Source organism: Erinaceus europaeus, chromosome 14 (genome assembly GCF_950295315.1).
Source record: "Erinaceus europaeus chromosome 14, mEriEur2.1, whole genome shotgun sequence".
Taxonomy (NCBI): domain Eukaryota; kingdom Metazoa; phylum Chordata; class Mammalia; order Eulipotyphla; family Erinaceidae; genus Erinaceus; species Erinaceus europaeus.
Window position 1 is genome coordinate 48437242 of NC_080175.1, and position 288358 is coordinate 48725599.

Sequence of the window (288358 nt, forward strand, 5' to 3'; positions counted from 1 at the left end):
AACCAACATTTAGCTTCATTGATCTTCTGTATATTTCTCTTATTTTTGATGTTGTTTATTTCTGCTCTAATTTTAGTGATTTCTGTCCTTTTAGTTTTTTTAGGGTTCCTTTGTTCCTCTTCCTCTAAGTCCTTAAGGTGTGCAGTAAGGTTGTTTATTTGGGTTTTTTTCTTGCAGTTTAATATGTAATTGTATGGCTATGAGTTTCCCTCTCAGTACTGCTTTAACTGTGTCCCAAATGTATTGATGTGTTGTGTCTTCATTTTCATTTGTTTCCAGGAACATTTAAATTTCCTGCTTGAATGTCTCTCTAATTTAGTGGTTCTTAAGAAGTATGTTGTTTAGTTTCCAGATTCTATGACTTTTAATAATTTTCTGTTTGTTGTTAATGGTCTGAGAAGATACTTGGGATGATTTCAATGCTCTTGAATTTATTGATGCTGTCTTTGTGGCCTAACATGTGGTCTATCCTTGAGTATGTGTTATGTGGATTTGAAAAGAAGGTGTAATCCAATTTTGGGGGGTGAAGGACTCTGAACATGTCCAAGAGGTCTAGTCTGTCCAACTCTTCATTTAATTCTCTTGTTTCTTTGTTGATTCTGTGTTTTGTTGATCTGTCTAAGTGTGAGAGTGGGGTGTTAAAGTCTCCCACTATTATTGTATTACTATTGATGTATTTTTGAAGTTCTTTGAGAAGTTGTTTGATGTATTTAGATGGTCCCTCATTGTGTGCATAGATGTTAATAATTGTTATATCTTCTTGGCTGATTGATCCTTTAATCATTATGTAATGACCTTGCCTATCTTTTTCTACTTTATTTAATCTAAAATCTATTTTGTCTGAGATGAGAATGGATGTTCCTGTCTTTTTTTGTGGTCCATTAGCCTGCAGAATAGTTTTCTGTCCTTTCACTTTAAGACTGTGTTTATCTAGTTGGGTCAATTGGGATTTTTCAAGCAGCATATGGTTGGGTTATGTTTTCTGATCCATCCTCCCACTCTGCCTTTTGCTGGGTGAGTTTAAGCCATTGACATTTACTGATATTATGGATTTAATGTGTTGTAATGCCATTGTTCAACAAGTTTTTATTTGATATGTTGCAAGTATTATAGTGATGTTCTTGTTTATAAGAGGTCTTTTAGAACCTCTTTCAGGGCTGGTTTGGTGATGGTTGCTTCCTTTAACTGTTGTTTGTCTGAGAAGGTTTTGAGGACTGCATCTAGTTTGAATGAAAGTCTAACAGGATATATTATCCTTGGTTGAAACCCTTTTTTATTCAGGACTCAATAGATATTTTGCCATTCTCTTCTGGCCTTTAGAGTTTGGGTAGAAAAGTCTGCTGATAGTCTTATAGGTTTTCCCCTCTATGTGATTTTTTTTGTTTTTCTCTTGCAGCATTTAAGATCCTTTCTTTATCCTTCTTTTCATTGTGACTACGATGTGTCTTGGTGTCTTCTGGTCTGGGTTGATTCTGTTTGGGATTCTCTGAGCCTCTTGGATATTAATGTCCTTTCTGTTGTTCAGGTCTGAGAAGTTTTCTTCTATAATTTCCTCTAGAATTCTTGCTTCCCCTTCCTCTCTTTCTTCCTCTGGCAGGCCAATTATATGAATGTTACTTCTTTTGAGATCATCCCATATGTCTCTGTTGTTGTTTTCAGTGTCTCTCAATCTCTTTTTGACCTCTTTCACCTCTTTCTTAGTTTTCTCTAGCTCATCCTCTGTCTGACTAATTCTGTTTTCTGCTTCTGCTAGTCTGCTTTACCTTCCCTAGGCTGCTTTCTTCATTACAGCCATTTCAGCTTTCAGTTCTCTAATTGCCTCAAGGCAGTTAGTATTTTCCTTGAGGGTCTCATCTGTTGTTTCCCTAATAATGCTATTCCTTTCCTCCAAAGTTGTTTTCATTTCTGTGATTAATAAATTTATTATTTCTTGCATGCTTTTCTTATCTATGGTTACTTCTGGATGACTTGTAGTTTTTTCTAGGCTCTTATTTTCATTCATTGTATTAGCAGATTTATTTGCTCTTGGTCTACCTAATTTTAATTGGTCTAATTTTAATGTGTTTTTTTATTTTTATGTTCTGTTCCTCAGTTGCTTTGTTTTATGTACAAGCCACATTATACTAAATACCTTTATGACAAATGCAATCACCACCCTCGGAAATTACAATAGTAACTTAAGCAATGACTGAAGCAGTTTAACCAATACCAGTTAGTCCCACCATGTCTTCAGTTCAAGAAAAGATAGCAACCAAATCTAAATGAAAAAGAAAGAGAAAGGAAAAAAGGGATACCAGGAATAGATAATTATGAAAATCTACTGTCCACTGTATATTTTTGGGTTATCAAAAGGGGAAGGGGAAGTAGAGCAGAGACACACACAAAAAGAGTCCGCTCTGCATCAGATTTCTTCCCTGAAATAATTTACAAATAAGTGTCAGTGAATTCAGAACACAGAGGAAGGAGGAAGGGAGAAAGGAAGACAGGGAAAAATATAGAAAAGAAAAAATAAGGAAACAGAAAAAAAAGTAGTGAAAGGAGTGTTGTATATATATGTATATATATATATATATATATATATATATATATATATATATATATATTTAATTGGCTTGGAGGTGGGAGAATGGCAATAGTGTATAGAGGAGGAATGAAAAGTGAGACAAGTTTCTCTCACAGTGGGTGATAATTCTTGTCATCTAGCAATGGAAACCATATTAAGAGTTAATTTTGGTCACCTGGTAGGGGGAAGGGATATGCGTGTATATATAATAGTATTTGTAAAATAGAACAGAGTAAAAAGCCCAAGCAGTGGGTCTACAGGTTGCACAGATTCCTGTTAGCCTATGTACATTTAGTCTAGACAACTGATTGAGAAAGAAAACACAATACAAAACAAATGTGAAAAAAAAAAAAAAAAAAACTTTCAAGCAGTATTTCCTAGGCTGGGTGAGGCTTGCTTGATTAGCTAATTGTTACTTGAATGTGTCTAAGTCCCTTACTCAGAGGAACAACATAAATATCCTAGAAATTTGGAAGCAGGGTTTAATGGCACCCCTGTGGGCCAGGAATCTTGGTAAAGAAAGGAGCTCCATGGGGAGCCTGCTAGAAGCAGCTCCCTACCCCTGGGGTCTGGTTATGGGGAGAGGGGGGCTGAGAGAAATAATCAAGAAATTTCCTTTCTTTTTGCTCTAATTTTTAACCCAAATTGAATTATAATCGCCTCTCTGGTCTACCTTTAGGATGCCTCCTTGCTTGTCTCGCTGAAGGCCAGGATTTCAAGGCTTTCTAGCAGTTGAAGTCAGAGCCCATGGGTGTTGCTACATTCCAGTCACCATCTTATCTCTGCCTCCCCCAAATATCCTCTTAAGTACTGAGTATTACATATTGTCAACTGTGAAATATATATATATGTATATATATATATATATATGTATATATATATATATATATCAGTATACAACATCTAACTTAATTTTCTTCATTATTTTCTTTTCTTTCTTTTTTTATTTAAGAAAGCATTAATTAACAAAACCATAGGGTAGGAGGGGTACAATTCCACACAATTCCCATCACCCAATCTCCATATCTCACCTCTCCCCTGATAGCTTTCCCATTCTCTATCCCTCTGAGAGCATGGACCCAGGGTCATTGTGGGTTGCAGAAGGTAGAAGGTCTGGCTTCTGTAATTGCTTCCACGCTGAACATGGGCATTGACTGGTCAGTCCATACTCCCAGTCTGCCTCTCTCTTTCCCTAGTAGGGTGGGTCTCTGGGGAAGCGGAGCTCCAGGACACATTGGTGGGATCTTCAGTCCAGGGAAGCCTGGCCGGCATCCTGATGACATCTGGAACCTGGTGACTGAAAAGAGCGTTAACATACAAAGCCAAAGAAATTGTTGAGCAATCATGGACCCAGAGCTTGGAATAGTGGAGAGGAAGTGTTAGGGGGGTATTCACTGCAAACTCTAGTGTACATCTGCTTTCAGGTATATATTTTGTAGTAGTTTACGGATACGTGTGAACATATGCTCTCTCTCACAGAAACTGGTGTATATCTAGCTTTTGGGACTTTTTAAAAAAGTGAACCACCTGAGATGGAATTAGAGTATACTATGAAAGGAAAGGTCTCACCCGAGTAATGAAGCTGAAGGGTTGTCATTCCACACGTAAATTCTCTGGACACAGTCTGAAGTGAAGCATGTTGAGGTGGCTATCATTGTGTTGCTTAGGTTGTGATCGGCAGATGTAACATTATTTGATATGGATTGGGAGAGGCATATGGGAAAGTGGGCCCTATACAATGGTTCCAGGACTGGGGGAAGTAGAGGCTCTATAGTGGAGATGTGAGATTCCTGCTGTCTTAGGGTTCAAAAAGACAAGCGATAGTTAATGTTATTATCACATTATTTGGTAATTGGGTTAACTTTGAAAGGCCCTTTTGTTAGGGTTTGCTGTACAGTACCCAGTATCTTGTATATAGCTGTGCTATTGTTTGCTTCTGATCTACTTGGTCTAGGCTTTTGAGAGTGTCTGCATATCAATTACACTGCATATATTGAGAAAAGATTATTTTATTTTCATATGTAGCTTCTATGTTTTAAAAATCTATTACTATTTTTTGTGGGTTGTATTGTTCTTCTGACATCAATTTTTCTAAAAGTAAATATATCCAACATTTGTGATTTGGAAGAATAAATATTTTCAAAATTGTCATTTGACATGAAACGCTATATGGATTAAATGAAATCCCTGTAATATCAGTGATATAAGACATAACAAATTGTTCAATAATCAAGAACCTAAAGGTAAGAATATATCAGATGAGATGTGGGTTCTCTATTCTGGAAAAAGCTAGTAGGTCTATTTTAGGTATATTCCAAGGGTCTATGGAATTCCTAATTTTTGCCTTAGCCTGGCAACTAACATTCTGGTGGGCTAAATATATCTGGTGATATAGTGTCAGCATTGTAACTAGGAAAAGATGGCTGTATGAGGGAAGAGAATAACTCCAGAATATTGAAAAATTATATAATTATCATTAACTGAAAAACCCATAAAGCTGATCTGGGGCCCATATTCTGCACAGGAGCCTGTGTAACTTCTGTGTTCTTGTATGTCTGAGCTCAGAGTCTATGGTCATATCTAGGAACATTATAGGCTGTACTCATTTCAGAATTGATATTTCTTGAATGCTAGAGGGGTTCAGCAAAAGGGGGACATGGGGGGGTTCCCAGAAGATGGCAGACAGAGAAGTTGCTAGTTGTTTGAGCTCTGACCACATCTTCTGGAAACAGTAGGATTTTCTGCCTTTAGTAGGCCAGTCAATAAGGGGTCCTGGCGGTAACACCAAGGAGGCGACTATAACTTAATTTGGGTTAAAAAAGAGTAGAAATAAAGGGGAATTTTTTTTCTTTCTTTTAAATTATTAAGCACACCTTCTCTCCCTCCCCCCATAACCAGTCCCTGGGGACCATCTCCTAGAAGGCTCCCCTGCTGAGCCTCTTTCTTTACCAAGATTCCTGTCCCATCAGGGAGTATCATTCATTCTAAGTCTATACCATTCTGAAACCTCTGGCATTTTTTCTTTCTAAGTAGCCAAACCCCCCACCTAACCCAACATAGCTAATTAAATAAATAAAAATAAATAAATTAAAAACTCTTTCCTTTCACTGCACTTTTATGTCTATTCTTTTTCTTATCCTTTTTTCTCTCTCTTTCTTTTTTTTTCTTTTTATCATTCTTGTAATCCTTTCTTCCTTAATCCTACAGCTTCCAAAGCCACATGCCCCATCCCCCCACACCACCAAACAGTGTGCTTTTTTGAATTCACTGATACACATTTGGGAATTATTTTGTGGAATAATTCTGACTCAGAGTTGGACTTTCACTGTGAGTATCTCTGATCAACTTCCCTTCCTCCTTTAGCTACCCCTAGAATATACAGTGGATAGTAGATTTGCTTAACTGTCTATTTCAGCTATCCTTGTCTAGTGCTGAGGATTTTTTTTCTCTTTCTTAACAATCAGCTGTCTCTGATCACGAGTTTTGAGGTAATCTGGGACAGGGATTTTTTTTTACCCTGCTCTATTTTATTATTAATATTATATAAAGGCATGTATCCCCCCCTTTAGGATGATCATAATTAACTCTTAGGGTATCTTTCATTGCTAGGGTAGTGGGCATCTTATCTATTGTGGGAGTAACTTGTCTTGTTACTCCTACCTCCTCCTACAGACTCTCCCCTCCCTCCTCCACCTAGATAATTAAAAAATTAAATTAAATTAAATTAAAAATAAAGTAATCAAAAAAACTTTCCTTTCACAGCTCTTTAATTACAGCTCTTTTTCTTATCTTTTCTCTTTTCTCTCTCTTGTCTCTTTTTTCATTTTTTTTTATCTTGTCATACACTTCTTCCTTCTTCTTAGCCTTTCTGAATTTGTGAATTATTTTGGGGAAGAAATCTGACACAGAGTGGACTCTCTATGTGTGTATCTCTGCTCTACTTCCCTTTCCAATCTTGTTACCCCTAGAATATACAGTGGATAGTAGATTCACATAACTATCTATTCTTGCTATCCCTTCTTTCTTTTCTCTTTCTTCTTTACTGGGATTTGGTTACTAGTCTATCACAGACTGGAGAAACTGTTTGGATAACTGGTAGTGATTAAACTGCTTCAATACTTGCTTCAGTTGCTGCTGTAATTCCAGACATTGGTGAGTGCAATTGTCATAAAGGTATTTAGTACAGTGTTGCTTGTGCTCAAGACACAACAACTGAGGAACATCAGAGCATAAAAAAAGAAACACATAAATCAAAAAAAATGAGTAGATCAAAAACAAATAAAACTGCCACTCCAATGAATGAAGACAAGAGCCCAGAAGAAACTACAAATCAGCCAGAAGTAACCATAAGATTATCTGCATATTTCTCCACTCAAACTCTAAAAGCCAGAAGAGAATGGCAATATAACAGAGCAAACAAAATTTTTTTTTGAACAAAGGCACTACAATACATTAAATACATAATATCAATAAACATTAATGGCTTAAACTCACCCATCAAAAGGCACAGAGTTGGGGGATGGATCAGAAAACATAATACAACCATATGCTGCTTGCAAGAATCCCATCTGTCACAACAAGATAAACACAGACTTAAAGTGAAAGGATGGAAAACTATCATACAGGCTAACGGACCACAAAACAGGGCAGGAACAGCCATTCTCATCTCAGACACGATAGATTTTAAATTAAATAAAGTAATAAAAGATAGGCAATGACATTATATAAATATTAGAGGATCAATCAGTCAAGAAAACTTAACAGTTATTAACATCTATGCACCCAATGAGGGACCATCTAAATATGTCAAGCACGTACTGAAAGAATTTCAAAAATACATCAATAGTAATACAATAATAGTGGGACTTCAATACACCATTCTCACACTTAGATCAACTAAGCAGAGAACCAATAAAGATACAAGAGAATTGAATGAAGAGATTGACAGACTAGGCCTCTTGGACATTTTCAGAGTCCTTCACCCCAAAAAACTGGAATACACCTTCTTTTCAAATCCACATAACACATACTCAAGGATAGACCACATGTAAGGCCATAAAGACAGCATCAATAAATTCAAGAACATTGAAATAATCCCAAGTATCTTCTCAGACCACAGTGGAGTAAAACTAACATTTAACAACAAACAGAAAATTATTATTAGTCACAGAATTTGGAAACTAAACCATATACTCCTTAAGAACCACTGGGTCAGAGCCTCACTCAAGCAGGAAATTCAAATGTTCCTGGAAACAAATGAAAATGAAGACACAACATATCAATAAATTTGGGACAGAGCTAAAGCAGTACTGAGAGGGAAACTTATAGCCATACAAGCACATATTAAACACCAAGAAAAAGCTCAAATGAACGACCTTACTGCACACCTCAAGGACTTAGAGGAAGAGGAACAAAAGAACCCTAAAGCAACCAGAAGGACAGAAATCACTAAAGTTAGAGCAGAAATAAACAACATCAAAAATAAAAGAACCATACAAAAGATAAATGAAGCCAAATGTTGGTTCTTTGAAAGATTAAACAAAATTGACAAACCTCTAGCCAGACTCACCAAACAAAAAAGAGAGAAGACTCAAATTAATAGAATTGTCAACGATGGAGGAGATATCACAACTGATACCACAGAAATCCAGATAATCCTGCGAAACTTCTATAATGAACTATACGCCACCAAGCTAGAGAATCTGGAAGAAATGGAACAATTCCTAGAAGCATATGCCCTTCCAAAACTGAACCAAGAAAAACTACAAAACCTAAATGCACCAATCACAGACAAAGAAATTGAAACCTTTATTAAGAACCTCCTCAACAACAAAAGTCCTGGACCACTGGCTTCACAAATGAATTCTACAAAACTTTCAGGAAACAGTTAGTACCCATACTTCTTAAGCTTTTCCATAAGACTGAAGAAACAGGAATACTCCCTTCCACCTTCTATAAAGCCAACATCACCCTGATACCAAAAGCTGATAGGGACAGAACAAAAAAGGAAAACTACAGGCCAATATCTCTGATGAACATAGATGCCAAAATATTAAACAAGATCTTGGCCAACCGGATACAGCAACATATCAAAAAGATTGTTCATCACGACCAAGTGGGATTCATCCCAGGAATGCAAAGCTGGTTCAACATCCATAAGTTCTACTTCTAGTGTTTGCCCTTCTTCCGTAGCCAGTCAACAGAGTCAGGTTGAAAGCTGTCAGGAGCTGCTTGTTGCTGGCTTTGAAAGTGACTGGGATCCATGTGGATTCAGTCAGCTAGGAAGAATCGTCAGTTTCCCCAATGAATCCGTACTCATGGGATGCACCACGAGAAGGTCGATCCAGTGCATCCATAAGTTAATCAATGTCATTCACCACATCAATAAAAGCAAAGCCAAAAACCACATGATTATCTCACTAGATGCAGAGAAAACCTTTGACAAAATCCAACACCCTTTCATGCTCAAAACTCTACAAAAAATGGGAATAGATAGTAAATTCCTCAAGATAGTGGAGTCTATATATAGCACACCTACAGCCAACATCATATTCAATGGACTGAAGCTGAAATCATTCCTCCTCAGATCGGGAACTAGACAGGGCTGTCCACTGTCACAATTACTCTTCAACATAGTATTGGAAGTTCTTGCCATAGCAATCAGGCAAGAGAAAGGAATCAAAGGAATACAGATTGGAAGGGAAGAAGTCAAGCTCTCACTATTTGCAGATGATATGATAGTATACATAGAAAAACCTAAAGAATCCAGCAGAAAACTACTGGAAGTTATTAGGCAATATAGCAAGGTATCAGGCTACAAAATCAATGTACAAAAATCAGTGGCATTTCTTTATGCAAACACTAAATCTGAAGAAGAAGAATACATCCAGAAATCACTCCCATTTACTGTTTCAACAAAATCAATCAAATACCTAGGAATAAAGTTGACCAAAGAAGTCAAAGACTTATATACTGAAAACTATGAGTCACTCTTCAAGGAAATAGAAACTGATACCAAGAAATGGAAAGATATCCCATGCTCATTGATTGGAAGAATAAATATCATCAAAATGAATATTCTCCCCAGAGCCATATACAAATTTAATGCAATACCTACCAAAGATCCATCAAGCTTCTTTAAAAGAATAGAACAAACACTACAATCATTTATCTGAAACATGAAAACACCTAGAATTGCCAAAACCATCTTAAGAAAAAGGAACAGAAATGGAGGCATCACACTCCTAGCCCTTAAACTATATTACAAAGCCATCATCATCAGAACACCATGGTACTGGAACAAAAATAGGCACACAGACCAGTGGAACAGAATTAAAAGCCCAGAAATAAATCCCCACACCTATAGACATATAATCTTTGATAAGGGGGCCCAAAGGATTAAATGGAAAAAGGAGGCTCTCTTCCATAAATGGTGCTGATCAAACTGGGTTGTAATATGCAGAAGAATGAAATTGAACCACTTTATCTCACCAGAAACAAAAATCAACTCCAAATGGATCAAAGACCTAGATGTCAGACCAGAAACAATCAAATACTTAGAGGAAAACATTGGTAAAACACTTTCCCACCTACACCTCAAGGACATCTTTGATGAATCAAACCCAATTGCAAGGAAGACTAAATCAGAAACAAACCAACGGGACTACATCAAATTGAAAGCTTCTGCACATCCATAGAAACTATTAAACAAACAAAGAGACCCCTCACAGAATGGGAGAAAATCTTCACATGCTATACATCAGACAAGAAACTAATCAACAAAATATATAAAGAGCTCAGCAAACTTAGCTCCAAAAAAGCAAATGACCCCATCCGAAATTGGGCAGAGGATATGAACAAAACATTCACTACATAGGAGATCCAAAAGGCTAAAAAACTTATGAAAAACTGCTCTAGGTCTCTGATTATCAGAGAAATGCAAATTAAGACAACACTAATATACCACCACACTCCTGTAAGAATGGCATACATGAAAAAGGACAGCAGCAACAAATGCTGAAGAGGTTGTGGGGACAGAGGAACGATTTTTCATTGCTGGTGGGAATATAAATTGGTCCAGCCTCTGTGGAGAGCAGTCTGGAAAATCTCAGAAGGCTAGCCATGGACCTTCCATATGATCCAGTAATTTCCCTCCTGGGCTTATACCCCAAGAACTCCATAACACCCAACCAAAAAGAGGTGTTTACTCCTATGTTCATAGCAGCACAATTCATAATAGCTAAAACCTGGAAGCAACCCAGGTGCCCAACACCAGATGAGTGGCTGAGAAAGCTGTGGTATATATACACAATGGAATACTACGCAGCTATCAAGAACAATGAACCCACCTTCTCTGACCCATCTTGGACAGAGCTAGAAGGAATTATGTTAAGTGAGCTAAGTCAGAAAGATAAGATGAGTATGGGATGATGCCACTCATCAACAGAAGTTGAGGAACGAGATCTGAAACGGAAACTAAAAGCAGGACCTGACCAAATTGTAAGTAGTAAAAACCCTGTGTTGAGGGGTAGACATGCAGCTTCCTGGGCCAGTGGGGGGTTGGAGTGGGTGGGAGGGATGGCTCACAGTCTTTTGGTGGTGGGAATGGTGTTTGTGTACACTCCTAGTAAAATGTAGTCATATAAATCACTAGTTAATTAATACAAGAGGGGGAAAATTAATTGTATGTCTCAAAGTTTTTCAAAACACAAACTGAATGTTTTCAATATGTAGGCTGTGTAATTGGTATGCAGACTCTCTCAAAAGCCTAGACCAAGTAGATCAGAAGCAAACAATAGCACAGCTATATACAAGATACTGGGTACTGTACAGCAAACCCTAACAAAAGGACTTTTCAAAGTTAACCCAATTACCAAATAATTTTATGATAACATTAACTATCGATTGTCTTTTCGAACCCTAAGATGGCAGGAACCTCACATCTCCACTATAGAGCCTCTACTTCCCCCAGTCCTGGAACCATTGTACCCACTTTCCCGTATGCCTCTCCCAATCCATGTAAAATAATATTGCATCTGCCAATCACAACCTAACCAACACAATGATAGCCACCTCAACATGCTTCACTTCAGACTGTGTCCAGAGAATTTACATGTGGAATGACAACCCTTCAGCTTCATTACTCGGGTGAGACCTTTCCTTTCATAGTATACTCTAATTCCATCTCAGGTGGTTCACTTTCTAACAAAGTCTGAAAACCTAGATATACACCAGTTTCTGTGAGAGAGAGCATATGTTCACACATATCCATAAAGTACTGCAGAATATATACCTGAAAGCAGATGTACACTAGAGTTTGCAGTGAATACCCCCCTAACACTTCCTCTCCACTATTCCAAGTTTTGGGTCCATGATTGCTCAACAATTTGTTTGGCTTTGTATGTTAACTCTCTTTTCAATCACCAGGTTCCAGATGTCATCAAGATGCCTGCCAGGCTTCCCTAGACTGAAGACCTCACCAATGAAGACCCCACCACTTACCCAGAGACCCACCCTACTAGGGAAAGAGAGAGGCAGACTGGGAGTATGGACTGACCAGTCAACGCCCATGTTCAGCGGGGAAGCAATTACAGAAGCCAGACCTTCTACCTTCTGCAACCCACAATGACCCTGGGTCCATGCTCCCAGAGGGATAGAGAATGGGAAAGATATCACGGGAGGGGGTTGAAAATGGAGATTGGGTGGTGGGAATTGTGTGGAATTGTACCCCTCCTACCCTATGGTTTTGTTAATTAATACTTTCTTAAATAAAAAATTAAATAAATAAAAAATAAATAAAAAATGGGGACATAGGAACCTCAAAAGGTTACCTGCCATATAAGACTTCTCTGCCTCATAAAACATCCTGCATTTTCCCACATCCAGGAGCCAGAATTCTTTATTACATTAATCCTGCTCCATCCTGCATTCCCTGATACTATGTCCTGTTCATTTATTATCTGTATATCAATGTTCTGCTTTGTCTAACAAATGACTTAAAGCCTCCACCCTATTCCCCCAACTTTTCTCCTCATTTGACATATTTATTTTCTACCCTCAAGACCACAGAGTATTATTAATTCTACCAGGTAACCCCCTAGCAACAGTTGCTAAGGAAGCTCCTACCATTTCCACTTTTCTTCGCCCCTTTATTGACCATGTTTGGTATTGTCAAGCCACTTCTGTTTCTGTCTTGTCTCTTCAGTGTCCTGACATGGAGGAGGGTGACCATGCAGACCTGGAGGCTGATACTGGCCATTATGGTTTGTGACACATTGCTTAACCAGGTGGGCTACCACCTGACTCTGGGGTGTTCAGATGAATAAATATTTAAATTGTCTTGCTGCCACAAGCTTAGTTTCTGGGTCACCTCTCTCTTGCATGATGCTCGCCCAACATCTGGTGTCCAGTGTGGGGTGACCCCCTCTTGGCTACACACAAGTGGCAGACTTACAAAGGTGTCCTGCCCCCAGGTAAGTATACGGCTGCTTGGCTCTCTGCAGCCTTGTGTTTATGAAGGCACTGTGGTTCTTTTTCTTCTTTTTATTTTCCTGAGACCCCGCTGTCATGGGCAACCTTCTTTCTTATCAGGAGGATCCCCAAATTGTCTACTCCTTTTTTGCCAGACAGGCTCTCTGTCTCTGGGACATTTTGCTCTGGGCCACACCTTGGTTCCTCTTGACTGTGATTGCAGCTCTCAGGAGATACACAGGACCCCCTCACAAAAATACTGAGGAAGTTTCCCCTAAGGCCTCCCTGGCTCCTCCTCTCATGTCTTCCATGGAGAATTGTGACTTTAACTTGGGAATAATTCTTCAAGAGGTGCATGGGTAGATAGCATAGTGATTATGCAAAAAGAGAGAATCTCAGGCTTGAGATTCCAAAGTCCCAAGTTCAATCCCCTGCACCATCATAAACCAGAGCTGAGCAGTGGTCTGGAAAAAAAATCTCCAAGATTAATGACACCAAATCACATATTCAGGTTCTAAAAAAAAAAAAAAAACTATCAGGGTATATATCAAGACATGTAGGCATCTAATATCTAGTCTACTGGGGAAAATAAAGAGATAATTAAAAGCATTTTTCAAATAAATTAAAGATGGGATTCCTATAGAATAGGGATTGGGTCAGCAAAATAAGTCAGCTGGTTGGATAGTTCACTGCTTTGCCATGTGCTTGACCTAGTTCCAGTCTCAGCCCCAAGCACACTAAAGGAAGTGTTAGTGTTGTGGTATATATATGTCCAGCAATCAACAATAAGGTCTATGTCCTGTATCTGACTTTTTGGCAACTATTTATTATGGCTTTTAGTTCAGTAAAGAAAGAAAAAAAACATGTAAATTTGAGATGTTCTAGCAGAATCCTTATGAATGAGAGGAATTTCTATGCAAACAGGTATATATAGCCAATATTTGACACATCCCAGAGTGGCCAGTATGTTAGTAAATTCATAAATAATTTAGAGTAACGTAATCACAGTAAGTCACTGGCTTTTATTGAATTTTCCATTGAACAGTTACATGTAAACTGCCTAGTCTGTCTATTCTTGCTCCTGACATCATTCTATCTGTCATTCTACAGAAATGTTTTAAACCATCAAACACCTCTTATTCACCTAAATACCTTCAGTAGCTTTCAGTTCTCTTTTCAACAGTACACAAGTACCTACATGACTCACAAAGTCACAGAAGTTTGGCCCTGGTTCAGTCTCAGGTCTGACTTCCTATGTATTGGACTCTGGCTAATTTTATTCCAACTACACTTACTTTATTGCCTACAGCCTTGTTGACTCTGATCTTACTACTTCTTCTTCCAGGAAAGAATTCTTTGAATGTCTGTATGACTGCCATATCCACCTAACTGAGGCTCCTGAAAAAAGTTATCACCAGTATTAACTTCTATTCCTAAATATTTTTTGGGCAAAGTGACTGTTCACATGAAAGCATGCACATTATCATTTTCAAAAACACAAGTTTGAGCCCATGGCACAATATATAAGAATACCCTGCAAAAAGAAAGCATCATATATAATGTTGTATAGCTGTAGTGTTTCACCCCCCTCTCTCATTTTTTTCACATTTCACTCTTTACTTGGAAACATAAAAACAAGTCAAATAATAATAATAATAATGAAATAAAGAGTCTGTCAGAAAAGGTGGAATCATGTCAACATGAAAACATGGAGGGAAATAAATGAAAGAAAATTACAAGATCTGAACCAGGAAGGCAGAGGAGGGCCTAGTTGGGGTTTTACTGTTAACATGGAAAACTGGTAAATGTTATGCATGTACAAACTATTGTATTTTACTGTTGACTATAAACCATTCATCTCCCAATAGTGGAATTAAAAAAGACAATTATAGTGTCATCACATTATTATATTACACACTAATTTCATTGTCTCTTTAGATTAAGAGGATAGTGTGTGTGTGTGTGTGTGTGTGTGTGTGTGTGTGTGTGTAGGCGCACACACACACGCACATGCTCTCATGCATGTGTAGTGAGTTTCAACATTTTTTGGTCACTTTTTCAGAAAGAGGGAGAAGGATTCATGGAGGAGAGAGAGAGAGAGAGGGAAAGAGAGAGAGAGAGGCTATACCACAGCACCGGAGTTTTCTTCAGTGTCATAGCACCTCTCACATGAGGCCAGGGTTTGGACCTAGGCCATGCAAATCACAAGGAAAAATCCCTACTCAAGTCAGGCATTTTCTTGACACATCTGATTTCTTGATTTCTGACTGATGTATTTTCAGTATTTTAAACAGTGTTATGAAGTCAATTCAAAACTATAAGATGGGAACAAGATGAGTATACATTGAACCTGGACCCATAAAGAAATCTGCCACTTAAAAAAATATTTATAAAAAGAAAACTGAAAAAAAAAACATATAATAAAGAGTACAACTCCACACAATTCCCACCACCAGAACTCCATATCCCATTCACTCCCCTGATAGCTTTCATATTCTTTATTCCTCTGGGAGTATGGACCCAGGGTCATTATGGGGGGAAGAAGGTGGATGATCTGGCATCTGTAATTGCTTCACTGCTGAACATGGGCATTGACAGTTTGATCCATACTCCCAGCCTGTCTCTTCCCTAGTGGGCAGGGATCTGGGGAAACAGGGATCCAGGACACACTGGTGGGGTTGTCTGTCCAAGGAAGTCTGTTTGGCATCATGTTAGCATCTGGAACCTGGTGGCTGAAAAAAGGAGTTATACAGAGCCAAAAAAGTGTTGATTAATCATAAACCTAAAGGCTGGAAAAGTTCATATGAAGAGTTGTGGGGTGTCTATATTTTTTTTCTTAATTTTTTTATTTATTTAAAAAAGGAGACATTAACAAAACCATAGGATAAGAGAGGTACAACTCCACACAGTTTCTACCACCAGAACTCCATATCCCATCCCCTCCCCTGATAGCTTTCCTATTATTTACCCCTCTGGAAGTATGGATCCAAGGTCATTGTGGGATGCAGAAGGTAGCAGGTCTGGCTTCTATAATTGCTTCCCTGCTGAACATGGGCATTGACTGGTCCATCCATACTCCCAGCCTGCCTCTCTCTTTCCCTAGTAGAGTGGGGCTCTGGGGAAGCAGAGCTCCAGGACACATTGGTAGGGTTGTCAGTCCAGGGAAGTCTGGTTGGCATCCTTCTAGCATCTGGAACCTGGTGGCTGAAAAGAGAGTTAACATACAGAGCCAAACAAATTGTTGAACAATCATGGACCTAAAGGCTGGAATAGTGAAGATGAAAAGTTGGGGGGTCCTGCATTTTGTAGATAGCTAGTAGGCATATTTTAGTCATATTTCAAAGGGCCTGTAGCTATACTAGTGTTTTTTCTCTGAGTCTGAAATATGATATACAGGTGGATCCTAGTTATTGTCTGGGGAGGCAATGTCATGACTGGAAAAGGACCAGAAAGCTGGATAAGGGAAGAGAGTAGCTCCCTAATGTGGGGAAGGGGTATAAATATTGTTGACTGTAAATCCCATGGATTTGATTTGGTCTTGGGCCTGTATTCAGCTTAGGAGCCTATGTGACTTCGGAGGACATAACATTCTCTACTATTATTGATCCAAGTTGAGGGCAATGTCCTATGGGGGGCCCACAAAGGAGTCTTTTTTTGTTGTTCCTGATAGAGATGACTTTTAACAATGAAGAGAGGGATTTATTTATTTATTAATTCATGTCTGATTGGAAATCTCAAGACTTCCCGAATAGGGCCCCAGCTGATGGGGTGGCCTGATAGTGACTAAATAGTCATCATTAAAGCATGCCAGTCTCTTGCCCTTAGTGAGATTTTGCAGTCCTTACTTTGATAAGGTTAACTTTGGAGTGAGTGAGAGAATTATAATAGGAAGTAGGTGAGGAGGGTATCTAAGTCTAATTAGATACTATTTCTTTTTTTATTATTTTTATTTTATTTAAGAAAGGATTAATTAACAAAACCATAGGGTAAGAGGGGTACAACTCCACACAATTCCCACCGCCCAATCTCCATATCCCACCCCCTCCCCTGATAGCTTTCCCATTCTCTATCCCTCTGGGAGCATGGACCCAGGGTCATTGTGGGTTGCAGAAGGTAGAAGGTCTGGCTTCTGTAATTGCTTCCCCGCTGAACATGGGTGTTGACTGGTCGGTCCATACTCCCAGTCTGCCTCTCTCTTTCCCTAGTAGGGTGTGTCTCTGGGGAAGCTGAGCTCCAGGACATATTGGTGGGGTCTTCAATCCAGGGAAGTCTGGCCAGGAACTTTATACTAACTCACTGCAGACTATTGTGTACTTTTGCTTTCAGGTATATATTTTGCCCTAGTTTATGGATACATGTGAACATATGCTCTATCTCATGGGACCTGGTCTATATCTAGGTTTTGGGACTTTGTTAGGAAGTGAACCTCCTGGAATGGAATTAGAGAATACCATGAAAGGAAAGGTCTCACCTTAGTAATGAGGGTGAAGTGTTGGCATTACATGCCTTACGTCACTGGACACAGTCTGAAGTGAAGCATGCTAACGTGGTACTTGTTGCATTGATTAGGTTGGGATTGGTGGATTCAATATTATTGGGTATGAATTGAGAGAAGCATGCAGGAAAGTGCTCCCCACCCTAAGGTTTCAAGACTGGAGGAATTATAGGCTCTATAGTAGAAACGTGAGGTTCCTGCTGTCTTAGGGTTCAAGAAGACAATAGATAGGTATTATTATAACCACGTTTAATCACATTATTTGGTAATTGGGTTAACTTTGAAAAATTCCTTTGTTAGGATTTGCTGTATAATACCTAATATCACCATAATTTATGTCCTTTGACATTCTTTGTATATAGCTGTGCCATAGGTTGCTTCTGTTCTACCTGGTCTAGGCTTTTTTTTTTTTAATTTTTCTTTAAGAAAGGATTAATGAACAAAAACATAAGGTAGGAGAGGTACAACTCCACACAATTCCCACCACCCAATCTCCATAACCCACCCCCTCCCATGATAGCTTTCCCATTCTCTAGCCCTCTGGGAGCATGGACCCAGGGTCATTGAGGGTTGCAGAAGGTAGAAGGTCTGGCTTCTGTAATTGCTTCCCCGCTGAACATGGGTGGAAATCTAGGGCAAACATAGGAAGGAAAATCAATAACTAAAATTGTATGTCTTTACTTTTAAATATAAATATTACTGCATCAAACAATTTGCAAGTTGCAGTGTATGTAAGCACAGAATTTACCCAGTGACAACAAAGTCCCAATAAATCTAAAAGGTTTTGCCTTGTTTAGTTTTCTAAAATAAGTCCTAATTGTATTGAAAGTATCATTGCATTAGTCTGTATCAAACATATGTAGGGGCTGGGTGGCAGCACACCTGGTTGACTGCACATATTACAGTGCAGATGGATGCAGGTTTGAGCCCCTGGACCCACCAGCAGGGGGAAAAGTTTGTGAGTGATAAAGAAGAGCTTCCGGTTTCTCTGTCTCCCTCTTTCTCTACCTTCCTCCCTCTCAATTTCTGACTTCTTTTTTTAATATTTATTTTATTTATTCCCTTTTGGTGCCCTTGTATTTTATTGTTGTAGTTATTATTGTTGTCATCATTGTTGGATAAGACAGAGAGAAATGGAGAGAGGAGGGGGAAGACAGAGGGGGAGAGAAAGAGGGACAACTGCAGACCTGCTTCACCACCTGTGAAGCAACTCCCCTGCAGGTGAGGAGCTGAGGGCTCAAACCAGGATCCTTAAGCTGGTTCTTGTGCTTTCACGCCACCATGTGCATAATAATACAGTTCTGTAAGAAAATGCCCCCTGTGGTCAGAAAATAAGTGCAGTGCATAAGGCATTGAACTTCAAGCATGAGGTCTCGAGTTCAATTTCTGGCAGTACATGTACCAGAGTGATATCTGGTTCTTTTTTTCTCACCACCTATCTCCTTCTTGAATATATAAAATTTTAAAAGAAAATAAAATTCTCCCAGAGTTACAAATTTTAGGGGAAGATGACCAGAGGCCTCTGAATGCCAATTCCATTAGAACCTGGAAAAAGAAGAGGGGAACAAATAAAAGAAGGATGCTCAGAAGTCATATATGTGACTTAGAAAGGAAAAGAATGCACAACAATAAAAAACCATGGGCAAATAGATCTAAATATAGATAGTTTTAGAAATAATAGTCAACCCAAATCTGTGATCTTGGGAGAACTAATGCAGTTTACAATGGAGGGAATGTGGACACACTCTGGTGGTTGGAAAAGTGTGGAATTATACCCCAATTATCTCAGAATTTTATAATCAATAGTAAATCACAAATAATTTTTTTAAAAAAGAAGGGTATAAAAGTTTATCTCTCATTTCACTTCCCAACTGGTTCTCCTGTGTGTTATTTTGATACTCGAGAGGGGGTGAAGACATGGTACAAGATGGAAAATCATAGGGAGTCGGGTGATATGCAGTGGGTTAAGCACATGCAGCACAAAACGAACGACCAGCTTAAGGATCCCAGTTCAAGTCCCTGGCTTCTCACCTGCAGGGGAGTCACTTCACAAAAGGTGAAGCAGGTCTGCAGGTGTCTATCTTTCTCTCCTCCTCTCTGCTGTCTTCCCCTCCTCTCTCCATTTCTCTATGTCCTATCCAACAATGATGGCATCAATAACAACAAAAATAATAATGGCAACAATAAAACAAGCATACCAAAAGAAAATAAATAAATAATAATAAAAAACAAGACAGCAAAATGTACAAAAGTAACATATATATATATATATATATATATATATATATATATATGCATGTTCTTGACAGTTTCCATTGCATTATTTTAAAGTTGTGTTTAATGACAGTAGTAATTTACACAGTTATAAGTTTTCTGGTATGTAATTTTCTATTATCACATGCATATAAATCATTGCACACAATTATTAAAGTATGTAGTGATCACTTTCTTTGACCTCATGAAACTAGTTTGGATGATCTCATTGCTTAAAATATGTTAGAAACAAGTACAACAAATACATGTTCAAGGTGATTTTAGAAGAGACAAAATTATAGGAAAATGCATCTAATTCAATGTTCAGATGGTTTCCATGAGAAAATTATGTTAAAACTGAATTGAGTATAGTTGAGTGGTAAGAGGAGAAAAACTGAAAAATTCTAGTGAAGGGAAAGGAAAATATAAGAAAACAGCAAAGTTGGGTGACTATAGAAAGAAACAAGATAGTGACAGCAGAAACTGTAAACCTTTGAAAATGCCAGTTGGAACCAGATCATGGCAATGTAAATATGTGATTAATTTTTTTTCTCTAATTTTAGAACATTACACAGATGTTGATTGCAAATGTCATCTATCTTTACAGTGAAGTAGGAACTAGACCCTACTCTTAGGGTATAATATGGAAGTTGGTTGGGATATGAAAAGTGGAGATTCTTTTGAACAGCTACTTAGAGAAGAGTGTTGATGAGCCATTGGCTCTCAAAAGCATTGCCAAATGTCTCTAAAATTCAGGCCAAAGTTGCATAGCATGAAATCATAATGGAACAGTGATCACAGATTTGCTAATGTTAGCCTGGGATGAGTAGCAAAAAAAGTTAGTTCTGGAATTTCATGGGTGACAAGTGTCTGGTTCACTAAGAAGACATAGGACAACCACAAATATTAGTTTGGGACATAGTTGCTGAACATTGTAATAGATTATGATGGTGAGCAGATTATGGCAGTGCTCTGGCAAGATTAATTAATTAATTAATTAAGAATTGTTTTAGTAACACATTGTAAGATAAAAGATCTTTATAAATTCTGTTAATGAATAATTTCCCACGGTGCAGTAATGGATATACCTTCAATGATTCTTTTGTAGCTACAAAGTAAATTAGAAAATATCTTAAAAGTGATGACAATGAAGTTAGTTATGATAACTTAAAAATTGAGACTCCCACTAAGTAATGATAACAGGGCATGCATAGCTTTCAATGAACCTATATCTAAAGTCTAAAAGGCAATACTGGGCAGGGGAAGTAGCATAATGTACAGATTCCCATGCTTGCAATTTTGAAGTCCCAAGTTCAATTCCCCATAAACCGGAGCTAAACAGTGCTTTTATAAAAATAAATAAATAAATAAATAAATAAATAAATAAATAAAATTAAAAGACATAGAGAGAGAGGTGGGGGTCTCATGGTGGCATACAGGTCAAGTGCATATATCTGAAGTTCAACGACCAGAGTTTCAGCATCCACTCCCTACATACAGGGGGTCCAATTTACAAGTGGTAAAACAGGTCAGCAGATGTCTGTCTTTATTTTTTTTCTCCCTCTTTATCTTAGAAATTAAAAAAATAATATATGGTAAAAATGGCTCCTGGGAGCAGTGAATTCATAGTGCAGGCACCAAGCCCAAGCAATAAACCCAGTGGCAAAATAAAATGCAATGTATACCTACCTCAAAAGAAAAACATAACAAATTCAACAATACTTAAAGAGAAAGCATATTAAACAAGGTCACCAAATAAAACACAATGCATTCAGAACTATTTGAATTTCATATAAACAAAATTATTGAATATATATATATATATATATATATATATATATATATATATATATATATATCTTGCTACTAGCATTATATCCCATGCCTGCAAAACTCTACTGCCGGTCGAAGCCATTATTTTTTGTTTTTGTTTTGACAGTAAGAAATGAGAGAGAGAGAGAGAGAGAGAGAGAACAGAGGTGCCTGCAGCAATTGTCTACTACCTATGAAGCACCTTATTGCCCCAAAGGTGGGTAACAGGAGTTTGAACCTGGGTCCTTGAGCATGGTAACATGTGCCTTTTACTGGCCATTGCTCAGCCCCTGATTTAAATATTTCTAGCTAGTCTATCCTAATTATTTGAATATAGATAGTTTATCTGAATTCAAAATTAATTCTGTGGGGTCAGGTGGTGGAGCACTTGGTTGAGCATATGCATTACCTTGAGCAAGGACCAGTGATCTCAGTTCCTGCAGGGGGAGGCTTCTCAGGCAGTGAAGCATTGCTGTAGGTCTCTCTTTCTCACTCTCTTATCTTCCCGCCACTTCTCAGTTTCTCTCTTTCCTATCAAACAAAAATATAAATTAGAGAGAAAAGAAAAAAATCTCCAGGAGCAGTGGATTCTCAGTGCCAGCAGCAAACCACAGTGATAACTCTAGTAGCAAAAAAAAAAAAAAAAAATCAATCCCAGAAAAACTTCTATGGATGTCGCCTTGGCTGGGTATTAAGCACTTTCTTTCTTTCTTTCTTTCTTTCTTTCTTTCTTTCTTTCTTTCTTTCTTTCTTTCTTTCTTTCTTTCTGTTTTGTTATCCTTTTTGACTTAATGTACTACCTACCTTTACAGTTTGACTAATTGTATATTTGACTAATTGTATATTTTGACTAATTGTATATTTGACTAATTGTATATTTGACTAATTGTGTATTTGTATAATTGTATAGTTTGACTAATTGTATATTGTAGTTTGACTAATTGTATATTTACAGTTTGACTAATTGTATATTGCATGGCTCTATGCATCTTTGATTCTTAAATTTATTTATTGATTTATGATTTTTTCAGAATTTCATTAATCTGTTGTTGATTATATGCTATGGTTTATTAATGAAAATGTTAAATAAGGCCTGGATGAGCAGCATTCCTGTCAACAGCTCTGCAAACAGAAAGGCATGATTATTTGGTAACAGCATTTAAATTTTTGCCCTTATTAGAGTATATATCTAAATCAATTTAAATTAATGTCATAATATTAATATTTCATGAAATAATGTATTAAACTGTGTACACAGTACCTAAATAGTACATCTACTGCTATTTAATTATGCATTCATTTGAGTAATCCTACTTTCAAATATAAATTTGAGAATTACCTTGTGAATGTTTAATTAATATTATGGAGAAATTATTCTTCCTTCTTTGTTCTTCTTGGTTAGAAATATAATGAATGTTGTATGGTACCCCAACTAGTAGATAGGCTTTTGTTGAAGGTTTAACAAGCAAATCTCAAATCCAATACCCTTTACACAGGTTTTTATATATGCATGTAGAGATCTGCTTTGAGGAATTTTCTCAAATAATTATGGAAGATGGAAAGTCTACAATCTTAAAAGTGGCTTGGTGGGCTATGAAAGTCAGTTCTGCAGGTCAAGTTTGAAAGTTGTTTGCTGGTAGAATTTTCTCTGAGTTAAGGGAGTTTTCTATGTTGCTCTATCCAACTCTGCAACTGATTAAATTAAGACCATTCACATTAGGCAGGGCATTCTGGTTGACTCTAAGCCTGTGATTTAAATGTTAATGTCATCCAGAAATAACCTTAGAAAAACATTCAGAACAAAGTTTGACAAAGCATTGGGACATCACAAACCTGCCACAATGACACATAAAATTAACTATCACATTAATTACACTTTCTTTGAAAATGGCCAGATTTTTCTGGTAATTTCTGTAGCTCTACTGCCTTCTATAGTTCATTAGTGACACTGTATCCACAGTATTTCTTTTTAAAATGTGCATTCATTAAGGTCATAGTACCTTTTTTATTTTTATTACCTTTTTTCAATTTATTGGATAGAGACATCCATATATCGAGAGGAAGGGGGAAGTAGAGAAGGAATGAAACAGAGGGACACCAGCACCACTGTTTCACCACTCACAAAGTTTGCCCCCTGCAGGTGGGACCAGGGGCTACAATGCAGGTCCTTGTATATTATAACATGTGCACTCAACGAGGTACACCGCCACTCAGCCTCTAAGGTCATGTCCTTTTTGAAAATAGCAGTCAAATAATCAATATTTCAGGCATATAATTTCACTTACTCAATATGTACCATTAAATAATTCCATTAATTTTTTATTCCTGATATTAACACCTCACTCTATCTGAATATTCATCCCTCTTAATATTCATGCATTTTAATACATTTTAAATGGATTTACTTATTTATGAAAGAGAGTACCAAAATATCAATTACTCTGGCATATACAATGTCAGGAACAGAATTCTGAATCTCAAGCACTGCATTCCACTAGTAAGTCACCCCGATGATGAAATATAAATACATTTTAATGGCATTTCAACAACTTAGATATAGTTTCCTTCAGAAATTATCTATACTTCAGTGAGAAAATTCCAGTAATATGGCAAATGAGTAAAGACCCAATTCCCTTCCTCTGCATTAACAGTGAAGTGAGATAAAAACTTTGAAATAGTACCAGAAGACTAGAACAGTGACTTACCAGAGAGAAGCAGGAGGTATCTGGCAGTGTTCAAATAGTTACATGAGTTCACCTGATACACCCCTGGAAATGACTTGCAACAGTAAGAGAGGCTGAAATTGGAGGATGACTGAACTATCACAGGGAGAACACAGCATTAGGGATCAATGACTGAGTGCCAAGATAGAAGTCAGCAATGGCAAATATCAGACAACAGGCACACATTTACATGTCCAGAGAAAAGGATCTTTTCTTCCTTCTATTCACCGGAGAAGTGTTCAACTCTGGTTTATGGTGATGTCTGGGATTGGACAAAGGTTTTAGGCCTGATAGTCTATTTACATTACCACTATGCTATGTCCAAGGTTCAAATTGAAAGGTTGATAAGGATTCCTTAGGCCTTCTAGTGGTTACTGTGATTACCACCTGTGACACACAATTGGAGTTTGAACCTAGGAGTTGGTCCAAGTGAGGAGTTTGTAGGGAACTGAATGAATTTCACCAGTAATACTTTCCCCCTCCCCCTTCAGTCAAAAGATTTGCTTCTCTTCAATTGGCCTTGTGTTATGCAGAGCACCTGTGTCTGGAGCCATCATTTGAATTGCATTTACCTGTGGTGCTTCCTTACTTTTGTTAGTATTTAGAACGCACACTTTAAAAGAAACCTACTGAAGAAGCAAACTTTTATAATGGCAACTAAAGACTTTGATGAATGAATATCTTCACCATATCTGCATGACCACTTTCCAAAACTTCATCTCCTAGATCTCTCTCATCCTGTTTGCATTCCTGTGACAGGTTTGGACAGCTGAAATGACAGATTAAAACAGGACCACAGCATGCGGACAGTTGATAGTATAAAGCAATAGGGACAGCATGAACGGTGGAATCTGTGGAGAGGAGAGGGAGGATGCAGATCTCAACTTCCCTGTACAAACACTAACAACCCCTGGGATTCTTGATTTATACATAGTGCCCTCCAAAAGTAATTTCTCCATTCTGCTTCCTCAGCTTCTACCCTTAGTCAGTACTAGGCTTCTAGTTACCTAAACAGGCAGGATAGAAGTGTTGTAAAAAGCAACAGATGCCATAGTGTTCTGTTTAATATCACAGAATTAGGGGGTGGGCTGTGGTGCATCAGGTTAAGTGTACATAGTACAAATCTCAAGGACTTGCTCAAGGATCCAAGTTTGAGCCCCTACCCCCTTCCCAACCCGTGAAGAGGGGTTGCTTCATAAGCAGTGAAGTAGTTCTGCAGGTGTCTTTCTTTCCCTATCACCCCCACCCCTCTAAATTTCTCTCTGTCCTATCCAATAAAGATGGGAAAAAATGGTCACCAGAACCAGAGGATTCTTAGTGCAGGCACCAAGCCCAGAAATAACCCTGGAGGCAAAAATAAATAAATAAATAAATAAACTGATGTAATGAGAGATAGAGTGCTAATATCTATGCCATCAGAGTCCCAAGAAACAAGTCTGAGAAAGGAATTTTTTAATATCAGCAAATTTCCCAGTTGGGAAAAATATATATAGATTAAATAAACTAAATCCTGCTAAATCTCAAGAAATCTATGATCAGGTTTATCATGAAATAACACCTGACAACCAAGAAAGAATTCTTACATTTTTTAAAAAGTCGTGACTCTCTCTCTCTCTCTCTCTCTCTCTCTCTCTCTCTCTATATATATATATATATATATATATATATATATACATATGTCATATATGTTTATTATATATGTGTTATAAAACTATGTTTTTGATGCACAGTATTATATACCAGTGTCTATAAGACTACTTAATCTTTTGAGGGCCTCTCTAGAACATTTCCCTCACTATAAAGTAACAATGCTAGGGACTGCCCCACTCTCCTAGGGGAGCATTGGTCAGCATACTCTGCCACTCTAGGAAGACAGGTCTTGAAATGAGTGTAGCCTAGAATGTTCCTAGCTTTGATCATGGACTGTCAACTCATACTGATAGGGACCGGGAATTTACATAGGTTCCTGTGCTAAATATGAATATATATATATATATATATATATATATATATATATATATATATGCCCTGGATCAGATCATAGGGATAAACAGTTAATTGTATTTATATTATTTTCCATTTGGGGACTACTCTCTATCATGATCCATCTCTTTAGCCCTATTCTCATCTGTGGCACTATCTTCCCAAACAATATTCTTAGTCCACCTCCATGTTAGCCATAAAGCTCAAACAAAAATTATTAAAGTTATGGACCCCTAGGAACATACATAAAATAGACTTCCTAGCTCCCTGCCACCCTAAAATCCCTATTTTCACCTGCTCTATTCCTATTTTTCTGGTTCGCATTTATAAAAAAAAAAAGTTCTGCTTCATATCTTAAATTCCTGTCAGTCAACAAGCTGCAGATGCTACTGTGATTCCATCCTAACTTTCATGGTCAGATGACCTCAACAGTTAGTCCAAAAAATGCCAGAAGGTATAAAAGCAGAGTTTAAGTAAAATGAACAGAAACATGTAAAATAAAAGCTATTTATCAAAGGAACAAATTAGGGGGCCTGGAAGTGGTACACTCAGTTAAATGCATGTAGTTCTAAGCTCAAGGATACAGAAAGATCTGGGTTTGAGTCCCTGCTTCTCAGCTGCATGGGGAAGCTTTAGGAGAGGTGAAGCAGATTTGTAGATTTCATTATCTGTCTGTTTCCCTCTCCTCTCTCAATTTATTTTTTAATTTTGTTTAATTTAATTATTAATTTTGTATTTATTTATTTATACCAGAGTACTGATCAGCTGACACTTATGGTAGTGTGGGAATTGAACCTGAGACCTCTTTATTGATTTTCTGTCTGGGTGATCTGTCAAGTGGAGAGAGTGGGGTGTTGAAGTCCCATACTATGACTGCATTGCTGTTAATATATTGCTGTAGCTCTTTCAATAGACATTTGATGTATTTAGATGGCTTCTCATTGGGTGCAGAGATGTTAATAATTGTTAAGTCCTCTTGATTGACAGATCCACTGAGAATTAAGTAGTGTCCATCCCTATCTTTTAAAATTTTATTTATTTTAAAGTCTATCATTTCAGATACGAGAATAGCTATTCTTGCCCTTTTTTGTGGGCCATTGGCTTATATGATAATTTTACATCCTTTCACTTTGTGTCTGTGTTTGTCTTGTTGAGTTAGGTGGCTTTCCTGTAGACAGCAGATTATTTAGTGGTCTTTTCTGATCCATCTTCCTATAGTCCATTGACATTTATTGATATAGAAGACTGAAGATATGTTAATGCCATTTTTGTAGATATTTAGAGTGTTCTGATGTATGGCATATTCATGGTGGTCTGACTATAGGAGACCTTTCAGAATTTCTTTAAGGGAAGGCTTGGTGATAGCTGATTCTTTCAACTCTTGCTTGTCTGAGACGTTTTTATGCCTCCGTCTAGTCTGAATGACAGTCTAGCAGGATACAGTAGTCTTGGTTGAAAGCATTTCTCATTGAGTTCTTGATAGATATCTTGCCATTCTCTTCTGGTCTGTAGTGTTTGTGTGGAGATGTCTGGTGCTAATCTTATAGGTTTCCCTCTGTAGGTGACTATTTGTTTTTCTTTTGCAGCCTTAAGGATACTTTCTTTATCTTTATTCCTTTCCATTATAAATATGATGTTACTTGGTGTCTTTAAGTCTGGGTTAATTCTGTTTGGGACCCTCTGGGATTCTTGAATTTTTATGTCTTTGATGTTGTATAGAGTAGAGACGTTCTCAGCTCTTATGTCCTGAAGAATGTTTTCTTCCCCTCTCTCTTTCTTCCACTGGTAAGCCAATAATGTGTATCTTATTTCTTTTAAAGTCATCCCATAGGTCTCTGTTGCTTTTTTTCGGTAACTCTTAATCTTTTTGAGATATCTTCCTTCTTTTTTAGTTGTCTATAATTTGTCCTCAATCTTGCTAATTCTGTCTTCAGCCTCATTGATTCTATTCTCTCTCCCCTCTACTGTTTTCTGAAGTTCAGCTATTTTGTTACCCTGTTCTGATAATTTTAGCTTGTTCAGCTAGTTGTGTTCTTATCTCAGCTATTTCAGCCATCAGCTCTCTAATAACCTTGAGATAATTAGTGTTTACTTCCAGAGTCTGATTTATTGTTTCTGCATTTCTGATGACAATTCTTTCAAACTCTTTACTCCTGTGATTATTTTCTTAACTAGTGTTTGGATGTTTGTCAGGCAGCCCTCCTCCTCCATCCTCCATTGCTGACACTATGGCCTATTTACACAGTCATTGTTTTGCCTGAATGATCCCCACCTTTGGTCTATCTTATTTCTACCTGGAGTCCCACCCTGCCAGCACGGTATTAATTAATCACGCCAGTTAAAACCCTAGTAACCTTTACTATAGATGTTTTCTACCTTCCCGCTCTTTCCTTTTCACTGCCCCCTTTCCTAGCCATTTCCTTTTCTGATTTTCCACTTCCAGTTCTAAATATATAAAACTGTTGTCTCTGAAGACACATTGCGTTCCCGCTCCTCCACCAGTTCCTGGTCTCTCTCCCCCGGTGCTGTATAAGCAGCAGCCCAGGTTGGCTCTGGTCGAGTTCTCACCAACCCAGAGAGCACGTTCCCAGGAAGAAACACCCTCACACTAGCCCAGCATCTTGCACCTGAACAGGGACCTATCCCCCTTAGCTTCAAACACAAGCGGCAGATGTATCAAGGCGCCCAAGATAAGTATACGTCCTTGGCTCTCTGCAGCCTCATGTTTTATGAAGGCACTGTGATTGCTTTTTTCCCCTTTACTTATTTTCCTGAGACCCTTCTGTCATGGGCAACCTTCTTCCTTATCAAGATGAATCCCAAATTCTCTGCTCTTTTTTTGCTAAACAGGTTTTCTATCTCTGGGACATTTTACTCTGGGTCACACCTTGGTTCCTCTTGACCATGGTTGCAGCTTTTAGGAGATATACAGGGAACACTCCAAAAAGAACTGAGGGCAACTGTAATTGGGGAAACATCCCTGTCAAAGGGACCTTGAGGCTGCTATCCAAGAATTAAAGGAGATGGTCATTCTATGTTGTTTTAGACGGGATATGTTGTTTTCGCCGGGCTGGCTTCACGGGCAGGTAACAGACGACAAGGGACTGATGGTTGAGCTGTAGGCAGTATCTCTTTATTCATGCAGGACGCAGCACAATCTAAGACGAGCTAAGCTAAACTCAAGGTACTCCAAAACTCACAATGCTGTCTTTATATATACTTGCCAAGTAGGGTGGAAACAGGATGTGACATAGAGAGGGTGGAGAGAAAAGTGACTGGTGACAATCAGAGTGTGACAAGGAGGGGGCAGAGCAGGTGAGAATCCTATCACTGAACCACCAATGCCCTGGAGGGAAGGTGGTACTTGTTAACAGTGGTTATGTAAATAGAATGAAGTGGTTATGTAAATAGAATAGTGTTAAGCAGGGGGGATTTAAACCAAATGAAACAGAAGGGGTCTCATGCATACCAACAATTCCCCCTTTCTTTTTAACTAATGGCCATTGTGGGGTGAACAGAAACCTATATCGTACAGGCGTTTTCAAAAGAACTGGCATATGACATGGAAAACAAAATAGGCGAGCAGCAATAACCAGTGTGATGCCAAGGGAAACGTTTCTTGCCTCAAAGGGCAAGGCCTAGGAGGCGAAAGGGAATTTTTTGCCTCTGGGAAAGCTTCATGCCTCTGGGGGCATCTCTTGCCTCAAAGGGCGTTTCCTGCCTCTGTGGGCATCTCTTGCCTCTTGGGGCGCTTCATGCCTCTGTGGACATAACCTAATAAGGAGGGGGAGTTTACTGACTCTGGGGCAGAGCCTGCAGGCAAGGGGACATGGTCTATAAAGTCTCAAGGCAATTGGCTGAAGTTAGTCTTTGAGAAACACAGCAGCGTGTACCAGTAAGTCCGATAGAGGTGTCAGTCCAAAGTAGCTGACCACAGAAGAAAATGCCAGAGGATGAAACGCTGCACATCTGTCTCAATAGGGAATGTCGGCCACCAGAATTCTGCTTTTCTGTAGAGAGTGATCTTTTGAATCTGTGAATCTGTTTCTTCAGGTCATGCCAGGTCACATCATTGGTTTCCGGGGGCGATGTCAGAGAACAGGGGTCCAAATGGATTTCCTGGAATTTTCATTTGAATAGATAGTTTTTCATGTGAAGACTTGACAGCTGAAATTCACTTACTTGTCAAGCAAAACTTGTAGCTGATTAGAAGTTTACTATAATTGATAACTCCATTATAATTGGAAGTCCTTTCTAGTATGATTTTAAGGTTGTTTAAACAGTTTGAACTCAATAAAATGTGGAAAGATAAACAGAAGAACCACGGTTAAAATCCTCAGGCATGAGAATAATTAACATAATCATTGCACTATCTGCCCCACCCATAACTCATACAGTTTTCAGGATTAAATGTTTCAGATTCATGTCAAGACGTAAAAGAGAAATCAAAGGAGGGAAAAAACAATTTTTTGCATTGTTTATGGATGTCTCTAGAAATCATGGCTGCGTCCAGAATTTTTTTTAAGTCAATGTGAAACAAAAATTTAGTCATTCAAATCATTTTATTATGAAATGCAACTTGAACCAGATTATCAAGATCTCACCATGTAGGATTAAGAGTCCCTGGAGGGCGTCCTAGTCCAAAAAGCTCCTCGAAATTCCACTTAGGGTGCTTCTGACTGTTCCTGCTGGATTGCTTCAGGCACCCCTTTTTAAAAGTGTCTTCCCATCGAAGAAAGAATCCAATCAGGAGAATAGAACTAACCACGTGTCTCCATACTTGGGAACTGCCAGGGTACTCGAGAATGTTCTTCAAATTAGAGTAGTCCTTCTCCATGGGAAACATGTGAGAAGAAGTCCAGAAAGTCCCAGGGGAAATCCCCATGCATATCCCAAAGTCTACGATCATGGTCATAAAGAACCAAACTGTGTCCTGGAGCAAAATGTAGTCCTTTTCCTCAGGAAACATGTGAGAGGGAATCCAGAAAGTCCAAGGAGAAATCTCTGTGCATCTCCCAAGCTCTATGATCCCAGTCATAAGAAACCAAAGTTCCCGGTCAGGGAACCGAAGTGTGGCCCAGAGTAAAATGTTCCAGAGACAGAGAAACTGTCTCATAATGAAACAGTAGAGGCTTTGGCAAACCTCTTCATAAGTAGAAGAGAAGACCATAGTGCATAGGTAGGCAAAGTGTTCACTTATCTGGGAGTTGCGTAGGTCTAGCCCCATGTTGGGCGCCATATGTTGTTTTCAATGGGTTATGTTGTTTTCACCGGGCTGGCTTCACAGGCGGGTAACAGACGACCAGGGACTCATGGTTGAGCTGTAGGCAGTATCTCTTTATTCATTCAGGACGCAGCACAATCTAAGAGGAGCTAAGCTAAACTCAAGGTACTCTAAAACTCACAATGCTGTCTTTATATATACTTGCCAAGTAGGGTGGAAACAGGATGTGACATAGAGAGGGTGGAGAGAAAAATGACTGGCGAAAATCAAAGTGTGACAAGGAGGGGGTGGAGCAGGCGAGAATCCTATCACTGAACCACCAATGCCCTGGAGAGAGTGCTTTATGTAAATGTAAAAGTGATTTATGTAAATAGACCAAAGCTTTGAATGGGATTAAATCTATCCCTATATAGGCATATGGTTAAGCAGAAGCCAGGGGGAGCTGGCATACTATCCAACAATTCTATTTACCCAGCACCATACATGCTTTTTAGAGAAAGCAAAGCCTGCCACAAACCTGACCCACAGTAAGCCCTCTGCATGTCGCCCAGAGGCTCCCATTTTGGCAGACATGTCTCTAGCTGCCACAGCCACTTCTGTGGCTCCACCTCCCCATCGCTACACTGCTGTCAGACACAGAATATCTTTGCTGGCTTCGTGATGGAGCTTTTCCTCCATCACATGTCCACACATTCCTGAAAAACATTACCCCCAATAGAGAGAGATCTCAGACGTGGTACCCATATTCCTCCACATATCTCAAAGGTTTTTGCCAGACAATTAAGGAAGATGGAGTTCATGCTCCATGGATGAGATCCATTTTACAAGGCCTTCTTCATAACCTTAATACCCCCCAAGACTGGAGGGATGTAGCTCCTGCTACACTCCCAGGTCCACTCTTCCTTCAATGGGAAGCATTTTTCAGAGCAGATAACTGCAGCAATTGGCAGGAATAATCAGAACCAGCCTAACTGGGATTTTGAGGCCCTTTTTTGGGGTGGAACATTGGTAGACAGGCCTTCATCATGCCGATGGGAGGTACCCCCAGCTATTTTTATCAGGTATGTCTCTGTGCATTACAAGTGTGGGAGCAGCTAACACCACCAATGGGAGCAACCTCAGCCTCCATTTTCTCCCTTCACCCAGAACCTGATGAATCCCTTGTAAAATTCATTATCAGGGTCCAATCAGATTTGGAGAGAAAGATTTCTGATCCTGACTCCTGTTTCCTTCTCTTATGCTCTATAGTATGGGATGGGATGCCTCCTGATTTCTGTCAGGCATGCCTCAGTCTTAAAGATGAGCACCCTGAGAGGTGGATTGTGGCAACTCAAGAGATATCATCTAAAACCCACCAAGCTTTAGCCATGATGCAAACCTTTGCCACTTCTCTATAGAAGAAAAAGGGGACTGCTTTAGGTGCAGCAGTTCTGGCAATTGGCAGAGTGAGTGTCTCAATCCTAGGCATGACTTCCACTCTAGACAGAATCCCGGAATCCCTGAATGCCTTGTCCTAGATGCCAGATATGTTTTCATCGGAGAAGAGATTTTTGGGCTACTTTTCATAAAAACAGTACACACCAGCTGCTTTTACCAGAAGCAGAACAGCCATCAGCCCCATGCCTAAAAGGAATCACAGATAGAGTGCTTAGTTGTTGGTATGCTTCCAATTCTGCTTCTAAAAACCCCTTCTGTTTCATTTGGTTTAATCCCCCCTGCTTAACACTGTATTCTATTTACATAACCATTGTTAACTAAGCACCTGCATGCCTGCATGGCATTGGTTTGATACCACTTAAAGCTGCGGTCTATTTACATAAACCACTATTAACTAAGCACCACCCTCCCTCCAGGGCATTGGTGGTTCAGTGGTAGAATTCTCGCATGCTCCGCCCCCTCTCCTTGTCACACCCTGATTTTCACCAATCTCTTTTTACTCCACCCTCTCTATGTCACATCCTGTTTACACCCTACTTGGCAAGTATATATAAGTACAGGATTGTGAGTTTTAGTTTATTTTTTAGTTTAGTTTAGGTTGGCTTAGATTGTGCTGTGTTCCACATAAATAGATACTGCGTACAGCTCAGACATGAGTCCCTGGTCATCTGTCTCCCATCAGTGAAGCTCATCCCAACATAATGGCACCTGAAACAGGGACCAGCACCATCATAGGACCTAACCCGCCCATCCCCCAGATCAGTAAACTTGGCTACCCATCCGCCATGGGTTGCCTCTCTACTTATGAAGAGGTTTGCCAAAGCCTCTACTGTTTTGTCATGAGACAGTGTTTCTGTCTCTGGAACATTTTGCTCTGGGCCACAGTTTGGTTCCCTGACTGGGAACTTTGGTTCCTCATGACTGTAATCGTAGAGATTGGAAGATGCATGGATATTTCTCCTTGGACTTTCTGGATTCCCTCTCCCATGTTTCCTGAGGAGAAGGACTACATTTTGCTCTGGGCCACAATGTGGTTCTTTATGACCTTGATTGTAGAGCTTGGAATATGCACAGAGATTTCCCCTGGGACTTTCTGTACTTCTTCTCACATGTTTCCCGCTGAGAAGGACTACTCTAATTTGAGGAACATTCTTCAGTGCCCTGGCAGTCCCCAAGAATGGAGACACGTGGTTAGTTCTACTCTCCTGATTGGATTATTTCTTCTATGGGAAGACACTTTTAAAAATGGGTGCCTGCAATCCTGCAGGAACAGTCAGAAGCACCATAAATGGAATTTCGAGGAGCTTTTTGGTCTAGGATGCCCTCCGGGGACTTATGATGATACATGGTGAGATCTGGATAATCTGGTTCAAGTTGTATTTCGTAAGAGTTATTTGAGTGACTGAATTTTTGTATGACATTGACTTAAAAAAAATGCTGGATGCAGCCATGATTTCTAGAGACATCCAGAAACAATCCAAAAAAATTTTTTTCCTCATTTGATTTTTTTTTACATCTTGGCATAAATCTGAAATGTTTAATCCTGAAAACGGTATGAGATATGGGTGGGGCAGATATTGCAATGATTATGTTAGTGATTCTCAAGCCTGAGGCTTCTCACTGTGGTTCTTCTATTTACCTTTTCACATTTTATTGAGTTTAAACTGTTTAAACAACCTTGAAATCATACTAGAAAGGACTTCCAATTATAATGGAGTTATCAATTATAGTAAACTTCTAATCAGCTACAAGTTTTGTTTGACAGGTAAGTGAATTTCAGCTGTCAAGTCTTCACATGAAAAAGCATCTGCTCAAATGAAATCCCTGAAAATCCATTTGGACCCCTGTTCTCTGACATACCACAAGATGGCATGACAACAACGCACCCCCTGGAAACCAATGATGTGACCTGGCATTGATTCTTCATTAAATCTGAAGAAACAGATTCACAGACTCCAAAGCTCACTCTCTACAGAAAAGAGGAATTCCAGTGGATGACCTTCCCTATCGAGACAGACGTGCAGCATTTCATCCCCTGGCATTTCTTCCATGGTCATCTGCTTTGGACTGACAATTCTACGGGACTTACTGGTACACCTCTTGGACACTTTATACAACTTTACAGCAGCTTCCCTTTACCCTGCTGGGTTTCTCAAAGATTGACAGTAGCAGTCCATCGAATTTGCAACCAGCAGCCTTGGGGACTACATAGGCCACACCCCCTCACCTGCAGACCCTGCCCCCAGAGGCAGAAAAATCCCCCTCCTTACTAGGTCATGCCTACAGAGGCAGGACATGCCCTTTGAGGCAAGAGATGCCCACAGAGGCATAAAGCGCCCACAGAGGCAATAGATGCCCCCAGAGGCAAGAAATGCCCTTTTGCCTGCTAGGCCTTGCCCTTTGAGTCAGGAAACGCCCCCCTCAGGCCTCCCCTTGGCATCACACTGGTTCTTGCTGCTATCCTATTTTGTTCCTCCATGTCTTATGCCAGTTCTTTTGAAAATGCCTATATGATGTAGGTTTCTATTCACCCCACACTCCTGATACTATGGCCATTAGTTAAAAAGAAAGGGAGAAATGTTGGTATGCTTCTAATTCTGCTTCTAAAAGCCCCTTCTGTTTCATTTGGTTTAAACCCCCTGATTAACACTGTATTCTATTTACATAAACACTGTTAACTAAGCACCTGCATGCCTGCATGGCATTGGTTTGATACCACTTAAAGCTGCAGTCTATTTATGTAAACCACTGTTAACTAAGTACCACCCTCCCTCCAAGGCATTGGTGATTCAGTGGTAGAATTCTCACCTGCTCCGCCCCCTCTCCTTGTCACACCCTGATTTTCACCAATCTCTTTTTTCTCCACCCTCTCTACATCACATCCTGTTTACACCCTACTTGGCAAGTATATATAAGGACATGATTGTGAGTTTTAGTTTACTTTTTAGTTTAGTTTAGGTTGGCTTAGTTTGTGCTTTGCTCCACACGAATAAAGAGATACTGTGTACAGCTGAGCCATGAGTCCCTGGTCATCTGTCTACACTTGTGAAGCTAGTCTGGAACTTACTACTTTATGGGCTACTTCTGTCTTGAAAAAGAGCCCCAAAACAAAACCTCCCTACCACTTCTATCTCCCCCCTTGTTCTCTCTGAATATCTTAAGCCTGCTGTCTGCCTCCTCTGCTTCACCCATCACCTTTTGAAACTATCAGGATAGGCAAACAGTCTGTTGTCACTATTCCAGTAAAAATGTTATAGCTGTAAACCCCTACTCCATGCTATGATTCACCAGTTGTGTTTTGTTAAGTCAGTGATTTAAATGATTGAATTTTTTGTATGACCCATTTTGTTCAGGGTACTCTGAAACTTCACTGAGCTTATATGAAAATGCCAAACTCGGCCATGGTTTCTGGAGACATACAGAAACGGTACTAATAAATGTGCTTTTTTTCCTCCTTTGATTTTTTTTTTTTAGTCATGGTGTAAATGTGAAATGTTTGGTCTTGAAACTGTGAGTAAAATGTGTGAGTAAAAATGGTTCAACTAAGATAGTACAGATCTAAATTTGTGTTTGACATGATATGTCTTAGTAAAAAATTTTTTTCTCTTATGTGTTATAGACTACATGCTTATATGTGTGTTTGAAATTTGATAAACATTAAGTTTAAGGTTAAAAGCATAACTATGAAGCTACAGTCTTACCAGGCAAAGTTAAATGAAAGAGTTTTCAACATGATTTTTATAAAGGTAAAATTAATTTGCTAAATTAACTTACTCAGTAAAAGTCTAAATATTTAAGGTAAAAGTCTAAATATTTAATGTGACAATTCATCACCTCCAAAATTAAAATACAGATTCTCTATACAGGACATTTTTGGAGGCCCCCCAAAAATGCCCTGTGAACTAATCTTGTAGAAATTAATCTAAAACAAATCTGGCATCAATCTGGCATTGTAAATGTTATTAGAAACATTGTCACTAACATGTGTTAACTCTCTAAGTAACCTGAGTTTGTTTAAAGTCTAAGGTAAAAATTAGTTAAAAATCAATATATTTTAACTAAATTTGGTCTGAATACCCTGCTGAACAGAGAGTGCTACATGAGGTTAAATAGGTTAACCTTTACATTTATTTTCTTTAAAATTCAGAGTCTTTCAAAATAGGTATCACACACTTAGTGTGTGTCCCCATCTTAGCTGGGTGTGACAAAAGGTAGAAAAGATGTTATTGATATGTAAAGCTCTCAAATACCTTCTCAATTAAAGAGGTAGAACCAGCCTAGGTAAATGATAGATCACTCAATGGTTATGCTAATGATTCTCATGCCTGAGGCTTCTAACCATGCATTTTTTCTCTTTACCTTTCCACATTTTATTGTGCTTAAATTGTTTAAACAGCCTTAAAATCATACTAAGAAGTCCTTCCAAAATTATAAAGATATCTAAACCAATTCTAATCATCGAGTTATCAATTATAGGAAACTGCTAACTTGTTACAAGTTTTTTATTCACAAGTAAATGATTACAGCTATGTCAAGCCTTCTCATGAAGAAGCATCTGCTCATATGGTAAGATACTAAACTATATAAGAAATCCTGCCATACACAACTTATACAAATTAACAACAACATTCACATATTTTTCTATACTTAACTGGTGTATCTCATTTTGCCACTATAGACCTGCCTTTGTCACCCAACAATTTAAAGACTTGTTCCATTTGAATATCACCCATACCAAAGACATCCCTTACAACCCCCAAGGGTGAACTGTTGTTGAGAAGGCCCACCAAACACCTAAGGCCCAATTAAATAAAGAAAAAAAGGGATACATCCCCCAATATTCAGTTGGCTAAGGCACTAACTACATTAAAACTCTTTTAATATAAAAATTCAAACCATCCCCCAGTCATTCTCTATTGGCAGACATTGCCCTCCCTTCCAGCCCTCAAGGTTAGATAGAAGGACCCCCTCCATGGATTTTGGAAAAGAACCAGATGCTCTGCTAATGATGGGAAGCAGATTTGTATGTGTTCCTTTCACAGGAATCCCCAGAAACCTAGTTGGACCCCTGCCCTCTGATGTTGCCCACAAGATGGTATGACTACAACACTCCCCAAAAACCCATGATGTGGCCTGGCATGATCTTATAAACCTGATTCCCAGAGTCAAAACACAAAAACTTTCTCACCAACCTAGTTCCCAAAAACTTTCCTACTGCCCTTCTCTCACAAATTGCCATGTGCCCTTCATGCTTCTGCTTCACCTGTCAACTTTTGGCGATTTCAGCTCACTCTACTCTGTGACTGTAGCTTCATGAAAATGCAAGGGAAGGGTCAATGAACTTATATTTTTGTTTTTAATTTTATTAGTGATTTAATAATGATTAACAAGGTGACAAAGAAACAGAGATACAATTATACTCAGGTACAGCCACCATAGTTTTGTGTCTCTACTGGAAATTTCCTTACTCATTGTCCCTCTAGAAGTATAAACAAACTATATATATATATGTTTCAAAAAGTATAAGGTATGTCTACTGTAATTTTGTAATTTGTCAAAAATGTTGGTAAGTTAATCCGTACACTCAACCTGTTTCTAGCTTTACCTCATTGGCTAGAGATATTCAGAGGTGAGAATTTTGGACACATTGATTATATTGCCTGCCCAGGGAATGCAAGATAGAATCACAGTAACAATTGCAACAGGCTGGTTGAAAGGTAGTAAGATATAAATCAAGGCAAAATGTTTAATAACAAGAATAAAATGTTTAATAAAAAGAAATAGAGTAGATGTAATTAGGGGTTGTAGTGTTTGAAAAATCTAGGAATTCTATTTTGGTATATTCCAAAGAGCCCATGTCTTCAATAATTTTTGTCTGAGCTTGAAAGATAACATGCAAAGAGACTAAAAACTTGTTTGAGAATTATGCTAGAAAAGTGGGTTAGAGCAGAGAGTAGCTCCCAAAATATGAAGTATATAAATTCCATTAAATATTTTATATTTATGTAATTTTATATTTATATAGTTTAATGCCAGTCCCCTAGTCTCTGGCCTATATCAAGGGCTTGTAACTTTGTTGAGGCACATTTTAAAATGCAACTATTTACTCCCATGCATTAGGGAAGGTCTCAGCAGATTATTGGAGTTGGTAGGTTGAGACCTTTGGTTTATTGACTCAGGTTACAGTCTGAAATGAAATATGGTATATTTGTCATTTCAAATAGTTAATATTGAGGTCAAGGTCCTATGGGGGCCCACAAAGGGTGTTATTGTGTTGTTTCTGATATAAATGAAGGTAAAATGGAAAGAGGGATTTATTTGAGGTCTAGGCACATCATGTTTGTTTGGGAATCACAGGACTTGCTGAATAGGGCCCCAATTGATGGGGTGGCCTGATAATGACTAAAAAGTCATCACTAAAGCATACCAGTCTCTTGCCCTTATTCAGCTTTTGAAGTCCTTTCTTTGATAAGGTTAACTTTGGAGTGAGTGAAGAAAGTGTAATAGGAAGTAGTTGAGGAGGGTATCTAAGTCTAAGTAGACATTATTTCATTATGAACTTTATACTGACTCACTGCAGACTATTGTGTACTTTTGCTTTTAGGCATATATTTTGCCATAATTTATGGGTACATGTGAACATATGCACTATCTCATGAGACCTGGAGATAAATCTCTAGGAGATAAATTGAGAGAGGAGGGGAGACAGAGAGAAGGAGAGAAAGAGAGATACCTGCAGACCTGCTTCACCCCTGCAGGTGGGGAGCTGGGGGTTTGAACCAGGATACTGCACCAGTCCTTGAGTGTAGGGTTAACTGTGAAAGCATGGTAGAGCTTAGAGGAACTCTCCCATCCTTGAGATGGAAGGTCTGGAAAGACACCTCACTTGTCTGTCTCTCCCTCTCAGGGATAGAGCCAGGAGGGAAACAATTTCCTGACTCAGTTTCCTCTTGTTGGTCTCCCAAGCTTCACAAAGACCTGAAACCTCTCATGGTTGGTCCCCTGCTGCAGAACAAATGGCTACCTGCTTGAAAGTTCACTATAGTTCACCTGCTTTTGATCACACATACTCCATTCTGCCTTGACTAAAAAAGGCCTTTCTTTTTATTCCCTTCACCTCTTCCACTTTGGTCTAACTCCTCTATCTTATCTCTCTGCCTTCAAGGTTCTTTTCTGTCTGCTTCTGTCTTTCCACTAAACACTCCAGAACTCCCTTTTACCACTGTCAATTCTCATAATTCCTTTAGAACTTTTGCCATGAAGGTTCTGACCTTCAAAGCCCTCCACTATTGCCTCATGTAAAGTGTCCTTTGTTCCCTTCTGCTACTTAAACCCTACCTTCTGTACAATAAAGTAGATAATTTGTGATTCACATGGTCTCCTGGTCCTTTTCTGCTGTTAGCCACTAGAGTTAACATGAGGGGCCAGTAACAAGGCTTACCTCTGCTGCGAGGCCCTCTACGCGAGTACCAGCACTTGAACTTTGTGTCATGTGCACTTAACCCACTGTTCTACCACTCAGCCCAGGACCATGGTCTTGAACTGCATCATTGTGCACTACAGGATGTGTACTTAATCAGGTGTGCCAACACTTGGACCCCACATGATCAGCTTTCTTTATGTTATTTTTAATTTTTATTGATTTAATAATGATCAAAAGAACTATAGAAAAAGAGGAGTTCAATACCACACAATTCCTGCCACCAGACTTGCCTATCTCATCCACTACATTGGAAGCTTTCCTTTTTTTATCCCTCTGGAAGCATGGACCCAGGGTCATTTTGGGTCCAGAAGTTGGAAAGTCTGGCTTCTGTAATTGCTTCTCTGTTGGACATGGGCATTGACAAGTCAATCCATACTCACAGCCTATCGCTCTCTTTCCCTAGTGGGGCAGGGGTGGATGGGGGGGGATGCTCCAAGACACATGGTGTGTTGTCTGCTGGGAAGTTAGTTTGGCATTATGGTAGGATCTGGAACCTGGTGGCTAAAAAAAATAATTAACATATAAAGCAGTATTTTCACACAACTTAAGAGTGTCAAGACCAGACAAAAATCAAGGGCAGAAACAATGTCAGAACACAGAAAATCCAGTTGCTGTCTCCATTTATTGTCTAAGTTTTCTTTTCCTGTAACAAACACGTCCATGTTGAAAAAAAAAAAAACATGTTTCAGATTTGTTGCTACATGAAATTTGTTGCTACATGGTCTCTATAGAAACTTGGAGTTTCTCTGTAAAAACACCTACACTTTGATGTCATGTTTTCATCACATAGCTGATTTTCACAGAGGGAACCACAAAAAGGTTGGATTCTGAGTTGCTTTGGTCTGAATAGAGAAACAACGTCTATGATTTTGACATACATGGTTAAAAATTAAGTGCACATGGCAAGGACTGGCACAAGGACCCTGGCCTCTGGCTCCCTACCTGCAGAGGGTCACTTCAAAAGCATGGACACAGGTATATAGGTGTCTGACTTTCTCTACTCCCTCTCTGTCTTCCTCTCCTCTATCAATTTCTCTCTGTCATATTCAACAACAACAGCAATGACAAAAAACAATAATAACAACAATGGGAACACAATGAGAAAAATGGACTCTAGGAGCAGTGGATTGTAGTGAAGGCACTGAGTCCCGCAGTAACCCTGGATGCAAATTTTAAAAATTAAAAAAAAGAAACATCCAGTCTTTCTTTTCTTATATTAAAGATGAGACAGGGAGTCAGGCTGTAGTGCAGCAGGTTAAGTACATGTGGTGCAAAGCACAAAGACCAGTGTAAGGATCCCAATTCAAGCCGTGGCTCCTCACATGCAGGGGATTCACTTCACAAGTGGTGAAGCAGGTCTGCAGGTGTCTGCTTGAGATCACTAAAAAGAGGAAATAAGTCACAGGAGCAGGTGCAAGTTGATGATTTGGTGTTGATTTCCTGTCACTAAATATATATATATGAGAGAATGATTTGGGGGTAGATAGCATGAATATGTAAACAGACTCTTAACCCTGAGGCTTAAAAATTCCTAGTCCAGGGAATTTGGGGTAACACAACGGGTTAAACACAAGGACCAGAATGAGGATCCCAGTTCAAGGCTCTGGCTCCCCACTTGCAAGGGAGTCACTTCACAAGTGGTGAAGCAGGTCTGCAGGTGTCTATCTTTCTCTCCCCCTCTATCTTCCCCTCTTCTCTCCATTTCTCTCTGTCCTATCCAAAACAACATCAATAACTACAATAATTAAACAACAAGGACAACAAAAGAAAATAAATAAATTAATAAATGTTAAAAAAAAGAAGTGCTGTGAGAAAGATAAAGAAAATTCAGATGCAATCCTCCATGACAATATAAACCAGAGCTGATGAGTGCTCTGGTAAAATAATAATAATAATAATAATAATAATAATAATAATAATAATAATAAATAAATCACATACAAAGAAATTGAAACTGTTATTAAGAATCTTCCCAACAACAAAAGTCCAGGAGCAGAAGGCTTTACAAATTAATTCTATGAAATCTTCAGGAAAGAGTTAATACCATTAAATAAATAAAATAAAGACAACATTGAGATACCATCTCACCCCTGTGAGAATGTCATCCATCAAATAACAGCATGAACAAATGCTGGAGAAGTTGGGGGGTGATGAACACTCCTACACTTCTCTTGGGAACATAAATTGGTTCAACCTCTGTTGAGAGTATTCTAGAGAACTCTCAAAAGGCTATAAATAGACCTCCCATATGACCAAGTAATTTCTCTCCTAGGGATATACCCTAAGGACTGCAGAACACCTTCCCGAAAGATATGTGTACACCTAGGTTAATAGCTGCACAATTCATAATAGCTAAAACCTGGAAGCAAACAAGGTGCCCACAAATAGATGAATGACTGAGAAAGTTGTAGTATATTTACACAATGGGATATTATGCAGCTATTAAGAACACTGATCCCACCTTCTCTGACCCATCTTGGATGGAGCTAAAAAAATTTATATGAGGTGAGCTATGTCAGAAAGACAAAGATGAGTATGGGATGATCCCACTAATAAACAGAAGTTGAGAAAGAACAGAAATTGAAACTCAAAGCAGAATATGAGTTTGGAGTATGGCACCAAAGTAAAGTTCTGTGGGTGGAGGGTGACTGGGGGATTTGTAAGGGGGAGAAACATAGACCTTTGGTGGTGCGAATGGTGTTAATATACCTCCTCTTAATTTGTAATCTCACAAATAACTGTTTAATTAATATGAGAGAGAAAAATGGATAGAATATCTTAAACTTCTTGATGCAGATACCATAGGCTGAGTATATTGTTCCTTCAATCTAAGAACTGAGACTTCAAATTGGTATTCACAATTTTCACAGTGGGATCAAATTGTTAATACATTTATTTTTAAAATTAATTAAATTAATTTCCCTTTTGTTGCCCTTGTTGTTTTTTATTGTTGTTGTAGTTATTGTTGTTATTGATGACATCTTTGTTAGATAGGACAGAGAAATGGAGAGAGGAGGGGAAGACAGAAAAGGGGGGGGGAGAAGAACACCTGAGAACCTGCTTCACTGCCTCTGAAGTGACTCCCCTGCAGGTGGGGAGTCTGGGGCTCAAACCAGGATCCTTAAGCTGGTCCTTGTACTTTGTGCCACATGCACTTAACCCACTGTGCTACTGCCTGACTGCCTGTTAATAGATTTCTAATAATGACTTGTTCTTTGAAATATTAAATCTCCTAAAATCTTAGACCACAGAGAACAGAAGCAACTGGTGGTGTTACTTTATAAGATACAGCTATATATAAATACCATAAAAGGATATAAATTATGGTGAGGTCTTGTATGCTACAGCAAATCCTAACAATGTGATTTTCACAGTTAATCCAATTGTCAAATTATCTGGTTATAGCAATATCTGTCTGTTGTTTTCTTAAACCCCAAGACAACAGGAACCTCCCACTTCCTCTATAAAGCCCATGCATCTTCCAGTCCTGGAACCTCTTAGGTGGGGCTCACTTTCCTGCATGCTTCTATCAAGTCATACCAATTGATAATGCATCTGCTGATCCCAACCTAGTCAATGCAAACAGTACCATCTTGGCACGCTACATTTCAGACTGTCTCCAGTGACTTCAGACATGAAATGTCAACTCTTCAGCTCCACTAATCTGGTGAGAAAAGTCACAGAATTTTCAAACTCAACAACATGTTGTGTAATAACAACTTGGTCAAAGAAGGCATTCAAGCAAGAAATTCAAATTTTCCTAAACACAAAATAAAATGAAGATACAAGATATCAAGATATTTGAGACACATCTAAAGAAGTACTTAGAAACTCACAGCCCTATAGGCACATTTTTAGAGAACAATAAAAAGTTCAAATACACGACCTTACTGCATGCATTAAAAACTTAGAGGAGAGGAACAAAGGAACCCTAAAGCAACCAGATGGATGGAAATCATTAAAATTAGAGAAGAAATAAACAATATTGAAAACAAGAGAACCATACCAAAGATCAATTAAGCCAAATGCTTGTTCTTTGAAAAATTTAAAAAAGGCAAACCCCTACCCAGACTCACACACACACAAAAATAAATAAACAAATAAAAAAGGGAGAAGACTCAAATAAATAGAATTGTAAATGATAGAGGAGCTATCACAACATGGCACCACAGAAATCCAAAAAATTTATGTGAAACTTTTATGAAAAACTATACACCAGCAAACTGGAAAATCTGAAAGAAATGGAAGAATTCCTATAAACATACACTCTTCCAAAAACTGAACCAAGAAAAACAAACTAGATGCATCAATCACAGACAAAGAAATTGAAAAAAATAATTAAGAATTTTCCCAAACAAAATAGTCCTAGACCAGATTGTTTACAAATGAATATTACAAAAAACTTTAGGATACAGTTAATACCTATATTTCTAAAGCTCTTCCAAAAGATTGAAGAAACAGGAACACTATTTTGCACTTATGATGCTATAACACTAACATCACCCTGATATCAAAAGCAGGTAGGGACACAGCACCAAAAGGAAAATGACAGAACAATATGTCTGATGAACACAGACACTAAAATATTGGACAAGATCCTAGCAAACCAAATACAGAAGTATATCAGAAAGATTGTTCACAATTACCAAGTAGGATTTATTCCAGGAATGCAAGGCTGGTTCAATATATTTAAGTCTCTCAACGTCATTCACATTGACCACATCAATAAAAGAAAACCCAAAAATCACATGATAATCTCAATAGATTCAGAGAAAGTGTTTGACAAAATCCAACACCCATTCATGCTCAAAATACTACAAAACTGGGAATAGATGGGAAATTCCTCAAGATAGTGGAGACCATACACAGCAAACCGACAGCTGACATTTTACTCAATGGAAAGAAGCTGAAAGCATTCCCCCTCAGATCAGGGACTAGACACAGCTATGCATTATCAATATTAATATTCAACATTTTATAGAAAGTTATTGCCATAACAATCAGACAAGAGAAAGGAATCAAAGGAATACAAGTTGGAAAGGAAGAAGTTAAGTTCTCCCTATTTGCAGATGATTATATATATATATATATATATATATATATATATATATATATATATATATATATATATACCTAAAGAATACAGAATAAAGCTCCTGGAAGATATTAGGCAATATAGAAATGTGTCACATTACACAATCAATGGCATTTCTTTATGAAAACACTAAAACTGAAGAAGAGGATATTCAAAATTAACTCCCAGTTACTGTTGCAGCAAAATCAACAAAGTACCTAGAGATAAAGCTTTCCAAAGAAGTGAAAGACTTGTGTACTGAAAACTATGAGTCACTATTCAAGGAAATAGAAAATAATACCAAGAAATGGAAAGACATCTCATGCTCATGGATTGGAAGAACTAATATCATCATAATGGATATTCTCCCCAGAGTCATATACAAATTATATTTGATACCCATCAAAGTTTCACAAAGCTTCATTAATAAAATAGAACAAAATTACAATCTTCTGGAACCAGTAAACACATAGAAGAAAAAAAAAAAAACTTGAGGAACAGAAACTGAAACAAAACATCACACTCTCAGATCTCAAACTAATTATTATAAGGCCATCATCACCAAAGCAGTCTGGTACTGGAACTGTGGAGATTAGAATGTGGAGATTAGAAATGGTTAGAGACTGTTACACTGAAACCAACTGTTACTTGTTAGAGACTTTTACATTCAAACCAACAGTTCCTTGTTACAGCCATTACAGCCGTTAAACTGAAACCAACCACTCTTGTTCTGTGTACTATACAAAGCCAAGAGCAACAATATTGTGGGGTCACCAGCACAGACTATCCCTCTGTGTGGAAGGGTGTCAGGGGCTCAAGCTTAAGCTTGCTAATAAAGGCTCTTGCTATTATATGTGATGCTGGTCTTCCTTGTGTGAGATGAGGACTCGAACTTCTGGGCACAACAGAACAACAATAGGCACACAGAGCAGTGGAACTGAATTGGATGCCCAGAACTAAACCCCCAAACCTATGGACATCTAATCTTTGATAAGGGGGTCCAAAGTATTAAATTGAGAAAAAAAAAAAAAAAAAGCTTTCTTCAATAAATGGTTCTGGGAAAACTTGGTCAAAACATGCAGAAGAATGAAACTGAACCACTTTATCTCACCAGAAACAAAAGTCAACTCCAAATGGATCAAGGACCTGGATGTTAGATCAGAAAATATCAAATACTTAGAGTAAAACATTGGTGGAACACTTTCCGACCTTTTAAACCTCAAGTACATCTTTGATTATTCAAGCCAGTTGTAAGGAAGACAAAACAAAAACAAGTCAATGGGACTACATTAAATTGAAAAGCTTTTGCACAGCCAAAAAAACCATGACACAAAGAGACCCCTCACAGAATAAGAGAAGAACTCCACATAATATACATCAGACAAGAGACTAATAATCAAAATATACAAAGAGCTCAGCAAAATTAGCAAGGAAAAAGCAAATGACCCCATTCAAAAATGGGCAGAGGAGAAAAACAGAACATTCACTACAGAAGAGAACCATATGGATAACAATCACATGAAAAACTGTGCTAGGTCACTGACTGTCAGAGAAATTCAGATAAAGCCTACATTGAGATACCACCTCACCCCTGTGAGAATAGCATACCTCAAAAAGGACAGTAGCAACAAATTCTGGAGAGGCTGTGGAGGCAAAGGAACCCTTCTGGACTGCTGGTGGTAATATAAATTGATCCAACCTCTGTAGAGAGCAGTCTGGAGAACTCTCACAAGGCTAGACATGGACCTTCCATATGACTCAGTAATTTCTCTTCTAGGGATATAGCCCAAGGCTCAATAATAACCAACCAAAAAGATATGAGTACAATTGTGTTCGTAGCAGCACAATTCCTAATAGATAAAACCTGAAAGGAACCCAGGTCCCCAACAAAAGATGAGTGGCTGAGAAATCTGTGGTATATACACAGAATGGAATACTAGGAATACTTCATTAAGAACAATGAACCCACCTACTCTGACCCATCTTGGATGGAGCTAGAAGGAGTTATGTTATGTGAGATAAGTCAGAAAGATGAAGATGAGTATGGGATGACCCCACTCATCAACAGAAGCTGAGAAAGAATAACAGAAAGGGAAACTCAAAGCAGGATCTGACTGAGTTTGAAGTAGGGTGCCAAAGTAAAAATCTCTGGGTTGAGGGTGAGGGTTGATGTTTGGCTTCACTGAGGGATGGGGGGGTGTAGGATGTGACACAGTATTTTGTTGGTGGAAATAGTGCTTATGTACATGCCTATTACCTTATAATCATATAAATCACTATTTAATTAATATGAGAGGGGAAATTGATTGAATGTCTCAAACCGTTTAATTTACAGACCGTAGGCTGAGTCTTTGAAATGTTGACTCTCTTAAAAGCTTAGACTAGGATGAACAGAAGCAACCAGTGACATTATAAGACACAACTATGGACAAATAATGTCAAAACACATAAATTATGGTGATGTTGTGTATGATACAGCATATCCTAACAAAGATATTTTCAAAGTTAACCCAATTTCCAAATAATTTGACTACAGCAATCACTATCTGTTGCCTTCTTAAACCCTAAGTCAGCAGAAACCTCCTGCTTCTTCTATAGAGCCTATATTCCTCCCAGTCCTGGAACCTCTAGAGTTGAGTTCACTTTGTTGTATGCTTCTCTCAATTCATACAAAATTATCCCAGCCTAATCAATATGATGAGAACCACCTCAGCATGCTTCACGTCAGATTGTGTCCAGAGACATCAAGCATTTAATGTGAACCCTTCAGTCTCATGTCTTGGGTGACTCCATTCCTGCCTCAGAGGATTCTCTAATTCCATTTCAGGTGTTCACTTCCTAACAAAGTCCCAACACCTAAATATATACCAGGTCCCACTAGATAGGAATCTGTGAACATGTATCCACAGATTAGGGGAAAATATATACCTGAAAGCAAAAATGCACATTAGTCTGCAGTGAGTCAGTATATTTATTGAGCATGTAGAAAGAACTTAAAAGACACCATAAATCTCCTAATGAAATAGTGTCTACTTAGACTTAGATACTCTCCTCAACTATTTCCTATTGGACTTACCTCTGTCCCTCCAAAGCTAACCTTATCAAAGTATGGACTACAAAAGCTGAATAAGTGAATGAGACTGACATACTTTAATTATGACTCTTTAGTCACTATCAGGCCACCCCATCAGCTGGGGCCCTAGTCAGGGGAGTTCTGAGATTCTCAAACTGTCATGATGGGCCTAGACTTCTAATAAATCACTCTCTCCATTGTTTCACATTATCTCTATCAGGACAACACAATAGATCCCTTTGTGGGCCTCCATAGTACCTTGCCCTCAACATAAATCAACAATGGTAGATAATGTTCCATCCTCTGAAGGGAGGCTGAACTACATAATACTCTATGTTCCACCTGAGGGAGATGGGTCCTGAAATTGATGCAACTTGGAACATTTCTACTCATGACTATAGAATGTAAGCTCAGATCTACAGGGTGCAGAGGTCACATAGGCTTCTAAGCTGAATATGGGCCCCAGATCATATCAAACCTATGGGGTTTACAGTAAACAACATTTATACACTTTTCCCATATTTGTGAGGTACTCTCTTCCATGATCCATCTTTCCCATCCTTTTTCCAGCCATGACATCATCTCCTCAGACAATAACTTGGATCCAACTGCATATCAGATGTCAGGCTCAGGAAAACAAACAAACAAAAAACTAGTATATTCATGGCCTTTTTGGAATATAACAAAATAAGCCTGCTACCTACAAAACCGAGGACCCCCCCCCAACTCTTCATCTTAACTTTTCTATCCTTTAAGTTCATGATTAGTCAACAATTTATTTGCTTTTATATGTTAGCTCTTTTTTCAGCTACCAGTTATCATACATCCCTGGACAGATCACCCCACCAATGTGTCCTGGAGCCCTGCTTCCCCAGAGCCCTGCCCTACTAGGGAAAGAGAGAGACAGGCTAGGAATATGGATAGACTTCTCAACAAAACTGACAGGGGAAGCACCTACAGAAGCCAGGCCTTACACCTTCTGCACCCCATAATGACACTTAGTCAATGCTCCCAGAGGGATAAAGAGTAGGAAAACTAATCAGGGAGGGGATGGGATACAGAGTTCTCGTGGTCAAAATTATTTAGAGTTGTACCCTCTTATCCTATGGGTTTTGTCAGTTTTTCCTTTTGATAAGTAAAAATTAAAAAAAAGACTTGTATACTTAAAATATTGTGATCTACTGAATGAAATATTTTTTAAAAATACAAATAAGTTGAAACATAGTTCATGTTAATGGCTTGAAATAATTTACAAAATCAAAGTGAATATTCTATCCAGAGTCATATACAAATTTAATGCAATACCCATCAAGATCCAATCAATTTTTAGAGAATAGAACAAAAGCTCCCTGATCTTAAACTGTATTATACAATAATTATAATCAAAATTTCCTGGTACTAGCACAAAAACAGACACACTGACAAGTAGAATATAACTGAGATAACAAAAATGAAACCACAAACCTCTTTACATCTATTTCTTGATGGGGGTGTGAAATTATGCGAAAGCGTGGTAGATCTTAGAGGACCTCTCCCATCCTTGAGATGGAGGTCTGGAAAGACACCCCACTTGTCAGTCTCTCCCTTTCAGGGATAGAGAGAAGAGGGAAACACGTTTATGACTCAGTTTCCTCTTGTTGGTCTCCCAAGATTTCACAGAGGCCTGCAAATTCTAACACTTAACTCATTCCTCTGCTTCAAACCAAATGGTTGTCTGCTTAAATACTCCCCACACTGCCTTGCCAGTAACATAACAATAAGACTTCCATACCCCAATTCATGGTTATTTGTTTGTCATGGCTTACATCAATATTTTGCCATTCTCTGCTTTATCTCACTCTGCTGGTTTAACAGCCATGTCTTTCTTAACACCTTTAGATAATTAACATTTCTTGCCTCATGGCTTTGACCTCTTTGTATATGATCAATTTTGGTCATTCCTTAGCTCTCCCCACCATAAGGGCACTGGCTTATTGAAACCCTGTGATTAATGACATATGTGAAAAATGTCCTTTGTTTTACTTGCTATATAAGATTGTCCTTCTCAGAATAAAGATGGAAGTTCATACCTGAGTTTCTCCTTGCATTTCTTTCTGTATCATGTGGTCAGTAGAACCAGTTACGGGAAGGCCAGTGGCTTACCTCTGTTGTGAGGCCACCCATGTTAGCACCAGCAGGGTGAAAATTAAATGAGAAAGGGACTATATTCAATATGTGGTCCTGGGAAACATGGCTCAAACTGTGCAAAAAAAAATGAGACTTTACCACTACACTTCACCTTAAAAAGAGAAATTCCCAATTGGATCAAGAACTTGGGTGTTAGATCAGAACGTATCAAATACATAGAGGAATATTTGGTGAAAGTCTTTTCCATCTACATTTCATAGTTATCTTCAATAATACAAATCCAATTTCAAGGAGGACAAAATTTAAAATAATCTAATGGGTCTACATCAAATTGAAATGCATATGCACAACAAAAGATACCAGCATCTAAACAAAGTGACTCCTTGCTAAATGGGAGAAGATAGTTACATGCCTCTAATCAGGCATAACACTCATGAAAATCTATATAAATAACTAACTCAGCAGCAAATAAAAAATCCCAGTCGTATATGGAGATTATATGAACATAAGTTTAACCATAGAAATGATACAAATTGTCAACAGACATATGAAACAAACCCTCCAAGACACTGATTGTCAGGCATATGCAAACAAATACAACTATGAGATATCACTTTAGTCTTGTGAGAATGGCATGCATCAGAAATGATGCCAACAACAGAAGCTGAAATTAGTATGCAGCCAAAGTAACATTTCTGCTCTGCTCATAGGAATGTAAGTTGGTCCAAGCTCTGTGAAGAGCAATCTGGAGAACCATAAGCAGTCTAGAAGTGCATCCAGCTCATAAGCAATTTCCCTGCTGGGCACATATCCTAAGGAGTCAAACACACCCATTCAAAAATTTATGTTCATATCTAATTCACAGAAGCACAATTTGTAATAGCCAACATCTGGAATAATCCCAGGTGTACAGAAACAGATGAGTGGATGATAAAATTATATATATATGCATGCAATGGAACACTACTCAGCAACTAAAAATGGTTAATTAAACTTCACCCTATCTTGACGGAACTTGAAAAAATATTAAGTGCAAACCTTAAGGACTTAATTAAACTACTTTATAATCTAAATATTTTATAATATTGTAAGGACAGGATTAAATCCTGGTCAAAGTCCAGGTTTAGCTTTGGCTCAAAGCCCACATTCAGCATAGTGAATATTCTTCATTTTATGTAAATGGTGAAATACAACTGATGTAAATGATTTAATTACCATATGTCAGCTATCAGTGAGAAGGTTTTTTGGTTACAGTGCACAAGGACCCAGGTTCAAGTCCCCAGTTCCCACTTACAGGGGTTAAGCTTCATGAGTGGCAAAGCAGGACTGCAGTTGTCTCTCTATCACCCTTCCCTCTAGAATTCTGGCTGTCTCTAAGGAATAAATAAAGTTATTTTTAAAGAAAGTTGTCTGGGAAAAAAAAAAAACAGTTCAAATTAGTAAGTGAGATCTTGCTGGCAATCCCATGACTGCTCTGTTTGTCTGGCTTCTAACTGCCCCATCACTAGCATTTTCACTTATTAAGAACCTTACTCCTCCAGAACTATGTCCCTTCAGCTATCTGACCCTGTTCCTTATCCTGACAAATATAAATACAGTACACAGAGTGTAATAATCCATAGGTGATGACTTCAGTTTCTAGGATGTACTAAAATATCACTCAGAAACCAGGGTTTGTTTTAATTAAAGAAATTTGAAGTGCTGGGTGGTGGCACACCTGGTTGAGAGCACATGTTGCAATGCTCAAGAACCCGGGTTCAAGCCCCTGGTCCCCATCTGCAAGGGGAAAGCTTTACAAGTGGTGAAGCAGTATTGCAGGTGTCTCTCTGTCTCTTTCCCTCTTTGTCTCCCCCTTCCTCTCCACTTCTGGCTATCTCTATCCAATAAATAAATAAATAAATAAATAAATAAATAAAATAATAAATTTGAAAATAAAATTAACTAAAGAATTAAAATAATAATAAACTGGTAGGCCAGGTTTTGAAAATTGATGGCAGTGTGAGGTGGCAATGCCTAAATCATAGACATCTGTTGTATATTTCATGTAATAGAGCCATATTATAACTAGGTTCACAGCTTTGTGATGGTGAGATGATCTTTAATAATGGTCATCACAAACCTGCAAGTGGCTTCACATATTTGTTGATAGTGACATAATACCAGCCTCAGGTATAAACTGATTAGAATCAACTAAACCAAGGACTTGAGTGGTATGGTAGACTTGAAATTTATCTAGTCTTATGATGGTATTTGTTAACCCACCTTTGAAGTGTGGGTCACCTCTGAAGTGTGTTTCACCTTTGAGCATGATATTTTCACTATAAAATTGGACTAGAATAAGATGGGAAACTCAGCTTCTGAAGATGTGGTCATGGAGTAACAGCTAATGAAAATCACATTTAGAAGCTGGTATTCAGAAAGTGGAGAAGACTGATGCTCTTTTTTAACCATTTCTCTTATTTATTTATTTATTTATTTATTTATTGTTACCAGAGCAGTGGTCAGCTCTGGTTTATGGTGGTGTGGGAGAGTGAACATGAGACATGGGATCCTCAGGCTTTAGAGTCAGTTTGTATATCCATTATGCTATTTTTCCCATACTTTTTCCTTTCTTTATTTTTTAAAATTTTATTTGAATTATCTTTATTTACTTACTGGACAGAGATAGTCATAAATCAAGAAATAAGGGGGTGACATATTGGGAGAGAGATATAGGGACACCTGGAGAACTGTTTCACCACAAATTTTTCCCCCTGCAGATGGGGACATGGGGCTTGAACTTGGGCTCTTGAGCACTTTAACATATGCACTCAACTAGGTGCACCACAACAAAACTCCTCCCCTTTTAAAATATTAGACAGTCTTCTCAATAAAAATCTGTGTTCCTTGATCAAAGGTGGAAGTAAGGTATCAGAATTCAGAATAAAATCTGAAACAAGGCAATAAAATTCTACACAAGTGAAGCCAGAGTTAGTGTACCTTCCTCTAGTATCTCCACCATAAGGACAAAAGCAAAAAGAATGAAAGTGGGGAAGAGAAAAAAAAATGAAAATATAAGAAAGAAAGAAAAAAAACTGAACTCAGAATCACTGCTGGCTGAACATCAGATATCACATTAGGGAAGTATAGCAAGATGTGGCCATACTGTCAGAAAGTGATTTTAGAAATCTTTTTGTGGAAGAGGGTAGAACACTAGGTCAAGCACAACTGTTACAATGCACAAGAACCTGGGTTCAAACCCCCTGTCCCCAGCTTCACAAGTGTTAAAGCAGGACTGCAGGTGTCTCTATGTCTGTCTGTCTGTCTATCTATCTATCTATCTACCATGCCCCTCATCCTCTCAATTACTAGTTGCCTCTATTCAATAAATAAAGATAATAAGAAATTAAAATGAATAATATATATATATATATATATAATTTATAAAAAGGAATCACTGACAAAAATCATAGGGCCTAAGAGGGATACAACTCCACACAATTCCAGCCACTAGAACTCCATATCCCATCCCCCTCCCTGATAACTTTCTATGTTTTGTCCCTCTGGGAGCATGGACCAAGGGACTTTATAGGGTGTAGAAAGTGGAAGGTTTGGCTTCTGTAATTGTTTCCCCACTGAACATGGGCATTAACAGGTAGATCTATACTCCCAGCCTGTCTTTCCCTTTCGCTGTTGGGTCAGGACTTTAGGAAAGTGGGGTTCCAGGACACATTGGTGGGGTCATCTGCCCAGGGAATTCTGGTTGGCATCATGATAGCATCTGTAACCTAGTGGCTGAAAGAAGAACTAATATATAAAGCAAAACAAATTGTTGACTAATGATGAACACAATGGCTGGAATAGTGCAGATGAAGAATTGGGAGTTTCCATTTTGTAGATAGTAGGCCTACTTTAGTTATATTCCAAAAAGCCCATGAATATATTAGTGATATTTTTTCTTTCTGTCTTTTTCTTTATTGTAAGCCTGACACCCAATATGCAGGTGGATCAGCTATTGTCTGGGGAGATCATATCATGGCTGGAAAAAGGACCAGAAACCTGGATCAGGGAAGAGAGTAGCTCCCAAATATGGAAAAAGGTGTACATATATTGTTGACTGTAAATTCCATTGATTTGATCTGATCTGAGACCTTCCTATAAAGTCAATTCAAGAATCCAACCACAACATACTAAATCAAATTCACGACCTAAAGAACTATTTTTTAAAAATCACAAAGAATATGTGCATGAAAATGCATGAGCTTTAGGATAATTTTTTTGTCAAATGTTAAAGTTCTTGTAAATAGAATAAATCTATTAGAGGGCACAATAGCAGGAAAAAAAGCTGAGGCACCACACTTTCTGAGTGCAAAGCTGCTGGAGAAGAAAGAATCAGGACAACTGAAGCAAATCTGGATGAACTAGAAGAATATCAAAGAAACATGGCATACAGGTTGTTGAAGTACATATAGATAAACATAAAGAAAAATAATTTGAGATTATATTCAGGGTAGTCATATAGAATAACTTTCTATATCTGGAAAATTGTAAAAAAATATATTTAGGAGGCAACCATCACCAAGCCAGCCCTGAAAGAGGTTCTGAAAGACCTCTTATAAACAAGAACATCACTATAATGATTACAATATATCAGAGCCAACAAAAATTTTTTTGAACAATGGCACTACAATACATTAAATCCATAATATTAATAAATGTCAATGGCTTAAACTCACCCATCAAAAGGCACAGAGTGGGGGGATGGATCAGAAAACATAACCCAACCATATGCTGCTTGCAAGAATCCCATCTGTCACAACAAGATAAACACAGACTTAAAGTGAAAGGATGGAAAACTATCATAAAGGCTAACAGACCACAAAAAAGGGCAGGAACAGCCATTATCATCTCAGACACGATAGATTTTTAAATTAAATAAAGTAATAAAAGATAGGCAAGGGCATTACATAATGATTAGAGGATCAGTCAGCCAAGAAGACTTACCAATTATTAACATCTATGCACCCAATGAGGGACCATCCAAATACGTCAAGCACCTACTGAAAGAATTTCAAAAATACATCAATAGTAATACAATAATAGTGGGAGACTTCAATACCATACTCTCACACTTAGACAGATCAATAAAGCAGAGAACCAATAAAGATACAAGAGAATTGAATGACGAGATCGACAGACTAGACCTCTTGGAAATTTTCAGACTCCTCCACCCCCAAAAATTGGAATACACCTTCTTTTCAAATCCACACAACACATACTCAAGGAAAGACCACATGTTAGGCCACAAAGACAGCATCAATAAATTCAAGAGCGTTGAAATCATCCCAAGTATCTTCTCAGACCATAGTGAAGTAAAACTAACATTTAACAAGAAACAGAAAAGTATTAAAAGACACAGAATTTGGAAACTAAACAATATGCTCCTTAAGAACCACTGGGTCAGAGACTCACTCAAGCAGGAAATTCAAATGTTCCTGGAAACTAATGAAAATGAAGACACAACCTATCAAAATATTTGGGACACAGCTAAAGCAGTACTGAGAGGGAAACTCATAGCCATACAATCACATATTAAACACCAAGAAGAAGCTCAAATGAACGACCTCAAGGACTCAAGTAATGCACACATTACCTCAAGTAATGCACACCTCAAGGACTTAGAGGAAGAGGAACAAAGGAACCCTAAAGCATCCAGAAGGACAGAAATCACTAAAGTTAGAGCAGAAATAAACAACATCGAAAATAAAAAAAACATACAAAAGATCAATGAAGCCAAATATTGGTTTATGAAATATTAAACAAAATTGACAAACCCCTAGCCAGACTCACCAAACAAAAAAGAGAGAAGACTCAAATTAATAGAATTGTCAATGATGGAGGAGATATCACAACTAACACCACAGAAATCCAGAGAATCCTGCGAAACTTATATAAAGAACTATACGCCACCAAGCTAGAGAATCTGGAAGAAATGGAACAATTCCTAGAAACATATGCCCTTCCAAAACTGAACCAAGAAGAACTACAAAATCTAAATGACCAATCACAGACAAAGAAATTTAAACCGTTATTAAGAATCTTCCCAACAACAAAAATCCTGGACAAGATGGCTTCACAAACGAATTCTACAAAACTTTCAGGAAACAGTTAATACCCATACTTCGCAAGCTTTTCCATAAGATTGAAGAAACAGGAATGCTCCCTTCCACCTTCTATGAAGCCAACATCACCCTGATAGCAAAAGCTGATAGGGACAGAACAAAAAAGGAAAACTACAGACCGATATCTCTGATGAACATAGATGCCAAAATATTAAAGAAGATCTTGGCCAACGGGATACAACAATATATCAAAAAGATTGTTCATCACGACCAAGTGGAATTCATCCCAGGAATGCAAGGCTGGTTCAAAATCCATAAGTCAATCAATGTCATTCACCACATCAATAAAAGCAAAGCCAAAAACCACATGATTATCTCAATAGATACAGACAAAGCCTTTGACAAAATCCAACACCCATTCATGCACAAAACTCTACAAAAAATGTGAATAGAAGGGAAATTCCTCAAGATAGTGGAGTCTATATATAGCAAACCTACAGCCAACATTATATGGACAGAAGTTGAAAGCATTCCCCCTCAGAACGGGAACTAGACAGGGCTGTCCACTGTCACCGTTACTTTTCAACATAGTATTGGAAGTTCTTGTCATAGCAATCAGGCAATAGAAAGGAATAAAATGAATACAAATTGGAAGGGAAGAAGTCAAGCTCTCACTATTTGCAGATGATATGATAGCATACATAGAAAGACCTAAAGAATACAGTAGAAAATTATTGAAAGTTATTAGGCAATATAGCAAGGTATCAGGCTACAAATTCAATGTACAAAAATCAGTGGCATTTCTTTATGCAAACACGAACTCTGAAGACGAAGACATCCAGAAATCACTCCCATTTACTGTTTCAGCAAAATCAATCAAATACCTAGGAATAAAGTTGACCAAAGAAGTGAAAGACTTACATGCTGAAAACTATGAGTCGATACTCAAGGAAATAGAAACTGATACCAAGAAATGGAAAGATATCCCATGCTCATGGATTGGAAGAATAAATATCATCAAAATGAATATTCTCCCCAGAGCCATATACAAATTTAATGCAATACCCATCAAAGTTCCACCAAGCTTCTTTAAGAGAATAGAACAAACAGTACAATCAGTTATCTGGAACCTGAAAACACCTAGAATTGCCAAAACCATCTTGAGGAAAAGGAACAGAAATGGAGGCATCACACTCCCAGATCTCAAACTATATTATAATGCCATCATCATCAAAACAGCATGGTACTGGAACAAAAATAGGCACACAGACCAGTGGAACAGAATTGAAAGCCCAGAAATAAATCCCAACACCTATGGGCATCTAATCTTTGATAATGGGGACCAAAGTATTAAATGGAAAAAGGAGGCTCTCTTCAATAAATGGTTCTGGGAAAACTGGGTTGTAACATGCAGAAGAATGAAATTGAACCACTTTATCTCACCAGAAACAAAAATCAACTCCAAATGGATCAAAGACCTAGATGTCAGACCAGAAACAATCAAATACTTAAGGAAAACATTGGTAAAACACTTTCCCACCTACACCTCAAGGACATCTTTGATGAATCAAACCCAATTGCAAGGAAGACTAAATCAGAAACAAACCAATGGGACTACATCAAATTGAAAAGCTTCTGCACATCCAAAGAAACTATTAAATAAACAGAGAGACCCCTCACAGAATGGGAGAAGATCTTCACATGCCATACATCAGACAAGAAACTAATCACCAAAATATATAAAGAGCTCAGCAAACTTAGCACCAAAAAAGCAAATGACCCCATCCAAAAATGGGAAGAGGATATGAACAAAACATTCACTACAAAGGAGATCCAAAAGGCTAACAAACATATGAAAAACTGCTCTAGGTCACTGATTGTCAGAGAAATGCAAATTAAGACAACACTAAGATACCACCTCACTCCTGTAAGAATGGCATACAACAAATTCTGGAGAGGACGTGGGGACAGAGGAACCCTTTTACATTGCTGTTGGGAATGTAAATTGGTCCAGCCTCTGTGGAGAGCAGTCTGGAAAACTCTCAGAAGACTAGCCATGGACCTTCCATATGATCCAGTAATTCCCCTCCTGGGCTTATACCCTAAGAACTCCATAACACCCAACCAAAAAGAGGTATGTACTCCTATGTTCATAGCAGCACAATTCATAATAGCTAAAACCTGGAAGCAACCCAGGTGCCCAACACCAGATGAGTGGCTGAGAAAGCTGTGGTATATATACACAATGGAATACTATGCAGCTATCAAGAACAATGAACCCACCTTCTCTGACCCATCTTGGACAGAGCTAGAAGGAATTATGTTAAGTGAACTAAGTCAGAAAGATAAAGATGAGTATGGGATGATCCCACTCATCAACAGAAGTTGAGGAAGAAGATCTGAAAGGGAAACTAAAAGCAGGAGCTGATCAAATTATAAGTAGGGCACCAAAGTAAAAGCCCTGTGGTGAGGGGTAGACATGCAGCTTCCTGGGACAGTGGGAGGTGGGAGTGGGTGGGTGGCATGGGTCACAGTCTTTTGGTGGTGGGAATGGTGTTTATGTACACTACTAGCAAAATGTAGACATATAAATCAGAAGTTGATTAATATGAGAGGGGGAAAATCAATTGTATGTCTCAAAGTTTTTCAAAACACAAACTGAATCTTTTTAATATATAGGCTGTGTATTTGATAGGCGGGCTCTCTCAAAAGCCTAGACTAAGTAGATTAGAGGCATCCAATAGCACAGCTATATACAAGATATTGGATACTGTACAGCAAACCATAACAAAAGGACTTTTCAAAGTTAACCCAATTAACAAATAATGTGATGATAATATTAACTATCGATTGTCTTTTTAAACCCTAAGACAGCAGGAAGCTTACATCTCCACTATAGAGCCCCTACTTCCCCCAGTCCTGGAACCCTTGGATAGGGCCCACTTTCCCGTATGCCTCTCTCAATCCATACCAAATAATATTGCATCCTCCGATAACAACCTAACTATCGCAACGATTGCCACCTCAACATGCTTCTTCACCTCAGACTGTGTCCAGAGACTTCATGAGTGGAATGACAACCCTTCAGCTTCATTACTCGGGTGAGACCTTTCCTTTTATAGTATACTCTAACTTCATCTCAGGTGGTTCACTTTCTAACAAAGTCCCATAACCTAGATATATACCAGTTTCTGTGAGAGAGAGCTTATGTTCACACTTATCCATAAACTACTGCAAAATATATACCTGAAAGCAGAAGTACACTAGAGTTTGCAGTGAGTACCCCCCAACACTTCCTCTCCACTATTCCAAGCTTTGGGCCCATGATTGTTCAACAATTTGTTTGGCTTCATATATTAAGTCTCTTTTCAATCATCATGTTCCAGATGCCACCAGGATGCTGGCCAGGCTTCCCTGGATTGAAGACCCACCAATGTGTCCTGGAGCTCAGCTTCCCTAGAGACACACCCTACTAGGGAAAGAGAGAGGCAGACTGGGAGTATGGACCGACCAGTCAACGCCCATGTTCAGCGGAGAAGCAATTACAGAAGCCAGACCTTCTACCTTCTGCCACCCTCAATGACCCTGGGTCCATGCTCCCAGAGGGATAGAGAATGGGAAAGCTATCAGGGGAGGGGGTGGGTTATGGATATTGGGTGGTGGTAATTGTGTGGAGTTGTACCCCTCCTACCTTATGGTTTTGTAAATTAATCCTTTCTTAAATAAAAAAAGAAAAGAAAGACATGAAAATGCTAATATATATATATATATATATATATATATATATATATTTAACCATAGAGCAAGGCAAAAGAACAACACCCGTAGTTTATAATTCAGAACGACCCAACACATATTATTGTAAAACATGTCAAAATGGGGTGTAATGCAGGACACTAGGTAAAATAATCTGATATATAAAGAAAACTAACAGACTATCTTGAAACATCTCAGGACAATCTCTAGAATCAGGAAGAGAATGCACTGCAGTAATCACTTCACTAAAGTGCAAATATATCCATTCATATATTCTCTATCTGGTCAAAAAACCTTCTTCTATGAAGGATAAATTAAAACCTTATAAAAACGAGAAGACTTAAAGGCATGATGATGGACTATTAGCAGCTGTGTTTTTCTCTCCCAGATCAACCAGGAATAACAACAAAATCACCTTAGAATAAAACAAGATATGAACAAGAGCCCTTCAAAAACACCCAAACCCACAGGTGAGTGAAAACTGGCATGACTCATTGGCAGAGAGTAGCTGAGGGTGAGATTCCTAGGGCTAAAAGGCCATACAACAGAGGAGGTAGAACCAGTCTGTGAGTTTGCCAATTTATGCATCACTTCCATTCTGAGATTTACCAACAAGAAAGCTGTTGAAAAGAGGAGAAAATTACCTAAAGCTCACCAATTTAAAACTGTGGGTCTTCATTGCTATCACTTATTGAAGGATGGAACAGTAGTAGGGAAACACTATACTGACATCAGGGGAGCACAGAACTGGCCAGGTGAGTTAGGATACAGTCTACCTTCCCAGTGGTCTGGAGGTGTGTCTGTATAGTAGGAGTCGTTTCACAAAGATATCCTCATAAACTGGGAAAAGTGCTGAATTATTGCCACAAAACTTACCAAATACAGCCAGGATTTGTTTAGAAACTCTTAGGGCACAGTTTGCTGCTTAGCTCTACCTGGTAGTGGAGTGGGTGTCTGACCCAGGAATTTGAACCCTTGGGCATGGGAATCTGTCTGTATAACCATTGTGCTATCTATCCTTCAATATGTTTTATCTTTTGGTGATGAGTGAGTGATTAAGCTACAAAATATTGTTCTTAGAAAGCTCCCAAGCTCCCATAGTCTGCAGGAAAGATAAATAACATATAATTCCCCAACAACATAACAAGGGTTTAACAGCCACTGTAATTCATCTCAGGGAGTAAGGTAAAACAAAGATAACTGGTTAATATTTGCAACCCTGAACACTTAAGAACCTTAATTACAAACAAGTCAATCTAGACAAGTGTGATCAGTCAATTGGATAGTAGTGAGGTAGCAAGCTTTCAAGACTGTAGAAGCTGTCCTCACATAAGAAGGTATCATCTAGCTATAGCAGTCATCCATTTATCCCTTAATTCTGAACAGAAAAGATCCTACAAAAAGCAGCTGTCTCTATATTAGGCTAACAGCTCAACCCATTCCAGAAACACATTACCAAAAGAAAGCCAGCCACAGAGATCCAGGAATCATCTGACCAGAAAGCACCTCACACCATATATAAAAATCAACAGCAAGGTTATTTGTGTAAATTTCATAACATATCAAATATAATAATCAAACTAAAAAATAATCATTAGGTAAATGAACCAGGGAAAAATCCAAGAAAAATTCCCAAAAGGTAGAAGCAAAAAGGAAAGAGGACAACATTCAAACACTAATTGAAGCAGTAAAAACAGGAGTGAGGAAAACTTTTGAAGTTAATATCATCAGAAATGTAGAACCAAGGATGATAGTAGCATGATGGATCTACAGAAATGGATAATTAATAAGTGAGAATCTTAAGTAAAACACTTATTATCCTGAGAGCTAAAAAAACTGAAATAGCTGAGTTAATAGCAGAATTAGTTTAACAAACTAATACAGTATCTGAACAGGGAAACAAAATACTTCAGCTACAGAAAACAGCTGAGGAGAACATAATAACTGAGGCAGAAAACAGAGTTAACAAAATCAAGGAAGAATGAGAGAGAACTAATAAAGAAGAAAGAGAGCTAAAAAAGAGATTAAGAGACACCAAAAATAAGAAAGAGACATGTGAGATGACTTTAAAATAAGTATTATATGTCTTATTGGCTTACAAGATGACAAAGAAAGGAAGGTGAAGAAAAAAAATTATAGGGTGTGGGCTGCAGCACAGTGGGTTAAATGTGGCATAGGTGCAAGGACAGGCATAATGCTCCCAGTTCGAGACCCCAGCTCCCCTCCTGCAGGGGCCTTACTTCACAGGCAGTGAAGCAGGTCTGCAGGTGTATATCTTTCTCTCCCCTCTCTGTCTCACCTCCTCTCTCCATTTATCTCTGTCCTATCCAACAACAACTACAACAAGGGCAACAAAAGGGAATAAATAAATATAAAAAATGAAAAAAATAGAATATAATAAATGAGAACTTCCCTACTCTAAACAACATAAATGACATAAAGTTTCTAGAATTCCAGATGGTCTCAAATAGAATTAAACCAAATTTAAAGGCAAGACACATCATATTTAGAATGAAAGGGAATAAGAATAAAGAAAGGATCCTGGAGGCTGGAAGAGGTAAAAAATGATTTACAGAAGAAAATACATAGGATTAGCAGTAGATAATCTACACAAACTCTAAAGGTCAGAGAAGAATGACAATATATATATATTGAACACCCAATAAAAAGGGCTTTTGGGAGTCGGGCTGTAGTGCAGCGGGTTAAGCGCAGGTGGTGCAAAGCACAAGGACCGGCATAAGGATCCCGGTTCGAACCCCGGCTCCCGACCTGCAGGGGAGTCGCTTCACAGACGGTGAAGCAGGTCTGCAGGTGTCTGTCTTTCTCTCCTCCTCTCTGTTTTCCCCTCCTCTCTCCATTTCTCTCTGTCCTATCCAACAATGACAACAACAATAATAACTACAACAATAAAACAACAAGTGTAACAAAAGGGAATAAATAAATAAAATAAATATTTTTAAAAAGGGCTTTCAATCTAGACTTTTGTATCTTGCTAGCCTGTCATTCATACTAGATGGAGGCATAAAAAAAAAACTTTTCACACAAGCAACAGTTGAAGTAGTCAACCATAACCAAGCTTTTTTGGCAAGACATTCTAAAAATATTTCTGATAAATAATGATAGCATCACCAAAAAACATGCTATAAATCAAAACACTCTAAAAGTTTAGAAAAATGGTATTACTATATCTAAAATCTATAATATAAATGTCAATGGTGTGAATTCATATATTAAGAGGCACTGAGTAGGGCAGAAAGCACAGTCCAACCATATGGTGTAAGCAAGAATTACACCTAAATAAAAAATACAAACACAGACACATAGTGAAAGAATGGAAAATTATTATACAATCAAATAGAACACAACAAAGGTAGGGGCAATTATTCTCATATCTCACACAATATGCATTAAAATTAATATAATTACAAAGTTATGGATGGGCATTACTTAATGCTCACAGGATCAGTCAGTCAAGAGGATTTACACATTATTAACATCTATGCACCCAATGAGAGGCAACCTACTTACATTAAACATAAGCTAAAAGAGCTACATATATATTAAAAGCAACACAATAATAGTAGAAGACTTCAACATCACACTATCAACTTGACATATAATCTAGGCAAAGAATTAACAAAGAAATAAGGGGATTAAATGATGAGTTAGATAAACTGTAAGTATTGGACATTTTCATGGACATTCACCACAATAAAGTGGAAAACACATTCGGTTTAAGTCCAAATGGATTATTCTCAAGGAATGACCATATGTTAAGCCACCATGACAATGCCAACAAATTTAATATTGAAATTATCGCAAGCATTTCTCAGACCACATTGGATTCAAATTATCACTGAACAACAGCAAAGAAAAATGTTAAAAGTCCCAAAATAGGGAAACTTATCTTTCACTACTAAACTTACACTACTAAACAACTATAGAGTAAAAAAGGAAACTAGGGAAGAAATCAAAATATTTCAAATACCCAATAAAATATCAGTAAACAAGCTATTAAAATATTTGAGAATAATCTAAGGCAAAAGTTGTTGGGGCTCATGTGAGTTGGTTCCAGCCAGGAGGCAAGTCACCAATTCTCCCTTGCTAGCTCAAGGACTCAGCAATACAGAAAGGAGACACTGGGAAGTATTCTGGTACAAATACTACTTTTATTTGAGTTTGGGCTTGGGTTTATATAGAAAGTTAAACAGAGAACATTTTTCAAATACGTCTGAAATTACAGGTTCCTTAAATGTCAGCTTGTCCCTATGGTAGGGGGCTGGTATGACAAGAATTGATGCCATACATAAAGGTGAAGACAATTATTCTCCATGATGCAGGCAGGTTAATTATCCAAAGGCATTTGAGAGAATATGGGTTAAACCAGCAAGGTGAGATAGAAGATAAAGAAGGTTTGATGTAAATCATAGATATCAAAAAACATAAGGAAATATAAATTTTAGGGTTTTCTCTGGTGTTTGAGGTTTATGACAGAGTGTGTTCTCCTTTGTGATCAAAAGGTGAAGTGGGTGCATGAATTTTGAGTGACTGTATGAACTTAGAGTGAACCTTAAAACAGACAACCATGTGGCCTGCCAGCAGGGAGAAACAAAATGTGAGAGCCTGTAGGTTTTCTGTGATCTTGGGATTCTAACAAGGAGAAACAGTCTGGGAGACTTTTCCCTCTTGGTTCATCTCTATAAGGAGAGAGGCTAACAAGTGTGGTGTACAGACCTCCATCCGAGGATAGGAGAGCTTCCCTAAGCTCTACCAAGCTTTCACATAGTCCTACATTTCCTTTTCTTTTCTTTTTTAATGAACAGTGTCTATGGACCTATATCAGCAAAAGCAGTCACATCTTCCATAGGAATAGGAGTGTAAGGATGAACAGAAACCCTTTGAACTGTAACATTGATAATGTCATGTATGCACTTTTTGAGGAATTGAATGAGGCAAGGAGCAATCGGTAGTAGAACTACAATAGCCAGCAAAGTGCCTGGAAGTGGTAGAAGCCAAGAAGTCAAAGGGGAAGAGAACCAAGAGTTAGTACCAAAAGGGGAAAAGGAATTCTTAATATCACAGCTGAGTTTGTGCAAGGTACCAACATTTTGTTCTACAAATCCAGTTCCATTTATGAAAAAAAAACAACATTATTCTTGCAGTGCTAAACAAAGGTCACATTGTTCAGCATAAATAAAATCCAAAAAAATAAAATAAAATAAATCAAATCCAAACCATGGTGGTTTCTGGAGTACCACCTTAGTAAGGGAATTTATCTGTCTCTGGAGAGACTCCAAGCTGTCAGTGGTAAAGTCAATGGACTGTTGGAGTTGATTCTCGATGAGTCCAGAAGTATAGAGAGATTGTGCCAAGGCACCACCATCAAGTCCAAGGGAAGCAGTCAATCCGGTGTGATGACCAGGGGGAGAAAAACAGCTTGCCTGGTCCTCTGGTGGGATGTGAGCACCAGCTGATGAAATTCTTCTTCTTCATAGAGGGTTAGCTGTGAATCAAGGGAAACTAAGAGGCAAGGACCAGGTAGATAATAATTGACACTAAAATAAAGGGTTGTGTTGCACCAAAACACAAACAGAGGAGGTACATACACATTCAAAGTCAAGGTGAGGTTCCTTGAACATTGAGGAACATTGTGAGAAAAGGAAGAGGTCAACAAACATGTAAGAATGAAGTCAGAGCCAATGGCTTCTGCGTAGAGAGGAACTGAAGTCAGTGGTGGTAGGTCAGTAGAGAGAGAAGACTATGGTAGGCTGGTGAGATTGGCTGGAGTATATAATGGCATGGTGTCCTTTCTGGTAAGGACTTCACCAACAGGGACTCTGTGGATTTTGCAAGACCAATAAGGCATCCACCATAATAATCAACATCTGTGAGACAACTGCCTGAATTATCAAAAGGAAAACAAACATATGGACATCCAGTGTTGAAAAAAATGTTGCTATGACTGGGTGGCTTTGCCAGTGAGATACAATATATGGACAATTTGAATTTTGTAAATATTAAGAAGGCTTTAGTGTAGTTGCTGCATTAACACTTTAGCCAACTGAATAGTGGGGGTGCATTCCCTTTTTTATTTAATTAAGCTTAAAGGATATTGTATAAAGGATATTGTACAGAGAATACTGTAATGAGAGTAATGTTCTAAAAGGAACAAAAATCTTTAAATTGTTGACAAAAGTAGTATCATTGTCTAAGTCAAATGGGTATGTCCACTGAAACAAAACAGGAGAGCATGTGGCTCATAGGCCTTTTTGAACTTTTTTTCAGTTTGAGTTGTAGTCTACATGAATTTAGAAAAAGTTATCAATTGAGACAAAAATATTTTTGTTTACCAAACATGGGCAGGTGAGTCACATCAACCTGGCAGAGAGCATTGGCTTTTAAGCCATGGGGGTAAACCCTAAGAATCTGAGTAGTAAACATCTTAATTAAATCAGCAAAGGAAGAGTCAGTAAAGTGTTCTTACTATGGCAGGGCAAGAGTTAAAAATTAAGAGGCTTATGGATTGACCAGTCAATGCCCGTGTTCAGTGGGGAAGCAATTACAGAAGCCAGACCTTCCACCCTCTGCAACCCACAACGACCCTGGATCCATATTCCCAGAGAGATAGAGAATGGGAAGGCTATCAGGGGAGGGGATGGGATATGGAGATCGTGTTATGGGAATTGTGCAGAACTGTACCCCTCTTATTCTATGGTTTTGTTAATGTCTCCTTTCTTAAATAAAAAACAACAACAAAAAAAGATATAAACTTTTGTCTTAAGACAGAAACTTTAATTTAGACATAGCTGGGTAGAGAAAATAACTCTAGTTTAAATAACTTTAGTAAAGAGAAAGGAATTCAAGGCCACACAGATTGTAGTGTGCAATGACTGGTGTTCAAGCCCCTGGTTCTCACCTGCAGGGGAAAATGTTGACAATGGTGAGGCAGAGCGTCAGGTGTTCCTCTGTCTCTTTCTCTCTCTATTTCCCTCTCCCCTATCAATTTCTCTCTGTCTCTATCCAATAAAAATTTTTAAAAAATAGAAAGGAATTCTAGTTTACTGTAGAGAAAAGAACTTTAGTTAAATAACATTAGTGGTGAGAAAGCAGTTAATAGAACTGTACTTTGAATATCTGTTGGTACCAGGAAGAGAACTATAGTTAGCCGTTAAAACACCTGGTTTCAGTTTTTTTTTTTTTGCATATGAAAATCTAAATTCCCATATAAGACATAGAAGAGAAACTATATAATTGGGGGAGACAAGAAGAAGGGTAGGGGGAAAAATATTTGAGAAGTGTATCTCCTATTGTCCCACAGGCCAGTGATGTTCTCTTTTTCTTTTTAATAAAGTTTTACTTTTTGCATTCCTTGTAAAAAAATTAAGAGGCTTGTAAAAGAGGAGAGAAGTATATAAACATTTAAGTATATGAGTGACTTTAAGAGTCAGCACATACTCATGAATAAAATATATGAAATGCAAACTTTTTAGTTTAAAATCTTACCATATGTGCAGCTGTTTCTTCATGAGAAGAGTATACCTATAATAATTTACTTATGAGGAAGAGAACTTGTACCAAGTTAGAAGTTCACTAGAAATTATAACTTAATGATTAGAATTGGCTTACGTACTTCATATGATTTTAGAAGCCTCTTTGTTTACCAGTATATTATAGAAAGTCAATACTTGAGGGAGAGGAAGATGGCGGCCTGAGAAGTTGCTGACAGTGAGCGCTCTGACCGCATCGTCGGCAACGGTAGGATTTTCTGCCTTTAGCAGGCCAGTTAATAAAGGGTGACACCAAAAAGTGAGTACAGTTTAATTTGGGTTAAGAATTAGAGTAAAGGTGACACGGACTAGCAGGGCTCCAGAATTCCCAGGGCGCCGGGCAAAGAGAGTGCGCCGGGCATTGTCCTCCGCCCGCCCAGGAAGGCGGCTCCTCCGCCGGTTGCAGAGCCCGGCGGGCAGAGGACCCGGAGTGAGCACTTTAGCTCGGGGGCTTCCTCTTGGGAGAATCCAGGGTCCACCGTGACCCTGAGAGCAGATCCAAAGACTTCTTGAGTATAGCTCTCATTGGATCAAAGGATTTGGAGCTAGTTTTCATTTTTGAGAAATCATTTAAAAAACTCTGGAGGGGGGGGTTTCCCGGAAGATGGCGCACGGAGAAGCTGCTAGCCTTTGAGCTCCGGACACATCTCCTGTAAACAATAGGATTTTCTGCCTTTAACAGGCCAGCCAATAAGGGGCCATAGCGATCATACCAAGGAGGTGTCTATAACTTAATTTGGGTTAAAAATTAGAATAGGGGAAAAAAATTCTTTTTTCTTCCTTTTAATTTTCAAGCATACATCCTTCCCGCCGCCCCTCCCCCCCCCATAAGCAGTGCCTGGGACCAGCTACTAGCAGGATACCCCATACCACCAAACAGGTTTTTTTTTTTTTAAACTCACTGATACACATTTGGGAAGTTCCTCGCACTGCTCTTTAATTACAACCCTTCTTCTTATCTTCTCCCTTTTCTCTCTCTTATCTCTCTCTATCTCTTTTTTTTATTTTTTATTATTTTTTTTATCTTGTCATACACTTCTTTCTTCTTTGCCTTTCTGAATTTGTGAATTACTTTGGGGAAGAAATCTGACCCAGAGTGGACTCTCTATGTGTGTATCTCTGCTCTAGTTCCCTTTACACTCTTGTTACCCCTAGAATATACACTGGATAGTAGATTTGCATAACTATATATTCTTGCTATCCTCTCTTTCTTTTCTCTTTCTTCACTGGGATTTGGTTACTATTTTTTCACGGATTGGAGAAATTGTTTGGCTAACTGGTAATGATTAAACTCCTTCAATACTTACTTCAGTTGCTACTGTAATTCCGGAGGTTGGTGAGTGCAATTGTCATAAAGGTATTTAGTACAGTGTTACTTGTGCTCAAAACACAACAACTGAGGAACAACAGAGCATTAAAAAAAAAAAGAGAGAGAGAAACACATAAATAAAAAAAAATGGGTAGATTAAAAACAAATAAAACTGCTACCCCAATGAATGAAGACAAGAGCCCAGAAGAAACCACAAATCAGTCAGAAGTAACCATAGATAAGAAAAGTATGCAAGCAATAATAAACTTATTAATCACAGAAATGAAAACAACATTGGAAGAAAGGAATGGCAGTATTAGGGAAACAATAGTTGAGACCCCCAAGGAAAATACTCATTATCTTGAGACAATTAGAGAACTGAAAGCTGAAATAGCTGTAATGAAGAAAGAAGCTGAGGCAAGGGAAAGCAGACTAACAGAAGCAGAAAACAGAATTAGTCAGACAGAGGATGAGTTAGAGAAAACTAAGAAAGAGGTGAAAGAGCTTAAAAAGAGATTGAGAGACACTGAAAACAACAACAGAGACATATGGGATGATCTCAAAAGAAGTAACATTCATATAATTGGCCTGCCAGAGGAAGAAAGAGAGGAAGGGGAAGCAAACATTCTAGAGGAAATAATACAAGAAAATTTCCCAGACCTGAATAACAGAAAGGATATCAAGGTGCAAGAGGCCCAGAGAGTACCAAACAGAATCAACCCAGACCTGAAGACACCAAGACACATCATAGTCACAATGAGAAGAAGTAAGGATAAAGAAAGGATCCTAAAGGCTGCAAGAGAGAAACAAAAAGTCACATACAGGGGAAAACCCATAAGACTTTCTGCAGATTTCTCAACTCAAACTCTAAAAGCCAGAAGGGAGTGGCAAGATATCTATCGAGCCCTGAATGAAAAAGGGTTTCAACCAAGGATAATATATCCTGCTAGACTTTCATTCAAGTTAGATGGAGGGATCAAAACCTTCTTAGACAAACAACAGTTAAAGGAGGCAACTATCACCAAGCCGGCCCTGAAAGAGGTACTAAAAGACCTCTTATAAACAAGAACATCACTATAATACTTGTAATATATCAGAGTAAACAAATCGTTTTTTAGAACAATGGCACTACAATACATTAAATCCATAATATCAATAAATGTCAATGGTTTAAACTCACCCATCAAAAGGCACAGGGTGGGGGGATGGATCAGAAAACATAACCCAACCATATGCTGCTTGCAAGAATCCCATCTGTCACAACAAGATAAACACAGACTTAAAGTGATAGGATGGAAAACTATCATACAGGCTAACGGTCCACAAAAAAGGGCAGGAACAGCCATTCTCATCTCAGACACAATAGATTTTAAATTAAATAAAGTAATAAAAGATAGGCAAGGACATTACATAATGATTAGAGGATCAATCAGCCAAGAAGACTTAACAATTATTAACATCTATGCACCCAACGAGGGACCATCTAAATACATTAAACACCTACTGAAAGAATTTCAAAAATACATCAATAGTAATACAATAATAGTGGGAGACTTCAATACCCCACTCTCACACTTAGACAGATCAACAAAGCAGAGAACCAATAAAGATACAAGAGAATTAAATGAAGAGATTGACAGACTAGACCTCTTGGACATTTTCAGACTCCTCCACCCCAAAAAACTGGAATACACCTTCTTTTCAAATCCACACAACACATACTCAAGGATAGACCACATGTTAGGCCACAAAGACAGCATCAATAAATTCAAGAGCATTGAAATCATCCCAAGTATCTTCTCAGACCACAGTGGAGTAAAACTAACTTTTAACAACAAACGGAAAATTATTAAAAGACATAGAATTTGGAAACTAAACAACATGCTCCTTAAGAACCACTGGGTCAGAGACTCACTCAAACAGGAAATTCAAATGTTCCTGGAAACTAATGAAAATGAAGACACAACCTATCAAAATATTTGGGACACAGCAAAAGCAGTACTGAGAGGGAAACTTATAGCCATACAATAACATATTAAACACCAAGAAGAAGCCCAAATGAATGACCTTACTACACACCTCAAGGACTTAGAGGAAGAGGAACAAAGGAACCCTAAAGCAACCAGAAGGACAGAAATCACTAAAGTTAGAGCAGAAATAAACAACATCGAAAATAAAAGAACCATACAAAAGATCAATGAAGCCAAATGTTGGTTCTTTGAAAGATTAAACAAAATTGACAAACCCCTAGCCAGACTCACCAAACAAAAAAGAGAGAAGACTCAAATTAATAGAATTGTAAATGATGCAGGAGATATCACATCTGACACCACAGAAATCCAGAGAATTCTGCGAAACTTCTATAAAGAACTATATGCCACCAAGCTAGAGAATCTGGAAGAAATGGAACAATTCCTAGAAACCTATGCACTTCCAAAACTGAACCAAGAAGAACTACAAAATCTAAATGCACCAATCACAGACAAAGAAATTGAAACCGTTATTAAGAATCTCCCCAACAACAAAAGTCCTGGACCAGATGGCTTCACAAATGAATTCTACAAAACTTTCAGGAAACAGTTAATACCCATACTTCTTAAGCTATTCCATAAGATTGAAGAAACAGGAATACTCCCTTCCACCTTTTATGAAGCCAACATCACCCTGATACCAAAAGCCGATAGGGACAGAACAAAAAAGGAAAACTACAGACCAATATCTCTGATGAACATAGATGCCAAAATATTAAACAAGATCTTGGCCAACCGGATACAGCAACACATCAAAAAGATTGTTCATCATGACCAAGTGGGATTCATCCCAGGAATGCAAGGCTGGTTCAACATCTGTAAATCAATCAATGTCATTCATCACATCAATAAAAGCAAAGCCAAAAACCACATGATTATCTCAATAGATGCAGAGAAGCCTTTGACAAAATCCAACACCCATTCATGCTCAAAACTGTACAGAAAATGGGAATAGATGGGAAATTCCTCAAGATAGTGGAGTCTATATATAGCAAACCTACAGCCAACATCATACTCAATGGAGAGAAGCTGAAAGCATTCCCCCTCAGATCGGGGACTAGACAGGGCTGTCCACTGTCACCATTACTCTTCAACATAGTATTGGAAGTTCTTGCCATAGCAATCAGGCAAGAGAAAGAAATCAAAGGGATACAGATTGGAAGGGAAGAAGTCAAGCTCTCACTATTTGCAGATGATATGATAGTATACATAGAAAGACCTAAAGAATCCAGTAGAAAATTACTGGAAGTTGTTAGGCAATATAGCAAGGTATCAGGCTACAAAATCAATGTACAAAAATCAGTGGCATTTCTTTATGCAAACACTAAATTTGAAGAAGAAGACATCCAGAAATCACTCCCATTTACTGTTTCAGCAAAATCAATCAAATACCTAGGAATAAAGTTGACCAAAGAAGTGAAAGACTTGTATACTGAAAACTATGAGTCGCTACTCAAGGAGATAGAAACTGATACCAAGAAATGGAAAGATATCCCATGCTCATGGATTGGAAGAATAAATATCATCAAAATGAATATTCTCCCCAGAGCCATATACAAATTTAATGCAATACCCATCAAAGTTCCACCAGGCTTCTTTAAGAGAATAGAACAAACACTACAATCATTTATCTGGAACCTGAAAACACCTAGAATTGCCAAAACCATCTTGAGGAAAAGGAACAGAAATGGAGGCATCACACTCCCAGACCTTAAACTATATTATAAAGCCATCATCATCAAAACAGCATGGTACTGGAACAAAAATAGGCATACAGACCAGTGGAACAGAATTGAAAGCCCAGAAGTAAATCCCAACACCTATGGGCATCTAATCTTTGAAAAGGGGTCCCAAAGGATTAAATGGAAAAAGGAGGCTCTCTTCAATAAATGGTGCTGGGAAAACTGGGTTGAAACATGCAGAAGAATGAAATTGAACCACTTTATCTCACCAGAAACAAAAATCAACTCCAAATGGATCAAAGACCTAGATGTCAGACCAGAAACAATCAAATACTTAGAGGAAAACATTGGTAAAACACTTTCCCACCTACACCTCAAGGACATCTTTGATGAATCAAACCCAATTGCAAGGAAAACCAAAGCAGAAACAAACCAATGGGACTACATCAAATTGAAAAGCTTCTGCACATCCAAAGAAACTATTAAACAAACAGAGAGACCCCTCACAGAATGGGAGAAGATCTTCACATGCCAAACATCAGACAAGAATCTAATCACCAAAATATATAAAGAGCTCAGCAAACTTAGCTGCAAAAAAGCAAATGACCCCATCCAAAAATGGGCAGAGGAAATGAACAAAACATTCACCACAGAGGAGATGCAAAAGGCTAACAAACATATGAAAAACTGCTCTAGGTCACTGATTATCAGAGAAATGCAAATCAAGACAACACTAAGATACCACCTCACACCTGTAAGAATGGCATACATCAAAAAGGACAGCAGCAACAAATTCTGGAGAGGATGTGGGGACAGAGGAACCCTTTTACATTGCTGGTGGGAATGTAAATTGGTACAGCCTCTGTGGAGAGAAGTCTGGAAAACTCTCAGAAGGCTAGACATGGACCTTCCATATGACCCAATAATTCCTCTCCTGGGGTTATACCCCAAGGACTCCATAACACCCAATCAAAAAGAGGTGTGTACTCCTATGTTCATAGAAGCACAATTCATAATAGCTAAAACCTGGAAGCAACCCAGGTGCCCAACACCAGATGAGTGGCTGAGAAAGCTGTGGTATATATACACAATGGAATACTATGCAGCTATCAAGAACAATGAACCCACCTTCTCTGACCCATCTTGGACAGAGCTAGAAGGAATTATGTTAAGTGAACTAAGTCAGAAAGATAAAGATGAGTATGGGATGATCCCACTCATCAACAGAAGCTGACTAAGAAGATCTGAAAGGGAAACTAAAAGCAGGACCTGATCAAATTGTAAGTAGGGCACCAAAGTAAAAACCCAGTGGTGAGGGGTAGGCATGTAGCTTCCTGGGCCAGTGGGGGGTGGGAGTGGGCGGGAGGGATGGGTCACAGTCCTTTGGTGGTGGGAATGGTGTTTATGTACACTCCTAGCAAAATGTAGACATATAAATCAGGAGCTAATTAATATGAGAGGGGGAAATCAATTGTATGTCTCAAAGTTTCTCAAAAGACAAACTGAATCTTTTTAATATATAGGCTATGTATTTGATATGCGGACTCTCTCAAAAGCCTAGACCAAGTAGATTAGAAGCATCCAATAGCACAGCTATATACAAGATACTGGGTACTGTCCAGCAAACCATAACAAAGGGACTTTTCAAAGTTAAACCAATTAACAAATAATGTGATGATAACATTAACTATTGATTGTCTTTTTGAACCCTAAGACAGCAGGAACCTCACATCTTCACTATAGAGCCCCTACTTCCCCCAGTCCTGGAACCCTTGGATAGGGCCCACTTTCCCGTATGCATCTCCCAATCCAAACCAAATAACATTGCATCTGCCGATTACAACCTAACCAAAGCAACGATTGCTACCTCAACATGCTTTACCTCAGAATGTATCCAGATACTTCACGTGTGGAATGACAACCCTTCAGCTTCATTACTCGGGTGAGACCTTTCCTTTAATAGTACACTCTAATTTCATCTCAGGTAGTTCACTTTCTAACAAAGTCCCATAACCTAGATATACACCAGTTTCTGTGAGAGAGAGCTTATGTGCACACGTATCCATAAACTATAAAATATATACCTGAAAGCAGGACTACACTAGAGTTTGCAGTGAGTACCTCCCTAACACTTCCTCTCCACTATTCCAAGCTTGGGATCCATGATTGCTCAACAAATTGTTTGGCTTCATATGTTAACTCTCTTTTCAATCACCAGGTTCCAGATGCCACCAGGATGCTGGCTAGGCTTCCCTGGATTGAAGACCCCACCAATGTGTCCTGGAGCTCAGCTTCCCCAGAGTCACACCCTACTAGGGAAAGAGAGAGGCAGACTGGGGGTATGGACCGACCAGTCAACGCCCTTGTTCAGCGGGGAAGCAATTACAGAAGCCAGACCTTCTACCTTCTGCAACCCTCAACGACCCTGGGTCCATGCTCCCAGAGGGATAGAGAATGGGAAAGCTACCATGGGAGGAGGTGGGTTATGGGGATTGGGTGTTTGGAATTGTGTGGAGTTGTACCCCTCCTACCTTATGCTTTTGTTCACTAATCCTTTCTTAAATAAAAAATTTAAAAAAAAAAAAAGAAAGTCAATACTTAATATGTTGACATGATAAAATGATTACTATTTCTTTAGCATGATTATAAAATCACTTAAAAAATTTTAAGTAAATATTAAAACTTTGTTGTTAGGATCTTTACTTATCACAAAGATATCACACCCTTGGAGTAGCTATGAGCAAGGTTGGGTACAAAACTTTATTAATAGATTTTACACTTTGATTTTGATATGTAATTTAAAAAGTTAAGATAAACCTCATTGCTGAAATGTTCAAAATATTTTTTTAAATTTTTACATCACTTTAGAATAACAATTTTAGACTAAATAATTTTGCTAAATCAAATTTGCCAAACATTAAATCTTTTATCAGGCCAGGAATACCATATTTAACTTTTCTCCTGGCAAGGCCACTGCTCCATCCAGACTGGGTCATTAGAAAGCCAGTCCACGTGGTTATTTTTCTTACACTAACAGTGGTAGCTGGTATTGGGGTGCTGGTAAGATTTAGAATTCTCACATCTCTGAGAGCGAGCCTTGCAGAGGTTTCTCAACATATTGCCATATCTAGAGATTCTAGAAAATTTCTACTTAATAATTGGTGATGATATCAGCTATCAAAGGATCAATGTGTCCAATAGTCCAGTCTGTGTCTTCACACACACAGGAATTTCACGTTTGGAAATTCTGGATAAGGCCCCCAATTCCATGAAGTCTGGCTCTTGGAAGACATTTCTAACACTGAGAGACTTCTGTTTGTCTCAATATTGTCCTGTCAGCTCCAGTATCAATAAGACATTAAAAAAGTATTTGGTCAATCAACAGTGTTATAACTGGGTGCCCTCTTTCTATAATGGGGGTGGTCTATAATATTTAAGGCTCTGAATCTGCACCTTCTACGTGTCCCAGCCAGCTGCTTTTACCCTGGGAGTCCCCATACACTGAGCTGCTCCTCTCTAGAGGAGAGGCTAGCAAATAGGGCCTCTGGCTGGGCTTTGGATTAATTAGTGGAGGTACAATATCAACAGAGCATTTTCACTTGTACCCTCTTTCTGGAGGGGCTGAGGGTTGTCCCATGTCTACTTTAAATCTTTGTAAAGGTCCAGTAAGAGTGTGCCATCTTTGTAAGTCTTAGAATGTCAACCTTTTTTTAAATGATAGCCCATTTGGACCTGGGCACAAAGCATCATATTCCTCTGGTTGCCAGACTGAGTGCAGGGCTGATACTTGTTCTTAAAACACTGGTTATGCCGTGCGCTTCCAGACCACATTACAAGCAAGCTCCCTTTTGTTTATCTAGGTAGGCTGCAAAATCTTGTGCCAGGGTAGTAGCCTGGTGAGTGCTATATCCTATCTCCAAAACAGAGACCCCAAATCTTCATCTGCAATATACCAGCCTTTAGGTTTACGATTAATGAACAATTTTTTTGTCTTTATATATTAACTCTTTTTTCAGCCACCAGGTTCCAGATGATTCCATGATGCCAACTGGACTTCCCTGGGCAGATGACCCCACCAATTTGTCTTAGAGCGCTTATTCCCCAGAACACCACCCCATTAGGCAAAGAAAGAGACAGGCTGGGACTACGGATTGAACATTCAACACCCACATTCAGTGGGGAAGCAATTACAGAAGCTAGACCTTCTACCTTCTGCACCCCACAATGACTCTGGGTCCATACTGCTAGAGGGATAAAGAATAGGAAAGCTTTCAGGGAAGGAGATGGAATATGGAGTTCTGGTGGTGGGAATTATGTTGAGTTGTACCCTTCTTATCCTATGGTTTTTTCCAGTGTTTCCTTTTTATAAATAAACACTTAAAAAGAAAGAAAGAAAAGAGAGAGAGAGATGAAAATAACAAAGGAAAAGAAAACCGTAAGGCTTTCGCCCCCCACACACTCATCCATCCTCCAGGATAGAAGTGCCTTGTTTATGGAAATAGGGCAGGGACAAATATGCACACCTGTGGATTTACACTCATCAAACAAGATTTCAATGCTGAAAGTTTTGTCAGAACTCAGTGGGCAGTCATCTAAAATCACCTCACTAGATTTCAGATACAGACAGTAGTAAGTCACGGTGTGGGTTGGCTGGAGTCTTGGTCTCCATAGTTTGTCTTGACTTACAGGCTGTCTGTAACTTTGTTGTTAAGTTTGATGTGGGATGAAATGTCTTTCTGATTTTGCCTGTGGCAGAAGTTTGTGTTGCTGAGGTTTTACCTTTCTCTTTCTTCCTTCCTTCTCTATGGTTTGATCAATGTATCATTTTGTTGTGGTTGTTGGATGGTGGTTAATTTGGCTCTCTATTGTGGGAGTTATTTGGTGTAGATTTGTTGGTTTCTTTTTCTTTTTCTTTTTTTGTAATTTTGTTGTTATATTTGGTGAGAATTGTTTGTGATCCCATATATGAGAGTGTTCTGTGGCTCTGTATAATTCTTATTATTTTCTTTTGTTCTCACTAATTTCACCAAACTTTTGTTCTTTATTTTGATTTTGTTGTAACTTGGTGTTGTACTATGTTCTCTTATGTACCATCGATTTGGTTTGAATTTTATACTACTTTTTTGTTTGTTTCCTTTTAATTTTTATTTATAAAATGTAAATATTGAAAGAAAATAGGGCAAGAGTGGTACAATTCCACACAATTCCCACTTTCTTCTTTTCTTCCTTTTAATTTTTTTATTTATAAAAAAGGAAACATTGACAAAATCATAGGATAAGAGGCATACAACTTTGCACAATTCCCACAATCAGACCTCAATATCCCATCCTATCCCCTGATATCTTTCCTATTCCCTAACCTTCTGGGAGTATGTACCCATCATCATTGTAGGATACAGAAGGTGGAAGGTCTGGCTTCTGTAATCGCTTTTTTACCATCTCCCTGGTTAGATTAATCTTCACTCTTATTGCTGTGTTCACTGAGGTTTGTGATTTCATTTGTGAGAAGAGTTTATTTTGAGCTGGATTTTCCTCTTTTTAAAAAACCAAAGGGGGGGGGGTCAGTCATATATTCCTCACTACGACATGAACAAAAAAAGACTCCATCCATCTACACTTCCAAAAGTAGTAGCAATGGTATACATTAGAACAGCATCCCAAGCAACTCCTGAATGAGCCCACAAGATGACTCACTTCAACTGTCTGGAAACCAACAGATGAGAGTACATACCACAAAATAACTAACCAATAATATCCAGGGCATAACTACAAAACTTATAAAAAATATTTAAATAAAAAATAAATCCATTACAACAATAGAAGACCAGAATATATATATATATACAAGACAGAGTGGCTGAAAATGAGTAAAGTATCCAAACTTTAATTGATGCATTAATCACAGGAGTGAGGAAAGCTTTTGATGACAATATTATCATAAATAGGAATTAACAAATGTGACCCTGAAAGAAAATATAAGCTATCTTGATGTAATTAGAGAACTGAACACAGAAGTAGTTCAGGTAATAGGAAAGCTAGAATATAAAACTAATACTGAACAAGGAAAATTAAAAAGATGAACTGAAAAAAGAAATTAAGGAAAGGGAGAACAGATTAACAGAAGTAGAAAACATAATTATCCAGACTGAGAATTAATTAGAGAAAAACTAAGAAAGGAGCAAAAAAACTAAATATATATTGAGAGACACAGAAAAAAACAGAGACATATAGCTGGACCACAAAAGAAATAACATACACATTATTGGACTACCAATAATTAAAGGAAAGGGAAAAATCACCCTGGAGGAAATAATAGAAGAAAACCTGTCCACCATAACTACAGAAAAGCATTAAGATTCAAGAATTCTAGAGAGTTCCAAACAGAAACAACCCAGACATAAAGAAACCAAGACACTACATAGTTACAATGAAAAGAAGTAAAGATAAAGAAAGGATCCTGAAGATGGTGACTTGATATATCATCCTGCTATTTCTTTTAATTTTTATTTATAAAACTGAAATATTGACAAACCACATCATAAGAGGAGTACAGTTCTACATAATTTCCACCAACAAAAATCCGTATTCCATCCATTATCTCCATAGCTTTCCTATTCTTTATCTTTCAGGGAGTATGGACTCAGGATCATTATCGGATGCTGAAGGTGGAAGGTCTGGCTTCTGTAATTGGTTCCCCACTGAACATGAACATTGGCAGGTCGATCCATACTCCTGGCCTGTATCTCTCTTCCCCTAGTGAGACAGGGTTCTAAGTAGGCAGGGCTCTAAGACACACTGGTAGGGTAAACAACCCAGGGAAGTCAGTTTGGCATCAATCATGGTAGCATCAAGAACCTGGTGGCTAGAAAAAGAGTTAAGGTATAAAGAGAACAAAGTGTTGACTAATCATGAAACTAAAGGCAAGAATATTGCAGATGAATATTTGAGGGTGTGTCCATTTTGGAAAAAAGCTAATAGATCTATTCTAGGTATATTCCAAGGAGCCTATGATTTTACTATATTTTGCCTAAGCCTGACATCTAATATGCAGGTGGATTCAAGTTATTGTATGGGAAGATGGTGTCATGGTTGGAAAAAGAACAAGAAAGCTGCATCAGGGTATATAGTAGCTCCAAAACATGGGAAAATTATATAAATATTATAAAGTATAAGCCCCATCATTTGATCCATGTTCCATATTCAGAACAGGAGCCTATGTGGGTTCTGCATCCCTGTAGATCTGAGTTCACATTCTGGTTTTTGTTTTGTTTTCTTTGTTTTGCTTTCTCTCTGGTTTGACTAAAACTATCTGTTGTTGTTTTTCCATTCATTGTTGATTAGTTGTGTTGTCTATTGTGGGAAGATATTTCTTTTATTTCTCTCTTTTCTCCTTTATTCATCTACATTTCTTGTAATGGCTGGTTCATTGAAATATTAAATCTCCTAAAAGCTTAGACAAAGAGAACAGAAGCAACTGGTCATGTTCCATTATAAAATACAGGAAAAGTAAATTGCATAAAAGGACATGAATTATGGTGAGGTCTTGTATGATACAGAAAATACTAACAATTGAGTTTTCAAAGTTAACCCAATTGCCAAATGATTTGGTTATAGTTATATCTATTGCTTTCTTAAACCCTAAGACAGCAGAAGCCTTCCCCTTTCTCTATAAATCCCATATTTCTCCCAGTCCTGAAACCTTTAGGATGAGGGTCACTTTCCTGCATGCTTCTCCCAGTTCATACCAAGTGATACAGCATCTGCTGATCCCAACCTAACCAGTACCAACTTGATATGTTTCACTTGGGAGTGCATCTATAAATGTTAGGTGTGGAATGTCAACCCACCAGCTTTATTAGTCTGGTGAGACCTTTCCTATTTTATATGACTCATTAATTCCATTTCAGGCAGTACTTATCTTAAAAAACCTCAAAATCTAGTTATAGACCAGGGTCCATGAGATAGGGCCTATGCATATGTATCCAGAAGTTGGGAATAAAATATACTTTAAAGGAAAAGTACACAGTAGTTTGCAGTGAATCAATAAATGTAGCATGCAAGAAGAAAGACCTAAAAAGACACCATAAAGTATCTAATCAAATAGTTTCTATTTAGACCTAGATATTCACCTCACCTACCGCTATTGCATGTCCCTCAATCACTCCAATGCTAACCTTGTGAGACAAAGTAAGGACTACAAAAGCTGAATAAGTGCAAAAGACTGGCATATTTTAATGATGACTCTTTCATCACTACCAGGCCACCCCATCACCTGGGACCCTAGTCAGTGAGTCATGGGATTCCCAGAAGACATGATGGGCCTAGGCCTCCCTTTCACCACTGTCACTGGTCATCTCCATCAATAAAAACATAATGGACACCTCTGTGTGTCCCTATAGGACCTGGCCCTCAATGTGGATTAACATGGGTGCGGACTGTTTTATTCTCCCAAGGGAGGTTGGACAACATACTCGATCTATCACCCAGTATAATGGGTCTTGAAATTAGTGCAGGCTGGAATGTTCCTTGCTGTGACCACAGAATGTGAGCTCAGACCTACAGGGATGCAGAGGTTACATAGGCTCCTGTGCTGAATATGTGCCACAGATCAAATCAGTGGTGCCTATAGTAACTACATCTATACATCTTTCCCATATTTGGGAGCTACTCTCTTTCCATCTTTCTGGTCCTTTTTCCAACTATGGTACCACCACCCCCAAAAATAAGTTAGGCCACCTGCATATTAGTTGTCAGGCACAGGCAAAAACTAGTAGGGTTTTTTTTTTAGTAGTATGGGCCCCTTGGAATATACCTAAAATAGTCCTATCTTTTTTCCAAAATGAAGACCACAAATCTGTATCGGCAATATTCTAGCCTTTAGGTTCATGAGTAGTTAACAATTTATTCTACTTTATATATTTTTGGGCCACCAAGTTTCAGATGCTACTATGATGCCAACTGAACTTCCCAGGGCAGACAGCATCACTGGTTGGACCCCCACTTCTCCAGAGCTTTTCATTAATAGGGAAAGAGAAAGACATCCTGGGAGTATGAATTGAATTTTCAACACATATTCATCAGGAAAGCAATTACAGCAGTCAGGCCTTCCACCATCTGCACCCCGTAGTGACCCTGGGTCAATGCTTCTAGAAGGTTAAAGAAATGGAAAGCTACCAGGGGAGGAAATGGGGTACAAAATTCTGTTGGTGGGAATTGTGTGGACTTGTACCATTTTAGCCTATGGTCTTGTCAGTGTTTCCATTTTATAAATAAAAAAATAAAAATAAGGAAAGCAAAAGGATAAATATGGTGTGGTATGTCTTATAAATAGTAGTTGAAAAACAAAATCAGAAGGGAAAGCACTAAGCAGAATTTGAACTGGAGTTGGTGTATTGCACCAAATTAAAAGTCTCTGAGGTGGGGGGGTGGTTCAGGTCTTGGAACATTATGGAAGAGGAGGTCTTAGTGGGGGTTGAATTGTTATGTGGAAGAATGGAAAATGTTACACATATACAAATGCTGCATTTTACTGTGGACTGTAAAACATTACTTTCCCAATAAGGAAAACATTTTTAAAGAATGAAACTATCTAGAAAATTATATTTTGTAATGGTATTTTTGAATTTTTAAAATGATATTATCTTTAAATAAACATTTTAAAGATAATAATTTGCAACAAACTCATATTTATTTCCAAATTTTGTGGCTGCTTGACATCAGTATTGACAGACCTCTCAATTTCTATCTGCATGTAAATATCTACATGTAGATATTTGTTTGTGTGTGTGTATAAATAAGCAGTCTAGGATTTAGATAGTCACATAGATATGACCAAAAAAGTTTCCTGTTACATATAATATTCTATTTTTTTATGAAGAATAGAAATATATGAACATGAAGGTGGTATATCTTCTGCACTCCACAGGACATTCTTCCCAGTGTCTATCCTTGTCATGTGGTCTGCTTTCTGGGTGGATAGGGATTATTTCAGTAAAGATGAAGTGATGCAGCGAACAAAAAACAGCTTTGCAGATCTAACAGCACTGCTCCACTCAGGTGCCCTCAGACTGTAAAAATCAGACTTATTTGCTTGTACATTACCCTGGAGGATGATATGGAGATCTGGCCATATTTTCAAATATTTAATTACTTATAGTCTTATATGTGGGGGATCAGAAGCAACTAGTCATGTCAGTATATAAGATATAGTTATTTATAAATAGTATTAAATGACATAAATCATGGTAAGACTTTATGGTACAAAAAATCCTATCCATGAAACTTTCAAAGCCAGACTTCCCTGGACAGATGAACCCACCAATGAGTATTGAAGCTCCACTTCCCCAGAGCCCTTCCCCACTAGGGAAAAAGAGAGAAAAGCTGGGAGGATGTTCAGCAGAGAAGCAATTATAGGACACAGATCTTCCACCTTCTGCACCCCACAATGATTCTGGGTCCATACTCTCAGAAGGTTAAAGAATAAGAAAGCTATCAGGGGAGGGGGTGGTATACAGAATTCTGTGTGGAATTTTACCTCTCTTATCCTATAGTCTTGTCAGAGTTTCCATTTTATAAATAAAATATATATATTCCAAAATAGCTTGGTTATAATAATAATTATTTATTGTTTTCTTAAACACTAAGGCAGCAAGGACATTTTCTCATTATCTATAAAACCCATATTCCTCCCAATATTTGAACCTCTGGAGCTTTGATTGTTTCCCTTCATGTTTTTATTGATACATACCATTTGATATTTCATCTGCTAATCTCAAACAAACCAATGCAACCAATGCTACCAAGACATGTTTCACTTTGTACTATATCCAGAGATATCAGTCCTGGGATGTCAAGCCTCCAGCTTCAATACTCTACCACCAGGTTGTAGATGCTACCATGACAATATTCTGACTTCCCTGGGAAGTTATCCTCTCCATTGTTATCCTACAATGGAGAGGATAGGACAAAGAGGAATCGACAAAGAAGGGGGAGATATAGAGAGAAAATGAGGCCCATTTTCAGACCTACTTCACCACTGATTAAGCTTCTCCACTGTAGATGGGAATCAGGAGTTCAAATACAGCTCCCTGTGTACTGTAATGTCTGCATTCTACTACAGGTGCCACTGCCATGTCCCAGCATCAGCCTCTTTTATGTGCTCATGGATGTAACTGTGTTGAAGAATGTTCCCCACAAAGTGAGAGCAGAGTCTGTCGCATAACTACACACACTGTACACACTCCTTCCCCAAAGTACTACCTGTTTCTGAATCTGGCAACTCCCCATTCAGGATCCTGAAGGATCTTCCCTTTGGGACTTTTTCAGTGAGTTCTCCGAATAGAAGTGATTAGAGGTACCTGTTCCTCCATTATTCAGTGTTGGTTGCATGGACTATATTGTTAACTATATTAATAGAATTAGCCTGGACACCCTGGAATGATATGAAAAATAATTTTGTTTAATCTGCAGAATGCACAGGCATGAGATGAACGTTTCCACTTTCTAGTGATGATGTCTATAGCATGTGATGTCATGAGACACAATGGTGTCATATGGCCAATTTATAGACATTGATTTGTGAACTATAGAGACTGGGATATCAATTCCCACGATCCTTTCTTTGTCCTTACTTCTTTTCATTGTAACTATGATGTGTCTTGGTGTCTTAAGGTCTGGGCCCATTATATTTTGGACTCTCTGGGACTTTTGAATTTTAATGTCTTTTCTGTCACTAAAGGTTGGGAAGTTTTGTTCTGTTATTTCCCTTAAGATGTTCTCTTCATCTTCATTTTCTTCCTCTGGTAAGCCAATTATGAAAATGTTACTTTGACTGAGATCACATAGGTCTCTGTGTTTTCTATCTCTTTTTTAGCTCTTTCACCTCATTCTTAGTTATCTCTAGCTCATCCTCTGTCTGGCTGATACTGTTTTCCACTTCTGTTAATCTGCTTTTCATTCCCTGAACTTTTTATTCAGTTCAGCTTTCTTTTCTTTCTTTTTTTAAATATATTTCTCAGTTACAGTATTAGCTTGTTCTGCTAGCTGGCCTCTTAGCTCAGCTATTTCAGCTTTCATTTCTCTAATTACCTCAAAATAGCTAGCATTTTATCATTGAGGTTTCATGTTTTATTTCCCTATTTCTGATACCATTCCTCAAATGCTTTACTCACTCCTGTGATTAATGCATCAATTAATGTTTGGATATTTTCCTCATTTTCATTTGCTTCTAGATACTTGGAGTTTCTTCTGGGGTTCTGTCCCTGATTGATTGTGGTATCTGCTTTAATTTCTTTTAATTTCACCATTTTTATTGGTGTGGTTTGTATTTTTCTTCTCTGTTGCCCTTCAGCTGTTGTGCTGTGTGAGTGAGTAAAAGCCTCACTACACCAAAGTCTTTTCATAAATGAAATCACAACCTAAGAATGTACAAAATAGCAACAGAAGCAAAGATTAATGCAATTAAGCCAGAACTAGTTATCCAAACAATACCTCCAGTCTAAAACCAAAAACAAACACAAATTAAAAAAAAGAAAAAAGTCAAAGCCAGAATAGACAATTACAAAATTCAGTGACAATTATAAATTATAAAGATAATGGGAAGAGAAAGGAAAAGAGAGAGAGAGAGAGAGAGAAAATCAACTTTAAGTCAGACTTCTATCACATGCTAATTCACAAACAAGTGCCCATGAATACAGAAAAAAGCAGCAAAAGGAAAAAGATTCATTTCAAACCATCTAGAACAAAGAAAATAAAAGTGGAGAGAAGAGAGAAAAGCGAATATCTTTCACACTGCAGGACACATCCAATCACCAATCAATGGAAAAACAACAGCTGCTAATTCTAGTCTACATGGAGAAGAGAGAAAACAGACAAAAGCTCAGCATAATAAAATAAAATAATAACCCTAACAGTCAGTCTTCAGATTAAAGTTTTCCAGATTGCCTGCATACAGCCTCACCCTCTTCCTAAACAAAGCAGAAACAAACAATTAGAAGAGGCAACTATCAAACAAACTCAAGAGATAGAGGGAAGAAAGACAATTCATCTAACCCAAGTGAAATCAGAGGAGGCTATTCTCACTGCCCCAGCAGAGGTGCAAATTGATCAGGTATTCTGTCACTCAGAGCTCCAGTTCCCTTCAAGAAAAACCTTTTGCTTGGGAAGATGGCGGAATGAGAAGCTGTTAGTGGCTTGAGCTCTGACCACATCTACTGGAAACGGTAGGATTTTTTGCCTTTACTAGGCCAGTCAATAAGGGGTCCTAGTGGTACCACCAAGGAGGTGACTATAACTCAATTTGGGTTAGAAAATAGAGTAAAAAGATAGGGAAAAAATTTTCTTTTAAATTATTATTCCTGAAGTGCACCTCCCCCCATAACAAGTCCCTGGGGACCAGAGATCTGCTCCTAGAAGTCTCCCCTGCTGAGCTTCTTTCTTTACCAAGAATCCTGTCCCACCAAGGGGTGTCATTCATTCTAATTCCATTCCCTTCTGAAACATTTGGCCTTTTTTCTTTCTAAGTAGCCAATCAGCTGCCTCTGTTCAGGGGGCCTGAGGCAATCTGGAGCCATCCAAGCTGAATACAGGACAGATTTTTTACTCTGTTTTATTTTATCATCAATACACGATAAACATGTACCCCTTTTTTATTACATGCATAACATTGCCAAGATTCCCATTTAACAATACAACCCCCACTATTTCATTCATCATTTTTCATGGACCTGTATTCTCCTCACCCACCTACCCACATAAATTTTAAAGACATTTTCAATGAAACGAATCCAATTACAAAGAAGACTAAGGCAAGTATAAACCTATGGGACTACATCAAATTAAAAAGCTTCTTCACAGCAAAAGAAACCACTACCCAAATCAAGAGACCCCTCACAGAATGGGAGAAGATCTTTACATGCCATACATCAGATAAGAGTTTAATAACCAACATACATAAACAGCTTGCCAGACTCAACAACAAGACAACAAATAACCCCATCCAAAAATGGGGGAGGACTTGGACAGAATATTCACCACAGAAGAGATCCAAAAGGCCGAGAAACACATGAAAAAAATGCTCCAAGTCTCTGATTGTCAGAGAAATGCAAATCAAGACAACAATGAGATATCACTTTACTCCTGTGAGAATGTCACACATAAGAAAAGGTAACAGCAGCAAATGCTGGAGAGGGTGTGGGGTCAAAGGAACCCTCCTGCACTGCTGGTGGGAATGTCAATTGGTCCAACCTCTGTGGAGAACCTTCTCCCTCCTATCTAATTAAAAAAATAAAATAAAATAAAAAATAAATTAATCAATTAAAAACATTCCTTTCTTCCTAACAGAAGAAAACTTCCCAGACCTGAATAACACAAAGGACATCAAGATTCAAGAAGCCAAGAGATTTCCAAACAGAATCAGCCCAGAACTGAAGACAACAAGACACATCATAGTCACAATGAGAAAAAGTAAGGATAAAGAAAGGATCCTAAAGGCTTCAAGATAAAAACAAAAAGTCACATACAGGGGAAAATCCCATAAGACTATCAGCAGACTTCTCCACTCAACTCTAAAAGCCAGAAGAGAATGGCAAGGTATCTATCAAGCCCTGAATGAAAAAGGGTTTCAACCAAGGATAATATATCCTGCTAGACTGCCATTCAAACTAGATGGAGGGATCAAAACCTTCTTAGAAAAACAACAGTTAAAGGAGGCAACCATCAACAACCTGCCCTGAAAGAGTTTCTAAAATACCTCTTATAAACAAGAACATCACTATAATACTGGCAATATGTCAGAGCAAACAAAAATTTGTTGAACAATGGCACTACAATACATTAAATCTATAATATCAATAAACTTCAGTGGCTCAAACTCACCCATCAAAAGGCACAGGGTGGGGGGATAAATCAGAAAACATAACACAAACAGATGCTGCTTGCAAGAATCCCATCTGTCACAACAAGATAAACACAAACTTAAAGTGAAAAGATGGAAAACTATCATACAGGCTAACAGACCACAAAAAAGGCAGGAACATCCATTCTCACCTCAGACACACAATGGATTTTAAATTAAATAAAGTAATAAAATATAGGTAAGGACATTACATAATAATTAGAGTATCCATCAGCCAAGAAGACTTAACAATTATTAACATCTATGCACCCAACGAGGGACCATCTAAATACATCAAGCGCCTACTGAAAGAATTTTAAAAATACATCAATAGTAATACAATAACAGTGGGCGACTTTAATACCCCATTCTCACACTTAGATCAACAAAGCAGAGAATCAACAAAGATACAAGGGAGTTAAATGAAGATATTGACAGACTAGACCTCTTGGACATTTTTGGGGGTGAAGACCCCAAAAAACTGGAATACAACTTATTTTCAAAACCAGATAACACATACTCAAGGATAGACCACATGTTAGGCCACAAAGACAGCATCAGTAAATTCAAGGACATTGAAATAACCCCAAGTATCTTCTCAGACCACAGTGGAGTAAAACTAACATTTAACAAAAAACAGAAAATTATTAAAAGTCACAGAATTTGGAAACTAAATAACACACTCCTTAAGAACTACTGGGTCAGAGAGTAACTCAAGCAGGAAATTCAAATGTTCCTGGAAACAAATGAAAATGAAGACACAATCTATGAAAATATTTGGGACACAGCTAAAGCAGTATTGAGAGGGAAACTTATAGCCATACAATCACATATTAAACAACAATGAAAAGCTCAAATGAATGACCTTACTGCACACCTCAAGGACTTAGAGGAAGAGGAACAAAGGAGCCCTAAAGCAACCAGAAGAACAGAAATCACTAAACTTAGAGCAGGAATAAACAACATAGTAAATAAGAGAACCATACAAAAGACAAATGAAACCAAATGTTGGTTCTTTGAAAGATTAAACAAAACTGACAAACCCCTAGCCATACTCACCAAACAAAAAAGAGAGAAGGCTCAAATTAATAGAATTGTAAAATGATGGAGGAGATATCACAACTAACACCACAGAAATCCAGAGAACCATGCGAAATTTCTATGAAGAACTATACACCAACAAGCAAGAGAGTCTGGAAGAAATGGAAGGATTCCTAGAAGCATATGCCCTTCCAAAACCTAAATGCACCAATCACGGACAAATGAATTGAAACAGTTAATAAGAATCGCACCAACAACAAAAGTTCTGGACCAGATGGCTTCACAAACGAATTCTACAAGACATTCAGGAAACAGTTAGTACCCATACTTCTTAAGCTATTCCATAAGATTGAAGAAACATGAATACACCCTTCCACCTTCTATGAATCCAACATCACCCTGATACCAAAAGCTGACAGGGACACAACAAAAAAGGAAAAATAAAGACCAATAACTCTGATGAACATAGATGCCAAAATATTAAGATCTTGGCCAACAAGATACAACAGCACATCAAAAAGATTGTTCATCATGACCAAGTGGGATTCATCCCAGGAATGCAAGGCTGGTTCAACATCCGTAAGTCAATCAATGTCATTCACCACATCAATAAAAGCAAAGCCAAAAACCACAGGATTATCTCAATAGATGCAGAGAAAGTCTTTGACAAACTCCAACACCCATTCACGCTCAAAACTCTACAAAAAATGGAAATAGATAGGAAATTCATCAAAATAGTGGAATCTATATATAACAAACCTACAGCCAACAACATACTCAATGAACAGAAGCTGAAAGCATTACCCCTCAGATCAGGGACTATCAGGGCTGTCCACTATCACCATTACTCTTCAACATAGTATTGGAAATTCTCACCATAGCAATCAGGCAAGTGAAAGAAATCAAAGGAATACAGACAGGAAGGGAAGAAGTCAAGCTCTCACTATTTGCAGATGACATGATAGTATACAAAGAAAAACCTAAAAAATCAAGCAGTAAGCTACTGGAAGTTACTAGGCAATATAGCAAGGTGTCAGGCTAAAAAATCAATGTGCAAAAATCAATGGCATTTTTTTATGTAAACACTAAGTCTGAATAAGACATCCAGAAATAACTCCCATTTACTGTTTCAGCAAAATCAATCAAATACCTAGGAACAATGTTGACTAAAAAAGTGGAAGACTTGTATACTGAAAACTATGAGTCGCTACTCAAGAAAATAGAAACTGATACCAAGAAATGGAAAGATATTCCATGCTCATGGATTGGAAGAATAAACATCATCAAAATGAATATTCTCCCCAGAGCCACATACAAATTTAATGCAATACCCATCAAAGTTCCACCAAGCTTCTTTAAGAGAATAGAATAAACAATACAATCATTTATCTGGAACCTGAAAACACGTAGAATTGCCAAAACCATCTTGAGGAAAAGAAACAGAAATGGAGGCATCACACTCCCAGATATCAAACTATATTATAAAGCCATCATCATCAAAACAGCATGGTACTGGAACAAAAATAGGCACACAGACCAGTGGAACAGAATTGAAAGCTTAGAAATAAATCCCCACACCTATGTACATCTAATCTTTGATAAGGTGGCCCAAAGCATTAAATGGAAGAAGGAGGCTCTCTTCAATAAATGGTGCTGTGAAAACTGGGCTGTAACATGCAGAAGAATGAAATTGAACCACTTTATCTCACCAGAAACAAAAATCAATTCCAAAGGAATCAAAGACCTGGATGTTAGACCATAAAGAATCAAATACTTAGAGGAAATCATTGGTAAAAAACACTTTTCCACCTACACCTCAAGGACATCTTTGATTAAATAAGTCCAATTGCAAGAAAGACTAAAGCAGAAACAAACCAACTGGACTAAATCAAACTGAAAAGCTTCTGCACATCCAAAGAAACTGGTAAAGTAACAAAGAGACTCCCCACAGAATGGTAGAAGATCTTCACATGCCAGACATCAGACAAGAGACTAATCACCAAAATATATAAAGAGCTCAGCAAATTTAGCAACAAAAAAGTGAATTACCCCATCCAAAAATGGGCAGAGGATATGAACAAAGCATTCACCTCAGAGGAGATCCAAAAGGCTAACAAACATATGAAAAACTGCTCTGTCACTGATTGTCAGAGAAATTCAAATTAAGACAACATTGAGGTACCACCTCACTCCTGTGAGAATGGCATACATCAAAAAGGACAGCAGCAACAAATGCTGGAGAGGATGTGGGGACAGAGGAACCTTTTTGCATTGCTGGTGGGAGTGTAAATTGGTCCAGCCTCTGTGGAGAGCAGTCTGGAGAACTCTCACAAGGCTAGACATGGACATTCCATATGACCCAGTAATTCCTCTCCTGGGGTTATACCCCAAGGACTCCATAACACCCATCCAAAAAGAGGTGTCTACTCCCATGTTCATAGCAGCACTATTCATAATAGCTAAAAGCTGGAATCAACCCATGTGCCCTAAAATAAAGGAATGGCTGAGAAAGCTGTGGTATATATACACAATGGAATACTATACAGCTATCAAGAACAATGAACCCACCTTCTGTGACCCATCAAGGATAGAGCTAGAAGGAATTATGTTAAGTGAGCTAAGTCAGAAAGATAAAGATGAGTATGCGATGATCCTACTCATCAACAGAAGTTGAGAAAGGTATCTGAAAGGGAAACTAAAAGCAGGATCTGAGGTGCAGGGGAATGGAGAAAAAGCAATCTTGAATATCAATTGCCATAATTGGGATTCCTGTAGGAATTGCAGAAGCAAGAGGCAAGCCTCTCTGGGGGGATCCTCAGACCTGCATTGTTTTGTTAATTGTGTGGAGGTCTTGGAGGAGGTGCCACTTTCCTGAACATTTTTTAATTACAAAAATGGGGGAGTTCCATGGGCTTCTGGAATGGCGAATATGTCCTAAAGACAGTTGTTCCTGAACAAGTTATTTTAAGATTTTTAGTTTTTCCCCTGGCAAAGGCCACTGCTCCACCCAGATGGGATCATCAGAAAGCCAGTCTAGGCAGGAGGTTTTGTGATGAACAGTGGCATTTAGAATTGGGGGTGCTGGTAAGATTTAGAATTTTCACCCTTGTGAGAGAGACACCCTGTAGAGGGGACAGAACAGATAATCACATTTAAAGATTCTAATAAATTTCTGCCCAATAGGTTAGTGCTGATGTCAAAGGGCAGAAAAGTCCGGTAGTCCCATCAGGGTCTTCCCAAACAAGTGGGTCTTGGGTCTGAAAGTCCTGTGTAAGGCCTCCCACCCCATGAAGTCTAGTTCCAGGGAGGAGATTCCAGTGCCTGGGCACCTCCTTCTGTCTTAAAATAGTTCTGTCAGCTCTGGTATCAATCAGACATTTAAAAAGTTTTTTGTCAGTCAGGAGTGTCATAATTGGGTGACCTCATTCAATAACAGGGGTAGTCGACAATAGTTCTGGCTCTGGACTAGCACCTACTCTTTCCAGCTGGCTACTTTTATCCTGGGTCCTCTCATGGACTGGGGGCTCTCCCTTATGTTCAGCAGGGAGCAGTGCAGGGGGCAGCGGGCAGGCTCCCTGGCTGGATGGAAGAGCAATATCTACAGAGAATTTTATTATTTCCATATCTTTTCCTCTTTCAAGGGCTAAGGGTCGCCCCAAGTATAGTTTAAATCTTTGTCAAAGTCCGGTAAAGGTGTGCCATCTTTATGAGTTTAGCCCCTCTGACACCTAGGACAAAGTGTCTTAGCTTTCTGGTTGCCTGACGGAGTGCGGTGTCCCTGCTTGCCTTTAAAACACAGGTTACTCCAGTGCCCTTCATGACTGCACTGAAAGCAGGCTCCCTTCTGTTTATCTAGGCAGCTGCAAAAGCTTGCACCATAGTGGTGGCCTGGTGAGTGCTGGATCCTATCTCCTGAGTGGCTAAAATCCACTGGCTTGGGGTCTCATTCTTTAGAGACAAACATGCCTGACAGAAGTCTGGAAGCATTCCTTCCCATACTATAGTTTTAAATAATAGCTGACGGGCATTTGGATCAGAAATTTTTCTCTCTAGGCTGGCCTGTACTCTGGTGATAAACTTACTTAAAGATTCGCCTTGCTCCTGGCATAGGGTGACCATAGGGGTGGGACTCTCGCCTATAGGTGGTGTTAATCGGTCCCATGCCTGCATTGCGCAGAGGCACACCTGGTCAAAGTAACCGGGTGGAAACCTGGCCTCTGCCTGAAGAATTCCGGTGCTCAAGTGGCTTGTGCCAAATAATGCATCGAAATTCCAGTCTGGCTGCTCTTTAGTATTTCTACGGGCTTGCTGCAAACACTCATACTGAAAAAAATGTTTCCCACTGGAGAAAAAGTGGGCCAGGCAGTGCAGCTTTCATAATGTCTTTCCAATCTTTAAATTTTTTAAATTTAAATTTAAAAAATTTAAATTTTGTAGATAACCCTGGAGAATAGACTTCATCCAAGGGGCATGAACCCCATCTTCCTGAACATCAATTCTGAGTTTCTTTATGTCAGAGGCTGCATAGGGATACTAGGAGTTAGGTTTCTGCCTGTTTGGACCAAATTTACAGGGTACGCACTAAGCTGTCCCAAGGAAAACTGATCTCTTAGCTGGCATAAGCGTTCAGAGTCTGTCAGAGCCGCTTTTGGAATGACAGGGAGCAGTGAGGTAGTTGGAGCAGGAAGAGGAGGGAGGGAGGCAGTGCACAGGGTCTGTGCGGGTGGCTGTGGATCCTGGAGCTGCCATTCATTTACTGGCATGTCCTGCGGCTCTGGCACAGCCAGAATCATTGGTGTGGGCAATATTGCCTGTTGTTCCGAGGGTGGCGGCACTTGTGGGAGCTGTACGGGTTGTAGCCGTGGTGGCAATGAAGCCGTGGATGTCTCTGACTATGCACTGGGTGCAGCCAGTGGTGACTGACATGGCAGCTGAATAGGAGGTGCCTGTGCCTTCGGAACTGGCTCTGTTACTGCCCAAGGTGATGATACAGGCAAAAAATAATGCTTGCGGTCCAGGGGGCAACACCTGAGATGGTGTCCTGGTCAGTGCAGGGAAGGGCAGGGGGATCTGAGGAGGTGGTAGAGGTGAAGTGGAAGGTGCAGGGAATGTCGGAGGGAGAGACGGAAACCACGGAACGTATTTTTCAGATTCTGCCCTTTCTGGTGGAGAAAAAAGCTTAGACTTAGCCAAGAGAGCAACCTGATCCCTTAATTCCTGAATAACAGTCTCAAGACTAGCCTCTTTTTTAGTATCTGATCCTTTCTCTTCCTTTAAGACTTGCATTTGGGGGGCCAGTGTGGCCCCACCCTCCAGCAACTTTGCTGAGGGAGAGCTGTCCTTTTTCTCTGGTTCCTTAGCAGACGCTACACACTGTTTTAATTCAGTGATGATTGCCAGGAACTGAACATCTAGTGTTGGTATTCTTCATGTTGGTTTGGTCCCCTTCCCCCTACCTCTGAGAGAAATGGTTTGGTCCTTGCTGGTTGCGCCCCTCTTTCTCCCCGCCCCATATGCTAAGGATGTCGAGAGTCCCAGCAGCAGGGGAGAAAGAATGATAGGGAAGCACATGGTGTGGTGATTTGCCCGCTTGTGAATAAAGATTAAACTGCAGCTTCTCAGCCCAGCCATGTGTCCCCGAGTCTCTGTTCACAACCACGAAGCTAGCCTGGCCTGCTGGAACATCCTAACATTAACAACAATCTAGCTCTCTTAATCCTTCAGATTCCTCCTTGTGGGCTGAATATGCCACGCAGGCCCATGACTCCAGGTCATAGATATGTTCTTTAGTAAACCAGGGGGCTACATGAAGCACAACATTCCAAAATCATAGGGCCTGTTTCTTTGATAGCTTTAACACTATGGTAGCTAACAAGTCTCAAAAGCACTTAATTGGAAGTTCCTCCTGAGTCAAAAAAAAATTCCCCATGTCTGTTTAACTCAGAAATTAGGTGAGAGTCTAGAGCAAACATTACGAAAGTGGGATAGGAGGAAAGATTATGTCAGACCTGTTAAGATTCAATGGGGGAAGAACACTCAGTTTCTCAGAGCGTGGCCAGGGTTCTGTTCCACTGAGGTTCTCCATGAGCTTCCCAATAAATTTCCAATACTATGTTGAAGAGTAATGGTGACAGTGGACAGCCCTGATAGTCCCTGATCTGAGGGGACTATCATTTTGATAATATTTCTTCTTCCTATTCATGATGATCTATCTTTCCATTTCTTTGTATAATTTTCTATTTCCTAGGTTAGCAACTCATATTTTTATGTATAAAAGTCTTTCAGTTTTGGGTAGGTTTATTCCCAGATATTTTATTGATTTTGCTGTTATACTGAATGGTAGTTATTTCTGGATGTCCTCTTCTTTTTTAAATTTTTTTTTTTTACTTTTTTTTATTTAAGAAAGGAGACATTAACAAAACCATAGAATAAGAGAGGTACAATTCTGCACAATTCTCATAACCCAATCTCCATATCCCATCTGCTCCCCTGATATCCTTCCCATTCTCTATCTCTCTGGGAGTATGGATCCAGGGTCATTGTGGGTTGCAGAGGGTGGAAGGTCTGGCTTCTGTAATTGCTTCCCTGCTGAACATGGGCATTGACTGATCAATCCATACTCCCAGTCTGCCTCTCTCTTTCCCTATTAGGGTGGGGCTATGAGTTAGAGGAGCTCAGGGGTCTCTTTGTTTGAATGATGGCTTCTTTGGCTGTTTAGAAGTTTTCAATTTGATGTAGTCCCGTTGATTTGTTTCTGTTTTAGTCTTCTTTGCAATTGAGTTTGTATCCTCAAAGATGTCCTTGAGGTTTAGGTGGGAAAGTGTACCACCAATGCTTTCCTCTAAGTATTTTATAGTTTCTGGTCTAACATCCATGTCTTTGATCCATTGGAAGTTGACTTTTGTTTTTGGAGAAATAAGTTGTTTCAGTTTCATTGTTCTGCTTCTTTCAACCCAGTTTTTCCAAGCACCATTTATTTAAGAGAGCCTCCTTCCTCCATTTAATACTTTCAGCCTCCTTATCAAGGATTATATGTCCATAGGTGTAGGGATTTAGTTCCTGGCTTTAAATTCTGTTCCAATGGTCTGTGTACCTATTTTTGTTCCAGTACCAGGCTGTTTTGATTTTGATCTTCTTATAGTATAGTTTGAGATCTGGGAGTGTGATGTTCCATTTCTGTTTCTTTTCTTCAAGATTGTTTTGGCAATTCTAGGTTTTTTCTGGTTCCAGATAAATGTCTGTAATTTTTATTCTATACTCCTAAATAAGCTTGATGGAACTTTGGTATCACATTAAATTTGAAAAGAAAATGTATTCCAGTGTCTTGGGGTAAAGAATTCTGAAAATGTCCAGAAGGTCCAGTCTATCTTTCTTTTCAATTAATTATCTTCTTTCCTTATTGATTTTCCACTTAGTTCATCTGTCTAAGTGTGAGAATGGGGTATTGAAGTCTATTTCTGGTCATGTTTATTCATAGATATTTTATTGGTTTTGCTGTGATACTGAATGAGTGTGATTTCAAGATATCTTTGCCTTCTGACTTAGTGATTGCATAATGGAATGCCACTGATTGCACACTGATTTTGTATCCTAACAACTTCCTGTATTGCCTAATGATTTCTAGAAGCTTTCTGATGGATTCTTTAGGTTTTTTCATTGTATACTATCATGTCATCTGAAAATAGTGAGAGTTAGACTTCTTTCTTTCCAACCTGTATTCCTTTGATTGCTGTGGAAGAACAATTAGAATAATTGACACACATATATAGTTCCATATCTGATGTTGAATGCTTTCATTTTATGCCCACTGAGTATGATATTGGCTATAGGTTTGTTGTATATGCACTCTACTTTCTAAAGGAAATTTCCATATATTCCTATATTTGTAGTACTTTGATCATGAACAGGTGTTGGATTTTGTCAAAGTCTATCTCTGCACCCATTGAGATGATCATGTGGCTTTTGGTTTTGCTTTTATTGATGTGGTAGATCACACATTGATTGCCTTATGTATATTGAATAAGCCTTGCATTCCTGGGATAAAGGCCACTTGGTCATGATGAACAACCTTTTTAATATACTGCTCTATCCAGTTGGCCAGGATATTGTTTAGTATTTTAGCACCTATGTTCACTAGATATATTGGTCTATAGCTTTCTTTTCTGTTGTGTCTGTACATGCTTTTGATACCAGGATTATTTTGATGTCATAGATTGTGGAGTGGCATGTTGCTCTGTCTACAATATTTTAGAAGAGCTTTAAATGTATTGGTATTAACAGTTTCCTGAAAGTATTTTTATAATTCATTTGTAAGGTATCTGATCCTTGATTTTTCTGTTGGGAAGATTCTTAATAACTGTTTTGATATTTTTTGTCTGTGTCTGATCTATTTAAGTTTTGTAGTTATTCCTGGCTCAGTTTTAGAAGGGTCTATGTCTCTAAGAATTCTTCCATTTCTTTCAGGTTCTCTATGTTGGTGACATATAACTGTCCATTGAAATTTTGCAATTTTTTTTTATTTCTAATGTGTCTTGTAATATTTCCCACATCGTTTACAATTCTATTTATTTGGGTCTTCATTTTTTCCATTTATTTTTATTCATTTTTTGTGACTCTTGCTAAGGGATATGTCAATTTTATTTAATTTTTCAAAGAACAAATGCTTGTTTTATTTATCATTTATATGGTTCTCTTATTTACCATGTTCTTATTTCTGCACTAATTTTAATGATTTCAGTCCTTCTGGTTGCTTTAGGGTACCTTTAGTGTCTGAGTGGCTGACTACCTGGAACAATAGTTTCCTCTGCTAGGACTTTGAGAATTATCTCCTTCAGTTTTGGTTGGGTTAATTTATCTATATTTCTTTCTTATCATACAGACTAAACCCAGACCTAAAAAAAAACAAGAAACACCATTTTTAGAATGAAATGAAAAGTAAATAACAACAAAACATTACAGAGGCTGCAAGAAAAAAAACAAGAAATCAATTACAGATGACAACCCATATGATTAGCAGCAGATTTTTCCACACAAATACTAAAGACCAAAAGAGAATTGCAAGATATATATCAAGTGTTCAATTATAAAGGCTCTCAAACAATACTACTGTATCCTGTAGACTGCCATTCAGACTAGATGGAGGTATAAAAACTGTCACCAAGCACGATGTTCTGAAAATTATCCAATAAATATAATAACATCATCATAAACATGTGATATATCATGAAATATTCAAAGTATGGAATAGTTAAATTATACATCTTAAATATATAATATCAGTACATGTAAATTGTTTCTATTCACTTATTAGAAAGCACAAAGTAGGAAGATGAATCAGAAAACACAACCTGTGGGGACAAAGAAACCCTTCTGCACTGCCAGTGGGAATGTACATTAATCCAAACCCTGTGGAGAGCAGTCTGGAGAACTCACATAATGCTAGAAATGGACCTACCCTATGACCCTGCAATTCCACTCCTGGGGATATATTTTAAGGAATCCAACACACCCATCCAAAATGATTTATTTAAACCTATGCTTATAGCAACAAAATCTGTAGTAGCTAAATCCTGTAAGCAACCCAGGTGTCCAACAACAAATGAGTGGCTGAACAAGTTATATACACAATAGACTACTACCCAGGTATTATAAATGGTGATTTCACCATTTTCAGGCCATCTTGGATGGAGCCTGAAGAAATCATGTTAAGTCAAATAAGTCAGAAACAGAGGGGTGAATATGGATGATCTCACTTTCAAAAGTTGGAAAACAAGATTAGAAGAGAAAACACTAAGCAGAATCTGGACTGGAACTGGTATATTGCACTTAAGTAAAAGATTCTGGGGTCGGTGGGTGGTGGTGGTGTTCATGATAGTAGAGGACTCAGTGTAGGTTGTCTTGTTATGTGAATGGTGTGGAATATTATACATACGCAAACTTTTATTTACTGTCAACTATAAAACATCAATACCCCAATAAAAATGAATAAAAAGAAACCCAATCAAACTGTATGATGTCTGCAGGAATCCCACATAAATCAGCAAGATAAACATAGGCTCAAAGTAAAAGGATAGAAAACAATCATACACTAAAAGGGTCATGGGTCATTTGGAATATACCAAAATAGAGATGCTAGCTATTTTCTAAGAGGAGGCCCCAAATCTCCTTCTGCAATATTCTTGTTTTTAGCTTCATGATTAGTCAACAATTTGTTCTGCTTTATATCTTAATTCTTTTTCAGTCACCACATTTCAGATGGCAGAGAACCCAGTGTGGATTGTATTGGGAAATTTTATGCATGTACAAATATCGTATTTATTGTAGACCATAAAACATTCATCCTTCAATTAAAAAAAGTGATTGGACATTTATCTGGTATAGCATGAGCCACTGTTCCTTTATGCCTAGACTGCCGTGTGTTTTTCTTGGTGGATATTTTAAAATTGATTCTGAAAAACGGATATTTCACACATTCTCAATTTGCTGAGTTGAAATATATTCCTATCTCTGGACATTGTTGTAGACTTTACATACGCTGCCTGTCACACAGAAAGCAACCCCTGTTTGTTGACTAATCATGAACCTAAAGGCTGGAATATAGCATATGAAAATTGGGGGTCTTCATTTTGGAAAAAGCTAGTAGGTCTATTTTAGTTATATTCTGAATGACCATGACTTTACTAGTTTTTTCTTGAGCCCCAATGTTAGAGACTTTCATCCTCTGAAAGGAGGTTGGGTAACATACTTAAACTACAACATGAGGTAAATGGTCTTGAAATCATTATAACCTGGAATGTTCCTCTTTGTGACCACAGAATGTGACCTTGGATCTACATGAATGCAGTGGTTACATAGGCTACTATGCTGAATATGGGCCCCAGATCAAATCAATGGGGTTTACAGTAAACAATATTTATATACTTTTCCCAAACTGGGTGGTACTCTCTTCCTTGATTCAGCTTTCAAGCCCTTTTTCCAGCCATGACATAATCTCCCCAGACAGTTACTTGGGCCCACCTGCACATCAAACAGATATTTATGAGGTGCAAAAGGTGGGAAATCTAGCTTCTGTAGTTGCATCTTCACAGAACATGGACATTGCAAAGTTGATCCATACTCCCAACCTGTTTCTATCTTTTTCTGAAAGAGTAGGGCTCAGGGGTTAGGGGTTCCAGGACACAATGGAATGTTTAACTGTCCAGGAAAGTTAAGATTGCTGTTATGGTAGCATATCCAACTTGATGGCAGAGTATTGAAGCTGGAGGCTTGACATTCCAGGCCTGGCATCTCTGGATATTGTCCAAAGTGAAACATATCTAGGTTGCACTGGTTGCATTGGTTTAGTTGAGATTAGTAGATGAATTATCAAATGGTATGTATAAAAAATGCATGAAGGAAAAAAAGAAAAGCCCCATAGGTTCTGCGATTAAGAAAAATAAGGGTTTAAGGGAGTCAGGCGGTAGCAATGAGTTACGCACACATGGTGCGAAGTGCAAGGACCAGTGTAAGGATCCCAGTTTGAGGGCCTGGCTCCCCACCTGCAAGGGAGTCGCTACACTGGAAGTGAAGCAGGTCTGCAGGTTTCTATCTTTCTCTCCTCCTCTCTGTCTCCCCTCCTCTCTCATTCTCCCTGTCCTATCCAATGACAGCAATAACAACAACGATAATAATAATAACCACAATTAATTGTATGTCTTGAAGTTTTTAAAACACAGACTGAGTCTTTTTAATATTTGATATGCAGACTCTGTCAAAAGCCTAGACCAAGTAGATCAGAAGCAACCAATAGTACAGCTATATACAAGATACTGGGTACTGTATAGCAAACCCTAACAAAAGGACTTTTCAAAGTTAACCCAATTACCCAATAATGTGATGATAACAGTAACTATAGATTATCTTTTTGAACCCTAAGACAGCAGGAACCTCACATCTCCACTATAGAGCCTCTACTTCGCCCAGTCCTGGAACCATTGTATAGGGCCCACTTTCCCATATGCCTCTCCCAATCCATATCAAATACTATTGCATCTTCTGATCACAACCTAACCAACACAACGATTGCCACCTCAACATGCTTCACTTCAGACTGTGTCCAGAGACTTCACGTGTGGAATGACAACCCTTCAGCTTCATTACTCGTGTGAGACCTTTCCTTTCATAGTATACTCTAATTTCATCTCAGGTGGTTCACTTTCTAACAAAGTCCCAAAACCTAGATATACACCAGTTTCTGTGAGAGACAACATATTTTCACATGTATCCGTAAACAAATATATAACTGAAATCAGAATTACCCTAGAGTTTGAAGTGAGTACCCCCCTAACACTTCCTCTCCACTATTCCAAGCTTTGGGTCCATGATTGCTCAACAATTTGTTTGGCTTTGTATGTTAAATCTCTTTTCAATCACCAGGTTCCAGATGCCACCAGGATGCTAGCCAGGCTTCCCTGGATTGAAGACCCCACCAATGTGTCCTGGAGCTCAGCTTCCCCAGAGACCCACCCTACTAGGGAAAGAGAGAGGCAGACTGAGAGTATGGACCGACCAGTCAATGCCCATGTTCAGCGGGGAAGCAATTACAGAAGCTACCTTCTACCTTCTGCAATCCACAATGACCCTGGGTCCATGCTCCCAGAGGGATAGAGAATGGGAAAGCTATCATGGGAGGGGGTGGGAAATGGAGATTGGGTGGTGGGAATTGTACCCCTCCTACCCTATGCTTTTGTTAATTAATCCTTTCTTAAATAAAAAAAAAAGATTAGTATATTAGGAAAAAATGTAGATTTATGAGAAAATATAAATCACAAGATTAAGAAAATATAAAAGACATAATAAATCTGAATCCTGACCTATTTTTGCTACTTAATTCAAAAATTAAGTAGCACTTAATTCTAAGTATTAAGAATTTGAGCCCACTGTTAAAATTCAGTCTGATGACCAATTTGAGGTTTTAAATGCTTAGACTGAAGGAACATATCAGAGCTATGGTCTATGCAACAAAAAGTTTGAGACATTTTTATCCATTTTCCCCTCTCATATAAATTGAGTAAAGACTTGTGAGAGTCTAAGTTAATAAAAGTGTATATTAACACTATTCCTGCCACCAAATTTTTGTGTCCCATCCCCCCACAAATCTGAACATCTAACCTCATCTTCCACCCAAAGATTTTTACTTTGGTGCCATACTCCAATCTTGGTAGATTTTGTTTTGAGTTCCCTTTCTGTTTTTCTTTCTCAAATTATGTTTACGACTGGGTTTATCCCATACTCATTTTTGTCTTTATGACTTAGTTCACTTAAAGTAATACCTTATAGCTCCATCAAGATGGATCAGAGAATGTGGGTTCATAGTTCTTAATGAACAACTTTGGAAGAAAGGAATAGCAGTATTAGGGAAACAACAGATGAGACCATCAAGGAAAATAGAGAATTGAAAGTTGAAATAGCTGAAATAAAGAAATCAGCGGAGGGAAGGGAAAGCAGACTAGAAGAAGCAGAAAACAGAATTAGCAAGACAGAGGATGAGCTAGAGAAAACTAAAAAAGAGGTGAAAGAGCTCAAAAAGAGATTGAGAGACACTGAAAAAAAAAACAGCATAGACATGGGATGATCTCAAAAGGAGTAACAGTCATATAATTGGCCTGCCAGAGGAAGAAAGAGAGGAAGGAGAAGCAAATATTTTAGAGGAAATTATAGAAGAAAACTTCCCAGACATGAACAACAGAAAGGACATCAAGATTCAAGAGAGTCCCACACACAATCAACCCAGACCTGAAGACACCAAGACACATAATAGTTACAATGAAAAGAAGTAAGGATAAAGAAAGGATCCTAAAGGCTGCAATAGAAAAACAAAAAATCACATACAGGGGAAAAGCCATACGACTATCAGCAGACTTCTCCACCCAAACTCTAAAAGCCAGAAGAGAATGGCAATATACCTATCGAGCCCTGAATGAGAAAGGGTTTCAATAAAGGATAATATATACTGCTATACTTTCATTCAAACTAGATAGATCGATCAAAACTTTCTTAGACAAACAACAGTTAAAGGAGGCAACCATCATCAAACCTGCCCTGAAAGAGATTCTAAAAGACCTCTTATAAGCAAAAACATCACTATAATACTTGCAACATATCAGAACAAATAAAAACTTGTTGAACAATGGCAATACAACACACTAAATCCATAATATCAATAAATGTCAATGGCTTAAACTCACCATCAAAAGGCACAGACTGGGAGGATAGATCAGAAAACATAATCCAACCGTATGCTGCTTGTAAGAATCCCACTTGACCCAACAACAGAAACACAACATAAAGTGAAAGGATGGAAAACTATAATACAGGCTAATGGACCATAAAAAAGGGCAGGGACAGCCATTCTCATCTCTGACACAATAAATTTTAAGTTAAATAAAGTAATAAAAGATTGGCAAGGTCATTCCATAATGATTAAAGGATCAATCAGCCAAGAATATTTAACAATTATTAACATCTATGCACCAAATGAGGGACCACCTAAATGCATCAAGCACCTACTCAAAGAACTTCAAAAATACATTAATAGTAACACAATAATAGTGGGAGACTTTAACACCCCACTCTCACACTTAGATAAAAGATATAGTGACTTAATAAAGAAACAAGAAAAAAAAATGAAGAGATTGACAGACTAGACCTCTTATACATTTTCAGAGTTCTTCACCCCCCAAAAATTGGAATACACATTCTTTTCAAATCCACACAAAACATACTCAAGGATAGACCACATGTTACGACACAAAGACAGCATCAACAAATTCAAGAGCATTGAAATAATCCCAAGTATGCTCTCAGACCACAGTGGAGTAAAGCTAACATTTAACAACAAATAGGAAATTATTAAAAGTCACAGAATTTGGAAACTAAACAACATACTCTTTAAGAACCACAGGGTCAGAGAGACACTAAAGGAGGAAATTTAAATATCCCTGGAAACAAATCAAAATGAAGACACAAGCTATCAAAATATTTGGTACACAACTAAAGAGTACTGGGAGGGAAACTCATAGCATACAATCATATATTAAACTGCAAGGAAAAAACCAAATAAACCTTACTGCACACCTTACAGACATAGAGGAAAAGGAACAAAGGAACCCTAAAGCAACCAGCAGGACAGAAATCACTAAAATTAGAGTGAAAATAAACAACATAAAAAATAAGAGAACCATGAAAAAGATCAATGAAGCCAAATGTTGGTTCTTTGAAAAATTAAACAAGATTGACAAACCCCTAGCCAGACTCACTAAACAAAAAAGGGAGAAGACTCAAATTCATACAATTGTAAATGATAGAGGAGAAATCACAACCAACACCACAGAAATCCAGAAAATCATGCAAAACTTCTAGGAAGAAGTATGTGCCACCAAGTTAAACTATCTGGATGAAATTGAAGAATTCCTAGAAGCATATGCCCTTCCAAAACTGAAACAAAAAGAACTACAAAACCTGAATGCACCAATAACAGACAAAGAAATTGAAATTCTTATTAAGAATCTCCCCAACAACAAAAGTCCTGGACCAGATGGCTTCAAAAAGGAATTCTACAAATCCTTCAGGAAACAGTTAACACCCATACTCCTCAAGATATTCCATATGATCCAGTAATTCCTCTCCTGGGCTTATACCCCAAGGACTCCATAACACCCAACCAAAAAGAGGTGTGTACTCCCATGTTCGTAACAGCACAAGTCATAATAGCTAAAACCTGGAAGCAACCCAGGTGCCCAGCAACAGATGAGTGCCTGAGAAAGCTGTGGTACATATAGACAATGGAATACTATGCAGCTATTAAGAACAATGAACCCACCTTATCTAACCATCTTGGACAGAGCTAGAATGAATTATGTTAAATCAGCTAAGTCAGAAAGATAAAGATGAGTATGGGATGTCCCCACTCATCAACAAAAGTTTAGAAAGAAGAACAGAAAGGGAAACTAAAAGCAGAATCTGATTAAATCGAGAGCAGAGCACCAATGTAAAAACACTGTGGTGAAGAGGAGGCTAGCCATTGGGCTTCCAGGTGTGGCGGATGTGGGTTGGGGGGGGTGGGGCTGGGTGGTGGGAATGGGAATCATTCTTTTGGTGGTGGGAATGGTGTTTATGTACGTTCCTATTAAAGTGTAATCATATAAACCACTATTTAATCAATATGATAGGGGAAAAATTTATCATATATCTAGATCTTCTTAAAACACAGACTGAGTAATTTTAATACATAGATTGTCTTTGATATGTTCACTCTCTCAAAAGCCAGGAAGAATAGAAGCAACTGGTAGCACAGCTATATACAAGATGCTGGGTATTATACCCCAAACCCTAACAAAGGGACTTTACAAAGTTAATACAATTATCAAATAATGTGAAGATAATAATAACTATCCATTGTCTTCTTGAACCCAAAGACAACAGGAACCTCACATTTCTACTAAAGAGCCTATGTTTTACCCAGTCCTGGAACCTTAGGGTGGGGCCCACTTTCCTGCATACTGCTCTCAATTCAAATCAAATAATATTGCATCCATGGATCACAACATAATCAATGCAAAGAGTGCCACATCAGACAGTGTCCAGAGAATTCAGGTGTAGAATGACAACACTTCAGCTTCATCAGTAGGGTGAGACCTTTCCTTTCATAGTATTCTCTAATTCCATTCCAGGTGGTCCACTCCCCAATAAAGTCCCCAAACCTAGATATAGTCCAGGTCCCCTGAGATAGAGCAGAGGTTCACACACATCCATAAATTGGGAAAAATATATACCTGAAAGCAAAAGTACACAAGACCATGCAGGGGATACCCCTCAACTCTTCATCTGCACTGTTTCAGTCTTTAGGTCCATGATTATTCAACAATTTGTTTGGCTTTGTATGTTAACCCTCTTTTCAGCCACCAGGTTCCGGATGCCATCAGGATGCCTAACTGACGTCCCTGGACAGACGACCCCATCAATGTGTACTGGAGCTCCACTGCCCCCAAGCCCCACCCTACTAGGGAAAGAGAGAAGCAGACTGGGAGTATGGATCGACCATTCAACGCCCATGTTCAGCAGGGAAGCAATTACAGAAGTCACACCTTCCACCCTCTGAAACCCACAATGACCATGGATTTATACTCCCAGAGAGATAGAAAATGTGAAGACTATCAGGGGAGGGTATGGGATATGGAGATCGAGTTATGGGAATTGTGCAGAACTGTACCCCTCTTATTCTTTTTGTTAATGTCTCCTGTTAATGGTTTTGTTAATGTCTCCTTTCTTAAATAGTAAAAAAATATACATACACAGAACAGTTTTGAATTGAAAGCCTATAATAATAATGCACACTTATGGACATCTAATTCTTGATAAGGAAGGCCAAACTATTAAGTGGAATAAGGAGGGAGGATCTCTTCAATAAACAGTCCTGTGTAAATTGGGTTGGCACACAAAAGCATGAAACTGAACCACTGCTGATCTCCTCCATTGGGAAAAATATTATGGACCTACTTGTCTCTACAGGACCTTTTATTCAATATATAACAACAATGGTATGGACTGCACCACTATCCAAAGGGAGATTGGGTCAAAATACTCTGCCACTCTAGTAAGACTGCAATGCAAATGACTGTAGCCTAGAATGTTCCTAGTTATGACCGCATAATGTTAGCTCAGACCTACAGGGATTCAAAAGTTACACAGGATCCTGTGCAGAATATGGGACCATAATCAAATTTATGGGGTTTACAGTTCACAGTAACTGCATTTTTTTCTATATTTGGGAGTTACCATCTTCCCCGATCCAGCTATCTAGTCCTTGTTCCAACTCTGACACTATATCCCCAGACAATAATCTTTGCCCACCTGCATGTTAGCTTTCAGATTCAGGCAAAAATCCATAAAGTCATGGGTCCCTTGGAATATAACTAAAGTAAACCTACTAGCTTTTTTAAAAAATGGAGACCACAAATATCATCTGCTATATTCTTACCTTTAGGTTCCACTTATTAAAAAATTGTTATGTTTTATATCAATGTGATTTTAGATGGATTTAATTTAGTTCATTCAGGATTTCATGTGAAATTATAATTTTGAATTTTTTTTCTTCCAAATTACAGATTTTGGATATACTCACTTTCAGAAAAATTAAAGTGAGGAGAAAACACAATCCAGAACAAAAGTGATAGATGTTTAAAATATATAAGCTACACATGCAAATAAAATTAGAAGGAAAATTATTCAGGTTAATTACATGTTGTATACTATTCTATGGTATAGATATATCACATTTGACAGTGTGTGATAATCAGTTCATTAATTGATATTTGGACTTACACATCAATTGATAGCTTAATTTGTGAATAACAAAATTAATTATAATGCATTTTCACTAAAGACATTGGTTACTTAATTGTTAATAATAAACAGCACATCTCTTATAGTAATTACATTCATTCTTAATATTTAGTTATTTATTTATTTTTATTTAAGAAAGGATAAATTAACAAAACCATAGGGTAGGAAGGGTACAACTCCACACAATTCTCACCACCCTATCTCCATATCCCATGCCCTCCCCTGATAGCTTTCCCATTCTCTATCCCTCTGGGAGCATGGACCCAGGGTCATTGTGGGTTGCAGAAGGTGGAAGGTCTGGCTTCTGTAATTGCTTCTCCGCTGAACATGGGCATGGACTGGTTGGTTCATACTCTCAGTCTGCCTCTCTCTTTCCCTAGTAGGGTTGGTCTCTGGGGAACCGAAGCTCCAGGACACATCGGTGGGGTCTTCAGTCCAGGGAAGCCTGGCCAGCATCCTGATGCCATCTGGAACCTGGTGACCGAGTAATGAAGCTGAAGTGTTATCATTCCACATGTGAAGTCTCTGGACACAGTCTGAAATGAAACATGTTGAGGTGGCAATCATTGTGTTGATCAGGTTGTGATCGGCAGATGCAATATTATTTGATATGGATTGGGAGAGGCATACGGGAAAGTGGACCCTATCCAAAGGTTCCATGACTGGGGGGAGTAGAGGCTCTATAGTGGAGATGCGATGTTCCTGCTGTCTTAGGGTTCAAAAAGATAATGAATAGTTAATGTTATCATCACATTATTTGGTAATTGGGTTAACTTTGAAAAGTCCTTTTGTTAGGGTTTGCTGTACAGTACCCAGTATCTTGTATATAGCTGTGCTGTTGGTTGCTTCTGATCTACTTGGTCTAGACTTTTGAGAGAGTCTGCATATCAAATACACAGCCTATATATTAAAAAGACTCAGTCTGTGTTTTAAAAACTTCAAGACATACAATTAATTTTCCCCCCTCATACTAATTAACTAGTGATTTATATGACTACACTTTACTAGGAGTGTATATAAACACCATTCCCATCAACAAAAGACTGTGACCCATCCCTCCCACCCACTCCCACCACCCACTGGCCCAGGAAGCTGCATGGCTACCCCTCACCACAGGGTTTTTACTTTGGTGCCCTACTTACAATTTAGTCAGGTCCTGCTTTTAGTTTCCCTTTCAGATCTTCTTTCTCAACTTCTGTTGATGAGTGGAATCATCCCATACTCATCTTTCTGACTTAGCTCACTTAACATAATCAAAAATCAACTCCAAATGGATCAAAGACCTGGATGTCAGACCAGAAACAATCAAATACTTAGAGGAAAACATTGGTAAAACAGTTTCCCACCTACACCTCAAGGTCATCTATTTGTATATTTTGGTGATTAGTCTCTTGTCTGTGTGTGGCATGTGAAGATCTTCTCCCATTCTGTGAGGGGTCTCTTTGTGTGATAGTTTCTTTGGCTGTGCAGAAGCTTTTCAATTTGATGTAGTCCCATTGATGTATTTCTGTTTTAGTGTTCCTTGCAATTTGGTTTGTTTCACTCTCACACTTAGACAGGTCAACAAAGCAGAGAATGAATAAAGAAACAATATAATTAAATGAAGAGATGGGCAGTGTTGCTTGCTGCGGCAGCGGGACACAGAAAAAGGAGATTTGGAGCAGCAATGGAACACAATCCTTTATCCACGTGGGGACCTCAGGGTTGGGGTGAGAACGCAGCAGTTTGAGCCACGTGGAGCCAGCCAAAAATGGCCATTCCCTGCTATGGCACCACCGGGCAAGAGAGCCAGAGTTGGGGAGGGAGAGTAGGAGGGCTTTTTAGGTCAGCACTCAGGAGTGACGTGTCAGGACAGGATTGGTTGGGAAAACCACCTGAAAGTACCGTATATCTCTGTGGGAAGTGACAGAGCCTTGGGGAGAATGCTTAAAAGTGTTATGCCCAGAATTTTGAGTCCTGATCTCACACAAGAAAGACCAGTATCACATGCAATAGCAAAAGCCTTTATTAGGAAGCTTAAACTTGGGCTGCTGATACCCTTCCACACAAGGGCAGAGTCTGCTGCCAATGACCCTGCAACATTGTTGCTCTTGCCTTTTTATACTACACAGAACAAGAGCGGTTGGTTTCAGTTTAACCGTTTTAACGGCGTTAACAGCTGTAACAAGGAACTGTTGGTTTCAATGTGAAAGTCCCTAACAAGTAACAGTTGGCTTCAGTTTAATAGTCTCTAAGAAGTAACGATTTCTAATCTCTACATTCTAATCTCCACAAAAAGTACTGTATATCTCTGTGTGAAGTGGCAGAGCCTTGGGGCACATCTGCACAGCATCTCCCCTTTTTCCTTTCTATATAGTGGACACAGTATGGAAATATATAGAGTGGAGCAGGCTTAAATGTTTTTAAGGAATGCTGTGCTCAGGTGGGAAGATGTAGAACATATTTGTGGGGGAGGGAAGGCATAAATGGCTGCCAACCTTGTGAGATTGATGTGTTCCCCCTGTGCTCAACCCCTCTTTAGAGAGAGAGACTTGCCTGGAGCGACTCATCTCATGGTTAAGCTCTGCCAGGGTCGACCATCTCCTCACAATATTTCTACATCTTACTCTATCTTTCTATCTAGTCATCTCATTAAGATGGTTCAATGTCTGTAAAATACTTTATCTGTGACAGAGGAATAGTAGTGTAGGGGTGAGCAGAAACCTTTAAGGCATAAACCTAAAAGATATAACAAAATAGGAAAGGACAAGTAGGGGAACAGTAAGAGCCAATGTGATGTCAAGGGAAGGCTTGGTGTGCAAAGGAATGTTCCCTGTATCTGGATGGGGCAAGGGTTCATAATGAGGCGGTGTTTCCTGCCTCAAAGGGTAGGACCTGTAGGCAGAGGGCATGGCCCAACAAGCAGAGTGGCTATTTGGCATTGTATAGTCCTCAAGGCAACAGTCTGCAAAGTCTATGAACCACTCGGGGGTCAGTCTTTGAAAAGCCAGCTGCATGAAGGGAAGGAAATTACTGTAAAAGTGTGTAAAATGTCCAAAGGGTAAATTAGAAAGTCCAATAGAAGTGTCAGTCCAAAGTAGGTGACTAGGGGGAGAAATGTCAGGGGATGAAATGCTACATGAGGAAGGTCAGCCGCTGGAATCCCGCTTTTCTGTAGAGAGTGAGCTGGAACCGCCAAAACATGACAGGCAAAGCAGAAGCAGGAAGGGCAGACAGGCAGTAAGAAAGTTCTGTCCTTGGAGTCTGTGACTCAGGTTCTTTAGATCGCATCAGGTGACATCTTGGGTTTCAGGGGGTGTGCCACTGTAGTCGTGCTGTCTAGTGGGTGATGTCAGAGTGTGCAGGGGTCCAGATGGTTTTTCCTGGGATTTCTGTGAAAAAAACACAAACAATCTTCTTCCCATGGTTAGCAGGGCATCTGATTAGACTTTTTTGTAGAAAAAAAGGTTTGGTGCCTTAGCCAACTGATTATTTGGGGATGTATCTTCATATATATGTGTGTGTGTGTGTGTGTGTGTGTGTGTTTGTGTGTGTGTGTGTGTGTGTGTGTGTGTATTTATTTATTTATTTTAATTGAGCCTAGGCATTTGGCGGGCCTATACTGGCAAGACGAGATACACCAGTTAAGTGTAGAAGAATATGTGAATGTTGTTAATTCACATAATTTATATATGGAGGAACCTTTTTATAGTTTAATACCTTACCATATGAACATATGGTTCTTCATGTGAAGGCTTGATAGCTGTGATCACTTACTTGTGAAAAAATACAACTTGTAACAAGTTAGAGGTTTACTATAATAGATAGCTCTATGATTATAATTGGTTTAAGTATATTTATGATTTTTTTAAAGGTCATCTAATGTGACCTCTTGATGCAGTCTCTACAGCAGGATCTTTAGACCAATTTTAGTTAAAATATATATTGATTTTTTAACCTTTTTAATTTGGATGATAAACAGACTCAGGTTACTTAGAGAGTTGACACATGTTAGTGACAATGGTTTTAACATTTGCAGTGTCAGATTGATGCCAGATTCGTTGTGGATTAATTTCCACAAGATAGTTTACAGGGCACTTTTGGGGGCCCTGCAAAATTGCCCTGTATAGAGAATTTGTATTTTAGTTTTAGGGATGTTGTCACATTAAGTATTGAGACACTTTACCTAAATAGTTACTTTTAGCAAATTAATTTTACCTTGTCTGTTAATAATTTAGCTTCAAGGTTACACTTTTAACAGTTAAGTTAGTGTTTACCAAATACAAAAAATACCTATAACCATTTAGTTATATCACACAGGAGGAGAAACATTTTTGTTACGAAAACATATCATTTTAAAAACAAATTTATATCTGTCTTTACTCACACAGTTTAAGACTGAGAACTTTACATATATACCAAGACTTATATATAAAAAATCAAAAGAGAGGAAAAAAAATTGGAATGTTTCTGGACCTCTCCAGAAACCTTGGCTGTGTCCAACATTTTAATATAAAGTCAATTAAGTTTTAGAGTACTCTGAGCAGATGGGTCATACAAAAATTTTTGGTCATTCAACACACTCATTCACAAATCACAACTGGCCAGTCATAACATAAGATATCCATAGAAGGTGTAGGAGAGAGTGCTCTGTGATCCAGATTTTCCAGATTCTGCTATGTTGTATTATGGATCCTGGGATGCATCCTGCATCTAGTCATCTTGTAGTATTTCTTGTTCTTCAGGGATAGCAGTGCCATCATGCAGGTATTACTGGACATGGCGGGCAGGAACCCAGACAGGTTTGAAGTAATTCTGTGGAAAAACGCATATGAAACCCCTCCCCATGGTCAATAGGGGGTCAGGCCCTTTCCAAATTTTATCAAGTGGGCCTTTCCATTTGACCTTAATAGCTGGGAGCATGGATGGTGTTTTCCAATGAAGAATAATAGGAGGTAGGTCCGAGTTTTTGTAAATATTAAAGAGATTTAATGTAGTAAAGGCTTTTGCTAGCTGGATATTGGGGGTGTACATTCTTCCTTTATCTTTATTTAATTGAGCCTTAAGGGTTTGATGGGCCCTCTCAACAATGCCTTGTCCCTGTGGATAATAGGGAATGTCTGTGGTATGAGTAATGTTCCAGAGGGAACAAAAATCTTTAAATTGTTTGCTGGTAAATGTACTCCAATTGTCAGTTTTCAGTTAAAGAGGTAAGCCCATTATAACAAAACTGGAGAGCATACGGCTTATAAGATTTTTCGAGCTTTTTCCCATCTGAGCTGTTGTCTACATAAATTTAGAAATGGTATCAATTGAGACAAACACATATTTTTGTTTGCCAAAGTTTGGTATGTGGGTGATATCGATTTGCCAAAGAGCATTGGCTTTTAAGCCTCAGGCTTTAACCCCAAGAGTTTGAATAGCAGATGTTTTTATGAGATTTGCACAGGAAGACCATGTAGCAAGAATATGTTTCAACTGTTGTAAAGGAACATCAGGAAATCGAGCTTGAAGGCCTTTAAGATTAACATGGGTTATGGAATGAAAGTCAGCAGGATTAGAGACAGAGTAGGAGAGTTAATGTGGAGGCAATGCGGTCAGCTGCATCATTCCCTTCAGACAGGGGACCATGAAGAGGGCTTTGGGAATGAAGGTGTTGAACATACAGTGGTTGGGTTTGAGAACAGAGTGTAGAGGTGATTTGAATCAAGAAAGGGGAAAGTGGGTTGCCATCCCAGACAACAGAATGCAGGAAGAGAGAACGGACTTCAGGATTATAAATCTTTCTAAGGTTGACCGCACCCTGGCAATGAAGTTAGCTAGGGATTCATTGGTTGCTTTGTGAAGGGAGTTATTGGGGACTGAGGCCTCTCCTGTGGATGGGGTTAACCTTTCCCATGCTTGTATTGTGCAGATGCATACCTGTTCAAAATAACCGACTGGAAACTTGGCTTCTGCCTGCTGAATTCCAGTTTCAAACTCTCCTGCTCCAAACAGTGCATTAAAATTCCATTCTAGCTGTTTCTGACTATTTTTCTGGGATTGTTTTGACCATTCATCATGAAAGCATGCCTCCAATTGCAGGTAGAGGGGATCTGGGTGTGCAGCAAGAGCTAAATCCCTCCAATCTTGGGGGGTATTAAGGTGTTGGAAAAAGCCTCATAGAATAGACTTGGTTCATGGGGCATGAAATCCGTCCTCCTTCACTGCCTGTCTGAGTTCTCTGAATTCTTTGTGGATTATGGATGCCACACCTGAGGGTTTTGTTTATTGGGGGCCACATTTACCAGGAAGGTGTGGACTTGGTTTGATGATGAGGTATCAGCAGGGGAAGGAGTCACAGAAGTGGAAGCCACTGGAGAAGCAGCTGCCAGAAAAACCGAACACATGTCTGCAGAAACAGAACTCTTGGGGCAAAATGCAGAGATCTTAGGGTGTGTAAGCGCCAAGACCATCTCCTTTAACTATTGTATCTCAAAGTCAAGGTCTCTTGATAACGAGGTATCAGTGGGGTAGGAGTCACAGAAGTGGAAGCCACTGGAGAAGCAGCTCCCGGAGAAACTGAACACATGTCTGCCGAAAAGGAACTTTTGGGGCAAAATGCAGAGGGCGGAGGGTGGCTAAGCGCCGAGACCATCTCCTTTAACTCTTGTATCTCAGCCTCAGGGTCTCTTAACCATTTGGCAGGGCACCTTATATATATATCCCAAAAGGCTGCAAACATAGCCAAGAGAACCCACGGTGCAGCCCCAAGTAAAGCATCTCTGAGATAGAGAGCCTGTCCCATGAGAAAAGAGTAAATTATCTGGGATTCCTCCTCATAAAATGGGAGAAATCCCATGCCGAACAGACATGGTGGATGCAGAGAGTCAGGCACCTGTGTCTGGGTGGCTTTGAGCATCCATGGGGTGGGCAGTGGTCAGTGGTGGTGGGAGGGACAGTGATTCACATCTCCTCAGGCTGCAGCAGGGACCTGCATTTCTTCAGGCAGCTGCAGGCGGCAACACAGTCACCCAAAGATAGGTCAGCCCTGGCTCTGCCAGCAGGGAGGCTGCAGAGTTGTCCTTGCAGTGGCTTCTTTAGACCTCAGGCTGGGCTGCCCTGTGGAGATGAGCTCCATGACTGGCAGAAGTGCGGGACTCTCAGCCCCACACTGGGCACCAGGTGTCAATTGTTGTGGTGGCAGGACACAGAAAAAGGAGGTTTGGAGCAGCAAGGGAACACAATCCTTATTCGCGTGCAGACCTCAGGGTTGGGGTGGGAATGCAGCAGTTTGGGCAATGTGGAGCCAGCCAAAAATGGTCGTTCTCTACTACTGCACCATGGGACAAGAGAACGAGAGACTGGGGGGGGGGAGTAGGAGGGCTTCTTAGATCAACACCCAGGAGTGACATGTTGGGATAGGATTGGTTGGGGAAAGCACTTGAAAGTACCGTATATCTCTGTGAGAAGTGGCAGAGCCTTGGGAAGAATGCTTAAAAGTACTGTATATCTCTGTGTGAAGTGGTAGAGCCTTGGGGGACATCTGCACAGCAGCACATTCTAGACCTCTTGGACATTTTCAGAGTTCTTTACCCAAAAAACTGGAATACACATTCTTTTGAAATCCACACAACACATACTCAAGGATAGATCATGTTAGGCCACAAAGACAGCATCAACAAATTCAAGAGCATTGAAATCATCCCAAGTACAGTCTCAGGACTTATGTTAATTCAGATAAGTCAGAAAGATAAAGATGAGTATGGGATGATCTGTTCCAGAAGGTAATTCACAAATAGGTGTCAGTGAATACAAAAAGTAAAATAAAATTTTTCAAAAAGGCATTAAAGGAATGAAATTTTGTTTTTATTAGTTAGGAGGAAAGAAAAAAGAAAAGTGTCAAAGAGAGAGAGAGAGAAAAGCAAGTTCCTCCCACAATGAGTCACACTCCTCGAGTGGAGAGCTACAAAGTGGAGGGATAGTTATCTGGTTTCATAGATGCCCCTTAAATTAGATAATTTTTTTCATGATGTATACACACAAAGGTGTTCTCAATGAGATAACTTTGTTGGTGTCCTGGTTCCCAGTATATCTTTCCCCTGGTCACCATGCAATGGGAACTATACCCGTTGTTTTCGCTGGGCTGGCTTCACGGGTGGGTAACAGATGACCAGGGACTCATGGTTGAGCTGTACGCAGTATCTATTCATGGAGGACACAGTGCAATCTATACCAAGCTAAGCTAAACTAAAAACTAAAAACAATCTTGTCCTTATAAATATACTAGCCCAGTAGGGTGGGAACAGGATGTGACTCAGAGAGGGTAGAGAGAAAAGTGACTGGTGAAAATCAGGGTATGACAAGGAGAGGGGGTGGAGCAGGTGAGAATTTTACCACTAAACCACCAATGTCCTGGAGAGAGTGTGGTGCTTTATGTAAATGTAAAAGTGATTTAAATAGACCGCTTTGAATGGGATCAAACCAATCCCTATAAAAGCATACCGGGGCTTGGTTAAGCAGAAGCCAGGGGGAGCTGGCATACTACCCAACATCTCCCCCTTTCTTTTTAACTAATGGCCATAGTATCAGGATTGTGGGGTGAACAGAAACCTATATCGTACAGGCGTTTTCAAAAGATGTGATGCCAAGGGGAATGTTTCTTGACTCAAAGAGCAAGGACTAGCAGGCGAAAGGGCATTTCTTGCCTCTGGGAATGCTTCATGCCTCTGGGGGCATCTCTTGCCTCAAAGGGCGTTTCCTGGATCTGTGGGCATAACCTAATAAGGAGGGGGAGTATTCTGACTCAGGGAACAGAGCCTGAAGGCGAGGAGACATGGTCTATAAAGTCTCAAGGCAACTGGCTGAAGTTAGTCTTTGAGAAACACAGCAGTGTGTACCAGTAAGTCAGATGGAGGTGTCAGTCCAAAGTAGCAGACCACAGAAGAAAATGCCAAGGGATGAAACGCTGCATGTCTGTCTCGATGGGGAATGTTGGCCACCAGAATTCTGCTTTTCTGTAGAGAGTGATCTTTGGAGTCTGTGAATGTTTCTTCAGGTCGTGCCAGGTCACATCACTGGTTTCCGATGGTGCGTTGTAGTCATTCCATCTTGTGGGCGATGTCAGAGAACAGGGGTCCAAATGGATTTCATGTAGTATCATGAGTCCCCGGAGGGCGTCCCAGTCCAGAAAGCTCCTCGAAATTCCATTTAGGGTGCTTCTGACTGTTCCTGCAGGATTGCTTCAGGCATCCATTTTTAAAAACGTCTTCCCATCGAAGAAAGAATCCAATCAGGAGAGTAGAACTAACCACGTGTCTCCATTCTTGGGGACTGCCAGGGTACTCAAGAATGCTCCTCAAATTAGAGTAGTCCTTCTCCATGGGAAACATGCGAGAAGAAGTCCAGAAAGTCCCAGGGGAAATCCCCATGCATATCCCAAGGTCTACGATCATAGTCATAAAGAACCAAATTGTGGCCTGGAGCAAAATGTAGTCCTTTTCCTCAGGAAACATGGGCAAGGGAATCCAGAAAGTCCAAGGAGAAATCTCAGTGCATCTCCCAAGCTCTATGATTAGGATCACAAGAAACCAAAGTTCCCGGTCAGGGAAACAAAGTGTGGCCCAGAGCAAAATGTTCCAGAGACAGAGTAACTGTCTCATGATGAAACAGTAGAGGCTTTGGCAAACCTCTTCGTAAGTAGAAGAGAACCATAGTGCATAGGTAGGCAAAGTCTTCACTTATCTGGGAGTTGCGCAGGTCCGGTCCCACATTGTAGGCGCCATTATGTTGTTTTCTCCGGGCTGGCTTCACGGGTGGGTAACAGACGACCAGGGACTCATGGTTGAGCTGTACGCAGTATCTCTTTATTCATGGAGGACACAGCACAATCTATACCAAGCTAAGCTAAATTAAAAACCACAAACAATCTTGACCGTATAAATATACTAGCCCAGTAGGGTGGGAACAGGATGTGATGCAGAGAGGGTGGAGAGAAAAGTGACTGGTGAAAATCAGGGTATGACAAGGAGAGGGGGTGGAGCAGGTGAGAATTCTACCACTAAACCACCAATGCCCTGGAGGGAGTGTGGTGCTTTATGTAAATATAAGTGATTTAAATAGACCGCTTTGAATGGGATCAAACCAATCCCTATATAGGCATACCGGGGCTTGGTTACACAGAAGCCAGGGGGAGCTGGCATACTACCCAACATACCTCTATCTGTTTTGTGAAGATGCAGATATTCTTAGGAAGGGACAACTGCTATATGAACATTTCACTATGCTGCTTTAACAGAGACCAGTGACTTCCAAACATTGCCTTCCATTAGGATGTAGCATATGAACTGGACTGTGTGGGAACTGGGTGGAACATCATTGGTCAAATTTTGTTCAACAGGAGGAAATATCTCAAACATCATAATTGTGTGTCTAAATTCCCTTATGTTACTAGTTGATTTTAGAAAACAGAATGAAATGTACAAGGATGATAGGCAGAAGTGAGAAAAAGCCTGTGTTTTCTGCAGATGGGGAATATCATGAATTTTAAGTAATAGAGCATCTCAAACAGGTGTGAGTATGACTGGCAAAGTGATCTCTTGATGTAGTAGTGTAAGGAGTTTGGAGAAATTGAAGTCCTTGAACTTCCTCTCACATCTAAGAACCCTAAAGGTTGTCACCACTTCCCAGAGGTTGAGGAGTTCACAATACAGAAATAAAGATAAAATTGAAACTTTGAATCTGGGGGGGTTAGGCATTAGCACAGCAGGTTAAGTGCACATGGTGCAAAGTACAATGACCTGCGTAAGGATCCTGGTTAAAGCCCCTGGCTCCCTACCTGCTGGGTTGCTTCACAAGTGGTGAAGCAGGTTTGCAGGTGTCTTATCTTTCTCTCCCCCTCTCTGTCTTCCCCTCCTCTCTTGATTTGTTTCTGCCCTATCCAACAACAATGAAATCAGTAATAATAACCACAAAAGTAATAAAACAACCAGGGCAACAAAAAGGGGGCGCTCCAGGAGCAGTGGATTTGTAGTGCAGTCACTGAGCCCAAGTAATAACACTGGAGGCAAAAAAAATCTTTGAATTTGGCATACAGTGTGATATAATATGAGGAAATAAATAATACTGTTATTGAAGTATTGTGATCTTGTGCTCTGACTTCCAGATAAACACCCAGAACATATTCACAATGTGGATATAGTGACAATATTGTGCAGAAAAATGATCCTGCCACTACCATGGGCACAATATCCACACAGAGGGATTCCATAATCTTGAATTTATTTTATTTTTATTTTTTAATATTTATTTATTCCATTTTGTTGCCCTTGTTTTATTGTTGTAGTTATTACTGTTGTTGTTATTGATGTCATCATTGTTGCATAGGACAGAGAGAAATGAAGAGAGGAGGGGAAGACAGAGAGGGGGAGATAAAGATACCTGCAGACCTGCTTCACCGCCTGTGAAGCCATTCCCCTGCAAGTGGGGGGTTCAAAGCGGGATCCTTATGCAGGTCTTTGTGCTTTGCGCTACCTGTGCTTAACCTGCTGCACTAACCACCTGACTCCCAATCTTGAATTTATTTATGATTGTATTTCTTTATGAATGAGAACTTTAGGAGAGAGAGAAAGAGCCTTTACTCTGATCCATATGATTCAAATGATTGAACTCATGTTTGAGTGTCTAATGCTTCATCCACTGTGTCACATCCTGGGCCATATACAATCGTGCTGATGAACCCTAAAAGCAAGTACAATTTTTTTTGGGGGGAACTGTGAAAAACAGACTTAACTTGAAGGAATTGCTTCTCAGCAATTTTTTTTAGGATATGCTGTCTGCGTCCCTATATATTTTCATAAACATAACAAAAATATATTGGCTTCTTAAAATACATTGTTTATATTTTTTACATGAAGATAAAAATAAATTGAGAAGGGAGTTGGGCGGTAGCTCAGCGGGTTAGGCACAGGTGGTGCAAAGTGTAAAGACCAGCATGAGGTCCCTGTTTCAAGCCCCCCACTCCCCACCTGCACGGGTGTCACTTCACAAGCAGTGAAGCAGGTCAGTAGGTGTCTTTCTCTCCTCCTCTCTGTCTTCCCCGCCTCTCTCTATTTCTCTCTCTCCTATCCAACAACAATGACATTAATAGAAGTAATAACTACAACAACAATAAAAACAGCAAGGGCAACAAAAAGGAAATAAATAAATATTAAAATAAATAAATAAATTGAGAGAAAAGGGGGAAATACATATCTAGAGAGACAGGGGCATGGAAGTGGTGCACTGAGTTAAGTGTATGTAGTATAAAGCATAAGGACCTCTACAATGATCCTGGTTCAAGTCCAGGGGAGTCGCATCACAAGCGGTGGAGCAGGTCCAAAGGTGTCTATATTTTCTCTCTCCTCCCCTCTCAATTGATATCCCCCCCAAAAAAAAATAAAGGAAGGTAGGAAGAAAAGAAAATAGCTCATAGGAGCAATGGATTGATATACAGGCACAGAGACCCAGTGATAGCCCTGGAGGGAGAGAGAGAGAGAGAGAGAGAGAGAGAGAGAGAGAGAGTTGTAGTATTGCTTCATCACTCAGTAAATTTTCTCACTGAGGTGGGGGGTCAATGACTTTAACCTTGTTTCTTCTGCATGTGTTCTCAGCCAGGTTTCCACTTACTCTCACCCTGTGGATTTGCTTAAAGGTTGTACTATAAAACCTATTTGAAACCTCTATACAAATGTGTTGAACTAGAATAATTACATCTCTGATGGTCAAACAAGAAAAAACTTATTTTTCTTTTTTCCCCCACCAAGTTTGTACCCTGGGGTCATTTCTGGCAAGATAAATCCACCACTCACAATGACCAGTGTCCTTTTGTTTTTGTTGTTTGTCCATGGCTTTATGAACAACAGTTTTGTATCATCTGTGAACCATAAAAACAAATAAATATTCTGACCCCTATTTCTACCCACAGTAGAATTCTGTATTTTTTTTACACACCTGGGGTTCTGAATAATATCCACAAGTTTGGTTTTATGAATTTAAAATTGATAGTTAATTAAAATAATTATACCAAGTGTGGAGATTGTGAATTAACACTTTTGAGATAAATTCAACATAATATTTTCCATGAATTTCATTCAGTGTGAGGGAACAAAAGAAATCCTGAGTCCTGAGTGAAATTTTGGGAGGCATATCTCACCCTGGCAGTTTCAGTGGTGTACAGATAACATGATGATGCATAATCAGAAAACTAGCTTGATCGAATATGATTTAGTAAAAACTATGATGCAGGGGCAGAGAAGTTGTAGTTTTGCTTGGAATTGTAGCAGAAGTTTTAGTCCCAAGTCCATACTGAAGTCTCCATAGCACCAGACAAAGCTCTGCCACTGTAGTGTTCCTAACATATTTACCTTTCTTCCTCTATATACTAATATTTGAGTGAAAAAATAGCCACAAATGTAGAAATCATGCAAATGCTAAGCTTAGAGACTTAGTAAGAAATAATTGTTACAATGAATACAACTTTTTAATTTTTATTTTATTTTTTTTAAATCTTTATATATTTATTGGATAGAGATAGCCAGAAATTGAGATGAAGTGGGGATAAAGAGGAAGAGAGACAGAGAGGCACCTGCAGCCCTGCTTCACCACTTGTGAAGCTTTCCCCCTGCATGTGGGGACTGGGGGCTTGAACCTGGGTCCTTGTGTGCTGTAGCTTGTGCACCCAACCAGGTGTGCCACCACCCAGCCCCCCAACTTTTTATTTTTAATATTTATTTGAATTTCACAAGTTTTCAATATAATATTAATATTATATAATAGCTACTAGAAATATCTATGGTATTAAATAATATCATATTGTACAATTTGTCTATTCACTATATATTGGTTTTCTTTCACTTTAAAATATGTTTTCCCTAGCAGTGATCCATAAGATACAGAGCCAAAACCTGAGACTTATATTCCAGGAGATCCTAGAGCAACTAGCCAACCAGAACTGCAGAATAGGGGGAAAGCTCTGAGAGCAGCAAGGGGAAAATCACAGAAGCTTTTCTCATCTTGTAGGAACAGGACATCCTATATGCAAATTGGTCTTCCAACTCTAATTCAAATGCCTCTTGCTTGGGTTGAATAATGTACCCATAAGGGGCTGAGTTGTCTATAGAAGGCAGAGCTGTGACCTAGAAGAAGATGAGAATGTTGGATCTCTTCCTATGCCTAGTGGCACATGCCTCAGGTTAGGATCTCAAATCTTAGACCTGGGTCTATGGAGATGGGAGTGCATGCATGTGGTTGCAACTGAATGACAAGTCTATTATTCCTGTTTCTCCTTCTTCCCAGGTGTCTTTTCCCAGGTGCAGCAGTCAGGTTTAGGACTGGTGACCCCCCTCATAGACTCTCTCCCTCACCTGTGTTGTTTCTGGAGCCTCTATCACCAGTTATTACTGGGACTGGATCCATCAGCCCCCAGAAAAAGGGCTTGTGTGGATGGGATGCATAAGGTCTGATGGTACAACTGACTACAGTCCATCCCTGAAGATCTGAATCTCCATCTCCAGAGACACAACCAAACACCAGTTATCCATGCAGTTGAGTTCTGTGACAGTTGAAGCTACAGCCATGTATTACTGTGCAAAAGACACAATGAGAGAAAGTGAGTGTGAGCCTTGACACAAACCTTCCTGCAGCAACAGAGGGCTGGATGGCAAGGATTCTGGATACCACAAAAGGGAGCTCTGGTGTCACAGAAATCAGATGCCTCACAGGAGCTAGTGCAAAGAGAGTTGGAGATGTAACTTCCTGTTGGATCAGGGATTCACTTTCTAGATTTCAACTGCCCCTGAGATATTGCATTTGATTCCATTTTCATATTTAACATTGAGCCAGCAAAAGAAGGTGGAGCAATGTGCAATGGCAGAGAATATAAATCAACTAACTAGAAACTTTTTATGTTACCAAATTACTAGATTCATTTTTATTTTTGATAGAGAACTACCAGAGGATTTCCTTTTTCCCTATGATTGGGATTATTTTCTGCAATAGCCCTAAACCTAGTACCTTTCTTTGAATCAAGTTTTTCACTATTTACATACATATAATGTCTACACATAGATATTATTTCCACAAGTACACACAAAGAACGCTTGAGTGAGAATTCTCAGTCCATAGGACCTCTGCATGTATACACTCTACCCTTCCATATTTGCATTACTACACACTGTCTCAAAGATATGCAATGACTTTAGTTCTCTATCTTTCCCTCTATATATGTACCTTTCTCTCTATTTAGAGCTTAGTTTCATACATTTATTTTATTTTTCACATAAAGGATGAAAAATATAATGGTAAAGAAACAACACTGTTGTTTTTACCATTCGAAATGCTTCTCATTTTTATGATTCTACCATGTGACTGGCATGGGGTTTGAAAGTCAGTGAGAATAAACTTTAGTCCACTTCATGTCCTCTGGGAAATCTTTTAAAAAAACATATTTCTCGACCTGGGTCCTTGCGCTTTGCAACATGTGCACCTAACCAGGTGCACCACCACCTGACCCCAAGCCAGGTAGTTTAGAACCTGTACTTTACAGGTTGTCTGGGGAGAGGTGGCAGGGGAAAAGCTCTGTGAGTGATGAAGCATTGTTGTAGGTGTCTCTCTCTCTTTCCCTCTTGATCACCCCACTTTTCTCTTGATTTTTGGCTATTTCTAGCCAATAAATAAAGATAAAATATTAAAAATAAATAAATTAAAAAATATATTTCTGAGGGACTCAAATCCTATAATTGCACCTTTCTACCATTCCAGGGACCTGTTCTAGTCTTCTTCTCCTTCTTCTCCTCACCCCCTTGCTTCTTCTCTTCCTCCTCCTCCTCCCCCCTTCCTTCTCCTCCTCCTCATTCTTCTTCTTCTTCTTCTTCTTCTTCTTCTTCTTCTTCTTCTTCTTCTTCTTCTTCTTCGTCTTCTTCTTCTCTTCCTCCTCCTTCTTTATTTTTCTTTATTTTATTTTTAAGATACATGGAGAGAAATATAGGACCTTTGTATGACTCAAGATTTCTCAGATGTACTCAAGATGTACTCAAGATTTCTCAGATGTACTTTGCTTCCATAAGGTCTTCCATAAGATTTGCTTCCATAAGATTTTCAACTTAGGGTCTTCAGTATGTTAAGGACTGACATTCCTTTGGTGGCAATATCATCAGGATTTCACTTTATATCATTATTCAAATATTCAATTTGACTATTGCCACAATTGTACACAACAACTAAGAACCTGAGATAGCTAACTTGATTCTCTTTTTTTTAATGCACTTAATTTCTATCTTGATTTCTCTAACATCACTGTCTTTATCTTAGAAAGGATGTGGTCTGCTCTAGCTATGTCATATATAATATGTTTCTGCCCCTTCTGTGGAAATTGTGCTTGTACACATATATATCCCTGCCTATCCTTTGCAATCATAAACTCATTCAGTTTTAACCTCCCTGACATGAACTTGAATAATAAGAAAAACTAGGTATATGTTGTTCCAAAACAAGTTTGGAACTCCCATGGGAGGTCTCTTCAATACCTATGAGGGTTATCTTGTGTCCCAAGCTTCAAGATCATCATCTGCATATTAAGTGATACCAGGTATAGGAACATACCTAAATATTGACTCAGATAAATACTTGTAGTAGAGCAGTAGTCTGAATTGTGAGATTTGACACTGAATCACTTGTTTTGGGTCCTATAACTGACCACCTTCAGAGAGAATTATAGAAGTATTTGTTCATTGTACTCATGAAGACAAAGTTTCTGAGTTACCAATGATAGTACCTGGTGCCTGGTATCAGAATGATACTAAATGTAGATTCTAGAAAAAAAAACTGTTTAGGCAAATGAAATTTTATAATTTATAATTAAAATCTCACAAGCTGATGGGATTTATGTAGAACAAGTAGAACAAGGTGCAAATACATTTAGCAGGCACACTTAGCCTTGGTGGTGGATTTGGATATAAGGTAGTAATACAAGTTGAATACCAGTGAAATTGAACTACTAAAATATATTATGTTAGTTTGGAACACCCAAAGCCCAAAAGCAATTCAGTTTAAAGTTATGTGAGCAATTTTCACATGGAATGTTTACTATGAGAGAAAGGATTCTGCAGGAAGGCATAATAGCTCACTTTTAGATTTTTTTTTTTTTTGTCTCCAGTGTTATCGCTGGGTTTTGGTGCCAGCACTACAAATCCACTGATCATGGAGACCATTATTTTCTGTTTTACTTTTGCCATGTATATGATCCAGGTTTGAACCCAGAACTTACTGTACTGTTGCTGTGGCATCTTCTAGACCTTATCTGTCCTTCCACCACTCTATCGAAAATGACCTAGAAGTGTAGCCTGATAATTATGCAAAATGTCTTTCACATCTGAAGGACAAAGTTCCAGGTTCATTCTTCAGTACCATCATAAGTCAGCACTGAATATAAATTTGAAAAAAAATAAATAGGGGAAGAATAAAGGAAAAAAATAGAGAAAGGATTGTCCAGGTTCATCATATGTCACTTGTTCACTGGAACAAGTTGTTATTATGGGATAATAGACTTCTTGGTCTAGGAGACATATTGAAAAGTGTTCAGATGGTGATTTTGGATTGAGATCCTAAGGATAGTTTTTAGGTACTAACATTTCAGTCTCATTGATCTTCATAGAAGCTTGCAAAGGGGGGCCAGGTGGTGGCGCACCTGGTTGAGCACACATGTTACAGTGCGCAAGGACCCAGGTTCGAGCCCCTAGCCCCCACCTGCAGGGGGAAAGCTTTACAAGTGGTGAAGCAGTGCTGCAGGCGTCTCTCTGTCTCTCACCTTCTCTGTCACCCCCTTCCCTCTCAATTTCTGACTTTCTCTATCCAGCAAATAAATAAAGATAAAAAAATTAAAAAAAAAAAAGAAGCTTGCAAAGGGATGAGTAAAGGCAATGAAATAGCCATATTAAACGACTGTGCTGTATTGCCATGTGTGTGACCCAGGTCTAAACCCAGCCCGATATACTGAAGGGAGCTTCAGTGGTGTGGTCTTGTTCACTCTCTTTTCCTCTCTGACTTTGTCTAAAATAAAAATGATTAAGTACATACATTACAGTATGCCAGGATCCATCAAGCCTGGTCCCACCTATAGGGGGAAAGCCATAGTGTATTATTTTTATTTTACCAATTTGGTGTCTTTTGTACTTTGTGTCCAGACTATAGTTGTTCAGTTATTGTGTTGTGTGACCTCTAATCTGTTGGTTCCCAGAAAACTGAAGCAAGACACACTGATCTGATTTGGTAGTTGCTGCTGTTTTTTTAATAATGTATAATACTACCACTTGCATTGGGAAGATGAGATGAAGTGTCCTGTGTTCAAATTGAAATGACATATACATGGCTGAAACACACATACACACACACAGACATAAACATAAAAAGCTCTGATAAATGAAATCACAAAGAAATACCATCAAGTACAACAACAACAATAATAAAAGCAAAGATTAAGGGGCCAGGTGATGGTTCACCTGATTGAGCACAAATGTTATAGTGTGCAAGGATCTGGTTTCAGCCCCCCAGTTCCCACCTGCATGGGGAAAGCTTTGCAAATGGTGAAGCAGTGCTGTAAGTGTCTCCCTGGCTCTCTCCTTCTCTATAACTCTTTCTCTCAATTTCTGGCTGCCTCTATACAATAAATAATAATAATAATAAATTGATCAAACCAGAGAGAATAAAAAATGACGCAGAGAAAAAAATAGAAAAAATAAAAGAAAAAAGCTAAAGCAGGGGGATAGGTGATGGTACACACACAAAATGGGTTAAACACACAAAATACAAAGTGAAAGGACCTGCATAAGAATCCTGGTTTGAGCCTCAAGCTCCCAACCTGGGGAGGGGTCATCACACAAGCTGTGAAGCATATAACTGGATTTCTGTGTGTCCGTTGTGATATCTCCTATTTCATTTACAATCCTCTCTCTCTCTCTCTCTCTCTCTCTCTATATATATATATATATATATATATATATATATATCTTTGTTTTATTTTCTGATTATGGTTAAGGGTTTGCTGATTTTAATTACTCTTTCAAAGAGCCAACATTAGCTTCCTTGATATTTTAATGTTTTATATGGTTCTGTTATTTTCAGTGTTATTAATTTCTTCTATAACTTTAGTTATATCAGTTCTTCCAGCTGTTTTACAATTCTTTTGTTCCGCTGCTTCTATGTCTTTAATGTGTGTTGTGAGGTTGTGAGATTCCTTTCTTTGTTTCCTAATGTGTGCTTGTATGGCTATGAACTTCCCTCTCAGTACTGCCTTAGCTGTGTCCCAAATAAATTGATAGTCTGTGTTTTCAGTCTAGAAATATTTTGATACCATCCTTAATTTTCTCTTTCCCAGTAGTTGTTATGAGTTATACTATTTAATTTGCATATTTTTGGACTTTAACTAATTTTTTTTCTTTGTGATTGTTAATTTAATTCCACTGTGGTCTGAGAAGATGCTTGTGATGATTTAAATACTCTTCAATTTGTTGTCACTGTTGTTGTGGCCCAAAATACTGTCTATTGTGGAGAATTAGCCATGTGGACTTGAACTGAATGTGTATTCAAGATTCTTGGTTTGAATTATTTTGAAAATGTCCAATAGTTCTACTTTATCTATCTCTTCATTTAATTACCTTGTTCTAATTTTCTGCCTAGTTGATCTATCATGATGAAAGAGTGGGATATCCACATCCCCTTCTGTGTTGCTGTTAATATATTGCTGCAGCTGTATCAGTTAATATTTGATGCATTTAGATGGTCTCTCAGTGGGTGCATAGATGTTAAGAATTGTTAAGTCATTGATTGATTTATCCTCTGAGAATTAAGTAATGTTCATCCTTATCATTTTTATTTTATTTGTTTTATGATACATTGTGTCAGATATGAGATGAGCTGCCCCCCCTCATTTTTTTGTGGTCCACCAGCTTGTATAAAATTTTCCCATCATTTCACTTTGAGTCTGTGTTTATCTTGTTGAGTTAGATGGGATTCCTGTTGACAACATATTGTTGGGTTATATTTTCTGAATAATCTTTCTACTCCGTGCCTTTTAATAAATGAATATAGGCCACTGACATTCATTTGATATAGATTTGAGATATTTTAATGTCACTATTCTAAACTTTTAGAGTGTTCTTTTATATGGCATGTTTATGGTGATTTGTGATTGTTTCTAGGAGACCTTTCAGAACATCTTACAGGGGAGGCTTATTCCAAATCTGCCAATTCCCGGAGCAGTCAGTCCACTGCCCTTGTATGTACATGTTCTTCTTACTGAGTGCCAGGAAACCCTGTTCAACCTCTGCAGTCTCTAGAGGCAGCCAGAAACCAGCTGACTGTTACTAGTGGGGCTTATAAGAAAGACACACCTGACACAAAGATTCAGAATAATTGATTCTTTCAACTGTTGCATGTCTGAGAAGATTTTTTTTTGCCTCCATCTAATTTGAATGACAGTCTAAGAGGATACAGTTGATTTGGTTGAAAGTTGAAATCCTTTCTCATTGAGCGCTAGATATACATCTTGCCTTCTTTTCTGGACTTTAGAGTTTGTGTAGAGAAACCTGTTGCTAATATTATGGGATTTCCTCTGTAAGTGACTTTTTTTCTCAGAATTCTTTCTTTATTTATCCTTATTCCTTTTCATTCTAAAATGATGTGTCTTTATGTCCAGATTAATTCTGTTTTGGACTCTCTGGGATTCTTGAACTTTTATTTTATGTTGCCTTGAGTAGGAAATTTCTCAGATATTATGTCCTATTGAATGCTTTCTTCCCCTTCCTTTCTTTCTTCAATAGTAAGCCAATAATGCATATATTCCTTTCCTTGGTATTATACTCTGTTCCCAATGTGCTTTCCTCCATAGCCAACAGAACTACAGATATTTCAGACCCTGATATGATACAATACTGTTCTAGGTGTTGAAACACTGAGTGGTGCAAAGAGATTGATGCCCAGATTCTAAGTGGGAAGATCCTGGAGCAGGAATCCTTCCGTCTTACCCATATTCTGCACTGTACCCAAGGTAAGAGGCACTAACAAGACTTAGACTAGGTAGACCTTCTCAGTCAGTCCCACAGTAGTCCACTACTATGGAACAGCCACATACTCCCCTACAAATCTGAAGGTATAATGTGAAGCAATAACGAATATCCTATAGATGCCCCAAAAGACCAGAATGACTCTACCCTAACTAAATCATTCAGAACCACCCCTTTCCCCAGTCTCAAGCATCACCCCTGAGAAAACAGGACTAAAGTGAAAGTGTTATGTTCTTCTTCTAGCATTTGCCCTTCTTCTGTAGCCAGTCAACAGCGTCAGGTTGAGCCTGATGTAAAGTTTTGAGACCTCCTTTGAATCTGGAGAGGTGGCAGTCATTGACTATGTAGGTCATAGTCTGTCTGTAGCCACAGGGGCAATTCGGGTCATCTCTGGCTCCCCAGTGATGGAACATAGCAGAGCACCGGTCATGGCCTGTTAGATAGCGATTGAGGAGGGCCCAATCATAACGTGCTAGGTCAAAGCCGGGTTGACGCTTGCAGGGGTCTGTGATGAGGTGTTTGTTCTTTACCTCAGCTGACTGCCAACTCTGTTTCCAAGAGTCTGGAACAGAGAAGTTCAGTGTAGGCATAGGGGACCAGATTGGGTGACGAGACGTCAAGCGTTGGACAGGGTGGGTGAAGATATCCGCGTATATTGGCAGGTCCGGTCGAACGTAGACGTGGGAAATGAACTTAGATGATGCCGCATCCCAACGAATATCTGACGGGGCAATGCTGCTAAGAACTGGCAGCCATGGAACCGGGGTGGAATGGATGGTTCCAGAAATTATCCTCATGAAGGAATATAATTTGGAATCGACCAAGTGGACATGGGGGCTACGGAACCATACTGGTGCACAGTATTCTGCAGTGGAATAGCATAATGCCAGGGCTTCATGCCGGATTCTCGTACTGCCAAGCTGCACATTAAGCTCACGTGAGGCCGAGGGATGGTGTAGATGGAAAACAGATGATACTGTTTTTTCAGTGCTAGGGATTAGTCGCCATTTTTTACAGTAATCAGATATCAGAGACATGTCTTTCATGAGTGTTTCCTTGAGGATGTAGAACTTGGATGCCTGAGTTGCACAACAGATGTCATCGGCATAGATAAACTTCCTTGAAGAAGTTTCTGGGAGGTCATTGATGTAAATATTAAATAGCGTAGGACCCAGATCAGAGCCCTGGGAGAGGCCACTTGAGACAGGTCTCCATCTGCTAGACTTGTCACCCAGATGCACCCGGAATCTTCTGTTTTGGAGAAGAAACGATATAGTGTTGGCCACCCATGGAGGCAGGCATCTTGAGATCTTGACTAGGAGATCATGGTGCCAGACCGTGTCATAGGCTGCTGTGAGATCAACAAAGACAGCACCCATCTTTAAATTCTTCTGGAATCCATTTTCAATGTAAATTGAAAGGGCCAGGGCTTGTTCGCAGGTAGATCTTCCTGGGCGGAAACCAGCTTGGGCGGGTGATAGGAATTTCTCTGTAAGATGAGAAATACGTGACAGAAGCAGCCTCTCAAGGAGTTTGTAACACACGGAGAGGAGAGAAATTGGTCTATAGCTGGCGGCCAGTGTTGGGTCTTTCTTTGGTTTCAAAACCGCTATAATCTTCGCACGAAGCCAAACTTTGGGCATAGACTCAGATTCCAAGATGTGGGACAGGAAAGAAGCGAGCCACTTCTTTGCCGCGGGACCCAGGTTAAGAATGAGTTCTGGGGTGATGTTATCATAGCCAGCAGCTGTTCCTGGTTTAACCCTCTTCAAAGCGTCTTCCAGTTCAGACAGTGTAAAGGGAGAGAGTTTTGGAGATGGACAAGATAAATGGAAGTGGTATGACCACTCATGGGAAATTTCTCTTTTCCAGACTGGGTCGATCTTAGCACGTCCAACTTGAGTTAGGTGACTGGCCACTGAGTTTGGAGATACAGGAGGATGGGAGATGGGAGAGGGTTGGCTACCGGCACCCAGTCTGTGAAGAAGCTTCCAGGCCTTCCTACTTGAGTGGGTGAAGTTCAGACTTTCCATGCGTTGTTGCCAGCGGGCTTGGCATGCTGCCTCCAGGGAGGCAATGAGATGGTCAGCCACATCTGGGTCGCCCGACTCATCATACTGCTTTAGTAGTTGCTCGCATTCAGCATCAAGACAAGGCGTATAGTTAGCACGTCTCCCACGAGGAATGGCTTGGGAAGCTGCTTTGAAGATGGCTTGGCGGAAGCGCCTGTAGGAATCTTCAGGGGGGATAGAGTTAATTGGAATTGCAAGAATAGATTTGTTGGTAAGATCACTGAACAGAGGCCAGTTTGCTATCCGAAAGTTCCATCTTAGTTTCTCCGAGCATAGAATCAGTGGGAGCTGGAGACCAATGTGGATGATAGCTGGGTGGTGATGACTGTGCGGGAAGATCTTGAGAACTTGTCTCGTAGTGGGAAAGGCTTGGCCGTTGACTGTGCTAATCCAGCACAGGTCGGGTGATGAGTCTTTATTCCATCTAGCACTGTGAAAAGAGCCTGACTGTTTGGGATCGTATAATAGGGAGAGGTCATTCGCTGAAGCCCAGTCGGCTAAGATAGAGCCATCAGCACGAGTGGAGGAATATCCCCATTCTTGGTGATGACTATTAAAGTGTTATGTAAAACTGGTCAATAGGTGGCACAAGATGCACTGTGAAAAACATCCTGGGACAAACCCAGATGAGATGACAAGAAGGCTGATGTACTCCTGTGTGTGTCAACAACTATGCTTACTATAAATGATTGAAAAAGGGAGGTGGGACTCATAAAGGAAGGCTGGTGTATTATCCTCATAGACCATCTGTCATGCAGAGTCAGCAGAGAAAAAGGACTTTGAATTTATTTTATGGGAAACAGTTAAACTGCAGGGATTGGGGGCAGGATCACTGCAAGACTTGCAAGAAGAGGAAACCTTTCTGGTGAAATCAGCTATCAGGCTGTTTCCTAATTACTACCATTGTCCTGTATCTCAACACCACCACATTCAAGAACATACATTATGGTCAGGCACTATCATCAAATGATAGACTGAGTATCTGATCTATATCTATATTGTCTAAGTGGAGCCAAGAGTCAGCAAGAAATATTTTTGTCAAATATACCATTTCTAAAATTGTTAGGGGATAATTATCTCATCTGTCTGTATTGCCTGTTGTATAAGCAATTTCTACAGCTGCTATCTAGACCAAAGTTTAATATATTCTCCTCAGTTGTGTTTTATAAACTAAATATTATATGTCACTTCCAGAATTTTAAGTTCTAAAAATCAAGGTGACAATCATAAATAAATAACTTTTTTTATTTTTATAATTTATTTTTTATTTAAGAAATGATAAATTAACAAAACCATAGGGTAGAAGGAGTACAAATTCACACAATTCCCACCACCCAATCTCCATATCCTAATCCCTCCCCTCATAGCTTTCCCATTTTCTATCCCTCTGGGAGCATGGACCCAGAGTCATTGTGGGTTACAGAAGGTGGAAGGTCTGGCTTCTGTAATTGCTTCCCTGCTGAACATGGATGTTGACTGGTCAATCCATACTCCCAGTCTGCTTCTCTTTCCCTAGTAGGGTGAGACTCTGGGGAAGCAGAGCTCCAGGACACATTGTTGGGGTCTTCAATCCAGGGAAGCCTGGCCTGCATCCTGATGGCATCTGGATCATTGTGGATGAAAAGAGAGTTAACATACAAAGCAAAACAAATTGTTGAGCAATCATGGACACAAAGGTTGGAATAGTGGAGAGGAAGTGTTGGGGGGGTACTCACTGCAAACTCTAGTGTACTTCTATTTCAGTTATATATTTTGCACTAGTTTATGGACACGTGTGAATATATGCTCTCTCTCACAGAACATGGTCTATATGTAAGTTTTGGGACTTTGTTGGAAAGTGATCCACCTGGGATTTAATTAGAGAATACTTCTTCTTCTAGCATTTGCCCTTCTTCCATAGTCAGTCAACAGCGTCAGGTTGAGCCTGATGTAAAGTTTTGAGACCTCCTTTGAATCTGGAGAGGTGGCAGTCATTGACTATGTGGGTCATAGTCTGTCTGTAGCCGCAAGGGCAGTTTGGGTCATCTCTGGCTCCCCAGTGATGGAACATTGCGGCACACCGGCCATGGCCTGTTCGATAGCGATTGTGGAGGGCCCAATCATAATGTGCTAGGTCAAAGCCAGGTTGACACTCGCAGGGGTCTGTGATGAGGTGTTTGTTCTTTACCTCAGCTGACTGCCAACTCTGTTTCCAAGAGTCTGGAACAGAGAAGATTAGTGTAGGCATAGGAGACCAAATTGGATGACGAGACATCAAGCGTTGAACAGGGTGGGAGAAGATATCCATGTATATTGGCAGGTCCAGTGGAGCGTAGACATGGGAAATTAATTTAGATGATGCCGCATCCTGACGAATATCTGGTTGGGCAATTTTGCTAAGAACTGGCATGGAACTGGGGTGGAATGGATGGTTCCAGAAATTATCCTCATGGAGGAAAATAATTTGGAATCGACCAAGTGGACATGGGGGCTACGGAACCATACTGAGGCACAGTATTCTACAGTGGAATAGCATAATGCCAGAGATGATGATCGTAGTGTGGAAGCGCTCGCGTCCCATGAGGAGCTGGCCAGTCTTTCAATGATGTTATTCCTCGCGCCCACCTTTGCTGCAGTTTTTATGAGATGTTCGTGAAATGACAGAGTGCGATCGAGAGTAATGCCAAGATAGACTGGCTGGGCTTCATGCCGGATTCTCGTACTGCCAAGCTGCACATTAAGCTCACGTGAGGCTGAGGCATGGTGTAGATGGAAAACAGATGATACTGTTTTTTCAGTGCTAGGGATTAGTCGCCATTTTTTACAGTGATCAGATATCAGAGACATGTCTTTCGTGAGTGTTTCCTCGAGGATGTCGAACTTGGATGCCTGAGTTGCACAACAGATGTCATCGGCATAGATAAACTTCCTTGAAGAAGTTTCTGGGAGGTCATTGATGTAAATATTAAATAGCGTAGGAGCCAGAACAGAGCCCTGGGGGAGGCCACTTGAGACAGGTCTCCATCTGCTAGACTTGTCACCCAGATGCACCCAGAATCTTCTGTTTTGGAGAAGAAACAATATAGTGTTGGCCACCCATGGAGGCAGGCATCTTGAGATCTTGACTAGGAGATCATGGTGCCAGACCATGTCATAGGCTGCTGTGAGATCAACAAAGACAGCACCCATCTTTAAATTCTTCTGGAATCCATTTTTAATGTAAGTTGAGAGGGCCAGGACTTGTTCGCAGGTAGATCTTCCTGGGCGGAAACCAGCTTGGGCGGGTGATAGGAATTTCTCTGTAAGATGAGAAATACGTGACAGAAGCAGCCTCTCAAGGAGTTTGTAACACACGGAGAGGAGAGAAATTGGTCTATAGCTGGCGGCCAGTGTTGGGTCTTTCTTTGGTTTCAAAACAGCTATTATCTTGGCACGATGCCAAATTTTGAGCATAGATTCGGATTCCAAGATGTAGGACAGGAATGTAGTGAGCCACTTCTTTGCTGTGGGGCCCAAGTTAAGAATGAGTTCTGGGGTGATGTTATCATAGCCAGCAGCCATTCCCGTTTTAACCCTCTTCAAAGTGTCTTCCAGTTCTGACAGTAGAGAATATTATGAAAGGAAAGGTCTCACCTGAGTAATGAAGCTGAAGGGTTGTCATTTCACACCTGAAGTCTCTGGACAAAATCTGAGCTGAAGCATGTTGAGGTGGCAATCATTGCATTGATTAGGTTGATTAGGTTGTCATCAGCAGTGCAATATAATTTGATATGGATTGGGAGAGGCATGTGGGAAAGTGGGCCCTATCCTATGTTCCAGGAATGGGGGAAATACAGGCTCTGTAGTGGAGATGTGAGGTTCCTGCTGTCTTAGGGTTCAAAAAGACAATGGATAGTTAATGTTATCATCACATTATTTGGTAATTGGGTTAACTTTGAAAAGACCTTTTGTTAGGTTTGCTGTATAGTACCCAGTATCTTATATAGCTGTGCCACTTGTTGATTCTGAACTACTTGGTCTTGGCTTTTGAGAGAGTCTGCATATCAAATACACAGCCTATATATTATAAAGACTCAGTCTGTGTTTTAAAACCTTTGCGACATACAATTAATTTTCCCCCTCTCATATTGACTAGTGATTTATATGACTACACTTTACTAGGAGTGTACATAAACACCATTTCCACCACCAAATAACTGTTTCCCATCCCACCCACCCACCCCCATCCCCCACCTGCCCTGGAAGCTACATGTCTACCCTCCTCCTCTCCATACGGTTTTTAGTTTGGTGCCCTACTTTCAGTTTAGTCAGATTCTGCTTTTAGTTTCCCTTTCAGATCTTATTTCTCAACTTCTGTTGATGAGTGGGATCATCCCATACTCATCTTTATCTTTCAAACTTAGCTCACTTAACATAATTCCTTCTATCTCTGTCCAAGATGGTTCAGAAAAGGTGGGTTAATTGTTCTTGATAGCTGTATAGTATTCTATTGTGTATATATACCAGAGCTTTCTCAGCCACTCATCTGTTGTTGGGCACCTGGGTTTCTTCCAGGTTTTATCTATTATGAATTGTGCTGCTATGAACATAGGAGTACACACCTCTTTTTGGTTGGGTGTTATTGAGTCATTGATATATCAACCCTGGAGAGGAATTAAGGGGTCCATGTCTAGCCTTGTGAGAGTTTTCCAGACTGCTCTCCACAGAGGCTGGACCAATTTACATTCCCACCAGCAATGCAGAAGTTTTCCACTGTCCACACAGCCTCTCCAGCATTTGTTGCTGCTGTCCTTTTTGATGTATGCCATTCTTACAGGAGTGAGGTGGTATCTCAATGTTGTTTTAATTTTCATTTCTCTGATAATCAGTGTCTTGGAGCAGTTTTTCATATGTTTGTTAGCCTTTTGGATATCCTTATGTTCATATCCTCTGCCTATTTTTGGATGGGGTCATTTGCTTTTTTGCTGCTAAGTCTGCTGAGCTCTTTATATATTTTGGTGATTAGTTTCCTGTCTGGTGTATGGCATGTGAATATCATCTCACATTCTGTGATGGGTCTCTTTGTTTGTTTAATAGTTTCTTTGGATGTGCAGAAGCTTTTAAATTTGGTGTAGTCCCATTGGTTTGTTTCTGCTTTAGTCATTCTTGTGATTGGGTTTATTTCATCAAAGATGTCCTTGAGGTGTAGGTTGGAAAGTGTTTTACCAATGTTTTCCTCTAAGTATTTGATTCTTTCTCGTCTAACATCCAGGTATTTGATCCATTTGGGGTTTATTTTTGTTTCTGGTAAGATAAAGTGGTTCAATTTCATTCTTATGCATGTTTCAACCCAGATTTCTCAGCACCATTTATTGAAGAGAGCCTCCTTCCATTTATTGCTTTGGGCCCCCTTATCAAAGATTAGATGTCGATAGGTGTGGGGATTTATTTATGGGCTTTCAATTCTGTTCCACTTGTCTGTGTGCCTCTTTTTGTTCCAATGCCATGCTGTTTTGATGATGATGGTTTATAATATAGTTTGAAATCTGGGAGTGTGATGCCTCCATTTCTGTTTCATTTTCTCAAGATGGTTTTGGCAATTCTAGGTGTTTTCTGGTTCTAGATAAGTGATTGTAGTGTTTGTTCTATTCTCTTAAAGAAGCTTGGTGGAACTTATGGGTATTGCATTAAATTTGTATATAGCTCTGGGGAGAATATGAATTTTGATGATATTAATTCTTCCAATCCATGAGCATGGGATGTCTTTCAATTTCTTGTTATCAGTTTCTATTTCCTTGAGTAGCGACTCACAATTTTCAGTATACAAGTCTTTCACTTCTTTGGTCAACTTTATTCCTAGATATTTTATTGATTTTGCTCAAACAGTAAATGGGAGTGATTTCTGGGTGTCTTATTCAGATTTAGTGTTTGCATGAAGAAATGCCACTGATTTTTGTACATAGATTTTGTAGCCTGACACCTTGCTATATTGCCTAATAACTTACAGTAGTTTTCTGCTGGATTCTTTAGGTTTTTCTATATATACTATCATATTATCTTCAAATATTGAGAGCTTGAGTTCTTCCCTTCCAATCTGTATTCCTTTGATTTCTTTCCCTTGCCTGATTGCTATGGTAAGAACTTCCAATACTATGTTGAAGAGTAAAGGTTATAGTATATGTATGTTGAACCAGCCTGGCATTCCTGTGATGAATCCAACTTGGTCATGATGAACAATTTTTTTTGATATGCTGTTGCATCCGGTTGGCGAAGATCTTGTTTAATATTTTGTCATCTATGTTCATCAGAGATATTGGTCTGTAGTTTACCTTTTTTGTTCTGTCCCTATAGCTTTTGGTATCAGGGTGATGTTGGCTTCATAGAAGGTGGAAGGGAGTATTCCTGTTTCTTCAATCTTATAGAAAAGCGTAATAAGTATGGATACTGATTCCTGAAGGTTTGGTAAAATTCATTTGTGAAGCCATCTGGTCCAGGACATTTCTTGACGGGGAGATTCTTAATAATTGTTTCAATTTCTTTATCTGTGATCGATGCATTTAGGTTATGTAGTTCTTCTTGGTTCCATTTTGGAAGGGCATATGTTTCTAGGAATTGTTCAGTTTCTTCTAGATTATCTAGCTTGGTGGTGTATCGTTCTTCGCAGAAGTTTCGCATGATTTTCTGGATTTCTGTGGTGTCCGTTGTGATATCTCCTCCATCGTTTACAATTCTATTAATGTGAGTCTTCTCTCTTTTTTGTTTGGTGAGTTTGGCTAGGGGGTTGTCAATTTTACTTAATCTTTCAAAGAACCAACATTTGGCTTCATTGATCTTTTGTATGGTTCTCTTATTTTTGATGTTGTTTACTTCTGCTCTAAGTTTAATTATTTCTGTCCTTTACATTTAGTGATTTATGTCCAGAATTCTGGTTGCTTTAGGGTTCCTTTGTTCCTATTCCTTTAAGTCCTTGAGATCTGCAGTAAGGTCGTTCATTTGAGCTTTTTCTTGTTATTTAAGATGTGATTGTATGGCTATAAGTTTCCCTCTCAATATTGCTTTAGCTGTGTCCCAAATATTATGATAGGTTGTGTATTCATTTTCATTTGTTTCCAGGAACATTTGAATTTCCTGCTTGAGTGATTCTCTGACCCAGTGGTGCTTAAGGAGTATATTGTTTAGTTTCCAAATTCTGTGACTTTTAATAATTTTCTGTTGTTAAATGTTAGTTTTACTCCACTGTGGTCTGAGAAGATACTTGGGATGATTTCAATGCCCTTAAATTTATTGTTGCTGTCTGTGTAGCCTACCATGTGGTCTATCCTTGAGTATGTATTGTGTGGATTTGAAAAGAATATGTATTCCAGTTTTTTGTGGTGAAGGACTCTGAAAATGTCCAAGAGGTCTAGTCTGTCAATCTCTTCATTTAATTGTCTTGTATCTTTGTTGATTCTCTGCTTTGTTGATCTGGCTAAGAATGAGAGTGGGGTGTTAAAGTCTCCCACTATTATTGTATTACTATTGATGTATTTTTGAAATTCTTTCAGTTGGTGCTTGATGTATTTAGATGGTCCCTCATTGGGTGCATAGATGTTAATAATTGTTAAGTCTTCTTGGCTGATAGATACTCTAATTATTATGCAATGCCCTTGCCTATCTTTCATTACTTTATTTAATCTAAAATATATTGTGTCTGAGATGAGAATGGCTGTTCCTGCCTTTTTTTGTGGTCTGTTAGCCTGTATGATAGTTTTCCATCCTTTTACTTTAAGTCTGTGTTTATCTTGTTGTATCAGTTGGCATTCTTGCAAGCAGCATATGGTTTGGCTATGTTTTCTGATCCACCCCCTGCCCACTCTGTGCCTTTTGATAGGTGAGTTTAAGCCATTGACATTTATTAATATTATGTATTTAATGCATTGTAGTGCTATTGTTCAACACATTTTATTTGCTGTGATATATTGAAAGTATTATAGTGATGTTCTTGTTTATAAGAGGTCTTTTAGAACCTCTTTCAGGGCCGTTTTGGTGATGGTTGCCTCCTTTAACTTGTTTGTCTAGGAAGATTTTGATCCCTCTATCTAGTTTGAAAGAAAGTCTAGCAGGATATATTATCCTTGGTTGAAACCCTTTTTTCATTCAGGGCTTGATAGATATCTTGCCATTCTCGCTGGCTTTTAGAGTTTGAGTGGAGAAGTCTGCTGATTGTCTTATGGGTTTCCCCGTGTATGTGGCTTTTTGTTTCTCTCTTGAAGCCTTTAGGATCCTTTCTTTATCCTTACTTCTTCTCACTGTGACTATGATGTGTCTTGGTGTCTTCAGGTCTGGGTTGATTCTGTTTGTAACTTTCTGGCACTCTTGAATCTTAATGTCCTTTCTGTTATTCAGGTCTGGGAAGTTTTCTTCTATTATTTCCTCTAGAATGTTTCCCTCCCCTTCCTCTCTTTCTTCCTCTGGCAGGCCAATTATATGAATATTACTTCTTTTGAGATCATTCCATATGTCTCTGTTGTTGTTTTCAGTGTCTTTCAATCTCTTTTTGAGCTCTTTCACCTATTTTTTAGTTTTCTCTAACTCATCTCTGTCTTACTAATTCTGTTTCTTTTTCTGTCAGTTTGCTTTCCCTTTCCTCAGCTTCTTTCCTCAGTTCAGTTATTTCAGCTTTCAGTTCTCTAATTACCTCAAGATAATCAATATTTTTTGGGGGGTCTCAACTGTTGTTTCCCTAATACTGCCATTCCTTTCCTCCAAAGTTGTTTTCATTTCTGTGATTAATAAGTTTAGTATTGCTTGCATATTTTTCTTATCTATGGTTACTTCCTGTTGATTTGTAGTTTCTTCTGGGTTCTTGTCTTCTTTTTTGTAGTAGCAGGTTTTTTTTGTTCTTGATTGACCCATTTTTTGATTTATGTGTTCCTTATTGTTATGTTCTGTTGTTCTTCAATTATTGTGTTTTGAGTAGAAGCAACACTGTACTAAATACCTTTATGACAAATGCAATCACCAACCTCATAAATTAAAATAGCAACTGAAGCAAGGATTGAAGCAGTTTAATCACTACCAGTTAGCCAAACAATGTTTCTAGTCCATGAAAAAATAGCAACCAAATCCAAGCGGTGAAGAAAGAGAAAGTTAAAAAGGGATAGCAAGAATAGGTAATTATGCAAATCTACTATCCACTGTATATTCTAGGGGCAGCAAGAGGAGATAGGGAGGTAGAGCAGAGATACACACATAGAGTCCACTCTGAGTCAGATTTCTTCCCCAAAATAATTCACAAATGAATATCAGTGAATTCAGAAAACCAAAGAAGGAAGACAAGATAAAAAAGAGAGAAACAAGAGAGAGAAAAGAGGGAGTTGGGTGGTAGCACAACGGGTTAAACAGAGGTGGTGCAAAATGCAAGGACCAGTGTAAGGATCCCGGTTCAAGCCCCCAGCTCCCCACCTGCAGGGGAGTCGCTTCACAGGTGGTGAGATAGGTCTACAGGTGTCTGTTTCTTTCCCCCTGTCTTCCCCTCCCCTATCCATTTCTCTCTGTCCAAACAATGACAACATCAACAACAACAACAATAATAATAACTACAACAACAATGAAAAACAACAAGGGCAACAAAAAAGGAAAATAAATAAATATTTTAAAAAAGAGAGAGAAAAGAGAAAATATAAGAAAAAGAGCTGTAATAAAAGAGCAGTGAGAGGGAAGTTTTTTAACTATTTTATTTTATTTCATTTTTTTAATTAGCTAGGAGGAGGGAGAAGAGTTGAGTGGGTAGATGACTTAGGAGTAGTGAAACAGTTCCTCTCACAATGGATAAGACACTCAGTTCCCTAGCAATGTAAAATAGCCTAGAGTTAATTCTGGTCAAACTAAAGGAGGGGAGGAAAGGTATACACATTTATATTATAATAATAACAAAATAGATCAGGGTAACAAACCTGTCCCAGATTCCCTCAAGCCTCCTGAGCAGAGGCAGCTGATTGTTAAGAAAGTAAAACAAACACACACAAAAAAAGAAAAATGGAAAGAAAAAAAACACCTCAGGAATAGCCAAGAATAGATAAGAATAACAAGAATAGGCAGTCATGCAAATATACTACCCACTGTATATTCTAGGGGTTAGTAGAGGATAAAAGGAAGGAGAGCAGAGATACAAGCAGAGAGAGTCCTCTCTGACTCCAATTTCTTCCCCAAAATAATTCCCAAACATTTATGAGTGAATTCAGAAAGCTGAAGGAGAAAGGAAGGATGACAAGAATGAGAAAAAGAAGAAAAAAAGAGAGAAAAGAAAAATAAGAAAAAGAACAGTAATAAAAGAGCAGAGAAAGCAAATGTTTTTTATTTATTTATTATTTAATTAGCTAGGCAGGGGGAGGGGAGAGTGGGTAGGGGGGGTAGGAAGAGTGAAACAACTTACTTTAACAGTGGATAAGACACCCAGTCACCCACCTAGCAATGGAAAATATGCTAAGAGTTAATTCTGGTCAACCTGAAGGAGAGGGGGAAAGGGATACACATTTATCTAGTATTGATAATAAAATAGAACAGAGTAAAAAAACCTGTCCTGTCTTTAGATTGGATGGCTCCAGATTGCTTCAGGCCCCCTGAGCAAAGGTAGCTGATTGTTGAGAAAATAAAGAAAATAAAAAACAAAACCCTCTGGTGGTCTTTCCCTGTCTGAATAAGGCTTTGCTTGGTGAAATATTTGTAGCTGGAATTTGCCACTTAGGAAAAAAAAAGGCCAGGGGATTAAGAAATGAATAGAATTAGAATGAATGACACCCCCTTGTGGGACAGGAATCTTGGTAAAGAAGCTCAGCAGGGGAGCTTGCTAGGAGCAGATCTCTGGCCCCCAGGGATTGGCTATGGGGGTGAGGGGGTCAGGGGTGTGCTTCGGGAATAATAATTAAAGAAAAATGTTCCCTTTCTTTTTACTCTATTTTCTAACCCAAATTTAGTTATAGTCACCTCCTTGGTGTGACCGCTAGGACCCCTTATTGACTGTCCTGCTAAAGGCAAAAAATCCTACCGTTTGCAGTAGATGTTGTCAGAGCTCAAGCCACTAGCAGCTTCTCATTCCGCCATCTTCCAGAATCTCCATAACTTTTTATTTTTAAATACATTTATTTATAGGATAGTGTCAGCTAGAAATTTAAAGGGAAAGGGGAGATACAGAAGGAGAGAGACAGACACCTGCATCCCTGCTTTAACACTAACCAAGTTTTTCCCAGGGCTTGAACCAGTGTCCTCATGATATATGCTCAATCTCATGTGCCACCACCTGGTCACAGCATATTTAAATATAAGTAAAAATAACCTTATATCATTATATAAACAAAATCCCTAAACCATTCCAGATAGTTCCATGTGAATTTAAAGGGAACCAATCTTTATTTTTCTTTTTCTTAAATGTTTATTTAGAATAAATATCCTTCCCAATAAGTAATTTTGATATAATTAAAATATATTATTGTTCAACTAAATTGGAAATATTTTCTAATTTATTTTTTTATATAGGGTGAAGGGCAAAGAGATATAGAGAAGAAGAAATAGGTAGAAGGTGATATAGCTGTTTCATTGTTCTAAAGTTCCACTCCTTTAGTGGGGGAAGGCTGAGGACTTGTAATATGTGCATCTACAGCTGCTACCTAGACCTGAGTTTAATATATTCTCCTCAATTTTTTTTATAAACTAAATATGTCACTTCCAGAATTTTAAGTTCTAAAAATCAAGGTAATAATCATAAATAAAGAACTTTTTTTATTCTTAAATAATATGTGCATCTGTGTGAACCTTACTGGCAACACCATCACTCAGTCCTTAAAAAAATATTATTACCATTCACCTCTATCAGGAACAATAAAATAGACTCCTTCATGGGCCCCCCATAAGGACCTTCCCCTTAACGTGTATCAACAATGGTAGAGAAGTTTCCTTCCTCCAAAGGGAGGATAGACAACATACTCTATGATACATCTGAGGAATATGGGTTAATGTTGGGGAATCTTGGAATGTTCCTACTCATGACCACAGAACGTGAGCTCAGATCTACAAGGATGCAGAGGTCACATAGGCTCCTAAGCTGAATAGGGTCCCCAGATCACATCAAATCAATGTGGGTTATAGTCAACAATATTTATACACCTTTCCCATACTTGGGAGCTACTCTCTTCCCTGATCTAGCTTTCTGGTACTTTTCCAGCCATGACATTATCTCCCCAGACAATAACTTGGATCCAACTGCATAGGTTCAGGAAAAAAAAAAAAAAAAAAAAAAAAAACTAGTATAGCCACAGTCCCTTTGGAATATAACTAAAATATGCCTACTAGCTATCTACAAAATGGAGCCCCTCCCAACTCTTCATCTGTAAATCTGAAATATTCCAGCCTTTAGATTCATGATTAATCAACAATGTGTTTGGCTTTATATGTTAATTCTTTTCAGCCACCAGGATCCAGATGTTAGCATTATGCCAACCAGACTTCTCTGGAAAGACATCCCCACCAAGGTGTCCTAGAGCTCTGCTTCCCCAGAACCCCACCCCCCTAGGGAAATATAGAGGCAGGCTGGGAATATGGATCAACCTGTCAATGCCGATGTTCAATGGGGAAGCAGTTATAGAAGCCAGACCTTCTACCTTCTGTTTCCCACAATGACCTTGGGTAAAGAATAGGAAAGCCATTAGGGGAAGGTATGTGATACGGAGTTCTGATGCTGAGAATTGTGTGAAGTTGTACCCTTCTTATCCTATGGTTTAGTCAATGTTTCCTTTTTATAAATTTTATATATATATATATATATATATATATATTCCTGGGGGCTAGGTGGTAGCACAGCTGGGCTAAGCACACATAGTACAAAGTGAAGGACCCACTCAAAGATCCCAGTAAGCCACTGGCTCTCCACTTGCAGGGTGGTCTGCTTCACAAGTGGTGATGGATGGTTGAAAGTATCTCTTTGTCTTTCTCCATCTCTATCTATCTCTCCCTTCTCAATGTTATATCTAATGAAAATTTTCCACTAGGAGGAGTGGATTCATAGAACTGGCACAAGTCTTAACAATAACCCTGGAGGAAAAAACAAATATTTCCTCTACATAATCACCAGGAAATGTTTGACTATACCTGAAATATCTTTTCATCTACATTAACCAGGTAACAGAGTTAAAAAGCTCAGATGCAAGTAAAGGAACCATGAACAAAGCCATGACAAATGAGCCATGATCAGTCCTTTTCAACCACTGGTAGAAATCAGGTGAGTTCCTCAACACCTGAGAAAGTCCTTCCATGTCAGAGGTCAGAAACAGAGAGAGGGAAGACAGTTTTTAGGGTTGGACCTGAATATATCTGAGGCTATACAGCCAAGTCCCAAAATATGTATTGCCATATACTCTTCTTCATGACCATATAATTCTGTGTGTACTCATCAGTTTGTCTTATCTGTCCCTTTTACCACCCAATAATTTAGGCAACTCACTTAAAATCAGACTTCCCACTGGAAGCCCTATTCTGATCCATTGCGTATTTCCATTTGAGAAGGGCCTGTCACCTGACTGACCCAGGACAGTTTATCAAGAGGTGCCAAATGGAAGTATTCATTCCAAATCCACTCAACACTCAATTCTAAAAAGGAGTGTGTTTTAGTTTCCCACTTCTTCTTCTTCTAGCACTTGCCCTTCTTCCGTAGCCAGTCAACAGCGTCAGGTTGAGCCTGATGTCTGCTTGTTGCTGGCTTTGAAAATGACTGGGATCCATGTGGATTCAGTCGGATAGGAAGGATCGTCAGTTTCCCCAATAAATGGGTACTCACGGGATGCACCACGAGAAGGTCGATCCAATGCATCCCATTTAGTTTCTCACTAAATTGGGGTTTCAACAAGCTGAAGTTTCCAGTTCTCTCTGCTGAACTAATTCATATGATGAGTGCCTCACACCCCCCAGGAAAGGTTACATTATCTGAATCATCTTTCTTTTCCTTTTGCAATAAATAGCCTTTCCTTCCTCCTATATGCTATAAAGTCCTCCCACTTTATATGACTTCATTCAGTGTATTTCAAATAGCTGGGTTTGATGTTATTCAACTCGTTAATATTTTAATGAACATAACCAGATCTAATAAAATTAAGTGTTTCCTCCTGCTGTCTGCACTTCACATAGAAACTGTATACCTTTCTGCCTGCTCATCAAAGCAGGAGAAGATGGTTTTCAGGAAGGTAATAGAGAGGAATGTGTGTTCCATGATAATGGCCAGGAGATATTCAACACACAAAGAGGACAGGGGGTTCATCAGATAACTCTGATATGTCTTTTTCTGTAATATGCACCATACTGAGAATATATGGTCTCAATCTTTTTACCCTATCCTGCTCCATGTTTCAGCTCACACAGCCAGACTTAGATCTCAGGAGCTCTCTGGTAGACTTACTACAAAGCTTGCTATTCTCTGCTGCCTACCCAGGTGTCAGGGTCTTGAATGCAGCAGATAGAAAGCTGTTTATGGGACTGGACTATGTGAATCAATACTACAATTCTGATTCACAGTCTCTGGGGTTCAGTGAGAAGCCCATCCCACATAGGAAGACTCCTCAAGGCCACCCTATGGTGTTCACTGGATCATTTGAAGCTTGACATCTCTATAGAAATGTGGGGTGTTATAATCTAATAGTGGTCACCATAAAGAAACTCCCGTGGACTGTAATGTACACCCATGTACTTTTAACAAACCATGCTTCTTCAGCCATGAACATGTAAATGTTGAAATGTGTAATAGGTTGTTTTGCCATGAAGGCACCCATGCAGTTTTTTTTTCCCCTGGAGGCAGGTGTTGGTGAATCCAGTTAAGTACAGATGATCAAAGACCAGGGTTAAAAACCCTGTTTCCACCTGCAAGGGGTCTACTTCATAAGCAGGGAAACATGTCTGCAGATGTCTTTCTTTCTCTCCATCTCTCTGCCCTCTCTCAAAGTCTCTCTGTCCTTTAAAATAAAAATTAGAAAAATTGGGGGTAGTATCACTCCAGCTTAAATGCACATGGATGAACCACAAGGACCAACACAAGAATTCCTGTTTGAGACCCCTGGATCCGCACCTGCAGGAGGATAACTTCACAAGTAGTGAAACATCTCTGCAGGTGTCTATCTTTCTCTTCCTCTCTTTCCTTCCCTCCACTTTCAATTAATCTCTGTTATATCCAACAACAACAACAGCAATAACAGCAACTATACAATAATGACAACAACAAAATGGAAAAAGTGGTTGTTGTGAGCAGTGGATTCATGGTGCAGGCACTGAGTCCCAGAGATAAATCTGGAGGCAAAAAAGGAAAAATATTTCTCCCACTATTAGTAATTAATAGCCATAAGTTTTCTCTGAATATGGTGAAAAAAAATTTGTGCTCCCCTGCAGGTTGTCACTCTGGGTTCCCTTCCCCCCCCCAGCCACTGGTGACAAGCATCAGAGCAATCCTTCAGGAATACCAGGGTGACTCTGTGTGTCGGGGGCACAGAGAGTATGCAGAGAGACGAGAATCACAGACTAATTTAACTCCAAAAGTGGCCTCAGAAAGGTGGGCAACTCATTTATTGAGAGAGAAGGCAGGAAAATTATACCCATTGCACAGGAAGAAGGTTAAGGTAATCATTAACCCAAATACAAAGCTTCACAATGCATATTTCCCAGGGGTAAATTACAGGCACCACAGGGCAAGGGGAGGAGGGGGGTTGAGTAACAGGAGTTTGCAGTGATTTTTCAAGTTTGGCCAAACATAATGTACAGTAATTCATGGCATTTGTTTTAAGGGGAGAGGAGGGGCATGTGCAGGAAGGTAGCCCCCGTTCCAGAGAAGCCATGCATACTTAGTTCAGTAAGTCAGGGCAACCTGGCCTTGTCTCAACCCAAAGGAAGAACCAGGGGTCAAATCGCTCAGACCTCATAGAAACAATGGCCTGAACTTTTCAGGACAGTTGGCCCAACCTCCAATACTCTCCACAAGCTGATATGTTGAATCTACTGTCTAATGTAATGGTTACAAGAGGTAAGACCTCTAGACCATGATAAACTATGAGGGTGGAGCCCTCTTTAGTAGACAGTGTATTTATAAGAGACTGAATGAGACCATCTGCACCTTTTACATTCAGGAACATTAAATGTACCAAGGGGACAGGTGGTGATGCATTATACCAAAGAAGGTATGATTGATTACTAGACTGTAGAGAAACATAAGTCCCTGGATGCTGGCCCATTGAGGCCACATATAAAGAGTTGCATGGAGACAATTAGGGAAGCAGGAGCAGGGCTACATACGCTGTGACCAGTTTCCTGACTGTTACCACTGTCTTGTATTTATTGTGGCAAAGGAAATGTGTTAGGAAATATTAATTTTAATCTTCCTGGGCTATTTTTGCAACTTTTTTTTCTTGAATCTGTTCTTGCTACCAGCAGTCTCTTTAGATCCATTACTGAATGTATCCTCAAATAATATCCCTTTTCTCCTTAGAGTCCTGCTTTTTCATAAGAGTCTCTAATAGTATACTGTATCCTACTAAAATAGGAGATCCAGTTTCCCCAATAAAAGTTTGGGCGTGGGTGGTGAGTATAGTGCAACAGAATGCTGAAAATTTCAGTGGAAAGTCTTCATAGGAAGATAGTGATAAACACTCAAAAGTAAAAGAAAGTGTCAGAGAATGTACCAGTTCCTTTTGAGCAAGTTTGAGAAAAACTTGCTCAAAATTATACATCTAGTTGACTTTTTAAAATATTCATAAAAAGATAATGCTGAGAAAATTATATGATAAGAGAAGTTCAACTCCACACAATTCCCACCACCAGCACTTTGTATCCCATCCCCAATCCTCATAACTTTTCCTATTCTTTAACCTAGTGGGAGTACAGACCCAGGGTCATTATGGGGTACAGAAGGTGGAAGTCTGGCTTCTGTAATTGCTTTCCTGCTGAAATTGGTCATTGATAGGTCATTCCATACTCCCAGACTGTCTTTCTTTTTCCCTAGTGGGGCAAGACTGGGATATCAGAGATTCAGGACACACTGATGGGGTCATCTGCCCTGGGAAGTCTGGTTGGCATCATGATGGCATCTTGAACCTGTGGCCAAAAAAAAAAAGTTAACATATATAGTCAAACAAATTGTTGACTAATTGTGAACCTAAAGGCTGGAATAGTTCAGAGGAAGATCTGGGGTCCCCTTTATGGAATTAGCTAGTAGCCCTATTTTAGTTGTATTCCAAAGGGCCCATGACTATACTAGTGTTTTCCTGAGCCTGACATCTGATATGCAGGTGGACCCTCATTATTGTCTGGGGAGATGATGCCATGTATTGTGTTTGAGTTAATGATTACCTCAACCTTCCCCATGGACAATGGGTATATCTGCTTGCTTTCTCTTCCAATAAATGTCACCCCCTTTTTCTGAGGCTTCTCCCAGAGGTGGACAAATCTGATGTGATTCTCTCCTCTCCGTACAAGTCACCCCCAAGATGCAGAGCCACCGTAGATCTGCTAGGAGGCCGCTTCACCCTCCATTGCCAGGGAGGCTGGTGACCTGGAGTGAGCCCACACTTTCCCACTCATGGAGCTTCACTCCTGTATTTGGAGGCTGTGGATTTAAACTCTGATCCTTGTTCATCATAACAAGTGCTTAACCAGGTGTACCACCACCAGGTATCTCTTACAGATTTTAATTGCTCTATGTACTGAAAATCAGGTCTACATGCCAGGTACATGGTCACATATAATGCCAGATGCTTATCCATGTGAAGGTGCATACCAGGTGTATGACAAAGTAGTACCATATTTCTTCTAGGTGTGAAATCAGAGTGGAGAGGTATGATGAAAACAAGTGTCTCAAGAATCTCCCTAAAACTTTTAAATGTATGAATGACAGCCTTTGCTTCTGAATGTAGCCTTGGCTCAAGACCTGAGTTTTTCTGGCTGAAATCCTGTGATGCAGTTGGTACTTTCTGCACTGGGTACCTTTTGCATCCAACACTAGCAATGTAATATTGAAACTGCACTATTATATAAAGATTTGGCTGACTACTGTGTTTGTCTAAATTGATGGTCTGAGCTGGCATGATAAAAGGCTCTGCTGAAACAATAGAACACACTTACTTCTGCCTGATACAACAATGCCAGTTCTGCATGGTTTCTTTCAGCTGGGGGAGGGGTCTCACCTTCTCAAATCTCCCTCCAGCCTCCTGTGGTGTCTAGCAGACTGTTATATTGTTTCACTGATTTGTGAACTTTTCCTTCTTTGTAAAGCTGCCATCCTAAATTATCCTATGTTACTTTAATATTTTAGTTAAACAATGGTAGATGACATAAAAATTCTACTTATAGCCTTTCAAAGGGAAACAGAATTGGTAATCTTAGTATACTGACAAATGGTATAATTGAATAGAATGAAACTAGGCACTATCAAATATGAAAAAAAGTTGTTTAGACAACTGTTAATAAAATTATATCTTGGTGCCACATGGCTGCACACCTGGTAGAACACGCACATTAAAATACACAAGAACTAGCAAGGGGTAAGAAGTTTAATTATCTGTGAAGCAGTGCTTCATATATCTCCCTCCTCCCTTTCTATATTCCCTGTCACTTTAAATGTGCTTCTGTATGTAAAATTTTAAAAAAATAAATTAATTAATAATATACCATTAGTAATCTACTTAGTTTCAACTAGGGATTCCACACTCTTGTTAGTTACTTTAAAGGTTCAGATTCTTTTAGATTTTATAATTACTCATATTAATTTACACACTGTTTTGAAATAACAGTTTCAGGTCTATTAGAGGTTGACAAGAATATTTTTCCAAAATGATCTATTGTGCTTTCCAGTTTTGATATTTGGAGATATTTTCATTATTAAACTCAGGTTAATATTGTGGCTTTGGGGAGTGTCTTGCTGTTTAATTCAAAAGTGATATCCCCCCTCTAAGGAACATGCCACAAAAATGTCTCATTTCTTGTTATTCTTTTTTCCCTGCTTCATATATAGCAAATATAGAGTTCTAAGAGAAAAAAAGATATATCTAGTATCTGAGAAGTACCTCACTGCTAGGAATCATTATCCTACATAGTCCTCAGTTTCTTATTTTTCTCTGGAATATTATTTTCAGGACTAGACTGCACAATTCTGGAGGGTACTTTCATATTTCAATAAACTTTTTTTAAAAAAATGCAACTTTGCTTAATGGACTCTAATCCTCAAACTGTTTGACACTTGCCAGAAACACCAAAGATAGGACTGCTTCCGAAGTTTGTTATAAAAGTCTGTGAGTTTACTCTCATGCAGAAGTTGAAAAACAAGATCAGAAGAGAAAACACAAGTAGAACCTGAACTGGAGTTGGTGTATTGCACCAAAGTAAAAGACTCTGGGGTGGTTAAGGGGGAGAGTACAGGTCCAAAAAGGATGACAGACTACCTAGTGGGGGCTGTAATGTTATATGGAAACCTAAGAAATGTTATGCACGTACAAACTGTTGTATTTACTGTTGAATGTAAAACATTCACTCCCCAATAAAGAAATTTAAAAAATAGTATAAAAAGTTTATTCCAGTGTTATACATAACTGACTAGCCTTTGGAATGTTCATATCTAATGAAAACTAAAGATAAGAGTAGTGTCATACTATTTTATTATGTCCATGAATAGAGAGAAAAGCAGATGCTATATCAATAGCTTTACATCAAAATATTCTAATAAAATAGCTGATATCTACTCATCCTTTAAAACATGTTTCCCTTTTTTCATGTAAGGGAAGCAGATGTTATGGAGCATGTATATTAGTAGATTGCCTAAAAATAAAGTTTTTAGCATTCAGTAAATATCACATGAGAAGCCCTGTCCTAGATCAGATGATACAGTCTACAGAGACCTGGGTGGAAGTCCCTAGTCCTCATCTACAGGGTAGTATCTTCATAAAGAGGGGGAACAGTGTTTCAAACCTATGATCTTATTTCCCTCCCACCCTACATTACTGTTTCTTTGACTAAAGGAAGATAAGAAATGTGGGATTATGTGAAAGCATGGTAGAGCATAGGGGAACTCCCCCATCCTGGAGATGGAGGTCTGAAAAGACACCCCACCTGTCAGTCTCTCCCTTTTGAGGATAGAACTTGGAGGGAAACACCTTCCTGATTCAGTTTCCCCTTGTCAGTCTCCCAGGTTTCACAGAGGCCTGCAACCTCTCATACTTAACTCATTCCCCTGCTGCAAACCAAATGGTTGCTGCTTAAAAGTTCATTTAGAAAATGGCGGACTGAGAAGTCGCTGACAGCCAGCGCTCTGACCGCATCGTCGGCAACGGTAGGATTCTCTGCCTTTAGCAGGCCAGTTAATAAGGGATGACACCAAAAAGTGAGTACAATTTAATTTGGGTTAAGAATTAGAGTAAAGGTGACACGGACTAGCGGGGCTCTAGAATTCCCAGGGTGCTGGGCAAGGCGAGTGCGCCGAGCATTGTCCTCCGCCCACCCAGGAAGGCGGCTCCTCCGCCGGTTGCAGAGCATGGCGGGCAGAGGAACCGGAGAGAGCACTTTAGCTCGGGGGCTTTCTCTTGGGAGTCTGCAGGGTCCACCGCGGCCCTGAGAACAGATCCAAAGACTTCTTGAGTATAGCTCTCATTGGATCAAAGGATTTGGAGCTAGTTTTCATTTTTGAGAAATCCTTTAAAAAAGTCTGGAGGGAGGGGTTTCCCGGAAGATGGCGGACTGAGAAGCGGCTAGCCTTGGAGCTCTGGACACATCTCGTGTAAACAATAGGATTTTCTGCCTTTAGCAGGACAGCCAATAAGGGGCCATAGCGGTCATACCAAGGATGTGTCTATAACTCAATTTGGGTTAAGAATTAGAATAGGGGAAAAAAATTCTTTTTTCTTCCTTTTAATTTTCAAGCATACATCCTTCCCGCCGCCCCCCCCCCCCCATAAGCAGTGCCTGGGACCAGCTACTAGCAGGATACCCCATACCACCAAACAGGGTTTTTTTTTTTTTTTTTTTTAAACTCACTGATACACATTTGGGAAGTTCCTCGCACTGCTCTTTAATTACAACCCTTCTTCTTATCTTCTCCCTTTTCTCTCTCTTATCTCTCTCTATCTCTTTTTTTATTTTATTATTATTATTTTTTATCTTGTCATACACTTCTTTCTTCTTTGCCTTTCTGAATTTGTGAATTACTTTGGGGAAGAAATCTGACCCAGAGTGGACTCTCTATGTGTGTATCTCTGCTATAGTTCCCTTTACACTCTTGTTACCCCTAGAATATACACTGGATAGTAGATTTGCATAACTGTCTATTCTTGCTATCCTCTCTTTCTTTTCTCTTTCTTCACTGGGATTTGGTTACTATTTTTTCATGGACTGGAGAAATTTTTTGGCTAACTGGTAACGATTAAACTCCTTCAATACTTACTTCAGTTGCTACTGTAATTCCGGAGGTTAGTGAGTGCAATTGTCATAAAGGTATTTAGTACAGTGTTACTTGTGCTCAAATCACAACAACTGAGGAACAACAGAGCATTAAAAAAAAGAGAGAGAGAAACACATAAATAAAAAAATGGGTAGATTAAAAACAAATAAAACTGCTACCCCAATGAATGAAGACAAGAGCCCAGAAGAAACCACAAATCAGTCAGAAGTAACCATAGATAAGAAAAGTATGCAAGCAATAATAAACTTATTAATCACAGAAATGAAAACAACATTGGAGGAAAGGAATGGCAGTATTAGGGAAACAACAGTTGAGACCCCCAAGGAAAATACCGATTATCTTGAGACAATTAGAGAACTGAAAGCTGAAATAGCTGTAATGAAGAAAGAAGCTGAGGCAAGGGAAAGCAGACTAACAGAAGCAGAAAACAGAATTAGTCAGACAGAGGATGAGTTAGAGAAAACTAAGAAAGAGGTGAAAGAGCTTAAAAAGAGATTGAGAGACACTGAAAACAACAACAGAGACATATGGGATGATCTCAAAAGAAGTAACATTCGTATAATTGGCCTGCCAGAGGAAGAAAGAGAGGAAGGGGAAGCAAACATTCTAGAGGAAATAATACAAGAAAATTTCCCAGACCTGAATAACAGAAAGGATATCAAGGTGCAAGAGGCCCAGAGAGTACCAAACAGAATCAACCCAGACCTGAAAACACCAAGACACATCATAGTCACAATGAGAAGAAGTAAGGATAAAGAAATGATCCTAAAGGCTGCAAGAGAGAAACAAAAAGTCACATACAGGGGAAAACCCATAAGACTTTCTGCAGATTTCTCAACTCAAACTCTAAAAGCCAGAAGGGAGTGGCAAGATATCTATCGAGCCCTGAATGAAAAAGGGTTTCAACCAAGGATAATATATCCTGCTAGACTTTCATTCAAGCTAGATGGAGGGATCAAAACCTTCTTAGACAAACAACAGTTAAAGGAGGCAACTATCACCAAGCCGGCCCTGAAAGAGGTACTAAAAGACCTCTTATAAACAAGAACATCACTATAATACTTGTAATATATCAGAGTAAACAAATCGTTTTTTAGAACAATGGCACTACAATACATTAAATCCATAATATCAATAAATGTCAATGGCTTAAACTCACCCATCAAAAGGCACAGGGTGGGGGGATGGATCAGAAAACATAACCCAACCATATGCTGCTTGCAAGAATCCCATCTGTCACAACAAGATAAACACAGACTTAAAGTGTAAGGATGGAAAACTATCATACAGGCTAACGGACCACAAAAAAGGGCAGGAACAGCCATTCTCATCTCAGACACGATAGATTTTAAATTAAATACAGTAATAAAAGATAGGCAAGGACATTACATAATGATTAGAGGATCAATCAGCCAAGAAGACTTAACAATTATTAACATCTATACACCCAACGAGGGACCATCTAAATACATTAAACACCTATTGAAAGAATTTCAAAAATACATCAATAGTAATACAATAATAGTGGGAGACTTCAATACCCCACTCTCACACTTAGACAGATCAACAAAGCAGAGAACCAATAAAGATACAAGAAAATTGAATGAAGAGATTGACAGACTAGACCTCTTGGACATTTTCAGACTCCTCCACCCCAAAAAACTGGAATACACCTTCTTTTCAAATCCACACAACACATACTCAAGGATAGACCACATGTTAGGCCACAAAGACAGCATCAATAAATTCAAGAGCATTGAAATCATCCCAAGTATCTTCTCAGACCACAGTGGAGTAAAACTAACTTTTAACAACAAACGGAAAATTATTAAAAGACATAGAATTTGGAAACTAAACAACATGCTCCTTAAGAACCACTGGGTCAGACACTCACTCAAACAGGAAATTCAAATGTTCCTGGAAACTAATGAAAATGAAGACACAACCTATCAAAATATTTGGGACACAGCAAAAGCAGTACTGAGAGGGAAACTTATAGCTATACAATCACATATTAAACACCAAGAAGAAGCCCAAATGAACGACCTTACTACACACCTCAAGGATTTAGAGGAAGAGGAACAAAGGAACCCTAAAGCAACCAGAAGGACAGAAATCACTAAAGTTCGAGCAGAAATAAACAACATAGAAAATAAAAGAACCATACAAAAGATCAATGAAGCCAAATGTTGGTTCTTTGAAAGATTAAACAAAATTGACAAACCCCTAGCCAGACTCACCAAACAAAAAAGAGAGAAGACTCAAATTAATAGAATTGTAAATGATGCAAGAGATATCACAACTGACACCACAGAAATACAGAGAATTCTGCGAAACTTCTATAAAGAACTATATGCCACCAAGCTAGAGAATCTGGAAGAAATGGAACAATTCCTAGAAACCGATGCACTTCCAAAACTGAACCAAGAAGAACTACAAAATCTAAATGCACCAATCACAGACAAAGAAATTGAAACCGTTATTAAGAATCTCCCCAACAACAAAAGTCCTGAACCAGATGGCTTCACAAATGAATTCTACAAAACTTTCAGGAAACAGTTAATACCCATACTTCTTAAGCTATTCCATAAGATTGAAGAAACAGGAATACTCCCTTCCACCTTTTATGAAGCCAACATCACCCTGATACCAAAAGCTGATATGGACAGAACAAAAAAGGAAAACTACAGACCAATATCTCTGATGAACATAGATGCCAAAATATTAAACAAGATCTTGGCCAACCGGATACAGCAACACATCAAAAAGATTGTTCATCATGACCAAGTGGGATTCATACCAGGAATGCAAGGCTGGTTCAACATCCGTAAATCAATCAATGTCATTCATCACATCAATAAAAGCAAAGCCAAAAACCACATGATTATCTCAATAGATGCAGAGAAAGCCTTTGACAAAATCCAACACCCATTCATGCTCAAAACTCTACAGAAAATGGGAATAGATGGGAAATTCCTCAAGATAGTGGAGTCTATATATAGCAAACCTACAGCCAACATCATACTCAATGGAGAGAAGATGAAAGCATTCCCCCTCAGATCGGGGACTAGACAGGGCTGTCCACTGTCACCGTTACTCTTCAACATAGTATTGGAAGTTCTTGCCATAGCAATCAGGCAAGAGAAAGAAATCAAAGGGATACAGATTGGAAGGGAAGAAATCAAGCTCTCACTATTTGCAGATGATATGATAGTATACATAGAAAGACCTAAAGAATCCAGTAGAAAATTACTGGAAGTTGTTAGGCAATATAGCAAGGTATCAGGCTACAAAATCAATGTACAAAAATCAGTGGCATTTCTTTATGCAAACACTAAATCTGAAGAAGACATCCAGAAATCACTCCCATTTACTGTTTCAGCAAAATCAATCAAATACCTAGGAATAAAGTTGACCAAAGAAGTGAAAGACTTGTATACTGAAAACTATGAGTCGCTACTCAAGGAGATAGAAACTGATACCAAGAAATGGAAAGATATCCCATGCTCATGGATTGGAAGAATAAATATCATCAAAATGAATATTCTCCCCAGAGCCATATACAAATTTAATGGAATACCCAACAAAGTTCCACCAGGCTTCTTTAAGAGAATAGAACAAACACTACAATCATTTATCTGGAATATGAAAACACCTAGAATTGCCAAAACCATCTTAAGGAAAAGAAACAGAAATGGAGGCATCACACTCCCAGACCTTAAACTATATTATAAAGCCATCATCATCAAAACAGCATGGTACTGGAACAAAAATAGGCATACAGACCAGTGGAACAGAATTGAAAGCCCAGAAGTAAATCCCAACACCTATGGGCATCTAATCTTTGATAAGGGGTCCCAAAGGATTAAATGGGAAAAGGAGGCTCTCTTTAATAAATGGTGCTGGGAAAACTGGGTTGAAACATGCAGAAGAATGAAATTGAACCACGTTATCTCACCAGAAACAAAAATCAACTCCAAATGGATCAAAGACCTAGATGTCAGACCAGAATCAATCAAATACTTAGAGGAAAACTTTGGTAAAACACTTTCCCACATACACCTCAAGGACATCTTTGATGAATCAAACCCAATTGCAAGGAAGACCAAAGCAGAAACAAACCAATGGGACTACATCAAATTGAAAAGCTTCTGCACATCCAAAGAAACTATTAAACAAACAGAGAGACCGCTCACAGAATGGGAGAAGATCTTCACATGCCAGACATCAGACAAGAAACTAATCACCAAAATATATAAAGAGCTCAGCAAACTTAGCACCAAAAAAGCAAATGACCCCATCCAAAAATGGGTAGAGGAAATGAACAAAACATTCACCACAGAGGAGATCCAAAAGGCTAACAAACATATGAAAAACTGCTCTAGGTCACTGATTTATCAGAGAAATGCAAATAAAGACAACACTAAGATACCACCTCACTCCTGTAAGAATGGCATACATCAAAAAGGACAGCAGCAACAAATGCTGGAGAGGATGTGGGAACAGAGGAACCCTTTTACATTGCTGGTGGGAATGTAAATTGGTACAGCCTCTGTGGAGAGCAGTCTGGAAAACTCTCAGAAGGCTAGACATGGACCTTCCATATGACCCAATAATTCCTCTCCTGGGGTTATACCCCAAGGACTCCATAACACCCAACCAAAAAGAGGTGTGTACTCCTATGTTCATAGCAGCACAATTCATAATAGCTAAAACCTGGAAGCAACCCAGGTGCCCAACACCAGATGAGTGGCTGAGATAGCTGTGGTATATATACACAATGGAATACTATGCAGCTATCAAGAACAATGAACCCACCTTCTCTGACCCGTCTTGGACAGAGCTAGAAGGAATTATGTTAAGTGAACTAAGTCAGAAAGATAAAGATGAGTATGGGATGATCCCACTCATCAACAGAAGCTGAATAAGAAGATCTGAAAGGGAAACTAAAAGCAGGACCTGATCAAATTGTAAGTAGGGCACCAAAGTAAAAACCCAGTGGTGAGGGGTAGGCATGTAGCTTCCTGGGCCAGTGGGGGGTGGGAGTGGGCGGGAGGGATGGGTCACAGTCCTTTGGTGGTGGGAATGGTGTTTATGTACACTCCTAGCAAAATGTAGACATATAAATCAGGAGCTAATTAATATGAGAGGGGGAAATCAATTGTATGTCTCAAAGTTACTCAAAAGACAAACTGAATCTTTTTAATATATAGGCTATGTATTTGATATGCGGACTCTCTCAAAAGCCTAGACCAAGTAGATTAGAAGCTTCCAATGGCACAGCTATATACAAGATACTGGGTACTGTCCAGCAAACCATAACAAAGGGACTTTTCAAAGTTAACCCAATTAACAAATAATGTGATGATAATATTAACTATTGATTGTCTTTTTGAACCCTAAGACAGCAGGAACCTCACATCTTCACTATAGAGCCCCTACTTCCCCCATTCCTGGAACCCTTGGATAGGGCCCACTTTCCCGTATGCATCTCCCAATCCAAACCAAATAACATTGCATCTGCCGATCACAACCTAACCAAAGCAACGATTGCTACCTCAACATGCTTCACCTCAGAATGTATCCAGGGACTTCACGTGTGGAATGACAACCCTTCAGCTTCATTACTCGGGTGAGACCTTTCCTTTAATAGTACACTCTAATTTCATCTCAGGTAGTTCACTTTCCAACAAAGTCCCATAACCTAGATATACACCAGTTTCTGTGAGAGAGAGCTTATGTGCACACGTATCCATAAACTACTGCAAAATATATACCTGAAAGCAGGACTACACTAGAGTTTGCAGTGAGTACCTCCCTAACACTTCCTCTCCACTATTCCAAGCTTGGGATCCATGATTGCTCAACAAATTGTTTGGCTTCATATGTTAACTCTCTTTTCAATCACCAGGTTCCAGATGCCACCAGGATGCTGGCTAGGCTTCCCTGGATTGAAGACCCCACCAATGTGTCCTGGAGCTCAGCTTCCCCAGAGTCACACCCTACTAGGGAAAGAGAGAGGCAGACTGGGGGTATGGACCGACCAGTCAATGCCCATGTTCAGCGGGGAAGCAATTACAGAAGCCAGACCTTCTACTTTCTGCAACCCTCAACAACCCTGGGTCCATGCTCCCAGAGGGATAGAGAATGGGAAAGCTACCATGGGAGGGGGTGGGTTATGGGGATTGGGTGTTGGGAATTGTGTGGAGTTGTACCCCTCCTACCTTATGCTTTTGTTCACTAATCCTTTCTTAAATAAAAAATTTAAAAAAAAAAGTTCATTTAAAGTTTACTATGTTCACCATAAGTTCACCATCTTTTGATCACATAAAAAGTATACTCCATCACACTGCCTTGCCAGTAACTTAACAGTGAGACCCCCCCACACCTTACTTCCTTATTCTTTGATCAACATGTTTTATATCAATGCTCTGCCCTTCTCTGTTTTATCTCACTCTGCTGATTTAACCACCATGTTTTGTTTGTTTGTTTGTTTTGTTTGATACCTTTAGATAATTAACAACTCTTGCTTCATGGTAACTAAGTGCTTTGACATTTTGGTATCTCATCAATTCCCATCATTCCTTAGCCCTTCACACCATAAGGGTACTGACCTTTTGGAAACCTATGATTGACATATGTGAAAAATGTTCTTTGTTCCACTTTGCTATATAAGATTTCTCCTTTCTGAATAAAATTGGAAGTTAATACCTGAATTTCTCCTGGAATTTCCTTCTGCATTGGGTCCTTTGAATCAGTGACGGGAAAGCCAGCAGCTACCTCAGTTGTGAGGTCACCCACTTGAGCACCAGTAAAGAAAAACAAAAAGTTGTGATATAGACAGAGAAAGAGACAGAGAGACAGAAAGGTCCCAGAGTCTTAATCAAAAGGCTAGAGACCACCTTATAGATCTCATTATTTGAATCAAAATCCCTAACATAGTCCTCACCTTTCATTTACAGAAACATAAAATGACTTGTTCATATCTGGAATATGCATTATGCAACTTATCAGAAACTTTTCATTTATAGCCTAGACTAGCTTCTGGTACTCAGAAGTTCAATCTAAAAGTTCATCTATTCTACCCTTTGTGGTTTTACAAAGGGGCTTATTTAAAAGTTCAAAAATTTAAAGCCATATTTAGTAAAACCAAGCTGTTCAGAAATGCTCAGAACTGCATCCAAGTCCTTTCATCTTTCAGTAGTTTAAAACATAATCCTTTACCTTCGACTGTATAATTCCAAACCTCATGTTTTGTATCACTTTCTGCCGACAAGTTTAAGGTTAAAATAGTGTTCTTATTGCCTACTTCACAAACTGGGTAAGAGTTCCTTTATACAATTTAAGTTCCCTTAAATCATTTTCTATGGCCACACTGAGAGCTGAAGGCACATTTCTGAAACCTTGAGGCAGCACAGCCTACCAGTATTGCTGTTTTATTTTTAGGTTGAGACATCTTCATTTAAAAGAAAAAAAAATCATTAGCTAGGACATAAAGCTCAGGCATTTCCACATAGAGTATAACACACATTACCTTGTACAATGACCCACATTCAAACCCAGGATCCCACCTGACAGAAAAGAAAGCTTCATAAGCAACAGAGCAGTGCTTTATATTTCTTTCCACTCTCACTGTTTCTATCTGTATTATCAAATAAAAGAAAGGAAAACATGTCCATCAGGAGCAGCAAGTCATTGTCTAAACAAGTAGACCCAAAGATAACACTGGATGGATAAGAGGGGGGGCTCTTTAGGACTGTAACTATAAACTAAGAGACTACCAGATTGGTAAGAAAAGCTAATATATTAGGTAGAACTGGGAAAACATTCTCCACTATGTTATGGCTTATATATTTCATTTTTGCAGCCCTTGCTGTTTTATTGTTGTAGTTATTATTGTTGTTGTTATCGATCTTGTCAGTGTTGGATAGGACAGAGAGAAATGGAGAGAGGAGGGGAAGACAGAGAGGGGGAGAGAAAGATAGACCTGCTTCACACCTGCTTCACCACTTTTGCTGTGACTCCTTTGCATGTGGGAAGTCAGGGGGTTGAACCAGGATCCTTATGCTGGTCCTTGTGCTTTGCCCCACCTGAGCTTAACCTTCAGCACTATCACCTTACTCCCAGCTCTTAGATCTTGTACATAGTTATATCCATTGGTACTATAATTTTGGAATGAGAATATACAAAAATTTTATGGTAATTTCTAGGGTGAAATTAATTGAAACCAGAAGTAGGCCAAAATCAGAGACTGTCTAATGTCCTGGATACCCTCCTTACTTATCTCCTATTACCCTTCCCTCAATCACTTCAAAGCTAACTTTGTCAGACAAAGTAAGGACTACAAAATCTGAGTAAGGGCAAAATACTAGCATAGTTTAATGTGGACTCTTTAGTCACTACCAGGCCAACCTATCAATGGGTCCCTAGTCAAGGAGACCTGGGATTCCCACGCAGACATGTTGGGCCTAGACCTCAAAAAGATCCCTCTCTCCACTGTCAATGATCATCCATGAGAAACAACATAATAAACCCCTTTGTGGGCCTCTATAGGACCTTGCCCTCAACATGGATCAAAAATGGTAGGGATTGTTCCATTCTCCAAAGGGAGGTTGAGTAACATACTCTACGTACCACTCGAGGAAAATGAGACCTGAAATTTATGCATCCTGGAATGTTCCCAGCTGTGTCCACAGAATTTGAGCTAAGACCCACAGGGATGTAGAAGTTACATAGGCTCCCATGCTGAATATGGATCATATAGATGGGTTTATAGTTAACAGTATTTATATACTTTTCCCTTATTTGGGAACTACTCTCTTCTCTGATCCAGGTTTTTAGTCCTTTTTCCAACCATGGCACCATCTCCCCAGACAATAACTTGGGTCCACCTGCATATCAGAAGTCAGGCAAAAACTAGTAAGGTCATGAGCCCTTTGGGATATACCTAAAGTAGACCTGCTAGCTTTTTCCAAAATGAAGACCACAAATCTTCATCTACAATATTCTTGCCTTTAGATTCATGATTACTCAAAAATATGTTCTCCTTTATATATCTTAACTCTTTTTCAGCCACCAGGTTCCAGATGATACCATGATGCCAGCCTGATATACCTGGGCAGATGACCCTACCATGAGTCCTGGAGCCCAATATCCTCAGACGCCTGCCACACTAGGAAAAGAGAGATACAGAATGGAAGTATGGATCAATCTGCCAACACCCATATTTAGCAATTACAGAGTAGCAATTACAGAAGCCAGACCTTCCATTTTCTGCACCCTATAATGATCCTGTGTCTATATTCCCAGAGAGAGAAAGAATAGGAAAGCTATCAAGGAAGGGGATCAGATATGGAATTGTGGTTGTGGAAATTGTGGGAATTATACCCAATATCCTATGGTTTTGTCAATATCTTCATTTTATAAGTAAAAATTAAAAAAATAAAATAACTTAAAGAGGGATATTCCTTGATATTTGGAGCTGCAGGATTTCCAAATAACCTCACATCAATCATAAGAGCAGTTTTTATTCTCCCTGTTTCTCAGAACCACATACATCAGGATTAATCTCTTTCACAGGGTCATTTGAACATGACTTTAAGTTGTTGAAGCCACACAACCTGTGATGCACATGTCTGCTCTGGAAATATTTGATAATGAATGTCTCTGGAGACATGATAATCTATTTTTGTAATTGTATAGCAACTCTGGGCCTAATAGATGTATTGGACATTCTGATATAAATAGAAATATGTGTATATGGTGAATTTTTCCCCAAAAGTTAATCCAGAAGACAAGGTTAATTAGAGAATGTCCCGATATCCTGTTGTAGCCAAAAATTTTGAGAAAAGGGGAGTAAACAGGGTATTTAATATTGAATGTGCCACCCCTGTGTTTATTGGAAAAATATGAAAATCTGTTTTCCACCGTTACAGTCACCTGGGGTTCTATATAAAAAATATTTACATTTTTTAACCAGAAAATTTTCTGTATCTAGCTAATAGTAGTGCTTAGTCATATCTTCTTGTCTGAGACTTGAGGTGCCTTGTTAAACATGCTCTGTGGTCTTATTAAACATGCTCTGTGTATAATGATTGGTTTATGGACAGTTGTACTCTACCCATGTATACAAGGTATGGGGAAAGGCCTCTAAAGCAATGCTGATTGGAGGGAGTTGTGGTCTTGTGGATGACTCCAGGCAGAGCTGAGCTGAGGGAGGAAGTGGTCCTGAGCATATTGGGAGCTTAATTGATAGGAATGTTTCCAGACAGCCCTAGTGGCTTTTGTCCTGACCAGCACTGACGCCCAACCAGAATAAAAGTATTCCCCTGCCTTTTACTCTGTGCATGTTCTTTCAGCTCCCATACTCCACATTCCTGGTCATAATGAATGAGTACTCAAATGACAAACAATGTAGCAGACAGGATTCTGAGCTCCTCTGTGCCTCCCTACATCTCCAGCTGAAAACAGCATGATGTGGCAGCCACACAGTATGTGAACTTGGGAGTGATTTTGATGATGCCACACACAGAGGAATCATACCAGGAAGGATGAGATAGGTCCTGTATCTCCCTATAAAGAGTGGGCAAGCTGGGGAGGGAGTCAACTGGAGATGTCCATTGGACTGTGGGCATGGATGGCTGCTATGAATGAATTTCCAGAAGCAGTAAGTTTCAATGTGGGGTAATTACTAAGTGTCACTAGGTGGCATATTGCCTGAATTAATGTAGAGCAATAGATGTATGAAGACAGTTAAGACCAAAGGACATTTGTTGAAACCAGCTAAGTCAAGCAGAAGTGAGCAACATGAGCTGTGTGCTTGCAGGACTTCATGGGGTAACAGGAGAAACAAGAGTTTTAATTTGTCTAGGGATTTTAAAAAGATGCCTACCTGGAACCAAGACAGACACTGGAAAATTCATGTAGAATTGTCCAGTAACAGTAGGTATAGTTTGTACTGGATTAGAATGTATTCTGCTATATAGAAGCCCAGATAACTTTGGTGACTAATAGAGAAATTCCATTTGCATATAAGTGTGATGAAGTCACAAGGTATCATGGGTGAGTTTGTGCGGTGACCTGAAGAACAAAGGATCACTGTTGTGGAATTTAGGTGCAAATTTAAGTGCTTCTTGCCAAGGGTTTTCATGGAAAATCAAATATGTATACTGTAAGGCCAAAAGCTTTGAAAAGGTGGAGTGTGAGGAAAATAAACTTTGTTACACCTTCCTGTTCAGGACTAGAGGTTATATACCCAAAATTAAATATGAAATATCACCAATGTCTGTACCCACTATTGCACATCTGTAATTGATGCCCTGTGGTCATGTTTGTCCTCCATATATGTAAAAAGGGACAGGAAAAAGTCCCCTAGAACTGTTGAGCTCTGGGATCTAAGGACCAGAGGAAATGATCCATGGGAGCTGACCTGAGATGAAGATGAACTCAGCTCAATTGTTTTCCCCAAGAATGTCTCTGATTAGAATAAAGGTGTGTTCCTGATATTGACTATACTTGGTATCTTTTTGACTTCTCCAACCCCACTACCCTATTTAGAATGGAGAGATCTCTGGCAATACTAAAGACAAAATTTGAGACGACTTATGCCTCAGAGATGAAATTGTCTTGTGAAAACTGTAGTGTCAGTTCCCTTAGCTTTTAGATTTTTTTTCTTTTGAGCTTGATAATTTATTTTAAGAACTGTTTCACTTTGGAGCAAGGAGAGGTGGGATGAGGTGTTAGGGGAAGACAAAGACCTCACAAAACACAGGGCTTTTGAATGGAATTGAAATAATGGAAACTTTTAATAATGGAGAGGAGCTCATTTAATAGTGGAAAGGAGCTCATTTTCCTTTCCCACTTATTAGTGAAGCCTGGGAGCTCTTTATTCTTTTTTTTAATTTTTATTTAAGAAAGGAGACACTAACAAAACCATAGAATAAGAGGGGTACAGTTCTGCACAATTCCCACAACTCGATTTCCATATCCCATCCCATCCCCTGATAGCCTTCGCATTCTCTATCTCTCTGAAGAGTATGGATCGAGGGTCCTTGTGGGTTGCAGAGGGTGGAAGGTCTGGCTTCTGTAATTGCTTCCCCGATGAACATGGACATTGACTGGTCAATCCATACTTCCAGTCTGCCTCTCTCTTTCCGTAGTAGGGTGGGGTTCTGGGGAAGCAGAGCTCCAGTACACATTTGAGTACAGAAAATTCATTATCACAGGAAATATAATGTAACCTCAAAACAAAAACCAAAATGTGGAAAGCATATTTAAGAAAACCATATTTATCAATAACCAACCTAAATGTGAGCTTAAGTTTTCCAGTAAAATAATGCAAATATTTAAATGAAAGAAAGGCAAGAATCATCTGTGTCATCAGGACACACACAACCAAAAGAAAGGCACACAGGAACTCTAGGTAACAGATATGAACAAGATATTCCAAATAATTAATGCAAAGAAAATGCTAGTAACAGCTATAATAATAACAGTTAAATTAGACTTTAAGGCAAATAAGAATAAAAGTGACAGACATAGACACTAGATATTGGTCAGAGGATCAATCCAACAGGAAGACATAACCATTGCATATACATGTATCACCTTAAGGGAGAGATTGACAGCAGCACAGTATTAGCTGGAGACTTAAACACATCACTCACAGAAGAGACAGATCATTAGGATAAAAATTCAACAAGGGGGAGTCATGAGGTAGCAAAATGGGTTAAGAGCACGTGGCGCCAAGCACAAGGACCATCTTAAGGATCACAGTTAGAGCCCCAGCTAGCTTCCCACCTACAAGGGAGTCGCTTCACAAGCAGTGAAGCAGGTCTGTAGGTGTCTGTCTTTCTCTCCCCCTCTCTGTCTTCCCCTCCTCTCTCCATTTCTCTCTGGCCTATCCAACAATGACAACAACAATAATAACTACAACAATAAAACAACTAGGGCAACAAAAGGGAATAAATAACTTTTTTAAAAAAATCAACAAGGACATAGGGGCTTTAAATTGTCACAGAGATTACCTTAACTGATATATTCAGAACCTTTCATTTCTCTCCAAAAAGAATATACATTATTTTCCAGTGCACATGGATCATTTTAAAGAATCATACATGTGTTGGGAAACAAAAGCAGCCTTAATAATAAATTACTTTAAACTTCTATTAGTGATTTAATAATTACTAACAAAAGTATAAGATAACAGGGGTGTTGTTAAAATTCGGGTGCTCTAGCTGGCAACAAAAGGGAATAAATGATTTTTTTTTAAAAATCAACAAGGACATAGGGGCTTTAAATTGTCACGGAATTTGAGACTTTAACATATCAACAACTTCTTTTTAACCTTTTGTTACACCCATTCAAGATGGAGACACACCCTAGGTGTGTGCAGGAAAGGAAACCTCAGGCATGAGAATAATTAGCATAGCCATTGTGCGATCTACAATTTCTAATAGAGAAGGTAATGGAGAGTTTTACATATCAACAAGTCTATTTAACCTTTTATTTAGACCAACTTAGTTAAAATATATTGATTGTTAACTAATTTTTACCTCAGACTTTAAATGTAAGTTAATTTTATCTTTATGAGAATTACGTTGAAAAGCTTTTTCATTTAACTTTAACTAGTAAGAATTTAGCCTTAAAGTTACTGTTTACCAAACTTTGAACATACACATAAACATGGTCATTAATATACAAGGAGAGAAACCTTTGTTACGAAGACATGTCATTTCAAACACGAATTTAGATATGTACTGTCTTAGTTGTTGGGGGGGGTGCATTGTCCAGTGGTGGTCTCTTGGGCAGCTTCACTTCTAGGAATTGCAGGTTGCGATCTCTGCACAAATCTCTGCGTACTCCAGCTTGTCTGCCTTCAGACCGGACCGGCAGCTGGAGATCTCATATGCCCAGTTTCGGCAGGGGCCCGGGGGGTCCGGGAGGTCCGGGATCATTCCAGAATTCATAGCACGAGGGCAGGCAGGCCAGCCTTGTAGAAGGTGTGGGCCTAGGTGCCCAGGGGTGGTGGCCATGATAGGCCACCGCGGCCCTGCCCCATGGCCCTGTCATGTCTGCTGCCCTGCTCACAGTGGCCGAGCAGCGTGGAGGGATTACACGTCCAGTGCCCTGCACCACGCGGTGGAGAGCCGGCTCCTGTGGGCTGGGCTGCGTGCTGGCATTGGGCTCCTGCGTGGTGGCATCGGGCTCCTGCGTGCTGGCATCGGGCTCCTGTGTGGTGGCATCGGGCTCCTGCATGCTGGCATCAGGCTCCAGCGTGTTGGCATCGGGCTCCTGTGTGGTGGCATCACAGTGCAGGACCCGAGAGTGAGTGTCAGCTTGCTCATTGCCAGTGGCTAGAGGTCCAGGCAGCTGAGTGTGGCCTCGAATATGACCCACATATAGTGGACACCGCCAGTCCCAAATAAGGTTTTGAGCCTTGCAAAGCAAGGTTTGAATGCAGGAGGAAGGGGAGATGTACGGGGCAGTTTCTAATTCAGGGACAGCTTTAGAAACATAAACACTGTAGTATAAAGGTTTAGAGGAGTGGTGGGGTAGGTTTGAAGGGCAAGAATGAAAGCAGTGAGCTCTGCCGCTTGAGCAGAACTTGTTCCAACTAGTATTTTAATGATGGAAGCAGGGTGGTAAACCACTGCAAAACCTCGGGGGGAGGCATCAGTGAAGACCGTGAGGGCCTGAGCCAGCATCTCTCTTTGAATGACTCTGGGAAAAATGACAGGGTGATTGATTAGGAAAGGCAACAGTGGGTGTTTAGAATAATGTGAGCTGAGAAGAGCGGTTGTGGTGGCAAGAAACAACGTCCAATCATAGTCATATTGTTGCAAATGGGTGATTTGGTCATTAGTATAGGGGGTGATTATAATTTCCATCTCCTTGCCAAAGGTCTGGATGCTCAATTTATGGGCTTTCCACAACAGCTGTAGGGTCATGTGATAGTATGGTTGAATTATCGTAGCCGGGGATGCTGGAAAATGGACCCACATTAGGGGCCCATTCTGCCAAAAGGCTGCTGTGGGTGAGAAGTTAGAAGCAAAAACCAATAATTGAAGGGATATGTTATAATCTGTCTGCTGGACTCTGGCTTGAGAGAGACACTCCACCACCAGGTCCAAGGCATTATGGACAGGCTGTGACAGAAGCCTAGGGGATGTTGGGTCAGGATCTCTCAGGACCATGTCATATAATGCACGCAATTCCCCAGTGGTGATTGCTAAGGAAGGGCATACCCATTGTAAATCCCCCAAGAATCGTTGCCAATCATGCAAAGTGCAGTTGATGGTCAATTTTGGGGGTCTTATCCCAGTTTCACTAATAGTATGCCTGAGATATTGATATGGATATTTCTCCTGGACCTTATCTGGTGCTATGATCAGTCCGTTGATCTCTAGTGTTGTGCGTAGGGTTGCATAAGCCTGCCTAATCATGTCCTCTGTTTCAGCTGCCAGCAGGATGTCATCCATGTAATGGACGATATGCATCTGGGGGAATCTGGCGTGGATGGGGGTCAGCGCCTGGGCTACATACATTTGGCAAATAATTGGGCTATTGGCCATTCCTTCAGGGAGTACCACTCACTGATATCTGGCCGCAGGCTCCATAAAGTCAATGGACGGGACAGAGAAAGCAAACGGTGGGCTGTCTTCTGAGTGCAAAGGGATGCTGAAAAAGCAGTCTCTAAGGTCTATAATAATCATTGCCCAATTTTTTGGAATGGCAATTGGGGATGGCAATCCTTGTTGTAAAGGACCCATCACCTGCATGGCCTTATTCACCATCCTAAGGTCTTGTCGGAGTCTCCACTTTCCACTTTTCTTTTTAATCACAAATATGGGAGTATTCCAAGGAGACGTGGATGGAATGATATGTCCTGCCTCTATCTGTTCTTTAACTAGTTCTTGGGCCACCTTAAGTTTTTCCTTATTCAAGGGCCACTGCTCCACCCACACGGGCTTATCTGACAGCCACTTTATGGGTATGGGTTTGGGTCAGGAGCATGGAACAGTGGCCCTTAGCAAAAATGGCTCAGGCCCTTTCTGTCTCCAGGATACCGCTGGATGGAAACCTTACTCCCCCCGTTGGACCCATGCCCTCCGCCACCTCCTCCGGGGCTGGAATATGTCCTTCCCAGGCCGCATATGCCGGATGTTGTAGCAGAGGAACGGATGGCACCACCGGTGAGGCCACATTCTCGCCATTTCCAGTTCTTTAATGCGGCAGCGGAGGTCTTTTATCTTTTGTCTCAATATGCCTTCCTCGTCCTCACTCTTTTCCTCACTGTCTGGAATCGGCCCTCCTCCATCCCAATCCTTCTCAGGAGGTAAAGGCGAGGGGTGATCTAAAAGTGAACCATCGCCCAGGGAGCGATGAGTCTCCTCCTCCTGTATCTCCTGCCACACTCCCCGGGCTGCTCCTAATTCAGCTTTTATTCTAACTTTTTCACTCCACAGAGCATCATTTACTAGCCTCCACAGCAAAAATGTTGCTATAGGGAGGGCGTCGGGGCCTTGCTTATGGAGTTGCTTTTGCAGGTCCCTCTTTACCTGGTCCCAATCGGGAATGTGTAGACCTCCTCCCAAAAGGAACCAGGGGCTAGCTGTATTAATTATGTCCAAGAACTGCTGTGCGATGCTAGACTTAATGGCAATGCCTTGTTGTTCAAGCAGCTGCCTGAGCTGATGCTGTAGTTCTGCTCTGCTTCCACTGTTACCCATTTTCGTTTTCTGTATCTGAACTTCCAATACACCGTCTGCCAACCAGGAGGTGACCCCATCCGCTTACCCCTCATTCCTCATCTCGGTGGAAGACGGTGAGAAGGGAGAAGGGCGTCGGGAATGATTAACAGTGTTTTCTGTTTCTGAAATGCCAATACACCGCACGCTGGCCAGGGAGACCTCGTCCACTTACCCCTCATTCCTCATCTCGGTGGGACCTCCACTTGTCATGTCCAGTGTGACGGTGATGGCGAGAAGGGAGAAGGGCGTCGGGATTGATTCACAGAACAGCAGACTCAGTTCATGAAGCAAGCAAGCCAGCCTTTTTTTTTTCCTTTTTGCCAGCTACTTATATCATTTTAGGGCATGGGATAGGTGGCACCTCTCCAGATTCAAAGGAGGTCTCGAAACTTTACATCAGGCTCAACCTGACGCTGTTGACTGGATACGGAAGAAGGGCAAACGCTAGAAGAAAAGAAGGGCATGGGAATGCGGAAATTGCGGTTGGCCCCGGGGAACTTGCGGTTGGCTCTGGGGAACTTGTGATTGGCTCTGCCAGGAGGCGTGGGCCTCCGAGAGGTCACGCTGTTCTCAGCAAGCCTCTGTACCCTGTGAACTTCCTCCCGGCCTCCCACAGCAGGCAGCTCTACTGAAAGCACCAGGGTGGGAGTGTGAGGCCAGGGACCCTTTGTCCCGACAATAAATCATCATCATCAAAACAGCATGGTACTGGAACAAAAGTAGGCACACAGACCAGTGGAACAGAATTGAAAGCCTAGAATTAAATCCCTACATCTATGGACATCTAATCTTTGATAAGGAGGCCCAAAGCAATAAATGGAAGAAGGAGGCTCTCTTCAAAAAATGGTGCTGGGAAAACTGGGTTGAAACATGCAGAAGAATGAAATTGAACCACTTTATTTCTCCAGAAACAAAAATCAACTCCAAATGTATCAAAGACCTGTATGTTAGACTAGAAAGAATCAAATACTTAGAGGTAAACATTGGTAAAACACTTTCCCACCTATACCTCAAGGACATCTTTGATTAATCAAACCTAATCGCAAGAAAGACTAAAGCAGAAACAAACCAATGGGACTACATCAAATTGAAAAGCTTCTGCACAGCCAAAGAAACTATTAAACAAAGAGACCCCTCACCTCACAGAATAGCAGAAAATCTTCAGATGCCATACATCAGACAAGAAACTAATCACCAAAATATGTAAAGAGCTCAGCAAACTTAGCAGCAAAAAAGCAAATAACCCCATCCAAAAATGGGCAGAGTATATGAACAAAACATTCACTTCAGAGGAGATCCAAAAGGCTAACAAACATAAGAAAAACTGCTCCAGGTTACTGATTGTCAGAAAAATGCAAATGAAGACAACATTGAGATAACACCTCACTCCAGTAAGAATGCCATACATCAAAAATGACAGCATCAACAAATGCTGGGGAGGCTGTGGGGACAGAGGAAACCTTTTGCATTGCTGGTGGGAATGTAAATTGGTCCAGCCTCTGTGGAGAGCAGTCTGGAGAACTTTCACAAGGACCTTCCATATGACCCAGTAATTCCTCTTACACCCCAAGGACTCCATAACACCCAACCAAAAAGAGGTGTGTACTCCTATGTTCATAGCAGCACAGTTCATAATAGCTAAAACCTGGAAGCAACCCAGGTGCCTAACAACAGATGAGTGGTTGAGAATGCTGTGGTGTATATATATACCATATATATATATATGGTATATATATACCACAAAGGAATACTATGCAGCTATCAAGAAGAATGAACACACCTCCTCTCACCCATCTTGGACAGAGATAGAAGGAACTACATTAAATGAACTAAGTCTGAAAGATAAAGATGAGTATGGGATGATCCCACTCATCAACAGAAGTTGAGAAAGATCTGAAAGGGAAACTAAAAGCAGCATCTGACTAAATTGAAAGTAGGGCACCAAAGTAAAAACCCTGTGGTGAGGGGTAGACATGCGGCTTCCTGAGCTGGTGGTTGGTGGGGGGAGGGTGGGTGGGATGGGACACAGTCATTTGGTGGTGGGAATGGTGTTTATGTACACTCCTAGTAAAGTGTAGTCATATAAATCACTAGTTACTTAATATGAGAGAGGGAAAATTAATTGTATGTCTCAAAGTTTTTAAAACACAGACTGAGCCTTCTTAATATATAGGCTGTGTATTTTATATGCAGACTCTCTCAAAAGCCTAGACCAAGTAAATCAGAAGCAACCAGTGGCACAGTTATATAAGATACTGGGTACTATACAGCAAACCCTAACAAAAGGACTTCTCAAAGTTAACCCAATTACCAAATAATGTGATGATAACATTAACTATCCATTGTCTTTTTGAATCCTAAGACAGCAGGAACCTCACATCTCCTCTATAGAGCCTACATTTCCCCCAGTCCTGGAACCCTAGGATAAGGCCCACTTTCCTGCATGCCTCTCCCAATCCATATCAAATAATATTACATCTGCCGATGGCAACCTAATCAATGCAACGTTTGTCACCTCAACATGCTTCAGCTCAGACTGTGTCCAGAGACTGCACTTGTGGAATGACAATCCTTCAGCTTCACTACTTGAAGAAAAGGGTGAGACCTTCCCTTTCATAGTATTCTCTAATTTCATCCCAGGTGGATCATTTTCTAACAAAGTCCCAAAACCTAGATATAGATCAGGTTCTGTGAGAGAGAGCATAAGTTCACACGTATCCATAAACTAGTGCAAAATATATACCTGAAAGCAGAAGTACACTAGAGTTTTCAGTGAGTACCCCCTCAACACTCCCTCTCCACTATTCCAACATTTGAGTCCATGATTGCTCAACAATTTGTTTGGCTTTGTATGTTAACTCTCTTTTCAGCCACCATGATCCAATGCCAGCAGGATGCTGACCAGACTTCCCTGGAGAGATGACCCCACCAGTGTGTCCTGGAGCTCCTCTTCCCCAGAGACCCACCTTACTAGGGAAAGAGAGAGGCAGACTGGGAGTATGGATAGACCAGTCAACGCTCATGTTCAGCAGGAAGCAATTATAGAAGCCAGACCTTCCACCTTCTGCAACCCACAATGGCCTTGGGTCCACGCTCCCAGAGAGATAGAGAATTCCCAGGGGAGGAGATGGGATATTGAGATTGGGTTGTGGGAATTGTGTGGAGTTGTACTCCTCCTATCCTATGGTTTTGTTAATTTATCCTTTCTTAAATAAAAAATAATTAAAAAATGAAATATATCCAAACTCTGGTGGCAGAAAAATACTCCTCAGAAAAGTGCTTAGTCATTGAATAAATCAAAAGAGAACTTAAAAATTACTTAGAGAACAACAAAACTGAAGAGTCCAACTACCAGACCCTGTGGGATGCAGCAAACGGTGTCATAAGAGGGAAGTTTATAGCATTACAAGCCCATATAGAAAGGTATTGGCATACATTAATGATGGCACTTTAGTCACTATCAGGCTACACCAACATACGGGGCCCTAGTTGGGGAGTCCTGTGATTGCCACATAAACACGATGGGTCTAGAACTCAAATAAATCTCTCTCCATTGTCACTGTTTATCTCCATCTTGAACAACACAATATACCCCTTTGTGGGCCCCCATAGGGTCTTGCTCTCAGTGAGAATCAACAGTATAGAATGTTCCATCCTCTGAAGTGAAGCTGAATAATTTACTCTATCTATCAGCTGAGAAAAATGGGTCCTGAAATTGGGGCAGCTTGGAATGTTCTTACACATAACCCCAGAACACAAGCTCAGACCTACATAGATGCAGATGTTACATAGGCTACTAAGCAGAATATGGGCCTCAGATCAGATCAAATTTATGGGGTCTGTAGTCAACAATATTTATATAACTTTCCCATATGTGGGAGCTACTCTCTTCCCTGACGCAACATACTGGTCCTTTTTCCAGCCTTGATATCATGTCCCCAGACAATAACTTGGGTCCACCTGCATATCAGATGTCAGGATCAAAAAAAAAAAAGTATAATCATGGATTCTTTGGAATATAATTAAAACAAACCTACTGGATATTTTCAAAATGGAGAACTGCAATCTTCATTTGCAGTACTCCAGCAATACTCCAGTTCATGATTAGTCATTGAATTTTTTGTCTTTATATGTTACTCTTTTTTCAGCAACCAGGTTCCAGATGCTACCATGATGCCAAACAAACTTCCCTGAGCAGAAGACCTTAGCAGTGTGTCCTGGAACCCCACTTCCCCAGAGCCCTGCCTCACTAGGGAAAGAAAGACAGGCTGGGAGTATGGATTGACCTGTTAACACCCATGTTCAGCATGGAAGCAATTACAGAAGCCAGACCTTCCACATTCCGCACCCCATAATGACCCTGTATCTATACTCCCAGAGGGTTAAAGAATAGTAAAGCTATAGATTTCTGGGAGATGCGGCTTATGGAGTGCTGCAATCAGACATTCACTCTCTTCAATACAACTACTGTACACAAAAATAGATTGAATTGTACACATAATCTACAGCTGAAAAAAATTCACAGCCTCAGGTGTGATTGGAGAAATAGGGGAGTGGGTTGAAAGACACAGTTGAAATGAGAGCTCTGGGTGGACGGTGCTTAGCACTGTCCTGGACCATATTGGACACAGTTAGCAGACTCCCCTGAAGAAAAGAAATTGGATCTCAAGATCTCTCAATCTTTGACTCAGGGCTTTTATTTTTATGTTTCTATGAGTGTTAGCTTGAGTTTTTTTTTCTCAGTCTGAGTTTGAGATAAAGACCAAATCAGCCAACAAGATATCCCCAAACACCCCCCCACCCACTACCACCACAGATTATACAAATAAGTGGAAGGCAAAGTCCATAACAGCACCACCTGCTGGCCAACAATAACCACACCATATATGCAAAAGCAAAGAGGTAGACATTTAAACAATATGCCATATCAAACAGAGAGAAGCAAATCAGATGAACTCCAAGAAATTCCAGATGCAGAGTCTATCACAGATAAATTATAGAAAGCTTATGAAAACTCTGCAAGAATTTAAGTGGGAAATGAAAGAACATTTTTCTTTGGAATTTGATAAGAAGCTACAAAGTATGAAAGAAGAACTCTAAGCAGTGCTCACTAAGCAGTTTAGCAGTATGGAAGAAAAATTTCAAAAAGAACTTTAAGGCCTGAAAGACACTTTAAATGCATTTCAAACTCAGGTAAAATCTTAGGAAGTAGACTCACATGTGGAGAACAAAGAATTTCCAATATAGAAGACCCAATTAGCTCATACTTTTAATTCAAAGATGAGGGATAGGAAAGGTTTAGAAAGAATAAAGCTACTCTTTGTGAAATTGCAGACTCCATAAAAATGTCAAATACATGAGTTATAGGGATACCTGAGGAGTTAGACCAGGACAAAAGTCCGGAGGTAATTTTCAGAGAAGTTTTAGATGAAAATTTCCCTCAACTAGAAATCCTCAGAACATACTTATTTCAGAGGCAGACCAATCACCCAGGTTTACAACCCAGAACAGCCAACAGCAAGGCACATTATAGTAAAATTATCAAAACTCAACAACAAGGAGAACATTTTGCAGGCTGCTAGGGAAAGGAAAGAAGTTACATACAAAGGGATAAATATCAGACTCTCCTGAGATTTTTCTTCACAAACCCTTGAGTGGAATGATATATTCAAGGCACTAAAGGAGTGGGGATTTCAGCCATGAATTTTGTATACTACAAAATCATCCTTCAAGTATGAGGGAGAAATAAAGGTATTCACAAATATTCAATAACTAAAGGAATTTACCACAATCAACCCCATCTTATAAGAAATACTAAGTTGAGTATTACAAGAAAGGAGGAAGTAAAGGAAAACAGATTCTTAGCAAGGTGTACAGCAGTATACTAGAAACAGGAACACAATAAAATATAAAAGAACAACAAACAAATAGGGGAAATAATTAAAAGACAAAGAAGCCCTATCAAATGTTTGTTAATCAAGATCAACTTAAAAGAAAACTTTTTTGGGTAGTGGAGCCAAGATGGTGACTCAGATACAATGCATGGCTTGAGATATGCAAGGAGGTTGCTTCAAAACTGGGAATTACAGGTGAGGGTAGGAATTCTGGGTCAGTAGTGAGATAGGGGCGCACTGGTTGGGCAGACAAGAACAAAAGAATAGTCCTGTAATTCATATTTGGGAGGTAGAGGCTGAAAATATATAAAGGAAACAAGGAGATTGGCTGGGAGTTTTCTATTTTGATAATTCCCAACACCCACACCATCTACTGGGACTCCTGTGGAGGGAATATCTTTAGCAAGGTGCCTGGAACAGCAAGGGTCTCTTTCAAATATGTGTCATTCAAAAGACATTGAAAGTGGCAGGAACTGAGTAACAGAATAGCTGACTAGTCAGGGCCTCTAGGTCTTGCCTGGTGTGTCATTCTGGGAGTTTTTCAAAAGACACTGAGGTAGCAATAACTTTGTCTGAGTGACATAATACCTGACCACTAAGGACCTCAGTCCTAGAAACACCCTTCCAAAAAAGACCCAGGAAGAACTACAGAACTTTAATGAACCAATCACAGAAAAATAAATTGAAACAGTTATTAAGAACCTTCCCAACAACAAAAGTCCAGGACCAAATGGCTTACAGATGAATTCTACAAATTATTCTGGGAATGGTTTAATACCTATACTTCTAAAGCTCTTTCAAAAGATCAACGAAACAGGAACACTCCCTTCTACCTTCTATGAATCCACAATACCCTGACACCAAAAGCAGAGAGGAGAACAACAAAAAAGAAAAACTACAGACCAATATCTCTGATGAGCATAGATGCAAAACTATTGACAAGAACCTAAACAGCTGGATACAGAAGTATATCAGAAGGATTGTTCATCACAACCAAGTGGGATTTATCCCAGGAATGCAAGGCTAGTTCAACATATTTAAGTCAATCAATGTCATTCACCACATCAATAAAAGCAAAAACTGCATGATTCATTCAATAGATGCAGAGAAAGCCATTGACAAATACAACACCCAATCATGCTCAAAACACTACAAAAATAGGAATGGATGGAAAATTCCTGAAGAAAGTGGAGTCCATATAAAGAAAACCTAGCTAGTATCATACTCAATGGACTGAAAGTTGAAAACATTCACCATCAGAACACAAAAAAAGCAAGGCTGTCCATTACCACCTTTCTTTCTCAACATGGTATTGGAAGTTCTTGCAATAGAAATCAGAGAAGAGAAATAATTCATAGGAATACAGATTGGAAGGAAAGAAGTCATGTTTTCACTATTTGCAGATGGTATGATAGTATACACAGTAATACTTAAAGAATCCAGTGATAGCTACTGGGAATCATTAGGCAATATATCAAGACATTAGGCTACAAAATCAATGTACAAAAATCAGTGACATTTCTTTATGTAAACACTAATTTAAAGAAGAAGACATCCAGAAATCACTCCCATTCACAGTCACAAAAAATCAATAAAATATCTATGAATAAACCTGATCAAGAATTGAAATACTTGTATACTGAAAACTATGAGTGGCTACTTAAAGTAATAGAAAATGATACCAAGAAATGGAAAGGTATTCCATGCTCATGGTTGGGAAGAATTAATATCATCAAAATAAATATTTTCCCCAGAGCCATATCAAAATTTAATGTGATGCTCATCAAAGTTTCACCAATATTTTTTTTAAGAGAATAGAACAAAAACTACAATCATTTATCTGGAACCAGAAAACACCAAGAATCGCCAATACAACCTTGAGGAAAAGAAACAGAAATAGAGATTTCACATTCCCAGATCTCAAATTATATTATAAGGTCATCATCCAAAAAGCCTAGTAATAGAAAAAATATATAGCTACACAGAGCAGTGGAACAGAATTGAAAGCCCAGAACTAAACCTCCACACCTATGGGCACCTAATTTTTGTTAAGAAAAAAAAGGCCCAAGATATTAAGTGGAGGAAGGAGGCTTTCTTCAATAAATGGTGCTGGGAAAACTGAGTTTCATTCCAAATAATGAAACTGAACCACTGTATCTCACCAGAAACAAAAATCAACTCCAAATGTATAAAAGACCTGGATGTTAGATAAGAAACTATCAAATACTGTCAGGCTGTGCCACGGAGAAGAGAGAGAGGAGATCCGGGCAAATGGAGTACACAAATCTTTATTACAGATCAAACAGTGTGGGTCAGGCCACATGGAGTCAGCCGAAAAAATGGCCATCCCTCACTACCTCACCACCGGGGGGAGAGAGAAAGAGTGCAGAAGTGGGAGGGCTTTATTGGGCAACAACCAAGAGTGACATGTCAGGACAGGATTGGTTGAAAAGGGCACAGCGAGGATTTTCGAGGTATCTCTTTCCCTCTCCCGCAGGGTGGTCTCCATGGGAAAGGTAATGGGCTGGTTCTTTCTCGCTCACGACAGGGGTGACACGAAGTAAAAGACACCAGGGGACTCTAGCGTGCCTAGAATCTGAGTCCTAGAATCCCAGAATCTTATAACATATTAGCAAAGTGGATATGAGTTAAATAGAAAAGCAGTGGAGGTAATTATTGTTGAAATATGTCATAAATTACAGGTTTCTTAACAGACAGCATGTCCCTAAGGTAGGGGGCTGGTATGACAGGAATTGATGAGATACAAGACAGTTATTTTCTATGACATAAGCAACTTAATTATCCAAAGGTATTTGAGAGAAGCATAGGGGTTAAACCCATAGGGTAAGACAGAGAGAAGATGAATATCAAAAGCCATATAGTTTGGAATTTCTCTTGTCTGGGGTCTGAGGTGTGTGAAGAAATGAGTGATAAGGTGTGTTCTGTGATCAGAAGGTGACTTTGAATAAGCGCATCTGTGGCCTTGTGGCCTGCAGTTAATGGAGAGAAGTACTGGGGTTTCTGTGGGCCTGAGGGTCAAGAAGGAAAGAACCAAGTCTGAGTTTCCCCCTTATGCTCACCTGGGTTGAGAGATTTACCAAGAGGTTATCTTCTCAGACCTCCATCCAAGGATGGGGGTGGTTCTCCTCCCTAAGCTCTATCAGGCTTACACATGTTCCCAACAGAGGATATCACAGGGAGTGGCGAAACCTGAGGGCAAAGACTGCATCTGTATAATTCCTCAAAATTTCCTCATTTTCCTTTATATCTAAATGGACACAGTAAGGACATATAGAGCAGGATCTTTAGACCGATTGTAGTTAAAATATGTATTTTGATTTTTTAACTATTCTTACTTTGGACTATAAACAGACTCAGATTACTTAGAGAGCTAACGCATTTTGGAAACAATGGTTTTAACACTTACAGTGCCAGATTGATGCCAGATCTGTTGTGGATTAATTTCCACAAGATAGTTTACAGGGCACTTTTGGGGGCCCTCCAAAAGCGTCTTGTATAGAAAATTTGCATTTTAGTTTTGGGGATATATTGTCACATTAAATATTTAGACTTTACCTTAAATAGTTAGTTACTTTAGCAAATTTACTTTACCTTGCCTAGTAGTAATATAGCTTCAAGGTTACACTTTTAACCGTTAAGTTAATGTTTACCAAACTTGAAACATACTTATAAACATTTAGTTATAACACACAGGAGGAAAAAACTTTTGTTATAAAAACATATCATCTTAAAAACAAATTTATATCTGTCATTACTCACATAGTTTAAGACTAAACACTTACATATATACCATATATATAAAAATCAAAAGAGGGAGAAAAAAACTTTTTTTTGGAATGTTTCTGGATGTCTCCAGAAACTTTGGCTGCGTCCAGCATTTTTATATAAAGTCAATTACCTTTTAGAGTACTCTGAGCTGATGGGTCATACAAAAATTTTTGGTCATTCAACACACTCACTCACAAAACACAACTTGACAGTCCTAACATAAGACATTCAGGGAAAGGGTAGGAGAGAGGTCTCTGTGAGCCAGATTTTCTAGGTTATGCCATGTCATATTATGGAACCTTGGATGTATCCTGCATCTAGTCCTCTTGTATTTCTTGTTCTTAAGGGATAGCAGTGCCATCATGAGGGTATTGTCAGACATGGCGGGCAGGAACCCAGACAGGTTTAGAGTAATTTTGAGGGAAAACACATGTGAAACCCATACCCATGGTCAATAGGGGGTCAGGCCCTTTCCAAATTTTATCAAGTGGGCCTTTCCATTTGACCTTAATAGCTGGGAGGGTAGATGGTGTTTGCCAGTGAAGAATAATAGAAGGTAGGTCTGAATTATTGTAAATATTAAAGAGATTTAATGTAGTTAAGGCTTTTGCTAGCTGGATATTGGGGCTGTACATTCCTCCTTTATCTTTATTTAATTGATCCTTAAGGGTTTGATGGGCCCTCTCGACAATGCCTTGTCCCTGTGGATTATAGGGAATGCCTGTGGTATGAGTAATGTTCCAGAAGGAACAAAAATCTTTAAATTGTTTGCTGGTAAATGTACTCCCGTTGTCCGTTTTCAGTTGAGAAGGCAAGCCCATTATGGCAAAACTGGAGAGCATATGGCTTATAAGCTTTTTAGGGCTTTCTCCCATCTGAGCAGTTGCCCACATAAATTTAGAAAAGGTATCAATTGAGACAAACACATATTTTTTTTGCCAAAGTTTGGTATGTGGGTGACATCAATTTGCCGAAGAGCATTAGCTTTTAAGCCTCAGGGGTTAACCACAAGATTCTGAATAGCAGCTGTTTTTATGAGACTTGCACAGGAAGAACATGTAGCAAGGATATGTTTCAACTGAACATCAGGAAATAAAGCTCTAAGGCCTTTAAGATTAACATGGGTTAGGGAATGAAAGTCAGCAGGATCAGAGACAGAGACTAGGAGAGTTCCTGTGGAGGCAAGTCGGTCAGCTGCAGCATTCCCTTCGGACAGGGAACCAGGAAGAGGGCTGTGGGAATGAAGGTGTTGAATATACAGTGGTTGGATTAAAGAACAGAGCATAGAGGCGATTTGAATCAAGAGAGGGGAAAGTGGGTTGTCATCAATTGTCACATAAGAACGAGCAAGCCATGGAAGTAAGTTAACAGTATAAACACTGTCAGAAAAAAGGTTGAAGGATTCTGGTACAGCTTTTAATGCAAGGAAAACAGCATAAAGTTCTTTGTATTGAGGGGAATTCTCAGGAAGCTCAGTAAAGAGAGGTTTAGGGGGTTGTTTGTCTGGGTAATATATAAGGGCAGCAGATCCCTTTTTTCAACCATCAGTGAAGACTGTAGGAGCAGAGGGAATGAGATCCCAAGAGAAAAGTTTATGTACTAATAGAGGCAAAAGAGGTAAAGAAGCTATCAATTTATTAGAAGGAAAATGGTTATCTATTTGTCCTGGAAACCCCACGAAGCTTACGGCAAAGTGGGAATGATGGCATATGAGTCACTCTGTATCTGTGAGAGAAAAGGGAAGAATAATTAAATCTGGTTCTTTCCCTAAGACCTTCACAGACCTATTTCTTCCTTGGAAAACCATGAATGCTAATGCATCTATATCAGTGAGGAGTCTTGGAGCTCCACCTACTGGTGTGTGAAGCCATTCGAGAACCCCATGGTTCTGCCACAATGCCCCTAATACTGTGGGGGTGGAGTTAAAGATTAAATGTTTACTGGAGAGGAGGGGGAGAATTGAACAAGCTGCATGTCCTGGAGAGCCTGGTTAACCCTTTCCAGTGCCAAGGAGTCCTCAGGAGTTAACCAACGTTTTGAGGAGGGATGTTTATTTCCTTTTAACAGATAAAACAGTGGTTGGAGGCATCTTGTATGCAGATAAAGATACTGCCTAAGCCAATTTAAATTTCCAAGAAAACTTTGTAAAGAAGCAAGAGTAAGGTTAGAAGGAAAAGTAACACTAGGTTTTAAGGGACGAATTTGTGTTAGAGAAATCTCTGAACCTAAGAAAGATATTGGAGGAAGTAACTGTATCTTCTCAGGAGCTATTTTAAGGCCACTTTTCTTTAATGCAGGAATGAAAAAATCACATAGGGCACAGAGATCTGTATTTAATTTTCCCCATATTAATACGCCATCCATGTAGTGAAAAACATTAAAGCCCTTATGAATATATGGAAAAAGGTCAGAGTTAACAGCCTCTTGACAAATTGTAGGACTATTGGCCATGCCCTAGGGCAGCAGCACCCATTCAAATCTATCAGCAGCGCTGGCGTTATTAATAGAAGGAACAGAGAAGGCAAAACGTTTACAATCTTGCAGATGCAAGGGAATATAGAAAAAACAATCTTGTATATCAATAGCTATGATTGGAATTCCCATGGGAATTTCAGAAGCAAGAGTCAAACCCCTTTGGGGGGAGCCCCAGACCCACATGGTTTTATTTACCTCATGGAGATCTTGGAGAAGGCGCCATTTTCCCAAGCGCTTTTTAATCAGAAAGACAGGAGTATTCCATGGGGTTCGAGAATGATGAATGTGTCCCAAGGACAACAGCTTTCAGATGAGCTCTTTTAAAATTTCTAGCTCATCCCTAGGCAAAGGCCACTGTTCCACCCAGACAGGCTTATTATAAAGCCAGTCTAAGCAGGGAGTTTGGTTACGAACAGTGACAGTTAGTATTAGGGGTGCTGATTAGATGTAGTCTCGCAGAAGCGGGTGTTATGCTCTGCAGAGGCATCTGTGGATATCCTAATATCAAGACATTCCAGAAGATTCCTGCCCAGTAGGTTGGTGGTAATATCAGCTACCAAAGGGTGAAGTGTCCACTAGTCCCTTCCGGGTCTTCCCACATGAGCGAATCTCGTGTGAAAAAGGATTGGGTCACCCCTCCAACTCCATGTATAGAGGGTCCCGGGATGAGTTCCCAATTTTGGGGAACCTCTGCTTGCCTTAAAATCATCTTTTCTGGCCCGTGTCAATCAAAAATTTAAAAGGAATTTTGCCAATCCTTACTGTCATAGCAGGGTGACCTTGTTCTAAAACAGGAATGGTCCACAAAATCTCAGGCCCCGAATTTGTACCATTCAGGGGCATGCCATCTTTATGAAATTTGGACCAACACTCTCTCTTCCAATGAAAACCTTTCCGACATCTATGACAAGGTGTTCATGGCCTCTGGCTCCCTGACTGAAGGCAGGGTTGCCCTGACTGAAGGTGTAGTTGCTCTAACTGGAGGTGTGGCTGTCCTGACTGGAGGCATGCTTGCCCTAACTGGAGCTTATCTGGACATTAATTATGCCAATGTCCTTGGTGACCATACTGAAATCAGGCCCCATTTTGATTACATGGGATAACTGCATAAGCCTGTGTCATAATTGGTGCCTCATAAGAGCCTGATTTAAGTTCCTGTGTCACTAAAATCAAATTATGTGGGTGTTGGTGTTTAAGACTAAGGCATGCCTGATGGAATTGTGGAATCATGCCATACCAGACAATAGAACGCAGGAGGAGAGAACAGACTTAAGGATTATAAATCTTTCTCTCTAAGGTTGACTGCACCCTGGAGATGAAGTTTGCTAAGGATTCATCGGTGTTTTGGTGAAGAGAGTTAATGGGAACTAAGGCCTCTACTGTGGATGGGGTTAACCCTCCCATGCTTGTGTTGTGCAGATGCGTACCTGTTCAAAATAACCAGTTGGAAACTTGGCTTCTGCCTGCTGAGTTCCCGTTTCAAACTCTCCTGCTCCAAACAATGCATCAAAATTCCATGCTAGCTGTTTGTGACTATTTTCCTGGGATTGTCTAGAGCATTCATTACGAAAGCATGCCTTCCATTGCAGGTAGAGAGGGTCTGGGAGTGCAGCACGAGTTAAGTCTTTCCAGTCTTGGGGGATGTTAAAGTGCTGGAAAAAGCTTCGTAAAATGGACTTGGTCTATGGGGCATGGATGCCGTCCTCCTTCACTGCCTGTCTGAGTTCTATCAGTTATTTGGAGGAGTATGGATGCCACACCTGAGGGTTTTGTCTATTGGAGGCCACATTTACCAGGAAGGTGTGGACTTGGTTTGATGACATGGGGGAAAGAGTCACAGAAGTGGTACCTGCTGTAGTGGCCGCAGGGGAAACTGAATACATATCTGCAGGGGCAGAACTCTTGGGGCAGACTGCAAAAGACTTAAGGTCTCTAAGCGCTGAAAACATATACTTTAACTCTTGTATCTCAGCCACAAGGTCTCTTAATGATGAGATATCAGTGGGGGGACGGGTCATGGAAGTGGAAGCCACCACAGAAGAAACCGAACATGTGTCTGAGGTGGCAGAACTCTAGGGGCAGACTGCAAAAGGCTTAGAGTGTTCAAGTACTGAGCACATATCGTTTAACACTTGTTTCTCAGCATCAAGGTCTCTTAATGATGAGGTGTAAGCGGGGGGGAGGGGTCATGGAAGCAGAATCCGCCACAGGAGAAACCGAACATGTGTCTGTGGGAGCAGAACTTTTGGGGCTGACTGCAGAAGGCTTAGAGAGTTTAAGCCCTAAGCACATATCCTTTAACTCTTGTATCTCAGCCTCAAGGTCTCTTAACCTTTTGGCAGGACTCCTTGTCCATATCCTGAAAGTTGCAAATATAACCAAGAGAACCCACAGTGTGGCAAAAATTAAAGTGTCTCTGAGATCGAGAGCCTGTCCCATGAGAGAAGGATATAATGTGTGGAACACCTCCTCGTAAAGCAGAAAAAATCCCATGGTGGGGGGAAACGTGGAGTCGCAGAGTCAGGAGGCTGCCACTTACCTGTGTCTGGGTGACTTTTCTCGACCTCAGGCCAGGCCACCCAGCGGGATGTGAGTGCAGGACACATTGTGCACCAGGTGTCAGGCTGTGCCACGGAGAAGAGAGAGAGGCGATCCGGAGCAAATGGGGTACACAAATATTTATTACGGATCAAACAGGTTGGCTCAGGCCACGTGGAGTCAGCTGAAAAAATGGCCGTCCCCCACTACCTCACCACCGGGGGGAGAGAGAGAGAGAGAGAGAGAGACAACACAGAAGTGGGAGGGCTTTATTGGGCAACAACCAGGAGTGACGTGTAGGGACAGGAATGGTTGAAAAGGGCACTGTGAGGATATCGCAGGGAGTGGAAAAACCTGAGGGCAAAGACTGCATCTGTATAATTCCTCAACAAAATACAGAGCAAAACATTGGTGAAATGCTTTCCCACCTAAATTTCAAATATAATTGCAAGTAAGTCTAAGACAAGAACAAATCAATGGGACTAAATCAAATTTTAAACCTTCTGCACAGCAAAAGAAACCATCACACAAACAAAGAGAACTCTCACAGAATGATAGAAGACTTTCACATGCCTACATCAAACATGAGACTAATAACCAAAATATACAAAGAGTTCAGAAAACTTAGCAACAAAAAAACAAATGATCCCTTCCAAAAATGGTGAAAGGAGACAAACAGAATATTCATGAAGGAAGAGAACCTAAAGTGTAACAAACACATGAAAAATTTCTCAAAGTCACTGAATGTCAGAGAAATGCAAATAAAGATAGCATTGAGATACCACCTGACCCCTGTGAGAGTGGCATACATCAAAAAGGACAGCAGCAACAAATGCTGGAGGGGTTGTAGGGACAAAGGAACTCTTTTGCATGGCTGGTGGATTGTAAATTGATCCAACCTCTGTGGGAGAGAAGTCTGGAGAACTCTAACAAGGCTAAATATGGACCTTACATATGACCCAGCAATTACTCTGCTAGGGATATTCTGCAAGAATTCCATAACACCCAACCAAAACGATATGTGCACACCTATGTTCATAGCAGCACAATTCATAATAGCTAAAACCTGGAAGCAACCCAGGTGCTCAACAACAGAAGAATGACTGAGAAAGCTATGACATATTTACACAATGCAATACTATGCAGCTATTAAGAACAATGAATCCACCTTCTCTAACCCATCTTGTATGGAGCTAGAAGAAATTATGTGAAGTGAGCTAAATCAGAAAGACAAAGACAAGTATGGGATGATCCAACTCATAAACACTAGTTGAGAAAGAAGAGCAGAAAGGTAAAATCAAAGCAGGATCTGACTGAGTTTGGAGTAGGTAACCAAAATAAAAATCTCTTGGTGGAGAATAAAAGTTGATGCTCAGCTTCACTGGGGGTTGAGGGAAGGAGGATAGAGGATGGGATGGTACCATAGTCTTTTGGTGGTGGAAATGGTGTTTATGTGCACTCCTATTAACTTGTAGTCATATAAATTACTAATTAATATGAGATGGGAAACATTGACTGGATTTCTTAAATATTTTATTGCACAGACTCATTTAAAGTCTGAGTTTTTGAAATGTTGATTCTCCTAAAAGCTTAGACCAGGAGAGCAGAAGCAATAAGAGGCATTCTTTATGAAATATGGAGATATATAAGTAATATCAAAGGACAAATTATGGTGAGGTCGTGTATGATATGGAAGATTCTAACAATTGGATTTTCAAAGTCAACCCTATTGCCAAATATTTTAATTATAGCAATAACTACCTATTTCCTTCTTAAATACAGCAGGAATCTCTTGCTTACTCTCTAAAATCGAAATTTCCCACAGTCCTGGAACCTGTATGGTGTGGCTCACTTTGCTGCATCCTTCTTTCAATTCATACCAACTGATACTGAAACTGCTGATCCCAGCCTACACAACGAATACCACTTCAGCATGCTTCTGTTCAAATGTGTTCAGATATGTCAGGTGTGGAATAACAACACTTCAGCATCATTACTCGCGTGAAAATCTTCCCTTTCTTAATCTTCCTATGATTAAGGAATCATAGGATTCCTTAATACCATTTTGAGTGATACAATTCCTAACATAGTCTCAAAACCTAGATATAGATCAGGTCCCATAAGATAGGACAAGTGTACACATATATCCATAAATTAGCACAAAATATATACCTTAAATCAAGAGTGCTCAATAGTTTGCAGCTAGTCAATAAATGAAGCAAGCAAGTAGAAAGACCTAAAAAGATACCATAAAGTACTTAATGAAATAGTTTCTACTTTGCCCTAGATAACCTCCTCACCTAGTTCCTATTACACTTCCCTCAGTCACCCCAAAGCTAACCTTATCAAAGTAAGGATTACAAAATTTGAATAAGTGCAAGAGACTGGCATACATATAGGATGACTTTTTAGTCACTATCAGGTCACCACATCAGCTGGGGTCCTAGTCGGGGAGTGCTGGGATTCCCACACAGACATGATGTGCCTAGACCTCAAATAGATCCCTTCATTATCACTGGTCATGTCCATCCGGAGCAACATAACGGGCCCCTTTAGGGGCCCTCTACAGGACCTTTCCCTCAATGTGGATGAATAATAGTACAGAATGTTCCAACTTCCAAAGGGGGGTTGGATAACATATTATATATACCACCTGAAGAAGATGGGTCCTGAAATTGGTGCAACTTGGAATATTCCTACTGATTACCACAGAATGGAAGTTCGAACCTAAAGGGAAGTAGAGGTTACATAGGCTCCTATGCTGAATATGGGCCTCATATCAAATAGATGGGGTTTATAGTCAACAATATTTATACACTTTTCCCATATTTGAGAGCTACTCTCCTTCCTTATCCAGCTTTCTGGTCCTTTTTCCAGCCATGACATCATCTCCCCAGACAATAACTTGGATCCACCGGCATATCAGATGTCAGGTTCAAAAAAAAAAAGTAATAAAGTCATGGGCCATTTGTAATATAACTAAAATAGGCCTGCTAGCTACCTACAAAACGGAGACACCCAACTCTTCGTCTGGTCTACTCTAGCCTTTAGGTTCATTTTAAATCAACACTTTGTATGGCATTATATGTTAACTCTTTTTCAGCCATCAGGTTCCTGATGTTATCATGATGCCACCTGAACTTTATTGGACCAATGACCTCATCAGTGTGACCTGAAGCTCTGCTTCCTCAGAGCCCTGACCCACAAGGGACTGGCTGGGACTATGGTTTGACAGGTCAACTCCCATGCTCATCAGGGAAGCAATTACAGAATCCAGACCTTCCACCTTCTGCACCCCATGGTGACACTAGTACAATACTACCAGAGGGTTAAAGAATTTTAAAGCTGGGGTTAGGTAGTAGATCAGCAGGTTAAGCACATATGGGCAAAGTGCAAGGACGAGCTTAAGGATCCCGGTTTGAGCCTGCAGCTGCCCACCTGCAGGGGGTCACTTCCCAAGAGGTAAAGCAGGTCTTCAGGTGTCTTTCTTTCCTCCTCTCTGTCTTCCCCTCCTCTATCCATTTCTTTCTGTCCTATTCAGCAACAATAACATCAACAACAATAGCTATGACAACAATAAAAACAATAAGGGCAACAAAAAAGGAAATTATATATATTTATTTATATATATATATACATATATATATACACACACACACATATATATAAATAAATATATATAGAAGAAATCCACATTTGAAAGGATGAAGTTAAACTCCTTATTCACAGATGATATGTTGGTATACCTAGAAGACCCCAGAAACTCTTCCAGGAAACTGCTGTATATCATCAATAAATTCAGTAAAGTAGTAGGCTACAAAATCAATACCAATATATTTGTGGCATTACTTTATGCAAAAGATGGGTCAGAATAAATGAAATTGAAGGAAGCAATACCATTCACAACTGAATCCAAGAAGATCAAATACATAGGAATAAATTTAACAAAGGATGCAAAGTACCTTTTCAAGAAATCTGTAAGACATTGTTAAAAGAAATAGAGGATGGGACAGAGCCAAGATGGCGACTTGGAAGCAGCTACTGGCATGAGCTCCAACAACAACTGCTGAAAAGTGTAGGGATACATGACATTCAGCAAGACGGTGAATAGGGTGACACCAAGGAGGTGACACCAAGGAGGTGACTATAGCACAATTAGGTTAGAAAACAGAGAAAAAAGAAAGGAAATTTGCTGATTATTTCTGAAGTGCACCCCTCTCCTCTCCCCCTATGAACAGACCCCAGGGCCCTGAGAGCTGCCACTTTTTCCTTTACCAAGATTCCTGGATCACGAGGGGTGTCATTCCAACACTTTTTCTTTCTGAGAGCCAACTGGGAGCCATCCAAGCTGCAGACTGACTGTTAGATTTCTTTTTTTTACTCTGTTATATTTTATTATTACTATTATTTATACATGTGTCCTTTCCCCCCCGCCCTCTCTCCTTCAGGTTGAACAAAATTAACTCTTAGTGTATTTTCCATTGCAGGTGACTGGACGTCCTATCCATTGGGAGAGGAAATTGTTTAACTTTACCTACTTCCTCTATCCTATCTCCCCCTTCTCCCTCCTTCTAGCTAATTAAAAAAATTCCTTTCACTCCTATTTTTTTCTTTCCTTTTTTCTTTCTTTCTTTTTTTCTCTCATTCTTGTCTTCCTTTCTTTCTTCCTCCTTCTTCAGCTTTCTGAATTCACTAATATTCATTTGTGAATAATCTTGGGGGATATATTTGACTCAGAGAGGACTCTCTTTGTGTGTGTCTCTTCTCTACTTCCCTTTTTCCTCTTGCTACCCTATAATTTACAGGGGACAGTAGATTTGCATAATTGTCTATTCTTGGTATCCGTTTTTTCCTTATTATTTCCTTTTCATTTGAGTTTGGTTGCTAATTTACTTGGACTGGAGGATTGTTGGGCTAACTGGTATTGGATAAATTGCTTCAATCCTTAATTTCAGTTACTATTGTAATTTCTGAGGTTGGTGATTGCCTTGGGTATAAAGGTACTTAGTATAGTTTGGCTTGTCCTCAAAACACAACAACTGAAGAACAACAGAACATAAAAATAAAAAAAAAATCATTAAAAAATGGTTAGACAAAGAAAAAATAAAATTGCCAAACAATGAATGAAGACAGGAACACAGAATAAACTACAAATCAGTCAGAGGTAACCAGAGATAAGGAAAATATGCAGCAACAATAAATTTAATAATCACAGAAATGAAGAAAACTATGGAGGAAAGGAATGGCAGTATTAGGGAAACAATAGATGAGATCCTCAAGGAAATAATAGCTACCTTGACATAATTAGAGAACTGAAAGCTGAAATAGCTGAACTAAAGAAAGAAGATGGGCAAACGCTAGAAGAAGAAGAAGAAGAAAGAAGATGAGGGCATAAAATCAGACTAACAGAAGCAGAAAACAGAATTATCCAGATAGAGGATGAGCTAGACAAAACTAAGAAAGATGTAAAATAGCTCAAAAAGAGATTTAGAGACATTGAAAACAACAACAAAGACATATGGGATGATCTAAAAAGAAGTAACATTCATATAATTGGCCTGCCAGAAGAAGAAAGAGAGGAAGGGGAAGGAAACATTCTAGAGGAAACTATAGAAGAAGACTTCCCAGATTTTAACAACAGAAAGGACATAAATATTAAAGAGGCCCAGAGAATCCCAAACAGAATCAGCCCAGACCTGAAGACACCAAGACACATCATAGTCACAATGAAAAGAAGTAAGGATAAAGAAAGGATCCTAAAGGTTGCAAGAGAGAAACAAAAAGTCACATACAGGGGAAAACCCATAAGACTATCAGCAGACTTCTTCACTTAAACTCTAAAAGCCAGAAGAGAATGGCAAGATATCTAACAAGGGTTTCAACCAAGGATAATATATCCTGCTAGACTGTCATTAAAACTAGAGGGAGGGATCAAAACCTTCTCACACAAACAACAGTTAAAGGAGGCAACCATCGCCAAGCCTGCCCTGAAAGAGGTCCTGAAAGACCTCTTCCAAACAAGAACATCACAATAATAATTGCAATATATCATAACAAATAAAAAAGTGTTGAATAATGGCACTACAATACATTAAATCCATAATATCAATAAATTTCAATGGCTTAACTGACCCATCAAAAGGCACAGAGTGTGAGAATGGATCAGAAAAAATAACCAAACCATATGCTGCTTGCAAGAAAACCCATCTGACCCAACAAGATAAACACAGACTTAAAGTGAAAGGATGGAAAACTATCCTACAGTCTAATGGACCACAGAAAAAGGCAGAAACAGACATTCTCATCTCTGACACAATACACTTTAAATTAAATAAAGTAATAAAAGTTAAGTAAGGTCATTACATAATGATTAGAGCATCAATAAGCCAAGAAGACTTAACAATTATTAACACATATGAACCCAATGAGAGATCATCTAAATACATCAAGCACCTACACAATGAACAACAAAAATACATCAGTTGTAATACAATAATAGTGGGAGGATTTAAAATTCTCCTCTCACACTAAGACAGATCAACAAAGCAGAGAATCAACAAAGAAACAAGAGAATTAAATGAATAGATGGACAGACTAGACCTCTTATACATTTTCAGAGTTCTTCACCCCCTAAAAACTGGAATAAACATATTTTTTAAATGCATACAACACATATTCAAGAATAGACCACATGTTAGGCCACAAAGACAGCATCAACAAATTCACAAGCATTGAAGTAATCCCAAGTATCTTCTCAGACCACAGTGGAGTCAAGCTAACATTTAATAGCAAACATAAAATCACTAAAAGACAAAGAGTTTGGAAACTAAACAACATACTTCTTAAAACCACTGGGTCAGAGAAACACTCAAGCAAGAAATGCAAATGTTCCTGGAAACAAATGAAAACAAAGACACAAGCTATCAACATATTTGGGACACTGCTAAAACAGTATTGAGTGGGAAGCTCATAACCATGTAATCACATATTAAAGAACAAGGAAAAGCAGATAGGGACACAGCAAAAAAAGGAAAACTACAGACCAATCATTCTGATAATCATAAATGCCAAAATATTAAACAAGATTTTGTAAAACCAGATAAAGCAGTATATCAAAAAGATTGTTCATCACAACCAAGTAGGATTTACCCCAGGAATGCAAGTCTGGTTCAACATACATAAGTCAATCAATGCCATTCACCACATAAATAAAAGCAAAGCCCAAAACCACATGATTATCTCAATAGATGCAGAGAAAGTGTATAAAAAAATGCAATACCCATCCATGCTCAGAACTCTACAAAAAATGGATCCTCAAGATAATGGAACCCATATATAGCAAATCTACAGCCAACATCATACTCAATGGACAGAAGCTGAAAGCATTCCCCCTCAGATCAGGGACTAGACAGGGCTGTCTACTATCACCATTACTCTTCAACATAGTATTGGAAGTTCTTGCCATAGCAATCAGGCAATAGAAAGAAATAAAAGGAATCCAAATTGGAAGGGAAGAAGTCAAGCTCTCACCATTTGCAGATGATATGATTGTATACATAGAAAAACCTAAAGAATCCTGCAGAAAACTACTGGAAGTTATTAGGCAATATAGCAAGGTGTCAGGCTACAAAATCAATGTACAAAAATCAGTAACATTTCTTCATGCAAACACTAAATCTGAAGAAGAAGACATCCAGATATTACTGCCATTGACTGTTGCAGCAAAATCAATCAAATACCTAGGAATAAAGTTGACCAAATAAGTGAAATACTTGTATACTGAAAACTATGAGTCACTATTCAAGGAAATAGAAATTGATACCAAGAAATGGAAAGATATTCCATGCTCATGGATTGGAAGAATAAATAACATCAAAATGAATATTCTCCCCAGAGTGATATACAGATTTGATGTGATGCCCATCAAAGTTCCACCAAGCAAAAAACTACAATCATTTATCTAGAACCATAAAACAACTAGATTGTTAAAACCATCTTCATGAAAAGACACAGAAATTGTGGCATCACACATTCAGACCTCAAACTTTATTATAAAGCCATCATCATCAAAACAGCCTGGTACTGGATCAAAAATAGGCACACAGACCAGTGGAAACGAATTGAAAGCCCAGAATGAAATCCCCACACCTATGGACATCTCATTTTTGATAAGGGGGCCCAAAGCAATAAATGGAAGGAGGCTCTCTTCAATAAATGGTCCTGTGAAAACTGGGTTGAAACATGCAGAAGAATGAAATTGAACCACTTTATCTCACCAGAAACAAAAATCAACCCCAAATGGATCAAGGACTTGGATGGTATACCAGAAACTATAAAATACTTAGAGGAAAACATTGATGGAACACTTTCCCACCTAAACCTCAAGGATATCTTTGATGAAACAAACCCAATTGCAAGGAAGACTAAAGAAGAAACAAAACAATGGGGCTACATCAAATTGAAAGGCTTTACACTGCCAAAGAAACTATCACACAAACAAAGAGACCCCTCACAGAATGGGAGAAGATCTAATCACTAAAATATACAAAGAGCTCAGCAAATGTAGCAACAAAAAAAGCAAATGACCACATTCAAAAATGGGCAGAGGATATGAACAAAACACTCACTTCAGAGGATATCCAAAAGTCTAACAAACATATGAAAAACTGCTCCAGGTCACTGATTGTCAGAGAAATGCAAATAAAGACAACATTGAGATATAACATCACTCCTGTGAGAATGGCCTACATCAGAAAGGACAGCAGCACAAATGTTGGAGAGGCTGTAGGGACAGAGGCACCCTTCTGCACTGATGGTGGGAATGTACGTTGGCCCAGCCTCTTTGGAGAGCAGTCTGGAGAACTCTCACAATGCTAGACATGGACCTAACATGTGACCCAATAATTCATCTCCTGGGGATATACCCCAAGGACCCCATAACACCCAACCAAAAAGAGGTGTGTACACCTATGTTCATAGCAGCACAATTCATAATAGCTAAAACCTGGAAGCAACCCAGATGCCCAACACCAGATGAGTGGCTGAGAAAGCTGTGGTATATGTATATATATATATATATATATATATATATATATATATATATATATATATATATATATATATATAATGGAATACTATGCAGTGATTAAGAACAATGAACCCACCTTCTCTGACCCATCTTGGATGGAGCTAGAAGGAATTATGTTAAGTGAACTAAGTTAGAAAGATAAAGATGAGCATGGAATGATCCCAGACATCAACAGAAGCTGAGAAAGAAGATCAGAAAGGGAAACTAAAAGCAGGATCTTATTAAATCAAATGTAAGACACCTAAGTAAAAACCATGTGGTGAGGGAGTAGGTGAACATTTGGCTTCCAGGGGTGGTGGGGATGGGGGTTGGTGTCTGGGAGGGGACACAGTCTTTTGGTGGTGGGAATGGTGTTTATGCAAACTCCTATTAAATTGTAATCATATAAATCATTATTTAATTAATATGAGAGAAGAAAAATTGATTGCATGTCTAGAACTTTTTAAAACACAGACTGAGTATTTTTTAATACATAGGCTGAGTCTTCATTATGTTGCATCTCTCAAAAGCCTAGACCAGGGAGAACAGAAGCAACCGGTGGCACAGCTATATACAAGATGTCGGATATTGTACAGCAAATCCTAACAAAGGGACTTTTCAAAGATAACACAATTACCAAATAAGGTGATGATCACAATAACTATCCATTGTCTTCTTAAACCCTAAGACAGCAGGAACCTCACATTTCCACTATAGAGCCTATATTTACCCCAGTCCTATACCCTTAGGGTGGAGCCCACTTTACTGCATGCTTCTCTCTATTCATATGAACTAATATTGCATCCACCAATCACAACCTAATCAAGGCAGTGAGTGCCACCTCAGCATGCTTCATTTCAGACTGTGTCTAGAGATTTCAGGTGTGGAATGACAACCCTTTAGCTTCATTACTCAGGTGAGACCTTTCCTTTCATAGTATTCTCTAATTCCATTCCAGGTGGTTTGTTGGGTAGTATGCCAGCTCCCCCTGGCTTCTGCTTAACCAAGCACCGGTATGCCTGTACAGGTATTGGTTTGATCCCATTCAAAGCGGTCTATTTACATATATCACTTTTACATTTACATAAAGCACCACACTCCCTTCAGGGCATTAGTGGTTCAGTGATAGAATTCTTGCCTGCTCCGCCCCCTCTCCTTGTCACACCCTGATTTTCACCAGTCACTTTTCTCTCCACCCTCTGTACATCACATCCTGTTTACACCCTACTTGGAAAGTATGTAAGGACAACATTGTTTGTTTTAGTTAGTTGGTAGTTGTGTTAGTTTAGCTTAGCTTGGTATAGATTGTGCTGCGTCCTGCATGAATAAAGAGATACTGCGTACAACCCAGCCATGAGTCCCGGGTCATCTGTTACCTGCCCGTGGTGAAGCCAGCCCATCAAAAACAACAGTGGTTCACTTCCTAACAAAGTCCCAAATCCTAGATATAGAACAGGTCCTCTGTGATAGAGTATATGTTTACAGATACCATAAACTAGGGCAAAAGCAAAAGTACATAATAGTCTGCAGTTAGTACTCCCCAGAACTTCATCTGCCCTATTCCAGCCTTTAGGTCAGTAATTGTTCAACAATTTGTTTGGTTTTGTATGTTAACTCTTTTCAGCCACCATGTTCCAGATGCCAGCAGGATGCCGACCAGACTTCCCTCTACAGATAACCCCACCAGTGAGTCCTGGAGCTCCACTTCCCCAGAGACCCACCCTACTAGGGAAAGAGAGAGGCAGGCTGGGAATATGTATTGACCTGTCAATGCCCATGTTCAGCAGGGAAGCAATTACAGAAGCCAGACTTTCCACCTTCTGCAACCCATAATGACCTTGGGTCCATACTCCCAGAGGGATAAAGAATTAGAAAGTTATCAGGGAAGGGGGTGTGATATAGAGATCTGGAGGTTGAAATTGTGTGGATTTGTTCCCTTCCTATCTTTCAGTTTTGTTAATATCTCCTTTTTTTTTAGGAATTTATTTTATTTATTTATTTATTTATTATTTTTTTATTTTTTAAAATTTTTTATTTAAGAAAGGATTAGTGAACAAAAGCATAAGGTAGGAGGGGTACAACTCCACACAATTCCCACCACCCGATCCCCATAACCCACTCCCTCCCATGGTAGCTTTCCCATTCTCTATCCCTCTGGGAGCATGGACCCAGGGTTGTTGAGGGTTGCAGAAGGTAGAAGGTCTGGCATCTGTAGTTGCTTCCCCGCTGAACATGGGCATTGACTGGTCGGTCCATACCCCCAGTCTGCCTCTCTCTTTCCCTAGTAGGGTGTGTCTCTGGGGAAGCTGAGCTCCAGGACACATTGGTGGGGTCTTCAATCCAGGGAAGCCTAGCCAGCATCCTGGTGGCATCTGGAACCTGGTGATTGAAAAGAGAGTTAACATATGAAGCCACACAATTTGTTGAGCAATCATGGATCCCAAGCTTGGAATAGTGGAGAGGAAGTGTTAGGGAGGTACTCACTGCAAACTCTAGTGTAATCCTGCTTTCAGGTATATATTTTGCAGTAGTTTATGGATACGTGTGCACATAAGCTCTCTCTCACAGAAACTGGTGTATATCTAGGTTATGGGACTTTGTTAGAAAGTGAACTACCTGAGATGAAATTAGAGTGTACTATTAAAGGAAAGGTCTCACCCGAGTAATGAAGCTGAAGGGTTGTCATTCCACACGTGAAGTCTCTGGATACAGTCTGAGGTGAAGCATGTTGAGATGGCAATCGTTGCTTTGGTTAGGTTGTGATCGGCGGATGCAATATTATTTGGTTTGGATTGGGAGATGTATACGGGAAAGTGGGCCCTATCCTATCTTTCAGTTTTGTTAATATCTCCTTTTTTTTTAGGAATTTATTTTATTTATTTATTTTTTTACCAGAGCACTGCTCAGCTCTGGCTTATGGCGGTGTGGGGGATTAAACCTTAGACTTGAGAGCCTCAGGCATGAAAGTCTCTTTGCATAACCATTATGCTATACCCCCACAATATCTCCTTTTTAAAATAAAAAAAAATAGAGGATGGCACAAAGAAATGGAAGAACATTCCCTATTCATGGATTGGGAGAATAATTATCATTAAAATGGAAATTTTGCCAAAAATAATATATAGATTCCATTCAATACCCACTAAAAGCCCAGTGATATATTTCAAGGAAATTGAACAGATTACTCAAGATTTTATCTGGAACTCTAAAAATATCACAAATATCAAAAACATTCCTTAGGAAAAAGAAGAATACTCGACTTCAGTAGTAATACTAGTAGTAATCAAAATAGTGTGTTACTAGAACAAAAATGATCATATGAACCAATGGAATAGGATAGAGAGCCCAGAACTCAATCCATATACGTACAGATACCTCATATATTGCAAAAAGGCTAGACCTGCCCATTGGGGAAAATAAAGTCTCTTTAAAAAATGATGTTGGCAGAATTAGGCAGCCACATGTAGAAAAATAAAAATAGGTCACCAATTAACACCATATACCAAGAATTAACTCAAAATGGATCAAAGATCTAGATATCAGAGCTGAAAGTATAAAATGTATTCTATGTTGAAAAATATACTGGTGAAACATTTCATGACATTAACACTAAAGATATATTTGAAGACTTCACACCATGGTCAAGGGAAACAAAAGTAAGATTGAACAAGTGGTATTATATCAAATTAAAAATCTTCCATACATAAAAGAAAACTCCATAAAAATAAATAGGAAACCCAGCAAATGGAAGAACATATTTGCACATCATAGTTCAGGCAAGCACTTATATCAAACATCTATAAAGAACTAATTCAGATCAACTAAAAGAAAAAAAAACAATAAAAAAGTGGGCAGAGGATATCATAAACAGTTCACCAAAGAAAAGGTACACATGGTCCTCAGACATATGCAGAAATGCTCTAATTCACTGATTACCAGAGAAATGAAAATCAAAACCACATTGAGCTACCACCTCATACCTGTAATAATGGCCTCAAATAAATCTCTCTCTGTATTGTTACTGGTCATCTCTATCAGGAACAACACAATAGACCCCTTGTGGGCCCCCATAGGACCTTATCCTCAACATGGACCAACAATGATAGAGAATGTTCCAGCCTCCTAAGGGAGGCTAAACAACATACTCTGTCTTCCACCTCTGGAACATGAGTTCTGAAATTGAGGCAGCTTAAAATGTTCCTACTCATGACCAGAGAATGTGAGCTCAGGTCTACAGGGATTAAAAGGTCACATAGGCTCCTTAGCTCAATATGGGCCCCCAATCAGATCAAATTTATGGGGCTTATAGTCAACTATATTTATACACCTTTCCCATACTTGGGAGCTACTCTCTTCCCTGATGCAACATTCTGGTCATTTTTCCAGCCATGACATCATCTCCCCAGACAAAAACTTGGGTTCATCTGCATATCTGAGGTCATGCTCAGAAAAAAAAGTAGTATAGTCATGGGCCCTTTGGAATATAACTAAAACAAATAAGCCTACTAACTATCTACAAAATGTAGGCCCATAACTTTGCACTATTCCAGTCTTTATGTTCATGATTAGTCATCAGTTTTTTGTCTTTATATGTTAACTCTTTCTTCAGCTACCAGGTTCCAGATGCTACTGTGATGCCAACTGGACTTCCCTGGGCAGATGACCCTACCAATCTGTCCTGAAGAGCTGCTACCCCAGAGCCTGCCTCATTAGAGAATGAGAGAGACAGGCTGGGAGTATGGATCTACCTGTCAATGCCCATATTCAGCAGGAAAGAAATTACAGAAGGTGGACCTTCCACCAACTGCACCCCATAATATCCCTTGATCCATATTCCCAGAAGGACAAAGAATAGGAAAACTGTCAGGGGAGGGATGGGATATGGATTTCTGTTGGTGGGCATTGTATCCTTTTTATCCTACAGTTTTTTTTTCAATATAGAGGGAAAAATATGTCAGTTTTTTCTTTTTATAAGTAAAAATTAAAAACAAAATAATGGTCATCAACAAAACAGAGGAAGATAAATTTTGGGAAGAATGTGGAGAGAAAGGATCTCTAGTACACTGCAGGCAGGAATACAAAATGGTACAACCATTATGGAGAACAGTAGGGAGAATACTTAAGCAAATACAGATGGAAATACCTTACGGCCTAGCAGTCCCACTCCTAGGAATCTATCCAAATGAGACAATATCACTAATTTGAAGGTATATATGCAACCCCATCTTCATAGCCACTTTATCTACAATTGCAAAAGTTTGAAAGCAACCAAAATGACCCTCCACAGATGACTGGTTAAAAAAGTCATGGGTCATATACTTCATGGAGTGCTAATCAGCAATGAAAAAGATGATTTTACATCCTCTGGGATAAAATGGATGAAACTTGAGAACATTATGCTTAATGAAATAAGCAAGGGTTTAAAGGAAAACTGCAGGATGGTCTCATTCATATGTGGAATTTAGATAACTGAACACACATACTTAAAATAAACAACTACACACACACAACCCATATTTAAGTTGGAAAACTATAGTGGTTACCTAGGGTGGAGGGAGTTGGGGTGGAGGATACAGACTTTTGATGGCAGGAAAGATGTGAAACTCTAGTTTTATCAACATTTAATCCTAACAACAGTAATACAACATGGGGGTGGATATATTTAATATCTCAAGTTCCCTAACTGCCTAGACTATAGCCCCAAGCACAAATACTAGCTTTTGCTAATATTTATCTTAGATTTTCAAAATGATCAAACTCTGCTAAGGGGACTAAGTGTTCATGGATTTCTAAAAATACATCTGAAAATACAGGTCTGCAAATATCTAAATCAACTATAGCTTTAGGCCAGACAGACAGGTCAAGACCTTTTGACCTTGTAAGTATTTAAAATAGAAAGTGGTTCAGATACCACTCAAAAGGTCCAAAGTATAGTGAACACAAGTATATTAATATAGATACCAAATCCCCAACTAACCTAGCTGTAATAATTAATTACTGATAGTTTAACTCTCATAAGTCTATAAGACACCCCTTGCATTCTCTTTTTAAAATATGTTTTAACTTTTAAAAATATTTATTCCCTTTTTTGCCCTTGTTGTTTTTTATTGTTGTAGTTATTATTCTTGTTATTGATGTTTTCATTGTTGGATAGGACAGGGAGAATTGCAGAGAGGAAGCAAAGACAGAGAGGGGGAGAGAAAGACAAACAACTGCAGACCTCCCCTGCAGGTGGGAGCCAGGGCCTTAAACCAGGATTCTTACGCTGGTCCTTGTGCTTTGCACTACCTGAGCTTAACCTGTTGTGCTATCACTCAACTCCCTGAATTCTCTTTAAGACCTGCATTTCTCTTATTCCTGGTACCTCTAGGATATTACTATACTTCTTGAAATTCATTCTTTATGATTCCTTACCGCCCGCCATACCAACTTTATTGACTTCAACCATATTTCTACTGGTGCTGCCACCCCATATTATGCTGCCACTGAAATCCTACCATGGACTGAAACTAGAGATAGCAGCCTGAGAAGCAACCTCACAACTCTTTAAATCTGGTGAGACTTTTTCTAACACATGGTCGTACCTACATCTAAGTTTGATGGCATGCCATTTAATTAAGATTAGGAAAGAGTTTAAGGTACTGGTTATAGGTGTACACATATTCATAAACAAGGTCAATCATATAACTCAAAGTCAAAGTGCTCAATAATGGTTGAAGTGCCTAAAGAAAGCACCATAAACCCCATGTTTGACTGGATTTAGACCATATTACCAGGACAGCTTAGCAGAAAGACCCAAAGAAGACAGACCCCCAAAACCTAACTATGGTTAGTCTCAGAAAATGGCACTCAATGCCTAAAACAACTGAGAGAAAATCTAAGATAATCAGATAAAGAAAGGACTAAAAATGTTGGATAAGAGCAGAAGACTGACCCATTTAGTAATGGTCTACTTGGTCAACACCACACCATCTGATCATCTGGGGCTCTAGTTAGGGAATCCTTGGATTCCCATACACATATGAATGACCTTGACCTCTAAAAGGTTCCACTCTCCACTGCCACTGGTCTCTTCCATAAGGAACAGTGTTTTGTGGACCTTGGGTCTACCATAAAGCAATGACAGTAGGAATAGCCCCAGTCTCCAAAGGGAAGTTTTGAGTATCCTGCCCTGCCACTCTAAAAAGACTGGTCCTGAAATGAGTGCAGACTGCAGTGTTCCTCAGATGTGACTATGAACTATAAGCTCAGACCAATAGAGACTTAGAGGTTACACAGGCTTGGGTGCTAAATACAAATATGCTCTTACAAATGGGCCTTGGAGTAGGTGGATGGAGGTAAATAGTTAATTTTAGCTAAAGATTTTTATTTTTCATAAGAATGGGAGCTACTACATCCTGCCCTAATTCAACTTCCTAGCCCTTTTCTCTACTTTAACACCATTCTCTCAGACAGTATTCTCATCCAACCTCAGAGTAGCTACCAAACTCAAGCAAAACTATTATAGTTGTATGCCCCCAGGAAAATGCCTAAAATGGTTCTCTTAGCTTTCTTCTGTCCTAAAATTGTAATCTCATCTGCTCTGATCCTACCTTTTGGTTCCTGTTCATTAACCATCTTGTCTCAATTTCACACCTTCCAGTCACCAAGCTACAGATGCTACCATTAGTCCACCCTGACTTCTCTGGGCAGACAGCCTCACCAATGTGCCCTGGAACCTCACATCTCCAGAGCTCTGGCCTACTAGGTAAAGATAGAAACAGGTTTGGGGTAGGGACCAGCCTATCAATGCCCATGCTCAGTGGAGAAGCAGCTACAGAAGCCAGAACAACCTTGATCCAGAACAACCTTGTGTCATAAACAACCTTGATCCATACCCCCAGTGGGGGAGAAGTAATATGATGAAGATAAGAGAACTCTGCACTCCAGATCCAAGAGCACCCAGAGAGAGAAGGAAAAGGAGAGGGACATATGGCAGTAGCCACAATGCTATGAGTGGCTTAGAAGGACATATGGAGATAGTTATGATGCCATGAGTGGCTTAGAGAGGAAGAGAGGATTGAATCAGAAAAATAAGAGGGAATTAAAGTGTAAGTGTGGATAGATAGAGAAGATGGTTGGCCCATGTCTACAACTTTAGGGGATCTGTGGTGGATTTCAATGGAGAGAGTGAAGTTTCAGAACTCTGGTGATGGGAATGTTGTAGATTCAAAACATTGTTGACATGTAATTCTGTAATATAAAAATATAAACAAATTAAAAAAAGAATAGGAAAGCTATCAGGGATGGGATGGGATATGGAGTTCTGGTAGTGGGAACTGTGTGGAGTTGTACCCCTCTTATTCTATGGTTTTGTCAGTATTTCCTTTTTATAAATAAAAAATATTAAAAAATGCAAGAAATATATATTAAAATATTAAACCTATAGGTTGGAAAATAGCACAAGAGATTCACATATCTGAGGCTTCAAGGTTTCAGGTTCAATCCCTTGCACCATCATAAGCCAGAGCTGAGCAGTGCTCTGGCTGGAAGATAGATATACTATGATTCCCCTGGGGAAGTTGCAGTTCTAGGTTCAGCTTGAGGAAGAAAAACTAAATATCTGTACAAAACATAGAAAAATGTGCAAGACTGATTAGTATATATTGGTGCGGGGATTGGGTGGTGACACATCTGGTAGAGCACAGGCATTCTCATGAATAAGTACCGAAGTTCAAGCCCTTAGTTCCCACCTGCAGGAGGAAATTTCCTGAGAAGTGAAGCAGGGCCATGAGTGTCTCTTTATCTCCATAGCCCTATCAAATTGTCAATGTCTCTATCCAATAAATAAATCAATTAATTAAAAAAAATAAACAGCAAATATCTCAAGTAAGCTACCTAATATCACAACTGAGGCAATTAGATAAGGAACAAGAAAGGTGCACTTGGGATAAGGCACCTAATAACATGAAAATTCAACCCTTGTTAATCCCTGGCAATGACCAACACTCCTATAGACTCAGATATATCTGTCACACTCAGACTTGATGGTTACAGCCGTGACATTTTCATCGAATTATAGTTCTCAGGTCTTTGTTCTTCAGATACTGTAGCCCTGTGTGAGAAGATTGCTTGGAGCTCCCTCAGTCAAAGAGTCATTCAGTTTAGACTAGTGTGAGCGATATTTGGGTGGGGTGTTGACTATAAGAGAAAGGATTCTGGGGGCTGGGTGGTGGTAGCACACCAAGTTAGGGTCACATGATGCAAGAATCTTGTTAGAACTCCTATCTCCCCACCTTCAGGAGGTTGCTTTGCAAGCTGCAAAGCAGATCTGCAGGTGTCTGTCTTTCTGTTCCCTTCTCCATCTCTCCCTCCTCTCTCAATTTCTCTATGTCTTATCCAATAAAATGGAAAAAAATGGCCTCCAAGAGTAGTGAATTTATAGTGCTGACACTGAGCCCCAGTGATAACCCTGGAGGGGGAAAAATAAAACAACCAACCAAACAAACAAAAAGCAGATTCTTAAACCTGGCAAATTATGTCACATGGAGAGTGCACTTGTTGTTTTGTATATGATACAGGTTTGAACCCATAACCCACTGCACTAAAGTAGATATATGTTGCTGTGGCCTCTTCCAGTCTTTGTCTGTCCCTCTGTCTTTTTATCAAAATGGGATAGGGAGAGAACATGATAGCTGTGAAAAATGCCTTCATTTCTGAGGCATTGAGGTTCCTGATTCACTCCCCAGCTCCAACATGAACCAGAGTTAAATGCAGTTCTGGGGAAAAAATGGAAGAGAGAGAGGAAAGGAAGAAAAAGAGGGAAGATTCTGTAGATTCTCCATTCACTGGGAATCACTAACTTTTAGGACAGAACACTTAGTCTAGGAGACATATTGGAAAGTGACTTTCAGAAAGTGACTTTGCACTGTAATCTTAAGGATGATTTCTAGGCAATATTATTTTAGTGTCACTTGTCTTCATAGTAGCTTGAAAAGGGACGAGTAAAGGCAATGAAATATCCCTGTTAGAGAGTGCAGTTTTGTCATGTGTAACTCAGGTAGAGCCCATTCCCTGAAGCATTGAAAGGAGCTTCAGTACTGTGGTTGCTTTCACTCTCTTGTCCTCTCTGTCTTTATTTGTTGTTTGCTGCAGTGGCGGTGGTGGGATGCAGAAAAAGGAAGTTTGGAGCAGAAAGGGAACACAATCCTTTATTTGTGTGGGGACCGACGTGAAAAAGTGGGCAAGAGAGAGAGGGGTGGAAGAAGAAGGGATTTTATGGGAATAGCTCTTGTGAGAATGAGAAGGGGGAGGAGTAACCATAGCGCTCCAGGGTAGAATAATAACTTTCATGGGAATGGGAAGGGGGGGAGTAACCAAAGAACTCCAACTATTGAGGGGAATTGACAATGCCCTGAGGGCACAACATGGTGGAACAGGTGCTCTGAGAATGTCCCAACTCTCGTGGGGAATTAGTAATAGCCTGAGGGGACAACATGGCAGATGTGACTGCATCTGCACAATTTCTCAGCATTTATTGAGAATATATGTATCTTTCCAAGGCACTTATTTTTCCTCCAGGATTATTTCTTGGGTTCAGTGCCAACAGCATGAATCCAATGCTTCTAGCAGTCGTCTACCCCATTTTTTCCCTTAGGTTGGACAGAGAGAATTGAGAGGACAAGAAGATAGAGGAAGAGAAAGATAGACACTTGAAGGCTTACTTCACCATTCAGGAAGCTTCCATCCTGTAGGTGGGGATTGGGGGCTTGAACCTGGGTCCTTATGCTTTGTGATATGTATGCTGAACAGATGCACACCACCAGGTCCCCCCAAACACTTTTTTAAATGCAACAATTCATATTAACATGTTCACACATTTTAATGTTTATAATAATTATTCCACGCACAGTGATTTTGTTAATATTATTTATTGTTGTTGGAAACTGAAGTGCTTGTGCCCAATAGTTCACTTTGAAAGAAATAAACAGACAGAAAGAGAGAGTTTGGTAAAGTAAAATAGAGCCAAATTTTCCTCCAGTATAGTGGGGCCAGGATTCAAGCTTGCAAACCATTCATGACAAAAAGAATATATTGTCCAGATGAAATGTCTTGTTCATCATATTTTGGCTCTTTGTATTCATGTAAATGGCTTTATGAGGATGTATAAAATTTAGCTGTTCAATTTTACTGATCTTAAAATTGTATTACTACCTTATGCCCACACTTTCTGTCAAGGTGAAATGTGTCTGCTAAATTCCTTTGCACCTTATTCCACATAAACCTATCTGCCTGCGAGATTTTCATTATAAATTACAAAACTCCACTTATGCAAACAGTAGTTTTTGCCTAGCACCCACATTTAGAAACATTCCAGTCTCCAGCTACTGTTAATGGTAGCTCTGATTTTTTTTCCTCATTAGTACAATGAACAGATAATTCCATAATCCTCTCTGAAGGTGGTCAGAGCATCCAAATCCACTGATTTAATGTCAAGATACATAATTCAGAGCTGTTGTTATCCAGGTTTTCACTTCAGGGATTTTTCAGAGTCTATATTAAGGTGTGTTCCTATTCCTGATATAAATTAATATGGAGATGGTTATCTTGAAGGCTGAGGCAGAAGATTCCCTCAATAGGTGGTGAAGAAGCCTCCCTCAAATATTCCAGTACTGCTTTAGGGTGACAGAGATTGAGCTTTCTTTATTACTCAGGTTCATGGCAGGGAGTTAATAGCTGATTATTTATAATGCAATGGAATGGAAGGGGTATATGTGTACACAAGCTCTTATTTCAGAGAAGGGGAAGAAAATTGTTTTGTGTGACATAGCTAGAATAGGTTACATTCTTTCTAAGATAAAGACAGTGAGAAGGCAAGAGAAATACACTTCTCTAGTAAAATGGCCACAGGAATACTTTACACTGATGAGCACAAGGGTGAATGACAATTAAAAAATATAGGGGGGATTGATAGACTCCATGAAGATTGGAAGGCTTGCATCCCATACTAATTGGAAATACACACTGGTTACTGGAAGCATTTGAAGGCCATTGTGTTCAAGGCAGAATTTTCTTGCTGGTCACCACTATAGAAAACTGCCAGATATTGTGAGATATATTCACTAAAATTATGGACAACAGAGGATAATTATATCACTCCCCAGTAACATTAATTACATTAAATAAGTTTATACTGTGTCAAATAACACAACCTAGACTCTGTACCTATATATTTGTAAGATAGATGGGTGGAACAGATACTATAGAATGTGGGAATTAATTTTATTGTATTAAACATGTTTACTTTTACTAAATTCATTTTCTTTTTTCTTTTTTTATTTTATTTTTTGCCTCCAGAGTTATTGCTGGGGCTCAGTGCTGCACCATAAATCTGCTGTTACTGGAGGCTATTTTTTTCCCTTTTGTTGTCCTTGTTGTTTTATCATTATTGTATTTATTATTACTGTTATTAATGAAGGAGTTATTGTTAGATAGGACAGAGAGAAATGGAGAGAGAAGGGGAAGACAGGGCGAGAGAAAGACACCAGCAGATCTGCTTCACCGCTTGTGAAGTGACATCCCTGCAGGTGGGGAGCCTAGGGTCTTGAACTGGTGCCTTTACACTGGTCCTTGTGCTTCATGTCATGTGCACTTAACCTGCTGTGCTACCACCTGAAACCACTAAAGTAGTTTGATTTTACAAGAAAATGTCAAAACTTCAACATTACAGTTTATTTTTTCATTTGATTAAGAACAGGATTATTGCTGGGTCTCAGTATCTTCATAGTACATCTACTATCCAGAAAACCATTTTTGCTCTTGTTGTTATTTGATAAGACAGAAATTGTGAAGTGAAATATAAAAATGAATATAGAGACATCTGCAGCATATTTATTCCTTTAAAGCTTCCCTGCAAGTGGGGACCAAGCTTTTGGAACTGGGTCCTTGTGCATGGTAAAGTGTTTCTTCAATGGGTTACATGACCATCTATATCTTAATGCACATATTTTCAAAATGATTTTTTCATGTTTACAGTGTAGATATTGTTAAATTAATCATGGAAATCACAATACTTATTCTGTAAAGCTTTTATTTGTTATTAACAGTATGTAACATGTTTATAAGTTTACAATATATAGTTCCAAATCAAACCCACCACCAAATTATACCTCCCAAACCTCTCACCTAGACAACCACTATAGTTTCATATATCTTACAAACACTTTGCTTACTTCTGTTTTATCTGGATTCTGTTTGACAATTTCATGTAAATCAGAACTTTAGAGTCTATATGTGAGTGCAACTATCTGGTAACTTTCCCAGTTAACAAAGAATAACAAGGAAGATCACCTGACAACACAGCAAGAGAGGACTCAGAATACTTTGGGAACCCACCAAGTCACAGGTAAGTATAAACACTTGTGGTTCATGAACAGAGGCATGAGGAGAGATTCCTGGAGCTGAAAGCCTATACCAACTCGGGAATGACAATCAGTGACCTAGAGCAGTTTTTCATATGTTTGTTAGCCTTTTGGATCTCCTCTGTAGTGAATGTTTTGTTCATATCCTCTGCCCATTTTTGGATGGGGTCATTTGCTTTTTTGGTGCTAAGTTTGCTGAGCTCTTTATTATTTTTTGGTGATTAGTTTCTTGTCTGATGTATGGCATGTGAAGATCTTCTCCCATTATGTGAGGGGTCTCTTTGTTTGTTTAATAGTTTCTTTGGATGTGCAGAAGCTTTTCAATTTGATGTAGTCCCATTGGTTTGTTTCTGCTTTAGTCTTCCTTGCAATTGGGTTTGTTTCATCAAAGATGTCCTTGAGGTGTAGGTGGGAAACTGTTTTACCAATGTTTTCCTCTAAGTATTTGATTGTTTCTGGTCTGACATCTAGGTCTTTGATCCATTTGGAGTTGATTTTTGTTTCTGGTGAGATAAAGTGGTTCACTTTCATTCTTCTGCATGTTACAACCCAGTTTTCACAGGACCATTTATTGAAGAGAGCCTCCTTCTTCCATTTAATCCTTTGGGCCCCCTTATCAAAGATTAGATGTCTATAGGTGTTGGGATTTATTTCTGGGCTTTCAATTCTGTTTCACTGGTCTGTGTGCCTATTTTTGTTCCAGTACCATGCTGTTTTGATGATGATGGCTTTATAATATAGTTTAAGGTCTGGGAGTGTGATGCCTACATTTCTGTTTCTTTTCCTTAAGATGTTTTGGGCAATTCTAGGTGTTTTCAGGTTCCAGATAAATGATTGTAGTGTTTGTTCTATTCTCTTAAAGAAGCTTGGTGGAACTTTGATGGGTATTGCATTAAATTTGTATATGGCTCTGGGGAGAATATTCATTTTGATGATATTTATTCTTCCAATCCATGAGCATGGGATATCTTTCCATTTCTTGGTATCAGTTTCTATTTCCTTCAGTAGCGACTCATGTTTTTCAGTATACAAGTCTTTCACTTCTTTGGTCAACTTTATTCCTAGGTATTTGATTGATTTTGCTGAAACAGTAAATGGGAGTGATTTCTGGATGTCTTCTTCTTCATATTTAGTTTTTGCATAAAGAAATGCCACTGATTTTTGTACATTGATTTTGTAGCCTGATACCTTGCTATACCTAATAACTTCCAATATTTTTCTCCTGGATTCTTTAGGTTTTTCTATGTATACTATCATGTCATCTGCAAATAGTGAGAGCTTGACTTCTTCCCTTCCAATCTGTATTCCTTTTATTTCTTTCTCTTGCCTGATTGCTATGGCAAGAACTCTGAATACAATGTTGAAGAGTAACGGTGACAGTGGACCTTCCTGTCTAGTCCCCGATCTGAGGGGGAATGCTTTCAGCTTCTGTCCATTGAGTATGATGTTAGCTGTAGGTTTGCTATATATAGACTCCACTATCTTGAGGAATTTCCCATCTATTCCCATTTTTGTAGAGTTTTGAGCATGAATGGGTGTTGGATTTTGTCAAAGGCTTTCTCTGCATCTATTGAGATAATCATGTGGCTTTTGGCTTTGCTTTTATTGATGTGGTGAATGACATTGATTGACTTACGTATGTTGAACCAACCTTGCATTCCTGGGATGAATTCCCACTTGGTCATGATGAACAATCTTTTTGATATGTTGCTGTATCTGGTTGGCCAAGATCTTGTTTAGTATTTTGTCATCTATGTTAATCAGATATATTGGTCTGTAGTTTTCCTTTTTTGTTCTGTCCCTATCAGCTTTTGGTATCAGGGTGATGTTGGCTTCATAGGAGGTGGAAGGGAGTATTCCTGTTTCTTAAATCTCATGGAAAAGCTTAAGAAGTATGGGTACTAACTGTTTCCTTAAAATTTTGTAGAATTTGTTTGTGAAGCCATCTGCGTACTCAGGAATGACTGGTAACATTGCCACAGTTGACCAGCTGAGGTACCAAAACTGGTCTGAGTTTTATTAACAAGTAAACTGATGACACGGGGACAGGACCACCTAAGGCTCACCAAATGCAACTGTGATGAACCATTACTACTGTCCCTGTAGGCTAGAGTAACAGTGGGGAGGCCCTATACTGACATTGGGAGCATAGACCTGATCGGGCAACTCAGGAGAAGACACACACTCCCAGTTTCCTGGAAGTGGAGCCCTACTGCCCCGGCCAGCGGGGTGGTGAACAGGGGCTAGGAAACTTGGAACCTGGAATGACAGGGACAAGAGATGATAAAGAACGACAGCAAGACAGAATTCTGATCAAGCTGCAAAATTTTATTGTGTTCACAGGCATTATAAGGCTTTGGGGAAGGGGGGGAGTGCTGGAGGAGGAGGAGGGTAAGCAATCTTCAAAGTGGAATGTTCCTTGCAACATACAATGGCCGAAACCATGTTTGTTACCACAACTATATGTTGTGTCACTTGATTTCTGATAAATGGTCTACCAGAGGGGAAATGGTCTGTCCGGGGGGAAATTGGAAACTTGTCTCGAGAGCTTCCATTGTTTCAAAGCTTATCTTCTATTAAGCAGAGAAATGGCTCCTGGCACCCTACAGTGCACATTGTTTTCTAACAAATTTGGAGACATGTTGAGCCTCATAACCCAAGGAGTACAAACAGGATTTGTTTAGAAACTCACAGGGTCAAAGACTGCTGCCCTTCTTGACTCTGACTACTGTCAGAGAAGCTGAATTGGGCCTGGGATTTTGGACCCTTGGGGCATGAGAGTCTATTTGCATAATTACTGTGTTTTTTCTCCCCCACCCTGTTTTAACTCTAGGTTAGTAGTGAATAATAAGCTAAAAAAGACTACTTAAAGTTAAAAAAAAGACCTCAGGTTCCCATAGCCTACAGGGAAGATAAAGAACATAAGAGGGTTTAACAGTCACTGTACTTCACCTCAGGGACTGAGACAACATTGAAACAACTGTTAATTTTCATAACTATGAACTCTTTAATCACCTTACTTAGATACAATTCAAATGTGATCTGTGGATTGAATAGTACTGAGAGAGTGAACTCATAACTCCCCATATTCAATCTTTAAATCAAGAAGAAACACTGAAGAAATGAACCAGGTAAATATCCCAGATAAAATTCCCCCAAAGGTAGAAGCACATAAGAATGAGGACAAGATCCAAACACTAATTGAGATGTTAGTTATGAGTGAGGAAAGAGTTGAAAGCAATATCAGAATTGGGCAAACAACAAATGAGACTCTGAAAAAAACACATTATCTTGAGATAATTAAAAAAAAACTGAAAACTGAAATAGCTGAACTAAGAGCACGATTAGCTAAACAAACTAATAAAGTACTGGAACAGGTAACAAAATAGATCAGCTAAGGAAAACAACAGAGGGGAGATAACATAGTAAGTGAGGCAAAAAACAGAATTAGCAAGATTGAGGATGAATTAGAGAAAACTAAGAAAGAAGAGTTCTCAACAATATATTAAGATAAACTGAAAATAACAACTGAGTCATAAGGGGTGTGTTACATATAAGTAATATAGGCATTAATGGTTTGCTAGAGGAAGAAAGAGAGGGAGGGGAAGAAAACATTCTATAGAAATAATAGATGAGAACTTCTCCAGTCTCGACACAAAAAAAGATATAAAGGGTCAAGAAGCTCAGAGGATCCAAAATAAAATTAACCCAGACTTAAAGACACTGAGACAAATCATATTTAGAATGAAAAGGAATAAGAATATAAAAATGATCCTGAACACTACAAGAGAAAAACAAATAGTCACCTATGGAGGGAAACCCATAAAATTAGCAGAAGATTGCTCTAAAGGCCAGAAAGGATAGGCAAGATATCTACCAAATGCCCAATGAGAAAGACTTTCAACCAAGACTACTGTATCCTGATAGACAGTCATTCAAACTAGATTGAGGCACAAATACCTTCTCTGATAAGCAACAGTTGAAAGAATCAACTATCAACAATCTTGCCCTGCAAAATGTTCTGAAAAGCCTCCTATAAACAAGCACCTAATCACAAACATGGTATATATCATAACACTCTAAATTTTTAGAGTAATGGCAGCAAAATATCTTCAATTTATAATATCAATAAATGTCAATGGCCTGAATTCAGCTATTAAAAGGCACAGAGTAGGAGGATATATCAGAAAACACAATAAAACCCTATGTTGTCTGCAGGAATCCCACCTAACTCAACAAGACAAATATAGACTCAAAATGAAAGGATGAAAAACTAACATTCAAACCAATGGACCACATAAAAAGGGCAGAAACAGCTATTCTCAATTTGACCTTAAAATAAATTTTAAAAAACTCAAAAATATTGGGTTCAACATTACTTAATGCTCAGGGAATCAGTCAATCAAGAGGACTCAATGATTATTAACATCTATACAACCAAACAAAGGCCAATATCAAATACATCAAATATCTACTGAAAGAGCTACAGCAATACATTCACAGCAACATAGTAATAGTAGAGGATTTCAGCACTCCTTGGATGTGAGATGAGAAACTATAAAATACTTAGTGGAAAATGTTGGCAGAACTCTTTTCCATATAAATTTTGTTTCTAATTTTTATTGATTTTTAAATATTATTTATTGCTGATACAGATATAAATTGAGATAAAAAGAGGAGATAGAGACACAAGCAGTACTGCTTAAGTGCTTGTAAAGTTTCCCCCCTGAAGGTGGGGCCCAGGGTCTAGAATCCAGATTCTTGTGTATCATAATGTGTGCACTCAACCAAAACTCAATCATCTTATTATCATATGCTAGCTGTTGGGTTCAGGCAAAAACTAGTAAAGTCATGGGCCTTTTGGAATATACCTAAAATAGCTTTCCTAGCTTTTTCTATCTAAATTTTAAATGAATCTTTAATGTAATAAATCAAATTACCAAAAAAAATTGAACAATAAACACAAAGCAGAATGTGTACAGGGTCTGGCATATAGCACCAAAATAAAGGACTAGCTGTGTGGTATGTATGTGTTGGGGGGTGGTGGTTGAGGTCCTGGAACATGTTGCCAGAGGAGGGCCTAGAATTGGGTTGAATTGTTATGTGGAAAACTGAGAAGTGTGAACAGGGATAACTGTCAAAGTGGTTATGCAAAAAGACTCTTCTTACTGTGGTTCCAACATCTCAGGTTCATGGTGAATTAACCTTCTTTACCCTATCTTGGATAGAGCTCAAAAATATCATGTTAAGTGAGATAATTCAGAAACAAATATGAGATGAATATGGGATGATCTCACTCATATACAGAAATTGAAAAGCAAGATCAGAAGGGAAAACTCTAAGCAGAAGTTGGACTGGAGTTGTATTGCACTAAAGTAAAAGACTCTGGGGTGGGGCTTAGATTTGGGTCCTAAAACCTGATGGCAGAGGAGGACCTAATGAAGGTTGTATTGTTATGTGGAAATGTTATGCATGTACAAACTATTGTATTTTATTGTTGACTGTAAACTATTACTTGCCCAATAAATAAATTAAAAAATAAAGAAAGAAATCATGTGGTAGATGTCTTTCAACTCTTATTTTGCTAACCATAGTAACCTCTAGTCCCTAAAGGACACAATAATGTCTTTTTCAACTGCATAGTAATAGCCTATAGAATATATATCTTATTCTTCTGTAGACAATAATCTCTTGATGGGCATTTAGGCTACTCCACTTTTGGGTTATTGGAAACTACAGTACATAAAATCAGTATACTAATTTCTCTTAAGGAAAGGAACACCAACAATAGAATAGAACAAACCCCTGTAAGAGGGGCTTATAAGAAGAATCAAGATAGATACTGCATGAAAGCAACAGGTTTTAAGATAGTTGTCTCAAGTTCTTAATAGATAGCAACAGTCAGATTGAATCTGTGAACAAACCATATGAAGTTATGTTCAGATGATATTTCTTACAAAAGAATTCTAGCCCATAACATACAAAATAACCTACATTGGAGATATGACTTCCCATGGGAACACAGTATACCTGAGGAAGCTTGAGTGATACAAATGTCTTATACTTTCTCTCCATGTGTCTGAAACAGTCAAAAATAAGACTTAAACTGTCATGTCCCAGCAATAGTGGAAAGGTGCATTAATAAGATTCCAGTTCCTCAGAAATATATTTTTAAAAAAGATATCTCAGAGGACATGGAGTAGAGTTGAGGGTACACTCACTGTGTTCAAACTCCATATTGATAGCATGGTAGAAATATGAAAAGGAGAAATCTTTTGAGTGACAAAACAATGATGTAGTGCCTATAATATTCTGTTTTTCTTTCATAATTTATCTGGGAAAAAAAGTAGTGTATGAAACTGATCCTTAAGAGGAGAGAGAGAAGGGGCAGTGATTGCATATCCATGAGACAGTGTACAGCAGTGAAAATATGAGGAGGGCAGAGTTGGTGCATGCAGAGATCCTGGGAGAGTCATCCCCCAAGTGTTTATTGAATGTGTATCTGGAAAAAGGGTCTCTGTGTGGATAGTATATGTATGTAAATGGTGGAAATATTGATTCAAAAAAAAGGTACTGAGATGCAACCTCTAATGAATAATAATCCCAGTCTTGGGGAAAAAGAAAAGTATCTGGTTGTTCTCTGGCAAAAAGAAAAATGGATTTAGGAATTTGGTGGCATAAAGTTTCTAATCATTTGATACATATCCTCCGTCAGTACACATTTCTACACCCTCTAATGTTGGCTCACTGTTAATATGAAAATTGAAATAAAAAAATACCCCACTGGCAGCTGTAATCTAGGAGGGGAATCCCTGGATCCAACAGGAAGCTTTATCTCCAACCCTTTTTGAGCCTGCTCTTGTGATGGGTTTGTGTTCTGTGGCATCAGTCTTCCCTCTTGTGGTTGCCAGAATCTATGCAGTACGGGGTTCTAGGGTTTGTGTCCAGACTCAATCTCATTTCGCCTCACTGTGTCTCATACAATACTACATGGCTGTGTCTTCAGCTGTCACAGAGTTCAGCTGCAGGGAAAATTTGTCCCTGAACATGTCTCTGGATATGGATACTCAGCTTCTGAGGGAAGAACTAAAGTCAGTTCTACCCTCAGGCCTTATGCAGCTCATACATACCAGAACTTTTCCTGAGGACTGACAGATTCAGTTCCAGTAGTAACTCGTGAAATCAGCTCCAGAAAAAGCACAGCTGAGAGGGTCTGTGAGTGTGTCACCAGTCATGGGCCTGACTCATGCAGCTGCACCTGAGACAAGTCATATGGGGATAAGAAGGGTACATTTCCACACGATGCTCACCACTAGAGCTCCATATCCAATCCCCTGCCTTGATAGCTTTCCTATTGTTTATCCCTCTGGGAGAATGGACCCAGAATAATTGAGTGTGCAGAAGGTTGAAGGTCTGGCTTCTTTGATGGCTTCTCTGCTGAACATGGGTGTTGGCAGGTTGATCCATACTCTCAGTCAGTCTCTCCATTTGCCTAGTAGGGCAGGGATCTGGGGAGGTGGAGCTGCAAGACACATGGTGGGGTTGTCTGCCTAGAGAAGTCAGGTTGGCATCATGATATCATCTGGAACCTGGTAGCTGAAAAATAATTAAAATATAAAGAAGAACAAATTGTTGCCTAATCATGAATCTAATGGTAAGAATATTGCATATGAAGTTTTGGGGTCTCCCTTTTGGTAAAAACTAGTAAATCTATTTTATTTATGTTCCAAGTGGCCCATGACTTTACTAGTTTTTGCCTGAGCCTGACATCTCATATGCAGGTGAACCCATGTTATTTTCTGGGGAGATGGTTTCATAGTTGGAATAGAGACTAGAAAGCGAGCTCATGGAAAATAATATCTCCCAAGTATAAGGAAAGTATACAAATATTGTTAACTGTATATTCCATCTATTTAATCTGAGGCCTATATTCAGTAAAGGCCTATATGTAACCTCTGCATCCCTGTAGGTCTGAGCTCACATTCTGTGATCACAGATAGGAACATTCCAGGCTGCATTAATTTCAGCACCCATCTTCTTTGGGTAGTAGGTAGAGTATGTTGTCCAACCTCCCTTCTGAGAATGGAACATTTCCTACCATTACTGATCCACATTGAGGGTAAGGTCATATAGAGGCCCACAAAGGGACCTATCATTTTGTTCCTGATGGAGATGACCAGTTACAGTGGTGAAAGGTATCTGTTAGAGGTCTAGGCCCATCATGTCTGTGTGGGAATCCCAGGTCTCCCTGACTAGGGCCCCAGTGATGGGGTGACCTGGTATTGACTAAAGAGTTATCATTAAAGTATTCCAGTCTCTTGCTCCTATTCAGATATTCTAGTCCTTATTTTGTCTGACACCATTATCTTTGGTGTAATTAAGGGACATATAATAGGAGATAGGTGAGGAGGGTATCTAGGTCTAAGTAGAAACAGTTTCATTAGGTACTTAACTTTGTATTTTTAGGACTTCCTACTTGCTTGCTTCACTTATTGACACACATTTATTAAGAATTATTGTGCAGTTTTGCTTTAAGGTATATGTTTCCCCTAATTTATGAATATATGTGCATATGCCCTATATCTAGGTTTTGTTAAGAAGTGTGCTGCTCAAAATGGAAATTAGGAGTCCTATGTGCTAGGAAAGGTCTCACCAGAGTATTGAACAAAGAGGGTTGGCATTCTACACCTGATGTCTCTGGACAGTCCAAAGTGAAGCTTGCTGGGGTGGGCTGCATTGAATAGCTTGGTATGAACAAATGCAGTATCAGTTGGTATGACTTGAGAGAATAATTCAGGAAAGTGAACCCCTCCATAGAGGCTCCAGGACTGGGAGAAATATAGACTTTATAGAGAAAGGGGAAGAAAATGAAGGTACGAGTCATCAAAATATTTTGGACACAGCTAACGCAGTACTGAGAGGGAAGTTCATAGCCATACAATCACACACTAGGAAATGAAAAAAGTTAAAATAAACAACCTTAGGAATTAGGAATAAAAAGAACAAAGGACTCCTAAAAAGACAAGAAGGGCTGAAATAACTAAAGTTAGGGTAGAAATAAATAAATTCAAAAGAAAACATACAAAAGATCAATGAATCTAAATGTTGTTTGATTTAATATATATATATATATATAGTAACATCACTGGTTGCTTCTGCTCTTCTGGTCTAAGCTTTTAGGAGAGTCACCATTGCTAAGAATCAACATATAGTATGTTCATGAGAAAGTTTGAGACATTCCATCTACATTTTCCCTCTCATATTAACTAAATAGTAATTTATATGACTCCAAGTTAATAGGACTCTACATAAACACCATTTCCACCACCCCATCCCACTCTTCCCCCAGTGAAATTGAGCATCCATCCTTACCCTCTACCCAGAGATTTTTACTTGGTGCCCTACTCCTAACTCAGTCAAATCCTGCTTTGAGTTTACTTTTCTGTTCTTCTTTCTCAATTTCTATTTATTTGTGGGATCATTCCATACTCACCGTTGTCTTTTTGATGTAGCTCACTTCACATAATTCCTTCTAACTCCATCCAAGATGGGTCAGAGAAGGTGGGTTCATTGTCCTTAATAGCTTTGTAGTATTCCATAGTGTACATATATCACAGCTTTCTCAGCTATTCAGCTGTTTTTGGGCACCTGGGTTGCTTCCAGGTTTTAGCTATCACTAACTGTGCTGCTATGAACATGGGTGTACACATATATTTTTGGTTGAGCCAAAATATCTATTAGGTCTATTGACCTAATATAGATATTGAAATATCTATTAGGTCTATTTTAGGCCCTTTGGAATATAGCTAAAATAGACCTACTATCTTCAAAACGGAGACCCCAAATCTTAATCTGCAATATTCCAGTGTTTAGGTTCATTATTAGTTAACAATGTGTTTGTCTTTATATGGTAACTCTTTTTTTTTTTAGCCACCAGGTTCCAGATGCTACAATGATTCCAACCAGACCTTCCTGGGCATATGGCCATAGCAATGTGTCCTGGAGCCCCAATTCCCCAGAGCCCCACCCCACTAGGAAAATAGAAAGACAGTCAGGGATTATGGGTTGACCTGTCAGTGCCCATGTTCAATGGGGAAACAATTACAGAATCCAGACCTTCCACTTTCTTCACCCCATAATGACCCTTGGTACATACTTCCACAGGGTTGAAAAATAGGAAAGCTATCAGGGGAGGGGAGTTCTGGTGATGTAAACTGTGTTTTACCCCTCTTATCCTATGGTCTTGTCAGTGTTTCCTTTTTATAAATAAAAATTTTTAAAAATGTGATTTCATCATTTTCAACTCATCTTTATGGGGCTTGAAAGAATTGTGTTAAATGAGATTAGTCAACAAAAGAAGGATCACTCACAAATTATCCTTCAATTGTCAAGCTGATAGTATAGATCAGAAGAGAAAACACTAAGGAAACTTGGAATGGAGTTGGTGTATTGCACCAAAGTAAAAGTCTCTGTTGTAGGGGTGAGTGGGGGGGGGGGTTCAGGTCCTGGGACATAATGACATAAGACCTACAGGAGGCTGTATTATTATGTGAAAAATTGGGAAATGTTATGCATGTACAAGCTACTGTATTTACTGTTGACTCGAAAACATTTATGTCCCAATAAAGAAAAATCTAGTAATTACAGACATAGCTCATTGGGACAACAAATGGATACCTACCAATTTTTTTATATCTAGAAAATAATTTTTCTCATGTCTTTACTATTTTATTATTTATATTTATATTTACTTTGACTTGAGAGAGATATAAACTGAGTGAAAAATGGAAGGTATTGTTGTTAAAATTTTCGGAAGGCTCTAGCCGGGCGGGTCTAGCTTCACGGGCGGGTAAAAGACACTCGGAGACATCGGCTGGGCAGGGAAGCTGTATTTCTTTATTCAGGAACAACGATTCACAAACTAAGACAAACTAATCACCAAACAGAACTCGTCTGTCTCTTTGCGGCGGCACAAGCACTCTCTCTCTTACTCTGGAACTCAGGAACCCTCTCCCTTACTCTTGAACTCAGGAACTCTCCAACTCTGGAACTCTGGAACTCTACTCTGGAACTCAGGAACTCTCGAACTCTCGTACTCGGGAACCCTCTGAAACTCTGGCACACTGGAACTCTCTCTTAGTCTGTAACCCTGAAACTCTCGAACTCAGGAACTCAGGAACTCTGGCACTCTCGAACTCAGGAACCCTCTCCCTTACTCTGGAACTCAGGAACTCTGTCACTCGGGAACTCTGGAACTCTCTTACTCTGTAACCCTGAAACTCTCCAACTCTGGAACTCTGGAACTCTCTTACTGGGGAACCCTCTGAAACTCTGGCACTCTGGAACTCTTCCACTGTGGAACTCTCTTACTCTGTAGCCCTGAAACTCTCGAACTCAGGAACTCAGGAACCCTCTCGGACTCAGGAACCCTCTCTCGCGGTTCCTTGGGGCGGGGCCAAGCAGGCCCGGGAAATTAATAGGACTGATCCAATTCTCTTGGCGGGGGGAGGGCTAGAACAAACCAATGCAAAGCATACGACAATTCCCCCTTTTCTTTTTAACTAAATGACTATAGTATCAAGGGTGTGGGGTGAACAGAAACATATATAACAAAAACCAGCATGTTGCCAAGGGAAGGCATGAGGGGGCCATATCTGAAAAAAAAACATTTCTTGCCTCTGGGGGGCTACTTGCCTCGACGGGCAATTGCATGGGGGCGGGGAACGGCCTAGAGTCCCACAGGCAGCTGGCTGCAACTTACTTACTATGAAACAAAACTTGTTATTAGCATATCTACTACATGATCCAACATTTCTAATAGAGAAGGAATTTGAGACTTTTACATATCAACAACGTCTTTTAACCTTTTGTTACACCCATTCAAGATGGAGACACACCCTAGGTGTGGGCCGGAGAGGAAACCTCAGGCATGAGAATAATTAGCATAGCCATTGTGCAATCTACCATTTCTAATAGAGAAGGTAGTGTTTTACATATCAACAAGTCTATTTAACCTTTTGTTTAGACCAACTTAGTTAAAATATATTGATTGTTAACTAATTTTTACCTCAGACTTTAAATGTAAGTTAATTTTATCTTTATGAGAATTATGTTGAAAACCTTTTTCATTTAACTTTGACTAGTAAGAATTTAGCCTTAAAGCTACTGTTTACCAAACTTTAAACATACACATAAACATGGTCATTAATACACAAGGAGAGAAACCTTTGTTACGAAGACATGTCATTTTAAACACGAATTTAAATCTGTACTGTCTTAGTTGTTGGGGGGGGGGGTTCACCATCCGGAGGTGGCTTCCCACGCAGCTTCACTTTTAGGAATTGCAGGTTGCGATCTCTGTACAAATCTCTGCGTACTCCAGCTTGTCTGCCTTCAGACAGGACCGGCGGCTGGAGATCTCGTGTGCCCAGTTTCGGCAGGGAGCCCGGGGTTCGGGAGGCCCGGGATGGTTCCAGAATTCATAGAAAGAGGACAGGCAGGCCAGCTTTGCAGAAGGCGTGGGCCTAGGTGCCCAGGGGTGGCGGCCATGATAAGCCGCCGCGGCCCTGCCCCATGGCCCTGCCATGTCTGCTGCCCTGTTCGCAGTGGCCGAGCAGCGGGGAGGGATCACGCGTCCAGTGCCCTGTGCCACGCGGTGGAGAGCTGGCTCCTGTGGGCTGGCCTCGGGCTCTTGCGTGTTGGCATAGGGCTCCAGCATGTTGGCATTGGGCTCCTGGGGCTCTTGTGTGCTGGTGTCGGCCTCCTGCGGGCTGTGGGGCTGCGGGGCTGCGGGCGCGGTGCGCGCGGTTGTCTGGGCGCAGCCGGCTGGCTGGCTGTTTAACCAGGTGGAAACAGCAGCTACGCGCCTCGCCTCCCGCCCGCTGGCTCTTCTCGCTGGCTGTTCTGAGTTCACCCGAGCGAGTGGAAACCACAGAGTGGTCCAAAGATAAATGTTCCAGAAACAGCAAAACAGTCTCGTGAAGAAAGAGCAGAGGCCTTTGGAGATCTCTTCACAAGCAGAAGAGAAGGCCATAGTGCATAGGTAGCCAAATTGTCTTTACTTATCTGAGAGATGCGCAGGTCAAGTCCACGTGGGCGCCATTTGTTGTTAAATTTCGGATGGCTCCAGCTGGCTGGGCTTGCTTCATGGGCGGGTAACAGAGACGCGGAGACAACGGCTGGGCAGGGAAGCTGTATTTCTTTATTCAGGAACAACGATTCATAAACTAAGACATACTAATCACCAAACAGAACTCTGCTGTCTCTTTGTGGCGGCACAAGCACTCTCTCTTACTCTCGAACTCTCGAACTCAGGAACTCAGGAACCCTCTCGGACTCAGGAAGCCTCTCTCGGGGTTCCTTGGGGCGGGGCCAAGCAGGCCCGCGAAATTAATAGGACTGATCCAATTCTCTTGGCGGGGGGAGGGCTAGAACAAACCAATGTAAAGCATACAGAGCAGCAGCAGCTGTGTTTCTCTCTTCTCTCCATGGTCAACTAGGAATACCAAAGGATATTATCCAAGACTGAAACAAGGCAGGACTAGAATGATTTCAGGAAACTATGAAATCAACATTGACTGCAAATTCGTGTGGCTCATGCACAGTCTGGTAGTTTACCGGTTAAGGTTAAGGCACCACCTCCAGTCTAATTTACCAACAAAAAGATAGCTAAAGGGAGGAGAGGACTCCCCTAATACCAACGAATTGCAACTGGGAGTCTCTATTGCTAATGCACTCAGAGGCTAGAGCAGCAGAGGGGAGGCCATGTTCTGACACTGGGACAGAGAACTAACCAGAGAACTCAGAAGATCTACACCTTGGTGGTCTAGCGGTGGGGTTGTGTGGTGGGAGCCTTTCCATGAAATTCTCCTAATGAGATCATAGTGACTAGTTGCCTCAGAACCTAGAGACTATAAACGGAACTTTTTTAGAAACTCACAGGGTCCAGCAGTTCTGACTGGCATGGCTGGAAAGCTGAATTAAGCCTGGAGCTTTGGATCCTCGGGGTGTGAGAGTCTCCTTTCATAAGCAATGTGCAATCTCTTCCCCACCCTGCTTTATGTCTTGGTCAATAGTGAGGGGTTAAGCTAAGAAGTCTTCTTAGAGTTTAAAAGCCCTAAGGTTCCCATAGCCTACAGTGAAGAAGAAGAAAAAAAAAGGCTTTAAAGTCATTGTGCTACAACTTAGGGATTTAAATAATATTCAAACAACTGTCAGTTTAACATATATGAATACTTTAAGTACCTTACTTAGACACAAGTCAATCCAGGAAAAAGTGATCAGTAATATAAATAGCACTGAGAGAGGGACCCCATAACATACTATATAAAATGGTTAAACCAACAATAAAAAATATTGGAGAAATAAACCAGGACAAGAGTCCAGCTAAAAGTCCCCCAAAGGTTGAAACACAAATTAATGAGGTCAGCATCCAAAGAGTTGTTAAGGAAATAGTCAGAGAAGTAAGGAGCTTGAAAGAATTTTCATCAGAAATGAAGAAACAACAAATGAGACTCTGGAAGGAAACACTAATTATCTCAAGGTTATTAGAGAGCTGAAAGCTTATATAGCTGATATAAAAACACAAACAGCTGAACAAGCTAAAAATGTATCAGAACAGGGTAGCAAAATAGATGAACTACAGAAAACAGTAGATGGGAGAGAGAATAAAAAAGTTAGGCTGAAGACAGAATTATCAAGATCAAGAATGAATTAGAGACGACTAAAGAGGAAGTAAGAGATCTCAAACAGAGGTTAAGAGATACTGAAAACAACAGAAGAGACCTATGGTATGACTTCAAAAGAAACACTATATGCATTAGTGACTTACCAGAGGAATAAAGAGAGGTTGGGGAAGAAAGCATTCTTAATAGATGAGAACTTCTATAGTCTAGAAAACATCAAAGACATACAAAGAAATTGTAGGATTATTTGCCTTCAGCAGGACAGTAAATTTGGGGTCCTAGCTATGACACCAACGGGGTGAAATTGCTCAGTTTGGGCTATAATATAGAGAAAAAAGAAAGGATTTTTTTTTATTATTCTTGAAGGGCACCCCTGCCCCCCCATGACCAGACTCTGGGTGCCAGAGAGCTGCTCCTAGCAGGGACCCCTGCTGAGCTTCTTTCTTTACTAAGATTCCTGGCCCAAAAGGGGTTTCATTCCAATCTGTTCCTTTCTGAAACCCTTGGCCCTTTTTCTTTCTCTTTAAGTGGCCAATTGGAACTACAAAAGGGAAAGACTGCCCTGAGGTGTTTTTGTTTTGTTTTGTTTGTTTTTTTTAATTTTAACAAACAGCTGCCTCTGCTCAGGTGGCTTGAGGCAATATGGAGCCATTAAAAGCTGAAGACAGGAAAGGTTTTTCACCCTGCTCTATTTTATTATTAATGTTATATATATATGTGTATCCCTTTCCCCCCCTCCTTCAAGGTGACCAGAATTAACTCTTAGTGTATATTCCATTTCTAGGGGACTGAGAGTCTTATCCATTGTGAGAGGAACTTGTTTCACTACTCCTAAATCCTCTACCCACTCTCCCCTTCTCCCTCCTCCTCCTAGCTAATAAATAAATAAATACTCTTTCCTTTCACTGCTTTTTTTAAAATTCCCTTTTGTTGCCCTTATTGTTGTTGTTGTAGGATAGGACAGAGAGAAATGGAGAGAGGAGGGGAATACAGAGAGGAGGAGAGAAAGATAGACACCTGAAGACCTGCTTCACTGCCTGTGAAGCGACTCCCCTGCAGGTGGGGAGCCGAGGTTCGAACTGGGATCCTTATGCCGGTCCCTGTGCTTTGCGCCACTTGCGCTTAACCCACTGTGCTACAGCCCGATTCCCTCACTGCATTTTTATTAAAGTTCTTTTTCTTATCTTTTTTCTTTTCTCTTTCTCTCTCTTCTTCTTTATTTTCATTTTGCTTGTTATTATTCTTGTCTTTCTTTATTCCTTCCACATCAATAAAAGCAAAGCCAAAAAACCACATTATTATCTCACTAGATGCAGAGACAGCCTTTGACAAAATACAACAGCCATTCATGCTGAAAACCCTACAAATAATGGGAATAGATGGGAAATTCCTTAAGAGAGTGGAATCCATATATAGCAAACCTACACCCAACATCATACTCAATGGACAGAAGCTGAAAGCATTCCCCCTCAGATTAGGGACTAGACAGGGTTGTCCACTATCACCATTACTCTTCAACATAGTATTGGAAATTCTTGCCATAGCAATCAGGCAAGAGAAAGATATCAGAGGAATACAGATTGGAAGGGAAGAAGTCAAGCTCTCACCATTTGCAGATGATATGATAGTATACATAGAAAAACCTAAAGAATCCAGCAGAAAACTACTGGAAGTTATTAGGCAATATAGCAAGGTGTGAGGCTACAAAATCAATGTACAAAAATCAGTGGCATTTCTTCATGCAAACAATAAATCTGAAGAAGACATCTAGAAATCACTCCCATTCACTGTTGCAGCAAAATCAATAAAATACCTAGGATTAAAGCTGAGCTGAGAAGTGAAAGACTTGTGTTGTTGAGGTGGTCTGGTGTCGGGCTGCACCGCGGAGAAGAGAGCGGATGTCCAGAGCAAAGGGGTACACAAATCTTTATTATAGGATGGGGGGGTTTGGTTCAGACCACGTGGAGCCAGCCGGCAATGGCCAACCACGGGGGGGAGAGCAGGGAGCGAGACCTCAGAGAGGGAGAGCTGAGAGCCCAGAGAGGGGGGGGGTGAGGGGGCTTTTTATTGGGCGACAACCAGAGGTGACGTGTACGGCCAGGATTGGTTGAAGCGGGCAATGCTAGGGTTTCACGCGGCGTGACGTGTAGGGCCAGGATTGGTTGAAGGGGACAATGCTAGGGTTTCGTGTGGCATGACGTGTAGGGCCAGGATTGGTTGAAGGGGGCAATGCTAGGGTTTTGCGTGGCGTAGTAAAACCTGGGGGCAGAGACTGCATCAGGATAACTCCTCAGCAACAGACTTGTATGCTGAAAACTATGAGTCACTCTTCAAGGAAATAGAAACTGATACCAAGAAACTGAAAGACATCCCATGCTCATGGATTGGAAGAGTAATAACATCAAAATGAATATTCTCCCCAGATCCATATATAAATTTAATGCAATACCCATCAAAGTTCCACCAAGCTTCTTTAAGAAAATAGAACAAAAACTACAATCATTTATCTAGAATCAGAAAACACGTAGAATTGCCAAAGCCATCTTGAGGAAAAGAAATCATAAATGGAGGCATCACACTCCCCGACTTCAAACTACATTATAAAGCCATCATAATCAAAACAGCATTGCACTGGAACAAAAGTAGGCACATAGACCAGTGAAACAGAATTGAAATCCTAGATCTAAACCCCCACACCTATGGGCATCTAATCTTTGATATAGTGGCCCAGAATATTAAATGGAAGAAGGAGTCTCTCTTCAATAAACGGTGCTGGGAAAACTGGGTTGAAACATGCAGAAGAATGAAACTGAACCACTTTATCTCACCAGAAACAAAAATCAACTCCAAATGGATTAAAGGAGTTAATCCATTAATTAAAGGAGCAGGAGAAAGGAATCAACAGAATATGGATTGGAAGGGAAGAAGTCAATCTCTCACTATTTGCAGATGATATGATATTATACATAGAAAAACCTAAATAAGCCATCAGAAAGATACTGGAAAGTATTGGGCAATATAGAAAGCTATCAGGCTAAAAAATAAATGTACAAAAATCAGTGACATTTCTTTAATCAAACACTTAGTCCAAAGAAGAGATTATCCAGACATCACTCTCATTTTTGCACAAAAATCAATGAAATACCTAGGAATAAACCCAACCAAAGAAGTGAAATACTTGCATACTGAAAATTGTGAGTCATTCTTCAAAGAAATAAAAAATAATACCAGGAAATGGAAAGACATCTCATGCTTGTGGATTGGAACAATCAAAATTAATATTTTCCCGAGAGCCATATAAAAATCTAATGTGATACCCATAAAGTTCCAGCAAGCTTCTTTAAGAGAATAGAATAAAACATACAATCACTTATGTAGATCCTAGAATCAACAAAACAATCTTGAGGAAAAGAAACAAAAATTGAGGTGTCACACACTAAATCTGAAATTATACTATCAGATTATCATAAGAAAAACAGCCTGATACTGGAACAAAAATAGCTACACAGACCAGTGGAACAGATCTGATAGTCCGGGACTGAACCCCATAGCTATGAACATCTAATTTTTGATAAGGGGGCCAAAAGTATTAAATGAAGGAAGGAGGCTCTCTTCAATTAAATGGTGCTGGGAAAACTAGGTTGAACCATACTGAAGAATAAAATTGAACCACTTTATCTCACCAGAAACAAAAGTTTACTCCAAATGGGTCATGGACCTGGATGTCAGACCAGAAACTATCAAATACTTAGAGGGAAACATTGGTGTATCACTTTCACACCTGAACTTCAAAGACATCTTTGATGATCAAATGCAATCATAAGGAAGACTAAAACAAAAACAAATCAATGGGACTACATCAAATTAAAGAGATTCTGCACACCAAAAGAAACCATCATGCAATAAGAGACCCCTCACAAAATGGGAGATCTTCACATGCTATCCATCAGACAAGAGACTAATAACCAAAATATATAAAAAGCACATCAAACCTAACAATAAAAAATCAAATGATCCCATCCAAAAAAAACGGCAGAGGCTAGGAACAGATTTTTCACTATAGAAGCTATTCAAAGGTTAACAAGCGTATGAAAAAAACTAAAAGCAGGACCTGAAAAAATTGTAAGTAGGGCACCAAAGTAAAAGCCCTGTGGTGAGGGGTAGACATGCAGCTTCCTCTGCCAGTGGGGGGTGGGAGTGGGTGGGAGGGATGGGTCACAGTCTTTTGGTGGTGGGAATGGTGTTTATGTACACTCCTAGTAAAGTGTAGTCATATAAATCACTAGTTAATTAATATGAGAGGGGGAAAATTAATGGTATGTCTCGACATTTTTTTAAAACACAGACTGAATCTTTTTAATATATAGGCTGTGTATTTGATAGGCAGACTCTCTCAAAAGCCTAGACCAAGTAGATCAGAAGCAACCAATAGCACAGCTATAGACAAGATACTGGGTACTGTACAGCAAACCCTAACAAAAGGACTTTTCAAAGTTAACCCAATTACCAAATAATGTGATGATGACATTAACTATCCATTGTCTTTTTGAACCCTAAGACAGCAGGAACCTCACATCTCCACTATAGAGCCTACATTTCCCCCAGTCCTGGAACCCTTGGATAGGGCCCACTTTCCCGTATGCCTCTCCCAATCCATATTAAATAATATTGCATCTGCCAATCACAACCTAATCAACGCAACGATGGCCACCTCAACATGCTTCACTTCATACTGTGTCCAGAAACTTCACGTGTGGAATGACAACCCTTCAGCTTCATTACTCAGGTGAGACCTTTCCTTTCATAGTATACTCTAATTCCATCTCAGGTAGTTCACTTTCTAACAAAGTCCCATAACCTAGACATACACCAGTTTCTGTGAGAGAGAGCACATGTTCACACTTATCCATAAACTACTGCAAAATATATACCTGAAAGCAGAAGTACACTAGAGTTTGCAGTGAGTATCCCCCTAACACTTCCTCTCCACTATTCCAAGCTTTGGGTCCATGATTGCTCAACAATTTGTTTGGCTTTGTATGTTAACTCTCTTTTCAGTCACCAGGTTCCAGATGTCATCAGGATGCCGGTCTGGCTTCCCTGGATTGAAGACCCCACCAATGTGTCCTGGAGCTCCGCTTCCCCAGAGACCCACCCTACTAGGGAAAGAGAGAGGCAGACTGGGAGTATGGACCGACCAGTCAACGCCCATGTTCAGCGGAGAAGCAATTACAGAAGCCAGACCTTCCACCTTCTACAACCCACAATGACCCTGGGTCCATGTTCCAAGAGGGATAGAGAGTGGGAAAATCTATCATGGGAGGGGGTGGGATATGGAGATTGGGTGGTGGGTATTGTGTGGAGTTGTACCCCTCCTACCCTATGGTTTTGTTAATTTACCCTTTCTTAAATAAAAAAAATTAAAAAAGCATATGAAAAAAATGCTCCAGATCATTGATCGTCAGGGAAATCAAATAAAGACGCATACATCAAAAAGGACAGCAGCAACAAATGCTGGAGAGGCTGTGCAAACAAAGGAACTCTTCTGCACTGCTGGTGGGAAGGTAATTTGGTTCCACCTCTGTGGAGAGAAGTATGGACAAACCTCACAAGGATAGAAACAGACCTCCTCTATGACCCAGTAATTTATCTCCTAAGGACTCCATAACATCCATACAAAAAAAAAATATGTGTACAACTATGTTCATAGCAGCACAATTCATAATAGCTAAAACCTGGAAGCAACCCAGGTTCCCAGCAACAGATGAGTGTCTGAGAAAGCTGTGGCATATTTACACAGTTAAATAGTATGCAGCTATTAAAAAAATGAACTGACCTTCTCTGAGCCATCTTGGATATAGCTAGAAGGAATTATGTGAAGTGAGATAAATCAGAAACACAGAGACCTCACTCAGAAACAGAAGATGAGAAAGAAGAACAGGAAAAGAAATTCAAAGCAGGATCAGACTGAGTTTGGCTTATTGCACCAAAGTAAAAAATCCCTGGGTGGAGGATGAGGGTAGCTGTTCAGCTTCTCTGGATGTGGGGAAAGGGGAGAGTCAGAGCTTTAGTGGTGTGAATAGTGTTAATATACATTCCTATTAACTTACGGTATCAGATGTCACTATTTAATTAATATTAGAGAGGAAATGGATCAATTATCTCCAACTTTTTGATACATAGACCATAGCTCTGAGTTCTATCTAAGCACTTAGAACTTCAAATTGGTAATAAGATTGAATTTTGTCAGTAGGCACAAATTGTTAATACATTTCTTTTTTAAATCTTTTTTATTTATTTATTTTAATTTTAATTTTCTACTTAAGAAAGGATTAATGAATAAAAACATAAGGTAGGAGGGGTACAACTCCACACAATACCCACAACCCAATCTCCATAACCCACCCCCTCCCATGATAGCTTTCCCATTCTCTAGCCCTCTGGGAGCATGGACCCAGGGTCGTTGAGGGTTGCAGAAGGTAGAAGGTCTGGCTTCTGTAATTGCTTCTCCGCTGAACATGGGCGTTGACTGGTCGGTCCATACTCCCAGTCTGCCTCTCTCTTTCCCTAGTAAGGTGTGTCTCTGGGGAAGCTGAGCTCCAGGACACATTGATGGGGTCTTCAATCCAGGGAAGCCTAGCCAGCATCCTGGTGGCATCTGGAACCTGGTGATTGAAAAAGAGAGTTAACATATGAAGCCAAAAAATTTGTTGAGCAATCATGGATCCCAATCTTGGAATACCGGAGAGGAAGTGTTAGGGAGGTACTCACTGCAAACTCTAGTGTACTTCTGCTTTCAAGTATATATTTTGCAGTAGTTTATGGATACGTGTGAACATAAGCTCTCTTTCACAGAAATTGGTGTATATCTAGGTTATGGGACTTTGTTAGAAAGTGAACTACCTGAGATGAAATTAGAGTGTACTATAAAAGGAAAGGTCTCACCCGAGTAATGAAGCTGAAGGGTTGTCATTCCACATGTGAAGTTTCTGGACACAGTCTGAAGTGAAGCATGTTGAGGTGGCAATCATTGCGTTGGTTAGGTTGTGATCAGCAGATGCAATATTATTTGGTTTGGATTGGGAGATGCATACGGGAAAGTGGGCCCTATCCAAGGGTTCCAGGACTGGGGGAAGTAGGGGCTCTATAGTGGAGATGTGAGGTTCCTGCTGTCTTAGGGTTCAAAAAGACAATCATAGTTAATGTTATCATCACATTATTTGGTAATTGGGTTAACTTTGAAAAGTCCCTTTGTTATGGTTTGCTGTACAGTATCCAGTATCTTGTATATAGCTGTGCTATTGGATTCTTCTAATCTACTTGTTCTAGGCTTTTGAGAGAGTCCGCATATCAAATACACGGCCTATATATTTAAAAGATTCAGTTTGTGTTTTGAGAAATTTTGAGACGTACAACTGATTTTCCCCCTCTCATATTAATTAACTACTGATTTATATGTCTACATTTTGCTAGGAGTGTACATAAACACCATTCCCACCACCAAAAGACTGTGACCCATCCCTCCCGCCCACTCCCACCCCCCCCACTGGCCCAGGAAGCTGCATGTCTACCCCTCACCACAGGGCTTTTACTTTGGTGCCCTACTTACAATTTGATCAGCTCCTGCTTTTAGTTTCCCTTTCAGATCTTCTTCCTCAACTTCTGTTGATGAGTGGGATCATCCCATACTCATCTTTATCTTTCTGATTTAGCTCACTTAACATAATTCCTTCTAGCTCTGTCCAAGATGGGTCAGAGAAGGTGGGTTCATTTTTCTTGATACCTGCATAGTATTCTATTGTGTATATATACCACAGCTTTCTCAGCCACTCATCTGTTGTTGGGCACCTGTGTTGCTTCCAGGTTTTAGCTATTATGAATTGTGCTTCTATGAACATAGGAGTACACACCTCTTTTTGGTTGGGTGTTATGGAGTCCTTGGGGTATAACCCCAGGAGAGGAATTACTGGATCATATGGGAGGTCCATGTCTAGCCTTGTGAGAGTTTTCCAGACTGCTCTCCACAGAGGCTGGACCAATTTACATTCCCACCAGCAATGTAAAAGGGGTCCTCTGTACCCACATCCTTTCCAGCATTTGTTGCTGCTGTCCTTTTTGATGTATGCCATTCTTACAGGAGTGAGGTGGTATCTTAGTGTTGTCTTAATTTGTATTTCTCTGACAATCAGTGACCTAGAGCAGTTTTTCATATGTTTGTTAGCCTTTTGGATCTCCTTTGAGGTGAATGTTTTGTTCATATCCTCTGCCCATTTTTGGATGGGGTCATTTACTTTTTTGGTGCTAAGTTTGCTGAGCTCTTTATATATTTTGGTGATTAGTTTCTTGTCTGATGTCTGGCATGTGAAGATCTTCTCCCATTCTGTGAGGGGTCTCTCTGTTTGTTTAATAGTTTCTTTGGATGTGCAGAAGCTTTGCAATTTGATGTAGTCCCATTGGTTTGTTTCTGCTTTAGTCTTCCTTGCAATTGGGTTTGTTTCATCAAAGATGTCCTTGAGGTGTATGTGGGAAAGTGTTTTACCAATGTTTTCCTCTAAGTATTTGATTGTTTCTGGTCTGACATCTAGGTCTTTGATCCATTTGGAGTTGTTTTTTGTTTCTGATGAGATAAAGTGGTTCAATTTCATTCTTCTGCATGTTTCAACCCAGTTTTCCCAGAACCATTTATTGAAGAGAACCTCCTTTTTCCATTTAATACTTTGGGCCCCCTTATCTAAGATTAGATGCCCATAGGTGTTGGGATTTACTTCTGGGCTTTCAATTCTGTTCCACTGGTCTGTGTGCCTATTTTTGTTCCAGTACCATGCTGTTTTGATGATGATGGCTTTATAATATAGTTTAAGGTCTGGAAGTGTGATGTCTCCATTTCTGTTCATTTTCCTCAGGATGTTTTTGGCAATTCCAGGTGTTTTCAGGTTCCAGATAAATGATTGTAGTGTTTGTTCTATTCTCTTAAAGAAGCTTGGTGGAACTTTGATGGGTATTGCATTAAATTTGTATATGGCTCTGGGGGGAATATTCATTTTGATGATATTTATTCTTCCAATCCATGAGCATGGGATATCTTTCCATTTCTTGGTATCAGTTTCTATTTTCTTGAGTAGCGACTCAGAGTTTTCAGCATACAAGTCTTTCACTTCTTTGGTCAACTTTATTCCTAGGTATTTGATTGATTTTGCTGAAACAGTAAATGGGAGTGATTTCTGGATGTCTTCTTCTTCATATTTAGTTTTTGCATAAAGAAATGCCACTGATTTTTGTACATTAATTTTGTAGCCTGATACCTTGCTATATTGCCTAATAACTTCCAGTAGTTTTCTACTGGATTCTTTAGGTCTTTCTATGTATACTATCATATCATCTGCAAATAGTGAGAGCTTGATTTCTTCCCTTCCAATCTGTATTCCTTTTATTTCTTTCTCTTGCCTGATTGCTATGGCAAGAACTTCCAATACTATGTTGAAGAGTAATGGTGACAGTGGACAGCCCTGTCTAGTCCCCGATCTGAGGGGGAATGCTTTCAGCTTCTGTCCATTGAGTATGATGTTAGCTGTAGGTTTGCTATATATAGACTCCACTATCTTGAGGAATTTCCCATCTATTCCCATATTTTGTAGAGTTTTGAGCATGAACAGGTGTTGGATTTTGTCAAAGGCTTTCTCTGCATCTATTGAGATAATCATGTGGTTTTTGGCTTTGCTTTTATTGATGTGTTGAATGACATTGATTGACTTATGGATGTTGAACCAGCCTTGCATTCCTGGGATGAATCCCACTTGGTCATGATGAACAATCTTTTTGATGTGTTGCTGTATCCGGTTGGCCAAGATCTTGTTTAATATTTTGGCATCTATGTTCATCAGAGATATTGGTCTGTAGTTTTCCTTTTTTGTTCTATCCCTATCAGCTTTTCGTATCAGGGTGATGTTGGATTCATAAAAGGTGGAAGGGAGTATTCCTGTTTCTTCAATCTTATGGAATGCTTAAGAAGTATGGGTATTAACTGTTTCCTGAAAGTTTTGTAGAATTCGTTTGTGAAGCCATCTGGTCCAGGACTTTTGTTGTTGGGGAGATTCTTAATAACGTTTCAATTTCTTTGTCTGTGATTGGTGCATTTAGATTTTGTAGTTCTTCTTGGTTCAGTTTTGGAAGTGCATAGGTTTCTAGGAATTGTTCCATTTCTTCCAGATTCTCTAGCTTGGTGGCCTATAGTTCTTTATAGAAGTTTCGCAGGATTCTCTGTATTTCTGTGGTGTCAGTTGTGATATCTCCTGCATCATTTACAATTCTATTAATTTGAGTCTTCTCTCTTTTTTGTTTGGTGAGTCTGGCTAGGGGTTTGTCAATTTTGTTTAATCTTTCAAAGAACCAACATTTGGCTTCATTGATCTTTTGTATGGTTCTTTTATTTTCGATGTTGTTTATTTCTGCTCGAACTTTAGTGATTTCTGTCCTTCTGGTTGCTTTAGGGTTCCTTTGTTCCTCTTCCTCTAAGTCCTTGAGGTGTGCAGTAAGGTCGTTCATTTGAGCTTCTTCTTGGTGTTTATTATTATTTTTTTATTTGTTTTATTTATTTATTTATTTATTCCATTTTGTTGCCCTTGTTTTTGTAGTTATTATTGCTGTTGTTGTTGATATTGTCATTGTTGCATAGGACAGAGAGAAATGGAGAGAGGAGGGGAAGACAGAGAGGAGGAGAGGAAGAGAGACACCTGAAGACCTGCTTCACCACTTGTGAAGCGACTACCCTGCAGGTGGGGAGCTGGGGCTTGTACCGGGATCCTTATGCCAATCCTTGCACTTTGCGCCACCTGTGCTTAACCCACTGCGCTACCACCAGACTCCCTGTTAAAACATTTCTAATAATGACTTGTTCTTTGAAATATTAAATCTCCTAAAAGCTTAGATCAGGGAGAAAGAACAACTGGTGACATTACTTTAAAAATATACAGCTATATGTAAATAGCATAAAAATACATAAATTATGGTGAGCAAATGCTAACAAAGGGATTTTCTAAGTTAACCCAATTGCAAAATAATTAGGGTATAGCAATAACTATCTATTGCCTTCTTAATGCCTTAGGCAGCAGGAACCTTTCTCTTTCTCTTTAATGCCCATATTTCTCACAGACCTGGATCCTCTAGGGTGGGGATCAGTTTCCTTCATGTTTCTAATTCATAGCAATTAATACTGCAGCTGCTGATCCCAACCTAAGAATGTAACCAGCACCAGCTCAGTATGTTTCACTTTGGATTGTGTCCAGAGACATCAGGCATGGAATGCCAACCCTTCAGTTTCATTACTAAGCTACCAGATGATACCCTGATGCCAGTATGGTTTCTTTGGACAGACCAGTGTGTCCTGGAGCCTCACCTCCCCAGATTCCTGCACCACTAGGGAAAGAGAGAGACAGACTGGGAGTATGGATCTTGCCTTGAGTCTTTTGCCCTTAGTCAGTTTTTGCAGTCCTTGCTTTGATAATGTTAGCTTTGGAGTGAGTGAGGGAAGTGTAATAGGAAGTAGGTGAGGGCATGTAAATCTAAGTAAACACTATTTCATTATCAACTTTATACAAAACGGACACCCTCCCACCAACTCTTCATCTGCACTATACCAGCCTTCATGACTGGTCAACAGTTTTTTTTTGGCTTTGTATGTTAATTCTATTTTCAGCCACCAGGTTCCAGATGCCAGCATGATGGCAGCCATACTTCCCTGGACAGACTAACCCACCAATGTTTCCTGGAGCTCTGATTCCCCAGAACCCCACCCCACTAGGGAAAGAGAGAGGCAGGCTAGGAGTATGGATTGATCTGTCAATGTCCATGTTCACCGGGTAGTGATTACAGAAGCTAGACCTTCCACCTTCTGCATCCCACAATCACCTTGGGTGCATACTCCCAGAGGGTTAAAGAATAGAAAAGATATCAAGGGAGGGAATGGGATGTGGATTTCTGGTGATGGGAACTGTGAGGAGTTGTATCTCTCTTATTCTATGATTTTGTCAGTGTTTCCTTTTTATAAATAAAATAATAAAAATAAAAGAACAAAAAGAATAGGAAATCTATCAAGGTAGGGAATTGGATATGGAGTTCTGGGGCAGGATTGTGTGGAAATGTACCCCTCTCACCATGTAGTCATGTCAATATTTCCATTTTATAAATAAAAATGAAAAAAGAAAGAGCATAGCTAGAAGCCAAAACATAACAAGCATTTTTGCATGTGGATAAATGGAAGCTTGTTGAATATGTGTGTGTTTGTGTGTGTGTCTCTGTGTGTGTGTCCATGCATGTATCTATAAATATACATATGTGTATAAGTACATGTACATTGAGAATGTAAACTTATACAGTCACCATGATAACTAACATGGATTTCCTCATAAAAATCCCACATATATATGTACTAATTAACTTTGCTTCTCTGTGATGTGAAATATCACATTTTGGGACCAAGTAGTGGCATATACAGTTAAGTGCATGTATTACCATGCATAAGGACCTAGGTTTGAGTCCTCACTCAACACCTGAAGGGGGATAACATTATCAGGAGTATCTTTTTTTCCCTGTCTCTATCTTCTCATCCACCCGCAATTTTTATCTGTCCTATCTAGTAAAAATTAGAAATAAAATAAAATAGCCACCAGGAGCAGTGGCATAGTACTGGCACAAAACTCCAATGATAAACCTGGTGGCAAAAAATAAATAAAATAAAATAACATTTTTACATTCTTAGAAATAAATACAAGAATCCCCTAAGTTGATGTGTCTGATTTTTAATTAAAGTTTGCATTTACTTATTATGTGATAGAGACCAATGTAGATTAAGAGGGGCAGGGTAGATAGAGGAGAAAACAGAGACAGTTATAGCCCTGTTTCACTGCTAGTGATGTTTCCTTCATCAGGTGGTGACCAGATGCCTGACCCTGGGTCCTTGTGAACTGAATGAGTATGCTTAACCAGGTGTGCCACTGCTTAGCCCCAGTATCACTGATTTCACAAGTAAGATATGGGATAGCCATCACTAGATGACTGGCTAAGGAAGGTATAGAATATACATTCCATAGAACAATAATCTGAAATAAAAAAATATGTTGTTGTGTCCTTTGTGATTAAATGGGTGAAACTGGATTATGCTTAGCAAAATAAGTAAAAAGAGGAAAAACAGTTACCATATGGTTTCTCTCATCTGTGGAATCTAGAAACCTGACTGATATGAACATGTCAAGAAAAAAATCCAAACACAATAGAAGCAAGCAAACTGTAAGATTTATGATGGTTATCTTATGGTGGTTATCTTAGGGCATGTGGTGATACAGAACTTTTGTGGGGGGTGTGGTGTAGAAATATAAATTTTTGTTGGGAACAGAGCTTGTGGTGTGAATAATGGCCTTTGGGACATAATTAGCTTATAGCTAACATTAGAGTTCAGGCTCCTCTTCTCATTCCTCCTCATTTTCCTCCTCATCCTTCCTTTTACTTCTCTTCTTCTCCCCCCACCCCCCATTCTTTTTCCAGAGTACAGCTCAGCTCTGGCTTCTGCTGGCACAAGGAATTGAACAGGGGTTTTGAACCCTCAGGCATGAGAGTCTCTTTGTATAATTATCATTCTATTTCCCCATCTGCTGCATCTGTTCTGACTAATATTCTCAATAGATATCTGACCACCTTCATGTAACTTGTCTCTGTCCAGTAGTGCTTTTCAGCATCTAGTGCTGTCCAGGTTGTGACCTAGAGGTGGCACTGTTTCTCCTGTTGGAAGCGATACTTACAACTAGAGACACCTATCTGCTAAACATGAATGACCCTGAGGACCATCAGACATACATGACCAAGAAACCAGAGCTGGCTAAGTTGGTAAATTAACCCCCCCTCCTGCATCTTACTCAGGTAGCATGAAATGGGGACCAGACACCATGATATCTTGGAACTGCAGCAATATCCCCCACCCCATCATCTCCCTTGATGTCTGCACCAAGAGACAATGGCTCAACTTACTAATTGTGGAGGGGGGTTAAGGCCCAGGAAATCATGCTGCCTCAGCATATGCATGCCTCAGCACATTTACACCAACCCCAGACACACTATATAATTATAAGGGCTGGGAACCTTGGGCCTCACCCATTCTTGAGGGTCTACATTTGCCTCTGTGTTTTCTTCTTTTCTATCCTTGTTTTTCTTCAATAAATGCTCACCTCCTGAAGCTTGGCAAAGCCTCTTTTAACTTTTAATTGCAGCCAACTCTCTATAATGAGCTTTACTTTGGCCCATCTACTGCACTGTGAGCTCATGATCTCCATCCAGTGGCTGAACCACAGGTGTCTACGTGCTGAATGATCTGCTTTTTAAGGATCAAGGTCATGTGATCCACAGAAGACACAAAAATCTGTTTTGAGGGCAGCATCTGCTAGTGCTGCTGCTGCTGAAGAGGAAACCTCATAGGTGGATACTTTCATGCCTCCAAGCTATTCCTATCTGTGACAGTCAAAGTTCAAGGCATCAGTATGCCGGGCTAGCTTCGTGGCAGGAGACAGACGACCAAGGACACACAGCTGAGTGGAGAAGCAGTATTTTTTTATTCACGAGTGAATGGTTCAAGAAACTAATTTAATTTAATAACCACACAATTCTGTCCTGCCTCTCTCTTCTCTGGAGGCAGCAGTCATGAACCAAGGAAGTATATAGGATAGGGGGCAGGGAGAAGCAAGAAGCGTGAAAAAGCAAGGACTAAACCAAAATCTCCCAGAGGCAGGGAGAGTGAGACCAAACCAGTGTAACAGAATGACCATGTAAATAGACCACAACATCAAGCAATGTAACAGAAGGGATCCCAGAAGCAAAACTAAAAGCATACCAATATATCTGTGCTGCCTGGGTCAGTTCCCTCTTTCCATGGGGAATCACAGGAACTGTGATGCTGCACAATCTGGCCTATTGTCTCAACAACTCAAGGCTCCCCAAAGGCTTGGGTGTCTACTTATAGGAGACACCCTGCTTCTGTATCTGTGTATCCACTAGAAGAACAGAGAGGTAGATTCATGCCCAGGAAAGTCCAGTGTAGCCCTATAGTCTTCAGGGAGGACTGCCTCCCACAGAACTGAAGACATCCAAAGACCATAGTAGGATATGCAGCAATTATCCATCAGTCTGAGTCTATTCTTGGTCAGAGAGGTAGCAGACTTGACAACATATGACAAAGTCTCTCTGTAAATATAATAATTTATAATGAGTGTCATTTATTCCCACCAGGGAGTTTTATTTATTTATTTATTTTTGCACTTTTAATATTTCTCTCACAGTCCCACCCTAAACACATTTTCCCACTCTCTTTATTTCATAAAGAGTGAAACAGAACACCACAGCATTACTTCAACATCTGTGGAATTTCCCGTGGTGTTGTTCTTTACACACAGTTCTGGCATTTGAACTATGGATTTTGTGCACAATACAGAGGGTATTTTAACTCCAAGACCCAAACAGTATTCAAAAAATACTTATTTCTGCATGTCTATGGATGATTTACTTCCTGTCAGGTAACTGTAGTGACAGAAGAGGGACCTGGAATGGATTGTACTTAAATAAATATAGTCATTGTAAGCAAGAATCTAATCATACTTAGGTATAACAGTCATTTATTGCTTTCTTCCCATCCTCCTCCTCTTCCTCCTTCTCTCCACCTCCACTTCCCTCCCTTCTGCCTTTCCTTCTCCACATCTTACTTCTCCTCCCCCTCCTTATTCTTTTCCTTCTTCCTCCTCTTCTTCTCCTTTTTCTCAATCTCTCACGCTTTCTCTCTTCCAACACAGTATGATTTCTTTCTGAAAAACTGAAATAATAATTTCCAGATATAAAGAATGAATTAACTGGAAGGATAGATTATGAAGAAAAAGTTGAAAAGGGTAGATGGATGGTGGCATACTCAGTTGAGCTCACATTACTATGCCCTAGGAGTAAAGTTTAAATCCCTAGTTCCCAACTGCAGGGGCAAACTTTGTGAATGGTGAACAGGGATATCAATCTCTTCTCCCCCTCTATCCCACCGTCCATCTTCCACTCTCCTCCCAATTTATCTCTGACATATGAAGCAAAATAGAGAAAAAATGGCTACCAGCTGCAGTGGAGTTGTCAACTTTTTGTGCAGTCATCAATACCCAGAAATAATTATGGGAAAAAATTCAACATTTTGTCTTCTTTCTCTGGTAAGGAAGGATTGTAGGTCCCCAATGTCAAGTGGGCTTAAATATGATTTGGGGTGGTTAAATTTCTTTGAACTCTCTTCTTATCCAACTAGCATACTAATATAAGATTTTTTCAGCTTTATATTTTGGCTATTTCTCAGCCACCAGGTTCCAGATGATACCATGATGCCAACCTAACTTCCTTGGGCAGATGACTTCACCATGTGTCCTAGAGCCCCACTTACCCAGATCACCGCTCCACTTGGGAAAGATAGAGAGTGTCTGGGAGTATGGATCAACTTGCCAACACCCATAATAAGGGAAGAAACAATTACAGAAGCCAGACCTTCCATTTTCTGCACCTCATAATGATCCTGGGTCCATACTCCCAGAGGGGTAAATAATAGGGAAGTTATCAAGGGAAAGGGTTGGACTCTGGTGGCGGGAATTGTGTGGAATTATACCCCTTTTATCCTATAATCTTTTTAATATTTCCATTATATAAATTAAAAATAAAGATTTTTGTATAAGATGTAGAAAAGTTCATCTGGGGGACTGAGAAACACTTTTTTCTCGCTTATAAAGGTTTGTTTGTTTATTTATTTTACAAATGTAAAAAAATAGTTTTTTTGTATTAGATAAAAACAAGATGTGTATGACATGAGTCTCTGTGATTGGTCCCCCACCTGGGTTTTCCTGCTGATTCTTCTGCTGACATCACTGCTGCAGGACTCCTCATAGCATCTAACTCCTGCTGATGGCTATCTACTGAGGGTACAGATAGAACATTCTTCCTACTGGCTATTTTTTATTATTATTTTATAACTAGTATAACCTTTTTGTGTTCCTTATCTGTCTAGTTAGTCTGCCTCTTAAAGTAGTGTGACTTTATGGTTTCTGTATGCAAGACTATAATTTTGCTTAGTTATGTAAACAGATTCTTGGACTATTTATTAAATAAAGAGGATGAGGAGGAGGAAGATGAGGAGGGTGAGGAGGAGAAAACACTGATTCCCAGTCAGTGGGGAGTTGAGATGCTGTTTTAGGGTACAATCTTGCAACCATAGATGAACAAGTCCTACATATGGATTGTACATCACCATGATCATGTTTGACACACTTGACCATACCCCTAGAATGTATAGAACTCATGGCAAAAATAAATGGTGGTTATGTGTTAACTATGTGAGGCAGTTATATAAAATGATGACTATGAGAAATAGCTGTGCTCTGATCGTACTGTAGTAATGCATGGTGATATTACTGTAACATACAGCCCAGACCTACAGATGGGACTTGCCATGTTCCCCAAAGGGTAGTGATAACTTCATCAGTACTACTTGGGTCATCTAAATTTAAACCTTGGACTCTGGAGTCTCAGGGGAGAAAAAGAGGCAAAGACTCTGACCTGTACAATACATATGTAGGACTTTTTCATTTATGGTTGCAAGATTGTACCCTAAAACAACATCTCTTCCTTCTTCTTATCTAGCTGTCTTTATTTTAAACCTACATTTTTAATGTGTTGGGGAGTTAATGAAATAGAATTTTTTAGTTTTCTGTTTTAAGTTATACTTATTTAATAGACATTCAGAAATAAAGAGGGGAGTTGAAGACATGGAGAGAGACAAAGAAACATCTGCAGCACTACTTCATAACTATCAAAGCTAACCCCCCTGAAGATGGGGGCTCAGGGCTCAAACCTGGGTCCTTGTGCATTATAATGTGTGCACTCAACCAAGTATGCCATCTCCTGACCCCTAAAGATTTTTCTTCCATAGGTTGAACTTTTCCTTTCCCTGTGAATTTAAAAGAAACTCTCCCACCCAACCTGTCTCCTCCTCCTTCTTTCTCTCTTCCTCCTCCACCTCTTCTATTCCTTCTTATTTTTATCAAACAACTAATTTTTAAAATTTTATTTTACTTTAATAAGAGAAAAAGATCAAGATAACCACAGATGAATAGACAAGAACTCTGCTCAGCTCTTGTTGATGGTGGTGTTGGGGACTGAACCTAGAACCTCAGAGCCTCAGACAGGAAAGTATGTTGCAGAACAATTATGTTGTCCCTCCAGCACCCTAATTTCTATTCTACACTCATACACCAAGACCCAATAGCCACTCCACCCTACTCCTTCCCCTGTTCTCCCAGAGTTTTTATTTTGGCACAATACATATAATGGATAATTGCACTCATAAGTGGAAATTATTTTTAACATTCTGCTTAGTGATGACATCATTAAGAACGTGAATACTTCTGAAGTTTTTCAGTATGATATCCTCAGAATCATGTCATATAACCCAAGTGTCAGGACTATCTCTCACCATTTCATTTCATCCCATTTCACTGAAATGTATTCCATTTGGTGTATCTTCATCAATCATCTATCTACATTACATATGCTATATCTAATTTTATATTATCTTTTCCCTCCAGTGATTGACAAATACTGAATTCCTGAGCCCCCTGCACTTGAGCTTATCCCCACCTGAGCCATTTCACCCACACATGGACCTTACCTGAACCTTCTGAAGTCACTCCTCAGGTGGTGCAGAGTTATTGAACTGAAATTGGACAGGGGGCTCCAGGAACAGACAGAGCTTCCATTGAGAAGTCAGAGGAGCCAAACCCACAAGATACAGCCCAGGCTGTGAGAAGAGAAAACACAGAAGGAGTGGAGGGAAATTGCAGTGGTGGTAAGCAGCTGAGTCAGAACCTCATATCATTCCTCACCCTATGCACCAGGAAAAAAGGGACTCTGATTCTGAAGTCATACAGTGAGGTCCCAATCTGGCCACAACTCCTGCACTACATCTTGTAAGGAGACCCTTTAGGTTCTGGAACAAACAGGATGACCTACTCCCAGGGAGCGTAGATTCACTCCACCAAGAAAGTCATAACAATGAGGTGAGGAGGGCTCTTCAGCAAGATGTTCATGGGATGTCTTGGAAGTGGCTGCTCATCTCTACACCTACACTCATCCCCTCACAGGCTCCTTCTGCCTCAGAGGATTGGAGAGAGTCATGTGTCATTGTGGTTATTGTACTAGCTCTAGCTGCTATGACCACAGCATTACAACACCCATCAAAAACCCTGTTCTGAGACCCAGCCTGGACTGCACAGGAAAACATGGTGGCACATAAATTACAGAGTGAACAATATTTGGTGACAGGAAACCTATGCTCCTGTGCCCAAAACTCCATGACTCCATCTTATATACTGGGCAGACTGAATCATATTACTAAAGTATACAGGCCAAAGCTGCTCCATCACAGCATAAAAGACATACTCCCTGACACCCAAACAAAGAGGATTGATCTCTTCCTCATAAAGACCTCTGAGCTCCAACTCTGGTAAAAGATCAAACAGATGTGGAATTGGCTTCAGTGGGCTATAACAGTGCTGAGCACACATACCTAGGACCCTGGCCCCTGCATGCTGCATAGCACCCTTACATGACCGTAGTCCAATATCATGGCAATCAGCACTACAACACTCCACCACAGAACTGAGGCCTGGGGATGGGTGTGAACTAGAGTTCCCAACACTATTAGACTGATAACATAAAACCAGAGCCTGATACTGAAGGTTCCTAATAGCATAAGACCTGAAACCACAGAACCTTCAACACTCTAGCACTAAAACGGAGTGATGCTACAACATTACAGCACCTAGTCCTGGGGGGAGGGTCCATTGGTGAGTGTGTGGGCATGTTAAGTATGTAGTTCTGAAAAGATATCCAGTAGGGTGCACCCTGTCCCAAGCCCCTACATTTTTTTGGTGCCTGCAACCCAAGATCCTTACTGCAGGCCCAGAGGAGTTGAAAGAAGACTTTGCAATACCCCTGAGAATCCCCCTAAGCCACACTCCATCCAGAATCCCCATGATACTAGGGGGATACCCTGTGAGTCCACCCCCAGACTACAGGGGAACCCTATACAAATTTTTTGTCAAGATACCTCTCATTGTGTAACTATAGGTATGGCCAAAGTGATATAGCCTGCAGCAAAAACACCTGTCATCTTTCCTAGAGCTTGACCTGTTCCCCATCAACTGTGTCAGAAGCATTTGGGAAGTTGGCCCAGGGACTGGGATTCAGGGAACAGTGCAACTCCAGAGGATTTACCTGTTCTCTGATCTGGCTACTGGAAGTATGTGCCTGAGGTATGAGCTAGCTCTCAGCCATGTTCCCTTCTTGCCATACTCAGCCCTCTCCTGTGCATGTTATGGCACAAATACCTTCCCACAGCCTGTCTTACACTTATCCAGGTTTCCTTTTCTGGGCAGAAAGTCTGGTACAGAACCTCAAATCCACAGTAGATGGCTCAGAGCTTCTAGAAGGACAACACTTATGACAACCCCATCATCCTAAGTCAAGTAGGTACTATGGAAACAGGAATTAGAGACTACCCCTTCTTCAGGGTACATTGAGTCCCCATTCTTTGCTCCAAACACCAAAACTGTAGCTCTACCTTCTCATTTGAGGTCAGCATGTGGTATAGACCCCACCTTTCAGGCCTTAGAGCACTGCTAGATACATACTGGGCCTGAATCCAGACGAAGATCCTCAGCATATGTGGAAGCCTGTGTCTCAGAACTGAAGTCCTCAGTTTTACAGGGCCCAGTCTACTTGGTGTCTTCTGAGGTCCCAGTGGTTACTAACAGAAAGCTCACAAATTCAGTGTCTCCCTGGAAACTCACCTGGGGCTCTGCAATCTACCTATTCTCCCAGTCCCTCAGGCACTTTAGAATGAGTGATTCAAACATCAGTGGGCCTACCATGGTCCACTCTATTGGGGTATATACAATTGTTGCTTAATTGATCCTTGGAGCCCTAGATCCCTGGGGGCCTTGCACTGAAGTGGTTCCTTGTGTCCATGCTACAGTCCCTAGTTACTGCCACCAGCAGAAGACAGTGGCCACCAAAGCTCCTAGGCTCATGGTGACACCACCTATCATAGTGATCAGAATTTCAGTATTGCCCACAGGAACTCTCTCTGACCCAGGCCCTCGAGATCATGATCTGAAACCTGCCTTTGTGTGTATGTGTGTGTGAGGGGGGTTGAGGTGGGGGGTCCTCAGGCTAAAAGTCTGTGTTCTTGTGGCTCACTTCCCCTGGTGCCTAATGAGGAACCTGGAGGCTCAAGTTGCTGAAAAGGGGCCATGGGCCAAGAACAGCCACTGTGACTATAAGAGTTAAGTAGACATTCTTGTGGCCTGTGGTAGTGGCATCTCTTTCATAATGCAGTGTCATGTCCAGAACTACTAGGGACAGTGAGAGCAGAGATTCCAGGACTGGGCCCTCAATCCTCACCAACTTTATGGTGAGAAAACTGAAGCAGGGAGGTGATGATAACCAGGAATTTCATCTAACTCAGACTACCAGAATCAGTCCTATAATCATGGCCCCCAATTTCTGCCCTGAATCCATAGTGATCCCACCCACTTCTGGGGTCAGATTCCCTGGGAAAACCCTCCACAAAGTCTCACCCACCATGGCCCCTTGTCCCCAATGCACACGAACTGTGACTCAGCTTCCTGAGTGACAGCTGTGTGTGTCCATCCCTCTGAGGAGAAAGCAGCTGTGCTGTGTCCTGCTGAAGGAGCTGTGATAGATTATTATTGCCCAGAGCTTTGTCACTGTGGTACTGGAGTAGTGGATACCACAGTGACACAGTTCCTATTCAAAACATAATTTCTGTTCACCCTATCTCCTGACAAGTTCTCCTCATGCCACACTCTAGCCTTAGGGGACAGACTACACAGGTGGCTGCTGCCTTCAGCCCCTGCAGATCCAGGAGTGCTGCTGGCTGAGTTGTCCATCTACAGGGCTTGGGTGATGGATGATGTGGTTTACTGACAATGTCTGTGCCTCCCAGCTAGCACAATCTTCCTACCTTGCACCCTGAATCCTCACTCTCACATTTAGCCCATCAGTTCTACCTGAATGCTTTATCAGAAAAAAAATGAATTCCTGAGCTTGAGCCTGGGTACAGGCTGACATAAAGACAGTAGGCCCAGAAGACTGGTTGGGAGCATTTTCCTTCCCTTTTAGAAAGCACCAGTAACCTCCCAAAGTAGTGCAAAGGCCTCCATGAGCAGAAGTACTAGGGAAAAGTACCAGATTTGAGATTCAGAGAAAGATAGATGGGTGTAGATGGATTAACTTTCAGATTTAGTGCTAAACTAGCCTGCACAGAGCTTTCTTCTCCCCAATACCTAACTGACCAGAAGACATCACTAGAACCAATTCTCAAGAACTGCCCCATACCTGGCCATGGGGCAGCAGACATAAGGCAGCTTCTTCTTTCCCTAGAGGATAGTCAGGGAGAGGCAAGTCTGCCTGGAAGCCTGTAATAACAGAACAACCACAGTGATCCAGGGATGAGCTGGAGACTCAGGAACCCTGTGTCCTTAGAAATACCCACTCAGTGTTTGACAGACTGACCTCCAAAGCTCAGATGAAAGTATGATATGGATATATTCCTGCCCCCAGCAGGAAAAATCAGCCTGGTACGTTTCTGCTCCCAGCTGTGTCACTGTGCTATGGTAGCAGCTGGGACCCCAGTGATATCTGCCTGCCAGAAACAGCATCAAGTCTAGAGCCCAACCAGCAGATGCCCCTGTATCCCACTTTACACTTCAGAGACACAGAGGGTCTCTAATGCTGGCAACTTTGCCCTCAGAGATGGTTCGATCCCTCAGCTGGGACCTCCTCAGCCTATAGCCCTATAAAGTCCCTAAGGCTGAGGGGATGTGGTATCCCAAGGCTGGTTCTGCAGAACCTGTGGGTACTGCCTGTGTGTGAAGTTTCTTCCCTGCCCTTAGTGCCTGTGGTCATAGTATAGATCTGGTTTCCATCCAGATCCTAATGAGCTCAACTCACAATACTCCCAGTGTCCCCACTACACATGGAGCATGAGTTGAGGCTCAAAGGGAGGTTGGGGTGTTTTCATTTTCCTGCCTTCCACTGTAGCCCTTGACTGGAATTGATCCTAACAGTGTCCTATCATAGTCACCAAAAACATGGGGTCTGGCCCTAGCTTCATAGTTCTGGATGCCAACAGACAGCTGACCTCTCTCCCTCAGGGATAACTGGAGTTATTGGGGGAGCAAACGCAGAGGCTATCCTAAGTCCAACTCCTCTCAGAACCTGGGAAATGGGGTAACTAATCACTAGAGCCAAAGAGCTGATACTCCTTGGTGAATCCTCATGTATGACACATGCCTCCTATTCCCAGCATAAGGTAGTTATCTTCCATAAGTGATTGTCATAACTCTCTTCTATATCAGCCTTGGCTGTGGATATGGGGACTCAATATTCCTGAATCTGAAATAACTCAAGGACAGGCATCTTAGGTCACCAGTAGCCCCTGAGCTGGTTTATATGAGAGTTTAGCCTGAGGACATTCACCAGCTCCTTTTCTAGGTAGATGCCAACACCACAGGCAGATGGGGAACAGAAAACCATGAACTCAAAGCAGGAGGGGACTCACACACTCCACCTCCAGGTTCCTCCTTCCACCCTCCTCCTCCAGCATCCAGGAAGCAGATAAGCTCAGGAACTCTTTCTGCTTGGCTCTTGCCCCTCTTCCATTTTGATGACCCAGTCCTAGGGTTTCTGGAAGGAATGGGTAGCATGGGTCACAGACACCATAAATCCACTTTTAGATAATGGTTGATTTCATTAGAGGCCTGTGGAAGAGGGTTAAGCCTTTCCAGGGGTAAGGACAGCTGCAATCTAGTAGGCAGGTGCCAATCATACAGGGTATACTGGGGTAAACTACCTCCTTCTTCTACTTTGCAAATTCCTAGGCTTTGATATTTGGCAGTGTAGTGGAAGCCCAATAGCAATTGGAGTGACCTTCCTCCTTCCTTTCATCCTCAAAGTTTTAGGCTTTGGAAGTCACTGAGCAGGGTGTTGGTGACCATTGGTGTGTGGGGGGGTATATGGAAATTCTGGTCTTTCCATTCTTCACTTCTATTACTGAATCCAAGACTTAAATTGCTCACCATGTAGGCCCATATCCAAATGCAATACTTGACTCAAGCAAAATATATTTAATTAAGTGTTAGTGGAAACAAGAAGGTGACAAACTCATGAATAAAAATAAATGAACCCTCAGATTTGGGTTCAGGGTTTTTGATGCATCAGAGAAAGATAAAATGTTCAATTGCAGGATTATCTGGCCAATATAAAACCCCTGTCACATGGCTGTGCATCCACATGAAAGAGTCCTGCAAAGCTATGAAGCTCTCAACTAAATCCTTAAAATCCATGTTTTCCTGGAGCTCCTAGTTCACATGTATAGAGAAAGAGAGAATCCATGGTGCTCACTGACTAACACTGTCACCCTGCTAGCAATGAACCCCAACACTTGCCAGGGATTGGAGGTAGTCTTGGGGTATGGTGGGGCAGCTTGAGTTCCCTGTACCCCAAATTGGGACCAAGACTCAGATTCCTCTGCCTTTTTGCTGCATGTCCTCCTCCTTGTTCCTCCAAGCGCATCTGAGATTGAAATAACATTGTATGTCAGTGATTGCAATATTACACTTTAACATATCATCTCCTCTGTGCTGATGGTCCTCACAGGAAACACAAGCTTATCCTCTGTTTCTGTCTCTGCTTTTTGAACACCTACATACTAATCACAGCTAAGGCAGTATCCCTGCCTTGGAATTTTATCATCATAGTGTCTTTAGACTCTTTTTATATTGCATCCAATTGACAGGGATGTATATAGACATTAATATTTTCCCTTTAATCATTAGCAATTGTGTTGACCTTCCCAAATCTCCCACACCTGGGCTTCCAAAGTGTCTCCCTACCACAGTCCCCCAAGCCATGCTTGTAGCTGTAGGATTAAACCTGCACAGGTGGTGTCAGGGACAGACAGCCTTTCCACATTAGAAAGCTTATATGTCCATCCTCATGCGGTAGTGTAGGGAGATTATGAGACATAGTTGAGCATGGTGTGGAATTTCCTAACGAAAAATGGGAGTCTGGACGGCACAACATTTCTATCAGTCTCTCTCTACTTGATATTGAGCATGGAGGAAAATGACCACCAGAAAATGTCTCCTCTGTAAGCCTCCCTGCTTCACAGAAGATTCTACATGCAGCCCATTTCCTTGTTCTCAAACCAGTTGGTTTGCTTACTCAAAGGTTAATAGAAGTCCATCTTCTTTAATCATATATGGCCTCTACATCATTTTTCTGTTCCGTCAAACTATAACCAGGAACATTCTCCTTACTCCTCCATCCCCTTTTAATCTTACATGATCCATCTTCTCTCTTAAGGCTCCTCTCTATCTGCTGGTTATTGATAACCCTACTTACTTCTCTCCTTTGATCAACTAAATGCCTTGTTCAACATTTACTAGGAATGCTCTAACATTTTTCCAGCCCCATACTTCTCTTTTCCCCTCTTCTCCCAAACCATATATGGAATGGATAACTTACTTCCTCCTACAACCCCTGATAAAACTTACTTTGCTGTTCAATAAACAGATTGTGCATGAAACATTCCCCTGGTGATCTCTTGTTGAGTCTCTGGCTATGAACACAGAGAATGACCCAGTCGGATTACTCCTACTGCCCCAGAGCATTCTTCTGGCCCCCCGCATCTGGTGCACAACAGAGCATCTAAGCCAGGAGTTTGTGCTGGGGAAGTGGCCTCACCACAAGAAGTCTGACATAGTAGCACACAGTCTTGGATATGAGGGAAGCAGTGGATGCATGTATATTCAGGCCTCCCATTACCCTCCTTTCTGTCCATCAAAGAAGTCAGATGCTCTGTTTCTGACCTGTCAAAGGGGTCAGTTTTTCCTTCTAGTTCCCAGGTCAGATGCCTCAATTCTTCTACTAGGGATGGGCCTGAAAGTCCCTGACAAAAACACAGAGCAACCTATACCCAATGCAATAGGACATCCGTCTATCCTAAGATCATCATAATAGTGTAAAATCTTAGATGTAGCTGTGCACGTGTCCCTCCATTTCTGATAGGAAAAAGCCACACACTTTTCCCCTGGTTCCTGCCTAGACACCAGGCTTTCCAAAAGAAGATTGGAGAGGGACCTGTGTCACAGTGTTAACTATTATTCAGATGGCACTTGTTATTTGTACTACCACAGCTGCACAGACTCCATCAAAAACTGTGTCCCAGGGCCAGTCCATCACCTTCCCTGGAGAACACCATGCTGTCCAGACCTTAACAGGGCCACATATCTATGGCCACATGCTGAACTCACACACACAGCCCCCACTGAGTCCGACACTGTTCTGGGAACCATACTAGATACATAGAGTTCCAATTGTGAGGAAGCATCCCTCAGGCCCCTTCAACCAGGAGAGCCCCAAGAGCATTTCCTCTCATGGGAAAACCCACTGTGATACCTGGGTCCAGGTGTAAACAACATGGATGTGCCACTGGCCCCAGAGAGTTGGCACCAACTATTCCCAGCAACCCAACTATGTGTGTTCCAACACCACAGGCAGCATTGTACCCTAGTACCACAATACCACACCACTCCAGGGTCAGAAACAACACTCATATTCCAAAATACCCAGCACCGCTACATTCCAGTATTATAGCATACAAGAACAGTAGCCCTCTGAGATAAACACCCTTAGAGGGGGAGTAGTCACAAGTGATAGCTATCCAGTTTAGGCATGAAATAACAATTTCCCATGCCTGTACCAGAAAAATACCATTTTGTTTAATTAGGGCTTAGCACTTTGGTGAAAAAAGGAGTGGAGACTAGTAGTCACATTCAAAGTAGCACACTTTATTAGTCTACATAAACCATCAGCCCAAGGGAGAAAAATCTGATGGCCTCCATAAATAGGGAATAGGGATTAGTTGTATAACTCAGATGACTTGAGGCAAATGACAAATATTAATTTGTCCTTCATCACCAGTATAAATAATTATAGCATGCACTTGAGCACTTAGAGAGATTAAACTAGAGCAACATGTAAGAGATCAGTAAAACCCTGGGGTAGAGGCCCTCAGAAACTGGTAGGTACAATTTATATTTTATGCCTTTCAGTTAAAAAGGATAGGAATGTATGACAACATTCTATTATCAACACTTTTCAGAGTGGGCATTTGGTAAATCAAAGTTTAGAGTATCTGTCATCTCTAGGTGTCTTATAATTAAGCCCTTTGAAATTTACCTTGCATTTTTTTTTTGTAGAAGGCCTTCATTATTTCATTTAAAATTAACCGTGTTTTGCAGGGGCTGTACTGAACCTGCTACACATATGGCCTGATTTAATACAGCCATAACATGAGATATATGTGTTTGAGTCCCTACCCAATTACATGTTGTTATTATCTGAGCAATATTTAAATCTTGACCTTTAACTGATCCAAGAATTTTGTATAGTCTTAGTTTACATTACTAAAGGATAATTGATTAATAGAATTTCAACTGGATATTTTCTGTGTATTTCTTATAATCTGTCCATAAAGTTCATGCAGGGTGTCCTGGATTTCTGGGAAATAGAGCTAAAAGATGCAATAGGATTGGTAGCATCTCATATATTTTTGTATCTTATAAATTAGGTGCATTTCCTCTTTTTTTTTCCAATGTCCATTTGTCTACAGAGAGAGAGAGACAAAAGCACCCTCACCACTGACAGAGTGAGATAACTCTAAGAACATGATAGCACAAAGCTTCATATTTCATCTCAGTTCTTTCACCTGTAGGAAGCATAGGAAAAACATTTTATTTAAGACCATTTTATTTAAGCTCTTCATCAAAGTATTGATCAATAGAACTTTTGAAAGGATTTTTTTTGTCTTTATAATTGGCAGCAGACAGATCTGAGTCTGATTGTGGGTGACAGAGGAATAGTGGGAGGAGCAGAAGTTAGGAATGGTCTGAGTAGGCAGATATGTGGCATATTAGGTTGAAGTTGTCCTGGGAAGAGTCTGATGATGACACAAGAAGAAGCTGAACAGTGGACAAAGGATAGGAGCTGGGACTAGAAAAACTATCCCTATGATGTGGGGCTGGGGAAGTTGGAGAAAGTGGTGTAGTATATGAAATAGTGAGGCAGCACAGATGAAGTTGTCCAGATACAGACATAGTTCCCTCTGACTAAATGGGAAAATTTGATAATGTGTTTCAGGCACACCAGAAATACTTTGTGCTTGCAAGAAGGTAGAAGATGTGGAATAAGAATCTGGATAACCTTATGGAAGAGTTTTGTTGTGAAAAAATCTGCAACTCCTTCAGAGTAACCATTATAGGCATGAAGGTATTTTACTGTGAACAAACCAATAGTTTAATATAAATAATTGTTATTTTTTACCTTATTTCAACAGATAAAGCTTCACATTTAGGAATACTTGTGTAGACAACCTTAGTTACATATAACAATTTATATAATTCTCACCTAGAACAATGAATTTTACATATCTTTAAAGTCTCTTTCAAATATCGGTATTAAAAATGCTCTTTCTTAGAATGTAATATTCCTTGTATATTTTGGTGATTAGTCTCTTGTCTGATGTATGGCATGTGAAGATCTACTCCCATTCTGTGAGAGGTCTCTTTATTTGTGTGATAGTTTCTTTGGCTGTGCAGAAGCTTTTCAATTTACTGTAGTCCCATTGGTTTGTTTCTGCTTTAGTCTTCCTTGCAATTGGGTTTGTTTCATCAAAGATGCCCTTGAGGTTTAGGTGGGAAAGTGTTTCAACAATGTTTTCCTCTAAGTATTTGATAGTTTCTGGTCTGACATCCGGGTCCTTGATCCATTTGGAGTTGATTTTTGTTTCTGGAGAGATAAAGTGTTTCAATTTCATTCTTCTGCATGTTACAACCAAGTATTCCCACCACCATTTATTGAAGAGAGCCTCCTTGCATTTAATACTTTGGGTCCCCTTATCAAAGATTATATGTCCATAGGTGTGGGGGTTTAGATCTGGGCTTTCAATTCTGTTCCACTGGTCTGTGTGCCTATTTCTATTCCAGTACCAGGCTGTTTTGATGATGATGGCCTTATAATATAGTTTGAGATCTGGGAGTGTGATGCCTCCATTTCTGTTTCTTTTCCTCAAGATGGTTTTGGCAATTCTAGGTGTTTTCAGGTTCCAGATAAATGATTGTAGTTTTTGTTCTATTTTCTTAAAGAAGCTTGGTGGAACTTTGATGGGTATCACATTAAATTCGTATATGGCTCTGGGGAGAATATTAATTTTGATGATATTTATTCTTCCAATCCATGAGCATGGGATGTCTTTCCATTTCTTGGTATTAGTTTCTATTTCTTTGAATAGTGACTCATAGTTTTTAGTATACAAGTCTTTCATTCTTTGGTCAGCTCTAGCAGGCTGTGGGGACAGAGGAACCCTTCTGCACTGCTAGTGGGGATATAAATTGGTCCAACCTCTCTGGAAAGCAGTCTAGAGAACTCTCAAAAGACTAGACATAGACCTTCCACATGACCCAGTAATTCCTCTCCTAGGGATATACCCCAAGGATTCCACAGTTCCCAACCAAAAATATGTGTACATCTATGTTCATAGCAGCACAATTCATAATAGTTAATACCTGGAAAGAACCCAGGTGCGCAACAACAGATGAGTGGCTGAGAAAGCTGTGATACATATACACAGTGGAATACTATGCAGCTATTAAGAACAATGAACCCACCTTATCTGACCCATCTGGACAGAGCTAGAAGGAATTATGTTAAGTCAGCTAAGCCAGAAAGATAAAGATGAGTATGGGATGTCCCCACTCATCAACAGAAGTTGAGAAAGAAGAACAGAAAGGGAAACTAAAAGCAGGATCTGAATAATCGAGAGCAGGGCACCAAAATAAAAACCCTGTGGTGAAGGGGAGGGTGGCTATTGGGCTTCCTGGGATAGGATATGGAGATTGGGTGGTGAGAATTGTGTGGAACTGTACCCCTGTTATCCTATGGTTTTGTTAATGTCTTCTTTCTTAAATAAAAAAAATGTGAAGAAAATAAATTAATAAATAACCATCATGCTATCTAAAAAGAAAAAAATAATGTCATGTTCCCATAGTGAAAGTTTCAGAAAGGGTAAAATAGAAGAACGTTTAAAATTAAATATATGTCACTTACCAGAAAATTAGCATAGTTTGGTTGAATCATCTTATCAAGTCAATTGTAGGTTTAAAGTTAAGCAGAAAAAGCAGCAGGCAAATAAGGTTGGGGGTAAAAAAAATCAACATGGTGCAGTGTGGAATGTTCCTACTCATGACCACAGAATGTGAACTTAGATCTAGAGGAATGCAGAGGTCACATAGGTTCCTAAGCTAATTATGTGCCCCAGGTCACATCAAATCTATGGGGTTTACAGTCAACAATATTTATACACCTTTCCCATATTAGGGAGCTACTCTCTTCCCTGATCCAGCTTTCTGATACTTTTTCCAGCCATAGTATCATCTCCCTAGACAATAACTTGGATCCACCTGTAGATCAGATTTCAGGCTCTGGGGCAAAAAAAGAAAAGAAAAAAAAAAAAAAGAAAGAAAGAAAAACTAGTATAGCCACAGGTTCTTTGGAATTTAACTAAAATCTTCTTACTAACTATCTACAAAATGGAGGACCCCTCAACTCTTTATCTGCACTATTCCAGCCTTTAGTAGGTCCATCATTGGTCAACAATTTGTTTGGCTTTGTATGTTAACTCTCTATTCAACCACAAGGTTCTAGATGCTAGCATTGATGCCAACCAGAAGTCCCTGGACAGATAAACCCACCAATGTGTCCTGGAGCTCCACTTGCCCAGACCTCTTCCCCCCTAGGGAAAGAGAGAGACAAGCTGGGAATATGGATCGGCCTGTCAATGCCCATGTTCATCAGGGAAACAATTACAGAAGCCAGACCTTCAACCTTCTGCATCCCACAATGACCTTGGGTCCATATTCCCAGAGGGTTAAAGAATGGGAAAGCTATCAGGGGAGGGGATGTGATATAGAGTTCTAGAGGTGGTAATTGTATGAAGTTGTACCCCTCTTATCCTATGGTTTAGTCAATAATTCCTTTTTATAAATAATAAAATAAAATAAACATGTTATATATTTAAAGTTAAGTCAAGACATCTATCTGCAACTGTGTTTCATAGGAATAGAAACTGTATTTCTGCAGGAAAATTGCTTAGGTAATTTTAGACAGACCCACAATCCCTTGTTGTATGCTTTACATTGGGTTCTAGTTCTCCTCCACCGAGAGAATTAGATCAGTCCAGTTAGTTTCGTGGGCCTGCTTGGCCCCGCCCCGAAGGAACCCCGCCAGAGTTCCAGAGTGACAGAGTTGGAGAGGGTTCCTGAGTTCAAGAGTTCGGGAGTTCCAGAGTGAGAGAGAGTGCTTGCGAGAGGGGTTCCTGAGTTCCAGAGTTAGAGAGAGTGCTTGTGCCGCCGCAAAGAGACAGCGGAGTTCTGTTTGGTGATTAGTTTGGCTTAGTTTATAAATCGTTGTTCCTGAATAAAGAAATACAGCTTCCCTGCCCAGCCGTTGTCTCTGCGTCTCTGTTACCCGCCTGTGAAGCTAGCCCAACCAGGCTAGAGCCTAAGAATTTTGACAACAAATGGCGCCCACGTGGACCTGACCTGCGCATCTCTCAGATAAGTAAAGACAATTTGGCTACCTATGCACTATGGCCTTCTCTTCTGCTTGTGAAGAGATCTCCAAAGGCCTCTGCTCTTTCTTCACAAGACTGTTTCTGGAACATTTATCTCTGGAACATTTATCTCTGGACCACTCTGTGGTTTCCACTCGCTCGGGCGAACTCGGAACAGCCAGCGGGAAGAGCCAGCGGGTGGGAGGTGAGGCGTGGAGCTGCTGTTTTGACCTGGTTAAACAGCCAGCCAGCCAGCTGCGCCCAGACAACCCCGTGCACCGCGCCCGCAGCCCCGCAGCCCTGCAGCCCCGCAGCCCGCAGGAGGCCGACGCCAGCACACAAGAGCCCCAAGAGCCCCGCAGCCCACAGGAGGCTGACGCCAACATGCTGGAGTCCGATTCCAACATGCTGGAGCCCGATGCCAACACACAAGAGCCCGAGGCCAGCCCACAGGAGCCGGCTCTCCATCGCGTGGCACAGGGCACTGGATGCATGATCCCTCCACGCTGCTCGGCCACTGCGAGCAGGGCAGCAGACATGGCAGGGCCATGGGGCAGGGCCGCGGCGGCCTATCATGGCCGCCACCCCTGGGCACCTAGGCCCACGCCTTCTACAAAACTGGCCTGCCTGCCCTCTTGCTATAAATTCTGGAACGATCCCGGGCCTCCCAGACCCCCTGGCTCCCTGCCGAAACTGGGCACATGAGATCTCCAGCTGCCGGTCCGGTCTGAAGGCAGACAAGCTGGAGTATGCAGATTCGTGCAGAGATCACAACCTGCAATTCCTAGAAATAAAGCTGCGCGGGAAGCCACCTCCGGATGGTGAACCCCCCCCCCAACAACTAAGACAGTACATATCTAAATTCGTGTTTAAAATGACATGTCTTCGTAACAAAGGTTTCTCTCCTTGTGTATTAATGACCATGTTTACGTGTATGTTTAAAGTTTGGTAAACAATAGCTTTAAGGCTAAATTCTTACTAGTCAAAGTTAAATGAAAAAGGTTTTCAACGTAATTCTCATAAAGATAAAATTAACTTACATTTAAAGTCTGAGGTAAAAATTAGTTAACAATCAATATATTTTAACTAAGTTGGTCTAAACAAAAGGTTAAATAGACTTGTTGATGTGTAAAACTCTCCATTACCTTCTCTATTAGAAATGGTAGATCGCACAATGGCTATGCTAATTATTCTCATGCCTGAGGTTTCCTCTCCGGCCCACACCTAGGGTGTGTCTCCATCTTGAATGGGTGTAACAAAAGGTTAAAAGACGTTGTTGATATGTAAAAGTCTCAAATTCCTTCTCTATTAGAAACGTTGTATCGTGCAGTAGATATGCTAATAACAAGTTTTGTTTCATAGTAAGTAAATTGCAGCCAGCTGCCTTTGGGACTCTAGGCCGTTCCCCGCCCCCATGCAAATGCCCGTCGAGGCAAGTAGCCCCCCAGAGACAAGAAATGTTTTTTTTAAGCTGATAAAGTTTAGCCCACAGAGGCAGATATGGCCCCCTCAGGCCTTCCCTTGACAACATGCTGGCTCTTGTTATTTTCTTGCATGTTTCTCCATGTTTGTGCCAGTTTCTTTTTAAAAAATGCCTGTATGATATATGTTTCTGTTCACCCCACACCCTTGATACTGTAGCCATTTAGTTAAAAAGAAAAGGGGGAATTGTTGTATGCTTTACATTGGGTTCTAGTTCTCCCCCACCGAGAGAATTAGATCAGTCCAGTTAGTTTCGCGGGCCTGCTTGGCCCCACCCCGAAGGAACCCCGCCAGAGTTCCAGAGTGACAGAGTTGGAGAGGGTTCCTGAGTTCCAGAGTAAGAGAGAGTGCTTGTGCCACCGCAAAGAGACAGCAGAGTTCTGTTTGGTGATTAGTTTGTCTTAGTTTATGAATCGTTGTTCCTGAATAAAGAAATACAGCTTCCCTGCCCAGCCATTGTCTCCGCGTCTCTGTTACCCGTCGTGAAGCCAACCCGCCCGGCAAGAGCCGACGAATTTTAACAACAATCCCTTGTGAGTTTCTATAGTATGCTATCAGGCTGACATCTAATGTATGCTAATTACATCACAAATTTCATTATTCATACAGCGCTCTACGTTTCAAACAGTCTCAAACCAAAGCTGGATTCCCACCTGTCCTGAGCCCAGTTGAGGGCCTTCCTGCAACTCCACCACCAAGACTCAGCACCTAGAGCTGCAAAATGGCCCTCAAGATCTCAGCTCCAGGTGTCCCAGCATCAGGTATCTATCCTCATGTGTCCAGCATCTGATGTCCAGCATCAGTGTTACAGTGTCAGGTATCTAGCTTGCTTGGCTCCTTTTGAGGTCCTCAGTGTCTCCCAAAATACATATATGCTCTTGAAGTTTCACCCTGCTGTGTCCAGACCAAAGATGACCCTAAAGATGAGAGTGAAGACCTGTGAACCCTTAGGGGGTTCAGATCACCTAAGACCCTGGAAAGTAACTGGCTGTAGCCCTGTAGACCCTGAGAATAATTTTTGGGGCATGATGGGGTTAGGGTGATACTTGGGGTTCCCCTAGGGCACAGCCAGCCACAATTTTCAGGCCAGGAGGGGAGTAGGACTTCTCTCTTGGTGATATCCTCAGTGTCTGCCTCCAGCAGGAGGATATAGATATGCTCAGGAGCAGACCCTGCCCTCCACCCACCATCCACAATTTCCCATTGCACCAATCACAGGGGTTCTGGTGGAGGGGAGAAAAACATGTTTACAGCACCACAAAGTGAACATTGGCTGAAGAATAACTTTATTTTTAATGCTTTTTCTTTCTAATTTATTTATTAATTAATTTATTTATATTGGATACAGATGGAGATAAATTGAGAGGGAATGGGGAAGTTGAGAGAGAGAGAGGTACAGAGACATTCAGCCTTGCTCCATCACTCATAGAACTTTCCCCTGAATGTGGGGACTAGGGATTTGAAACCAGTTCCTTGCACACTGCATTAAAGCCTGACCCCTGAATAATAATCTCCTAAATAGTGCTGGAAGACTATGAGGCTACCCTGAGGGTGAGGGCTTCATCTCATTCTTGTGTCCTCTGGGGTGATTTCCCTGTTGGTGTCCTTTCCTTCCCAGAGTGCTCATAGGGGTTGTTTCTGTGGCCACAGGAAATTTGGGGAAGTTTCTGGTCTCTGTCAGTGTATCTCACTTGTTTTTTTTTCTGACATTAAAACAGATTATTTGCTGCTCAGGTCAGTTAGTTGAAAGACAAGACTTGGTTCAAGAAAATACTTATTTAAGGGCTTCTGAACTGTGAAATGACGTTCATGTCTCAAATCCATTTTCAGGTCAGGCTGAAGCCAAGGTATGTTAATAGAGGGATGAAAATAGGATAGATCTCCACACCTCCAGGGCAGGCTATCTTGTCTTGCCCTGAGGCTGGTGCTGCAAGGTGTCTGTGAGCAGGACTACAATGTGCAGTGTAGAGATGAAGAAAGGCTTCAACGGTAAGAACATGTGCTTCAGGTTATGATTCCTCCCTCAGAGAACAGTTCATAGACAACACAGTAACCTAGCAACTTGGTCCTGAGCAGGTCTGGGAAGTGGCACATCTGGTTAAGCACACATAGTATGAAGCACAAGGACCCACACAAAAATCTGGGTTCAAGCCCCTGGTTCCCCATCTGCAAGGTGGGTGCTTCTCAAGCAGCAAAACAGGTCTACAGGTGTGTCTCTTTATCCCTCTCAACCTCACCCTCCTCTCTTTATATAACCCTGTCTTATCCAATAAAATGTAAAAAAGAAAAAGTCTACCAAGAACAGTGGATTTGTAGTGCTGGCAATGAACCCAATAATAACCCAGAGGCAAAAAAAAAAATGTATTGTTCAACATGTAACTATCCTTCTGACTATTATTTCTGTGGGCTCCATGTGCCTATGCAGGTGCATCTTTTCCAAGTAAAATTTGTGTAGCTAAAATCTCATGTCCCTTTGATTCTATATGAAATTTCATAGAAGCTTCAGGAAACAGGGAGCCAACTGTCTTGTCTCCCCTATTTGGTCAGTAGGGAAGAGTGGTCCCATTTTGCAGCCTTATGGCTAAGAAGGGGTAGAGGTATGATACTACCCATGCAGCTGGAGAGGGTCCTTCCGCTAGACTGGAACTCTCAGGACTGTAAGCCTCTGAGATGAAAACAATGTGAGCACCACTATTTTCCTTGAGGTCTGCATGGAAGGCTATGAGTTTACATGGGAAGAGGAATTTGGAGTCTGTGAGGCTTTCTCACATTATTCTCCATTCTGGATCTTCATCACTTGTCAGAAATGAGAGGAACCCCATCCATATGCTGTGACCCTGACCTTTGCCTTGTGCACAGGAGTATAGCCTTGTTCCCCCAGATTGTCACCCCTACTCATAGGCTCTCTGACTTGGCTAGTGCCCTTCTGAAGCAGAGAAGCTAAAAAGGTAGTTTTTCAAGAGGCAAGGAATTTTTATCTTCTTAGCTGAATAAAAATAAGAATAAGGAACCCAAAACAGCCATCCAAAAAGATCTGTGTACACATATGTTCTTGGCAGCACAATTTGTAATAGCCAAAACCTGGAAGCAACCCAGGTGTCCAACAACAGATGAGTGGCTGAGCAAGTTGTGGTATATATACACAATGGAATACTACTCAGCTGTAAAAAATGGTGACTTCACTGTTTTCAGCCGATCTTGGATGGACCTTGAAAAAATCATGTTGAGTGAAATAAGTCAGAAACAGAAGGATGAATACGGGATGATCTCACTCTCAGGCCGAAGTTGAAAAACAAGATTAGAAAAGAAAACACAAGTCGAACCTGAAATGGAATTGGAGTATTACACCAAAGTAAAAGACTCTGGGGTGGGTGGGTGGGTGGGGAGAATACAGGTCCATGAAAAATGATGAATGAAATAGTGGGGGTTGTATTGTTAAATGGGAATCTGGGGAATGTTATGCATGTAAAAAAAAAAAAAGAAGTAGAAACGCAAAGCAGAAATTGACTGAGTTTGGAGTATGGCACCAAAGTAAGAAAGCAGAAGTACACTAGAGTTTGCAGTGAGTACCTCCCTAATACTTCCTCTCCACTTTTCCAAGCTTTGGGTCCATGATTACTCAACAATTTGTTTGGCTTTGTATGTTAACTCTCTTTTCAGTCACCAGGTTCCAGGTGTCATCAGGATGCCGGCCAGACTTCCCTGGATTGAAGACCCCACCAATGTGTCCTGGAGCTCAGCTTCCCCAGAGACCCACCCTACTAGGGAAAGAGAGAGGCAGACTGGGAGTATGGACCAACCAGTCAACGCCCATGTTCAGCGGGGAAGCAATTACAGAAGCCAGACCTTCTACCTTCTGCAACCCACAATGACCCTGGGTCCATGCTCCCAGAGGGATAGAGAATGGGAAAGCTATCGGGGGAGGGGGTGGGATATGGAGATTGGGCGGTGGGAATTGTGTGGGGTTGTACCCCTCCTACCCTATGGTTTTGTTAATTAATCCTTTCTTAAATAATAAAAAAAAGAATAAATAAGTCAGTCTCTCTCAATCTCTCTCTCTCTCTGTTCTCCCCCACTTCTTTGCCCTCTCCCTTTTATCGCCATTGTCATTGTGGCTCAACCCCAGGGACACTGGGGAATCTACCCCATTCCAAAGGGCCCGTGCATCATATAGGACAAGTACAATGATCCTGAGAACAGAATGAAATACTTTAAGTGAAGGAAGTAGTGATCGAGAGGGAATAGTCGAGGGGAAATGACCAGGTGATAACCCAGGTCTAGACACAAGGCAAATCTCTAAGAGGCATGGGAAAGCTGTACAACACCTCCCAAGATCATTTGAATAGCTTTTGAAGAGGCAGAGGTGAAACCATTATGTTACAGGTATTCCAGAGAAAAGGCATATGTGTCTGGACTTAGTCAGTGTAAATCATTGTTGTGACTCCCCAATAGGAATTTAGAACAATTAGTATACAAATGAGGTCAGCTTGAGGCAGGAACACACAATGGAGTGCATATAAGCAAGGACTTGCAGCAGCTCCTTCTCTTGACTGGATTACCTTCATCATGGCACTCTCCATTTGGTGTGGCTCTGGATTGATCCTGATATTTCCACTTGGTGATCTTGGGTAACTTAGTTTCAGATTTTGGGCTTTTGCCTGCTTTCCTAGCTAGACGTTTCCCCTCACATTCACAGTGATTTTTATGACTAAGCCTCTCTTTTGATTAACATTAAGTGGAGCCACTTATTTTGCAGTACCTAGATATTTGTCCTTTACCCTTGTATCACCCTAATAAAGCCTTGAATTGTTTAAAGCTGTTCCCAGCTCCCCATAGTCATTTCCTTAAGTGCCATGCAGCAGCAAAAGTCCTTTTGTTATAGTTACAACAAATCATTGACAAACAGTAGGATATAGATGGTCACTGGAGAAAACAAACTCCTTTAAGATGCATGATAAAAATATTGTCATGAGTTAAAAACTATCTCCCACCAAAAAACAAATATCTATAACATAACTCACCAAATACAGCTGATACATCCACAGAAGCACCACAGCATCAGGTGGGTGACCACATGTGTGGTTGTGATGATAAAGGACAGGGAAGGAAACCTAACACAAAGAAGCTAGAGCTCTGGCAGAACACAGTACCCTGTGCTCTCTACTCACAGCAGTAAATACAACAGCACACAACCCTGGAGGTGAGAGAAGGGAAACTTTCACATTGTAACCTCAGGGGTGTTAGCCCGCTGAATTACAGGTAAGGACACAACACCAAACCAGACAGCATTTTTGACCGAAACAAGACTGGTCTGTTAACAAAACATAAAGGTAATTTGCAGTACTTTGTGGCTAAAGGGTAGAGTGGACACTAGTTTTCTAAACATAGCTGAAACCCAGCTACAAACTCTTGAGGCTTGGTTTTAGACTGAAATTATACAGATAAAAAAGCATATACAAACCTCACAGGTACAAAAAGCAGAGTACAAAAATCTCTAGGAAACAACAAGAAAAATATCTCAGCTGTCACTTCATTACCACACAAAATATAAACATTATTGGGATATCATCACAAATATGAAACCTCTGAATTTTCACAGTATGAGTCCTGAGGGTGATCTCATACTGTCCCAAATGGCACGGTTTCCTCTTACCATTCCATACATTCCAATGAAAAGTATTCCATTTGATATGACTTCATCTATCACCTATCTACATTGCATATAATATACATAACACTTACATTATCTCTTCCCTCTAATTATTGGCAAATACTTGGCCTCCTGAGAGGCTGAATTTGAGGTTTTCCCCACCTAAGCTATCTCACATGGTGGAGTTATAGGACTGAAACTGCAGGAGTGCTCCAGGAACAGACAGGCCTTCCATTGAGAAGGCAGAAGGGTCAAACCCATAAGGTGCAGCTCAGGCTGTGATCAGACCAAGCCACAAGAGTAGTGGGGGGTAACAGCTTTTATGGTGGTCAGGTGACCCAGCATCACACATCATTCCTTTTCCTGTACACCAGCAAAGACGTAAGTCTGCTTCTGAAGTCATACAGGGCAACTCCAGGCTATCCACAAATCATGTGCTACCTCATTTAGGGAGACCCTGCAGATTCTGGGACAAACAGGATGGACTATCCCCCTCACTCCCAGAGAGCATTAGTTTATCCCACCCATAACATCATCATCCTGTGGTAGGCTCTTGAACAAAGTGATCATGGCCCTCCCTGGGAGGAAATGTCCCTCTCCAACCCCCCCCCCAGCCCATCACAGACTCCAGCTGTCTGGGCAGAGGATGGGGGAATGATGAGAGACACTTGACACTTGTCTCTGTTATTGTACTTGTTCCAGTTTATATGGCCAAAGTATCACAGCCCCCATCAAAACCCTTTTCTAGGACCCATTCTGGCCTACAGAGAATGACGTGGTGGCAGATGGACTCCAGAGAGGACAGGTCATCTTGCATATGTGATGACAGGGATCTTACACCTTCTGTGATCTTGCACCCCATGGTTCCAGCCTCTGTAAATGATATTCCCAAATTATACAGGCCAAAGCTGCTCCACTGCAGCCTCAAAGGTATACCTTCTGACATCCCCTCCTACATAAGGAGGACACCTATGACACTCCCGACAATTTCAAGACCCTCTGTGAGCCCAAGTCTGACGAAGGATAACCCAGATGTGGCACTGGCTTCAGTGGGATAGCACAGTGTTGAGCTAACAAACTTAGAACCCTGGTCCCTGAGTGCTCTACAGCACTCTAATATCATGGAAATCAACACCACAATACTCCAGTATTATACCATCACAGAATTCAGACAGATGAACACCCAGCACTACCAGGCTAATACCATGGCACCAGAGCCCAATACTGAATCTTCCTGATAGCATAGGACCCAAGACCACAGAACCTTCAATACCCTAGCACTCCAATCGAGTGGTGCGAAACACCACAGCATGCAGTACTAGGGGAGGTCCCAGTGCCAAATGTGTGGGTATGTTAAGTCTGTAGTTTGGAAAATATCTCTAGTAGGGTGAACCCTATGTCAAATCTCCAACTTGCTGGGCTCACAAAACCCAAGTTACTTACCATGGCCCCATCACCTGAACCCAGTGGAGCTGAGGAGGACTCTGCTGGTCTCTGGGGAGCCAACTAAACCACACTCCATTCAGAATCCCCATAGGGGTAGGAGCTGCCCCCTTAACCCACCTGCAAAGTAGGGGGAACCCTATATAGGTTTTTGTCAAGGTACCTTTCATTGTGTAACTATGGATACGGCCACAGTGACAGAGTCTGCAGCAAAAACACCTTTCATCAGACTTAGAGGCCAGCTTGTACATCAAATGTGTCAGGAGGAGTTTCTAGGAAGTCGTCCCAGGGACAGGCCTTGTGGGAATATCAAGACTCCAAAAGCTCTGCCTACTCTCTGATCTGGCTCCTGGAGATTGTGCCCAAAGTATCATCCAACTTTCAGCCACATGCCTTCCCTGCCCTACCAAGCCCTCTCCTGCACATGTAGGTGGTCCCTTTTTTATCCTTAAAGTCTGTTTTACATGAGTCCAGATTTCTTTTCTCACCAGAATGTTGACTACAGTCCCTCAAACCCACAATAGATTTCTCAAAGCTTCTAGAATGACCATACTAATCTTATCCCCCTATTTTCTGAATCGTCATGGAATTAGAGACCACATCTTGCTCAGGGCCCAATTAGTTCCCATCCTTTACTCCAAATATCAAAACTATCTCTCTCCCTTCTCATCTGAGTCCAGCGGATGACCAATCAGTGGCGTAGATCCCACCTCTGTTATTCTCAGAGCACTGCCAGATAGCTTCTGGGCCTGAGTTCAGATGAGGTCCCTCTGCAGCTACCTGAAGCCTGTGTCTTAGAACCCAGTCTGACCAACAGTTTAGGATATACTGAGGTAGGAAATGAAGCATTCTATTGGCTTGTATAAAATTTTACCCCTGTAAACCAGTTTTTTTAAAACATTATTTTCTAGTTCAAATTTTAAATTACAAGAACCTAAGAGATAGCTATGTGAGAATACACACACACACACACACACACACATACACACACACACACACAAGTTCTTGGTAGTATGTGATGCAGTATGGTGGAATTCTCCTCCCTGTTGAATTCTTGAGAGTACGATAGTCTCCAGGAAAATGCTAAATACGAGTTTTTCCTTGAAACAACTGAATCAGTAACAGGTAAAGCACACAACCCACTGAAGAGACCAGCAGTATCCACCTTGCCTCTGCTCCCCACAGCAAATTGAACTAATTACTCAAAAGCATTTAGCCTGCTCACCCTGCACTCTTGTGGCAAAGGTCCACTTGCTTCAGACTTGTTCCTGCCCAGTGTGGGTCCCACATTACCACACAAGTACCACAGGAGACTCAGGCCACATCCACGGAAATCTCTTGGCTGTCTAATCTTGGTGAAATTCAGGGCTTTCTAACCAAAACACCACCAACTGCTCTCCTGGGTCCTTAAAAGGTGGGTTCTGCAAATATCTTTGTGACCGTGGGCTTTCTTTTTTTTTCTTTTCTCATTTCAAGTGTTGAAAAGGTCCAGGGAGTTAGGCAGTGGCACATCCCATCAAATACATTTACTACCATGTTCAAGGACCCAGGTTCTAACACCCACTTTCCACATGGGTTTGTGTGTGTGTGTGGGGGGGTGCTTCACAAGTGGTGAAGCAGGTCTGCAGGTCTGCAGGTGTCTATCTTCCTCTATTCCCCTCCTCTCTCAATTTCTCCCTGTCTTAGCCAGTAAAAAGGGAGGAAAAGAAGAAAAAAAACTGGCCACCAGGAGTGGTGGATTCATAGTGCTGGCACCAAGCTCCCTCTAGCAATAACCCTTGTGACAATTTAAAAAAGAAGGAAGAAGAGGTCCATAGTCTTTATGACTTTTAACCAAGTATATCACACTAGAATGGCTAAGAGTCACTACAGATTATTAGGTAGAATATTAAAATTCTACCACAAAATAGACAGAATAAACACAAAGACTGATTTTAAAATGCCCAAGTCAAAATGTTTTGGGTGCCTTTATGCACCAGTTTCAGGAAGCTAGCAAGATGAAATCTGATTTTCAAATTTAAACCCATAATGGAACAAGATCAAGTTTCATCACATTTCATGATGTTGTTTAACTGCTTATGCATATACATTTTAGTTAAAATTTATATCTTTTTACAAGTAAACCCCAGGATTTCAAAAACAGGATGAAAAATCAAATGTCACTCCTGATAAAAGCAGGCAATTTTCTCTCCCTGGGATGTTTGGTGTTCTTACATAGTTGGCCTTTGGTGAGAAGACAAACAGCTTTGTGCTTCAGGAAGCTGGCCAGGATCTCAGGCATCTGAGAGAATGCTGTCAATGCATTCACATCTACCACATACCCTGACAGTTATTTCTTCTTCTAGAAGGACAAGGATGTGAGAAAACAAAGATCTTGATAAACAAGGATGTGTAAGAGACTGAAGGGGGGAGGGGAGATGAGAAGGGGGAGGGAGGGAGGGAGGGGTAGGGGGAGGGGGAGAGGGAGAGGAAGAGAGGGAGGGAAACACATACATAAACACACATACAGAGAGAGAGAGAGGGAGGGAGGGAGAGAAAGAGAGAGAGAGAGAGAGAGAAGGGAAAAGTGATATTTAACTACTGTTTATGTGGCCAGAATTTTAAAAATCAGTCCTGAGGATTAGAAGCCTCTGTTGACCCTTTTCCTGAATATCCCATTACTTAAGAATCTCAAAGCAAGTAGACCAACCTCTGATGTGAAAAGGAGCTGAAGAGCTAGTCTGTAGCATTCCAGTACAAAATTTTAATAACTCTGAGGACCTATACAAATTTTCTCAGGTAACTGACACTTTGTTTCTGAGTAGAAATAAACTCTTTTGGCATTTCTTGGAAAGGAAAAAAATATATTTTCAATCAGTATATTGCAAAAAGAAAACCCAGATTAGCAAAAATAAGACTACTTCTTAAGTAGGAATTAGCTGTAGATATTTTGAGGTGGTAAGCCATTGTTTGATATACTGATGTACTCATTTTTGTGTTTACTTTGAATACTGACAGGAGCTACTACCAATTGTCACTATTCTTTTTAAAATGAGTTTAAAACCCTTTCTACATGTCACATGACAATTTTTCAGTATCCAGGAAGCAAAATTTGATCTCCCTTTCTTGTGGAAATCAACAAGTCAGGGCCAACATCAGAGGAATTCCCAGGACTATATATATATTAAAAGGTGAAAATCAATAGTTAAGAGACAGATACTTATGGTACCCTTTCAAGACAATGTCAAAGTTAAGTATAAAACAGATGGTTGAAGGAAGTGAGGGGCAAGTTCACTCATCAGTAGTATATTTATCAGTCATCCGCTGACAGAAATCAGAGATGTCACTGCTGGGCCAACCCAGCTCCACAGGGCCAGCTGGCTTATGGGGGGCAGCACTGGGAGTGGGCCCTGCCTCCTGGCCAGGCAGGCAGCCCATCTCACTGCTCCTGCTGGCACTTGGATAGCAGTGGCTCTGCTCCCTGGAAGGTAGCCCAGCAGAAGGCCCCTCAGGTAAACTCTAAATGGATGGCAGTGCAAGTGCACCATCAGGAGTACTTTTTCTTTTCTCGGAAATTAAAAAGGAAAGTGAGTAATCTGAGGCCAAGTACTTGGTGAGTACTTGGATCTGTTCTTGACTCAAAGTTTGTCTTAATCTCAGGGTCATGGGTTCATGCCCCATGTTGGGCACTAGATGCCGGGCTAGCATAGGGTTGCCTCTTCCCCGGGTTTGTGTTCTCTGGGTTGGAAATAACTCGACCAGACTCAGCCTGGGCTGCTACTCATTCAGTGAAGTGGAAGATATATGACTCAGGAACCAAATAGGTGGTGCAAGGTAATACCAAATGTCTATTGATCAGAGAGTCAATGCTTTTATAGGATAGAATTGGAAGTGGCAAGTTAGAAACAGAAATCACTAGGAAAGGGTGTAGAAAAAGGCAAAAGTGCACTGGGAAGGTAAAAACTTACTTAGCAACTGTTGTGAGGGTTTTAACTGGTGGGATTAATGTTACCATGCAAGCAGGGCAGGTCTCGAGGTAGAAAGAAGACAGATCAATGGAATGGAAGGGGATCTTTCAGGAAAAACAATGATTATGTAAATAGGCCATAGTATCAGCAATGCAGGGTGGAGCAGGGGGAGCTGGATTAATGTCTCACACTTAGATCTCTAATTTTCCTTCCAGGTCTTCAGAGCCTGAAGAATGAGTCCTGAAGTCCTCAGTGGGCCTACCATGGTCCATTTTACTGGAATATATTCAGTTGTTGCTCAAGTGTTCCTTAAGGCCCCAGATTCCTTGGTACCTGACACAGGGGAGACTCCTTGTGGCCATAGCACAGTCCCTATTACTGCCACAGACAGAAGGCAGTGGCCACCACAGCTCTTAGGCTTATGGTGACAACACCTATCACAATAATCAGAACCTCAGAATTACTCACATGGTCTCTCCCTAACCCAGGGAAAGAGAGTCTCCCAGGGTTAGGTAGAGACTTCAAGATCATAGTCTAACCCCTGCCCTTGGTGAGAGAGTCTCTCAGGCTAAGTCTGTGTTCTGGGGAGTTGATCCAACAGGTATCTATGAGAAATAAAGAGCCTGAAGCAGCTGAGTCAGGGCCATGGACTACAAGAGTGAAATGACCATCTTTGTGGGCCAGGAAACTATTCTGAGGAAGAGGCATTTCCTAATAATGTGCTGCCAGGTCCGGAACTACCAGAGAAGTGAGAACCCTCAACCCTCATCAACACCTCAACATGGTGAGGAAACTGAAGCAGGGAGTCCTGGACACTGAATCCCCATCATAGCCCTAGGTCTGTTGTGAGTACTCTCTCAGATGAGCTCGAAGTCCTGGTAAAGCCCTCTGCAAAGCCTCACCTATTCTGCCCTTGTGTCCCCAGTCTACTAATCTGTGACTCATCTTATTGACTGACAGATGCATGTGTCTGTCCCTGTAAAGGGAGGCTAGCTGTGGTGTGTCCTGCTGATGATGCTGGGATAGTCTGATATTATTTCCTGGAACTCTGTTACTATGATAATGGCAGAACAATCCTGGCATACTGAGGTTGATACTGCAGAGTCCATGGGCACTTCGAGCTGAACATGTCTGATGCTTAGAGTCAGTAGTCAGAGTGGAGGCCTGATTCTCAGCCAGATCCTGATTGAGGACCATTTCTCCAAACCACCAGTGTCTTCAGACCACATAGAACATGAGTTCAGACATAAATAAAGGATGAGGTGTCATCATCCTCCTGCTGTGGTCTGAAGTCCCTAATTGGAGCCGATCCTAGTTGGGTGTTGCATCATGATCACCAACACTATCGGGTCTTGCCCAGCTGTCTTATCTCTAGATGCTGGAAGACAGATGACCTCTCTCCATAACTCTAGGCTAACTAGAATTAATGAAAGAGAGAAAAGCTGAGGGTACTCTACCTAGAGGAGGAAAGCTTTGCCAGTGGTATAGCAGTGTTGTAGGTGAGCAATGTTGTAGGTGTGTCTCTGCCTCTCCCTCTCTGATGCTGGAGCTCACGTGGGGTGACTCTCAGCCAGGATGTTAAGCTACCAGTTCTCCCTCACTAGCTCGAGGGCTCAGCGATATAGACAAGAGACACTGGGGAAAATTCTAACACTCTCATTTATTGGAAGGTAGGCTTGAGTTTAAATAGAGATTCAAACAAAGAATATTTTTCAAATATATCAGAAATTACAGGTTTCTTAAAGGTCAGCTTGCAGCCATGATAGGGGGCTGGTATGATAAGAATTAATGTGATACATAAAGGTCAAGACAATTATCCTCCATGGTGCAAGCAACTTAATTATCCAAAGGTGTTTGAGAGAAACATAGGGATTAAACCAGTAGGGTGCGATAGAAAGAAGATAAACAAGGTATGATGTAAATCATAGATATCAAGGACCATTGTGTTTTGAGGTTACTGCCTGGTGTCGAGGAGGTGTTTGATGGAGTATATTCTCCTTTGTGATCAAAAGTGAAGTGGTTATGTGAACTCTGAATGAACCTTAAAGTAGGCAGACATGTGGCCTGCTGCTAGCAGGGAGAAACTGTGAGATCCCTGTGGGCTTGATAGTCTAATAAGGGGAAACTGAGTCTGGGAGACCTTTCCCCTTTGCTCATCGCTCTGAGAGAGGCTAACAAAGGGGTTTCTTTTCCTGACCTCCATCCAAGGATGGGGGGAGTTTTCCTAAGCTCTACCAAGCTTTTACATAGTCCCACACTCTATAACTCCCTTCCCTCTAGATTTTTGGCTATCTCTATCCAATAAATAAAACAATAATAATATATTTTTTAATTAGGCTATCCTAAGTACAACCCCTTTTCAGGATCAAGGAAATGCAATTAACCAGCACCAGAATCCCAGAACCAGGGTTATAAGTTAGCCCAGCATTATAGTCCCATAGCTAAGGCTCCTTTTATGATTTCAATGAAAGAAATATGTTACCTCTACCCAGCAGACAGACATCCTCCCTCCGTGACTGGCAGGACCTCTGTTTCATCCCAGCCTTTATATGTGGACTTGGGGGATAACTCTCATGAATCTGCAAAAGCCCAAGCCAAGTCAACTCAGGTCACCATTACCTGCAGAGCTGGTCTGCAGGAGGGTTCAGGCTGAGCACACTCATCACCACCTTGCCCAAGAAGCTGCCAAGTGGACATAGCCAGCACTATAGGCACAGGTGTCTATGAGTCACAGATAGCCCTGTAATCAAGGCAAGCATATAACTCTGATTCTGCCTCCTGGCATCTACCTCCTACCCCCATCTCCAGCAGGCAGGAAACAGATAAGATAAGGAGAACTTTCTGTATTTTCTTGTCCCCCTTTTTTCTTCCATTGCTCCATTCACTGGGGATTCTATTGGGAAGGGGAAAACATGGGTCACCCACACCCTAAATCCACATTTAAATGAAGGCTGATTTTATCTAAGTCCTTGAATATGAGGGTGAGATCTTTCTGGGGGTCAAGGCAGGTGCAATTGAGCAGGCAGGTGCTCCCCCACTCCTGTATCCACTGGAGTGATCTCCTTCCTTCCTTTCCTCCCCAGAGTCCTTTGATTTTGAAGACACTGGGCAAGGATTGTGGGACATTAGTGCCAGGGGAAAGGTGTCTAAGAACTTTCCACTTTCTCCAGTCCTCACTTCTGATACTGAACTGAATACTCTAATTTCTCCCAACATAGGACTATTATCAAAGGGATTATGCTTGGTTCTAGCAGATCATATTTAATTAGTTGTTAGTGAACCCAAGAAGATGACAAACTCATGTTAAAAATAATAAATTAAATAAATAAAACCTCCACTTATGCTTGATTCAGGGTTGATAAAGGATCATTGAGAAAGAAGGGGCTCAATTGTGTGACCATGTGGCTAATGGAAAGCCTCTGTTATGTGACTATGCATACACTTGCAAGAGTCCTGCTAGTCTATGAGAACTTAAAGTAAACCCTTAAGGTTTATGTTTTCCTGGATCTCCCCATTCACAATGGAGAGAAAAATAATTCAAATTGCTCACTGACTAGTACAGCATCCTGCCTGCCTGGAAGTACAACATTGGTCAATGTTTGGAAGAAACCTATGTATGGGTAGGGTGGGACAACCTGAGTTCTCTGTACCCCAAATTGTTACCAAAGCTCAGTTTTCTTGACTTTTTCTCTGCACATATTCCTTCTGGTTTCTCCATGAGCATCTGAGATAGAACCAACTCTGTGTGCCTGTGGTTGCAAGATTACACTCTAACACAGTATCTCCTCTATGCAGCACTCAGATTCCGGGAACCGCCAGAACAATGACCTTTTGCTGTTCTTTTTGATTTTTGGCCTCTCACTTATTAAATACAGATAAGGAGACATACCTGAATTGAATTTTTTCAGCATAATGTAAAACAGAAAATGTGTTTAAGAAATTATGCTGTGAAAAGTCATATATATATTGACATTGTTTTCAATTGTGTTTCCTTACCATGGCCCCTCAGGTCTTGCTGGTGGTTGTAGCATAAAACCTGCACAGTTGGTGTCAGGAAAGACATCCCCATCCACATGAGGAGGCGTAGGTGTCCATCCCCATGTAGCAGAACACAGTCTTAGATAAAGGGAAGCAGTCACTGTAGAGGCTTATAGACCTGGGTCCCCCACCACCCTACATTCTTCCACTAAAGAAGGCAGCATCTCTATTTCTGACCCACCAAGTAAGTCAATTCTGCCCTGTAGTCCCAAGGTCAGTTTCCTCTATTATTATTCTAGTGAAAGGGCCTGACAGTCCTGAGAGTAAACACAGGGTGTCCTACACTTAATAGGCAACTACCTTCAGGGAGGCCATCAAAGTAATATAGACTGTCAGATGTAGCTGAGCCTGTGTCCCTTCCAATTATCATAGGAGACAGCTGCCCACTTCTCCCCTGGTTCCTGCCTAGTCTCAAAGCTTCCCAGCTGGGGGTTAGAGAGGGACACATATTACAGTATCATACTATTCAGATGGTGTATGGTACTACAGCTGCACAGTCCCCATCAAAAACACTGGCCCAGGGCCAATTCATTGCTTGGTCTGGAGAACATCATGCTGCCTAGACCTTAATTGGGCCACATCATCCTGACCACACAGTGAACATACACATAGACACTACTGTTCCTGATAACCCTGTATCATCACCTCCCCCTGTACTGCTCTGGGAATGAGACCAGAGAGCCCCAAGATCATCACCTCACCTGGGATAACCCACTGTGATCCCCGAGTTCAGGCAGAGACAATATAGACATGGCACTCCCTTCTCCCAGGAACCTACCTATATGTGTCCCAGCATCACAGAGTACACTGTATCCCAATATCACAATACCACAGTACTCCAAAATCAGAAAAAAATACCCATATTCAAAGACCCCAACAGTGCTGCATCCCAATTCCATAACATACAATAACAGTAACACTCCAGTTTCATAACACCCCAACAAGGGCAGCACCCACATCCCATGGTTTGGAATTGTGGGTTTGATATAGTAGTTGGGAGTGGTTCATGGAAGTTATGGTATATAGTTTGAAAAAGTTCCCCAAAAAGTGAACCCCAGGTGGAGGGTAGATAGCATAATGGTTATGCAAACAGACTCTCATGCCTGAGACTCCAATGTCCCACGTTCATTCTCCTGCCCCACCATAAACCAGAATTGAACAATGTTCTGGTAAAAAAAAAAGTGTTAGCCACCTTTCATTCTTTCTTTGTTCAAAACCCTCCAATGAATGTACCTCCATTTCATCTAAGAAAAAAAAAAAAGATTGGACCCCATCTTCATCACTGATTTTCCTGGCTGCATGGCTCCATGATACTAAATGTCCTGTCTACTGGTCAGTCTCTACCACTCCAGAAAATTCATCCCAAGAGAAGGCCTGGTGGTTAAGTGCACATATTACAAAGTACCATGAACTTGGTTTGAGCCCCCTGCCCCAACCTGCAGGGAACCTACTTCATGAGTGATGAAATTCATCTGAAGGTGTCTATCTTTCTTTCTGCCCTCTCTATCTCCCTTACCTTAATCAATTTATTTATGTAATATCTAATAAAAGTAAATTTAAAAAAAGAAAAATGGTGATTAGGAGTAGTGGATTCATATTCACAGCACCAACCAAGTCCCAGTGATTACCCCGTGACAATATAAAGAAAGAAGAATGAAGAAAAAAGAAAGAAAAGAAAAGAAAGAAAGAAAGGAAGGAAGGAAGAAAGAAAGAAAGAGAAGAAAGCAAAGATATTATAAACATTATAACCAGAATCTTGTTTCAGTGCTTACTACTGCCATAGAGCAGTACATGACCCTGTAAAGGTCCCTCAAGCTTGCTCCCCCCAGAACTCAGGGAGCCCAGTATTATCCCCAAATCACCCTGCCCCTGAGTCAGCCTCTGCTCAGAGCACCTTTGCGAGTTTTTGTCAAAGGCCTTCCCACTGTGTCACTATAGCAACTACCACAAAGTCAGGGCCAGCAACAAAAACCATGTAGTGGTTTCTGCCTATTGTTTTACAGGCATGTGTCCTGGCCCATTCTCTAAGAAGCTGTGCCAAGAAAGGCGCTTGTGTGTTTGCTCAGAGAGCAGCCCCCAGGGAACACAGGCTCCTCACACAGTCTAGAGGCTATGAGTCAGCTCCTGTGGAGGACACATTGAAGTTTTCTCAGCTGTATATCCTAGGGCTCCTGATCATCACCTACCTGAGTCTGTCCTGATCACAATGAGTGCCTAGTTCCTGGGACAGAGATCCTGACACAAGACCTTCCTGCCTCATTTGGGTTGTCAGTATTACAGAAGAGACCCTCACCTACCCTGGAAACTCCATGGTCCTGGCACAGCACAGATAGGGATGTTATTAGGACCCACTCCTGTCATAGTAACTGTAGATGTTCCTCCAGATCCTATTCTAGATATCAGAGCTAGTCATCAAACCCTGAGTGAGGCAAGCAGAGTTGTTTTCTTTTTTTTATTTCATATAGTAATTAAAAAATAAATACTTCAGGAGTCTTCAGCCAAGGTTTAAACAAATGAGGAGTTTATAGGATCCCGGTGGTGGTGCACCTGTTTGAGCACACATGTTAAAATGTGCAAAGATCTGTGTTCAAGCACCCAGTCCCCACCTGCAGGGGGAAATCTTTGTGAACAGTGAAGTAGTGTTGTAAGTGTTTCTCTGTCTTTTTCCCTATCACCTCCCTTCCCTCTCAATTTCTGGCTGTCTCAATCTGATAAATTTTTTTTTTAAAATGGGGAGTTTATTATACCATGTTTATTTAGTAACAGCAAAATAGGCAATAGGGTAGATGTAGGCTAGTCACAATGGCAGAAGCCACAAATCTTTAAGATGAGTTAATAGAGCTTGGCTACCTGTGTTCAGGTCCCAGGCTAAGTGGTGTGGCAGGTCCAGGGAGAAGGAGAATGCACAGGAACAGATAGCTGAAACAGTTATAGGAACAGAGCACATTTTGGCTTACATGTATATAAGTAACTTTTATGGGTTTCCACAGTTGCTGTCAGAATGATTGATTCACAGGCTAATTATACCTCAATATCCATTATTCATATAATGAGCTGTATTTGCCCAAATTCTCCACATCCAGTAAAAATATTAATAAGAGTCTCAGATTCTGTATAAGTAAAGGAGAATAAGCAAATCTGTATGTCTAGGGCTCCCTCAGCAAACCCGACCTTTGCCCCTCCCCCCAACCAAAGTGCAGTCACAACAACTGGGTGTCAGATGAAGGTCCTGTTAGCCTAAAAATCTCTGGTCTAACCCAGAGAAGATCCAGCAGTTATGGAAGCTTAGGTCAGAGAACAGCAGGGGTACCACAAGTTCAGATGGTTCCTGGATGGCTATCATGGTGTATCCAGGATGTTGTAGTGTTGCCAGCTTGTGAGAAGTTTGTAGAAGAAATATATAGTTGCTCTGGCATGGGTTCAAATAACACCTGTGAATGACAAAACTGAAAAAAGCATACCATAGACCATAAGTTAGTAATCACATTAACTTAAATCACAAAAAAGTTAGACAAATCAAGAAGAAACTTTAAAAGAAAAAATATAGAGTTAAATTCAGATAGCATATTTTAGGGTTTTTCTTTGGAAATTTTATGGATAATGCTGTACCTGCTAGATGAAGAACAGAAGCTCTGTGGAGAAAAGTGATGTTCAGTTTATGTCTAATTAGCATTATACAGTACAAAAAATAAAATATATAAATTTATGTGTATTCTCTTGTTTCTGTTAGAGAACTGGTACTTTAAGAGTGAATTTCAGTGATCCTTAGTTACTTGTCCAGTGGGGTTTTAAAGTATGCTAGTTACATGCTTAGAAGAAATAAGCCATAATCTAGACATAGCCACAGGGCCATTGCCCGTCTAATATTATAAGGAATACTTTTAGCAGCAAAGGCAGAGAAAGTGTTCACAAACATGGGTTTCCTTCTCTGTGTGGTAAGTGGCATGTAACAGTATCCACAGAAACAGGAACACGTTCTAATTTTCCAAATTGAGATATGTATGAAATGTTATTTTGTGATAATTAATTGCTAGAAAGTCCTCTGAAAAAAACTCCCATAGAGGAGGAGGAGTCATCAGTGATAATTTGCCAGTCAAGGCATGACAGAACAATGGATTGTGCCTATACCAGAAAAATATCAAATCTTTTAATTAAGGTTTAGCACCTAGGTAAAAAAAAGGATTGGAAATTAGTACCCAATTTCAAAGTAGCACAAATTGATAGGCTATGCCTATCATATGCCGGGGGGTACATTTGATGGTATTCTTAAATAGAGAACAGGGATTAACTATGCAGCTCATGTGTGTTGGAGTAAATGACAATTTTTAATTTTATTTTATAGTATCAATAATTTCAGCATGCACCTTAACCCTTAGGGAGTTTAAACTAGAGCACTGTAGAAAGAGCTTAGTAAAATCTGTAGGGTGAGGAGCCCAGGCACTGGTAGGTAGAATTTCTTTATTATTATTATTTTTTAATTTATTTAAAAAAAGGAGACATTAACAAAAACATAGGATAAGAGGGGTACAATTCCACACAGTTCTTATCACCAGATCTCCATATCCTACCCCATCTCCTGATAGCTTTCCTATTCTTTATCCCTTGGGAGTATGAACCCAAGGTCATTGTGAGGTGCAGAAGGTGGAAGGTCTGGCTTCTGTAATTGTTTCCCCTCTGAACATGGGTGTTGACAGGTTGATACTCCCAGCATACCTCTCTCTTTCCCTATAAGGGTGGGGCTCTGGGGAAGTGGAGCTCCAGTACACATTGGTGGAGCTGTCTGTCCAGGGATGTAGTGCCCTGACACAGTGCTGAGGACACAATGCTGATGTCAGCCTTGGTGACAGAAGGCTAACAGAATGTGCAGTGTTCTGAGCAGGCACATGGTGGACTGTAGGTGGATCCAGACTGTGCTGGTGTGCAAAGCATTGTGGGTAGGCTGTATAGACTTAAACGGACAACCAGCCAGAACTCTTGCTCTCTTTTTGGCTGTGGCTTCTTCTCCTGGTCAGAAGTACCTCGGCAGAGGTGCTCCAGGCATCCATCTGCCATGTCTACTTCTCTTTACCAGGAATACATCCTGGACCAGATGGTTTTACAAAGGAATTCTACAAAACCTTCAAAGAAGAAATAATTCCTCTACATTTAAGTCTACCAGAAGATTGAAGACACTGGAAAACTCCCTTCAAGCTTCAATGAATCCAATATCACTCTGATACCAAAAGCAGAAAGGGATACAACCAAAAAAGTAAACTATAGACCAATATCACTGATGAACATAGATGCTAAAATATTGAACAAAATTCTATCCAAGTGGATACAGCAGTAGGTTGAAATATGCAGAAAAGTGAAACAACCACTTTATTTCACCAAACACAAAAGAAAATTCCAAGTGGATCAAGGACTTGGATGTGAGAGCAGAAACTATCAGATACTTAGAAGAAAATATTGGCAGAACTCTTTTCCACATAAATTTTAAAGACATTTTCAATGAAACTAATCCAATTACAAAGAAGACTAAGGCAAGTTTAAACCTATGGGACTATATTAAATTAAAAAGCTTCTGTAGAGCAAAGGAAACCAATAACCAAACAAAGTATACAAGTCTTTCACTTTGGTTAGGTTTATTCCTAGATATTTTATTGTTTTGTTTTGTTTAAATTTGATTTTGCTAACGAAAAGGAATTTATTTCTGGATTTCAATTTTTTCTAACTTAGTGTTTGCATAGAGAAATGCCACTGACTTGTGTATGTTAATTTTGTAGCCTGACACCTTACTGTATTGCCTGATGATGAGGGTTTGCTATATATAGACTCTACTATCTTGGGGGATTTTCCATCTATTCCCATTTTTGTAGTGTTTTGATCATAAAGGAATGTTGTATTTTGTTGAAGACTTTCTGTGTGTCTATTGATATGACCATGTGGTTTTTGTTCTTGTTTTCACTGATGTCGTGGAACACATTGCTTTATTTACTCATATTAAACCAACCTTGCATACCTGGGCTACACCTCACTTAGTCATGATGAAAAATTCTTTTAATATACTGCTGTATCCAAACCACCAGATCCTCCTTTGCTTCTGTCTCTGATTTTTGACTTTCCATTTATTAGTGACTGCTAAGGAAACATGCTTACCTAAGAATTTTCTGAGCATACAAGCCCAGATTCATTTTATATTGTAACCAAACAGCAGGGATATATATATATATACATATATCTATCTATCTATCTATATATCCATAACTGAAGAAAAAGCATGTGTGTGTGTGTGTGTGTGTGTGTGTGTGTGTGTGTGTATCTGTGTGTATCCATAACAGAAGAAAAAGCATATATATCCCTGCTGTTTGGTTATCCCTGCAGTTATGGATGAATATGCTGACCTCCTTAAATTTCTTTTTTTTAATTTTTTTATTTATTTAATAAAGGAGACATTAACAAAACCATAGAATAAGAGGGGTACAATTCCGCACAATTCCCATAACCCAATCTCCACATCCCACCCCCTCCCCTGATATCCTTCCCATTCTCTATCTCTCTGGGAGTATGGATCCAGGGTCATTGTGGGTTGCAGAGGGTGGAAGGTCTGGCTTCTCTAATTGCTTCCCCACTGAACATGGGCATTGACTGGTCTATCCATACTCCCAGTCTGTCTCTCTCTTTCCCTAGTAGGGTGGGGCTCTGAAGAAGTGGTGCTCCAGTACACATTGATGGGGTCGTCTGTCCAGGAAAGTCTGGTCAGAATCTGGAACCTGGTGGTTGAAAAGAGAGTTAGCATACAAAGCCAAACAAATTGTTGAACAATCATGGACCTAAAGACTATAATAGCGCAGATGAAGTGTTGGGGGTATCCCCTGCATGCTCTTGTGTACTTCTGCTTTCAGGTATATATTTTTCCCCTAGTTTATGGCCACGGGTGAACCTATGCTCTATCTCAGGGGACCTGGACTATATCTAGGTTTGGGGACTTTATTGGGGAGTGGAACACCTGGAATGGAATTAGAGAATACTATGAAAGGAAAGGTCTCACCCGAGTGATGAAGCTGAAGGGTTGTCATTCCACACCTGAAGTCTCTGGTCACAGTCTGAAGTAAAGCATGCTGGGGTGGCACTTGTGTTGATTAGGTTGCGATCTGCGATGCAATATTATTTGATACATAGACCTTCCATATGACCCAGTAATTCTTTAAATTTCTTATACCTGGGCTTCCACATGATTTCATTACCACAATCCCTCAGCTGATACTGATAGATGTAGCACCAAACTTACACAGCTGGTGTGAGGAATTGATAGCCCCTTCATATGAGAAGGCCTAGATACCCATCCCCACAAAGCAGAATACAGTCTTTGATAAAGGGAAGCAGCCATTGTGGAAGCATGTAGGTCCAGGCCCCTGACTACCCTCCATTCTGTCCACAAAAGAAGGAAGAACCTCTGTTTCTGACCTACCACATTTTTCTAGTCTGCTACAAATACATGGGTGTGGTATCTACCTGTCAATCAGGCTTGTGCCCCAGGCCCAACTTCTGAGAAGCTGTGTCAGGAAGAGTACCTGTGTGTTTGTCCAGAGAGCAGCTCCCAGGGAATACAGGCTCCTCATAAGCCTGAATAGCTGTGAGTCATCCCCTGTGTAGAATAAAATGAGGGTCTCTCTGCTGTACATACTGGGACTCCCGGCCATCACCCACTCAAGTCATGCCGGCCCACACTGAGTCTCCACTTTCTCAAAAATAAACCTCCACACAAGAGCGAGCCCCCTGCCTCAGTATGACTGATAATCTTGCAGAAGAGACCCTCACCTATCCTGGAAACTCCCTGGTCCTGGAGCAGTATGCATGGGGGTAGTACTAGGACCCACTCCTACCACAGAAATCTAGAGGTCCCCACAGGTCCTCTGTTCCAGAAAACTGAGCTGGGTAGGTGGGGGTTCAGGACACATTGGTGAGGTCATCTGCCCAGGGAAGTCAGGTTGGAATCATGGTAGCCTGTGAAACTTGGTGACTAAAGATCATTACGATATAAAGCAGAACACATTGTTTAATAATCAGGAACCTAAAGGTAAGCATTTAACAGATCAGAATTGGGGTTTTCGTGTTGTAAGAGCCTAGGAATATATTTTAGGCATATTCTTTTTTTTTTTTTTAGGCATATTCTAAGGGGCCTAGGACTATACTAATTTTTGCCTTGGCTGAATAACTAACATTCAGGTGGACTAAAAATATTGTCTGGGAAGATGGTGTCATAATTGAGATGGTCAGATTTGGGGATAGGACTAGGAAGCTTAATCATGGCAGTGGATAGCTTCCAAATATGTGAAAAGCCTATACAACTTTTTTTTTTATTTCTTTATTGAGGGATTAATGTTTTACATTTGACAGTAAATACAATAGTTTGTACATGCATAATATTTCTCAGTTTTCTACATAATAATGTCTATACAACTGTTTTGTAAAGGTACCTCTCTCATTATGTAGTTTCAGGATACTACCACAGTGACAGTAAAAACCCCTGTCATCATGCCAAGAGACCAGTTTGTCCCGTCAACTGTCTCAGGAGGAACATCTGGGAAGCCGCCCCAGAGACTGGCCTTCAGGGAACCATTCAACTCCAATGGCCTCTCTCTACTCAGGCCCTTGAAACTATGGTCTGATCCTTGCTATTGTGGGAACAGTTTCCAAACCTAAAAATCTGTAATCTGCTGTGTCACTCTCCCAGGTCACAAAGAGGAATCTGGAGCATCCAGCTGCTGAGATGGAGCTGTGGGACAGAAACAAGGCCCTTAGTTTTCAAGAGTGACCATAGTTGTGGGCCAGGAATCTTGTCTATGGAAGGGGTATTTCCTCATAGTGAGGTTGCAGATCCAGAACTTCCATAGAGAGTGAAAGCAGAGACCTCAGGACTGGGCCCTCAACCTCTATCAAAACCCCTTTCATGAGGAAACTGAGCATAGATATTCAGCTTTACCTGCCTCAGGCTACAGTAATCAGTCCTAGAAAATGAGCCCCCACCTTCTTCCCTATATACAGTGTGAGCCCACCTACAGATGAATTTGGAGACATCGGAACAGCCTTCTAAAAAGCCACCTACACACCAACTTGTGTCCACAGCCCACCCAACTTTTGACTCAGCTTCCTGAGTGACTGTCCGTTCAACTGTTCTTCTGAAAAGAGGACAATTGTGATGTGTCTTACTGATAAGTCGGACAGACTATATTATTGCCCAGATCTCTGTCACCATGGTACTCTAGTGGTAGCTACCAGAAAGACACAGCTCCAATTCAAAACCCACTCTCATCCATCTTGTCCTACAACAGGTTCCCTCATATCACCCTCAAACCCTAGGCAACACACTTCACAGATGGCTTCTGTCTTTAGTCTAAGAAGACAAAAGGGTGTTGTCACCTGAAGTGTCCAGCTCCATGGCTTGGGTGATTGCTCTACTCACAGCAGTAAACACAACAACATATAGCCCTGGAGGTGAGAGAAGGAAACCTTTCACATTTAATCCATGACCTCAAGGGAATTATCCTACTGAATTATAGGAAATGATATCCTAAAAAGGAGGGAGCATTTTTGACCAAAGAAAGTCAGGTCCATTTGCAAAATAGGTAATTTGTAGTAGGTGGCAGATAAAGGGCACACTAAGCCCTTCTTTTCTTAACAAAGATGCAGGCCAGCAGCAACTCCCTGCAGACTGAAATCACTCAGGGTAACAAATATACAAATGATATGTAGTACAAATAGCTCAAGGAAGCAAGACAAGAGACCTAACCCCAGTATCCCCACCAGTCAACATATAAACATTGGTGACATTATCAAAAATGTGAATTGCTTTGAAATTTCTCAGTATGATGTCTTCAGGGACATCTAATACTCTCACAAATGGCAGGAATTTCTCCCACCATTTCATTTCATTGAAAAGTATTCAATTTGGTATGTCTTTATCTATATTACATATGACATGCCAAATATTTCTATTTCTTTTCCCTCCACTTATTGACAAATACTTGACTTCATGAGCATTTGAGCTTCTCTGAACCTGAGCCTTTTCATCCACACATGGACCTTACCTGGACATTCAGACCTTCACCCCTTCAAGTGTTTTGGAATTGTAGAACTGAAGCTGCACGAGTGGCTCCAGGGGCAGGCAGGCTCTCCACTGAGAATGCAGAGGCATGAAAGCCATGTTATAGCCTAGGCAGTAATTAGAGTGAGCTATAAGAGGAGTAGAAGAAGACAGCTGTGGTGGTGGCCAGTGGAGTCAGAAACCCACATCATTCCTCACCCAGTTCACCAGGAAAGACAGAGTCTCTGATTCTGAAGCCACTCCAGTCTTGCCACAACTCCAGCACTCTCAGGTTGTGTCACAGGGGAGAGAGAAGAGACCAGGAACTCATGGCAGGGTGGGAACACAAATCTTTATTCACATGGGCATTCCAGAGTTGGGTGTTTCTGGGGCTCACGTGGGTTGGCTCCAGCCGGGAGGTAAGCCACCAATCTTCCCTCACTAGCTCAAGGGCTCAGTGATTCAGAAAGGAAGACTCAGGGGGCATTTTTGGGATTAACACTCGTTTTATTTGGGGGTGGGCTTGGGTTTATATAGAAATTTAAACAAAGAACATTTTTCAAATAGGTTAGAAATTACAGGTTTCTTAAAGGTCAGCTTGCCCCTATGGTAGGGGGCTGGTATGACAAGAATTGATACGATACATAAAGTTCAAGACATTTATTCTCCATGATGCAGGCAAGTTAATTATCCAAAGGAATTTGAGAGAAGCATAGGGGTTAAACCAGTAAGGTGAGATAGAGAGAAGAAAAACAAGGCTTGATGTAATTCATAGATATCAAAGTAAATATGGAAATAGAAGTTTTTGGGGTTTCTCTGTCTGATGTTAGGGGTGTATGATAGAGTGTGTTCTCCTTTGTGATCAAAAGGTGATGTGGATATGTGAACTCTGAGTGACTACCATGTTGTAAGGGATGTCTGTGGTATAGGTGATGTTATAAAGGACAAAAGCATTTAAATTGTTGGCTGACAAAGGCAGGCCTGTAGTGGCAAAACGAGATACACCAGTTGAGTGTAGAAAAATATGTGAATGTTGTTGTTAATTTACATAAGTTATATATGGGAAAACGTGTTATATAGTTTAATATCTTACCATATGAGCGGATGCTTCTTCATGTGAAGGCTTTGGCATAGTTGTAGTCAATTACTAGTGAAGAAAAAAAAAACTTTTAACAAGTTGGAAGTTTACTATAATTGATAACTCGATGATTATAACTGGTTAAAGTATCTTTATAATTTTGTTTAAAGGTCATTTTATGTGACCTTGTGTAGCAGTCTCTGTACAGCAGGATCTTCAGACAAAATTTAGTTAAAATATATATTTATTTTTAACTATTTTTTACTTTGGACTTTAAACAAAGTCAGGTTACTTAGAGAGTTAACACATGCAAGTGACTTTTTTAACACTTACAATGTCAGATTGACACTAGATTTGTTGTGTATTAATTTTCACAAGTTTAGTTTACAGGGCATTGTGGGGGGCCCTCCAAAATGTCCTGTATAGAGAATTTGTATTTTAATTTTGGAGATGGTGACTCATCATATTAAATATTTTGACTTTTACTTTAAATACTCAGCTAATTTAGCACATTAATTTTACCTTTATAAGAATCGTGTTGAAAAGTCCTTAATTTAACTCTGCCTGGTAAGAATGTAGCTTTAAAGTTACACTTTTAACCGTAAAGTTAATGTTTACCAAACTTGAAACACACACATAAACATGTAGTTTATAGCACACAGGAGGATAAAAACTTTTGTTTTGAAGACATATAATTTCAAACACGAATTTAGATCTGTATTGTCTTAGATCAACCATCTTTACTCACATGGTTTAAGACTAAACATTTCACATTTACACCAATAATTAAATAAAATCAAAAGAGGAAAAAACAATTTTTGGACTGTTTCTGGATATCTCCAGAAGCCATGGCTGCATCCAGCATTTTTATATAAAGTCAATTAAGATTCAGAATATTCTGAGCAATATGGATTGTACAAAATAATTCAGTCACTCAAATCATTCACGTACAAAACACAACTGGAAGCAGAGGGGGCAGATAGCAAGCTCAAGATATTCAGAGAGAATGAGGGGGAGAGAGAAATGGTAGGGAGGTTTTGTCTTTGGGCTCTGTGAACCAGATTTTTTAGATCCCGCCATGTCACATTAGAGTCCAGGAGAGCGTACTACTTCCGGCAATAATGGAAGGGAGAGAGGCCACAGAATATGTGGTGGCAGCTGGAGACATGTCTGCTAAAACAGGAGCTGCTGGGTGAAATGCAGAGGGCTCAGCAAGTTAGAGACACCCTTCTCCACAGGAGATATGGGAGAGGGAGTCGAGGAAGTCCCAGGGGAAATCTCCAAGCATCTCCAAAGCTCTATTATCACAGTCAAAAGGAACCAAGGTGTGGCCCGGAGCAAAATGTCCCAGAGATATAAAAATTGTCTAGAGAAAAAAGAGTAGAGGGGTTGGGAAACCTTTTCATGAGAAGGAAGGTTGCCCGTGGCAGAGGGGTCTCAGACAAATAAGAGGGAGAAAAGGAATTGCAGTGCCTTCATTAAACATCAAGCTGCAAGAGAGCTAAGCGGCTGTATACTTATCTGGGGAGCTTTTGTATGTCTCCAGAAAGTCCCTGTTTGGGCACAAGATGTCAGGTTGCGTCGCGAGAGAGAGAGAGAAGAGACCAGGAGCAGAAACACAAATCTTTATTCACACAGACGCCCCAGAGTTAGGTGTGAGCACAACGGTTTAGGTCACGTGGACCTAGCAAAATGGCAGCTTCCCACTATGCCCACCAGCCCTTCTCCAGGTCTTCTCTGGGTCAGGACGCAGAAGAGAAAAAAGGGGCGAAATTGGAATAGCAGTGGGTTTTATAGGGTAAAAACCAGAAGTGGCAAGTTGGAAATGGAAATGGCTAGGAAAGGGGGTGGAGATAGGTAAAAAGCATGCTTGGAAGATGAAAGCGTCCTTAGCAACTCTTGCGATGGTTTTTACTGGATTAGCAATACCCTGAGGGGATAGCGTGGTGGGGATCTTTCAGGCAAAGCAATGGTTATGTAAGCAGAGCAGGGGGCTGGCTTTAAGGCCCAACACTTCACTACATGTTGCAGGGAGACCCTGCAGGTTCTGGGGCAAGCAGGATGTCCTACCCCCCCCCTCAGGGAGCATCACTTCACCCCACCCAAATGGTCATCACAGTAAGGGAGGGGCTCTTAGAAAAGATGAGATAATTTACTCCCCTGGGAGTGGCTACCCCTCAACACACCTCCCCTCAGTCCATTACAGCTTCCTGCTGTCAGTGGGGGGGACTGATGAGTGGCGTGAGTCATTGTGGTTATTGTAGTGGGGTGTCGTATGCTTTACATTGGCTTGTTCTAGCCCTCCCCCTCCAAGAGAATTGGATGAGTCCTGTTAATTTCGCGGGCCTGCTTGGCCCCGCCCCAAGGGACCCTGGGAGAGGGTTCCGGAGTCCGAGAGTTCCTGAGTTCCCCAGTGACAGAGTTCCTGAGTTCCGGAGTTCGAGAGTGCGAGAGTGCGAGAGTTTCAGAGTTCGAGAGTAAGAGAGAGGGTTCCTGAGTTCGAGAGTGCCAGAGTTCCTGAGTTCCTGAGTTCGAGAGTTTCAGGGTTACAGAGTAAGAGAGAGTGCCAGAGAGACAGAGTTGCTGAGTTCCGGAGTTCGAGAGTGCGAGAGTGCGAGAGTTTCAGAGTTCGAGAGTAAGAGAGAGGGTTCCTGAGTTCGAGAGTGCCAGAGTTCCTGAGTTCCTGAGTTCGAGAGTTTCAGGGTTACAGAGTAAGAGAGAGTGCCAGAGAGACAGAGTTCCTGAGTTCCTGAGTTCGAGAGAAAAGAGAGTTCCTGAGTTCGAGAGTTTCAGGGTTACAGAGTAAGAGAGAGTGCCAGAGAGACAGAGTTCCTGGGTTCCTGAGTTCCAGAGAAAAGGAGAGAGTGCTTGCGCCGCCGCAAAGAGACAGCAGAGTTCTGTTTGGTGATTAGTTTGTCTTAGTTTATGAATCGTTGTTCCTGAATAAAGAAATACAGCTTCCCTGCTCAGCCATTGTCTCCGCGTCTCTGTTACCCGCCCATGAAGCTAGCCAGCCCAGCAAGAGCCTCCGAAATTTTAACAACAAATGGCGCCCACGTGGACCTGACCTGCGCATCTCTCAGATAAGTAAAGACAATTTGGCTACCTATGCACTATGGCCTTCTCTTCTGCTTGTGGAGAGATCTCCAAAGGCCTCTGCTCTTTCTTCACTAGACTGTTTTGCTGTTTCTGGAACATTTATGTCTGGACCACTCTGTGGTTTCCACTCGCTCGGGCGAACTCAGAACAGCCAGCGGGAATAGCCAGCGGGCGGGAGGTGAGGCGCAGAGCTGCTGTTTCCACCTGGTGGAACAGCCAGCCAGCCGGCTGCGCCCAGACAACCCCGCGCACTGCATCTGCAACCCCGCAGCCCCGCAGCCCGCAGGAGGCCTACGCCACCATGCAAGAGCCCGATGCCAGCACGCTAGAGCCCGATGCCAACATGCTGGAGCCCGATGCCAACATGCTGGAGCCTGAGGCCAACATGCTGGAGCCCGAGGCCAACATGCAAGAGCCTGAGGCCAGCCCACAGGAGCCGGCTCTCCACCGCGTGGCGCAGGGCACTGGACGCGTGATCCCTCCACACTGCTCGGCCACTGCGAACAGGGCAGCAGACATGGCAGGGCCATGGGGCAGGGCCGCGGCGGCCCATCATGGCCGCCACCCCTGGGCACCTAGGCTCACGCCTTCTGCAAAGCTGGCCTGCCTGCCCTCTTTCTATGAATTCTGGAACCATCCCGGGCCTCCCGGACCCCCGGGCTCCCTGCCGAAACTGGGCACACGAGATGTCCAGCCGCCGGTCCGGTCTGAAGGCAGACAAGCTGGAGTATGCAGAGATTTGTGCAGAGATCGCAACCTGCAATTCCTAGAAGTGGAGCTGCGCGGGAAGCCACCTCCGGATGGTGAACCCCCCCCCAACAACTAAGACAGTACAGATTTAAATTCGTGTTTAAAATGACATGTCTTCGTAACAAAGGTTTCTCTCCTCGTGTATTAATGACTATGTTTATGTGTATGTTTAAAGTTTGGTAAACAGTAGCTTTAAGGCTAAATTCTTACTAGTCAAAGATAAATGAAAAAGGTTTTCAACGTAATTCTCATAAAGATAAAATTAACTTACATTTAAAGTCTGAGGTAAAAATTAGTTAACAATCAATATATTTCAACTAAGTTGGTCTAAACAAAAGGTTAAATAGACTTGTTGATATGTAAAACACTACCTTCTCTATTAGAAATGGTAGATCGCACAATGGCTATGCTAATTATTCTCATGCCTGAGGTTTCCTCTCCGGCCCACACCTAGGGTGTGTCTCCATCTTGAATGGGTGTAACAAAAGGTTAAAAGACGTTGTTGATATGTAAAAGTCTCAAATTCCTTCTCTATTAGAAATGTTAGATCGTGCAGTAGATATGCTAATAACAAGTTTTGTTTCATAGTAAGTAAGTTGCAGCCAGCTGCCTTTGGGACCCTAGGCCGTTCCCCGCCCCCATGCAAATGCCCGTCGAGGCAAGTAGCCCCCCAGAGGCAAGAAATGTTTTTTTTTTTTTCAGATATGGCCCCCTCAGGCCTTCCCTTGGCAACATGCTGGTTTTGGTTATATATGTTTCTGTTCACCCCACACCCTTGATACTATAGTCATTTAGTTAAAAAGAAAAGGGGGAATTGTCGTATGCTTTACATTGGCTTGTTCTAGTTCTCCCCCTCCAAGAGAATTGGATGAGTCCTGTTAATTTCGCGGGCCTGCTTGGCCCCGCCCCAAGGGACCCTGGGAGAGGGTTCCGGAGTCCGAGAGTTCCTGAGTTCCCCAGTGACAGAGTTCCTGAGTTCCAGAGTTCGAGAGTTTGAGGGTTACAGAGTAAGAGAGAGTTCCAGTGTGCCAGAGTTTCAGAGGGTTCCCGAGTACGAGAGTTCATGAGTTCGAGAGTAAGGGAGAGGGTTCCTGAGTTCGAGAGTGCCAGAGTTCCTGAGTTCCCCAGTGACAGAGTTCCTGAGTTCCGGAGTGAGTGCGAGAGTGCGAGAGTTTCTGAGTTCGAGAGTAAGGGAGAAGGTTCCTGAGTTCGAGAGAAAAAGAAAGAGTGCTTGCGCCGCCGCAAAGAGACAGCAGAGTTCTGTTTGGTGATTAGTTTGTCTTAGTTTGTGAATCGTTGTTCCTGAATAAAGAAATACAGCTTCCCTGCCCAGCCGTTGTCTCCGCGTCTCTGTTCACCACCGTGAAGCTAGCCGGCCCGGCAAGAGCCTCCAAAATTTTAACAACAGTGGGGTTTTTTCCTATGGCCATAATGACACAATCCTCGTCAAAATCTCAAATTGGCCTGTGCAGAAAGACATGGTGGTACATGGAATCCAGAGAGGACATGTCTTCTTGCATATACAATAACATAAAACTTACCCCCCCATGTCCAAGGCCCCATGACTCCAGTCTATAGACTGGGCAGGCTCTGAACTACACTAAGGCACAGAGGCCAAAGCTGTTTCATCACAGCCTCGAAGATGCACCTACTGAGGGTCCAACAAAGACATTGAGGGTGATAGTGCCCCATTACTCTCTGTGAGCCCCAAATCTGGTAAAGGGTCACACAGATGTGGCACTGGCTTTGGTGGGCTAGCACAGTACTGAGCACACGTACTTAGGACCCTGGTCTCTGAAGTTCTCCACATCACTCCAACATGACAGCACTCCAATATCATGACAATCAGCACTACAACACCCCAATATTATATTACCACAGAAGTCAGTCAGAACAACACCCAGCACAAGAACACCCAACACTAACAGACTGATACCATAGCACCAGAGCCCAATACTGAAGCTCCCCAATAGCACAGGACATGACACCACAAAAACCTTGAACACCTCAGCACTACGACCAAGTGGTGCCATAACAGCACAGCAGCCAGTTCTGAGGGTGAGCCCAAAATCAAGTGTGTAGACATGTTAAGTATATTGCTTGGAAAATATTTCATATGCAAATTATTCACCTTGCTGGGTGCATACACCCAATATCCTTGCCTCAGTGTCATCCCTCAGTCACAGGAAAGCTGAAGGAGGACTCTGCTGGTCCCTGGGAAGACCCTTAAGCCACATTTCATCCAGAATTCCCATGACTCTAGGGACATCCCCCTGAACAAACTTCCACACTGGGTCCTGGGGGCGAGGGGGAGAGATCCCTATAGTAGTTTTTCTCAAGGTACCTCTCATTGTGTAATTATGGGTACAGCCAACATGACAGAGCCTATAGCAAAAATACCTGCCATCAGCCCTATACCTTGGCATGTGCCCCACCCACTGTGTCAAGAGGAACATATGGGACATCAGTCCAGATATTGCCTTTAGGGAACTACTTGACTCCAGATGACCTCGCATACTTTCTTATCTGTTCTTCAGTCTTGTGCCCAAGAAATGAAGTAGCGGGTCTCAGACACATGCCCTCCCTGCCCTACCCATAACTTTACTGTGCATGTTGGGTTCCCCATATCCTCCCTACAGCCTGCCCTAAATATGTCCAGGATTCCTTTTCTGGGAAGAAAGTCCTGTGCAGAGTCTCAAACCAGCAGTAGGTAACTTATCACAAAAGCTCCATCCTCTAAATCCTGCAGCACCATGGAAGTAGGAATTAGAGACCACCCCTTCATCAGGACCAGTGGTGTTTCTATCCTTTGCTCCAAACACAAAAACTATCACTCTCCTTTCTCATCTGAGACCAGAAGATGGTCACTCTAGTGGTGTAGACCTCACATCTGGAGCCTCAGAGAACTGATAGATACCTATTGGGCCTGAGTTCAGATAAAGTCCTCCTGCAGCTGCTGAAGCCTATGTCCTAGGACCTAAGTATTCAGTTATCTAGGTTCCCAGCCTACTAGATGTCTTCTGTGGCCTCTATGGTTTCTGAAAGAAAGCTCACATATGTAGTATATCCCTGGAACCTCATCTGCGGCCCTGCACCATACTTTTTTCTTCCAGTACCTCCAGTCTTTCAAATGCTATATAATGAGTCCTGCAGTCCTCAGAGGGGCTACTATGGTCCATGCTATTGGGATATATCCACTTATTGCTCAAGTGGTCCTTTGGGCCCAGATTCATGGATGTCTAGTGATGGGGAGGCTCCCTGTGACCATGACATAGTCTCTGGAAGCTGCCATAGGCAGAAGGCAGTGGCCACCACAGCTCTTAGGCTCATAGTGATGTCACCTACGATAGTGATCAGAACCCCAGCACTGACTACAGGAACTCTCTCTGATCCAGGCCTTTGAGATCATGACCTGACTCCTGCTCTTAGTGGGAGGAGGACTCAGGATAAAAGCCTGTGTTCTTGGCGGGGGGGCAATCCCTCAGGTCTCAAATTAGGAATCTGAAACATCAAACTGCTGAGACAGAGTCATGGGGAAAAAGGGACACTGGACAGTCTCCTGTCTCTACTTTTATTACAGTAGTGGCCTCTCCTGAGCTTTCTGACACCTTACTGCTCACCCACCCAGAGGACAGTACTGTCACCAAGTCCTATGACCCTGAACCACACTTGGCCAGTGAGACAACAATTCCATGTTGCAGCAGAGGTGAGGCAGTCCCCTCTTTTCATAAAGGCTGGGTAGGAGGATTAGGTCTACTTGGAACCCTGTGACGGAAGAACAAATGCAGTGATCCAGGCATGAGCTAAAGAATCAGGATCTCTGTGTCCTTGGAGACTCCCACCCACAGCACTTGATGGACTGACCCCTCAAGGACAGATGAACCGGCTTCCAGGCCAAAGTGAATAAGACAGAAGAAGCAGGACCTTACTATGACTGGTCATCATCTCTTGTGTGTATCCATGGCCTAGACCCAAAAGGATTTCCCTGACATCAAACCCAATATCAGGCAGGCCCCATAGGACCTCCTTCCAGACCTAAGATTAGAGTCTGATGTGGAAATGTCCTTGTCCCCAGCAGGGCCATTGAGCCTGGTAGGTTTCTGTTACCAGCTGTATCATTGTGGTATTATAGTGGTTGGTACCACAGTGATATTTGCACAACCAGAAACCCAGAATAAAGTATTGATCCCAACCAGTGGATGGCATCTATATTTAACCTTACACTTGGAGAACACAGAGGATCACTAATGTTGGGAACCTTGCACTCAGAGATTGTTCAATCCCTCAGCTAAGACTCCCTTGTGTAAATGAAACACAAAGCATGAGTTGAGACACAAAGGAATACTTTAAATGTTCTCATTCTTGTACCTTGGTCCAAGTTCCCTACTGGAGTTGATCTTAGGTCAGTATCCCAC